Raw genomic sequence first — 288358 nt, 5'->3', positions numbered from 1 at the left:
CCCCAATGAACAAGACAAGAAAAAGATTTTACAGTAAGTTCTTACAAAAATCTTGTTTTCTCGTCTGCATCATTGGAGGACACAGCAAGACCTACGCACATTCCAGAGCAGTACGCAAAGGGGGTGTAGGGGAATATAAGAAAACGCAGGTGTCTTCATCTGGTCATTAACTGCATCTGGTCCATTGCTGGGAAGATTGCGGGGGAAGGTCCTCCGTTTAACTGCCTTGAAGAAGTCGTATATCCAGCTGACTCCCAGTCAGCCCTGTGAGCCTGTGACAATGCCCATAGGAGCCACCTAGAAGCCTATTGGTTTCCGAAGAATTCCAGCCTTGGAAATAGCAACTCATTGAGTACTCAACTAGGGTTAGCCCTGTACCCAGATGTCATTGCAACTGCCTGATTTGCACGAGGCACAAGAAAATTTGACATTACGGCAAGACTACACCACTACGGGAATCTCACTGGCTCCTGGAGTAGGGAAGGACGAGTGCTAAGAATTGAAAGCAGTACAAGTATATACTGCTTAATGGTCTCCTGCAAGCAATAATGCAGGAGGGCAGCACAGGTTGGCCTCCGCATGTCACTGGATCCATCTGACTTAAAGGAGATGTCCCGAGGCAGCAAGTGGGGTTATACACTTCTGTATGGCCATAATAATGCACTTTGTAATATACATTGTGCATTAATTATGAGCCATACAGAAGTTATAAAAAGTTTTTTACTTACCTGCTCCGTTGCTAGCGTCCTCGTCTCCATGGTGCCGACTAATTTTTGGCCTCCGATGGCCAAATTAGCCGCGCTTGCGCAGTCCGGGTCTTCTGCTGTTCTCTATGGGGCTCCGTGTAGCTCCGTGTAGCTCCGCCCCGTCACGTGCCGATTCCAGCCAATCAGGAGGCTGGAATCGGCAGTGGACCGCACAGAAGAGCTGCGGTCCACGAAGATAGAGGATCCCGGCGGCCATCTTCAGCGGTAAGTATTGAAGTCACCGGACCGCCGGGATTCAGGTAAGCGCTGTGCGGGTGGTTTTTTTAACCCCTGCATCGGGGTTGTCTCGCGCCGAACGGGGGGGGGGTTTAAAAAAAAAAAACCCCGTTTCGGCGCGGGACATCTCCTTTAAATGCTTTGTCTGCTGGACCTTGAAAAATGGCATTTACGTTAAGTGATGATAAACCCAGGGACAGAGGCCATGTATGTCTAAGCTGGCCCAGCGAAGAGTCTGACGTATATGGGAAGTTGCGCTGTGAACCTCCGTATACGATTGGTCCTGCGAAGGAAAAGAAATGAACTTGTCTTGGCATACTTGCTGAGATCCCTGCAAACATTCTGGCGACTCATTTTCACCCATCTGAAGGGAGGCGCGTCAGCCAGAGAAGAGCGCGAGTTGACTTTCGGCAACCATGACACTAGAGGATGCAAGACATCCCTACTGTTCGGATGAGCAAGGTAGATGTCGTACAAGCTCCAAGGTTGGGCCTGACCCCTACGCAGTGCATCTGTATAGAAGGGGAACCGTAGAGAATGCTCAAGGAGTATTGTTGGAGACTGCTATGAAATTACAGAATGCTCCTTACGGCAGCCGCCCGGCCATCCACATAGTGGAGGACTTGTGTCCCTATCTGCTGCCAAATTAGGGTCAGCAGAGGATTCTGTCATGCACGCATCACAGATGACTGGATCTACACACATCCGCACAGACACGGCTGACTGAACTAGCAGTCCATTCCTTCTAGAAACACTAGACACCTTGTGGTACCGAGACTGCCCCCAGAGATCGGACCCATAGTTGTTCAGCATGTCATAGAGCTGACCGGAGGGATGCAGGTAGACAGATCTACTACCCCTAGGATCCCTCTTGGGGTTGGGGCACCGGGCTCACCCTATAGGTAAACAGAACCAGACTGCGTAAAACAAGATATTCTCTGACTTGATGTCAATCTCGTATTGGGGTGAGAGCGCACATATTATGCGGCTCTGGGTGGCCACAGCCTGTGGCTCTCCCGAAATTAGAGATCGCACCAAAGCTGCCTGCAAGGAACTGTAGACGGGCCACCATAGGGGAGCTAGTCGTTAGGTAATGCTCACCCGTTCTGGACCGGAGATGAGGAGTGATGTGTCTGCAGGATTCCTGTGTCTAGTACTCTTTCCATATGGAAGGTACCACAGGTCTCAGCAAAGATGGAGTGATGCTGACAACCACTTTGAACAATACTGTCCATAAAACGAGATAATCTCTGCTGGATGTAAACCTCGTATTGTGGTGACCGCGCACTTAGTATGTGGTGCAGCGTGGCCCTTCTTGGGAGTGATTACAAGGAGGCCGCTGCAACCTCTGCAACACCCATGCGTGGGATACTGTAGGGAATAACTCTCTACCCTAGCATAGGGCTGAAGTTGGGAAAGTGTAGTGCGTGGACCTGTCATGGTGGCACTTACCAACTCCCAGTCCTGGAGGGAGAGGATAGGGTCAGTAGTCCTCAGGATGAGGGGGGTAGTTGTAGATCACGTTGTGATGCTACCGTTCCCACACTGCTATTCTATACGGCGGAGACTTGTGTATTGTACCTTGGGTCCCCAGGAACGGTTGAGGCCCGGACAAACTTTACTTGAAATAAACCTGAAATAACAGGTAGTTACAGGTATCATTCACTTGTATAAAATTACAGGCAGAAGCTCAGAGGTTGGGAGGAAACACAGGAACAGTACGGCCCTATTGTCCACATTATCTATATGTCACCGATCCTGGAAATCGGGTATACTTCGGAGGAGGTAAAAGGTAGGGGTCACTCCACATATACTCTGGCGGCAGAAATTACTTAAAGAGACAGCTTAGCCTAGATGCACCGTGTGGGTTATCCGCGTGGGTGTCACAATCACGTACCTCTGTGTGGTGATCCTAATGGCAGACGGCCACACAGGAAGAATGATGCCTGTAGTGTGAACGCGTACCTGGTACGGTGGGTTGTTCTATACAGAATTATTTGGGGGTTGCTCTCGCTCGTTCTCCCATGCTTTTCACATGCGGTAAGACTGTCTCTCTGTCTCCTCCATATTAGACGCAGGGAAACCAGAGATGTCTTCCTGCGCCTCTGCGGATTCTCCAGCAAATCAGCGAAGAAGGAAGATCCTCAGCTCCAACATGGGGAGCCTCTCCTTCTTCTCCATTTTCAATGCAAGGAAGCTAAAAGTGCTTCCCTGCATCACTGTGGGTCCTCCAACAGCATGAGCAGATGGATGATCATCAACCACCACTCCCGCTCTCAGACACTCACATTTATAATCTCACTTGTACCACATGGCACTGTAGGAATAGATACATTCAGCAGCAGAGCTGACAAGCCATTATTTTAGGGGAGTTAACCCTTCAGACGCGGCGGCTGTGCAACATACATACAGAAAACTGACATGATCTTTTGCACAGCGCATCCACGAGACAGAACATGTATGACAGTTATGGGGGAGACCAGGATGACATTCTGGGATACTACAGTGGCTCTGGCTGCCCCTGTCTGCATGTCATCCTGGACTCCGACACTGCGGTACGGCTGCCTGCAGGGAACTGCAGGAGGGGCCACCAGAGAGCTACCGATAGGCAAAGCTCAACCCGATGCGAAGCAGACATGAGCGATGAGTCCAGAGAATGCCTATGCAAGTACTCATTCCCATACGCAAGGTAACACAGGTGTCAGCAAGCCCAGAATCATGCTGAGGTTAATTGGGCAGGGAAGAGGCGAAACTATGGCGCCTAGGATTAGGGCCCATAGCATTTGGGGGTGGGGGGAGGATGGGCTGTGCAGTCGTCCATAGCTTAGAACCAAGGCTGGGGCTTAATTACAGATACTTCCCACAGAGCATTGCCCGTCACTGGACCTTTGCGACCCTTAGGCCACATTGCCAAACAAAGGCCGCCTCCTGGTCACCGCCATTGACAGCGAAAACCGCTGCATAGTGGCAAAATGCAGGCTGCATGGCGACACAAAATTGCACCGCTCAATATAACCGAAAAAGTGCTGCAACTATCAAGCCGCACGACAGTAATAGAGAAAAAAAAATCCCCTGGCAGACACGTACTGAGGGCGTGCTGTGGCAAAATTCAGCAGTCGCACAGAATGTAAATGCGTAGTGGCTACACATACATGCCGATAACCCACTAGGGCGCGCGGCTGCGGCAATATAAACATGCCAGACTGCGGTAGGGGAAAAAAAAAAAGGCCACGCGAAGGTGGCAATATAAGCCAATCAGCTCAGAAGACACAGGCTGCGCAGCGGACATAAATTCAGCACCAGCTGGGTCATATTGCAGCCCCGCAGCAACAGCAACACATGGCAGCAGCATTGGCCGTGTGGCCACGGCAATACATTCCTACCCGTGCGGCAGCTACTGCACTTGCTGCATACGAGGTTGAGATCAAAACCCCTGCCGCTCAGCGGCGGCCCTGTATACAAGCTGCACGCTAGTCATCTCCACCGGCCGCAGCGGCATTGACCGGTCGTGCAGCAGCATAAAACAGCCGCGCAGCAGCAATTGACCCAGCCGCCGCTGTGGGAGCAAGGACACCGCCTGGCGGCAGATAACGGCACCAGCCGCTGCATGGCGGCAAACACCAAAGTCACCGTGCTATGGAAAGCGCAGCCCCGTCCACGAACGGAGAATCATAGCGATTCTCTGCTCGCAGGCGGCAAATCGCGGCATGCCATTGCCGCAGTGAGCCCATCTGTCAGATAGGCTCAGTGTGATGAACCGTCAGCTGGCTCCTGCTGCCTGGCGGCGACTCCAGCGGCGGAGATCTGCCGCAGGATATCGCTACCCCGTGGACAGGCAGCCTTAAGCTGAGAGTTGCACTTTTTTGGTCACCTCGTCTCCAAGATAATAATTGAATAAAATGCAGTCAAAAAGTTATATGTGACCCAAAATGGTAGCCATAAAAACGATAGGTGATCCTGCAACAATATGAGCCTTCACACAAACCCCATCGCTGGGGAAAAAAAGGTTATGGGGTAGCTGTCTTAGTTGCCCCTAGCAACCAATCAAAGCCCAGCTTTCATCTGACCACAGCTCAATAGAAAATGAAAGCCGCACTGGGATTGGTTGCTAGGGGCAACAGTTTTTCTATGTCTTATAACGTAAGTAAAGTCTCTACATTTGTTTAAAAACGCCGTACAAGCGGGTGACGAGCGGTTTTTATTGCAGGGTGTGAAGGAATTTTCCACCACAATGTAATATCACAATGTAAACTATTTTCTATTGAAGCCGCCCCCCTCCTCCCCTCACGGAAGACTGGCTCCCGGTCACGTGGTCAGTGTGGGCCGACACGTCGTCAACCCAGTCATACAGGTTTGTATTGACTGACTGCCGAGACTGGGGATTTGAATCTACACCCACCCCGTCACGCATGCGCAGTCGCTTATTCCCCTCACTGAGGCGTGGAGCTTGGTAGCTGTCATTCCAGCCGTTACCGCGGGAACGTGTGACGTCATCGCTCTCCACCAATCACCTTGCAGAGCGCTGCGTTCTTGTGGCAAATTTGAAAAATTAGTGCGGTTGAGGAGTGGAGACGGTTGTATCAGCAGCAGCGGCGGGGAGAGCGTCCTGTCTACCGCAGTGCGTGCAGAGCCGAGCCGCCATGAGGAGAAGGTGAGCGGGGGCCGGCCATTAGTAGCCTTAACCCATTAAGTACCGCGCCGGCAGTGCTCTTGTGTCCGTAGAAGTTGCAGGACGCTGATGACGGCGCTAGTGTGACACCTGCAGCATATGTCAGCAGCAGCTCTCCGGGATGGGTGCCGAGAAGCCAGTGTGCCAGCTGCTGGCAAGGTGACCCTCCCGCCGCTATCTTGTGTGTGGGCTAGATATATGTAAGGGGTTAACCTGCAGCTGATGTAGAACTACAAGGCTCAGCATGGCGTGTGAGGGTCCCACTATGCCCCTCCCCCGAAACCGGCACGGGGTTTCTACGGGGGGGGGGGGGGGGGTGAAGAGGTGATTGTTGTCCTTCATGATGCAGCAGAGCTGGATGTGTGGAGGGTGTAGTGTGCTGCCATCAGCTGCATGTATGGGCAGGTTCTGGCACTGCATGATGCAGCAGAGCTGGATGTGTTGTGTGGAGATGGAGGGTGTAGTGTGGTGCCATGTATGTCTGCAGCCTCATGCAGGGGTGCTATACATAATGTACGGAGCCCTCTGGGGTGTCACGGGGCCTCTAGTCCGGGGTCACTTCAGGGTTTCCACCTCTCTGCTATGTTTTTGGAGAAGAGACACTGAAATGAAACGAATCCGCGGCAGAATGGAGCATGCCGCGTTTTTTCTCCCGCGCGTGAAAAACGCAATTCTTTTAAAATGCCATCCGCAGGTGCAAAATCAGTTTAATGGACCGCGGCTGGCCAATGATTCCCTATGGGCAAAATCCGCAGTTCCATTTAGCTAGTGGACATGAGGCCTAAGGCTGCAGACTGCAAAAACAGAGCAGAGAGACAGAAACCCTTATAGGTAAGTGCTGCCGCAGGTGTGAGAGCGGCCCGGCTCTCGGGGCTCATTCACACGGGTGGGTTCAGTTTCGGCCCATGATCTGCAGTGTTTTCACAGACTGACGGCCTGAATTCCCCCCCCCCCCCCCCCCCATACAAATCAGTAGGGTTTCAGCTCTCTGTGTGATTGTTGTTCTCCGTAAGAGAAACCAAGTAATCTTGTAGATATACCTTTTTAATGGATATCAAAAATACATGATGTTACAGCGAGCTTTCATATATAATTACGTGCCTCTTTGGATTTATTACATTATTGCCTGAAGAAGGAGCCTGTGATGCCTGAAAGCTCGCATTAACATCATGTATTTTTGATATCCATTAAAAGGTCTCATATCTACAAGCTTACTTGGTTTCTCTTGCTGAGAACAATCACATTTTGCTCTACTGGCTAAGGCCTCCTGCACGCGAGTGGAAGTTCTGCGGCGGTATTTCCCGCAGAATTTCCGCCCCTTCCCCGCTGCCATATGATTGCATTAGATAATGCAATGCTATGCAGACAGCCGCAATTTGACTGTGTGAAAACATGCACTTCTTCTGTGCGAGTCTTGCAGAGGCCCGCACAGAAACGTCACCGCTGACGCTACGCCCTGCGCCCGCGCTGGCTGGGCGGCAGCCGGCACATCAGACAGCGGGGAGATGCCGGGAGCGGGTGAGCTGCAGCAGTCACTGCAGGGGCACAGATCGCATCCCGCAGCGAGAATTCTCCCAGCAGGATCTGACCCGGACGTCTGCAGGAGGCCTAACACCGTAACAAACTTTTTTTAGCTCTCCATATCGCATGTGTTAAAAACAAAAAACAAACCGTGTAATACAGAGCGCAGATATGATTATGTGAGGCCTTAGGCTGGCCTCATACAGGCAATAAGATTTGTGCATTGTGAGATGCACAAATATGAACCCCACTCTTTTGAATGCGGTCATACACATGTGGGATGTCTTCCTGCATGGGAAACAAATTGCAGCCCGTTGTCTTCCTGCGGCTCTCAGATCGCAGCCCTGTTTTCAATGGGGTCAGTGACCGCAGTTTAGGCCCCATTGAAAGCAATGGGGAAACGCCGCAATCCTCTGCTGTGGTGGGGATTCCCTTCATCCCCGTAGTGATGCGAGGCTGTCTTCACATGAAAACACCTCGCATACCCGGCCAGTTCACATGGTGGGGAGCGTGTTATGGGGTGGGATTCACGGCATGTTATCGCATTTGCTCGTGTGAAGTTATCATTATTCCTCTGTTTCAGGAAAACTGCTGAATGCCACTAAGTGGGTGTCGTGTCTTGGGGCTCATTCACCACAATGGGTTCATTCACAGCTGTGTATTTTTCACGCAGCTACCAGTCACGAGAAAAGAACCGCAGCATGTCCTATCTTTGTGCGTATCATGCGCCATAATAGCCAACTGAAATCAATGGGGGATGTATCTACACACCATCAATGGGGGATGTATCTACACACCATCAATGGGGGATGTATCTACACACCATCAATGGGGGATGTATCTACACACCATCAATGGGGGATGTATCTACACACCATCAATGGGGGATGTATCTACACACCATCAATGGGGGATGTATCTACACACCATCAATGGGGGATGTATCTACACACCATCAATGGAATTTCATGCAGGCTTTTTTAACGCACATAAATGCGCTGCCGATGAGCAGAAAACCGCCAGGCAATAGATTATTTCAGTCCGTGAATACACAATGCTCCCGTGTGAACGAGCCCTTATACTAATACACAGTGTGCAGCAGGTAGTCAAAGAAGTGATTCGGTCATCTTTCCTCTTGTAGACCTGGAGGGTCTATTTAATCACAGCCTCCACGGGGTTGTCACCCAGCTTTCCCAGGACCCTCAATGCCAAATCGTCTGAGTTATGCAGTAATACAGAGTGATTTATGGCGTCAAAGTAACGGACTTGTTTTCTATATGAACTGACACCCAACAGCCAGAAGGACATTAAAGGGTAGAGCTCTTTAAGTTTGTATTGCACCTTATAGATGTGCAATGTCGGCAGTGTTGGTGACACGGCAGATGTCAGGTCGGTAGTCAAGTTCTGCCCAAACGTGTCCCAGCATATCCTCTGTTACCGATCCCACTGCAGCGAAGATGTGGGGTTTTAGGTCATTTAGTGTCACCAACGGCGCCTGCATCAAACATCTATAAGGTGCAATAAAAACTTGAAGAGTTGTTCTACCTTGTCATGTCATTCTGGCTGTTGGATGACAACACATGTAGGAATAAGTCTCTTTGTACTTTGTCTCATTCCCTTCACAGTAACAAGCAGGCAGTTTGTACTAATCAATGACGGGCGCTAAGGGGTTACCTGGCTTTTCAGAAAAGTAACTAAAAACTGCTAACTAGGACAGAGGTCTGCTGGAGAGTTGTTGTCCTCCAGGAAATACTGGTCCCTTGGGCCGGCCATTAATGTGCTGGTATTCTGCGTCTTGGATAAATATTAACCTGTGAACTATGCAGTATTGAGGCCCCCAGTATGGGTTCATGTACCGGATGTTGGGCCTCAGAATAAAGTCCTATATAACATTACAGGGCTCTCGAAGATTAAAAAAAAAAAATGGCGCAGAAAACAGTTTAAAACGAAGAAAAAAAACGTATTCTCCTGTCAGTCCCTCCAGTTGAGGGCTGCCAGTCTGGACCCTGAAGTTACTGCTGTTTGCATGTGACCGCTGAGCCCTGCGATTGGCTGCAGGGGTGATGTGAGCGGCCTGTGCCCGAGCCTCTGGGCTGTTTGACAGGGGAATTTGTTTTTTAGGGTTTTCTGCCCTTTGCAAACTTTTTTTTATTAGTTTTGGTAAGCCACTTTACTAAGGCCGTAAGGCCGGTGTCACACAAGTGTATGCACATTGGGCATTGCATTTTTACTGTATTGTGTGTATTTGATTGTGCAAACAACGCGGCCACTAATTAGTTCCGTATGTGAACAAACCTATTGAAATCAATGGGTTCTATTTTCTGTATATTGCGCACGCAAATACCCCATGTAACGTGTATATATCTGCTTGAGTGTAAGTCAGCGTGGTTGTGCTGCAGGCGGCTGGGAGCGTCGCTGTGAATTTACCGCAGTGTTCAGTTACTGCTGTGATCCCTTTTCATTCTAAGAAACATGGGGTTCTCTGCCGTTGGACCCCCACGATTGGTGATGTCACATCCTAGTGATATCCCATCACTTACTATGAAATCAAACGCCATAGTGATGGCGGTGGCAACCATCCACTTGATGCATTCACCGCACAGGGAGCCGAATTGAAGGATAGTCCAAACAGTGTTAGTAGGGTGTAAAGAGCTGTGACGGTGTCAGCAGGACCCGGACTCTGTCTCCTCAGATGCTCTTTTCTGACAGTCCAAATCTACTTGGATGTTATGGATTCATTTTCTAGTCAGATTCTCAATGTGTGAGGCTGTTACATGGATCTGACACTGCTTCCAGGAAGATACAAACGCTGTATCCTGTCACTGCTAATGATCACACAGATATAATAGAGGAGATCACAGCTCATGCTCCTGACTATATACATATTTGGGTGAATATAGGAGGTAATCTTCACGTGCCAACATCTCGCTCGGCTGTGTAGGTAGCCGGATGGTGTCTGATAAGTGTTAGATAGGAGGCTGTGTGACAGGCAATTAGGTGAAGGGGCAGGGAATGTAAAAATGTCTTCACTGGAGTGGCCCTTTAGGCTCATGCTTTACAGTAGCTGCTTCTAACCAGGTAAGGCTCATGTAACCTCTGACTGCAGGTCTGGATTTCATTTCACCAATACATCCATCTTCCCTGCATGGTTGGGTGACAACAACCTCACATCACTGCAGGGGGTCACTTCATGTCATTGCATTCAATGGGGTGGCAGTAGCGCCAGCGCAATTAAAAGCAATGTGAGAACATCGCGATCTCCTACCACTGCTGTAACGGCAGGGGATTCCTCCATCCCTGCAGGGAGTCCCTCATCACTGAACACCCTGCAGCTGCTGTCACAGTGATGAGAGGACTCCCCACGGGGGTGAAGGAATCCCCTGCCGCTGCTGTTACAGCAGAGCAGGGGATCGTGATATTCCCCCTTTGTTTTCAATGAGGCCAGTGCTGCTGCTGCCGACCCCATTGAGAACAAGGTTAAACCCCTGGGTGTGACCGCCTTACGTCCCTGCGGGATGTTTTCACACAGCATCGCAGAAATGAACACATCGCAAATGAGAATGAAACCATTGAAATTCATTGGTATCATAATCATGTGTTTTTACTCACTCTTGCAGTGCGAGAAAATCCCCCGGTGGACCTGAGCCCTAAGGCTTCACACCCTGGGTTTCCTGCTATGTGAACGTACCATCAGACTATGTCCTCACGGACGGATTTGCTGCGGAATGTCTGTAGCAAATGTTCCACAGCTGAAAATCTGCATTTAAAAAAAACTGCACCATTTGACAATCTCATCTCCTTTGTTGTGACTGTCACTGCCGCAGATTTTTCGTGTAGTGTCCGCGATGCAGGAACCAAATCGCAGCAAATCCCATCTTTGGGCGCGCCATCGCATCACGTATTGTCTCCAATGGGGCCGGCGGCAGCATCGTGCCGGGTACATGCGGGGCAATGTGAGGTTTCCCAACTGAAAACTGGGAGAAACACTGCGATCCTGACAGCCGTGGCGGAGCATCACTACCCCCCCCCCCCCAAGTGTTGCGAGGCAGTTTTGACATAAAACCACCTCGCATCTAAGTGAATATTTCACATTAACAAGTGACCGTGATTCACGGCCCGATATCGCTCTCCCCTGTGTGAATTAGCCGGACTCAGACTATCGGTCCGAGAGAAGAATCACTGCAGAGTCTGCTCATCTCAGCATTGGACTGAAGTCACATGGGAAGATTGCCTGTGTGAATAAACCCATAATCCATCAAGGGCATCAAAAAACAGAACCTGGGTCAAGCACCTATAAGGGTGCCTCTACATGGGATAACAGCCGCCACACAGCCTATCGCTCCGGTATGTTCACACAAGCAGTAGTTGTTCAGTGACATCCCCTCCATTCACTGTAGGCTGCTTTCACATCTGTGTTGGGGATTCTGTTTTTTTGCTCTGTTTGGGGAGCAGGAAAGGGAATTCCTGAACCGTATCTGACAAAACCAAACAGCGACGAGTGAACCCCATTGACTGTAATAGGGTCTGCCCAGATACCCGGTTTTGGGACGGAAGAAAACAAGTTGCATGCAGGGCTTCTTCCAGTATTTGCAGCCGGATCTGTGCCGGAGCTCCTGGCTGGATCCATGCAGATGTGACACCGGCCTTACATTGTATGACCCCGCTGCGCTCAGCTGTTGTAGGTGGTCATCATCGCCTTATTACCACTGCAGGGAAACGCAGCATTATTTGGGTGCCTACTTATAGAAGTGGGTGTGTCTTACATTCAATGGATGGGGGTCTTTCAGAGCTGAGATGAGGGGGGTTATTGATTGAGGGGCGCCCTTTACTATAGGATACAGCTGATGTGTGACAGCTGACAACACCGTTCAGTGTCATTAGAAGTTACAACGGTGGAATATTCTGGCCAGAAGTGTGATTGTATTTCTGTGGACCACTGAGGCGATGCACAAGGACCCCAGACCTGTAATACCGCCATCCCAGCTTCCCAGGTGTGATGCAGTTCTGGTCGCCCGCACACCCCAGACCTGTAATACCGCCATCCCAGCTTCCCAGGTGTGATGCAGTGCTGGTCGCCCGCACACCCCAGGCCTGTGAGACCGCCATCCCAGCTTCCCAGGTGTGATGCAGTGCTGGTCGCCCGCACACCCCAGGCCTGTGAGACCGCCATCCCAGCTTCCCAGGTGTGATGCAGTGCTGGTCGCCCGCACACCCCAGGCCTGTGAGACCGCCATCCCAGCTTCCCAGGTGTGATGCAGTGCTGGTCGCCCGCACACCCCAGGCCTGTGAGACCGCCATCCCAGCTTCCCAGGTGTGATGCAGTGCTGGTCGCCCGCACACCCCAGGCCTGTGAGACCGCCATCCCAGCTTCCCAGGTGTGATGCAGTGCTGGTCGCCCGCACACCCCAGACCTGTAATACCGCCATCCCAGCTTCCCAGGTGTGATGCAGTGCTGGTCGCCCGCACACCCCAGGTTTGTGTTCTCCTGGCAGTGTGATCTCATCCCGGCCTGCGGGTGGGGCAGCGCGGCCGTTGCATTCCTGTGTCATGCGCTCATGTGCAGCCAGAACAAGACTCTTGTGTCCTTTCATCTTCATCACATCCCCAGCTTGTGGCTTTAGTAGAGGCCATGTGTTACGTTTATCCCTCAACTGAAAATAAATGTAAAATTTTATTTTGCATTTCAGGGATGCAGCAAATGTTCTGCTGTGAAGACCATGAAGTATATCTAATGATGTAGCACTGAGGGCAGATGCAAACTGGGTGTAATGTGTACAAGTTTGGGCATATGTAGCGTTCAGGACTCATTACATGGAGCCCGTAAAACCTTCACAAGCCGGGCTCTGCTCATACCTGCATCACAGCTTATAAGGAAACCCACCCAGTCACATGATGGATACCGACAGCCCCCCTAACCTTCCTGTGTAATGGGGTATGTCCGTGTCAGGCGTCTTCACCTGAAGGATGGTGATGTGAATGTAGCATAATGCCATTATAAAAACGTACTGGCCATGAGAGCTTACAATCTATCTGAAATATTAAAGTGCTTGTCCCAAGTTTCTTAAACGTATTGTCCATCCACAGGATATGGGATTAGTGTCTGGCCGATGGGGGTCTCAGATGGAGGGGCACGTGACCTGACTTGTTGAATAAGGGTACTCTGAACACAGGCTGATGGTTGCCTAAATAATCACTCAGATGAGCAATTATGGACGACTGTCATCCCGTGTAGACGCGGTACCCAACAAGGCAGATGGGCAAGAATCGCACACTTGTCACCCTTTTTTTTTTTTTTTTTTTAGCTTGGCTAAAAACCAAGTGACTGTCAGCCTGGTGAAATGGGCAGTCGTGTATCTGTAAAGGGCTGCCGGCTTACTGTGAATGGTGGCGGCTGGAAGGGAGATCTCCGGCACTTTCCTCCTCCATTCGGTCAGCAATTTTTGCTCTTTTGTGAAAGCACAGGAACGATAATTTGCATAGCTGTCAGGTGCTTAAAGGGGTTGTCCCGCGCCGAAACGGGTTTTTTTTTTTTTTCAATAGCCCCCCTGTTCGGCGCGAGACAAACCCGATGCAGGGGTAAAAAAAAAAAAAAGCGTCCGGTACTTACCCGAATCCCGGCGCTGCTGCGACTTCGTACTTACCTTGCTAAGATGGCCGCCGGGATCTTCACCCTCGGTGGACCGCAGGTCTTCTGTGCGGTCCATTGCCGATTCCAGCCTCCTGATTGGCTGGAATCGTCACACGTGACGGGGCGGAGCTACGAGGAGCCGCTCTCCGGCACGAGCGGCCCCATTCAGAAGAAAGAAGACTGGACTGCGCAAGCGCGTCTAATCGGGAGATTAGATGCTGAAATTAGACGGCACCATGGAGACGGGGACGCTAGCAACGGAGCAGGTAAGTGAATAACTTCTGTATGGCTCATAATTAATGCACAATGTATATTACAAAGTGCATTAATATGGCCATACAGAAGTGCTGAACCCCACTTGCTTTCGCGGGACAACCCCTTTAAGCATCCAACAGTCATGTTGGATAAAACTTATATATCGCTGCATCAATCAAGAAGGATCAATTGTAGAGACAAATACAACCAAATATATCACAAATATATTCTTCATTAAACTCTCCAGACGTATACAAGACCTGTACGAAAATGGCTGTTAACTAGGCTCAATACTAGTGGATAAAGATGATGGATCATCCTGGGTAACCGCATAGTTAAAGGTCAAAACACTGAATTGGATACATAGAAACAAAAATGACTTGGTAGTGACTCACGATTTGTAGATTCAGGTGATGCAGCATAATATGTCCAGAGGAGTCCAGCAGGTCGTTGTTTTTTCTACCTTCTGGATTATTGAAAGGATGGAGGGAAGAAAAACCTATAAATTGGCAAACTGTCCCTGGTAATTCCTTCACTTACACCTGCTTAACTGCAGGGTCGCTGCCCTGAGAAGGGCAACCCCACTCCATGTTGACTGGCCACTGTTATGCACCTATAATAAAAATTAAAAAAAGCCCCTCCAAACCAATTACTATTATTGTATAAATATCCTGATGCATTTCCCCCTTCAGATATCCAACAAGGGGCATCAGGGGATCAAACCATTTAATATAAGGAGATGAACTCCTCCCCCACATGCAATAATGGCATCCAGATATCGGACGTTTGACATGTGACTGCTGAGGCCAATCACAGGCTATATAAGGTTACTGCTGCAGCAGCCAGGGAGAACAGAGTGGTTGTAGAAATATGCGTGATATGTGTATATGTCCGCAGGAAGGAGAAATCTCATGCAGAGTCTTGCAGGCTTTTTTTTCCTCACATAAATGCGTAGTAATCACTGTATATATGTGCCAAAGAAGCTGAAATACACAGGAGATACAACTCTATGCACAAGGGTGACACTGTGCTTGGAAGAAAGCAGACATGTTTTTTAACCCTTGACAACCCCTTTAAAGTGTTTAAGTTTATTCAGGGAATGAATATTTTTATACACTCATGCAGAAATCCCACCGTGCGGCCCAATGTCACCTGCCGGATTGGATTCTGCATGCGGGAGCCCGCCGCAGAGTCTACCATGCTCAGGGCTGAGGACACTGCGGTTACCTGTCTGGGTCTTCTATTTACGGGTCTATGGAAGCGTCAGGGGCGCGTATGCGCAGTCCTTTTTTTTTTTTTTTTTTTTTTTTTTTTTTTTTTACTTCTGTCTTGACTTCAATCGAAGTCGTCTGTGTGGGATCCACACTGAAATGGAGCATGCTGTGATATCTTCCCCTCCCTGTCCTGTACCACGCATGGACCACATACGGGGCTGTAGACTCAAAAAGCCAAACCTCCAACTCATCATATGACTTGTGTTTAAGGATAAATTCACTGTATTAAAATGGGAACATACGGCTTTTCACCATTATGATCAAATAATCAAGTTTCATCCTACATGCCACATCCCAGTTAGAAAAGTTTTGGAATGTCCTATAAATATCTTTGAAAGGAAATATGCAAGCGGTGAAATAATGATTTATATTTAATTTTATATCTATATATCTGTATGTGTGTATGTATATATGTCATGTCCGTTTTTTTTTTTTTTTTTTTTTTTAAACCAGAGTTGTTGGGGTTTTTTTTTTTTTTTTTTTTTTTTTTTGTGACTCCGACTCCATCTCTGGTCATATGTGACTCTTTAACTACACTGCTGCTTTATGGTTTCAGGAGCAAATGTTAAAAGTAAAACCTTACTTTGCTTTTCCCACAGAAGTACAACTATGGGGCATTAATGAGGGGGAGGGGTGGGAACAAAAATTAGCGAACAATCGGGAATTATGATGGACCCCATCTCCTTCAGCCGCACGTAACACTGGCCCCAGCCACACGTTTTAGAATTCAGCCTAGCCGATTGTCACTGTCGCGCTGCCCTCCCTCACTGACTATGAGCAGCGTTTTGTTTGGGTTTTTTTTGACTGATGTCCTAATAAAATTTCCATCTTGTCACTTGTGTGTTTCAGCGAGGCGATTGCTGCAGAGTCTGTAGCGTGCCTAAATTCTGCATTAACTCGTCTTCGAGATATCTGGGAAGAAATTGGAATACCAGAAGACCAGAGATTGCAAAGGACAGATGCCGTCAAGAGACATGTAAATGTAAGTACTGCTCCGCTGTATTAAGAGGGAAACCTTGTGGGTAAGGCTACAGTCACACAGGCGAGAAACTCCACCCGATATCGCGCTCGCAAACATGCATTTTTTTACAACAATGCGAGGCACTTTTTAAAATTCACTTCTGTGAAATTGCGATCCTCGGCACCCTGCACGCCTGTCAGAGGATTGAAGTGTTTCCCATTGAAATCAATGGGAAAAATGGCATGCACATCACACTCATGCGAGTGCCATGCAGTGACTTTTAAGGTCCCATTGAAAGCAATGGGCGAGAAGATGGGTGCGCTGTGGATTTTTTTTTCTGGTTTAAAAGTTGTTTTAAAGTGTTACTTCTATGTAACAGATTCTATTGACACGAATGATTGAGGAAGAAGAAAGCTTGAAAGATCGTCTTCTAAAGAGTATTGATGTCTGCCGCCAAGAACTGCTTACTCTTTGTGAAGAGCTGCAGCTTCCGCCATTCGATGTGAGTACATAATGTGTATATTATATGGCTTTGACTTCTATTATTTGGCTACTTCTGTCTTTTCCAGTTTTGTGCCTGAAATAACAGATTAATGGTAACAGTACTGTGGATCTGTGACCTCTCATGTCGCATGCACAGCAGTGCCTTAAAGTGGTCTTCAGGACAAAAACTATTAATGACTTACACTTTCGATGATCCATCTTAAGTAGATCGGGGACCCGTCGCACAGGATTCCTGGCGATCGCTTGATTGCTCAGCCCACTGTCACTACAGCGGGTCGGACATACATTATAGTGGATGGAGCAGAAGTTGTTTAGCTGACTTCACTATTACACTTCCATAGCCAACATGGAGGTGGAAGTGCCAGAAGTGTAATGGCCACTTCAGCTCCTATTAGTTTCAATGGGAGTGAAGCCAGCTAAACTGCTTCCGCACATGTCCCACTTGCTGCAGTGACACTGGGCTAGGTAATCCCTGGGGATCCTGTGCATTGAGTCCCCAATGATTGAATATTGATGACTTATCCTGAGGATGGGTCATCAATAGTTTTTGCCTGTAAAACCCCTTAAATACATAATTGGGTGGAATCGGACAACTCTCATTAGTATTTATCAAGTAATTGTTGTGCAGCCAATTTCTTTATGTAAAACAATGGTGTGCAAACTTTAATAATGTACACGTGAAGCATGGAGTTGTACGCAGCCCCCATATACCACCTCCTCCTCCTGCAGCCATGTGGCCATCTCCGCTATGGTCCTGTAGCTGTACACTGCTCCACTTCCCAGCCGGCGTCCTGCACACACGATATTGGTCCTGGCCACAGAGGATGAGGCTAAGAACAATTTCACAATTCTGCCAAAAGTCAGTAAAATTTAGTCAATTGCCACCTTGCTGGGGAACAATTCTAATTGCCCAGTCCTAAGCAGACGTTATCTGTACTACACTCCTTGGTACAGTCTCTCCCTATTTTGTGACCGTCTTTGGCCTATCTCATCCATTGCCACTTTCTTCAGTACTTTCTGAGCAGTCTTCTCTTGGAGGCATAGTTATGAGATAACCGTCAGCTGAAGCATATTTACCCTAGCTTAAGTGTTTGGGGCGGACCAAATGATATCTCTCTCCAGGATATCAGAATTTGCAACTGCTAAACAATACAGCTGGACAACTTGATAAGCAGTGTGCTTCTTTATCCCTATGGCAGAGATTGAGAGCATTCTCCGAGTAACCATGTGATCCACAGAAATCGGGGACAAGGTTTTTTTTTTTGTTTGTTTGTTTTTAACCCATATATTTTAAAGCGGTTAGGACACAAAAACCACTTATCACCAATCTACAGGATAAATGATAAATGTATTATCACTGGGGCTCTGACCACTGTGATGCCCACTGAGGACAGGGTCCTAAGTCCACCATTTGAATGGAGCAGTGCACATGCATAACTTCTAACCCTCCAGTGTATGGAACTGACAGCTGAGTTCAGCACTTCATTCAAACAGACTGTATGAAGGTCCCATTCTCATGATTGGTGGTCTCAATGGCTGGGTCCCCAGCAATCATACGTTTATTAAGGTCCATTTACAAACGACAATTATTGCACAAAATGAGCGATAATAGTTCAGAGTGATGCGGCAACATCGCTCGCTTGTCATTCACGGTTGTTTTAAGCTGTCTTTTCAGTCAGCTTAAAAAGTCGCGGTAGAACTCGCTGGCTTGTCGTCCTGTGTAAAAGCTCAGCGCTTCCCATAGGAGAGCGAAGCGCTAAGTCAGAAGCCCATGGGCCGCTGGCAGGACTTTCAGTTTGAATGCTCTGTATGAGCTCTGACGACCTTAGCCGTGACATCAGCGCTCGTGCAGTAAAAAGGCCCTTACTATAGGAAATCAATGATTATCGTGAACCAGCCCATTTAAATGCAGCAGCCTGAGGGAAGTTTCACAAGTTAACCATTTAATGTGCTTACAAGCAGACTTGTGAGTTAGTGTTAAGTGCTTGGTTCTCTGTTTTTCAGGAAGATGATGATAGCACGATCTTGCAGCTGGAGAAGGACCTGCGTACGCGGGTAGAAGTCATGTTGAAACAGAAGAAGGAAAGAATGCAGGAGCTCAAATTGTTAAAACAGCGAGACCAGGACCTGTGTGACATCCTGTGCACACCTCCCTATTACGTTGATGGCCACCGTGTCCCAAGTCTGGATGAGCTAGATCAATTTAGGAGGCATTTGACTGCCCTCTCTGCAGAAAAGGTGCGTTCAGATATTTTCTAACACCATGTACATCTCTCCAGTGTTGGTCTTGCATGCTCTGGAGTGTTGTGGTCTTACAGTTCTTTTACCTTCCTGACCCCATAGGACCTTCGGGAAGCAGAATTTGTGAAAACCAAGAAACGGATTATTCTCTGCATGCAAGAACTGGACCGCTTGCCTGACACAAGTTTTGAGAGGGATGTGGTGTGTGAAGAAGAGGAGGCCTTCTGTCTGTCAAAAGAAAATCTTGAAGCTTTACATCAGCTTCTTTTTCAGGTCAGGGCCTAAATTAACTTTTTCTTCCCCCCGCCCCCCCATCTTCATATTTCTTCCAGTTACAATTTCGTGGCATCTTTACAATGTTTTGTTTGCAGTTAGAAGAACAGATCAGACAAAATAAGTCATTGTGTGAAGAACTGCGGACCAAAATTGTTGAGCTATGGGAGAGACTACAGGTACCTGCAGAGGAGAGGGAGGCTTTTGCAGTTAATATGACTGGATCAAAAGGAAAAACCATAAAGGCGGTAAGAATTATTCTCTGAAAACCTTATTTGATTGTCTTCATCTAGACAGATATGGTGTGTGTGTGTCCCAGCATTCAGTAACTTCTGGTTTTCCCTGATAATAAGACCTATCCTAGTTTTCGGGGAAGGCTTGAAATAAAAGCCCTCCCCAAAATAAGCCCTAGCTAATCTACAGTGGGGGAAAAAAAATCAATACTCGCCTGGTCCGCGGCGTCACGATGCCTTGTGATGGTCTTCAGCAGCGCTGCGGTAAGCTGTAAGGTCCTCCGCGCTGACATATCAGTTTCTTTCTAGTGACAGGACTTTGAATACCCCACTTCCAGGAAAGTGAGTGCTGTGATTGGATTGAGTGCCAGCCAATCGCAGCCAGCACTCGGATCATTCACACCTATTTAGTGAATGGCTGACATTGGCCCTACAAAAAGCTGGCAGCGATTACGCAGTATGTGTGAAGCGCGCCAAATAGTATCTGATCTTCCTATATGGAAGGTACTTGTATACAGAAGCCACATAATCCAGGCAAGCTAAGGATTGGAAACGCATCTTAACTCTACACAAAGGTTTCCTTCCCACCTAGATCTAAAATGTAAATGGCTTGTTTGCTTTGCAGTTACAAGATGAAGTGGACCGTCTCCAGGAACTGAAGCTGCAGAATATTAAAAGTGTTATTGAGGTCATCAGGACGGAGCTGTCAACCTACTGGGATAAATGTTTTTATGGCAATGAGCAGAGACAAGCCTTTGCTCCTTTTTATGATGGTGAGATTATTTTATTTTCCTCGACCATGATAGATATTCCAATAGCTCTGTTACATTCTGCATATTTTCTCTTCTTAGAGGACTACAGTGAAGATCTATTAAGCCTTCATGATGCTGAAATCGACCGCATCAAGCAATATTATGAGGCACACAAAGAGATGTTTGAAGGTGTTCAGAAATGGGAAGAAAATTGGCGACTTTTCCTGGAGTTTGATGTAAGTCAAGTGTTTGTGGGATGTGACCTTTTTAACAGCGCTGTCTGTTTGCCGGACAGGCCTATCGGCTGTTTGCCGGACAGGCCTATCGGCTGTTTGCCGGACAGGCCTATCGGCTGTTTGCCGGACAGGCCTATCGGCTGTTTGCCGGACAGGCCTATCGGCTGTTTGCCGGACAGGCCTATCGGCTGTTTGCCGGACAGGCCTATCGGCTGTTTGCCGGACAGGCCTATCGGCTGTTTGCCGGACAGGCCTATCGGCTGTTTGCCGGACAGGCCTATCGGCTGTTTGCCGGACAGGCCTATCGGCTGTTTGCCGGACAGGCCTATCGGCTGTTTGCCGGACAGGCCTATCGGCTGTTTGCCGGACAGGCCTATCGGCTGTTTGCCGGACAGGCCTATCGGCTGTTTGCCGGACAGGCCTATCGGCTGTTTGCCGGACAGGCCTATCGGCTGTTTGCCGGACAGGCCTATCGGCTGTTTGCCGGACAGGCCTATCGGCTGTTTGCCGGACAGGCCTATCGGCTGTTTGCCGGACAGGCCTATCGGCTGTTTGCCGGACAGGCCTATCGGCTGTTTGCCGGACAGGCCTATCGGCTGTTTGCCGGACAGGCCTATCGGCTGTTTGCCGGACAGGCCTATCGGCTGTTTGCCGGACAGGCCTATCGGCTGTGCTGCACTTCTCAATGTTTATATTTGAATTTGCTATCATGGCCTCCCCTGTGCTCCCCCGTATCTGTTCTCTGTCACTGCTCTGTCATGTTTTATCATACTTTATAAAGTGTTACTGGGATAGTGTCATGGAAGGCAAGTTACTTACTGCAGTCTGTACTGGATGATAATTGGGTTGGGTCTGAGTATTTCTACCGTAGTACTACAGCAGTAGTGGCCTTTGCATTTCATACTTGAGATTGTGTTTTAGGGTGGGGGGTTGTTTTGTGTGATCTACTTTTAGGTCATTAGATACTGTGGGTATAAAGTTATTATATTACACATCTGAGTTTTGGATTTGTTTTTACTTAGAAAAAGGCAACAGACCCCAACAGGTTCACAAATCGGGGAGGAAACCTGTTAAAAGAAGAAAAACAGAGGGCAAAGTTACAGAAAATGCTTCCAAAGGTGAGTGAACTTACCTGTCTTATATTTTTCCATTCAAGACCAACTTTTTCTAAATTAAACTTATATGCAAACCTTTTTCTTTATGGGTCTCTCCACTGGTTGTAGTCCATGCCAAGATGTTTAAGAATGATCTCCATTAATTTTAACGCCTGTCTTCTGAGCTCAGGCTAACATGAACCCATTAGGGATGCAGCCCTTTTTTTTTTTTAATGTTTTATTTTCCTGCCCGCTTTCAAAAATCATAACTTTTATCTATCGACAGCCATCTGATGGCTTGGTTTTTTTGCAGGATTACTTGTATTTTTGAAGGGTACCATATAATGTATTGAAAAATTTTAAAAAATATCTAAAAAGGATTAAATGGGGGTGATGGGTGGGGGGTGGGGGGGATCAATTTTGCCATGGGGCAGTCTTGTTTTTACAGTGTACACCTTGCAGCGATTTGCCTGGTTAATGCTTGTGATCAGAGTTCTCTCCAATCACGGCTGTAGCAAGTTGTGTCAGAGAGCTGGCACCCACTGTGTATGGAGCAGGCTGGGCTCCCGCACCCACTCCGTACAAATACTGCTGCCGTAGGGCACTCGTGCGTCCCTTAGAGTTGTGGGGTTAAAATAGACACACAAGGAGTCGGTACTCTGAAAGGACTATGCAGCATATATTCGCTTCTGTCTATACTGCTTCTCCCCATCTTCAGCTGTGTGGCCTCATGAGTGCGTCTCCCCTTGCAGTTGTAGGAGCTCTGGTGTGACCAAACCTCATCCAAGACACAATTGTGTAATAAGTTCCAGTGTGAGCGCCTCTTACTGGATGTATTATTTACAAAGTAATACTTTTATTACATGGTTGCCTTTTAGCTGGAGGAAGAGCTGAGAGTTCGAATTGCAGCGTGGGAAGAAGAACAAGGGCAGGAGTTCCTAATGAATGGGCAGAAATTCATGGACTATGTCGGAGAGCAATGGAATCAGTTGTCTCTAGACAAAGAGAGAGAAAAGCAAGAGAGGGTAAGACTATAGAATATAAACTCTAAAACTGTGCAGATTCATTAAGAGTGAGCTGACAGACTTCAGTTATGCTTCATGTCAGTTTCTGGTGTACACTTCAGTATAACTGATGGGCCATGGCTTCCGCACTCCTTACCGCTAATCCTGTGTGTTTTTTTTAAGTGTGACGCTGGCCTAAAAATAAGCCATTCTTTTTTGTGCATCGTAGAGGTGTGCAAAACGTTGGCTGTTTTTTGCCCAAACTCAGGCACGTGTGCTTAAAGCATGCATATTTACTATATTGCGGTCTCTGGTATGTGGCTTCTCTATAGTCGTGTAGTATTCAGCATACTAGCTACCATGATGTACTGACAATATTTGATTTAAGTTCATGTATTTAACCATGTGTTTCATTTTGATGCAGTTAATGAAAAAGTCTCGGCAGTTAGAAGAGGAAATGTATTATGGAAGTGCTCCAAAAACCCCAAATAAGCGACGAGTGCTCCGGCCAACCACACCGGGTAAAATGCGCAAGGTCTGTTTTACACACTTCTATATGTGTGACACTGCGGCTAGGTTTTCATATCTGCCCTCAGTTTATAATAAATCATTAAATCCACAGTGTAACTCACTGAACGGTACAGTATCTAGTGAATCCTCTCACCTGTTTATCTAGACTACGTCTTACAACTGATTTTTTTTCAGATCCCTTTGGTCCTGTTAATATTGACCTTCTCTTTGAGAGGATCATTCCTTTTTAATAAGACCTGGTTTACAGCATTTTCCTAGCTTGTGTTTATGACCAGACTTCACTTAGCGATGAAGTGTCCTAATAATAGAAGTAAATTCCCAGTCGTTGCCCTACAAGGCTGTCAGAATACAATCTGCCTTTTATGGCAGTCTTAAGTCTCAGTGATGATGCCATTAAAGAGCCTACGTCTGCTTATGGGCTGGCGTGGGGGCAAAGGGGGTTTGACTTGTAATGTGTTGCCCGGCTCTGTGAACAGATTGTTTCTGATTTCTGTCACTTGTAAATCTCATTATTTCTTGAAATCTATGGAAGTTCAGCTAAAGTTTAGCAGCATGCCACTTTCCGTGTGCTGCAGAGTAGGTATTGGTATGATTATTCTCTGTGAGGCTATTTTTTTGCAATTCTGCACACACTGGCATTGCATGTGTGTTTTTTTTTTTTTTTTGTGTAACCCCTTACGGTTTAAGGCTAAGGCCCTCCTTTCCCCCCCCCCCCCCCTCCCCCATTCACCCCTGCGTTGCTTATCAGAGCTGTAAGAAACAGCTGTCAGCCGCGATGTATTAAGAGAGATTGCCATGCACTCTCTCGTCATACATATCCCGATGCTGCAGGATGTAACTGTACGTCCTGTAGCATTTAAGGGGTTAAAGGCCATTGTTCCAGCAGTGAAGTGTTCAAGAGTAGATGCTACCTAAAGCAGCGTTCACGTTTCTCACTGAATGCGCTATTGTCTTGCATCAGCTTCACCAGCCTATTCTATAAAGTAACCAGTAACGCTGCGATGCATGTGCGTTTATTCCTTGCACTAACTTACCTGCTTTTTCCCCCTCAGCTTAACGGCACATCCACTTTCAGTTCTACCAACACCACGATACGTTCTGCATTCGGTGGAACAATGTGTCACTCTCCTGTCTCACGTCCCCCTCTTAGTGGTGGCAAGGTCAGTTAATATCATAGATTTACTGTATTTTTTGTGTCCAATTGTATTCATCTTTCAACCTGAGCCGTCTAACTGCATGTTTGATTTTCAGTGAGCTTTTATTGGATTTTAACAGTATTTTTAAAAGCATGCTGCTTGTTCCAGGTGAATTTTCAGAATAAATGGTCTTGTGTATACATATTTATGAACAAATATTTTGAAATGGAGAATAAGTGACAATGAATGTGCTTGGTTAATGGGGTTGTCCAGTTGTAAATAATGGTAGGTCATCAGTAGTAAATTAGTGGGACCCAGGACCCCTACTGATCAGCTGTTCTCTGTGCTGATGCACTTCTACACTGAACTGATTTCTGGAGGAAGCAAACTGCTCCGTTCCCACAGCAGTGGCCAGGCTTGGTATTGCAGGTCAAGTTTTCATTTATTTCAATGGCTACTGCATTGGGAACAAAGCTGTCTGTTTGTTTGTTTGTTTGTTTGTTTCTTGCAGAAATAAGCTCAGTGCATGTGTACAGCTGATCAGTGGCAAGAAAAAGTCCCACTAACCTATTACTGATGGCCTATCCTGAGGATTGACCATTAATAATTTACAACTGGGCAACCCCTTTAAAGCCCTTAGGGAATAAGTCTAGAAGCTCCATTTCCTAGATCCAGTGATCAGCAAACCTTTTTAGATTAATTTGCACATAGTAGAATTTAAGGTGGGGGATTCAATTGTGTATGTTGTAAGATAAAGACTCTGAAAATGGGGGGGAATAAGCACGTCTTTCTTAACTTATTCTTACTTAATACCATTTTATTTACAATTTAAATTAAACCTATTAATGCTTCCTTTTCAGCCTGGACTACCTATCCGAACTCCAACCAGAACTTTCAAGACTCCTCAAGCTAGGACACTGGAAAAGAATAAAGAGAACATGTCGCAGATAAATGGAACCGCCGTGAGCGGTGGGTGCCACCTCACAAACCATGTCCAGCGTAACTTCAGCGTTAACTCTGTTGCCAGCACCTATTCTGAGTTTGCGGTAATTCACATTTTCTTAGATGCCACACACAACACCAGCAGCACACAGTCAGGACGGGGGTGGTCTTAAAAAGTAGAAGAAACGTTTAGTTTTAACCAACTACAGTATATAATGAAGTGCAGTGTTGTGATTCCCTAGCCAGTTTGTGGGCTCCTCACTCTTCAGTATCTATAATAAAGGAAGAAGCATAGGTTTTCAAAATGTCAGTCTGATGTGCAACAATAAGGGATTTAAGGTAGGGACAGCCGCTGATTTCAACATTCTGGGGCTTATTTACTCACTGTCCAGTAGACTTAAAATGTGCCAGTCTCATCACCACGGCTCTGTTGAATGATTGTTGAATTTTTAAGACTGTCTAGTCTAACTTTTAGACCACTTCTCAGTTGGCTTAATTTACAACAAAAATTGCACGATTTTTTTGATGCATGCTGTCGCATTTAATCCACAACCCCTTTTCTACAAAGGACCTCTTCTTTTGGCGGGCACAGCGTGAAATTGTTCCAAAGTATCTAAAAGGCATAGTACATGTGAATTAAAGAATGTTTGCCAGTTTTCTGGTGGAATTTGCACCAGAAAACGATCACCTTATCAATAGTAGATAAAGCCCTCCGTCCCTTGTCTGCTGTGTAGTTCTTTACACTCGGACAATCTGTCAGGTTGAACATTGTCCAAACTGTAGACGTGTTATAGATCAGGAGGAGCTGAGCAGATTGATATATAACTTTGTGGGAAAAGAGTCAGTGTAAATAGTTTTATTTTATTTTTCCTTTTATACATTCAACTCCCTGCTCATTCTGGGCTTAGAGGTCCAGTGGGCGGTCCTATCAGTGATTGCTGGCTATCTGTGTTGGACTGGGCTGTCAATCACTCATAAGACTGCCCATTGCACCTCTGAGTCCAGAACGAGCAAACAGTTGAGTGTATAAAATACAAGTTCTGCTGAATTCTCTCCATAAAACTATATATCCATCTGCTCGGCTCCTCCTGCTCTATAACTGCTGCCTGCGATTTGGACAGCCGGTTCACTTTAGGCTTGAGAAATGGAGATGTAGGTTCTGGAGTTGTACTGATCTTTAAAAGTAAATCAATCCTTTTTATAACCGGTTCTATTGGGCCATAATGCTCTAGTAGAGCTGACTTGGCAAACTTGGCAAGTTACCATAAAAAATAAAACCTTTTTGCTCTTGCTTATGTTCATCCTTATACAGGCAGAAGCAAACTGAGCATTTTCTTGTCCTAATGACGTATTTTAATAATACAGCTTTGAGCAGTTTTTAAACCAATATGTCATCATGGGAACTCTGTAGTAAATGTTGCAAAAACTGCCCCACTTCACCATGAGCAATGACTCGTTATATCACAGTACAAGTGTAATGCACCCAGTGATATCACAGTACAGCAATAGTGCACACAAGACATGTCACCATGCACTCTGTGACATCGTATAGGAATAATTCAAAGACCAGTCCTGCAGAGAAGGGATAAACATGGTACTCTATAAAATTCCATTTTCCCTGCCCCCTTCCACCATATATAGTCGTTATTACATGCACTTGATGCCTGGCTGAAAATGAGCCCCATAGCAGCTGCTATCCTAATAGCTCTGCCCATGCAATCTGCAGAGTTCTGTGAAGCCGTCTCACAATATTACTAATGTTAGTAGTCTTTGAATGTAAACCTAGTTCAAAAGGGACCATAGGCTGGTACAGATATCTGTGGAAGGGGGTGGCATATAGGGAGTCACAGACCTGCACTTTCACATCAGGTTAAAAATGGGAGAAAAATTAACCTTACACAGAATACACACTGCAGATTCCCCCAAAACTGTCTTGTCTAATCTCTACATGTTTTTACCCATATTGTGTTTATAGAGGGACTCCGCACACACTGACTCCACATTCATATGTTCCAGGTCTGTATCCACCACATCACACATACCTGGTGCATGCATATGGGATTTATCTGTTTGCTGCTTCCCCTGTAGTCTAATTTAACCTCTCTAACCCTATGGATGCTCACAGTGGTGGAAGGGTGACGGGTAAAGTGGGATATTAATGACCACCATCTTTAACTCCTCACATAAAGCAGCATCCCACCCATCTGTGGAGTGTGTTATACATAAACCTTGTCACCCCACTGCACTTGCCATTATATTACATGTAACGTACAATATTACAGAACATTCTGTGTTATAGACGAAGACGAGTACCTGACTGTGTTGCGATTTTTTTTAATTTATTTATTTTTTAACATCTTGTTTGCTGTTCTTTGTGTATTGTCACTGGTAACATGACTTACTGTGTTATTGTGTATCAATGTTCTGTCTTTTTTTTTTTTTTCTCTGCTTGCTTTCTTCATTGTTCACAACGTAAGCAAAACGCTGCTTGATCCTTAACCGTGTGGCACTTAACCCTCTCAGTCTATTACATCTGCTTATTTAAACCTTTTGCCACATATTTACAGTATCTTGCTGGCCTAGACCTTTCTTTGGATGCACACCTTTTTTAACAGGTACCCTAATTGACTGATTAACATAAATATCCGAGGAGCCTATGGCCAAGTACACTGCAGAAAATCCTTATATAGCGCCAGCATGTTCTGCAGTGCTTTACAGATCAGAGGAGGGTCTATATACAGACATGACATACAGTATAAAACTAATTGCCAAATTGAACAATTGGAGTGAGGGCCCCGCACACAAGAGCTTACAATCTATGAGGAAATGGGGTGACACATGAGGAACAAGTGCTTGTTCTCTACAATGGCTATTTTATATAACTGGGGTAGTATATGTAAAGCTGTGTGATCAGGTTTGGACAGTGTAAAAATGAGATAAATGTATAAGAGTTAAAATATCTTTTACAGGGGACTAATATAGGGAACATAAGCCCCGATAGTCATTTAGAGAAAGGAGGCTGAGTGGATAAAGGCCTCTTCCGGCCGCTTGCCTCCATTCACTGCAAACAGTCGGTCATAGAAGAACTGCTTGTTTGCACAGCCCAATAGTTGCTTAGTTGTTAAGTGAGCTGAAAACCAAGCAATGCTGACCATGACAGATTTTTCGCTTGGCGTCCCTGTCAACAGCTACATGCGCTCGGGACGACTACCCTCGAATCCGCTGTTTCCCGCAATTAAGGTACCTTTTTGATTAGGGATGTGATATGCTTCCCTAAAGAGTTGTGGTTTTAGCTTATGCTTAAAACATTTGGTATTGGGGATTAACCTGATTATCCGAGCTAGTGCATTTCAGAGAATGGAAATCTTGCAGACGGGAGTGTAAGGTTTGAAGTACAGGAAATTATCCTTAAGCAATAATCCAAATGTGTATATTATTGTAATCGTTAATACTAGAATAAAGTTTTCTACATAAATGCAGCAGTAGAATGAAGGCCGTAATTTAGAAACGGCACCAGAACAAAGCTCGGTCCATACATGCGGCACCAGAACAAAGCTCGGTCCATACATGCGGCACCAGAACAAAGCTCGGTCCATACATGCGGCACCAGAACAAAGCTCGGTCCATACATGCGGCACCAGAACAAAGCTCGGTCCATACATGCGGCACCAGAACAAAGCTCGGTCCATACATGCGGCACCAGAACAAAGCTCGGTCCATACATGCGGCACCAGAACAAAGCTCGGTCCATACATGCGGCACCAGAACAAAGCTCGGTCCATACATGCGGCACCAGAACAAAGCTCGGTCCATACATGCGGCACCAGAACAAAGCTCGGTCCATACATGCGGCACCAGAACAAAGCTCGGTCCATACATGCGGCACCAGAACAAAGCTCGGTCCATACATGCGGCACCAGAACAAAGCTCGGTCCATACATGCGGCACCAGAACAAAGCTCGGTCCATACATGCGGCACCAGAACAAAGCTCGGTCCATACATGCGGCACCAGAACAAAGCTCGGTCCATACATGCGGCACCAGAACAAAGCTCGGTCCATACATGCGGCACCAGAACAAAGCTCGGTCCATACATGCGGCACCAGAACAACGCTCGGTCCATACATGCGGCACCAGAACAAAGCTCGGTCCATACATGCGGCACCAGAACAAAGCTCGGTCCATACATGCGGCACCAGAACAAAGCTCGGTCCATACATGCGGCACCAGAACAAAGCTCGGTCCATACATGCGGCACCAGAACAAAGCTCGGTCCATACATGCGGCACCAGAACAAAGCTCGGTCCATACATGCGGCACCAGAACAAAGCTCGGTCCATACATGCGGCACCAGAACAAAGCTCGGTCCATACATGCGGCACCAGAACAAAGCTCGGTCCATACATGCGGCACCAGAACAAAGCTCAGTAAAAGAGTAAATTGTAAGGTCAAGTTAGCCTCTGCTATAGCAGGTTGTACCATGTGAAACTATAACTCTGTATGACCTGAACAATTGTAAGTAAATGCTGGGAGATTGGCAGGAGTTTGCCAATGGCATCCCTGCTGATTTTGAACAATCTGTTGTGCTCAGGTGTGCGCCGTGGCCTCTACTCAGGCCTGTGACGTCAGGCTCGTCAGTTACATGGCCTAATAGCAACTCCGATCCCATTTAAGTGAATGGAATTGGGCTGCTTTAGCAGGCGTAGCAGCTGTTAAATGTATGACGCTATGCCTGGTATGCAGTGAAACGGTCATGGTATTCAACTGAGGCCACTTCAGACAGCTGATCAGCGGGGACACCCATCAATATAGTATTCATGGCCTATCCAGAGGATAGGTCATCAATGTCTTATTGCTGGGAAACTCCTTTAAACATTTGTATAGTTTTATAGCTGAATTTGCGTGCTCCTTCCCCCTAAAGGGGTTGTCTGCCCTCTTTTTTTCTATTGATGGCCTAGTTAGGGATCCGCCACTTGGGACCGCCATCCATCAGCTGTCCAGTGCAGTGAGCTAGATCTTATCAAGGGACGGGGGAGGAAGTGTCAACATCACTCCCATTCCAATCTATGGGAGAGTTTTGCTGCTCCTCTACTTCTTGCTCCTCTTCTGGACAGACTTTGCGACTAGGAGATAAGCAGGAAGTTGGACGAGCAGCACGGCTCTCCCATCAATTGCAATAAGAGTGAAGGCGGTGTCTGTACTTCCTGTGCCGACAGCTGATTACCTGTATTCGGCCACTTCACTGGACCGGACGATGGACATATGGGGTCTCAAGTGACAGAACCCCATCCATCAACTACTGATAAGCTATCCACCGGATAGGTCATCACTGGAAAAGAGGGCAGACAACCCCTTTAACTATTTCTCCAGTAGTAATTTTATTTTTTTTCCTTTTTTTTTTGACAGCGAGAACTTTCAAAAGCTACAAGACCTAGCTCTAACCCTCGAGTTCTGAACTCTACATTAACGCATATGTAATATGCTGTCCAGAAAGAAGACCGAAGCGGACTAAACGCCATGTACACTTTGCATCGTTGGTCGCTGGGAGTGGCCACAATGTAGACTGTGGTGGTCTCTGCAGATGAAGAGCGCTTTCCCAGGACTCTGCTTAGGAGGAACCTGTGCAAACGTCCATGCTAAACTTTGCACTGTAGATTCATCTCTTAGCTTCTATTAATAAATGGCTTCTAATCCTTCGGCGATCTCGGAGGAGACGGATGTAATTCCAACTGCTCGTTAGAAATTCTGTATGCTGAAAAAATGTACTTTGTACTGTATGATAAGAGCGTAACTCCTTATATTGAGCTTCACTGTCACGACAAGGTTTAATATATTTGTGTGTGTATATACGGTTCTTAGTTCTGCGATTACCTTGAACATTTTGCACATTTTTTTTTCTTTTTTTCAGTGTCACTACAGAGGTTTCACAAAATAGCTTTATTTTCAAGTGCTTATTGAGGCATCTTGTGGAAATGGAGTTTTTATAGACTTTAACACTACTTATGTACCCCGCCTTTTCAACGTCCCCCTATTGTATCTTGACAGAGGAAGTTCAGAAGTGACAAAGTCATACGAAGTTGTCTGAGCAGTACAGAGCGATGACTGGTGCCAGTGCTTCACACTCCGCATGTAAATGTCATCAAAAAGCAATGACCAGGATGATTTAATTCAATTTACATCAATATTTTGAAGAGAATCGCCCCAGGTTGCTAGTACAGGCACAGTCCAGTGTCTGCGAGTGCATCACGTTCCACGAGATCTGTCTGAATGCTGGAATACCCTGTGCCACTCGTATGCAGATGCCCCGGCAACTTGATTTCACGCCAAGAATAATCGGTATAACTGGACTGTGTCAGTAAGGACTCAGCAGTATAGAAGAGCCGTAATGGAGGCCGGTCATTGTAGAAGCTTCTTTTTAAATTATGATTTTAACTTTGCAGTTACTTCTGCTTTTTAACCTCTTAAGACCTCTTTAGGGAGAACTCCTGTCAAAGCCTATCACATGAAATGATATCTGATCTGCAGGAAGTGAGGTAGGAAAATATTCTGTACAACTTGTCACTTATTAACCTAGGTTTCTGCTCGTTGTGGGCTTAGGAGTCCAGTGGGCGGTCCGGCTTAGCGATTGATAACTGTGTGTTGTGCATGCGATGACGGGGAATGTTAGGACCGCTTACTGGACTGCTATCAGCAATTGATAAGATCAAAATGAGCAGAAATTTAGGTCCATAATTGAGAAGCTCTACAGAACCGCTTCCCACAAAGCTTCTATATAATTATTAGAGATGAGCGAGTATACTCGCTAAAGGCAATTGCTCGAGCAAGCATTGCCCTTAGCGAGTACCTGCCTGCTCGAGACAAAAGGTTCGGGTGCCGGCGGCGGGCAGGGAGCTGCGGGGGGGAGCGGGGAGGAACTGAGAGATCTCTCTCCCCCCGCTCCCCCCTGCTGACTGCAGCTACTCACCGCTCCCCCGCGCCGGCACCCGAACCTTCAGTCTCGAGCGGGCAGGTACTCGCTAAAGGCAATGCTCGCTCGAGCAATTGCCTTTAGCGAGTATACTCCCTCATCTCTAATAATTATATATATTGCACTCAGATCCTCCTGCTCTAATACACCTGCATATCAGACAGCATATTCATGTGATGGGTTACTTTTTAAGGAGCATTTTCTTGTTTTTAATAATCATCACAGATTGTCCGTTTCTTCAGTGCCCCCCCCCCCCCCCCCCCCCTCTTACATGAATATTCCTACAATCTGCAGATCTAATATCTGTTGTAGGAAGTTACATTACATCACAAGTCTTTCTTTTGACTACCTGTGCCATGTACTGCCACCTCAAGCCCCGCTACACGTGTCACTCTCTGTTTTAAAGTGGTCTTGGGTTTTAATAACTGTAAATGAATGTGGCCACAGATTGTATCTTATGAAGCCATTTCCTACCTATATAAAAAGCCCAGACTTGTAGTCATGCTCAGAATTGTCACTGAAAAAAAAGGGTCTGCACATTCAAGGCTTTGGAGACCCATTCTATAGCATCATTTGAGAAAAAAAAAAACTATTTTGTGTTAATGTGCCTGATTCATTACTTTGGACATTTTGTACAGTTCTTGTATAGTAAATTAAATCTACCTTGTTAAAGCCATCTCTGGTTGATTTAGCGTTTATGTAAATGTACGGTGTTAGAGGTTTGCTGCTTTTTATGGGTATTTTATGCATGAACAGTTATACATATCACATTTTAACAGAGAGACATTCAAAGAGATCTTACCTGACCTCCAGGGTTAGCAGCGGTTCATTCCCAATAAGGGCTCCTGCACACTAGTGAGAGCGATATCAGGATGTGATTGATGCCCCGATGTCTCTCTCGCAATCCTCTTGGAAGACCTGGATGCGAGGCGGTTCCTCAGGGAAACATCCTCCCATCCCTGCAGGGCTGAAGGAATCCCCTGCCGTGGCTGTCACTGCTGTGATAGCAGTGGCAGGGGACTCTCCGCGACAAGAATTTTTTGGTAGTGGTGGTGGTGGGGGGGGGGCTTGAAATATGCTGCTGCTTCAATTGGGTGAGTCTTAAGCAGTGGACCCCCACCAATTAGATGTGGATGATCAAGAGGGGAATTAGCTAGTTGGGGGTGACTTTGGGGGCAGAACATGGCATTGGGGACATGGCCCTGGACATGTAATTTAGTTCTGGGGACAAAATCATAAGTGCCATACCAAAGGGTCTGAATGCTTGTGTCAATGCAAAATGTTTTTTAAATCCCAAATCTTTTGTTTTCAGTTTGTCGTTCTGGGGTCTTGAGTGCAGAGACCTGGGGAAAACTTTTTATTTGACCAAGGCCACAACTTAAAGGGGTTGTCCCGAGGCAGCAAGTGGGTCTATACACTTCTGTATGGCCATAATAATGCACTTTGTAATATACATTGTGCATTAATTATGAGCCATACAGAAGTTATAAAAAGTTTTTTACTTACCTGCTCCGTTGCTAGCGTCCTCATCTCCATGGTGCCGACTAATTTTTGGCCTCCGATGGCCAAATTAGCCGCGCTTGCGCAGTCCGGGTCTTCAGCAGTCTTCTATGGAGCCGCTCGTGCCAGAGAGCGGCTCCGTGTAGCTCCGCCCCGTGCCGATTCCAGCCAATCATGAGGCTGGAATCGGCAGTGGACCGCACAGAAGAGCTGCGGTCCACGAAGACAGAGGATCCCGGCGGCCATCTTCAGCGGTAAGTATTGAAGTCACCGGAGCGCGGGGATTAAGGTAAGCGCTCCGGTAAACTTTCTTTACTTCCCTGCATCGGGGTTGTCTCGCGCCGAACGGGGGGGGGGGGTTGAAAAAAAAAAAAAACCCGTTTCGGCGCGGGACAACCCCTTTAACAAAATGTTAAAGTGTCTGAAGACTTACTGTACCCACTGTATGTCAGCTGTGTGTCCCCTGTTTGGGGAAAAAATAGTATTTTATTAATAGCGGCTAGACACAAGTAGTCCTTGATATTCATGATCTGCGGGCTGGTAACACCCACCCTGCTCTCCAGTCACTGATTGACAGCTGTCTGCTGATTACTGTCCATAGAGAGCTGCCAATCATTGGCTGGAGGGCAGCGTGGGTGTGACCAGCCTGCATCTCATGAATATGCAGCACTAGTTCGGTGTCTGCCTGTTACTAATATATGCGAGTTTCTCCCAAACTACTGCACAGATATATACATGAATGAACATTGGGTATAAGTGTTGCAGGATGTGAGATCGTGCAGCGGCGGTAGATGGAAGCAGATGCAGCACATTTTTACAAATATTATGCTGTAATGAACCTCAACTAATAAGTATTTACTCTCCAGAGTTGTGGAAATCCACAGTGCAATGTAAGTGAATGGGGTTTTAAAAATCTCACTCACATGCTGTGGAAAAAATATGCAGTGTGCTGTTGCAGTGAATTTTACCCTTGGGATAGCACGGACTCTGCAGCACTATTTTACACATTTTGTAACACTTTTTTTTTTTTTTTTTTTTTTTTCCCCCAGTCCTAAATTCACATATGCAGTTTTCTTTTATATGCAGTTTTCTCTTATAATAAGGGTATGTTCACACGTTGAGGATTCTCTACATTCAGTGTGCGGATTATGGTGCAGATTTCACCCTCCTGTGAAAGGAGTGAAACTCCGCAAGATAAATTGGCATGCTGAGGGTTTTGTTAAAGCCTGTACTGTGAATACTGTGGCCTTTGTGAACGTACCCTAAGGAAGCTCCCAGCCATGGTGGAAAACGGCAAAGTTTGCACATCTTGCGTGCATATTTTGAGACAGATTGGGTAAGACTGAAATCTGCTGCAAAATCTCCATGTAAGATGTGTGGTGGAGTGTGAAAGCGTCCCAATACAGGAGGGGATAAGTGGAGATCATCTTTTATGCTGTTGATTCCTTTTGGATTAACTTTTGTTTTTGATCTGTTTTTATTTATTATATATATATATCTCAATTTTATTTTTTTTTAAAGGCGATCCCAGTGCCCCTCCATTGTGTCATGTATTCCAATGTTCTCTAAGGTTTGGGGAAACAAACACTTATTTCATTACAGTTTCAATATGTATAAGATCATAAGGCAATAATTGTCAGAAACCTGATTTATTGATGTACTGTGACAAATGACCAGGATCCATGAGGGTGCACGCTCACATAGCGGTAACCACACGGCTTGTGGTAGCAGTGTGGCTGATAACCCTGTCAGTGCTGCAGGGCTGCTATTAAATTGTTCATGAATTAGCTGTTCGTTGTGAAGGTAGACACACGTTTGATCAGACATTGTGGAGTAAATCTGTGGATTTTGGTGTTTTTTTTTCAGTGCAATGAATGAGTGAATTCTGGTGAAAATCCATGGCATTTCTGCAAACTTTCAACTTTTACAATCTTTGCTGCAGCTTTTTTTCCCCATTTTAAGGCCTTATTCATATGACCATACATATACCACTATTTAGCTGCGTCAAAAACTCGCAACCATCTGAAGCATTGGATTGCAATGGATTCATTTAGATGAGCAATTTTTAGCCACATTAAAAAAAAAAAACGTGCCGGGACTAGCGCAGCGGTGACCGTTTTTGGTCATCTATTTTATACGCTGCACCCAAAGATGGGGCCAGTACTATCCTTTACTGAGAAATGCTGGAGGCACCCATAGACTACTCTGGAAGCTGAAAAAAGGGAGAGGGAGGCAGTTTAACTGCATCCAACGCTGGAAAAAGTAGACTCCTAGCTCTATTTAAAGGGGTTGTCCCGCAAAAGCAAGTGGGGTTATACACCTCTGCATGGCCATATTAATGCACTTTGTAATATACATCATGCATTAAATATTGGCCATACAGAAGTTATATACTTACCTACAGGGCCCCCCCCCCCCCCCGTGTTGGCGTCCCCGTCTCCATGGCGCCGACCGAATCCTTCTCCTTGATTAGACGCGCTTGCGCAGTCTGCCCTCTTCTGTCCCGTTGAATGGGGCCATACAGCTGGTCTGCGCATGCGCAGACGACCTGTGCGGCGCGAGCACGCTGGAGCAGCCCCATTCAACGGGACAGAAGAGGCAGACTGCGCAAGCACGTCTAATCAAGGAGAAGGATTCGGCCGGCGCCAGGGAGACGGGGCCATACAGAAGTGTTTAACTTTTACTTGATTTTGCGGGACAACCCCTTTAAGGATTAAGCCATTCAGAGGACTTCTGATGATCAAGTGATTTGTGCGCTGCAGTGTATGTGTGTATATAATAAATATATTTATTATTTTTTTTTTCTGATACGCAGCAGCCCTCCTTGTGTACAGTGGAAAATACGCTGCTAAAGATCAGGACTTCAGGAGAAGTTCTTATGGATAGGGATCAGATTGGGATGCGGTTTCAACAGTTCTACACTGAGTTATAGAACACCATATTCCACCATTCTCAGGACCCCCTGAACTATTTTCTAAATAAACCTACATTCCCGACACACACACAGCACCAACAAGCATTTATAGATGCGCCCTTTACTCTGACCGGCTTAATGGAAGCGATTTCGGACATGTCCAATGGTAGATCGCTAGGCCCTGAGGGCATCCCAATCGAGCTGTATGCCAAATACTAAGACATACTGCTCCCTACATTACTTGCCACCTATAATGCGGCCTATGAGAAGGGAGATCTCCCTCCATCCTACGAAGCAACAATAGTACTTATTCTAAAGCTGGATAAAGAGGCCTTAGACTGTGGTTCCTACAGGCCGATTTCCCTACTTAATACAGATTACAAACATCTGACTAAAATGCTGGCTAACAGTCTCCATACTATAATACTGGACTTAATCCACCCGGATCAAACAGGGTTTATGCCCGGGAAGTCCACCAGTGACAACTTACGGAGGGCCCAAGTAGTGATGCAGGTGGGGTGGCCGGAAGAGAGGACTGGGCCTTGGCCTCCCTAGATGCGGCAAAGGCATTCGATTCAATTGAAGGGCCCTTTCTTTTTCAGGTTTTACAGAGATTCGGTTTCGGTGAGACCTTCATTCATTGGATTACTCTTCTGTACAAATCTCCCCCCCCCCCCCCCCCCCCCAAGCAGCTATTTCCATTAATGGGTCCTGCTCTCCCTCTTTCCAATTACATAGAGAAACTAGACAGGGGTGTCCCCTAGCTCTCATACTATTTGCTCTGGCCATTGAAACGCTAGCTATGTTGCTACGAGAAACCCAGCTACACAGGGGTGTCGCAGTGGGGGCAGGGAAGATTGGGTGGCTTTACATGCCGACTATCTCTTGCTTTTCTTGGTGCCTGAGTCACCCCCCCCCCCCCTTCCCCTCCATCCCCATTAATATATTTGGTGATTTTTCAAGCCTTCAAATCAACTGGGCTAAATCTGCCCTGATGCCTGTTTCCAGGGGAAGTCGTCTGGGAGATATTGACTCACTCTGCGGCCTCCGGCTCTCCAATCAGTTTAAATACCTGGGGTTACAGATAACCAATGATATGGGAAGAGCTCTAGAGCTAAATGTATACCCCCTTATAGAGCTATTCAGGTCCAAGTTTAAAATATGGGGCTCCCTACCGCTCGCGGTGGCGGGGCGCATTAACCTTATCAAACTGATAGTATTACCAAAGTGCCTATACATAATGCAGCCTGTGTCCGTACATATCCCGACCCGCTTCTTTAAATCCATGCCGTCCCTGATGTCTTCCTTTATTTGGGGAAACTGCCACTCCAAATTACGAATCTCGACGCTTCAAAGACTGAAGCAAGATGCGGGCGCTGCCCTGCCAGATCTGTTCCTTTACTATGTGGCCAGTCAGCTAATTCACTTGAGAAGTTGGCTGAGTGATGACCCTCTCCCCAACTCGGAGGCGCATCTGGCACATTACCTTAAAATCCCTAGATTGTGGCCCTTGCTGGAATCTCCTTATATTCTAACAGGCAAAATGTTACCAATTCATAGGTTGGCCTCTCAGGTCTGGCCAAGTCAATTAGCCAGTTCATGGACATAATAGCTGACACTCCCCTTTGGTGTAATCCTGGGATTCCGGCAGTGCTAAGATTGGAAGACGCCCAGGTTTGGGAACAATATGGCATCCGGACCCTGGCAGACCTCTATCCACAGAACCCTGGCCTCATTTGAGCAGTTACAGAATAAATACAAGCTTCCCTGCTCCCATTTCTATAGATTTCTCCAGATCAGATATGCTTTGCAGGCGCAATTCCCACCGCCCAGACCGGCTATTTCCCATTATCCCTTAATAGGCATCCTTTTCTCCCAGGGCCTCATATCGGCACTATACTCCCACCTTATCTCAATACACGAGCGTCTCAGGATATACCCTCTGCCCTAGTGAAATTGAGAACACCGATACCGACTCTAACAGACGATACGTTCCAAGCGCTCTGGAATCTCCTCTGTATGTATCTCCAGCAGCCAATAATAAAATGATCCAACTGTATATAGTGTATCAGTGTTATCTCACTCCAGCAAGACTGTATAAAATGGGCAGAGTACAGTCTACAAACTGCATTGGAATATTCGCAGGAACACCTGATTTTTGGCATATGATGTGGGAGTGTCCTGTTGTTGAAAGCTTCTGGGAGGAGGTCACGGGTTTCCTCTCTGAACTTGTGGGCCTCCCTGTTCCACCGAGCCCAGAGATCTGTTTATTTGGAATATTAGATGAAGAAAGCTGGCAACACCATAAAAAGATTTTCTGCGGGAATCTTTGTTCCTTGCTAGAAAAACGATTGCACTGCGATGGATGGATCGTAAGAACCCCTGACTCTCAATGTGGACGAAGCTGGTCAATTCAGTGGTGCCATATAATTACATAGTCTACAAGGGACGTAAGTGTCCTGGGAAACTTGATAAAGTGTGGGGTCGGTGGTGTGAATCCCCCCTCACGTTATATTCACAATTAATGACTTCATCTATTCTGGAGCTCAGACGTGCCCCCTAGTGGATACACGTTCTGGAGCGGGACCTGCCGCCTCTTAGATTTGGCCTGCTTATCTGATCTGACTTCAAAGCATTAATTTGTTATTTTTGATGTATCAGGGTGACTGAACCTCCCAGCAATCGAACTATACAAGGTTATGTATTTATGTGCTGCCCCTGTCTGACTGTATGTTCCTTATGCTACTTAATCTTCAATAAAAAGTAAAAAAAATAAAAAATTAGGACCTGATCGCGGCCATTCTTCATTTATGTGACTAAAGTGCGTACAGGCGCCTGTAAAGACACATACGGTCGTCTGAAAGAGCTCCGAGTGAATGGAGTGTGATAAAGCCTATTCATTTATATATATATATATATATATATATATATATATATATATATATAGTTACACTTGGCCCTGCCCCTAACAACTTACAAGTGTTTCGGAATAAAGCTTGGTAACCAACATAGGTGATGTCATGTAACACTCATCTCACACAGGGGCTGACAGGCAAGAGTAGTATGCCATTCTGATGGTATGGCAAGAACGAAGAGACCACCATACTGACTTATTTCTGCATGACAAATACCAAAGGTTTCTCCAGTAAACAGAAAGATAACATTCTGTATCCAGATATAGCTAAAATAAAATCTGTGCCTCATGACGCCAGATTACCTATTCCTGATCCTATGGGAGGGTTGCTATTGGTCTCTGGCTGCGCAGCATGCCTGATACTACTATGGGGGTCACTATTACTACTCAGGCCAATATAGGGGACATTATGGTGGAGGTCACTATTACTACTGGGCTCATTCACTTGGACGTAAGTGCATTTCAGTTGTGCAAATGTGATCTGTATTTGCACAACCAAAAATTGCTTACGCTCGGGTTTTTCTCCTGCCCTGACCTGTTTTTAACTGCACAAATACACTGCATATTTGCGCATGCAAAGAACAACGTAGACTGGGTCATTGAAATGGTGTGTGAATAAGCAGGTTTCCTGCGTATTTGTGCGGCCCATTCACTTCAATGGCTTATTGCGGTGTGTAATACGCCCCACCAAGGTCACGCTGTGTATTTTTTCACAATGTACATCATGCAAAAAAATACACCCATGTGAACGAACCCATTAAATCAGTGAGTTCTATTCCCTGCGTATCACACACACAAGACATCTGACATTGAAGACTGTACTTCTCTTTGTAACAATCAGAATATGATGGGCGACGTTTGCTGGTTCTTACAGGTGGTAACGTAATGGATCCTGACTTTCTCCTGCAAGAAACAAGCCTCATTTTCCACCAAAAACAGTCAAATAGTAATATTACAGGGCGACCAAATTGTTATCTTAACCCCTTCCCTCCACAGGGCATAAGGGTACATCATGGCAGCGGGGTACTTCCCGCAACTGGGCATACCCTTACGTCCTGTGGACAGCAGGAGATCAGAAGAGATCTCACACTTCCGGCAGCGGGAGTCGGCTGTCACTGATAGTCGGCCTCCTGCTGCAACAGCAGGGGTGCATTGGCGATGCGACCCCCGCTGTTAAGCCCTTTCCTGCCGCGATCTATGTAGATCGCGGCATGTAAAGGCTTCACAGAGGGAGCGCGCTCTGATGTTATCGGGCTCTCGCAATGTAATTGCAGAGAGCCCGGCTGGTTGCCATGGTAACAACGCCACCTACAGGCGTCCTGTATTATCACTGCCTATGATTGCTATAACAAGTGATAAGGCATTGCAGGAGAGAAGTTCTGCAATGCTTTATCATAGCGATCATCGGTGCTATGGTGTAAGACGCCTAGAGGGGGGCAAATTGTGTAATAAATAAAATAATAAACAAAAAAAATGTATAAATAAATTTAAAAAACTTTTGTGCTTTCATATTAGCATAAAAATGTTAAAAAAAATTCTACATATTTAGTATCATCGTGTTATTAGATAAAAATTATTGTATTCTAATTTGCGCGTCAACCCCTTCTAGTATTAGCGTTAGTGCATGAAGTGTTATTCATCGATCTGTGTTTGCTGCAATTTGGTTTTATTTTCTACTGGGAACATACTGATCCATATTTGCCCAATAGAAAATACAAATTTTGAGGCAAAATTGAACAAAATAAGTCTGCTGCATTTAAAAAACAAAAACATGGCTGGAAAAAATACGACGGAAAATACGGTATCTAAGACGACCCCCAACTGTCTACTTATACGCCGGGAATACGCTGTAGAGTTAAAAAAAAACCAAAACAATCCTCACCGCCTGTGGCGCTGTTCCCTCCTCCATGCCGACAGAGCTTTGCTTTCTGGATGCAGAGCTTGAATGCCCTGCCTCCAGAAAGCTAATGCTCTGATTGGCTAACTCAGCGCAGCGTCTGCCAATGAAAGTGCTGCGTTAACGAATCAGAGCATTAGCTTTCTGGAGGCGGGGCACTCAAGCCCCACATCCAGAAAGCAATTCTCTGTCGGTCTGGAGGGGAGAGCGACCGCCTGCAGCAGCGCCGCAGAACACAGCGGGGGGAAGAGTATTGATTTTTTTTCTTCTACAGTGTATTCCTGGTGGTTAGGACGACACCCAACTTTGGAGGAGATTTTCCTGGGTTAAAAAGTCGTCTTATACGGTATATAGATTAACATGTGCTCCATATTACGGTCCGCAAAAGGAGTTAAAATAGGCTCATTGAAAATCGTCCCAAATCTCATCCACTTTGCTGATGTAGTAGGCTATAGATTTTCCACACACAAATCCACATCATATGTGTCATTGGTGAACCTATCCTTAAAATAATTAGGATACAAATAGCCAGAAACCTTTGCAATGAGTGTAGATGAAAGGGACTCTCATTGTGCAAATTTTGACATTACTCAAAACGCCTTAAAGAAGGTAAAATGCTATAATATTCACCATTGTTGACCCCCTAACATCAATTTAGAATATAAACTTTCACATTCTTTGTCACTGGGCTAATTATTTACTGTTATGCTCATCCCTTCCTGGTATTTATCTAAATGCTCTTAATCCTAGCATGTCTTGTGCCCTCTTACCCGGTCTCTGGTATTTTATCTAGTGCAAATTATACCATGTTCGTGCCCTCCCGATGTGATCATGTGTGTCTATTAAATATGTCTTTAGACTTGTTCCATTATGCGTGAGGAAGAACCCTAAGAGGTTTGAAAGCTCGCAATATCATGTACTTTTGTTAGCCATGAAAAAGGTATCATATCTACAAGATTACTTTTTTTTTTTTTACTGAGAACAATCACAATATTGTTACCATCATGCCTGGATGATGCAATATCCCTCCTTCTATGCTGTAGTGTTATTACCTGGGAGCTGTACAGGGTTTAGGTTATTAGGACTTTTTTTCTGCAAACTAAAATCACTTTAATAACACGATATTTATATCCATGACTCATAACAAGGCTGTTATTACTGACACTTTGCTGAGCAACCTCGATGGTGCAACAGCATGAACTGCCCTAATGGGCTCAAAATTGCTGCTATTATATCTTAGATGAAGGAATAGAATCATGTTAGAGGCAACAATTGCGGGAAGATTAAGAAGTACAATTTTTTATTTAAAAAAAAGACTTTTGTAAGGTCACAAAACTTTGTACTAAAGCAACAAGTTGCAGGATGTGGCAACAGTATTAAGACTTGTGTATTTGTAAACTATTATAACGAAGTTGTGGTGCAGGAGCAGCAAACAGCAAGGTCCCCTCCCCTGTCCACGGGCGTTGCGGTACCCGCCACTTGGGAGCAGAAGCTGCAGACGAATTACAGCCGGTCAGCCTAATCTGATAGATAGGCTGACCGCAGAGAATTTGGGCAATTTGCAGCATGTTGCGAATTTCTGTCTGCGAGCGGAGAATCGCAATGATTCTCTGCTCGTGGACACAGGCCGAAGCTTTCTATAGCAATGCTATGGAAAACTTAAGATGGCGTGATTCGCCGGCATAATTACTGCCGTGGACAGGGGGCCTAAGTGTTTTCCATCCAAGATAACCAAACCATTTTCCCCCTTCAGTTTATGAAATTTGGTCATTGACTATTCATCATGCAGCATTTACGCTCTGAAAACAGAATGAATGAAGCTGGAATGATCTGTTAAGTACTTAAAATGTTTTTCCTCCTAAGCCACAGGATTGGAGAGAACTTGCTGAGTGTGGGGCCCCAACCACTGGGATTTCAGCTGGTGTGTCCTGAAGCGTGGGCACTGGAGCATCAGTGATGGCCAAGTTCAAGCATTTAGCCATCTCTGCCTATCCTAATGCAGTCAATGGAGCAGAGGCATGCATGCACGGCCTCCACCGCTTGCACTTTGGAATGCACAGGGATGGAAATCTCAGAGTCAGTGAGGGTCCAAGTAGTCGGACGCCCACCGATCAGCAACTTTTCCTGTGGATAGGGGATAACTTGCTGTGGTAGGAAGAACTCTTTAATGTAGTAAATACAGCTTAATCATTGTAAATGGAATGTTCTGCAAGTTATAGTTTCTGTTTTCAACTACTCAACCTTTTCAAGATCATGGCTTGCTGGCAGTGAAAAGAAACATTCAAACAAAATCTCTGCATAGAATGATAGAGTAACCAAGCAGCGAGTCTTGAGCAGTTCAGACAGTCCTTAGTCAGACTCACTAGGCAGGTTGGGTTTAATGAGTCCATACTCAACAGCTTTATTTAAACACTCTTGTGCAGCTCGAGACACGGGACGTTTCTTTTCATCTTCCTCATTTTTTGCAAGAACGGTAAGAATTTCAAATATTTCACTTTCCATCAATATCTTTGCCAACTCCTTGTCTGCAGCCATCATGTTCAAGACTACGATTCCTCCACGATGCTGAAGTTCTATGTTCTCACCAAGGAGCAGGGCCTGAAGAATCTCTAACCAGTGGGCAGTCTGCAATGAGAAAGTTCAAGAATGTTCTCCGCTCATTCAGTGTCTACATACCTTGGCTGTAGATGTGATATTACATAGAAAAACATAATGCAAATTATAGGAAAACCATTATGCTGAATCCAGAGACAAACTCCAGCAGAAGTAAATCTAATGAAGATGTATTACAAAGTCTATGTACATTTGCTGACTATAGGGCAAATGTCAATCAAAGGGTGCAGATTCAATTTCAGCCTAAACCTTAGATTTAATTACTCTGCAGGCTTAGCTAAAGCTTTTAATGCCGATTCCACGGTGGATTATAGGAGTTACATCACTTCGGGACGAGCCGATGAACTGCAGACTGTAAGGCAGCACATACATTTCTGTTATGTTCAGAGATATCTTTTTTTTTTTAGGAAGAAAAGTGGGGACAAGAGAACCTGAGGCAATTTTATATACAACACCTACTAGTCTAAAAGCAAATGGCTCACATGTGAACGCTGCCATCAGCTTTGCTCCTCCCATTCTCACATGTCCTATGTACTGGAACACGATCGCTCAAGGAATCCCCTGCTGCAGCTGTTAGAGCTGCAGCACTGGATCTTGATGTTCCCCCATTGCTCTCAATGGGGCCGGCAGCAGCAGCGCTGGCCTCATTGAAATCAATGTGAGATTATCGCGATCCTCTGCCACTGCAGTGACAGCAGTGGCAGGGGACTCCCCACGGCAAAGTTATCATTTCCTTCTGGAGAAGGCTTATGGTTTTGGCTTATATTCCTAGTCATTACAAGGCATGTTAAAAAGGTCAGACATTAACTTGTGTGAAAGCTGTCTTCTAATAGATGGCGCTGCTGAGGTAAACATATCTCATTTGCATATCAAATTTCCCAGAGGAACAATGCATGGCCGTTTAAGTCTCCTCAGGGAGACAGTGTATCCCTCCAGGCCCACTGCATTAGGGAGGCAATGAATAGTACTGTATTGCAATGCTTCACAAAACAATTTATAAAGCTATGAATTTGATTATTACAGGTAGCCATCCCTATTGTCTGTATGTTGTGTGTGCAATGGGAGGCTTTGACGTTTCTGTCACTATATAACTCTCAGCGAATGAAGCAGTTCCTCATTTTAACCATGTTTTTAAAATTTTAATTTGAAGAGTAAAGAAAATACTCCAGCACACAGGGATCCCCTGATAGTTACCCATCCTCAGGCCTATCTCCTGTTGAAACCAGCTTGTGCTAAGCAGCAAATCATGGCATCATAGTAACATAGTATGTTTGGCTGAACCGGATGGACAAGTCTTTTTTTTGGCCTATTACAATCCAACGTTGATCCAGAAGAAGGCTGAAAAAAAAACAAAAAAACCCCTATGTCGGTTTAGAAACCTTTTTTCCTCTAGATGTAGGTGGCGCCCCCTGGTTACAGTCACAGTCCTGGGTATAAATAGATGATGGTTCCCTGATATATTTATACATAGTAATTAGGTCGCCCCTCAGACATCTTTTTTTTCTAAACTAAAGAACCCCAATTTTGATAACCTCTCTGGGTATTGTAGTCCGCCTATTCCATTTATTACTTTAGTTGCCCACCTTTGTACCCGCTCTGATATCTCCTTCTTGAGTTCCGGTGCCCAAAACTGTACACAATATTCCATGTGTGGTCTGACCAGGGACTTGTAAAGAGGAAGAGCAATGTTCTCACCATGTGCCACCTCTTCTGATGCCCCTCATGATCCCATTTGCCTTGACAGCAGCTGCCTGGCACTGGTTGCTCCAGTTAAGCTTACTGTTAACTAAAATGCCCAAGTCCTTTTCCATGCCAGTTTTGCCCAGTGGTTTCCCATTTAGTGTGTAATGGTGACATGTATTTCCTCTGCCCATGTGCATAACCTTACATTTATCAGGGTTAATCCTTATTTGCCACTTTTCTGTGCAAGCCCCCAACTCACCCAGATCCATGTGCACCCGTCAACTGTCCTCTTGTATTATTTACTTTGCTTAGTTTTGCATCATCTGCAAATATTGATATTTTACTGTCCAATCATTATACCAGGTCATTAATAAATAGATTAAAAAGAATAGGACCCAGTACTGCCCTCTGTGGTACCCCACTGGTAACGGTGACTCAATCAGAGCATGCACCATTTATTACCACCCTCTGCTTTCTCTCACTGAGCCAGTAACTTACCCACTTAAGGCCCATTTACACTGCACGAGGGTCGGGCAAACATTTAAGCAGCTTAAAATTCTGAACGATGATCGTTAAGTGTAAACTGCAGCCATTCAGTACTGAACGACCGCTACTTATAGAGAATGGAGAGGGTTGCAGGAAGAAAACTCTCCTCCAGCCGCCCCGCCTCCCTGCTGGCCTCTCTGTGAGCGAGCCAGCCATACTCGCTCCAGTGTAACAGCACGGGAGAGACTATGTGCGGGGACGAGTGCCGGGCATCATTTGACCAACCCTGGTCTAGTGTAAATGGGGCTTTACACATTCTCGCCCACACCAAGCATTCTTATTTTATACACCAACCTTATATCTTTTGACACATAATTAAGATCTGGGACAACTGCTATAAGCACTGCGCCTATTCATTTTTTGATGAGATATTAAGAAGTTTAGTCAAATTTTTCAATTTAAATCAATGTGATTACGTATGTGTAATAAGAGAGTGATGACAAACTCAGATTCAGACATAGAAAATTGATGGCAAAAAAAAGCTCCCCTGGTCCATCTACTGCTAGCCCTTATACTATTTACTTGTTATTTTGCTCTTATGATAGATACATACTTAGCCCAGGCCATTTAAATTCATATTGTTGATTTTCCAACCATATCAGCTGGAAGTTTGCCTCAAATGATCTACTACTCTTTCAGTAAAATTATATTTCCTGATACGGCTTCTTATTCGTCTTCCAACTAATCTCAGATTGGCCACATTGTTCTCGTGTTTAGCTTCCTAATAAAAACACTTCCCTTCTGAACTTTATTTATACCTTTAACATATATGAAGGTTTCCATCATGTCCCCCTCTCCTTTCATCTGTGTCAATAGGTCACTGCTCTCGAAAGAGCACTACAGACCCCTTCAATGTGGTGGCTGGAGGGCTATGCGCTTCCATGTCCATTAAAGGGGTTGTCCCGAGGCAGCAAGTGGGTCTATACACTTCTGCATGGCCATAATAATGCACTTTGTAATGTACATTGTGCATTAATTATGAGCCATACAGAAGTTATAAGAAGTTATTCACTTACCTGCTCCGTTGCTAGCGTCCTCGTCTCCATGGTGCCGACTAATTTTCGCCCTCCGATGGCCAAATTAGCCGCGCTTGCGCAGTCCGGGTCTTCTCCTCTTCTCTATGGGGCTCCGTGTAGCTCCGCCCCGTCACGTGCCGATTCCAGCCAATCAGGAGGCTGGAATCGGCAATGGACCGCACAGAAGCCCTGCGGTCCATGAAGACAGAGGATCCCGGCGGCCATCTTCAGCAGGTGAGTATGAAGACGCCGGACCGCCGGGATTCAGGTAAGCGCTGTGCGGGTGGTTTTTTTAACCCCTGCATCGGGGTTGTCTCGCGCCGAACGGGGGGGGGGGTTTAAAAAAAAAAAAAAACCCGTTTCGGCGCAGGACAACCCCTTTAACCCTTTGCAATCCAATTTTGGATTCAGGGTTTCCTAGGGGGGGGGAGGGGGGGGGCGCTTCCTTTTTCTGCCATTATACAATGGCGCCATCTGCTGGCAAGAGCCAGTACTGCAGTACGTGACATGCTGGAGAGGCTCCCAACAACAGAGCAGCCGGCAATATACAGTAAGAATACCCTGCCGGACATCTTCCGACATCAGAACTGCACAGGCTTCAATCGGAATGTAGGAAGACGTCAGACAGTGGATTGGAAAAAGTTAAGTTGGGTTAAATAATCTCTGAATTAATATAAGTCGACATTAAGATTGCCATTTCACAATTTTTCTAAAGTGTCTTACCACTTGTGTAACTCTTTGGCAAATCTTTGACTCTAAAGAAGTGAGCATTGCAAGAGTTCCAGCAGCAGCACGACGTAGACGCTCATCATCTTCACCACAATACAAAACTATTAATTTCAATCGATCGGATCCCTCTACCATGAACCGTTCTTGTACCTATGGAAGTCAATTATTTGTTTGTTACATTAATTTGTGGACAATACTACGAATAGTTTTAGATGACTGTAATATAGCATCAAATATATGACCTAATGGAAGAGAATTTTCAGATAGAAAGGAATAACTAAACAAGGTAATACAAGCTGAGAGACTAAATGAAGAAAAGAAAAAAAAAAAATCACCCAAGTGACCCGTTAACTCCATGTAAGTTTCAAATGAAATGTTAAAAAAGGAATACTAAACATAGAAAATGCATTAAAAAAAATAAAATTTTTTTTATTATACGTCCCGGCTCTTCCTTTCCTTTGGTCCTATTTAGTCTCATTATAATTAATACTAGCAAATATATAAATAAATATTTTTTGGGTGTCTCCAGAAAACAGCTATGCAGGAGTCTCCCCATCTGTGGTAGGGCACACAGGAAGTTAAGTCCTACCATTTGGGAAAATCGCCCTCCAAGCATCCACTACTCGTTCAGTAAAACATTACGCTCTGACATGGTTTCTCATCCCCCCCCAAACTAATTTTAGAGGATATCCCCTTGTTAAGTTTTAGTCTTACCTCTTGGCTCATGGTCAGGTTGCACATACACTCAGTAGCAGCCACACGAATCATTTCATGCTCTTCAAACATATAACCCTCAATCATTGGAACTGCCTTCTCCTTTATGATCTTACTCCTGCAGAACATATTTCCAAACCATTAATCACGTCTATGAAGTGCTATTACTCACCTATTGTATCATCAGTTCAACACAAAGTGGTCTCCATGTCCTGTGATTAGTTTGACACGTTACCCACCTCAGCCTTTCACTAATCCCTGCAAGATTCGTTAATGCCATCAGTGACTCAAAATTCTGCAAGCCTGTGCAAGTAAGGTGAAGCAGGCTGACCAGTGGTCGGATAACCTCATAAATCTGAAGGAGAAAGAGGAAAAAAGTGGGTAATGGGGAATTAATAATGCTCACATCATCACTTTTACATGTATTGTACAGTGACTATATCGTTCACATCTACTCTTTACTGCATGTATATTATTCAGTCCTTCTCTGTTATCAGGTGCATCTTATAGTTCAAAGTGTGCAGTAAAAGATGAAATCACACATAGAAAACTGGGCACACTATCAGCACCAGTGTAAGAGACAGACATCTTAAAGTCAAATTAGTTTCAGAGTGGAGCTACTAAAGTGATCTTGGCAATCTCTTCCCTGAATGAGCACCGGCTGCCAGATCGGTAATGATCAGCTGTTGATGACTGCCCACATGCTATTACATGGTGCTTTTACATGAATAAGCAGCCACCACATACTTAATGGTCACATTCAGTCCTTCGTGACTTTTTTTTTCTGCAAAAGGCAGGTTTTTAGAAAAAACAACTGTTTCTGTGCGGAATTTAGCTTTAATTAAAATATCAAAATCTCAAAAGGCACTAAAATGCATCCCTTAAGAACAGTTGTCCCACAAAATCAACTTATCCCTCATCTTGTGAATAGCGGCTAACTAAATGATCAGTGGGACTCCCACCGATCATGAGGGTATGGGTCCCATAGGTCCCTGAATAGAGTGGTGGTCCTGCACATGCACTAATGGTCCAATGAGACTGCTGGAGGTAGCCAAGCATTAATCAATGTTCTTGTTTGAAGAAGTCTGGCTATATACTTTTTCCATTCTATCCAATTATCAGGCATATCTCTCACTGGTTATTTTATACTTAACGGACACAGCAGATGATTTGACGAGCAGTCCAATTCCTTGAATGTTGTCTGCAGGTACTTACCCTTTCACCTGGAAATGCAATTTCAGGGTTTGAAGTAATTGTTATTTTAGCCAGTGCTTGTGCTGCTTTAGTTTTTCCAACTTCTGTTCCTTCTAAAGCCAATGGTATTAAAGCCTACAACAAAGCAAGCACAAGCATATTTTATTGTATAGTGGAGAATATCTGCTGACAAATGCAGTGAGCCAAGAACAAGCTGGTCACATGAACCTAATATCGCAAGGATGAAGTTTCATGTTGCGGTTAGACATTTCTAAAAGGAGAAGATCCAGTTGGAACACGCTGTATAAATGGTCCCCCCGGCATCCACTAAATGTACACAATTCATTTAACCTCCTGGTGTTCTCCAGAGTTTTACTTTAGATGGTGTTCAGAATTATTTTACAACATCTGAAATGTTTTAATCTGAGAGATAATACTTTGTCAATAACATTTGGCATATGACTGTTTTTTGCCTTTTAAGGCAACTTTTTGCAAGCTAGTCTATATTTAAATGTTCATTTTTCTATCAAGTACTCAGTGAGCACTGGGAGCCTCACATCCAGCATTATCTAATCTCCGTGATTTTAATGAAAATCAAAATGAGAGAACTCATTACCTTTCCTCCTCCTTGAGCTACAACATTTCCTCGGTCTTCAGATTTTTGCACCAAAGCCAAGAAAACCCTAGAGGGACAGAAAACAGAGGACTTTTTTTGCTTTTAAAACAAACTGACACTACTTGGATTACGCAGACATCTTGGCATTGGATAATATGACCAGTATACAGCTTAGAAGCAATATATTAATGGCTGTAACCAGGGCAGGACAAGGGGTAGACTGAGCATGTGGACACCTCAGGTGCCATTAAGGGGCCGGGTGCACAGTTTATGCAATTACTTCATAATAAATTTGGCACCATCGTTTGGAGAGGCCTTTAACAATCCTTTTTCCCTAGACCTGTTATACAAGATATAAAATAGCACAAATAGACAAGGCCCCGACAATACCACGTTTTTGCATCTTGTTGAAAAGGTTATTTTTCTCCTTCTCCACCTCTCAAAAAAAACACACTCCCCTATCATTGTGTGAACCTAACCTAAGATATGGTATTTCTTTTTTATTTTAAACATGCTGTACCACTTGCCTGCCCATTATGTGTAATAATATGTCCCATTGGATTTCCAAAAGAACTATTTTTCAGCAGCAAGATCTCTAACATCACATGCATTATGTATGATGAGAAAATACAAAGCATGGAGTGTTCGGCTGCAATATAAACCCAGTTAAAATTCACCATCCATAGAGCCACCTGCACAAACAGATAGCATGTAAACAGTCACCATGCCCTATTAACCTGATGAAATTACCAAGTGCAGTTATTTTGTGGGTTTTTAGAAGGGATTTTCCTTTATTATACTAATGATGGCCTATTTACATCAATGGGAGACAGCTGCAGTACAATGATGGGCCACTAAAAAGTGGACCAAACAGAGCTTCTTCCAGCATGCAGCGGCTCCTTCACATCAGCTGATCAGCAGCCAAATTGTATAAACATATCTTTATAGAATATATCATCTTTGAAACTTAAAAAGGGGTGTTTTTTCTTATGTAACTAAAGTGTATCCATTGCAAAAATGTAAACTTTTTCATATGCATGTACGTTCTGTACCAATTTCTCACGTCTGAGCAGGACAGGTATAGAATTCCTTACAAGAGAGCTCTGATACACCTTTTAGACATGTTTTCAACCTCTCTGTGTCTAAAAGTATGCTTCAGTTTACCAACGTTAAAAGAAATTTTGCAAATGGTGAAGTAAGGATGCATAACATATTAGCACTTCATTGTACAATGAAGATTTATTAACATAAAACACGAATACAAACTCTGTCACTGGTTTTTTTTGCCAGTCTCATGTTTTTTTTTATAAACGTGATAAAGTAGTACAAGAATTACCTTGAAATCAGTTCCCTTGATGAATCTGTTAGTGCCGGGCTTTCATTCTTCACCATGCAGACAAGAGCAGACACCACACCTGCTACCAGGAGCTTGCAGACCCGCGCCTCAACAAACTCTTTCTTGTCCTAACATTGTCCAGCAGAAAATGGAAAACACATTAGGCCTGCTCATTAATCACAGTAGGTTTAGAGCAATATGAACAATCTCAAATAGAACTTGTCTGCCTCCTCACCTTTGGGTGTTCCTCAGGAACATGCTGCTTGGCATACTTGGCCAACTCCAACATTTGCGGGTCTATTTCCTCTCGGTCATAGCTGTTTGTACAGTTTACAAGGGTGGATGCAACTGCAAAAATCACAGTCTTGTCCTGTGACTAGAAAAGGAAAACGTAGATTTCTAAGAAATAAATAATGATTTATTTCCATCACTCCTACAGTGACAACCTCCAACCAGCAGATCGCAGCCATAATGGTTATTTTATTATAACGTGCTTAATCTGGTATATCCATTGTGTAGTTGAAACTGTATATTTATTGAACACTGTCAGTCATATACAACCCTCTGTAACCTGGTGAAATTCCCCAAATTTCACTTTATTGGAAAAAAGCTAAAATACCCAGCACGTCCGCTATTCAATGTGCAGAGAAGTGTAAACAAAGAGGCTGCAACAATTGTCCAAGTGACATGGCCGCTTCAGACAGCTCATTGACTGAGTTCCAAAAGTCAGATCCCCACTGGTCTGATCTGGATTGCCTACCCTAACAATAGGCCATCAATATTGTAATCCCAGAAAACCCCTTTAAGCTATACAGCATTCTTTTTAGAGCGAACTACAAATACAATTCTGAACAGGACAGATTCTAATCTTGCGCAGAACGGTACAAATACTCCCCTACTTGCGAACAGGTTCCGTTCCAGGAGCCTGTTCGCAAGTACGTTTGTTCGTAGGTCCGAACAAATGTTTGTATGGAGCGGGATCGCGGGTGGATCCCGCTCCATACAACGTCGGGTGCCGGCTGTTCTTACAGCGGACACCCGGCGGCAGCAGTTCTGACGAGCCCCGCCGCTCGTCGGAACTGCCGCCGCCGGGTGTCCGCTGTAAGAAACAGCCGGCACCCGACGTTTAGGGGACCGTACAGTGTCTGCGGCGGGACGCTGTGCGGTTGCTAGGCAGCTGGGGGCCTTCTGAAAGGCCCCATGGCTGCCTATGCAGAGTGCCTATCAAGCGCACGGCTTGATAGGCACTATGCATAGGCAGCCCTAGGGCCTTTCAGAAGGCCCCCGGCTGCCTAGCAACTGCACAGTGTCCCGCGATCTGACCGGGCAGGCTTCTATCAGGCTTGATAGAAGCCTGTCCAGTCCCTGCACAGTATGATGTAATGCCATAGCATTACATCATACTGTGCAGGACAGTAACTCGAACGTTCACAAGTAGGGAACTATCTGTATATGTTATATTACATATAAGACTCAAAACACTTGGGCAAAGGATGCATGTTCTGGATACTCTTTACCAATGAGCACCCCATAATGACAAGCAATATGAATGCAGAGCTTCTGATGTAGCACTTCTATAACATCGATAACCTCTTGATATTCTAAACCAAAATTGGGCAATCAACAGGCTACTAGAAATTGCAAAATTAGAGATACCAATATAATTGTTCGTCTTAAAAGAAATGTATCACCAAGAATTTTTTCCTCATTAAAAACAGCTATTGAAAATAGTCTTGTTTTTTAATGTGTTTTTATTGTCCAGTTGTAGAGTTTTCTATTTCATGTATGTTATTATGAGAACAGTATCTTACCTAAACTGCTATTAACAGCATTCAGAGAGCTGCTCTGGATTTGGAGAGGACTCTATGGGAAAGTGTTGTGGGCATGCTCTGTGACATGTGTAGGGGTCACTGTGCAGTGATAGGGAGTACATAAGTTGTGACCCTCAACTACTGTCAGGGGTGAATCCTATGTTATCTATATATAGATGTCACTTTTTATGGTAGCCATACCTGTGATGCGAATGAGGGGACTACTGAAAAAGTAATCTCTGCAGGAAGTCTCAGTCTATTATTAGACAAAGTGGCCAATGTGAAAACTGCAAGATTTCAGTATTTTTTTTTTTTTAACATGCAAAGGGGACATGGAAAATTAGAAGAAAATAATTTATATATATACATATATATATATATATATATACACATACATACATATATATATATATAATATATATATATATATATATATATTCCACTCTCACACATGCCCCCTGTAAAAATGCTGTGTTTTCAGCGCAGTTATAAATTCAGCCAAGCAAGCTGATAATGCCAGAACTAGAAAAAAATGCAGCTGAGAACGCAGTCAAAAACGTGATAACCACACTCTACCGCTATTTCAGCAGAGCTGAAACCACACCCCATTCATTTCAATGGGCAAAGCATCACATTTTAAGATGTAGAAACGCATGAAAATAGGACAGTGCTTGAAAAACGCAACACTTAACGCTTGTCTGAGAAACCCCATTGCAATCAATGGTAGTGACTGACAGCGTTTAACGCTGCGCTGAAAACGCAACATTAAACACAGAAAAAAAATGCCTGTGTGAAAGTGGATTTACACAATGCTATTTTCTGATGACACGTTCTCTTGTATTAATATAGGATTAACAAGGGTTATGCATGTCGTACCTTTGCTAGGCTGAACATAGCCTGCAGAGCGTCTTTATCTTCTACAAACTCCTCTTTCACGTCCGCATCAAAAGTTAAATAGGCCAAGCCTTCCACAGCCCAACGTCGGGTGCCAGACTGAATGCTCTCGTTGCACAGCCATCTGTAGAGTAATACACAACAGCGTTTAAAGGATAGAGGTCAAGCGTGGTTTACCCTTTCAATCATATGTATCTACGGCATTACAAGAAATAACTTACTTCCGGCACTGTTTTGCTAGCTTAAGTGTGGAGCCTTCTGCAAACTGTTTCATGCTGAAGTCAGTTCCTCCTGCTGATCCCAACTTACACAGACCCTACAGGAACATCTCAAAGTTGAAACCAGAAAGTAGAAGACAGTACACATGAGAGTCTTAAGTACGTCATCACACAAAATACGTTCTCACCACCAAGGCTCGAATCCGGATGGCATCATTTTCATTTTTCTTGTACATATCTTTTAGTAGCGTCACACCATTGGCAGTGATGAAGGAGGCTCTCTTAGCTTTTCCAGCTGCATGGATGAGTGCTTCAACTGCCACCTGCTGATCAATCTCTCGTTCTGAGGCACAGAGAGTTATGATGCTGTCCATTATGCCAGAAAGCTCTAGAGTTCGGTTTCCAGCCTCAAAAGGTCCTTGCAACAAGCATGAGACGGTCTGTATTGCACGAAGCTTACCATCCATACCATGGTTTTCAAACAAGCTCCTGGGTATCAGTAAATACAAAGAGTAAATAGTTCATGAATTGTTATTTATTAGATTTTACACATTAAGAAATAGAATACTTAGATGCTTCAACTCAAGAAGATAAAGCCAATTTTTGAGATAGCATGTACTGACATTAATAGGATTTACCTGATTATAACATATGGTTGTCTTAGAGGGGGATCCACTGCTCTGGACCTCCACCCCTTCTATGAGCCAGAATGAAGACACAGACTAAAATGCTGCCTCTTAACACTACATTTCAGCTGCCATTGCAGAGGGAAAAGTCTAGTTAGCCAAATCTTTTTAGGGTTTCGGTAGCTATCCCATTATTGAGCTTTCAAATTAAAGCGATCATCAGTTAGGGGTTAACCCTTTCAATAGCTAATTGGAGGACACTGAAGCAAAATTCAGCCATTTCCCTTTCTGGGCTGTGAAATGGGCCATTTACATGGGAAGATTATAGCTGAAAATTTGTTCAAATGAACTAAATTGAGTATTAGTGATGAGCGAGCATACTCGCTAAGGGCAATTACTCAAGCAAGCATTGTCCTTAGCGAGTACCTGCCTGCTCGGAAGAAAAGATTCGGGTGCCGGCGCGGGTGAGTGGTGAGTTGCGGCAGTGAGCAGGGGGGGAGGGAGAGAGAGATCTTCCCTCCGTTCCCCCCCGCTCTCCCCAAACTTTTTCTTCCAAGTGCGCAGGTACTCGCTAAGAGCAATGCTTGATCGCGAAATTGCCCTTAGCGAGTATGCTCGCTCATCTCTAGTAATAATCATGCAATAGTCAGCATAAAAAAATAAAAAAATAAAAAAAATTTAAAAAAAAAAGCAATCCCCGGATTGTGGGCCTGTTCCGTGTAAATGCTCTCCGCTCAGCGCTTCACATAGAAGGTGAAGCGCTGACTGAGAAGCCCACGATCTAGTGGTGAAGTCTGTCAGTCTAAATGCCCTGCACGAGCACTAATGACCTTAGAGGTGACATCAGCGCTTGTGCAGTCATTTAGACGACAGTCGTCCTGTGTAAGAGGGACATTAGAGGTTCTCAGCTATTGCTATAGTGTAAGCATTGTGTCACATCTACCCACAGAGAAGCAGCAATGTGACCGAGGCATGATAGAATTCAGTAACGGTCCTATATTTCTTCATGGTTTTTACCCACAGGACAAGCACATCACAAGAAGCAGAATATCTACTAACAGCGTTCGGGGGCTTTAAATGCCGCTGTCAGAATTGACAGCTGCATTTAAAGGGTTAATAGCCGTGAACGGCCGATCGCGGCTATTGCCCGCGGGTGTCAACTGTACTAAACAGCTGACGCCCGCGCTGCATGCAGAGAGGTTGCCCCGCGACCTCTCTGCATACATACCCCGACGCTCCAGGACGTAAATGGAGCGGGAAGAAGTTAAATGCTCCTCATTTTGTGCAGCACAAAACTGGTATTGCTGCTAGTAGCAGGGCAGCATCAGGATCTCCGTTCTAGTGACCAGTGAGGTTTCCAGCGTTGGGACCTCCACTGAACAGACATTTATTTTTTGTGGGAAAACCACTTGAATAGACAATATGGGACAAGCATATTGCATTGTGTGAATGTCCATTCTCATAGCAGCTATACAGAAAGTATTCACAGTATTGTCTAGTCTCCTTACCGAACATAATCTTCACACAGCTTGTGAAAATTCTCTCGTTCTGCCTCACATCTAAGGTCATCAAAAAGTTTGTTCAAAAGTACTGAGGCGCTCATTCTTGTTGTCTCTGTGACTGGCAGGCTGCCTGGGATCTCTGTGAGTGAACCTCCAACTTCAAGGATTTTCTTTAAGCCTAAAGCCAAACAAAAGATTACTTTTACGAAGTAAAGTATATTTCCACATTTCAACAAAAACTCTTCAGGGTATGTATGCCAAGGTGTGCGATAAAACTGCCACGCTTGTTAACAGCATAAAAATATAATTTATGAATTTTAAGATTATTATTGAAGTAAGCAGCTTCTTACAAACGCCTTACAAACTAAAGTACAGCGAATGTAGTCATGGTGTTCCAGACAATCAGCTGCGAAGAATGGCGTTTTTTTTTCAAGCTACAGTTGTAGTAAAGCTTAACTTGACATTTAAGACATTGTGTGCCATTGAAGATGAGCTAGTTTTGTTATATATTGTGTTAAATGTGATGTTTAACTTTGCTACATCCGTACATACGTGATACCCTTAGTTAAGGAGGTCTGTGCTGGTCAAGATTCTTTCACAAATTCCAGCTGTGAGCACACTGGCTGTAATCTCTGGCATGAAGTACCTGGAGACCTGAAGTACATACAGTAAAGTGGAAACCCCTCTCACCAAAACAGCAGAGGGTAGGAGAATGACAGATTGAGAACTATACAGAACTCCTGGCTCTGTGCCCCTTTGAACAACAGTACACTTACCATTGTCTATGACCCACAATGTCATCCCATTGTTGGGATCACGTAGTGACTTTCGTGGCACTACCTTTATGAGAAGGTTGAGGGAGTTCTCTCTGCCATGTGATGAGACACTTGGTTGCGTTAGCATTTCTAACAGATGGTGAATCATTGACTTCAATTCCTTAGAAGGATCTTCAATAAATAAAAAACATACGATATCACATATAAACATAGGAAAAAATATATGCCATTATACTACAAAAAAAGCCTTTTACCTAAAACGACTGCAGCTTCCTTCCCTCGAATATCCTTGGTCATACCCTCTTTGAGAGCATCAAACATTGCATGCAGGACACTGCAAGCAGCGAGAGAGACTGGCTCATTGTCCACTGCCATCACTGCACAGAACGTCTCCATACCCACAGCGCTGAGGATTGATACCGTCTAGACATAAAAATGCACACAGAACTATAAAACAAGACCGAGTGTCCCAAATCTACCAAAAACGATGCTGAATTCTATCAGAAAAATGGAGTTAACTATCATCCCCTACTTATTTAAATTGTCTTTTTTATGCCAAGATCTATAGGAACACATTTCTCCAATGTCAGTAATGACTATTCAGAAGAAATATTTTGTACTCTACTTATATATCACACCCTCAATATGAAACCAATCTCACAAATCTTAATATACAATGTGCAGCAGCACTCAAGCTTCACTTGTGTCATAGCCTTTTAACTATCAAGATGGGAGTATTAGTGCTGATCATGTACTTTTTATATGAAATGTCATATGTAATTCCTACCAGCTGTAGAGGTATAATATGTCAGCCTACAGAGCCGCTATGCTGAATAAGTCATATAATAATAAAGGTCTTGAGTGCAAACTCCAATCAGTGGTAAAATCTTAAGATGGGTTTACATCTATTGAAAACCTGAATACTTTCTAATTTTCTTGTGTAGCACTAAATTACCATCGACTATTTTTGAGTTTTTCAAACTGATCAACAGGATACGAGAAAATACAGAATAAAGTGAATGTCAACATTTTAACACAAAGTCTGTAGGCTCCACAATCTGCTCTAACAGAATTATTTATACAACATAACTTTATAGCGGTCAGAGAGCTTTTTCTCTGATGATGATTTAACCGTTCAGTCTTAGCGAACTTCAGTCCACCTTGTGGATTTTCTCTGATACAGAGATATAAATCCTAAGTATAGCATAGATTAAATAATAATTTATGCCAAAAGTGTATATTTTGTGGTACAGAACAGGGAAGCTCACTATGCTTTTCCACACAAAATGTATAGAAGAAAAAAAACAACAAAAAAAAGGATACTAAACGGTATGATTTTGTACACAATGGCATTTTCCGCTGTATGCCTGTACTGTAAGATAAGTCACACCCTCTCATCAGATGTATTCATCAGAAATTCTGCAGACATATTGTGGTGTTGCCCTAGCTTCACCACATATAATGTAAGTGAATGTGGTTGCGTTGCGAGTCACAAGTTGCAACAACCACAACCTGATAGCCAGAAGAAATCCAGCAGGATTCTGTCAGCTCTCCCGGCATATACCTGAGAGCTGTGGGCTGCAACTAATCTTACTGTATAAACATACAATGTTCAAAGTCGCCATACGGGTCTACCCTAACAGATGTGAACACAGCATAAGCTGTATACAAACATGGCGGAGGACGAACCGCAGAGAATGCTTTTCAGGTTGAAGTAAAAACAAATCCCTATAATCTTCACATTACCCATATTTAAAATCACTGCAGGAACAGTGACCGTGCTTCCCCGAAAATAAGACATCCCTTGAAAATAAAAACTAGTAGAGGTTTTGCTAAAGTGCTAAATATAAGGCCTCCCCCAAAAGTAAGACCTAGCTCTGTCCCTGCTGTGATGAGCTCTCCCTAGTGGCCGGAAGCAGCAATACCGTCCCTGCTGTACAAGTGGTTGAGGAACTGCTGTGGGTGATCGTTAGAGTCTCCAGACAGTGTGTACATGGAAATAATGGTAGTAACAAGAAATTCTTGATAGGATTCACAGTTTGTCCGGTTATGCTGGTTTGTGATGACAACTACTGTACAGTATTTAATAAATCTTCATTTTTTTCGTTCAACAATAAATGTAAATTCTTCTTCATGGAAAAATAAGACATCCCTGAAAATAAGACCTAGCACATCTTTGGGAGCAAAAATAAATATAAGACACGGTCTTATTTTTGGGAAGACAGGGTAGTTGGTGTGAAATTAGTAAACAGGGTAATCAGTGTGGTTTACATTGTGTTTTTGCCACAGCAATGTACCATGCAGTCAAGAATCACTCTTTAACTAACCCCTTAAGGACATGACCCTTTTTTTCCTCAGTCCTAAGTGTATTTACATAGCTCATTTGCATAATGGGCGTTAGTAAAATACACACGTGCGTAAAAACCTATTTTTTTTTGCGCAGGCCCTGCATATTTGCATGCACAAGAAAAAAAAAAAAAAAAAAGACACATGCAAGCATGCTCCTATTTAAGTTTAATTTGTTTAAGATGTGCTATTTTTGTTCGCGATACGCACGTGAATACAACATACTGTGTATCTTTTTTGTGTAAATATAATGTGTGTGAAAAATTTGCTCATGTGAACGAACCCACTGAAGACAATGGGTTCCATTTACTGTGTATTACGCACGCATAATATGCCCATGTGAATAAGCCTATAGGGTGGGTTCACATGTGGCAGATTTTGGTGCATATCCGCAGCACTTGGTTCAGATCTTGACACAGGTCCACAGTACATTTCGCTCTTTTAATTGAAGGGCAGAAGTCTGCTGTGGATCATCATCAAAATCTAAGGATTTTCTGCAGAAAATCCACATCAAATCTGCCACGGATGAACACCCCTTTAGGGTTTGTTCATATGGCAGATTCCACTGAAGAATTTTCTGCATGGAATACACCTCTACAACCAAAACAGAAATCCACCACCATGCCATACATTTCTCCCAAGGTTTTTGCTGCAGATCTACATGCGGCATTAGCTCCGTCAATGGGCAGAATTCACATGCAGAATTTTCTGACACATTTCCGTGTGTAGCCTTGTGAAATGACATAACACTCCTTCACACGGATCCATGCACAAAGCTTTCAGTAATTCCACAAGCGGATTTTGATCATTAACAGAGCTAATTCTATGTGCAGTTCAACTGCAGAATAGCGGGAGATTTCTGCCACGGTTTTACAAGCAGAACACTGCAGGGCAAAATCTGCCTTGTGAACTTACCCTTAGGGTATATTAACCCATGGCAGCTGAATAGTGGTTTTAGCATAGCAAAACAGCAATTTTGCCGCAGTCTTGCAAAACTCCCATTGTACCGAAAGTAACAGAGATCACCTTGCAATGTAAGGTCGCCTGCAGACGGCTGGGTCGGATCCCGCTGCGAGAATTCTTGCAGCAGGATCGAACCCGCGCCCCTGCAGTGAGCAGTGCGGCTCACCTTCTTTCGCGTCTTCTCCTCTCTGTGATGTGCCGGCTGCCGCCCAGCCGATGCGTGTGCAAAGCAGAGGTGGCGTGTCGAGAGTGACATTTTTGTGCGGGCCTCTGCGAGACCCGCACAGAAATAGGACATGCCGTGATTTGTTTTCCGTGTGTTTTCACGCGGACGAATCGTAGCCGTCTGCATAGGATTGCGTTTTTAAATGCAATCCTATGCAGGTGAGCACAGGCGGGAGATCCCGCCGCGGAATTTCCGCCTGTGTACAGAGGGCCTGAGTAATTACTGCAGTCAAAAGGTTTCAGATTTGTGTAGTAGAAGTTGATACTACTGTATTACAGTTCCGCTGCACAGGTTCAATGCCTTAGAATTCAAATTTGTAGTTAAATCTTACTCGAGACTGGTGACCAGTGCAGAGTCCAACTAGTGTCCTCAAAGCAGCCAACATCATGTCCGTTTTTTTAGTTTCTAGCATCCGCTGCAGGAGACGAACCCCATCACTCCGAAAAATCTTCTCTGCTCCAGCGTCTTCTCGTGACAAGACCACCAAGTTCTGTGCTGCCTGCAATAATAGGATATATAGTTTAGCATCCTCCTAGATTAGAATTATTTCAAATTTCATCCCAGTCCATACCTTTTTTTGTTTTTCAACATCTTTCTCTTCAGGATCAAGTAAAATCTGAAACATTTGGTCCACGCGGGAGTCTGTAGAGGACATGAGTTGAACCTATAGAAAATTATTAAAATGTGTGAATAATATTTATCAGTAAAAGCAAAAATTCACATCTCATCTAATTGCTTCTAAACAAATAATTTAAACGTGTTTTTTGGGACTAATACAATCCGTAGGGGTCTGATACAAGAGCAGCTGTCAGCCAGGAATAGCACGGTTTCATACATTGTATAGTGGCCTTGGAAGATACTTCAACATCTCTCCTATTCAACTGAACACAGGTCATCAATTGTATAGTTCCGGAAAACCCCTTTAACTATAAAATGATTGGCATGTTTCAGACTACCTAATACGTCCTTTACAGCTAAGGCTACCATACAACTTAGGACTCATTTCTATGTCCATATGCATAAATTCCTGCATGGATTTTTACCGCCGTGGGATCTGGCTATTGCTGTGTATGGCAGCGGTTGTGCACTGCACATAACAGTATCTCATGCATGCTGTCATGCGCAGTTTAATTTGTTTCTTTTTAATTTCCCGCCATGTCTCATAGTGGTGTAGTATATCCAACGCCGCACATATGCAATGTATTGCGTATCTACAGCATTGAATACACAACCCATAGAGAATAATAGGGCTTTACACACATAATACGTGGTGAAATAGAACATGCTTCATTCTTTTTTTATGCACGTATTACTCATAAGGTATATTTGCTAATGTGAATTGATCAATGAAAATCAATGTACTTTCATTAACTCCATTCACCGCGTAATACGCAGCCCTTAGCTGTAATCACAGATCAGTCATGTCCTAATGTAGCAGAGCTAAAAGGTATCAGACATTGAAGAAAATAAATAGCAAGGAAGTATTAAACAGGAGGTAATGGCTTCAACTTTTTTTTTCCAAAGACATCAAGTAGAATTCTGCTTCAAAGGGAAATTCTCCCATTATTTGCTTTTATTAATTAATGGGCCACTCCAGGGATTAGTATTACCTTGGTTAGCTATTCCTTTCTATCTAAAACTTCCTGCAGTCCTCCTTCTGAGATGGTCATTTGATCTCATTCTGACCAGCTTAGATTTACTTGGGGTAGTGTGTTCAGTTTCTAGTCAGTTTCTCAGTGTGTGTGATGCTGTAACATGAACCCTACCACAGTAACTGCTTAGAGCGGGACACAGACACTCCTATCAGAGTTAAGGCACTTAAAGACGGAATATTATCGTTCACAATAGCAAAAGTGAACAATAATCGTCTAGTCCAACTGCACGCCAACGACCGAATGATCATTGTACACTTTTCGTTCGCCATTCATTTTATGCAGAATCATCGTTGGCTCGTTCACTTATCATTCAGTTTAAATAGTGCTTGTTCATACCTTCTCCTTCACTTATGCAGCGAAAGTGAACATCTGAACAATTTCTTGAGCAAATGACCTGCATGTATAAGCAGGCTGCCCGAGTGAACAAGGTAAGTGACGTCATTTGCTCGTTCAAACGATAGTCATTTGGTGTAAATGGACGCTTACTGATGATGATCACACAGCTACTGCCACATAGAAGAGATCACTTATGGTTTGTAGCTTATATAGGCAAATACAGAATGTATTGGCAAGGTTTTCCCTGCAGCAGGGATAGTACAGTCTCTAGCTGCTCATGTAATGTCATGCTGATGCATCATGTGAGTGAAAGGGAAAACAAAATATCAGTATCAAAATAATGCCTGATAAGCATCAGACAGGAGGCTGCACTGCATGCAAGCGACTGCAATCTACACTGGAGATGTGCAGAGTGTGACAGGAAAACCGGTTGAGAGAGGCATGGAAAGAAAAGTGCATTTTCGGTAGAGTGGCCTTTTAAATGTAAGTCTGTTGAAAAAATACCAGAGAAAACACACAGTAGTTTGTGAAATTTACATATAACAGTATCACAAATTGTAGCAAAATGCAAATATATGCATGGGGCAGCATCTATTAACTTGCCACACCCTGCAGTCAGAGAAGAGTGTTGCCTGAGATGAGGTACTCGCCTCACTTCCTGGATGCTGCACCTGTTGCTGTCCTGCCTTATCTAGGCTTCCAGCAGTATAATAGAGCTGGTATTAGCTCATCCACCCTCTAATGATAATGAAGTGATTATTTTGCTTATCCTGTTTCACTCTATACAACAACACACAAGTGAGCTGTAGAAAACCAGAAGTGTAAATTGTTGTGACTGCTCAAGGATGATTCTATAATCACATCATCTCCAATTTCTCTTTTTACATATGTTTATAATAAAAACCTAATGTAAATGTATCTGTTTCTGATATGTTCCCCTTAGGGCTCATTCACACAGATGTATCGTTACCACATATTAAGCACGCATATTTCCAATGCATAACAAGCGGTGAACGGAGGCAGGGAAAGTCAATGGACTTTCACTCTTCCATTCACACCGGTGTGTGGACACTGAGTATCGATGTATGCAGAAGAAATAAATGGCAGCATGCTCTATTTCTCTGCATATCATAAGCAGCTCTTAAATGGGCTGCATATGAAACACTGTCTATATGCATGCATTTCGATACGCATCTGAAAAAAGAGTGGGCAACCTGAAAGAACATTTTACAGAAAATAATAATAATCACACTGCGCTGGCCTGTGATGTCAGATTACCGGGCATGCTCAGTGCCAATCACAGCGCATATGCAATCTCTGCAGGCAGAGCGTATGGGCTGCAATGCGTACAACACTGCGGGCCCATTCAGACGCATGTGTGAATGTGCCCTTGAGCTTGAATTATCTAAGACTCTAATACCCCTTTAATAATTAGCTCTTTTTATAGTAGTAAAAGAAAATATTTGTCTGTGTAAATTGAATACCTGCTCCTGCGTCCGGACTCCCAGGTTCCGCACAGCATCCTGAAAAACTTTATTTTTTGGTTCCAGAGTGAGACATCTCCGAAGATCAAGTATTGCTTGGTCTAATTTACCCAATTTCTCCAATGCTTGACTGCGCCTGTACAGAGCTTTCACATCACCTCCATCCACTTCAAGAGCTGTAGAATGAATAAGACAATTGTAAACAAAACTATCCATTAACCTGTTCCTGAGCAATAGTATAATTTATATGAAGCGGTACTAATACAAAGTATGATGAGATAATTACATAAGGATACTGAGTTAGTTATGGGCTTTCATAGAAAAATAAAGAAATGATTAAGATTTTGTACAAAACAAATAGCGCTTAACTCATCAGTAAGGCATGTACTGGAAGAAAAGTTTGCCTAGCACAAGTTGGAATGCCTGGGTCTATTGCTTCATTTCGCAGCAGTAAGACTACAGTCACACTGTCGAGCACGATATTAGGCCAAAAAACTGACCAGATATCACGCTTGTCAACATGCGTTTTTCCTGCGAATGCAAGGAGTTTTTCATGCAAAAATGCCTTGCATCACTTCTCTGACATGCAGCGATTTTTTACCTTCGCAGCATTGCGGCGAGGTAAGGGGCGATGGAGAAATCGCTCATGTGTATGATTTGCGCTCATGTGAACGTAGCCTAAATCTTTTGATTTTATTTTCCTGTGCTTGGTCAACGTTTCTTCAAGATTATGGCTTTGGTGCATACTGAAAGTTATTTCAGATAAATACGAAAAACCAAGATGAAATACAGAACATTATTATATAAACCAACAGCATGTAAATTAAAAAAACGTTCACTTCCACTTACCTTTAGATGCATCATCTTCTGCCTTTGCATAATCCTCCTATAAAACATGGGAAACTATTAAACTGTCTGGCAATATTTCTTGACAATACTGGTTTCCCTCAAGCTTGCTCTCATCGGGCAGCACAGCAGCAGCTTCAAAAGGTACATTTCAGGCCACATTCACACAATGGTATTTGGTCAGCATTTTGCATCTGCAGTTGTAAGTCAGAATTAAGCATGGGCCCAAAAATAGAGGCACAAAGCTTTCCATTATAGGTTTTCTCTGCAAGTCACATTTCTGGTTTTGACTGACAAATAGTGAAGCAAAAAAACCTGGTGATACCTGGATACCTGGTGATCTGACAGCCAAGTCCCCGTTCCACAGCTGCATAATCTTCTGCAGAATTGTTACACACAGCATTGTACAATATGTCAGGACTGCCATATAAAGGTGTATCAGCCAAAATTAATCCCTTAATGACATTATTTCTTCCCCTCCGCCCCAACAAGGCCAATACGTAGTGAAATAAACCTTGTGCAGGACATTCCACAGTGGATTTTGCCATGTTAACACGGCCCTACTGTTTTTAATGCTTCATTGTGAGGCAAGAGACTTTTTTGCAGAATTTTCTTATAATAAGTGTATCCAGTAGTATCCCCCATATTTGGAAATACATCTCCACCTTAAATTTCGCTCAACATGTCAGCAGGAAACATGTTTCTCTGAAATATTAGCAGTTCTACACACACACACACACACACACACACACACACACACACACACACACACACACACACACACACACACACACACACACACACTATACATACCAGCTTCAGGTAGCAGGCGGAACGGTTCCGGTGTAGTATGGCCGCATCCTTCTTATCATCAGATAGCCGGAGTGCCTTCGTATAACACGACAATGCGGTTTCGTAATCTCCAGATTTGAAGTGCTTGTTACCATCTTCTCTGAGGTTATCTGAATTCATCTGCCAAAGAACATGTAACAAGCCCAAGTGACAAACTGTTTAATGACAACGTGCAACTCATTAACAGAAAGCAAATAACCAAAACAGAAGTTCTGTCTATAGTCCTCACCAAAAAGATGTAGCAGAGCTCAATTTGGTGGACCCACCGTCAATAAAACGGTGGGTCCAAGTTGCCATCTTTGTTTCCCTGGCATTCAGCAACACAAATGCTGGTGGTCTCTCTGCTCCCCTTCTGATAAATGTGACAACTCCAGATTTCCCAAGGAGTGCCGGGATCCTGCGTCGTCATCAGCCACTTCCTGCTATTTGTTCTAGTGACTATGTAGAATCCCAGTGGTTGCGCCCACACCGATCCAACGTTCACGGCCTTCTTACATCACCAATGTCTGATGAAACACCCTTTTAACATTTAAGGGGTTTTTCTAGTTATTTATTGTATATAAATTCTGGGCTCCCCACAAGCCGGGCTCACACGGGCGGACCGGATTCCCTGCATGCCTGACTGAACTGTATTGCGTACGGCCGCAGTGGCTCGCCGTCGGTCATGCGCAGTAGTTTCTTGTCTTTGTATCACTAAGCGATGATGCGGGTGCCCGCAGCCCATATACAATGTTAATCAATGCGTCATCTGAGAGGTGACATCCCTGCCCGCTTCCCAATGACTACAGCAGCCACGTGGGTAAACAACCCACACGACAGCTGATGTAAACAGCGGTGGCAGGGGAACTGCATGCAGCAGGAGTTTATTTTATCACATACTTTATCCTCCCGCATCACCAAAGTCAGAAAACCCCTTTTACAATATGTGCCAAATACTGTATACAGATGGCTGGATGAAAGTTGGATGCACTCCCACTGGACAGCACACAGACCCCCACAACGAATGCGCTATTCTAGTTCATGAAAACAGACAAGGCGCTCTCACACGACTGGATGTGAATTATGGATTTCGCGCTTGGATTTCCTTTTACACTCGCGGATACGAAATGCATATTCTATTTACGGATGAAAGAAAAAAAATAAAATAAAATAAAAATCGCAGTATGCCTCATTTTACCATGGAATTCTCGTAGACGGCCTCCAATGAAGTCAATGGAGTCGTCCAACCTGCAGCCCATACGCAATTAAAATACTATACTGTCTATGGCCGCCTATGAACCTCTGCAGTCATCCACAATATAAGGCAGTGGCGTACGCAGGGTCAACGGCCGGACTCACAGACGGAATCCGCTATGGGCCTATGGTACGCGCATGCAGCAATTTTATTCACATAGCCCATCGGAAGAGGATCGTGTGTGTCAGGGCTGCGGAGTTGCAAAGCCAAGTTTCTGACTACTCTATTTTCCCAGACCCCTTCAGATACGGCTGATTTTTTTAAAAACATTCCATATACTGCATTAAAATGCTACGGTTTGGGAACAACGGGCCTAGATGAGCGAACGTATATTTATAGGACATTTGAAAATTTCCTAAATTCCCAAGAAAAGAATTTAATTAGACCGGTCTCACAGACGGGTTGGAGCCCACAGCAGAATCCGGCCCTGACTGCGGCCGGCGACCATGTGTACCCGACTCATCTACACTGCGGACACTCGCCGGCGCTCATGTGAAGTAGAGATTTTTTCCTTTGAAATATGTGTATTTCCTGCGCCGTCGCTAGGTGATGACTCAGGTACGGGCGGCCTATTCGCAATGTCAATTGCGGATGGGCTGTGGGTTGGACGGCTTCCATTCACTTCAATAGAAGCCGTCAGTGTAGAATCCGCACAAAAATAGAACATGCTGCGATTTTATTTCTGCTCGCGAAAAATCACAATCGCTGTCCGCACTTCTGAGCGGACGTGCGAATGTTGTAATCTGTGCAGACTACGGATCGTCCACGCAGGTGACAATTGCAGATTCCGCAATTCAAATCCGGTCGCGTGAAACCGGGCCTTAAGCTGCCTGCAGACGGCCGGGTCAGATCCCGCTGCAGGATTCGGCTCGTGCCCCTGCAGTGACCAGTGCAGCTCACCTTCTTCCGCGTCTGCTCTGCGATGTGCCAGCTGCTGGCCACCTGGCGCATGCTTAGAGCGGAGACGGCGCGTCGTGAGTGACATCTCTGCGAGACCCGCACATCGGTAGAGCATGCCGCATGTGTTTTCACGCAGACAAATCGCAGCCGTCTGCATAGGATTGTGTTTTGTAATGCAGTCCTATGCAGGCGGGCACGGGCGGAAATTCTGCGGGAAATCCCGCCGTGGAATTTCCGCTCGTGTGCAGGCGGTGATTGTTATACCATATTTATAATACATGTTTTATTATAATCGGGTAGAAAACATTTTTCTCTGGGGGTAAGCGGGCGTCACGCGGTTGTCGACGACTCCGTCTACGATTAATCTTTGCATGATGCTGCTGCTGGCGACGCCGCATTATAAACAACCACCAATTACGTGCAGAGCTGGAGACTCCCTTTATGTCGCTGCTTTTCCTGACACAATGACACGCGCCAATGTTGTGATAATATAGGCGCCATTTACGGTCACTGCTGTCAGTAGCTTCTGCCGCCGCCTAACATGCGGCTAAAGACCGCACAGAACATTCCTGTGACCGGCCCAAAATAAGACTGTATGAAAATGGTTATTATTCATAACAAAAACAAACAATTCTGTCCAACCCCACTCTAACCCCACACACACACCGCACTCTAACCCCACACACACACCGCACTCTAACCCCACACACACACCGCACTCTAACCCCACACACACACCGCACTCTAACCCCACACACACACCGCACTCTAACCCCACACACACACCGCACTCTAACCCCACACACACACCGCACTCTAACCCCACACACACACCGCACTCTAACCCCACACACACACCGCACTCTAACCCCACACACACACCGCACTCTAACCCCACACACACACCGCACTCTAACCCCACACACACACCGCACTCTAACCCCACACACACACCGCACTCTAACCCCACACACACACCGCACTCTAACCCCACACACACACCGCACTCTAACCCCACACACACACCGCACTCTAACCCCACACACACACCGCACTCTAACCCCACACACACACCGCACTCTAACCCCACACACACACCGCACTCTAACCCCACACACACACCGCACTCTAACCCCACACACACACCGCACTCTAACCCCACACACACACCGCACTCTAACCCCACACACACACCGCACTCTAACCCCACACACACACCGCACTCTAACCCCACACACACACCGCACTCTAACCCCACACACACACCGCACTCTAACCCCACACACACACCGCACTCTAACCCCACACACACACCGCACTCTAACCCCACACACACACCGCACTCTAACCCCACACACACACCGCACTCTAACCCCACACACACACCGCACTCTAACCCCACACACACACCGCACTCTAACCCCACACACACACCGCACTCTAACCCCACACACACACCGCACTCTAACCCCACACACACACCGCACTCTAACCCCACACACACACCGCACTCTAACCCCACACACACCGCACTCTAACCCCACACACACCGCACTCTAACCCCACACACACCGCACTCTAACCCCACACACACCGCACTCTAACCCCACACACACACCGCACTCTAACCCCACACACACACCGCACTCTAACCCCACACACACCGCACTCTAACCCCACACACATCGCACTCTAACCCCACACACATCGCACTCTAACCCCACACACATCGCACTCTAACCCCACACACATCGCACTATAACCCCACACACATCGCACTATAACCCCACACACATCGCACTATAACCCCACACACATCGCACTATAACCCCACACACATCGCACTATAACCCCACACACATCGCACTATAACCCCACACACATCGCACTATAACCCCATATACATCGCACTCTGCAGGCTCATTACTTTCTATGGGAAGTATTTCCCTGCTCCTTCATGAGGAAGGTGTGGCGTCCATGACGACCTGTCCCCTGCCTGCTGCGTGAGGTGGGATGTGCAGGTTATAAAGTATCACAGAACAGCCCACAAACATGTATGCCCCCCGTCAGCCCCCAGCCACCCCGCCGCCGCCTTCTCGGCCTGACCTTGGTTGTGTTGGTCTCTCCCATCTGTAGGTACCGATAAAGGCCGCAGCCGAAGCCGCGATGTTTCCCAGCTGTTGGTCCCGCAGTTTACCTCACGGTAGCCGGATCCCTGCCGGCACATTCCCCGCCTGGCCCCGCCCACCGTGACGCCGCTCCCTGCGCCCTGCCAGTACCTAATATGGAAGAGCCTGTCAGGCAGTGCTGCTGCTCGTCTAATCCATGTCTGCAGCATGGAGGCTGCTGTTACTAGTGATAGATATACAGAGTAATGGGGGCCATACAGAGCAGTGATACCGCGGGCTGCTGGCAGAGCTGCTCTGGGATTTACCACAACGTATTAGGGGATATTGGCGTTCATGTTGTCAGTGGATGGCTGTTATTACTGCAAATACTGTACACACATAACCCCTCCGCTAGCAGGAGCCATGATATAAGTGATTGTAATATCCGAGCAAAAGGATAACTTATTGCAGAAAACTGACCCCTTTTAGAGAGGCTCTAGTACACTGCTGTACCGCCTCTAGCTTGGATACAAGATGTGATACAGGTGGGCATGGAGGCTCTAGTACCCTGTTGTACTGCCTCTAGCATGGATACAAGATGTGATACGGGTGGGCATGGAGGCTCTAGTACCCTGTTGTACCACCTCTAGCTTGGATACGAGATGTGATACGGGCGGGCATGGAGGCTCTAGTACCCTGTTGTACCACCTCTAGCTTGGATACAAGATGTGATACGGGCGGGCATGGAGGCTCTAGTACCCTATTGGAGGGCCTCTGACTTGGATACAAGATGTGATACGGGTGGGCATGGAGGCTCTAGTACCCTGTTGTACCGCCTCTAGCTTGGATACAAGATGTGATACAGGTGGGCATGGAGGCTCTAGTACCCTGTTGTACCGCCTCTAGCTTGGATACAAGATGTGATACAGGTGGGCATGGAGGCTCTAGTACCCTGTTGTACCGCCTCTAGCTTGGATACAAGATGTGATACGGGCTGCCATGGAGGCTCTAGTACCCTGTTGTACCGCCTCTAGCTTGGATATAGGATGTAATACTGGCGGGCATGGAGGCTCCAGTACCCCGTTGTACCGCCTCTAGCTTGGATACAAGATGTGAGACGGGCTGCCATGGAGAGTCTAGTACCCTGCTGTACCGCCTCTAGCTTGTTTACAAGATGTAATACAGGTGGGCATGGAGGCTCTAGTACCCTATTGGAGCACCTCTAGCTTGGATACAAGATGTGATATGGGTGGGCATGAAGGCTCTAGTACCCTGCTGGACCATCTCTAGCTTGGATGCAGGATGGTATACGGGTGGGCATGGAGGCTCTAGGACCCTGTTGGACCGCCTCTAGCTTGGATGCAGGATGGTATGCGGGTGGGCATGGAGGCTCTAGGACCCTGTTGGACCGCCTCTAGCTTGGATGCAGGATGTGATACGGGTGGTCATGGAGGCTCTAGTACCCTGTTGTATCACCTCTGGCTTGGATACAAGATGTAATACAGGTGGGCATGGAGGCTCTAGTACCCTGAGATGTGATATGGGCGGGCATGGAGGGTCAAGTACCCTGTTGTACTGCCTCTAGCTTGTATACAAGATCACCAGCGTACCGCTAGTGGTCTCGGGTTGCAACTGGGGCCCTGCCCCTTAGGAAACGAGGGCCCATGGGCCCCTGCCATATGCCACATCACCATCGTAGGCCCTTCCCTGCCTGAGTGCCATTGCCTGGAGAGTCAGCAAGCAGCCAATTACAGACTGCAGAGTCCCCGAAACGCACTACTCCCTTTCACTGAGAGACTATAGTTGTGATTGGTCCGGCTGGCGGTGCACTGACAGTGTCGGGAGCGGAGGAGCAGTACATGTGGTGCAACAAGGTATGTAGCTCATGTAGTCATGTATGTACAGCTGGTATAAGGTATACTAGGTGTGCTTACATAACTATATACTGAAGATACCCAGGTTATACCGGCATGGTCCATATCACTATATGCAGGAGATATACATCCTGTATATAGTGATCTGGAGCATGCTGGTGTAACCTGGATATCTCTGGTATATAGTTACATATGTACTACTGGTATAAGATATACATCTTGTATATAGTGATATTGACCATGCTTGTATACCCTAGTATATCACTGTATACAGGATGTATATCTTATAGCAGCCGTACACAGTAATTATATACAATAGATACCCAGGTAAAGCCTCATGCACACGACCATCTTTTCACCAAGTATTACGTGTGCATTGCAAGGCCGTGTGATACGCAATGTATGGAGTTAATGAACTTTCATCGTTCCATGCACACCGGCACGTGGACACAGTGTATCGATACGCAAGAGAAATATATCGCAGCATGTCTATTTCTCCTCCGCCCATCTCCATTAACGTAACATAGTGGCTGTTCAGTACTGAACGGCTGCTATTTACACTGAACGATCACCGTTCAGCTCATCGTCCATCGTTTATGCAACATAAACGATGGACGATCAGCTGAACGATCATCATTCAGTGTAAATAGCAGCTGTTCAGTACTGAACGGCTGCTATGTTAAGTCAATGGAGAGGGGCAGAGGAGCGCGAGGAGAGAAATCTCCTGGAGCCTCCCGACACCCCTGCTGGCCGATCTGTGAGCGAGCCAGCGATACTAGCTCCCATGCAACAGCACGGGAGCAAAGACACACAGGGACGATTGTCGGGCATCATTTGCCCGACATTCGTCCCACCTAAATGGACCTTTACAGTCTGCTCAGAACGGCTCAGGTAGCAATTCATCAATACGACCATCCAGCTTCTTGCATTCCAATAATGCGCCCCCTCTCAAACTCTGGTAACTGGGTGAAATCTCTTTGATTGCGTTGTAGAGGCGTCTAGTGGTCAACAAGTTCTACACAAGCGGATAGGAGGTGCCTACACACAAGGAGCCTCGGAGAGCCAATGATGGAACCACTTTTAGGGCCTCATATGGCAAGACCGCTCATCTAATCACATCAGAACTCTAATCATTTGCATATCTGCCTGAGATATATCTGCATGACGAGTTTTGGAGAAAAACAACTCCTTCTAGGGGATTGATTTATTTTGATGAAGACTGTGTACGTTTCTCCTAGTTCGCTTCTGCGTCGCAGATTCAGTCAGCAATACCGGAAATGATAGCTTAGTATGCAGCACTGATTTTCTTGTAAAATGCTGGCTACCATAGCAGAAACTCAGGCCGGCAGACCCCAATATCATCAGTGGAATTCGTCAGGCACCATTGATGACACATATGATAGATTTGGCACCAGCATTAAAGCGACTTTCCGGTTTTGGGACAAATACATGTGTTTTGAATGGTGGGAGGGTAGAAAGATCCTCTGACAACAACTTGCGTCTCGCAGAACACCAGGCAAGTGAAATCCAGCTGTCTGATCCTTATCTCTTCTGCCATCAAGGGAAAAAGGGAGGCCCCCATACACATTAGGTGATTAGCAAAGCCCACCGAAATGATGGCTTCAGCTCATAGCCATACAGATTAGATGTATATCTTCAGTCATTGCACTGGACGCAGGGAAACAAGGTAATGAGGGGATAGAAAAACAATTCAGACATTTGGTTACTTAAACACCTTTTATACTTCTTACCTTCTGTGAGCCTTTTAAGTCTTTCTGACAGCGAGGGTGATCAATGAGTGGAACATGTTGCCACGAAAGGTGGTGAGTTCTCCTTCAATGGAAGTGTTCAAACAGAGGCTGGATGATTTTGTGAATCTTGCGTTGAGCAGGGGGTTGGACTCACTGGCGTAGCTACAGGGGATGCGGTTCGACCTGGGCCTAGGAAACTTGGGGGGCCTATAAGGTCTCTCCTCCATATAGGGAGCCTGGTACTATGAATAAAGCATTATAGTTGGGGGCTCTGTTACAGGTTTTGCATTAAGGCCCAGGAGCTTCAAGTTACGCCTCTGGTTGGACCCGATGACCCTGGAAATCCCTCTTTGAACTCTACCATTCTATGCTTCTACATGGAGCGATAAATCATTCACATGAGCAAACAATGACCAAGTTCGCTTGTATAGACAGTTTATACATGCAGATAAATCACTGAAATTTCATTCGCTGGATTGTTCAGTCGTTCACATTCACTGTACTAGTGAATGATCGCTGTTTACATGTAACAAGCAAACAGTGATTTTTATGCCTGCAAGAAAGGAATGACAAACGATAAGCAAATGAATTATCATTCATCATTCAACCGTTGGCCATGTTTATACTGTAGGATTGGGGTTCAAATTTGCATGATCCAGTATTTTTTTGAACAAAAGTCGTTCGTGTAGTGGGGCACTAAGTGTAATTTTTTATTTTTACAGGTTAAAAGCTTTGTATTTATTTAAATTCATTTAATTCCCCCCCCCCCCCCCCCAATGCCTATACTTAATATCTCTAAATAGTTTTTTAAGTTATCTTTGCTACATAGTGACTGGTAACATATATTTTATTAAATGGTGATGATAACTACTTTAACAAGTGTGGCACACAAAGAATTGGCATCAACCTTGCAACCCCTCATGGGAATTTTCTTTCTGGTTAAAGGGGTTGTCCCGCGAAAGCAAGTGGGGTTAAGCACTTCTGTATGGCCATATTAATGCACTTTGTAATATACATCGTGCATTAAATATTGGCCATACAGAAGTTATATACCTACCCCCTCCGGTGTTGGCGTCCCCGTCTCCATGGCGCCGACCGAAGCCGCCTTCTGCCTGGATTAGACGCGCTTGGGCAGTCTGCCCTCTTCTGTCCGGCTCCGGCGCACTCGCGCCGCAGAGGTCTTTTGCGCATGCGCAGAAGACTTGTGCGGCGCGAGCACGCCGGAGCGGCCCGTTCAGCGGGACAGAAGAAGCAGACTGCGCAAGCGCGTCTAATCCAGGCAGGAGAAGGCTTCGGTCGGCGCCATGGAGACGGGGACGTCAACACCGGAGGGGGTAAGTGTATAACTTCTGTATGGCCAATATTTAATGCACGATGTATATTACAAAGTGCATTAATATGGCCATACAGAAGTGTATAACCCCACTTGCTTTCGCGGGACAACCCCTTTAAGGAGGTCATGGTGGTGTAGGCCGCATACTAAGTTTTTTTTACAGGGCCCCATTTTTAGGTTGCTTGTTTAACCCTACTTGAGGACTATAAGAGCATGTGTTCTTTCTGTGTAGTCCTTGCCATTCCTACTGAAATTACATATTTGGTGTATTTTTTGTTTATCCTCAATACTTAAAGTGACCTACCACCAGGTTCATACTCCCCGAACCATGGGCAGCATAAAGCTGGTATGCGCATTCGGCCCATGTATGTTTCATTTTGAAACACAGCTGCATTTCAGAATACTAAGGCCGCCTGCAAACGGGCGGGTCGGATCCGGCGGCGAGAATTCTCGCCATGGGACCCGACCCGAGCGCCTGCAGGGAGGAGCCCGTACTCACCCGCGCCCGGCGGCCCCGGCTCTTTCATGTGCTGGCTGCCGGGCAGCCGGCGCATGCGCAGACCGGAGCCGGCGGCCGGGTGAGTGACGTTTCTGTGCGAGGCTCTGCGAGCCCCGCACAGAAATAGGACATGCCGCGGTTTGTTTGCCGCACGACATTTCGCGCGGCCAAACCGCGGCCGTCTGCATAGGAGTGCGTATTGTAATGCACTCCTATGCAGGCTTTGAGCGGCGGAAATCCCGCGGGAAATCCCGCCGCGGGATTTCCGCTCGTGTGCAGGCGGCCTAAGACTGGGTTCACACTGGCCGGATTTGTCGCGGAAATTCCGGAATTTCGCCGCCGCAAATCCGCTTGCGGCTGCTAATCCCAGGATTAGCAATCCATGTGAACGAGATTTCTCAGAAATCTCGTCCACACGGGACGGCAAGTCCACCACGGCAAAGCCGGCAGAAGTCGGTGCGGATTCGCGGGCCGCAGCATGTTCCTTTTTTTCATCTTCTGCTGCGGCCGCACTCTCTTCTATAGGAGCACCGTCCGCAGCGGAAGAGCGAGCGGCCAGGCCGCTTCAAAATCCACGGCTAAGTGCCGCAGGTTTTGAAGCAGCGCTTTTCCCGGCGGAAATCTCGCGTTTTTTTGCTGCAGCCAATCCCTGGGATTTCCGTTGGGAATCCGGCGTGTGAGAACCCAGCCTCATACTTAGAAATTTGACTCAGAGCTCAACTCTCAAAGGTCACGAGCCAAAAGGGACGGGCTGCGATAGCTCTCTCAAACCGCAGCATCAGGAATGACAGCTCCTCTCCCTGCTTGTATAGGGGAGGGCTGTGAGTTCTTATGAGGCCAGTGGAAAGAGTCCAGCAAGGCCCACCTCTTTGACTCGAGAGCTCAGTTCCAGCTGAGTTCCGAGTCAAGCTTCTTTAGTATGTTTTTTTTTTTCTGAAACGCAGCAACCAAATGCTCATATCTGTTCTAGGTTCCCTTCATAAAAAAATGTGTACTTTTCTATTTAGTGGTCAGGAAATGTGGTCACGGGGCATACATTGGGCTCAGATTTCTTTTCAAATTTATTTCACTGTGCCAATGTAACAGCCAAATTAACGCATCATTACACTGAAGTTTAAATGGACTAAAATTTGGGCTGGGCCACATACCCTTGTGATGTCATCACCGCACCTAAAATCAGAAGAGGATATTGTCTACTATATGCCTTTAATAAGTTTTTGGTTCTCGATACATGCTCCAGTGGCATGGAGCAACCAGAATAAAAACACTTGGCTACATTTAGTGAACTTGAAAAATCTGTAAAATACACAACTTTATGTATAAAAAATTTTTGAACCACTATAAGTTCGAGAGTTATCACAAGGTATAAAAAAACTAATAACAATGTCCCCTCTACCACATCCTTATACCGTGTGTCTCACGCACTTTGCAGTTGTAGCATAAAAACGATTTTTGTGCATTTAATGATTACCCCCTTTTTCTTGTGGTTTAGGATGAAGAATGCATGTTGAGTAGTGGAAATACTGCAGAAATGATGAGAGATACTAAACTGAGGGTATTGCTGGAAGGTAATTAAGGAAGACCTGGTGGAGATATCAGATTATAAATATTAAAGTAGAAAAGACATTGCTTTTCGATTATCCTATTCCATTTTTATGAATGGCTGTCTTTGTCCATGAGATTGCTATCTGTGGCACTAACTGTCAGTGATTAATGTCTTTCCCACACTATGAATAGACTTTGTGCCTTATTCTACTTGAATGCTCAATGATCTACAATTAGATGCTTGAGACATCCATTACTTCAGATCAGCCAAAAATTATTCTGTTCCAAAAAGTTCAAAACTATTAATGGACAAAATAAGAAAATAGGGGAGATTTATTAACCCCTTATTGACCAAGCCTATTTGAGCCTTAATGACCAGGCCAAATTATGGAAACCTGACGTGTCACTTTAACATAGAATAACTCCGTAAAGGTTTTGCATATCCAAGTGATTCTGACTTTGTTTTTTTCACCACATGTTGTACTTCATTTAGAAGGTAAAAATAGACCGATAGAATTTGTGCATATTTATTAAAGACGCCAAAGTTGGGAAAATTTTGAAAAAACTGTCATTTTTTTCACATCTTCAGCTGCAAAATGGCAAATATGTGCAAACATACTGCTTCCTCCATTTTGCCGACGGGGCATGCGCCGAAGCTATGGAAAGGTCCACAGATAAAGATCCCATCAGGGAACTTTGCCAGAGGCCTTAAGTAAGTAATTTCACCTCCTCTCACGGATCGGATCTGTGACGGGAGGTGAAACTCTTCTTTACTTTTACATGATCGCCATTATCCATTAGATAACGATGATCACATGACCAGGGACCACATATCGTGGGCCCCCTGTGAAATCACCAGGCTCTCGGCTACATTTGGTAGCGAGAAGCAGGGAGATTTTAAATTGCCCTGGCAATCTACGGCTTTTGCGCATGCATCCACCATTTTGGCGACTGCCACAAAAGCTGGGGTAAGATCCGTGGATAAATCCGGGGCCTCAGGTACGTAATTTCATCTTCCCTCACGGACATGATCCATGAAGGGAGATGAAACTTTAACTTGTTAAACTTTTTTTCTTTTTTTTAACACTTTTTTTTAACTTTACAAGATTGCCGTTATCCATTAGATAACGGCATTCATGTGACCAGGGACCGCATACAGCGGCTCTTGGTTACTTATGCTAGCTGGGGGCAGGAACAATTTATCTCTGGCGTGCATACGCAGAAGACGACGTCAGGTCCTGGATGGACTAGAACACTACGGGACATCGCGAAGGACAGAGGTGAGTAGTTTCAGCTCTTCTCACAGATCCGATCTGTAAAGAGAGCTGAAACTTTTTTTTTTTTTTTTTACTTTTTATTTACTTTTATGTGACCGCCGTTATCCATTGGATAACCGTGATTGCATGACCTGGGATCACATATCACGGCCTTCCATGACAGCTACAGGTTGTCGGCTACTTCGACAGCAGGGAGCTGTCATGCTCACGGCCCCTGTGGCTTTAATCCACAAGGTGAGCGTGTTTTTACAGCCCTATAGAATAAAGCCCAGCCAGCCAGGATGCAAAAAGGCAATTGGCTGGTCAGTAAAGGGTTAAAGCTAGTGCATGGTAAAAGTTGGCTTTCTTGCCACTCTCAATGTTTAGAAGTTTTTTGGAAAATGTAAGCATTCCTGAATTCTCAACAAGTTTTCTTCTAGAACAGGTTCTCCTCCTTTGCTGCTGTTTGCACCGTTTCATGTTTTAAGTTCTGACTTTCAGGTGGTCTACCCCATTTTCTGTTGTTTGCAATCCACGTTCAGATATGGAGCATGCTCCAAGCCTACCATTCTGCTGACAGTTTACTGTCCTGTACTTCCTTTCCCTTACTTCTTCTGCTGCTGCATTGTGCTGTCTCTGAAGGCAGTATCTGAATGTTCAGCCCTCTGTCCCAGGATGATTCAGGCATTCAGACACATTCTGGCCAAATGGTTAGTAAACCCCATATAACAGACGTAGAGACTGTGGGGATTGCTGCCACAGTGTCTGCAAATCTGTCAGCCTATCAGTGTAGGGGAGTGAGCTTATGGAGATTCCCCCCCCCCCCCATGTCCTAGCATCCCAGTAACTACTGAAGCTCAATATTTAGCAATAGGCAATGGATTGCAGAAGGGTTGGAAGGGAGGCCTCTAGTGGCAGCTACTTCAAACTTGATTTACAGTGGTAAAACAATAACATTTTTAATGAAAGTACTCGTATACTGCAAGATTGATTAGACACATACATGCTATCACATGAGCATACGTTGTCTGAGAAGTTAGTGCCCCTTTAAAGCTAGGACTGGTTTCTTTGTTTTGGGCTTCTCTCTTTTCCTTTGCACTATTCTTTTGAAATCTCCTCTGTTTTGGGATTTTTTTGTTAAAAGGGTGCTCCTACATTAAGCTGAGCCCTCGATGCCCCCTGCTGAGCCCCTACCAGGCAGCTTTCACATTACACTTGGGAAACAGGAAAGGGGAAATCCCTGACTGAACGGGTCCATATTATGACGTAATCGAACATCGTTGAACGGACCCAGTTGACTATAAGGGGGTCCGTTTGGTTTCGGCTCAGCTGCCCACTATTTTACCGGAAGAAAAAGTGCTGCATGCAGTGCTATTTCCTCTGGTATTTTGTGCCAAACCTGTGATGGACCCTCCAAACGGAGGTTCCAGCGCAGATGTCAACTCGGCCTTAGCTGTATTCTGTCAGGAAATCTGTCAGCAAGTGTTTTTGTTTCCTTTACAGCACTAACCTAGGGGGAAAAGTGTCATATAGTTGCCATTGAAAGCTTGGGAATGCCTATGAAATGCAGCTATATGTTGGAGTCTCCAGCAGGTGAGACTGTCATTGTAGGCCTCCTCTCTTGCTAGTAGCAGAGGGTGCTAAGTGGTAGACCCCCCTCCCCCTCTATTAACTCTGAATACCATAATATGCTAAAAAAAAAATCACAGAAAAAGGAGACAATGCTTTAAAAAAAATCACAGATGCTGCAAAAGATACTGCAACCCTTTTTTTTGTCGAATAAAATGCTGGACAGCTGAGTGGAAACCAAACGGACGCAATTATTGTCAATGTGGTCCGTTCAGCGCTGTTTGGTTCCATCATAAGACTGATCCCATTTGGCCAGGGGATTCCCCTTCCCTGCTCCCTGAATGGAGCAGGAAAGCAGAACCCCCAACGCAGATGTGAAAGCAGCCTAATGTTGATTCAAAGAAAGACATAAAGCCCCAACGAGGTAGAAGCCAATTTTCCTAATTTTAGGGGAAAATATTCCTTTCCGACTCCAATCGGGCAATCAAAATAATCCCTGGATCACCGACCCTACTGAGGTAATTAGTAACTATAACATGTAATATTGTATCACTCAAGAAAGGCGACCAGGCCCCTCTTGAACTCTTTTAGTGAGTTCACCATCACCACGTCCTCAGGCAGAGAGTCCCATAGTCTCACTGCTCTTACAGTAAAGAACCCCCTTCTATGTCGGTGTAGACGTAGAGGGTGCCCCCTGTTACAGTCACAGTCCTAGGTATAAATAGATCATGGGAGAGATCTCAGTATTGTCCCCTGATATATTTATACATGGTTGTTAGGACGCCCCTCAGATGTCTTTTTTGTAAACTAAATAACCCCAGTTTTGATAACCTCTCTGGGTATTGTAGTCCGCCCATTCTATTTATTACTTTAGTTGCCCACCTTTGTACCCGCTCAAGCTCTGATATGTCCTTCTTGAGTACCGGTGCCCAAAACTGTCTACAACATTCCATGTGTGGTCTGACCAGTGACTTGTTAAGAGGAAGAACAATGTTCTCACCATGTGCCCCTAGATCTCTTCTTATGCACGCCATTATCCTATTCGCCTTGGCAGCAGCTGCCTGACACTGGTTGCTCCAGTTAAGTTTACAGTTAACTAAAATCCCCAAGTTCTTTTCCATGTCATTGTTAACTCAGTATATTCCCATTTAGTGTGTAATGGTGACATGTATTTCCTCTGCCCATGTGTATAACCTTACATTTATCAGGGTTAAACCTCATTTGTCACTTATCTGCCCAAGCTCCAAATTTATGCGGATCCATTTGCAACCGCATACTGTCCTCTAGTGTTAATTACTTTTCATAGTTTTGCATCACCTGTCAATATTGATATCTTACTGTGCAATCCCTCCACGACTTCTATAATAAATATATTAAAAAGAATAGGTCCCCAAACTGCCCCATGTGGTAACCCAGTAGTAATGGTAACCCAATTAGAGTATGTACCACTCATAACCACCCTCTGCTTTCTATTACTGAGGCAGTTACTTACCCACTCCCCCCCCCCCCCCCCGCTAAGTATTGCATGCCTAACACAGGAGGAAGTGCAGAGTCGGTTAAGAAGGATTAAAATCAATAAATCACTGCGCCTAGATGGAATATGCCCAAGGGTTCTAAGGGAACTAAGTAAAGTGATAGATAGACCGCTTTATATTTAAGGACACCATTGAGAGCGGGGTTGTAGCACTGGATTTGCGCATTGCCAGTGTGGTCCCAATATACAAAGAGGGGTCTAAAAGAGAACCTGGTAACTACAGGCCGGGAAGGCTCACTTCAATTATTGGAAAAATATTTGAGGGGTTTCTGAGAGATGCCATTATGAAATACCTCAAGGAGAACAACAGTATAACTCTTCATCAGCATGGGTTCATGAGGGGTCGATCATGTCAGACCAATCTGATCAGCAAGTTCTAGGCTGGACCTGGGAGAGTCTATTGATCTCGTATATCTGGATTCTCTAAAGCATTTGACACCATGCCACATATTAGGCCGATATATAAGATGAGACAGCTCAGATTGGGCGAAAACATGTGTATCTGGGTAAAGAATTGGCTCAGAGATAGAAAGCACAGAGTGGTAATAGATGGTTCATACTCTGATTGGGCCACCATGGCTAGTGGGGTGCCACAGGGTTCAGTATTAGGCCCCATTCTGTTCAATATATTTGTTAATGACCTGATAGAAGAACTATACAGTAAAATATCAAATATTTGCAGACAATACAAAATTATACAAGATAATTAATACAAAGGAGGACAATTTACGGCTGCAAATGGACCTAGATAAGCTGGGGGCTTGGGCAGAAAAATGGCAAATGAAGTTCAATGTTGATAAATGTAAGGTTATGCACATGGGCAGGAGAAAGGGATGCCACCAATATACACTTAAAGGGGTTGTCCCGAGGCAGCAAGTGGGTCTATACACTTCTGTATGGCCATAATAATGCACTTTGTAATATACATTGTGCATTAATTATGAGCCATACAGAAGTTATAAAAAGTTTTATACTTACCTGCTCCGTTGCTAGCGTCCTCGTCTCCATGGTGCCGACTAATTTTCGGCCTCCGATGGCCAAATTAGCCGCGCTTGCGCAGTCCGGGTCTTCTGTAGTCTTCTATGGAGCCGCTCGTGCCAGAGAGCGGCTCCGTGTAGCTCCGCCCCGTCACGTGCCGATTCCAGCCAATCAGGAGGCTGGAATCGGCAGTGGACCGCACAGAAGAGCTGCGGTCCACGAAGACAGAGGATCCCGGCGGCCATCTTCAGCGGTAAGTATTGAAGTCACCGGAGCGCGGGGATTAAGGTAAGCGCTCCGGTAAGCTTCCTTTACTTCCCTGCATCGGGGTTGTCTCGCGCCGAACGGGGGGGGGGTTGAAAAAAAAAAAAACCCGTTTCGGCGCGGGACATCTCCTTTAATGGGGTACTGATAGGGAAAAGTGATATGGAAAAAGACCGGGGGCTACTAGTGGACTGTAGCCGTAATTGGAGCAGTCAGTGCTACAGTTCCAGACACCGGTGCTCAGGAAAGATGTTGCAGTGCTTGAGGGGGTCCAAAGAAGGGCAACTAAATTAATAAACTGAATGAGAGGACTGGAATACCCAGGGAGGCTATCAAAACTGGGATTATTCACCCTGGAAAAAAAAGACAGTTAAGAGGTGACCAAATAACTATGTATAAATACAATTAGCGGACAATACAAGGATCTCTCCCATAATCCGTTTATACTAAAAACTGTGACGGTAACAAGAGGGCATCCTCTGTCTAGAAAAAAAGCAGGTTTCATCACTAACACAGAAGGGGATTCTTTACTGTAAGAGCAGTGAGACTGTGGAACTCTCTGCCTGAGGACGTGGTGATGTCAAAGTTGGTAGAGGAGTTTAAGAGGGGACTAGACATATTTTTAGAGCCTATGATATTACAGGATACAGACATTAGGTGACCAGCGGGGTTGTTGATCCGGGTCTTGGAGTTAGGTAGAACTCAAATGTTGATCCAGGGATTATTCTGACTGCCATTATGGAGTTGGGGAGGAATTGTTTCCTCCAAATGAGCTAAATTGGCATCTGCCTCATAGCTTTTTTTTTTTGCCTTCCTCTGAATCAACAAGGATGGCGTGGGGAGGGGGGGGGGGGGGGGGGGGAGAAACAGGCTGAACTAGATGGACATTGTCTTCATTTAGCCTAATGTACTATGTTACTTTTTGACCCTTCCTTCCTGTGCGACAATCCAGTGGAACGAACTATCTGTCTGTCTATAAGAAACAACTATCTGTCTATCACATTGCTTAATCCCCTTAGTACACAGGAGTGTATGCCATCAGGACCTCACAATTGGTCTCTTTTAATCTTCCTGGGTTAGACTGCTGAAATTTAATACTACTGCTTAATTTACTTTATAAGGGGCAAACGGGCACTACCGGAGTATGATGAGATGGCTAGCAGCGTTTAGGAAACACTCATGACCTCTATTTTCATATGAAATACCACATTTTTCTCTAACTCTGTTATACTGCAAATGTAGCTGGGTGTTGCCAATAGCTTTTACTTAACCCTTATAGTCCATCCAATCCAACGCAGTCTAAACAGGGAAATCAGGAAAACAATTGTAGCATGTTCTATTTTCATCCTTTTTTCACAGACGAGAATAGCCCATACAGTTCTGGGGACCCGTGTACACTGCACAGCACACGGAGGCGCAGTCAGATTAGTAACATAATGGAGCCGGAAAATGGAACCCTGGATGTAACAATGTGTAACATTCCACAACAGCCACTTCATACTAGTTTGTTTGATTTTATTATGATACATATTGGCATTCTTCTAAAATTAGTTTACAGTGGTTATTGCTAGAAAATACAACATGGCATGTTTACAAATCTTAATTAGTAATTCCTCTTCCTGGAAACAAGGCACCAGGCCTATATCTTACGTGGACTGACAATTAGTAAATGATATAGCAGCAAGTGGTATATTGCTCCTAGTACTTAATTTTGAGCTCTCAAGCCTGTAGTTCTACAGTACTTAGTAAGAGTGATCAGAAAATTATAGGCTGTTAGGACACATTTTAATACCAGCAGGCATCACATTACAGCGGTAATGCATTCTCTCATTAGGACGGCTTTGCACTAGTTTGTTAACTATTGAAATGCGAGGAGGTTAACAAGCCATCTGTCTTCACAAAATGACCCGTGGTTGGTGCCTTATGATCATTGTGAGCTTGTATAAGGTACAGAGGACAACTATCAGCCATTGATTGGTCCCTTCTCCCATCATAAGCACGAAGCTGCTTTACCTGATAATTGTATACATATGGATCAAGTATTATTTGCTGTAAACCCCCGATCCAAAAAGATAAAATAATTTAATAAACAATATATTACAATATTTCTCAGTTCCTATGCTGTACATATAGATCAAAATGCGCCCAAAAGTAGAACTTTACTATAATGGGATTCCACAGTGATTTCCGTATCCAAGAGTCTTATGATGGGCTGCCTAGGAATCCTAGCTTCATTTTGCTTTAAAAATGTGCATTTAAAAAGGTAAAATAAATATAAAAATGTGCTAATTTCATGATGTGTAATCATCATAAACGAAAGACTGTAAGATTAAAGTGGGGCTTAAAGACGTTCTATTATAAATAGATTATGGCGGTGCAAAATGGTAGCAGTATGTGATCTCATTTTGGACCTTTTAAGTGACCACCGGGGTACATGAGATAGCTAGCAAAATTGATAAAAGTGTATCAAATTCCCAGCTCTGTAGTTATGAACACTCGCCATTATAACTACGTATCATCTATACATGTCACAGCTCTATGTCATATTCTTTATAAGTCCAATCTAGTAATGAAATGAAAGACCAGAACACTAATGCCTGACCCGGTGCTTTCCAAAGATCTGACTTATGACTTGCTTATTATTGCTAACGACTGTACAATGCAACCAGTTTTGGGCAAAGTGGAGATAATTCCTTTGTAACACTAATGAAGGAAGGTCCGTCATTCTAAGGCTGCATTCCCACGAACGTATATCGGCTCGGTTTTCACGCCAAGCCGATATACGTCGTCCTCATGTGCAGGGGGGGAGGATGGAAGAGCCAGGAGCAGAAACTGAGCTACCGCCCCCTCTCCGCCCCTCTGCACTATTTGCAATGGGGAGAGGCGGAACAGGGGCGGGGCTTAATCACGGAACTTGGCCCCGCCTCACCTCCTTTCATTGCAAATAGTGTAGACGGGGGGAGAGGAGGCAGAGAGGGGGCAGGAGCTCAGTTCCTGCTCCTGGCTTTTCCATCCCCCCCCCCCCCCCCCTGCACATGAGGACGACGTATATCGGCTCGGCGTGAAAACCGAGCCGATATACGTTCGTGGGAATGCAGCCTTATGCTGACAACTGAACAAGACCGGTGGCAATCACCTGAGTTTAGCTGGTTAACCCAAATTTTTAACATGTCAGACTAATTGCAATGACAGCGACTATTGTCAGTAGAAAACCATTTAGTCACTTAGATGCATCAGTTATTGCTAGGTGTGGTTGAAGTAAAGGGTAACTCACTAGGATAGCAATATGCAATCAGTAGAGTCAGACCCCTGCGAGCCTCACAAATAACTAGAATAAAGTGGCCGCAGCTCTAAGAAATGGACTGAACGTTGATGGCTGATTGTACTGCCTCTGAAAAAAGCTGAGCAGGGCAATCAGGAGCAGAAAATAGCTCAGGACATTTCTAGCACATTTATCACTTTGTTCTAGCAATTGACAGGAGCCACAGTGGTCCGACTCCCACTGAGAACACATCGTCAGCATATAGTAGCAATCTAATATTAAGTCTTTAGTAAGATAGCCCTTTAATACCCTCACATATCGTGGAATATTGTAATAGCCTCAGGATTGTTTGGTCCGACAAGCTTTAGTAGAATCAAGGAAGTTATTAGTAATTGACCTGTTTTATCACTTTGGCTTAAAGGCATTTTCTAGGAATAGTTCTTTTTTCTTGACATATATACAGATTTGCTGCTTTAACAAAATGTTATAACCTACAACATATTTTTCATAAAATGTAAACCCCATACGTGACATCACTTGCAGTGATTACTTTAATGCATCAACCTGTGGCTTTTGTCCTGTACACATACCGAGTTGTTATGCCAATGGCAACTAACTGGATTATATTTGACATTTCACTCATGGCTGCAAGGTTTACATATATAGTGGTTTTTCTATAGAAAGTGCCTGATGCATTGTAAAAGGGGTTATCTGGGACACAGATATTGATGCGCTATCCTTAGGATAGGTCATAAATATTTGATTGATGGCAGTCCGACCCCTGCTATGCTTGCTGATCAGCTGTTAAAATTGGGCCGTTGTGCTTGGATAAGGCCTCTTTTTTTGGGCTTCTTCCACACGAACGCATATCGGACGGCCGTTTTCAAACGTTTGTGCGCTCGTTCATATGACCTGGTGAGGCCGGGGGGGGGGGGGGGGGGTGGAGTAGAATAGAGGGATGGAGTTTAGCAGCCACTCTGCTAAACTCCCTCCCACTTATGGCCACTGCCATGGGCTCCCATAAGAGCCCATGCAGCAGCCGACGTATTCCTGCCCAAAACATAGTTCCAGAGCTATGTTTTGGGCCCGACGTAAAAACGCCCGGCGCTATATTGGCTTGGCCAGGCATTTTTACATTTTGCAAATACGCCCATGTGATCTGATGCATCGGAATCAAATGCATCAGATCACAGCGCATATCGGCCGGCCGTGAAAACGGCTGGTCGATATGCGTTTGTGTGAAAGAAGCCTTGGCCTGTAACATTATGTTCATTGCTCACATGGCCTTTCTGCAGCTCCGTCTCATTCAAATAAATGAAATGTTTAAACCACGCACCACCACTACACAACGTACGATGCTGTGCATGGCATACAATGAAGTGGCCCCTTCAAACAGCTGATTGGCAGGAGTACCGGGAGTTGGACCCCCACCAACATCATAATGGTGACCTATTCTAAGAATAAGCCCTGAGTATCGAAGTACTAGATAACCTCTTTAAAGAAATTGTCTGGTTTTCTGGACAACATTGCCCCCCCGTAGCTCCAACTTTGTTAAAATAAGAGAAAGAGAAGTGCTTACCCCTCCTCGGCCACCACAATTCAGTGCTGTAGCCCCACTGCAGTTCCGATGTTTATTGTTGCTGATGATGTCATCGGAAGTAATCTGACCACTACAGCCAATCAGAGGTTACAGTGCCACCATTCTGAACTCCTAGCATCATGGCACCCAGAATTTGAGCTTTGATGCCAGGAGAATGGGCAGTGACACTACAGTGCTGGATCGTGGTGGCAGAGGAGGGGTAAGAAAAAATTAGTTAGCTATAATATTTCAATAAAGCAGCACATTTACCGTATATATGTAAAGAAAAAAAGTGAAAAAGAGGCAACTATGACAGGTAGTACATGTACCACAATGCTAATTAAGGTCTGTAGCTAGTGGTTAAAGACCTTGTCCATGTTACTAGCATTTCAGCTTAATTTAGCTAACTGCAATTTCATGCCATCTTTGTACTTGTTATGCATTACTTCTTCAAAGAGCAAAATCTGAAAAGAACACAAATAATGTACGTAAGAAGGAAGAAAACAAGTTCTAGAAACCTTAGCCTTTATGCCAGGAGCATTTAAAAGACATCCTTCTGTACCTTGCTAATGGTATGACTAAAGACCACCTGGCCAGAAGTACATAAGCAGGTTACAGATGGATGTATTTTAGATGCTCCTGGAGTAAAGGCTATAGTTTATGGCCAAAACAACCGATAGATCTTTTTTTTTTCTTTCCTTAACGAATCTTTTCTTTGCACTGGAATTGCATCTACTATTTGGTAAGCTGAACATCTTTTCTTCTCTTGAAAATAATGTATCTACACTCTTTGTCAAAAAAAATGTAACCCCCAGAAGGAGTTGTCGTCTTGCTGCAAAACTCGACAAATCTCAGGCAGATATGCAAGTGATTAGAGATGTGGTGTAATTAGATGAATGATCTTGCTACCTGAGGCCCTAAAAGTCATTCCAACCCTGGCCTATAACAAGACTCTTATAAGATACTTGTGTGTAGTGGACGTCTTTTTCCACTTGTGTAGAGTTTGTTGACCACTAGACGCCTCTACTATGCAATCGGAGAGATTTTACCCAGTTAGAGTTTGAGGGGCAAATTAATGGATTTCAAGAAGTTGGATGGTCCCATCAATGTATTGTCTGCCACCTGGGCTGTTCTGACCAGACTGTTAAGAAGTGTTGGGACTAGTGGATCCATAGGGGCATGCACACAAGGCAACTGGGCTCAGGCTGCCTTTAACAGACTACCAGTAGAGTGTATTGTCTGATCATCAGACAATCACAAGTAGCTCAAACTGTTTTGTTGTCTGTTATACAGAGACTAGTAATTATTAGGAAATTATAGTACCAGGGTTTCTGGTGGTCACTCCACACAGCTCTGCTACGTGCACGTCACACACACAGAGCTTTGTTAGGTGCATGTTACACACAAATTGCTCTGCTACGTGCATGTCATGCACACACATAGCTCTGCTGCATGGACGTCACACACACACACAGCTTTGTTAGGTGCATGTTACACACACATCGCTCTGCTACGTGCATGTCGCACACACACAGCTCTGCTGCATGGACGTCACACACACACAGCTTTGCTACATGCACGTCACATACACAGCTTTGCCATACGCGCGTCACATACACACACAGTTCTGCTACACGCACGTCACATACACGCACAGCTCTGCTACACGCACGTCACATACACACAGCTTTGCTACACGCACATCACATACACACACAGCTCCACTACATGCGCGTGTCACACAGCTCTGCTTCAGGCGCATGTCACACACGAACAGCTCTACTACATGCACGTCACACACAGCTTTGCTACGCGTGTCACACACAGCTCTGCTACAAGGGGCGTGTCACACACAGCTCTGCTACATGCGTTTGTCACACACAGCTTTGCTACATGCGTTTGTCACACACAGCTCTGCTTCAGGCGCATGTCACACACACATCTTTGGTACACGCACGTCACACACACAGCTTTGCTACACGCACGTCACACACACACAGCTCCTCCATACTCTCTGAATACATCCTGATGGGACACATAAACTGCAGGTCACACAGCAGAGTCCTGCATACACTGAGGGGAGAGACCTGGTCATGCGACTCCGAACTCCAACCACACAGGTGACTGATCACATGATGGTGACATCATCACAGGCTCTGTGAGCACACGGCTGCTGGCAGGCTCTGCATGTTTTATGCTTTAGGGCCTCAGGTGATGTCACCATCATGTGATCAGGGGTGGAGCATGTAACACTCACACATGGACTCACAGACAAGTGATTGTTAGTACTTTGACAGGTGGCACTATCATTAAAGCTCCCGTGTCTGTTGGAACCATGTCCGGGCACTTCGCTGAAGGACATTCAGTCTCACAGTGCCTACCATATGTACTGCCTTTGAGACCCACCGTCACCTCTGTTTGCAGTGGTGTTGTGAACGACATAACTGGGCTGCCACAAAGTGACCTAGGGGTGAGCACTTCAATGCCCCACTGCTGGTGTGATTGTCTGGGGGGCCATCGCATATGACAGTTGATCACCTCTAGTAGTGGTACAAGCGACAATGACAGCTCAGTGATATGTTCAGGACATCCTGCAGCCACATGTGTTGCCTCTCATGGCAGGGCTTCCAAGAGGCATTTTAAAGCAGGATAATGTTCGGTCGGACATACCATGGTTTCCCCGAAAATAAGACCTATCCTGAAAATAAGCCCTCCCATTGAGGGAATGAAATGGGAGGGCTTATGCAAATGAAATCACGGCGCTCTGTCGCTGTTATAAGACATCCCCCCAAAATAAGACCCTGTGCCTCTTTTGGGGCAAAAATTAATATATATCACATCTTGTATCCAAGCTAAAGGCGGTACAATAGGGTACTAGAGCCTCCATGCCCGCCTGTATCACATCTTGCATCCAAGCTTGAGGCGGTACAACAGGGTACTAGAGCCTCCCTTCAAGTGTTCAGTTTTCCCCAATAAACTGTCCTTTTGCTCTGATATTGTAATCACTTACTTATCAATGTTGCAATCACACAGAGAAAGTTTCATTCGATTCCGACAACTCCTTCTAGATGCTTGATTTTTTTTTTTTGACAATGAGTATGACTTTAGGAAATAATTACCTTTTTCAGTTTGTCAACATTGTGCTGTATGGAGGATGAAATGCATAACTAATGCAAAACCAAAACATCAATTATGCAATTTCTTTGCACTAAGTATCATGCACTATTTAAGTATTGTGTAAGTGGGAGGTCTCCACAGCCCAGCACTGTTTGCTAAGCACATCTGTGGTAGATTCACACAGCAAACAAAGCACATTCTCCTGTCAGTCTCTACATTCATTAGTAAGGTGTATACATCCAGTAACATAGTGTGGAATTGGAACATTGTATAAAGCAACCGTCCAATGTAATGCGTTTACAAACAGAATAAAGGAAATGTTATCTTCATAAAGCTTCTGATTGTCACGTCGTGAAATAAATCTATCCTTTGTCTGTGTTGAGCAGAGTAATATTTATCAGCAATCCATTGTGAATCCACCCCCGCAGCTTCCTCACACATTGCCTTCTAAAGGTCTGTGCTCATCATATTTGGCATCTGCTGTCATCTGTGCCGTTACACCTTTGTTCCTTTGCTGAATGCCATCTTCCAGGTTTCTCTGGAAAAGCGGAAGGATAAGATGCTTTCCAATCCACGTGTGATTCAACATGTTGTAGAATGCTATCTTATTGAGTCTGTAGTAATAGATGAAATCTACAATCATGAGCGAAAGGATTAAGAGTCCATAGAAGCCAATACCAAGAAGCGGAAGAGGACTCCTAAGAAAATGACAAGAAAACCAGATGTAAATCGGACTAGTCACAGTTCTCTTTTATCTGCACAATACAGAAATTCTAAAATTCTATATTCACACTTGCACAGTGGTTTCCATTTACACTGTAAATGACAACATATTACTTGGTCCATTATATAATGAATACCAACAGCGCCTGACAGACCACATTGACTTACGGTGTGCATTTACACAGGACGATCTGCTGGGCAACAGGTTGTCCCAGTGATAATGGTTCCTGTGTTTTCACGTAGGAACGAGCATTACTGACTGATCATGCCGGCCTGCCCGCTTCCATTGACAGTAAACAGGTAGTCATTCATAAATGAACAGCTGCCTGTTTACACTGCACAATACTTCATTCAGTTTTTTGCATGCAGGAAGTGAATGTCGTTCAGTCGGCACATGCATTTACATTGAACAATAATTGTTCAGATTCTTGATGGATCGCGGGAATGCCAACGATAATCGTTCCGTGTAAAGCATCTATACAATGGCATACCTTGTCCTATCCATTTTCTTTCTCTTAATTCTTACATACATTAGGGAGTCGGAGGATAGAAATAACCAAGTATCAGGTGTAATCTACAGGTAATTCTGATATTTTAACCCTTTCCAATCCGATTTGGATCCTGGTTTTCCTAGGGGGCTTACTCTTTTTCTGCCATTATACACTAGCGCTATATGCTGGCTAAAGCCAGTACTGCATGAGGTGACACGTTGGATGGACTCCGACAGCAGATAGGCTGGCAATATACAGTAAGAGAACCCCTTAAATCATAATGTCTTCAGAGGTCAGACAGTGGATTGGAAAGGGTTAACTGTGGCCTTTAAATAGGAGAGACCTCTTCAAGATGCTGTGATAAAGATATGCTAGTGGATGACCCAATAAACAAAGATATTTTACTTTAAAGTGACTCTCCAGTCTGGACCAACCAAGGTGGCTAAAGCACTTCTCTGACTACATAATGCACACTGTGCACTGGTAGTCTAAGACACTACTCTATACTTTGACCAGTGCTGCTCATGTGAGCCAATGCAGCGTGCATCATGTAGGGAGAGAAGCGCTGCAGCCATCTTGGTTTGTCCGGGAGAAGAGAGTTGCTTTAAGAATCATGTAGATGGTCTGCTCAAAAAGATTTTCTTTAAAGGGCACTTCCATCTAAATTATATTACCAGCTTGGACGTAGCAAGACTACTATTCTCTACATGGTAGAAACCGATGTTTCTAATACCACTAACTTTGCACACTTTTTGTTCTTTTTAAAGGCTATGTACAAAGTTTCAACATGTTTTAACTGCTCCAATGTATCTAAAATAAACAAAATGAAGACACTACAAATAGTCTTAACAATATGCTACTCTTAGGCCTCCTTCCCATGGATGGATTTCCGCCGCGTAATACGCAGCGAAAATCTGCAGCGTTACCCGCAGCTATTAGGTTCTATGGAACCTAATAGCTCAATGCTCACGGTGCGGAATTCCATCGCGGAATTCCGCACCGTGAAATCTCCCGTCCTCGCCGCGGGTGTACGTGCAGCCGGCTTCGATTGCAGTCAATGGAAGCCGTCCGCTCACGCTATCTTCCGCTGTAGCACAGCGGAAGATAGCGTGAAATCGCCTCTCCGCCCACCGCCACCGCATCATATGACGCTGTGGGCGTGTCTTGTGACATGGCCGGCGTGTCACATGACGCTGCGGCGCGTCACGCCGAAGCGTCATGCGGGATCCAGAACGCCGGATCCACTGGTAAGTATGGGGTCTCTGGGGGGCGCCGTGACGGGCTTCGCCGCGGAATATTCCGCGGCGGAGGCCGTCACGGCCGTGTACAGCCGGCCTTAGTGTATTCCATTCATATGCAGTCCCATGTTTTTCCATAGTTGCAGATTACAAACAAACCCTATGTATAGTCTGATCCTACAGACAAATGTTAAGGCTCATTTACAGGCAATGATTATCACTCAAAAGATGGCTTGCGCCCATCTTTCAGTTTTCTGCCGAACGATCAATTTCAGTTTGGCTTGAAATCCGTCGTTCAGCAAAACATCTAATAAGACAAACCGCAAGCTGTGTTCTGCCCAGGGAGAGCTGATAACAGCTGATTACATTGTCTCAGCTGTAATCAGCATGGCAGAACAAAGAGAATTTATTCAGAGAACAGGGGGCGGTCCTCTGAATAAATTCAGCTCCTGGAGGCTCACACACTACTAATTGGTACTAATAGGCATTAGTACCAATTAGTAGATTATGCAAAATGATTGCTCAAAAGCCATCTTTTGAGCGATCATCTTTGTGTCTAAATGCACCTTTACTTCCTTCTAACTGGCCCCTTATCTTGTTGATAAAAGGTTTGGTTCCAAAAGCAAAATATCCCTTTAGCAAAGGTGGACCAGCTGTTTGGTGCCAAGATACCTATTTTATTAGTTAGGGCTCTTTCCCACGAGCGTATAATTTCACATCTGGCTGATATACGCTATGATCTGATGCATTGGATTCCACTGCATCAGATCACATGGCCATATTCCTGAGACGTAAAAGCTCCTAGCTGGCCATTATAGCGCTGTCGTTTTTACGTTGGGCCCAAAAGATAGTCCTGGAACTATCATTTGCGCCTGAATTAGTCGGCCGCTGCATGGGCTCCAATGGTAGCCCATGGCAGTGGCCGCAGGTGGGAGGGGGTTTAGCAGTGTGGCTGCTAAACTCCCTGTCTCTGCTCTTCTGCCCCCAGGCAGGCTCACCTCTCCTCTCCTCTCTGCTCGTTCTTTGCAATGGGATGGAGCGGAGCTAAGTGCCATCCCGCCTCCCATTGCTGGCTGTGGACAAGAGGCAGGACGTGGGCAGAACTAAGCTCCCACCCTCTCCCCGCCCCTTGTCCATAGCCATCAATGGGAGGAGGCGGGATGGGCGGGTGCTTGGTCCTGCCCCCTCCCATTGCAAAGAACGAGCCGGGAGGAGAGGTTAGCCTGCGATGGGGAGGGAGGTAAAAAGGGCGACGGCACGGTAGTCTCGGCGTATATCCGCCGCGACCCATGCCGTCTAACCGGGCGCACGACCGTTTGATTTGTGCACCCGTCCACCAATTTTATCTCTCCCAACATAGCGTATGTCGGCCGGCCGTGAAAACGGCGGCCGATATATGCCCATGGGAAAGAAGCCTTAGTCTCATTTATTAAATGAACTCTTACATCAAACTACTGCTGGCAAACCCAATATTGATAAAAGTATTACTATACTGGAAATTTTTGCTGTATATATCTCTACTATACATACATGTGTGTTGCTGCATAGATCTCTACAATACATACTTTACAATCACCCCAGAATATAATGGCTGTATTCTAGACATACCTATAAATGTATGTGGCAAGCATCTCTGACAGGTTTACTTTCATCACAAATTCAAACTCTTCCTGCTTACAGCAATATTTCAGGGAGTCGTTTCCAGGCCAGCAGCAGTACATATATTCTTGAGAGTCACTTAATCGTGGGCAGTGGAAACCTGAGTGATACACATCACCCTGTCCCGGGTAACCCTCACATGTGCGCACATTAACAGTCGAGGCTATAAAACAGAGGAAGATTGGTTATTACTCAAAGGTAGTTAATCAAGTCTCTACATCATTATACTGCTCTTCGTTTATTGATCCGGCATTAAGTAAAGGTCAAAATGTATTATGCTAATTGGAATTTAAATGGTCACTAACTTTTCAACAAACTTGTGCTTATGTGATAGCCAATGCAATAACTAGCTAATCATTATATTTTCCTAAAATAATGGGGGGGAGGGAGGGTTGCTGCAAAATCTCTGTCATGTGCTGCCTGCCCACTAGGGGTTTTGCTTCCTTCTAACTTGTTGTTCACTGGCTGTTGTCATATCAAATCCGTCTCTAGCAACAGAGATAACAAGATGGAATACTGAAAGTAGAGGAGGTGGATGTCTCATGCTGTGCATATAAGTCTATGAAGAGGAGATGTGGAAGGACGAGAAAGCATCTGTAGAAAGAGGCAGAGATAAACATAGAGACGTGGCTGCAGCATCTAATAAGTGTTTTATCTCACCTCAGAGCTGACTTCACAGCTATACTGCTCAATACAGCTATACAATGTCCACCATGCTGCTGCTGCTCCTCTGTGTGAGAGACCGGGGAGCAACATCTCCTTTTTTGTATGTGCAGTGTATGGGAAATATCATAGTAGCTAGTCACCCCTTCCCAGATTAGGGGAAAGTGAGAATTTTAGAAATAGTGTCTGCAAAGTAAAAACTGGTGAAAAATGCCATTTATAAGTTATATAATGGCCAGAAATGGTGTTGTTCCCTATGTACACACACATGACAGCTTATTCTGAAAAGTCATCAGAAAAGTTAGTAACGCTTTAATGGGAACTTTCACTTTGGAGTAGTGACAGTATTCTGAGAAATGTGCTCATACTTTCAAAGTGTGGTCCTCAAAGCAAATCTAGGAATTTGAAGCTGAGGAGGTAGCAATATTTGCTTATATTCCTCCATCATTACTGACAGCTCTAAGAAACAGCAATATGTATAGAATTCAATGCAGGTAGCTCATTTTTAGAGCTACATGCACTGCTGAATTCTCCTTGGACGAGGACTGGTCTTTTATTTCAACATCTATCTATCTATCTATCTATCTATCTATCTATCTATCTATCTATCTATCTATCTATCTATCTATCCATCCTCATCTTTATATTTTATTTGTCACTCTCTTTCTACGCTATACCACGTCTCCCTGAAAATAAGACCTATCCTCAAAAATAAGCCCTAGCCTGTTTTTTCAGGATATTCAAGGAGGCTTGAAATATCTGCCCTACCCTGAAAATAAGCCTTAGCTGCATTACATTTAAAAAAGGAATACATTACGTAGCAGGTTTAGTCCAGGTCCCTTCCACTTTTTCTCTACAGCTCCGTTGCAGTTCCCGTAGTCCTCTGCCACCCATAAATGACTTCTTGGTTACGGGATTCATAAGTACCGCCTCCATGAAACGATGGCTGTGACAAGTTCTTTGGGCGCAGCTCAGCCAATCAATGCAGTGCTCTATGAACCAATCGCAGCCATCGCGTTGTGGAGGTGGGATTTATGAATTGGCTGAGCTATGGCAGATAATCAGGCATAATGCAGGATTTATTGTGCCAATTCATAAATCCCGCCTCCACAATGTGATGGCTGTCATTCGTTCATTGAGCGCTGATTGGTTCTTCAGGCTCTGCTCAGCCAATCACAGCCATCGCTTCATGGAGGCAGGATTTAGGAATCCTGTTACCATAAAGTGATCTTGTATGGGCATCCAAGGACTGCAGGAACCGTGCTGGAGCTATGGAGAGCAACAGGAGAGACCTGGACTGAACCTGCTAGGTAAGTAAAATAAAACATTTCTTTGAAAATAAGACCTAGTGCCTCTTTGGGGGAGGGGGGAATTGATATAAGACAGTGTCTTTTTTTCAGGGAAATATGTTACATACATACACTGTTAGTTATACAGATAAGACACTGTTCACTCCATCTGGGATTTAGCCTTGGTCCTGTGCACTGTCAGAAGCCACACAACCCAGACTATCTTTCTGAGCAATGGCTTTATGACCCTGCTGTGAAGACCAAACCCTATTTAGAGGGTTCAATGGGAAAAACCAGGGTTTCCCCAAGTGTGGTCTCCAGTGATATCCCAAAGTCAAATCAAAGTGTGACAAAGCGGATCCACGTCTGCCTTCCTGACACTATCTATCTATTTCATATGTTATCTGTTTGCACTTCATTCACTGCTCTTTGGCAAGGAAGTGACAGAATTTCTGGCTCTGAATAGTTGTTTTCACTTTGATGTGATCTTACTTTTTTTTGTGAAGATAAGTGCTGTTGTTTCCTTAAGGCCACGGGCGAATTTTCTCTGCGTTCCCCGTGGTGATAATCTGGCCGCAGGTAACGCAGTGAACACTTTCCATAGACTTACTATGGAAAGCGCAGCCCCGCTGTTCACAAGCGGAGAATCGCTATGATTCTCCGCTCGCGGGATTTAAATCGCAGCATGCTGAAGTTCTTTTAGCAGGCAGGGAATTAAAATCCCTGCCTGCTAAAAGAGCTGCTTCTGATTGGCTGAGCGTCTCAGCTAATCACAGGCGGCTCTCGCTTGTCATTCATTGAATGGCCGAGAACTGCCTGTGAACTTCAGTGCAGAGACGGGGAAAGCGGAGACAGGATGTGGCTGAGCCCCGGCAGCTGAAGAAAGGCGAGTATGATTTTTTTCCTATTTTTTACACCAGTTTGGGTTCGTTTTCAGGGAAGGGTTTATATTTAAAGCCCTTCCCTGAAAAACAATTAGGGGGTGCTGGCAGCTGCATTCTCTAGCGCAGTTGTCATCTGTGACAGCTGCAGTAGGGAATTCTTCATTCCCCGCTGGGATGAAGAACTCCTTTGCTGAATCTGTCACATCTGTGACAGGTGCAGCAGGGAATTTTTCATTCCCTGCAGGGATGAAGAAAACATCTGCCACATGTGGCAGATGTGTTCTTCATCCCCACGGGGGACACGGCAGCAGTGGACAGGTAAGTATATATATATATATTTTATTTTATTTTTATAAAAGGGATGATTTTCAGGGAAGAGCTTATATTTAAACCTTTTCTCTGAAAATCGCTTCAGGGGTGCCGGCAGATCATTGCCCTCAATGGAGCTGCCAGCAGCAGCCGCGGCTTCATTGAAGGCAATGCATGGACCTTCACACACGCGTGCTTTTGCGCATACATGGGTGCGCACCCATGTACGCACACGCTCGTGTGAAGCCACCCTAAGAGTGTCCAATATATTCCCTATCTTGGTCCAAGACCAAGATTCCCGGAAGTGACTCAGATTGCACAGAATATGGGCACTGTGTCCGTGTTCTGTGCGATGTGCAAACACTGCACATTTTCATGTACTACTCATGTGAGATTCGAATGAAAATGGGACATGCTGCAATTTTTCCGTCTCACAGCATTGCTGGGAGAGAAAAATTGCTCATTTAAATAGACCCAATACGAACAATGGGCTCTGTTTTCATGCAAGTTTTGTGCGTCTTGCAACACGCAAAATTCACGCGAAAATATCGTCCATGTAAATATGGCCACACTGTTTTAAATGAAAACTCGGAATTATGCACGTCATTTACCCAATCTACCTGCAAATCTGCCCAGAACCAACATATCTTGTTGTTTAAAAGGCAACTACATCTCTTATATTATAGGAACAAAATAGATTTCTTCACCTTTTTTGTTTTCAGCAGATGTATGAATTGTCAGCATTTCATGCACGTTTTTTTGGCCAATCTGATTTCCCTATCAATAAACCGATCACAAGGTGCCTCACTGCTATATCCCAAGTGACCAGCTCTAGTCTGTAAAGAAAATGGGCAGCATGTGTTCAATATCCCCAGTGCACCATCACAAGGGAAATGATGAACTATTACACAGTGCCCATCAGAATCAGTCGTCTGGCAAAGTAATGTGCAGGCATGCCAGGTCATTAGGGAGATCTAGTACAGGAGGGTGCTAAATGGAAGCCCCCATCAACTAACTCATAGTTGATCATTAGGCTATTTGAAAATCTGTTTTCTAAAGGAAACAACCAATTTAATCATTTAAAAAAAAATTACCTTCTCTTAATTTTTTTTATTTTTCTCTGTTTCATAGACTACAACATATATGTCAAGCTGCCAAAATGTTTCCTAACGGATGCTGATCAAGATTAAGTATGCCAAATAGAGTACTGGGCTGAGAATGATGCTGTGTTTGCAGCTGTCTGCCCTGTTCATGTGGGCACAATGAAGCAGATTATCAATGTTTCATGAAAACTGTGACAAGTGTACAGTACTATAAGATTGGGAGAAGAGACTGACACAGGTGACATTCTCTGTGAAAGGCATATACATGACAGAGCTGGCCAAATATATGCAATCAGACTCAGGGATAGGTGTGATAATATATTATGCCATTTTTGTGCATTGATGAATTTCCAGAAACAATGAGACTTTGATGCTTTGGATGTGAATTTCCATCTAACCAACAGATGATTTCAATTGCTTAGCATAGAAAGGAGCCCAACAAATCTTTACAGCGGGTCAATACCTGTAGTTATAAGCTGAAGCATGCCACCTATTCATCATCTTTGCCAATGTTCTTTTCCAACTAATTAGAGGTTTGCTGTCATAAAGTGTGGCCGCATTAATCCCCATTGTATGCCAATAACCTCCAGCAGAGCCTCCCACTCTGCTTCACCATGTAGAAAATCCCCATGCATGAACCGTGCTCTGCAGACAGATTCATGAATATCACAATCACTGCTCTGTTCATCTCAAGTATTAGATTTAAGCTAATTTGAGATCAAGAGCAGGGCATTTTTCTCATCATCTTTAAATGAATGTGACTGGCAAACCAAAACGGCATGGGGCAGAGTAGCAAATGATGTGCTCATTTATAAGCTGAATATGAAATACATGCAGATTCCCAGTGCCATATTTAAAGTGAAAAATGAACATAAGAGATATAAAGAAACAATCCATAAAGTGGAATACTGATACATTTATCTTGTTTAGTAACCACTGCAGAAACATCCCAAACATTCTGTCAAGGTTTGTCAACATTGCCAGGAATGGTTTACAAACCAGCAATTTTAGTGTGATAAGACTGACCCTGAGTATACTCAGGTTTGGATTAAATTAGTTTTATCTGGATTCTGAGGTTTTGCTATATGTCATCCATTTCTAGAATAACCACTCACTTTATATCTAGCATGTTACAAAGCATCCACCTGAATCGTATCCACTTGTATATAAAAGTACATCTGCGTTGGGGGTTCTGTTTTCCTCTTCCGTTCGGGGAGCAGGAAAGAGGAATTCCCCAGCCGAATGGTTCCATTTCTGGACGGAACCAAACATGGGTGGGTGGGCACCATTGACTATAATGGGGTCTGTCTGCTTTCAACCCAGCTGGTCATTGATTATAGCTGTAGTGTCAGCCAAAAACTCTCTGGGGAGAGGCGGGACGGGGCGGGGCTAATTCTCAGAACTTATCCCCGCCCTGTCCCGCTTCCTTGCATTGCAGGATAAATGACACAATACATTTTTTCTGTGGGTTGGTACGATTACAATGATACCAAAATTCTTATTTTTTTTTTTTTAGGTTTTTTGCAATAAAACCCCCTTTTTTTGGATATGTTTTTTTTTTCTCTATCGCTGCATTCAAAGTCCTGTAACTTTTTTATTTTTCTATGTACGGAGCTCTATGAGGGCTTATTTTTTGCGAGATGAGCTGTAGTTTTTATTGGTACCATTTTGGGGAATATACGGCTTTTTTGATCACTATTATTGCATTTTTTGGGAGGCAAAATGCTAAAATTTAGCATTTTGCCTCTGTTTTTTAGCGTTTTTTAAACGCTTTTTACCGTACAAAATAAAAAGCATGTTCAACTTTTTGTACACGACGTTACGGACGCGTGAATACCCAATATATGCCAGTTTAAATTTTTTTTACCTTTTTTATGCTAATATTAGAAAAAACACAAAAAAAGGGGTTTTTTAAACTTTTTTTTACATTTTTCTTTTCTTTTTTTTTACACTATTTGAGTCCCTCTGAGGGACTTGCAGAACAGCACTTAGGATCGCTGTGATAAGGCATGGCAGGGCTACTGCCCTGCCATGCCTTATCGCTTATACAGCGATCATAGACATTGGCACCACAGGACGCCAGTGTCTGGCATCCTGTTGCCTTGGCGACAGGCCAGGCTCTCGCGATAACATCGCGAGAGCTGGCTGGAGACACAGAGGGAGCGCGCTCCCTCTGTGAACTCTTCCTCTGACGCGATCTACTTAGATCGCGGCAGGGAAGGGGTTAACAGCGAAGGGCGCATTGCCGATGCTCCCCTGCTGTTGCAGCAGGAGGCCGGCTATCACTGACAGCCGGCTCCCGCTGCAGAATAGCGCGAGATCAGTCATGATCTTGCGCTATCCCGATGACATAAGGGTACGTCATTTTGCGAGAAGTACCAGCCTGCCATGACGTACCCTTACGTCATGGGGCGGGAAGGGGTTAAACACATGTCATATTCAGGTTTTTGATGTGCTCTTGTAAATGTTCTTGCAGGATTCATACAAACCAGACAACTCCTTCCCACACTGTTGTTTAAAAAAAGTAATTTCACTTATTCCTAACTCTCACTCACAAAGCAATCTTACAAAATCAATGGAGACAGTGGGCAGTCAGCTAGAACAAGGAGAAAGGCATTTTATTATCTATATACTATGAGCTCTTTTTAGAATAAGGGTGGTTAAGATGTGTAATGAGGTTCACCTTGATGGATGTTTTTTCCAAGTTGTATAATTACAGTGAAATCTGTGGTATTTCCACCAAAAAGTGCAGTGAAAATTGGACTTCTAGAGTGGTGGACCTTTCAGAAAAGAGGGTCAATCTGCATAGCATGTTAAGGGTGCCTTCACACCGGCGACAAAATCTTGCGTTTTTTAAGCAAAACAAGAGTGCGTGAAAACGCAGAATTATGAAACCAGTGATTTTCAATGGTTTCATTCCCAATTGCGATGTTTTCACTCATGCGATGTGGAGTGGAAAAAAAAATTGCAGCATGTCCCATCTTTCAGCATTTTTCTTTGTTTTATCTCCTATGTTTCCCTATGCAGCCTCCTTTTTATCGCATCGTAAAGCATGAACTTGCGATTTTTGTGCGATGCGTTTTTAACATTAAAAAAGTCCTACTGACTTTTGCGCTAAAAAAAAATCATGCAGGCGGCAGTGATACAAGATTATTCTCAGGAATAGGCCTCGCTGCCGCTCAAAAATTGCAGGAAGGAAGACGCGATTTTGCCTGATTTTCACACGGCAAATTCACAATCGCCAATGTGAAGGAGCCCTAAGGAATTAAAAATCCATAACACAGGTCTATTGGAGAAGTTTTGCTTTATGTAAGATTTGTGTACTAAGGAATAACTATTTTTCTAAGGGTCCAGTGGTAAAATCAGGAATATTCTCTCCCACCAGATTGGTAATTGGAAAATTATGATATATAGTACATAGGATAGTGTTGACTAATAGCAGATCGTTTACACAAAGGAGAATCCACATGTTCTAGACAGCAAAATTCCACCTTATATTTTCCCAAAAAATGACACTATAACTTGAGTAGGCCCATTGCCCTCTAGGGCCTACTGTGGCCACTATGATCATGAGCACTTAATTAACACAAGTGTGTATGCCTTAGGGTACTGTTACATGGTCTGATAGTCATGGGTGTATGCACATGGGCTTTTTTTTGCATGAACAAACAGTCCAAGTAAAAAAAAAAGAAAAAGAAAATCGCAGCATGTCCTATTCTGGTCTGAGTTTCAGACAATAAGGCTGCATTCACATGAACGTATATCGGCTCGGTTTTCACGCCGAGCCGATATACGTCGTCCTCATCTGCAGGGGGGAGGATGGAAGAGCCAGGAGCAGGAACTGAGCTCCCGCCCCCTCTCTGCCTCCTCTCCGCCCCTCTGCACTATTTGCAATGAAAGGAGGCAGAACGGGGGTGGGGCTAAGTTCTGAGAATTAGCCCCGCCCCTGTCCCACATCTCCCCATAGCAAATAGTGCAGAGGGGCGGAGAGGAGGCAGGGGGGGGGGGGCAGGAGCTCAGTTCCTGCTCCTGGCTCTTCCATCCTCCCCCCCCTGCAGATGAGGACGACGTATATCGGCTCCGCGTGAAAACCGAGCCGATATACGTTTGTGTGAATGCAGCCTTAGGTTGGATTCACACAGGGTGGATTTGCTGCAGAATTTTGCTGTTTAGCCAGCCATGTGGACGAGATTTGTCCAAACCCTCATCCCCCCGGGGCGGACAATCCGTTGCTGCAAAGCCTGGTATTAGCCGGCGCTGCGGCGTGTATTCCCGGGATGCAGCATGTCCATTTTTTTTTTCGTTGCGGCCTTGCTCCTCTCTATGGGAGAGCTGGCCGCAGTGGAGAAGCATGCGGCGCAGCCGCTCCAAAACCCTCGGCTAAGTGCCATGGGTTTTGAAGCTACGCTTATCCCGCGGAAATCTCACATTTTTTTGCTGCAGCAAAGCCGCGAGATTTCCGTGCCAAATCTGCCCTGTGTGACCCCAGCCTAATAATACATGTCAATGGGCGGTATCCAGCACATGGGACAGCACACGGATGACTTGGCCGTGTGCTGTCCGATCCGAGTTGCGCTTGGTATTAATTTGCATGAAAAAAATACCGAACAGTACATTGAAAAGCTCTATGTTTAATTTACATCACTTCAATTTCTTTAGTATGATAATTGCATAATATATATAAAAGTTAAGTAAACACAATAATCAAACAGCAATCCGTGTCCTACTGAAGGTATGGGATGGGTTTTCCTGTAAGGTCATACAAAACACTTAAAAATATATTTTAAAAATCACACTTTCTACTACAGTCACCCCAATTTATTTTTTCTAAGAACCGAATATCCCTGTCACTTCTTGTCAAAGCCTCCTAAAGAAAGAGAAGTGAGAAAGCAAGTTGAATCATACTTCTTGCCATTAAAACATAAAGCTGATGTCAAACCGGCAAGCTATAATGAGGGATGTAAAATGAGTATTCTAGCTAATATAAGTAGGTAGGAAGTCATGGATCAAATACTTGGGGGGTATTAAACCAGATCTCCTAATGGCACAATTGGTTATTCTCTTGTGTAGTCAAATGTTTCAGTGACAGAGAGGAAGAGTGAAGCCAGCAGATACCTTTCCAGAGATAATTGAGGAGCAGCACAATCAGGCGAAGCAGGTTAGCTGAATTCAGCTGCTTCATCTTCTCAGGAGTTCCTGTGTCTTGTAGGCATTGTTTGCCGGAGCAGTGGAGTGGGAAGAAAGATGCAAAGAAACCGCAAGCAACATTATCTTTTGCATCCATTACCTGTGACAATAAACAGAGAAGAAATGCCATTAAGCTTTGCCACATGAACAAATACATTTTATTGTTCCAGTCCAATTACTTTCTCTTTTAAAAGCAATAGTCTCTTAGAACTCTTCTGGGTGCCTTTTATTCCAGCGGAGTCAGTACCTGGCAGTTCACTATTCAGAGATTACAGTACATTTCCTTCTGGTACATGAGTGATCTACCGCTGGGTAACACACAATCAGCTTAAAGACGTAATGTGCCTGTTTAAGTAAGAGGGCGTCTATCCATCCATCCATTCTGATCTTTAAATTTTAGCTTTCACTCTCTTTCTAGTTTGTACATACATATTGCATGTTACTTCCGTGCAGGGCTTATGCTATGTGAGCAGAGTCAGATTGGGAACCCAAAGTGGCCCTAGAAAAAAATTACAAAGTGGTCCCATATTGTAGCTGAACCCAAACCAGAAGTAAGTGAGGTGAGGGTCAGCAAACTGACAGCTGCCTGCAGCTATGGTGACTATAGGAGGGGAGAAGCCTCTTAAGGAGGTTAAACAAAGTGCATAGCTTACTGCAACAGATTTTCTAAGAAGCAGAGAACATGTTAGAATTGAAGGTATACATTAACCAATTAAGGACCAAGCGCAGTAAATATTTAGCGCTTGATCCTGGGCTTTAATCCTGCCCGACAGCAGAAATACGCCGTGGGAATAAAGCCTCTGCTGCTGCAATCAAGCAGGAGCAGGTCGGGTTCTCAGCTGTTAATCATAGCTTAGAACCCGGAGGAGAAGCGGTACATAGTGCTCAATGAAGTGTTTCTTCCACTATGCGACCCGGCGGGCACGGGACTGCCAGGAGCCCCGTGTTACAGCAGAGCTGCAGGGTCCTAGCAGACCCTGATCAGCTTTGCCAGTGACTACTGTCACTAAAGGAGATGTTTTTTCCTGTAACTGGGGCTCTTATGAATGCCACAGCTACAGTGTAAAAATGTGTAATAAAGACAATGTGAATGACCCCCAGAGGTCTTATATGACGTCATGGGGGACATAGATGGTAAAAAAAATTACAGAATAAAATGAAATATAGAAATAAAAAAGAAAATGACCCAAAGCTGATGCCAACCAAAACTGTCGACATATGCGCCCCATAATCCAAAACCATATCAAAATGTCCAAAACAAAATGAGGAACACATTCCCATACTTTATCTTAGTGTAAGTCTACTAATTAAAAACAACTATAAATGCTAAAAAAAATCATTTTTTTTAAAATTTTTACTCCCAATAAAAGTAAAAAAAAAGAGGGAAAAAAAAGTCAGTGAAAAAGATATAGAAAAAATAGCCTTATATGTCATGACGAAAAAAAAGCAGCAAAAATAATTTTGGTAGCTGAAGAAGAAAAAAATAGGGCAGTAAAACCACCACACGGCTAAAATTCCTAAAAACTGTCTGGTCCTTTAGATACACAACAGCCTGGTCCATAAAGGGTTAAGGTATACACAAAGCCTCCATGACATAAATGAACATCATTGGCTGGCTTGGCTTAAGGCTCTATGACGGACATTTATGCCATGGGTCTTGCACTTGCATAATCACAGCGAGGGCTCTGTGCTGACTGGTAGCCAGCTTCTCACTGTAATGGCCAGGATCAGAGAAACTCATATACCAGTCATTAAACCTCCTTAATGCTGCAGTCAGGAGCAACCACAGCATCTAGGAGGTTAAACAAAGGAAGGGGGCTCTCTCTGGCCCCATCAGCCCCACACAAATACAATTGCGGTACGCTGATGGGTAGCCATGGCAGTCAGAAGCCTAGGTAAGTCCTCTGGGCATGTCACTGTAGTATGCCTACTAGGCTATATCCTTAGCACCACCCAATAGATTGCTTTGCAGTTGAGACTCACAGTGAATAGTTCTTTGCTATACAGAGTATACCAAAGCATTATAAAAATAATCAAGTGATCACATTGTGATGCCCCTAGTGGGACTAAATACATAACAAAAAATACTTTAAAAATTTATTAAAATGAATAGAGATGAGCGAACGTGTTCGTCCGAACTTGATATCCGTGCGAATATTAGGGTGTTCGGGATGTTCGTTATTCGTAACGAACACCATGCGGTGTTCGGGTTACTTTCACTTCCTTCCCTGAGACGTTAGCGCGCTTTTCTGGCCAATTGAAAGACAGGGAAGGCATTACAACTTCCCCCTGTGTTGTTCCAGCCCTATACCACCCCCCTGCTGTGAGTGGCTGGGGTGATCAGGTGTCCGCCGAATATAAAAGTCGGCCCCTCCCGCGGCTCGCCTCAGATGCCGTGTGAGTTAGATGAGGGACAGTGCTGTTTGTACCGGAGCTGCTGTAGGGAAAGAATTGGTAGTTAGTGTAGGCTTCAAGACCCCCCAAAGGTCCTTATTAGGGCCACTGATAGCTGTGTGTTGGCTGCTGTTAGCAGTGGCAATTTTTTTTCTTCTCAAAATCGCCTCTGCAGAGCGTTGCACCCGGCATTAGGGACAGAAGTGCTGCATAGGCAGGGAGAGTGTTAGGAGTGAGTGTAGCCTTCAAGAACCTCAACGGTCCTTTCTAGGGCCATATTTAACCGTGTGCAGTACTGTGCTGGCTGCTGTTAGCTGTGCTGCATTTTTTTTTTCTTCTCAAAATCGCCTCTGCAGAGCATTGCACCCTCCATTGATACTGCAGGGAAAGAATTGTGTAGGCAGGGCCACAACACAGTTATTATTCATTGAATATACGCAGTGCTGCCTTTTGGTTGAAAAAAACTGAAAATAATTGTATTTGTCCTGCCTCTGTCCGTCCTAAGGGCGGTGGACACGTGTCGGCTGCATGTGCAACGTTTAAAAATCAGACGCACCCAGCTACGGTTTACTCCTGGCTTCACCATTTGCTTTCCTTAATTGGGAAAAAAAATACCTGCTCTGCCAGAGTTAATAACTCTGCTACCCTCACGTTCTGTGCCACATTAGCAGGGCCACAGCACAGTTATTAAACTTCTCATGTTCATTGAATATACGCAGTGCTGCCTTTTGGTGGAAAAAAACTGAAAATAATTCTATTTGTCCTGCCTCTGTCCGTCCTAAGGGCGGTGGACACGTCTCGGCTGCGTGTGCAACGTTTAAAAATCAGACGCACCCAGCTACGGTTTACTCCTGGCTTCGCCATTTGCTTTCCTTAATTGGGAAAAAAAATACCTGCTCTGCCAGAGTTAATAACTCTGCTACCCTCACGTTCTGTGCCACATTAGCAGGGCCACAGCACAGTTATTAAACTTCTCATGTTCATTGAATATACGCAGTGCTGCCTTTTGGTGGAAAAAAACTGAAAATAATTCTATTTGTCCTGCCTCTGTCCATCCTAAGGGTGGTGGACACGTGTCGGCTGCGTGTGCAACGTTTAAAAATCAGACGCACCCAGCTACGTTTTACTCCTGGCTTCGCCATTTGCTTCCCTTAATTGGGAAAAAAAATACCTGCTCTGCCAGAGTTAATAACTCTGCTACCCTCACGTTCTGTGACACATTAGCAGGGACACAGCACAGTTATTAAACTTAGATTATTCATTCACTAGAGGCAGTGGGGCCTTTCGTTTTCAAAAAACGGAAAAAATTATATTTGGCTGCAGTCTTGCGCCAATTTATTTCCTGCCTGTGAAATCAAATCACTGGTAATACAGCATGCTGAGGGGTAGGGGTAGGCCTAGAGGACGTGGACGTGGCCGAGGACGCGGAGGGCCAAGTCAGGGTGTGGGCACAGGCCGAGCTCCTGATCCAGGTGTGTCGCAGCCGACTGCTGCGCGATTAGGAGAGAGGCACGTTTCTGGCGTCCCCACATTCATCGCCCAATTAATGGGTCCACGCGGGAGACGGTTATTAGAAAATGAGCAGTGTGAGCAGGTCCTGTCCTGGATGGCAGAAAGTGCTTCGAGCAACCTATCGTCAACACGCAGTTCTGCGCCGTCCACTGCTGCAAATCCGAATCCTCTGTCTGCTGCTCCTCCTTCCTCCCAGCCTCCTCACTCCACTACAATGACACCTGCTCAGGAGCGGGAACACTCCCAGGAACTGTTCTCGGGCCCCTGCTTAGATTGGGCAGCAGCGGTTCCTCTCCCACCAGAGGAGTTTATCGTCACTGATGCCCAACCATTCGAAAGTTCCCGGGGTCCGAGGGAAGAGGCTGGGGACTTCCGCCAACTGTCTCAACAACTTTCTGTGGGTGAGGAGGACGATGACGATCAGACACAGTTGTCTTGCAGTGAGGTAGTAGTAAGGGCAGTAAGTCCGAGGGAGCAGCGCACAGAGGATTCGGAGGAAGAGCAGCAGGACGATGAGGTGACTGACCCCACCTGGTGTGCAACGCTTACTCAGGAGGACAGGTCTTCAGAGGGGGAGTCAAGGGCATCAGCAGGGCAGGTTGCAAGAGGCAGTGCGGTGGCCAGGGGTAGAGGCAGGGCCAGACCGAATAATCCACCAACTGTTTCCCAAAGCGCCCCCTCGCGCCATGCCACCCTGCAGAGGCCGAGGTGCTCTAAGGTCTGGCAGTTTTTCACAGAGACGCCTGACGACCGACGAACAGTGGTGTGCAACCTTTGTCGCGCAAAGCTCAGCCGGGGAGCCAACACCAACAGCCTCACCACCACCACCATGCGCAGACATATGATGGCCAAGCACCCCACAAGGTGGGACAAAGGCCGTTCAGCGCCTCCGGTTTGCACCCCTGCCTCTCCCCCTGTGCCCCAACCTGCCACTGAGATGCAACCCCCCTCTCAGGACACAGGCACTACCGCCTCATGGCCTGCACCCACACCCTCATCTCCGCTGTCCTCGGCCCCATCCAGCAGTGTAGTTCAGCGCACCGTCCAGCCGTCGCTTGCGCAACTGTTGGAGAGCAAGCGCAAGTACGCCGCCACGCACCCGCACGCTCAAACGTTAACCGTCCGCATAGCAAAATTCATCAGCCTTGAGATGCTGCCGTATAGGGTTGTGGAAACGGAGTCCTTCAAAAGTATCATGGAGGCGGTGGCCCCGCGCTACTCAGTTCCCAGTCGCCACTACTTTTCCCGATGTGCCGTCCCAGCCCTGCACGACCACGTCTCCCGCAACATTGTACGCGCCCTCACCAACGCGGTTACTGCCACGGTCCACTTAACAACGGACACGTGGACAAGCACAGGCGGGCAGGGCCACTACATCTCCCTGACGGCACATTGGGTGAATTTAGTGGAGGCTGGGACAGAGTCAGAGCCTGGGACCGCTCACGTCCTACCCACCCCCAGAATTGCGGGCCCCAGCTCGGTGGTGGTATCTGCGGAGGTGTATGCTTCCTCCACTAAAGCACCCTCCTCCTCCTCCTCCTCCTCTGTCTCGCAATCAAGATGTGTTAGCAGCAGCATGTCGCCAGCAGTCGGTGTCGCGTGGTGTGGCAGCACAGCGGTGGGCAAGCGTCAGCAGGCCGTGCTGAAACTACTCAGCTTAGGCGATAAGAGGCACACGGCCCACGAACTGCTGCAGAGTCTGACACAGCAGACCGACCGCTGGCTTGCGCCGCTGAGCCTCCAACCGGGCATGGTCGTGTGTGACAACGGCCGTAACCTGGTGGCGGCTCTGCAGCTCGGCAGCCTCACGCACGTGCCATGCCTGGCCCACGTCTTTAATTTGGTGGTTCAGCGCTTTCTGAAAAGCTACCCACGCTTGTCAGACCTGCTCGTAAAGGCGCGCCGGCTCTGCGCACATTTCCGCAAGTCCCACACGGACGCTGCCACCCTGCGCACCCTGCAACATCACTTTAAGCTGCCAGTGCACCGACTGCTGTGCGACGTGCCCACACGGTGGAACTCTACGCTCCACATGTTGGCCAGGCTCTATGAACAACGTAGAGCTATAGTCGAATACCAACTCCAACATGGGCGGCGCAGTGGGAGTCAGCCTCCTCAATTCCTTTCAGAAGAGTGGGCCTGGTTGGCAGACATCTGCCATGTCCTTGGTAATTTTGAGGAGTCTACCCAGGTGGTGAGCGGCGATGCTACAATCATTAGCGTCACCATTCCTCTGCTATGCATCTTGAGAAATTCCCTGCAAACCATAAAGGCAGCTGCTTTGCGCTCGGAAACGGGGGCGGGGGAAGACAGTATGCCGCTGGATAGTCAGGGCACCCTCCTGTCTATTTCTCAGCGCGTACAGGAGGAGGAGGAGGAGCATGAGGAGGATGAGGAGGAGGGGGAAGAGACAGCTTGGCCCGCTGCTGACGGTACACCGGCTGATTGCCTGTCATCCTTTCAGCGTGTATGGCCTGAGGAGGAGGAGGAGGAGGAGGAGGATCCTGAAAGTGATCTTCCTAGTGAAGACAGCCATGTGTTGCGTACTGGTACCCTGGCACACATGGCTGACTTCATGTTAGGATGCCTTTCTCGTGACCCTCGCGTTGCACGCATTCTGGCCACAACGGATTACTGGGTGTACACACTGCTCGACCCACGCTATAAGGAGAACCTGCCCACTCTCATTCCCGAAGAGGAAAGGGGTTCGAGAGTGTTGCTATACCACAGGACCCTTGCGGACAAGCTGATGGTAAAATTCCCAGCCGACAGCGCTAGTGGCAGAAGGCGCAGTACCGAGGGCAAGGTAGCAGGGGAGGTGCGGAGATCGAGCAGCATGTACATCCCAGGCAGTGCAACAGTCTTTAAGGGCCTGGCCAGCTTTATGGCTCCCCACCAAGACTGTGTCACCGCTCCCCAGTCAAGGCTGAGTCGGCGGGAGCACTGTAAAAGGATGGTGAGGGAGTACGTAGCCGATCGCACGACCATCCTCGGTGACGCCTCTGCCCCCTACAACTACTGGGTGTCGAAGCTGGACACGTGGCCTGAACTAGCGCTGTATGCCCTGGAGGTGCTTGCTTGTCCTGCGGCTAGCGTCTTGTCGGAGAGGGTGTTTAGTGCGGCTGGGGGAATCATCACAGATAAGCGTAGCCGCTTGTCAACCGACAGTGCCGACAGGCTAACACTCATCAAGATGAACAAAGGCTGGATTTCGCCAGACTTCTGTTCTCCACCAGCGGACAGCAGCGATACGTAAGCAATACGTAGGCTGCACCCGCGGATGGAAGCTACGTTCTCTCTCACCATCCAAAACGGGGACATTTCTGCTTCATCAATCTGTGTCTAATATTCCTCCTCCTCCTCCTGCTCCTCCTCCTGAAACCTCACGTAATCACGCTGAACGGGCAATTTTTCTTAGGGCCACAAGGCTCACTCAAATAATTTTTCTGAACAATTTTTATAAGTTTCAATGCGCTTAAAAGCGTTGGAACTGTAACTTGAACCAATTTTTCGTTACACTGGGCTGCCTCCAGGCCTAGTTACCACTTAAGCCACATTAACCAAAGCGATTAATGGGTTTCACCTGCCCTCTTGGCTGGCCATGGCCAATTTTTGGGATGTACATTAGTACTGTTGATACAGCAATTTTTGTGGGCCCTCGCCTACAGTGTAATCAAATTAATTTTTAGCCCACCTGCATTTCCAGCTGACGTTACCTCAGCTGTGTTGGGCAATGCAATGGGATATTTCTATGTACCGCCGGTGGCTTCCTGGCACCCACCCAGGCAGTGGGTCCACAGGGAATTATAAATGCATCTGTTTCCACTTGTAAAGAACCCCAGTCTGACTGGGGCATGCAGTGTGGGCCGAAGCCCACCTGTATTACGCACGACATTACTACCTCAGCTGTGTTGGGCAATGCAATGGGATATTTCTGTGTACCGCCGGTGGGTTCCAGGGAGCCACCCATGCTGTAGGTGCACACGGAGTGTAACCTACATGTGTCCACTTGTAAAGAACCCCAGTCTGACTGGGGCATGCAGTGTGGGCCGAAGCCCACCTGTATTACGCACGACATTACTACCTCAGCTGTGTTGGGCAATGCAATGGGATATTTCTGTGTACCGCCGGTGGGTTCCAGGGAGCCACCCATGCTGTGGGTCAACAGGGACTTCACAATAGGGAGTTGTACCTGCCTGTGTCTATGAATTAAAAAGCCCGGTCTGACTGGGGCATGCAGACACCTTGACAGAATGAATAGTGTGTGGCACATAGGTTCCCCATTGCTATGCCCACGTGTGCAGCTCCTGATGGCGGTGGCATAGGATTCTATTTCTCATTGCTTCTGTACAGCATTGTGGGCTATCGCCCCGCCCCTTTTAAAGAGGGTCGCTGCCAAGCCGTGCCAACCCTGTGCAGTGTGTGCCTGCGGTCCCTCGTCATGGCAGACGCACTTCTAAATAGACATGAGGGTGGTGTCGCATGAGGGCAGCTGAAGGCTGCGCAGGGACACTTTGGTGTGCGCTGTGGGGGGGAGGGGGGGCGGTTGGGCAGCATGTAACCCAGTAGAAGTGGCAGTGGAGTGTCATGCAGGCGGTGATTGTGCTTTGTTGGAGGTAGTGTGGTGCTTAGCAAAGGTATGCCATGCTAATGATGGCTTTTCAGAAGTAAAAGTTGTTGGGAGGGGGGGGGGGCCCACTCTTGCCGGTATTGTGGCTTAATAGTGGGACCTGTGAACTTGAGATGCAGCCCAACATGTAGCCCCTCGCCTGCCTTATCCGTTGCTGTGTCGTTCCCATCACTTTCTTGAATTGCCCAGATTTTCACACATGAAAACCTTAGCGAGCATCGGCGAAATACAAAAATGTTCTGGTCGCCCATTGACTTCAATGGGGTTCGTTATTCGAAACGAACCCTCGAACATCGCGGGAAGTTCGTTTCGAATAAAGAACACCCGAACATTTTGGTGTTCGCTCATCTCTAAAAATGAACAGAGTTAAAAAAATAAAAATTTTTAGTTTTATGGCAGTCGTCAAATCCACTATAATTACCTCTATATTGTCACTGTACCAAGACCAACATTACCAGTAATATAACTATATGAGGGCCATGCAATACTGCCACACCATGATCACATATTACCACCATATAGTGATGGAATAATGCCACCATCAATAAAGACTATTACAGACATCAACATTATGAAAAATTACACTAAAAGACCAAATTATACCGCATACCATGATCACATATTACTACGATATAGTGACAAAATGCCACCATACTCCTACTGAAAAAAATATATACTACAAAGATTGATATAACCAACAACAATATATTAGAGCCAAATAATACACACATATTTTGACCACATAATATGACCAGTGATACTGAAAAAAATATACAAAGACCAATGCTACCCTTTTTACAATAACCATACAGCAGTAGATATCAGTTCACAGTACCAGTACACAGCTACTCTACAGACTGTATAAGTGATTACAGTACAGTTACCTGTAGCAAGCATAGGTGATGTTTCCTCTGACTGGGGTCATTCACTTTCTATTTTCTTCTCCATCCGGCTCAGACCACCACCATGAATTTTCCCAGAAACAACTTGTTTCTGCAGAATTTGACAGACAACTTTGACTCCTCAATTTTCCAGCCGCTGCCTTCATTTTCCATACCTCTACACAATGCCCCCATCCATGTTACTCCATACACTAATAATGCCATATATAGTAAGTGCCACTTTTAGTACTCTTTACACAGTAATGGTGCCCCCTTTTATTCCACTACTTAGTAATAATGCCCCTTCTGACCTACTTTTAGTAAGAATACTGGCTTTCTTATAGTAATAATATCCCTTTAGTCCCCTTTTTGGTAATAATGTCTCTTAGCCCTCTTGCAGTGCTGCCTTTTACATGCATTAAAAAAACACATATACGTACCTGAGTCCTTCCTCATGGCTCTCCACCTCTGCTGTTTGCGCTGCACAGGCCCCACGCCGACTTCCAAAGGCCACAGGGCCTTACCAGCCCACCGTGATTGTTCCCGGTAGATTATATGGCCAGTCTGCCCTTTTACATGACCCACACAGGCATAAATATAAATCTTCATAAATCATCAATATACAGACTTGTACAAACACAGCAAATGCAAAAAAACCAAATGTATACACTTTATTAATGCAAATGAGGTTTAACACAAAATGTCATATAAGGGAACATAAATACAGGGAATCAAGGGAAACTGGCCCCGAACTCTTAGCTAAGGAAACCTCTAGCTATAAGCAGAGTGATCGCCCTAATGAGGGCGGCCCATATCAGGAACCTGCGGTGATCCTGACTCTCCCTAGATGGTAACAGGGAACAATAGCAAGGATAACACACAATATATTACCACAGAGTACAGGGAACATGATGTTACAACACTCCAGCATATAAGTAAAATGACAGACTTATCTTAGCAGAGGTGCAGGGCTGAACCAGGTGTCGCCCAGAAGACTAGAAGTACTTTCAGACAGGGTATCTTCAGGCAGGAATAAGACAGGACACAAACAGGACTCATGAGTCAGACATGACATCTTACTGGGTTCAGACAAGAAACAGCAGTCAGACAGAAATCTGACTGAGTTCAGACAAGACACACAGGGCACAGACGGATAGAGATCTGATCAGCATGCATGCTTAAACCAGACTGGAGAATAACTAGTATCCTCTGAGAGGTGTAGCCAGAGTAAATGTGCACAGAAAAACTGTGATTGGCTAACTGGGCAGATCCATCCCTCAGCCTAGCATCAAAATGACAAGGAGCAAATGCCGACAAGCCTTGACACTTGAGCATTTTACAGTTTAAATTTCCAAGTTTTGATATACAAGAATATGCCTTAATAGCACTGTGTAACTAAAGGGAAACTCTACTTTGTGCTCTGTGTAAAATATTGAAGCTTTGCAATCACTTTGTACTTTTTTGAATTTTATTGTGATATTTTATTTTCCTTTCATTAATGTCAGATTATAAATTGGATTGCAGTTATTTAAGAAAAATGCATTATGGGAATTGAAATGACAGCTATACTGTTAGACCTATGTGACTGATTAGCTGATTAGCTGCATACAACACAAGAATGAACATACCCGAGAGAATGGGTTTTAAATAGTTGGATGATTAGAATGGAATACCCAAATCTTAAAAGCTTTCGCATACCTTCCACAGTGGAGCTATTACTGTTAATCTAGTTTTGATTACCGGTCTAGTTTTGATTAGTAATTATTAGGGAATTATAGCACCAGTGTTTCTGGTGGCACAATGTGCCACACAGCTCTGCTACATGCAATTCACACACAGCTGTGGTACATGCACATCACACAAACACACAGCTCTGCTACATGCACATCACACACATACAGCTCTGCTACATGCATGTTACACACACAGCTCTGCTAAATGCACGTCACACAGACAGCTGTGGTACATGCATGTCACACACACAGCCGTGGTACATGCATGTCACACACACACACAGCTCTGCTAAATGCACGTCACACAGACAGCTGTGGTACATGCATGTCACACACACAGCCGTGGTACATGCATGTCACACACAGCTCTGCTACATGCATGTCACACACACAGCTCTGCTACATGCATGTCACACACACAGCTCTGCTACATGCACATCGCACACACACAGCCGTGGTACATGCACGTCATGTAGTAAGTGAGTTACATGCTCCACCCCTAATCACATGACAGTGGCATCATCCCATGTCCTTTATCTGGAAATCATCCCAAGTGATTGAGTTATGCATCCTCTACAAACCCCCGCGGCCTCAGTTGCTATGAAATAGGACCTGTAATGACGTCACCATTATGTGATCAGGGGAGGAGCATGTAACTCACTGACTCGGGATGAAGGACCTTTGATGACGTTACCGTCATGTGATCAGGGATGGAGCATGTAACTCACGAACGGACAAGTGGTCGTTAGTATTTTGATTATTTTGCTATTTATTGATACAAGTAATGTAGATGGAGCTGTGTGAACTTCTTGTTCAAAATAGAAAATGGCTGAACTAATACTGGTATATACATAATTCAAGAAAATCTGTCTTCACCTTTATGAAGGCAGTATATGGTAGTGACAAACACTGATTTCAGCACTGTGTCTCTTACATCTGTCCATCGTATAGTTTTAGTGCAACTCACACTTTATAAATTGCGACTCTTGTGAGGAAGGAGTTCTCTCAATACAGCTCTGCCAGTAATGTGTGTGCGAGTAATAATGTGAATCCTCAGTATTCAGGAACTTTGGGCATACACTGCCCTGCTGTCACTGATAGACAGATTTCTCCCAATGCACAGTAAGGCCACATTCAGACTCCATATGCAAGTTGCATTCAAGATTCTTTGGTGCAACTCGCATCAGACAGTACACAGATGCAATCTCCATTAACAGTGGTCATTGCATGTTCTATTCTGGTCTATGATACAGACCAGAATAGGATATGCTTTAATTCTTTTTTTTTTACATGGACTGACATTTGCACTTGTGCATGGGTCCTAAGGCTGCCTTCACACTGGCGTGCAAATCGTGTGAGATTTGTATGCCTCAAGACACACAAATCTCGCACAAATATGGACCCCATTCTTTTGAATTGGGTCATACATATTAGCAATGTTTTCCTGCATGGCACCACGATGTGATGCTATAAAGGGAAACAAATTGCAGCATGTTCTATTTAGCTGCGAGATCTTGCATTGCAGCCCCCTTTTTTTGGTGGGGCCAGCAGCAGCACCGGCCCCACTGATAGCAATGGGAGAACTCTGCGATCCTCTGTCGCGGCTGTGACAGCAGTGGTGGGGAATTCCCTTCATCCCCGCAGTGATGCGAAGCTGTATTCACATGAAAATGCCATGGCCTGATATCACCCACGCCAGTGTGAAGGCGACCTAAGGGCTTATTTACACGAGCATATATCGGCCGGCATTTTCACAGCCAGCTGATATAAGCTTCCATCTAAGCAGTTCCCCCCTTCCTTCCCCCTCACCAACTCTTTGTCTCTCTCCTCCCCTCCGGCGTTTGCAATGGGAGGGAGAGGGGCGGAGCTAAGCTCCGCTCTGTCCCACCCACTCTCATTGCTGGCTACGGACAGGGGGCGGGAGCTTAGCTCCACCCCAGTCCCGCCCACTCCCATTGCAAACCTCTCGGAGGAGAGGAGAGAAGCAGAGAGCCGGTGAGGGGGAGGGAAGGGGGTGGTACTGCTTAGATGTAAGCGTATATCAGCCGGCCGTGAAAAGTCCTCCACAACGCAGCCAGAACTCCTCCAGGTGCACCATAGCAATGGAGTGCCAACTCGCTGTGTGAAGGAGGCCTAGCAAAGGTAGCACTCTGAGCCTGCCATCTACGAAGACTTAGATCCTTCCTTCCAGAAAAAGGGTCTATTAGACTTTTAGAATATACTACAGTACTGAAGTATTGCAGTGTATTCTAGGAATTACCAAATGAAATTAAGTTCAAGTCCTCTAGTAGAACCAGAATAAAACGTAAAAAAAAATGTTCAAGAAAAAAATATATAAATAGAAAAACTCAATCCCCTCCTCCCCTCTTAGCATGTAGAAAGACAAAGATAAAAAAAACACACTATAAAATTGGTATTTTGTGCGAAAGTAGTAAAACATAAAAATTATATAAAATTGGTATTGATGCGATTGTACTGACTCACAGAGTTAAGCTAACATGTCATTTTAAGCGCACAATGAACACTGTTCAAAACAATGCCAGAATTGCAGATTTTTGTTAGTAAAAAGATGGAATAAAAAGTGATCAACATGTCATATGTTCCCAAAAATGGAACGGAAAACTAAAGCTTTTGGTGTAAAAAAACAGACCCTCAATAATGCTGTCAATGGAAAAACAAAAATCTTATGGGTTTTGGAATGTGGAAACACAAGCAATTTTCTAAAGTGCTTTTATTGTGCAAAAGTATTAACGCATTAAAAAACTATAGAAATATTATCTTAATTTGGTACCATCGTAATATTGTGGACCGAGAGAATAATTTTATCATGTTATTTATACTGCACAGTGAATGCCATAAAAACAATGCTCAGAAAACAATGGTGGAATTTCAATTTGTTTCCAAAAGTTATACAATGCATAGTATATAGCCCAAATTTATGAAATTAACAAATGCAAGTCCAACAGAAAACAAACCATCATATGGCTATGTTGACAGAAAAATAGAAAACATATAGCTCTTGGCAGAAAAGTAGACAAAGTAAAAAATATATTAGTCATTTTTTGGCCAACATACTATGTAAACCCCAAAGGTCCAGTGGTATATGCTGCCTAAGTAGAGAAAGTGAGCAGTATAATCCATTATAAGCATGAGGCCACAGACTGAGTGCTTTTATACAGGCCACAGGACTCCCTGGTGACGTCTAATATTTTCTTCAATAATTTATAGTAGGAAGTACATTATTCTTTATAATACCGTACACACCTTAGCTGCTGCACATTGACTTTTTGAAGGGTAAGCAAATGCTTCTTGCCTGCCTCTGATTTATATAAAAAGTTCATTTCCATTTTAAAACAAAGGTCTGCATCAGCTTCGGTTTGTACTTTCATGATCTGGGGTCCAGTACTGTATAATACTACACTACAGCTGCTAATGAACCTCTTCTTGAAGAAAGAGGGCACACTACATGGCAGTCAAGCAGTGGTTGGCAGAAGAGATGTAACGTCCGGCAAAAAGTAATCTCTGGTAAAGACTGGTTCTGGAGGAAAAGATAAGTATTATGTCGTGACTCGCCTGCCATGTTGGATCAGGATCGGGGTGAAAGTCGCGGCGTCACCCTTGGCCCATGTTATCCACATGCCGGTGCAGATATGGGATGTAGACATTATCTGTTCTCTTCTGTTGTATGGATCGATTGGTCGGCTAGGAGGTATGTGTTCCAGCTGGCCAATCAGAATGTATCTGTACACATTATTCTGGCTCTTTCTTATTGAGGATGTCAGTTATACTTCTAGTCTGAAGATGTTTCTGGTCTAGTTGTTGGCCCCTATCCTGCTTCACTGTAAGTTTGTTTGCTGTTTAGGATATTTGAGATGTTGTAACATCTTTGTCCTGACTTATTGCTAAGGCCTCAGTCAGACGGGCGTTTTTTCGCGCGATTTGCGCATGCGCATGCGTCCGGCGATTTTATAAAACCATTGCTTTGCAATAGTATCGGACACATGAGCGCTTTTTATGCGCTCGTCCGATAAATTATAGAACAGAAATCGCAGATCGCACCTATCTGCGATCTGCGATTCCTGTTCTCTTCTCTATATGCGCTCAACGGGGCCGGCGGCAGCAGCGCCGACCCCATTGAGAACATATAGTAGACAAATCATTCTCCTCTGCCACAGCTGTAACAGCTGTGGCAGGGAAGAATGATGTTTGCCCATTGAATTCAACGGCCGGCTGGCAGTTCTCCTGAACTGCTCTGAGTAGTATTCAGCAGCCAGGGATTTAAAATCTCCGCCTGCTTAATGAGCTGCCTCTGATTGGTCACAGCCTCACCAATCAGAGGTAGCTCTCACTTACCCATTCATGAATTCATGAATGGGTGAGTGAGAGCTGCCCCTGATTGGTCCCTGCGCTGAGCCAATCAGAGGCAGCACTCACTCACCCACTCATGAATTCATGAATGGGTAAGTGAGAGCTGCCTCTGATTGGTGAGGCTGTGACCAATCAGAGGCAGCTCATTCAGCAGGCGGGGATTTTAAATCCCCGGCTGCTGAATACTACTCAGAGCAGTTCAGGAGATCTGCCAGCCGGCCGCGGCTGAACTCCGTCTGCCGGGACCAGATGAGTATATATATTTTTTTTGTTTTTACACATTTCTGGATGAATTTCCAGGAAGGGCTTATATTTTTAAGCCCTTCCCGAAAATTCATCGTGAGATCGCCCGCAGCCCATTGCTTTCAATGGAGGCGGCTGTATTGCCGGCTCCATTGAATTCAATGTGCTGGACAGCGCTGAACTGCTCCGGCCCGTTTCTATTGAAACACGGCTAGGAGCAGTTTTTTCGGGCGATTTTTCAGCCCGGTCACGTGATTTGCGGATGCGCATCCGTCATGCGATCCGCAAATCGCGGGGAAAAACGCCCATGTGACTAAGGCCTAAAACAGCATTAATATATCATATGGTTCATTGTGTGATGTTCTACATCTATACTGCAGGTAATATCATTTTTTGTAGCAAATATACTATTTGTAAAAAAAAAAAAATTAATGAGTTGTCGTTTAATTAATGAGTTGGCATGCAGTTACATCTCAGGCAGATATGCAAATGATTAGAGTTGTGGCATGAGTAGATGAAAGGTTTTGCCCCCTGAGGCACTAAAAGTGGTTCTACACTCTCAAAGGCTACTTTTGTGTAGTGGACCTATTTTTCTGCTTGTGTAGACCTCGTTGACCACTAGACATGCTTCTACAACACAATCAAAGAGATTTTGCCCAGTTAACAGAGTTTGAGAAGGGGGCACATTATTGGAATGTGAGAAGCTGAATGGTCATATTGACAAATTGCCCGCCACTTGAGCTGTTATGACCAGACTGTTATGGGATATTTGAACCAGTGAATGTGTGAGGACACACATAAGGTGACCGAGCTCAGAACGCCCTCGGCAAACCACCAGTGGAGAGGATCGTCTGACAAGCTGGAGCAGCTCCAACTGATTTGTTGTCCACCATCCAGAGACAGGTGGCACGATCATTACATGCCGCTTTGCCTGTCGGAACCATTTCCAGGCACTTAGCTGAAGGATATTTAGTCTTACAGTGCCCATTACTTGTACAGCCTTTGACACACACACACGCACACCCACTGTCATGTTTGCAGTGGTGTCATGAACGACAAAACTGGACTGCCACGGAGTAGAACCGGGTTGTCTTCAGCAACAAATTCAGTTTTAGCTGGGGCACTGCCAAAGACCGTATGCATATCTGGAGACCTCGAGGTGAACGTCTCAAGCTTGCCTTTGCTATAGAGCGGCACACTGCCACCACTGCTGGTGTGATGGTCTAGACAGTTGGTGGCATGAGGGACAATGACAAATTAGTGATATGTTTAGGACATCCTGCAGCTACATGTATTGACTCTCATGGCACGGGGCTTCCAAGAGGCATTTTCCTGCAGGATAATGCTTGGCCACACGCAGCAAGGGTGTGACAAAAATGCCTCTACAACACTGCCACACGTCCATGACTTGCCTGGTTGCCAGATTTATCACCAATAGAAAATGTATGGATCGTTCTAAGAAACATCAACTTCAACAGCCTATAAGTTTGCATGATTTAGAGGTTCAGTTACAGTAAATGTGGACTGATATGCCACAGGATACCATATAGAACCTATGTGCCTCCATGCCCACCCAAACCACATCTTGCATTCAAACTAGAGGTGGCCCAACATGGTACTACAGCCTCCCTTCAAATGTTCAGTTTTTTCTATAATAAATTATCCTTTTGTTCTGATATTGTAATAACTTACTTACATCAGGAGAGTTTTAAACTAGAACAATATAGGAAGGGAAGTGAAAGGGCTGGTAAAAATATACAGCTAATTAATACATTTGGGAACTTCGCTATTAGAAGTGCAAAGAAAGAACAAAGACAAAAAATTCTAAAGAAAAGTAGAGGAGCAAGAGACACAGATCACAAACTACAATGTTTCTAACCAAATGCACAGAGCATGGGAAACAAACATAGGGAATTGAAGCTCCTAACACAGGAAGAGGAATATGATGTCATAGGCATCACGGAAACTTTTTATAAGAAACAGACCTAATAAAAGGGGAGGAGGTATTGCGTTGTATGTTAGGAAAACATTAATTTCCACAAAGATTCAAGCTTCAGAGCATGGGAGTTCTGTAGAAACTGTTTGGGTAAGAATACAAGGAGAGAACAACAGAAAGGACACAATTGTAGGTATTTACTATAGGCCACCTGGACAAGCAGTAGATATGGATGAACTCTTTCTACATCAGATGGCCAAGTTCTCAAAAGAGTGATCATGGGAGATTTTAACTATCAAGACATTTGTTGGGAATCTCTCTCAGGCAAAAGTAATGGGTCCAACAAATTCTTATCCACTCTTGCTGAGAACTTTTTCTTCCAAAAGGTAGAAGAGAAAACAAGGGGATCAGCTAACAGGGAGGGAATCTGATAACAGGGAGGGAATGGTTGAGGAAGTAAGGGTGGCTGGGACCCTAGGAGGCAGTGATCATCCTATCCTTGAATTTTTGATAAAAAGGGGAGGAAGACCTGAGAAAACTCAGATATAGAAAGAGGATAGGAAGAATCCAATGACTGGATGTTCATAAGGACAGAAATGTCCCAGAAGGTTGGGAAATATTGCAAAATTAGATTCTCAAAGCAGAATTGTTAACAATCCCTAAAAGAAGGAAGAATAGGAAGCATTTAAAGAGACCAGGAGGGATGAACGCAGAACTTCCACACGTGCTAAAAAGGAAGAAAAATATGTTTATCAAATGGAAAGAGTAGGGAATATCTAAAAAAGAATATAATGCAGTCTGCAGAAACTGTAGGGCAAGTTTCAAAAAAGCTAAAGCTAATAATGAATTGAGGCAATAGAGACCAAGAGCAACAAAAAAGGATTTTAAGGGTATATCAATAGAAAACGAGAAATCAAAGATGCCATAGGATGTTTACAGGATCAAAATAGTGATTTGGTTAAAAATGATGCGAAGGCTGAACCTTTAAATTCCTGTTTTGTATCTGTTTTCTCTCAGAGAGTGGATGGAACATCGACTGATCTTCTCTGTGCTATTGGGGGAATAAAATAATCCAGCCTATCTATAAACAGAGAGATGGTGAGGTAACACTTAACCAACTTAAATGAATTCAAGTTTTCAGGTCCAGATGAACTACATCCTAGGGTACTGAAGGAAGCAACAGATGTATTAACTGAACCACTTGCCATAATCTTTCAAAATTCCTGGAGAACAGAAGTCCCAGAAGATTGGAAAAGGGCAAATGTTATCCCTATCTTCAAAAAAGGGAAGAAGGTGGCCCCAGGAAACTACAGACCTGTGAGCCTGACTTCTGTATACCAGGAAAGATCTTTGAACAAATTAATCAGCATGTATGCAAGTACTTGGATAAGAAGGGAGTAATTAACCTGAGTTAGCATGGGTTTGTAACAAACAAGTGATGCCAGACTAATGTAATTTCCTTCTATGACAGAATCACCAACTGGGTTGATCTGGAAAATGCGGTAGATATAGCATAAAGCTATTAGACCCTATTTAGACACAATGATTATTGCTCAAAATTCACTCAAAAGCCGTCTTTTGGGTAATAAATGTCGTGTCTAAATGTGTGGCCATCGTGCACTGTTTGTGCATGATTCGCTCATCGTTATCCTTCAGCTAGCTGAAAGACAACGATGAGTCTTATCAGGACCGCGCTCTGAGTTCTCAGCGGGATACCGCTAATACTATTGTTTTAGCTGGTATCCCGCTTGGAGAACACAGCAGAAGTATGCAGAAGACAGTGCTCCAGCTGTGTTCTGCATTCCCTGCTCAGAGCGCTCAGCTGGATACCAGCAGAGTGCTCCGAGAACACGGCAGTTCTCGTAGCGTGTAAATGCACACAATGATCATCGCTCAAAAGATTGCCTTTGAGCGAATCCGAATCTTGAGCAATAATCATTGTGTCTAAATGGGCCTTTACACACAGAGATATCTTTCAAATGATTAAAAGATCAGGGATCGTTTTGCATAAAGTACTAATAGGCACTAATTGCTATTAGTACTTTCATTAGCTTCATTTGCATGCAAATGAGCTTGTGGGTGCTGTTACAGAACTCAGCAGGGGGTCTGAGCTGTGTAATTAGCTCCATTGTTCAGCTATGGGCTCCCCGTGGAGAATTCAGCACCATGGACAGCAGACACAGAGTGTGGTCCTGCTTATCAGATGTTCTGCTGGTGGGGCTGAGAACTGAGAACAGCTGTACCAATGTTATTAACTGTAATCAGCTCTCCTCAGGCAGAGCACAGCATGCAGTCCTGCTTATCAGCTGTTCTGCTGAAGGACAGTTCTCAAGCAGAACTGAAAACTGTCGTTCGTGCCGAACAGTGAAAGATGGGCACATTTAGACACAACAATTATTGCTCAAAAGACGGATTTTGAGCGATAATCATTGTGTCTAAATGGGCCTTAACTTGGCTTAAATAAAGCATTTAAAAAAGTATCTCATACCATTCTTATTGAAAAAAATGATCAAATATGGCATTGACAAAGCAACTGTTTGGTGGATTCACAACTGGCTGAGTGATCATATTCAAAGAGTGGTCATAAATAGCTGCACATCCAATTTAAAGAATGTGCCAAGTGGGGTACCACAAATCTCTGCTCTAGGCCCAGTGTTGTATAACATTTTTATAAATTATCTGGAGGAGTAAATTGAAGGGAAACTGATCAAATTCACCCACAACACAAAGCTAGGAGGGATAGCTAATACTAGAGAAAAGATCTAGACAAGCTTGAACAGTTGGTGGCAAAATGGTATTTAACAAGGAGAAAAGCACTTACAGAATGGGAGGAATTGAGCTAAGCAGCAGCACATCTGAAAAAGACTTGGGTATACTAATAGATCATAGACTGAACATGAGTCAACAGTGTGATGCAGCAGCAAAAAAGGCAAAGACAATTCTGGCATGTATTAAGAGAAGCATAGAGTCTAGATCACGTGAGATAATTATCCCCCTCTATCATTCCTTAGTCAGACCTCATCTGGAATACTGTGTCCAGTTCTGGACACCCCAATTAAAAAAAGACATAGATACACTTGAGCAAGCTCAGAGCTACCAGGGAATGTTTAGCTTACAAAAAGAAAAATAGAAGGCTGAGAGAAGACTTAATAGCTGTCTACAATTATCTGAAGGACTGTAACAGTGCAGATGGATCAGCCCTTTTCTCATTTGCACAGGGAAAGACTCGAAGCAATGGGATGGACCTCAAAGGGAGGAGATGCAGATTAGATATTAGAAAAACTTTCTGAAAGTAAGAGTGATCAATGAGTGGAACGGGTTACCACAGGAGGTGGTGAGTTTTCCTTCAATGGAACTCTTCAAACAAAGGCTGGACGGATATCTGTCTAGGATAATTTAGTAAATCCTGCATTGAGCAGTGAGTTGGACCCGGTGACTCTGGAGGTTCCTTCCAACTCTACCATTCTAAGATTCTATTATCAAAGCTACAATCACACATAGAAAGTTTTATTTGATTCTGACAACTCCTTCTAGATGTTAGATTTTTTTTAGATAAGTAGTGTATTATTCCTTTTTCCAACTATGGAGAATCAGAGTTACCCTAGGTTCCTGATGCGGGGTCGTCTTAACCCAGTCGAGGGATTTGCTTTTAGGTAGGATCTCATTGCATGAGTACGTTACGGTCAGATTCTCTCCATTTCCCTACTTGTGGTTTTGTTATTGAAATTTTGTGTCCTCTACATTTGTATATTGCGTGTCCTTTTAGGACATTAAATTCCGTTGGATCTGGACAAAGTATTTTTGCGTCCATCTCGGCTGTAACACAGCGTCAGTGTATCCGCTGATCTCTGTATAATTGTTAGATTCTGACATCATAAAATGCTGTTTATATTATTACTTACAGACATGTCAGTAGGAAATTTTCATTGATGTGTATTACACTAATAAAATTATAATTAATGATCAAAGTAGACTCTCAACGGCAAGCTGTAAGCTGCAAATGTGTGTAGCTGGACCTTAGAGTATACATCTAAATGTAAACCAAGCATAGAATAGACAATGTTGCAGATTCTTTCACATATTCACATCACATAGTAGTACTGTACACAGTGATACAAACACCCACAAGCAACAGTATATGTTGGCACGATATGAATAAAGACTTATTGTTGTTATTATTATGGGCTTCACACAAAACACAACAAAAAAAACATTTTATTCTATGAAAATCATTGTGAAGGCTTGCCTGTTTCTTAAAAGCGCATAATCTTGTCATATAACTACTATCTATATCTGAACACTACTGAAAAAATGTATCATAAAAAGTTCAAATGACGAAATCGTCAACAATCATTGCGTGTACAGCTAAAGTACTAGGAATATATATATACCTCAGGCCCTAATGAGGGGCATCAGAAGAAGTGAACCCTAAATAGTGTCAGCAGTTGTAGTCAGATCATCTCAAGCAGCACTTAATCACCTAAAAACAACACATTGAGTACGATTCTGTGCAGCATGGTATACAACTGCTATATAAAAAAAGAGAAAGGGGCAGATTTGTATTAACTGTCTCATTACCACCTTCATGGTGGTGAAGCAAAATTTGTATGTACAGTCCCTATGAAATACAGCATTGTTCTCTACAATTAGTAGGTAGCAATTACAGTAATTACTGTACAGGCACAAAGTATATTAGGATTGAGACTTACGTGCGGCACTGATGGATGGCTGTAGATCCATGCTGTTTGGACAGCTCCTTTGTTGAAACAGCCTTGAATAGATCTCCAGTACTTTCTAATGTGTAATATAAGGAGAGGGGTTTTGTTCGGTTTGGTCTTGAACTTTGCCCTTCCTTCTCCCACACAAAAACCAAAAAACCAAAAGTCTATGACTTGCAGCCCCCGGAAAGGTAATTTATTAAAATGTATTCAAGTAAGGGTCTAGAACTAAACGCTTTAATTAAGCAGGGACTGAAGAAGCAGAACACACAGAATGACACTGCTAGCTGCAAGTCCCAGCCTTCCTGGGATCTCGGGGAAGACTCAGGACATGAGGCATTAGATTGTAAGCTCTTCTGTGCATAGGCAACAGTTTTAAAATACTAAAAAACCGAATTTACAGAAAAATACTGATGTGCAAGATAATAGCAGATTGTGTCTTTTCCGACAGGCATGAATTGGTTATTTTGGTGCAAATCATCCCAGAGAGATATGAAAGTGGTTGTACAGGTGTGTGGGTGGAGGCTCAGTACCGGCTTCGTCAACCTTTGGACCCTCACTTTATCTTTATGCTCTATATATTATATAGATGTTCATTTACAAAAACAATGTTTTCCTTCTTTAACTAGAATGAAGCAAGGGGCACCAGTGCCTCATAATAAAAAAATACAAAGTGACATATATATTTATAAATATATATATAAAAATAAATATCAGGAGGAAAACAACACTTTGTGGAATCTTCTGCTGTGTTTTTTGTTACACACTTCCATTTTAATAATAAACATAATGTTAGACTTAAAATCTGCTATATGGAAAAAAATATATAATATCATGTAAAATTATAACATGAGTACAGTGATCTGCATGCACTAATACAGCGTCAGACATCTACATGATACATGCCATTTTTGCACATACCTTCCATGTACCGGCCTCATTACTTGGGCTGTCCCTGAAGCAGCATGGTATCTTGTCATCTTGCTGAAGTTCTTGGTTACTCAGTCCCCTGTAGTTAGGAACTTCTGTTCAGAAACTTGTCCCCAGCAGCTGTGATTTGACTCCAATCTCATCAAGTTTCTTCAGAGATGTTTAGGAGAAAAAAGACAAAGCACTGACCTCAATTACACGACACAGTTTTCAGCATATCTATTTGAAAATATTGAAAAAAGCCATTAATATGGAGGAAATCCTCCCTTGCATCTGCATATGAGCTGAGTGCAGCTGCTTTTCTTGTTTCTCTAGGGTACTGAGCTTAACAGCAAAGTGTTTTGCACAAATTGAGTCACTGTGGGGACCTTAATTCAGCCCGGGGCCTTCTATTTAATTTTTCAACTAATCCAGTTTCTATGGATATATGTACTTTCTATGGAACGGTAGAAACGGAGGCAAGAAAGAAGTTTTATGTGTGTTTGTATGTGTGCGCCTTTTAATTCAATAACTGCTTTTTAAAATGGATCTGGCTTAGTGATGTAATTGATGGTTTGTTTCCACTCGCAGCCTGCCAGCCCTTGATAATTACTCCTCTGGGAGAGATGGAGGTACTGTAAGTGCAATACAGCCTTCCATCAGTATAAGAATACTTGCTCTCCATAGCAACAGAAGGGATTCCGAAATGTAGCTGGTCCTGATGCTGCATGTTTTGGGAGATGGACTCCAGGTACTTCTATTAAAGAAAGGGGGTCAGTGTAAATCTGAAGGGTTCAGGAGAATTAAAGCAACAGCATAAGGTACAAATCTTAATCACGTTTACTCCACTGGGACGTAGGGGCAGCTGAGCAGCTAAGGTGTATGTGTACGCAAGAGAAAACAAAGCCTAAACTGTCACTGTAGATGCCTCCTGGCGTGCATGATTAGTTTTTCCATACTATATTGTAATTATGAGCTGAAAATTTCACCTGTTGTTTGCTTGCCAATGTCATAACAGCACGGGCGATACAGATCCAAAACTGAAAAGCATGCAGCAATCAAGCATTAATAGGCATATAATTATACAATTATTTAGTATTATGATTTGTCTTAGGTTGATGAATTGGTTAATGATGATCGCATCTGGCAGAAAAGAAGTGGTAATTTAATTTATTTTGATTTTATGTAGTATAAATAGGAATAGAATTTTTTATGGAGGATGAAGCTCCAAATCCCCTGCTTCCCTTAACACAGCCATAGAGGCACAGGCATACACAAGGGGGAAGCTATACAGGGAAAACAACCCCTTGCCTCTACAGAAACTACCCTTGCTCAGGGAAAGTTTGCTCGTGTGCAGACTCCTGGAGCTCCTTCTTAATGATTGGGCAAAGTGCTCTTAAATCAGCTTGCCTGATCTCAGAGAGATGTGTGCAGTCATACAGTAGCAGCACATTCCTCTTCCTGTACATACCATTATGATCACTGAAGGGAGGAAAATACCAGAGCTTGGGAATGTGAGTAAACCACTGGACTTCAGGAATGAAGCATTAACATTTTTGCTGCCTTCCACCCAAGGTCTTAAATTTAACTGACTGTTGTAGAGCACCCAGGATACTAGAATTAACCTTCTCATTAGCCTAAGCCACCAAGTACAGTGACATTACCCCCCTTACTGCTCAAGATCACCAGAGATACAATAATTAAATCCCTCATTGTTCTAAACTACTAGGTATACTGATAGAAACTTCTCCACTGTCCTAAGCAACTAGAGATACAGACATTAACTCTTTCACTGCCTTTGACCACTAGGGATCTTTGCATTAACCCCCTCACTGACCTAGACCACCAGAAATGCTGATACATATTTACTGCCATAGACCACCAGACATACAGAAATTAATCCTTTCACTGCCTTAGGCCGCCTGCAGATGGGCGGAAATTCCGCGGCGGGATTTCCCGCGGAATTTCCGCCGCTGGAAGCCTGCATAGGATTGTGTTAACAAACGCAATCCTATGCAGATGGACGCAATTTGGCCGTGAGAAACATTGCGCGGCAAGCAAATCGTGACATGCTCTATTTCTGTGTGGGGCTCGCAGAGCCCCGCACAGAAATGTCACTGACCCGCCGCCGGCTCCGGTCTGCGCGGGTGAGTACGCATGGTCCCTGCAGGCGCTCGGGTCGGGTCCCGTGGTGAGAATCCTCGCTGCCGGATCCGACCCACCCGTCTGCAGGTGGCCTTAAACCACAGGGGATGGGGACAATAACCTTCAATGTACTAGACTTAAATAATGCCTAATATTATTTGCATGGCTGCTATATGGCCCTGTATATCTGTCTGCATTGTAGCTAATCATTAGGGTTCTGTATGCTAATATGTATTAAATGCTGTTCTGTTTTCTACAATTTACAGAGAACAGTGCCCAGGTCCTTAACTGCCCTGCTGATTAGCTACAAAAGGCTTAGAACGAACACTGCCAGCTGCCCGAGCCAACAAGCATTGCCCAGCATGGCAAGGGCTGTATAGGCTAGAGCAGCTTGCCACCTTCCTGTTTTACTAGCACCACTGGATTGGGACTGAGAGATTAATGTTCATATTGCTGGCACAATGTTGCTAGTTGGGCAGGGAAGGAGGCAAATTGCTCCAGTTTGTCAGTACAGCCAGCAGTTTTATGCAGAGCCACTCTGTAAAACATTGCTGGCTGTGCAAAGGGACAGTCGGATTGCCCCCTTCCTGGTAGACAATGTGACAAAGACTGGCAAAGTCCTAGCACTCTAGTCCTCTGCACTGAACTTAATTATTTTATAATGAATTTTATTTAACTGCTGCCTTGAGAAAATCCTGCGTATGCTCCTGGGTATAGGATAAAATCCTGTATGCCTGCAGCCACCAGTAGAAGGAGCTCACTGCATAGAGATTCATACAGTTCCCATAGAATTCAATGATATGTCAGTATGCAGTGAGCCCCTTCAACAACAGAAAGAAAGACCTTTATAAATATCTTCTGCTAAATGTCTCAGAGGGGCTTTTCGGGTACTTCTAATCTCCCATCCTCAAGTGTGTACCTGACCTACAATGCAAAAATAAGAAATGCAAAACATCTGCTGCTTTTAATCTGTCAAACTGGGGGGCTATATGGAGACTATAACAGCTTCCATGGGTTTTTACCCTTCCTGTCCCACATTCCAAGAGAATTTGTATAACTGTATCTATGGTTTCCAATAGGTTCTTTCACATGAGAGATATTTTGGAGCCTGAAAGAACCCATTGGAAACCATGAGCTTCACATACATGCGTTTTGTAGCAATAATTATTAGAGATTAGTGAGCACGCTCGGATACAGCAGTTACTCGAGCGAGCATCGCTCTTCTCGAGTAACTGCTTACTGGTCCGAGCGTGCTCGGGGAGCGGGGAGGAGCGGAGGGCGGCGGAGGGTAGCGAGGAGGAGAGTGAGAGAGATCTCTCTCTCCCCCCACTACCGCCCGCCGCTCACCCCCGCCGCCCCCCGAGCACGCTCGGACCAGTAAGCAGTTACTCGAGAAGAGCGATGCTTGCTCGAGTAACTGCTGTATCCGAGCGTGCTCGCTAATCTCTAATAATTATATAGCGAGATTTTGTTGCCTGTGTGTGTGTGTGTGTGGATGGAGCCTAAGTTGAAAGTAGTCACAAATACAGCCCAATTAGTGCTTTTGTTGCCATTCCCCCATTGCTATTGTGGGATTCCATTGTGCAGCTAAATGTTATACAGTCCCCACAGAGTTTTTCCAGAATTTGAAGTTTGGATGTAGTCCATCTTGAGGCCTGCGGTATACATATAGCACTGTAGTGTATGTAGATGTGATCATTGGTACCATATTTATAAACACAATTCAAAAAAGGAATGATGCATTAGTTACCGGACAACATCCCTTTAATAGGGCTGTCTGTAGTAAAATAATAAACTGAGCTATACTTACCCCTCCACTGCTCCCAGGATCCAGTTCTGGAGTCCTGCTGTGGCACTGGAGTCTGTTTTATCAATGGCCATCACCGAAGTCAGGTGATCGCTACAACTAATCAGCGGCTGTAGCATCACATTGCAGCACCCTTGGCATCATGGTGTGCAGGATGTGAGCACTGATGCCAGAAGAACCTGACTTCCGGTGATGTCAACTGTCACAACGAACTTAGGGATTGCGGCACATAGAGGTAAGTTTAGCTCAGTTTATTATTTTACTACAGTCAGCACTGTTAAAGTAATGTTATCTGTAAATTAGACAACCCCTTTGAAAACATATCTAACCTTACAGGTGAATTTTCAGAATAAGTTGCTGTGTGTAGATGAGGAATAACACTATTTATGACATATCCTGTGTTTTTAACAGTTTTCCCCCGAGCTAGCTCCATCTCTAATGCTCAGTTTTCCGCAAGGTGGAGACTAGCTGCTATGATGTCTCTTATACACTACACACATAGAGAAGAGAAGATCATGCTCTCCTATTACCATCTATTATATACAGAGAACAGCATGGAATACATTATAGAGAGATACTGAAAAGTGCAGATTGGATTCTTAAGGCTGTGAGACAGTAAAACAGTTACCACTATCTGCAGCATCATCTCTTTCTGTCTATTTGCTCCTCTCTCACTCTGCTCCTCCTCCATATACTTCTATGGGCTGCATGCAGCCGGATCCTTCAATGAACTTGTAGTCCATTTTGTCTATCAAGATGGTCATTAACAGTATTTCAGAGTCAGTGAACAATTTTGGGGGCAAAAAGGGGGCATATTATCTATATATATATAAAGACAAAAGCCCTCACTGACTCACTGACTGCCTGTTTCACTGACTGACTCTCCACTAATTCTCCAACTTCCAGATGTCGTAGAAACATGAAATTTGCCACAAGCATAGATTATGTCATAAATAGGAAAAGTAAAGGGGTCCCAACTCGATTATTCAATTGGAGCGCAAAAGAACTAGCGTCCAAATTTTACGTACGGAATCTAATTCTCTCCCTTCCCGATGTCGTAGAAACTTGAAATTTGGCATGAGCATTGATTATGTCATAAATAGGAAAAACAGATGGTTCCAAAATCGATTATTCAATTCTAAGCGCAAAAGAATTAGCATCCAAATTTTACGTACGGAATCTAATTCTCTCACTTTCCGATGCAACAAATAATTACACAAATTTTTACCGCACAAATGTGAAATTTGCCATGACCATTCTTTGCGTACTAAATATTGGAAATTTAAAGGGTTGCAACTTGATTATTCAATCCTATGCATAAAAGTAAGTGACCCCCTATGTAATGTAACTAGTAACACACATCTGTACTGCACAAACTTGAAATTTGGCATGACCATTCCTATGTTATGTAACTAATAACATATCTGTACCCCGCAGTATATCAGACAGTTATCTTCTCAGCAAAACAAAATGCATTTAGAAATATGAGTATATACTGTCAGGAATAAAACTGACTGTCGTATGTATTGGAAGGCTGTAAAGTACAAAAAGAAGTGGACATAGACTTCTGGGATGGAGTATGCCTTTAAGCATAACAAGGGCCTGCAACCTTCAGTCTGGGTAGGAAATTTGAATAAAAAGGTTTGTTACCTTTCAGGATAAAAATGAGGAGAGCGTGTGAGGTGGACATTCTGTGGGGTGACATTTTCACATACAGTCTGAGATAAATCTCTCTCCTATCTGCCTATACACTGAGAGGAATCTATCTGATCTGTGTGTTATGAGCCCCGTGTGTGAGGTGGAACATTCTGTGGGGTGACATTTTCACATACAGTCTAAGATAAATCTCTCTCCCATCCGCCTATACACTGAGAGGAATCTATCTGATCTGTGTGTTATGAGCAGCGTGTGTGAGGTGGACATTCTGTGGGGTGACATTTTCACATACAGTCTGAGATAAATCTCTCCCTATCTGCCTATACACTGAGAGGAATCTATCTGATCTGTGTGTTATAAGCAGCATGTGTGAGGTGGCACATTCTGTGTAGTGCCATTTTCACATACAGTCTGAGATAAATCTCTCCCTATCTGCCTATACACTGAGAGGAATCTATCTGATCTGTGTGTTATGAGCAGCGTCTGAGAGGTGGACATTCTGTGTAGTGGCATTTTCACATACAGTCTGAGGAAAATCTCTCTTCTATCTGCCTATACACTGAGAGGAATCTAACTGGCCTGTATGTAATGAAAAAATATCTCTTCTATCTGCCTATGCACTGAAAATCAGCAAGAAATACGATTTATGAGAGAGGGTTTTTTTTCAAAAATATATAAAGCCTAGGAAAGTTCTTTTTAGCACACGCTACCTTTAGGCCTTTAACCTCAGGTAATAGGCAGGCATTTTTGAGAAATTCATTGTCCAGCCGTGATAATTGTGAATCTTGAAAAACATTTATTTTATTTCCTATTAAACTATTAAATCTATCTTATCTGAATTTATTTGTACTCTAAAGTAACCACGACTTCATAAGATTTTCTGTGTGAACACCAGATAAACACCAGTACCAAATGAACTCGGGCGAAGCCGGGTATATCAGCTAGTATTATATATTTTTATTTTAAAGATTCTTGTATCTTCTTGTACTATTGATTTCTGCAAAGTTTGTTGAAAGCCCAGTGACCATTTAAAGGAAACTTTCACCATGCCTTTCTTTATTGGACAGCAATAGTTCTGACCAAGAGGGCTTTTTGACGATAAGGAAGCCAGCACATATGTCAATTAACTCACAGTCCTTTCTTTAGGGCGCCTGCAATATTTCCTCATTATACTGGTATGTCATGTTGAGTAAAAAGAGCTGGAGTGACCTTCTGATTTCTTTTAGTTCACTTTTTGGTCTAATCTACAGTAAAAATGGTTGGTCCTTGACAAACACTAAACAATAAGGCTTAGTTTTTAAGAGGGTTATACTGAAGAGCTCTTTTTAATGGGAATCTTTTATATTCTATTACTGCTATATTACGCTCCCTCTAAAATCTTTGGGAATATGCCATTGGCACCCGCTGCTTGTAATGCTCAGTGAAAATGGCAATCAATGTACTTAGTGCAATATCCTTTTCCCAGAATTCTCTAAATGGACAGCCCTGTGTATTAATGCGGTATATAGCTGCCAGCACTGTACATTTGTATTGGGAGAAAGGGGTTAAAAGGATTTTTAATAAACAGCTGGCAAAACTGACCACTAACGAATTTATACCCTAGCACTAGCTTTGGCAACTAAAGTGTTTCTTAGGGTGAATTCACACCTACATTAGGGCTCAAATCAGGGTTTCCATCTCTCTGCTTCATTTTTGGAGCAGACAAACGGAAATCAAACAAAAAAGAACGGATCCTTTTTCTTCACCATTGACTTCAACAGGATTAAAAAAAACAACAACATAAAAACTGAAAGTAAACGGAAAGGATTCCATTTGCTTTCTTTCAGTCAGGTTTCCGTTTTTTGGTCAGAAAAATAGTGCAGTGTGAAGTGCTATTTTTCCATCCAAAAAAACGGAAAACTAACAGAAGTAGAGATGAGCGAGCATACTCGCTAAGGGCAATTGCTCGAGCGAGCATTGCCCTTAGCGAGTACCTGCCCGCTCGAGAGAAAAGGTTTGGGTACCGGCACGGGGGAGCGGTGAGTAGCGGCAGTCAGCAGGCGGGAGCGGGGGGGGGAGAGGGAGAGAGAGATCTCCCCTCCGTTCCTCCCTGCTCTCCCCCGCTGCTCCCTGCCCGCTGCCGGCACCCGAACCTTTTCTTTCGAGCGGGCAGGTACTCGCTAAGGGCAATGCTCGCTCGAGCAATTGCCCATAGCGAGTATGCTCGCTCATCATTAAACAGAACAGAAGCAAATGGAAACATTTCTGCTTCTGCTTTCTGTCTTTTTGTATCCCTATTGAAAGCAATGTGAAAAAAAAGTTTTTTTGTTTTATTTTTGTTTCTCTGCTCCAAAGATGAAGCACAGAGATGGAAACCCTGAACTGAGCCTTAATGCAGATGTGAATTACCATCAGTCAGTTTTTAAATGTAGCAGTCAATCTACTGTATATAGTTCGGCTGTCCACTTATAACAATAGTCTGTAGTCTTGACCTCCCATTTAAAGGGAACCTGTCACAGGTGCCAGGGAGCTGAGTGATTATTTCAGATTGCAGTACGCGTTCTCTCATAGACTTTCATGGGAGAGTGTGCGCAAAGCAATATGAAAAGAGTCAGATTTTCATGCGCAGAAGGTGACTACGTGGCAATCAGAGAGTAGGTGAGTAAAATAAATACATCACCCGGCTCACTGTCACATCCTTTAACAGCACCATAACTTAGTTAATGGTGTTTTAGGAAGGTGATAAGTTCCCTTTAAGAGCAGTTTGGCTGTTCAGCCTACACTAGCCTTATGACAGCAGTCTGATCATGTAGGCTTGCCTCACCAACTTTACTATCAGTCTGGCTATGTTGTCTGGACTTCCTCCTTTAACAGCATTTAATAGGAAACATCCTAGAAAACCTTTAGCTGGTATGTACATATGTTTGGATGGGCCATCAATGTATGGCTGGTGGTGATCTTACCACTGTGATGGCCATCGATCAGGAGCATTGCACAACCATTGGACAGCCAACATTGGTTTACTGGATACTGCAGTGAAGTGACCGTGGCACTTTAGAAAGAGCTGAGTTCCGACATTCATTCTGCTGATGGGTGAAGATTTTAATGAAAAGCTATAGTGTAATATCTCAAAACAAGATACTTTAGGGTTGATGTCCCATTAAGACATACTACATTGGGCACAGTACGGTTAACTGTTTCACGGGTAAGCTGATATGTAATGTTATACAACAAGCACCCAGGCTTCCTGCCATATGAGACACATGGCCGGTTTATGATTAATTAATGCATACAATCTGCAGGTCTCATGCCATCAAACAGCATTGTCTCAAGAATGGATGGCAGACATGTTGCTTGCGTTAAATGCTATTTAGAAGCAAGAATAGGATTCTAAAAGCAGGAACTCCAACTTATCTTCCTATCAAATATTTATCCTGTGAGCACAGCATGTACGATAAATGCTTTACATCATAGCAATAGAACATACATCAACCCTGCTCCATGCATATCATCATATAATATTTGATAAAATGCACATTTGAAGAGGACAAAACAGCTCTCCTGATACGTTGGTTTTAGTAAATTCTTGTATTTTTCATAAATAACAATTCCGAAGCAGCCTGACTCTGTCCGGACAGCAGAAAAGAATACTTGGCATGTTAAATTCATAAACATGCTGTTACCATGCGGTGGTTGCTGGTCCTCCCGGGGTGGCGGTGAGCGGGGTCCCGCAGTCGGGGCGCGTCTCCCCGGCTTGTTGTTCGGCTGCCGGTGGCGCCGCTGCCTGGCCGCGTAGTGCTGCTGGCGCACGCGCACCTGTCAGTGCAGCTGCCATGCATGAGCTCCCTTTTATTATCTTCTGTTGGGAGTTGGCTGTCTCCTTCTCTCCGCCCCAGGCGCAGGCTTTTGTTTAACGGTCGGGCAGAGACTTGCAATCACTGCCAGTTATTGGTTTCCCTCAGTGTGCTAGCTAGTCTGCCTCTGTTGGTCTCCTGCTTCTGTCAGCTTGTATGCTATACCTTGCTATTATCCGCCAGATTTTTCCATCTCCCTTAGTTCTTAGTTTTGTTTGTGTTGGCTATTTACATCTACCTTTTTTGTCGTTATTCTACCCTTCCATCCAGGTACGCCAGCATCCCTTTTCGGTCCCTAGTTAGAGTACGGACCGCCTCCCAGTTGCCCGCCTGGGGTTAGCCAGGAGTCAGTTGCAGGAGCAGCGGGAGTTAGTGCATGTTTCTACCGCCTCTTCTATTCCCGAGCCCAAGTGTCCTCTTCCTGAGGTATTTTCAGGGGAGAAGAGCAAGTTTTTTGATTTTCAGCAGGCATGTAGATTGTATTTTCAGATGTGGCCCCGCTCATCCGGCTCAGAATCCCAGAAAGTTGGATTGATTATGTCCTTACTTCAGGGGCCCCCTAGACATGGGCCTACTCCTTGCCCGAGAGTTCGGCTGCCTGCAGTCAGTTGATTTGTTTTTTCAGGAACTTGGAGGTATTTTTGATGAGCCGGACCATGCGGGGTTGGCGGTATCTAATCTCATGTCTCTACGTCAGGGGCAGTAGTGGGTAGAGGACTATTGCTCTAAATTTAGACAGTATGCAGGTGACATCTCTTGGAACGATAGCGCTCTTAAAGATGTGCTTTTGTTGGGTCTGTCTGACACTGTCAAGGATCTACTCAATTCTCATCCCACTCCCGTGACACTCAATGATGCGATGGAATTGGCGGTCAATGCTGACAGGAGGCTGAGATCTAGAAAAGAGGAGCGTCAGGCCCGTAAGGCTAGGGAATCCAGCAGACCCGCTTCCACTTCTCCCATGCCAACTTCTGGTGGCGAGCCTATGGAAGTGGACCAGCTAAGTCCCGAGGAACAGTGACGGTTCTGGATGACTCATCGTCTCTGCCTCTATTGTGGGAAAGTCAGACATCGTGTAGTGGCCTGTCCTCTGAGGCATCTACATCAGTCCGAACCGGCAGAAAACTTCAGATTCTAGGAGATTTTTGGGAGGATTGCCTAGGATCACAGGTACTCCCTAAGTTGTTGGTGCCTTGTCAGATTGCCTTCCGGAATTTCACTCGGTCCAGTCAAGCTTTTATTGATTCGGGTGCTGCTGCCAATTTGATTAGTTTAAGTTTTGTCAGACCTCTGATGACTGAATTCTTGGCGTTAAAGATTCCCATTCGCTTCACTAGTATTGATTCTACCCCTCTGTCAGCAGGTGTTGTACAATGGAGGACTCCCATTTTACAGTTCACTGTGGGTGTTCTCCATTCTGAGAGTCTATCGTCCTTGGTAATGGAAAGGATGTCTGTTGATATAGTGCTTGGTATGCCCTGGTTGGCACTGCCCAATCCCCGATTTGATTGTCCACTCAGGAATTGACATATTGGGGGTTGTCCTGCCATAGTCACTTAGCTACTATATCCGTGTGTTCAGCAGATACCATACTTATTCCTGAGTACTTGTCTGATTTTCATGATGTATTTTCCAAGAAACTGTCTGACACTTTGCCTCCCCATAGGTAATGGGACTGTGGTATTGATTTGATCCCCGACAGTCCGATCCCTAAGGGAGACATTTTCAATTTGTCTGGGCATGAGCACGAAGCCCTTATGTCCTATATCTCAGAGTCATGGCCAAACGACATATCAGGCTGTCCAGGTCCCCTGCCGGGGCAGGTCTCTTCTTTGTAGAGAAGAAAGATGGGATAGTGAAGCCTTGTGTGGATTATCAGGCTTTGAATAAAATTACAGTGAAGAACCAGTGTTCCTTGCCCCTGATATATTGAATCAGGTGGTAGGGGCCCACTGGTTTTCCAAATTGGACTTAAGGGGGTCTTACAATTTAATTTGCATCCGAAAGGGAGATGAGTGGAAGACTGCGTTCAACACCTCGTTCGGACATTTTGAATGTCTAGTCATGCCCTTCGGACATTGTAATGCCCCCGCGGTGTTCCAGGGATTTATGAACGCGGTCTTCCACGACTTCCTGGGGGTATTTTTGGTCATATATCTCGATGACATTCTGGTGTACTCCCCAGACTGGGACTCACATGTGCAGCACCTGAGGCTGGTTCTCACCGGTTTGCGTGAGTACCAACTTTTTGTCAAGTTGGAGAAATGCATTTTTGGTACTAAACAAGTGTCTTTCCTTGGTTATGTGATTTCACCCACAGAGATTCAAATGGAAGTGGCAGCAATCTCCCAATGAGTCAGACCAGATGACCTGAAAGCTCTCCAACAGTTTTTAGGTTTTGCAAATTTCTACCGTAAATTCATTAAGAATTATTCTGTTATTGCTCGACCCCTCTCCAATCTTACTAAGAAGGGGGCCGACTTGGTAAGATGGTTTCCAGAGGCCCTAGAGACTTTTAGTCGTCTCAAAAGGGCATTTACTGCTGCTCCGGTGCTAGTACACCCTGCCGCGCGGCGACCAGTCTTCATGGAGGTCGATGCGTCTGAGGTGGGGGCAGGGGCTGTATTGTCTTAGGAAGTCAGCGGGAGATCTGGGTATAGTCCATATGCGTTCTTCTCGCGAAAGTTCAGTTCGGCGGAACATAACTACGACGTGGGTAATCGTGAGTTATTGGCGATTAAGTGGTCTCTAGAAGAGTGGTGTCGCCATCTTGAGGGGGCAAGGCATCCCATTACCGTGTATACTGATCATAAAAACTTGGTATATCTCGCGAATGCTAAGAGACTCACAGCTTGTCAAGACAGGTGGGCGTTGTTTTTCGCCAGGTTTAACCTCGTCGTTACATATATTCCAGGGGAGAAGAACGTGAAGGCAGACGCTCTCTCACAGAGTTTCGGTTCGCCGGAAAGTGAGACAGTGGCTCCCGAGAATATCTTGGCACCTGGGGTGGTGGTGGCAGCTGTAGAATCTGATCTCGTTTCTCATCTACAAAATTGTCAGCAGGACACTCCCTCGGGGGTGCCGGGGGGCAGATGGTTTGTGCCAGAGACCTTGAAGAGTCTCATTCATCTGTTTTCGCAGGCCATCCGGGGGTTCGGAGGACTCTGGATCTTTGTACTAGACACTACTGGTGGCAAGGCATGTCTCGGGAGATCCGCGACTGTGTTAAGAGATGTTCTGTCTGTGCACTCTGTAAAAGTCGGCGGCAGCATTCGGAGGGGCCTCTGAGACCGTTACCGATGCCTTCTCGTCCGTGGTCGCATCTATCAGTAGATTATATCACCGATCTACCCGAGTCTCAGAAGTTCACCACTATCCTAGTTGTTGTAGACCGTTTCTTAAAAAAGCTACCTTCTGCGATAGAATCTTCTAAGATTTTTGTAAAAGAAATCATTCGTCTACATGGGGTTCCCGAGAACATCGTATCTGATCGCGGTGTTCAGTTTGTTGCGCAATTCTGTTACGATAGAAGATCCTATATAGAAATAGACATGCATGTTCAACAGGGCCTCTAGGTTTATGGTGGAATCTAGTGAAATACCTGTCGGCTGACAACTACTCCATATCAAAGGTAAACTTAAGAAAAAAGGGAGCGAAATACTGACTATAAGAAGGACTTGTGAGAGAGTAGCACTACTATCCAAGAGATATAGTGCAATATTAAAACAGCAATGTAGAGAACTTATATCAAGTTTTTGTTAATAAAGGTGGTCAAACCAGTAATTAAAGGGAACCTGCAACACAGAGTATGTTGTCTTATTTGCCAGCAGCATGTTATAGAGCAAGAGGAGCCGAGCAGATTGCTGCATAGCTTTGAGGGAAAAGATTCAATATAACTTGTATTTTCTTCATTGATAGCCCTGCTCTTTCTATGCTTAGGAGTCCAGTGGGCGGTCCTATCAGTGATTGACAGCCATCTCTGTATGCACAGTAATATATGGAAGACTGTGAAACCCTGAGTAACACCCCCCACTGGAGTGCTAAACTGAGGAAAAGCAGGAATTTCAATTAGTAAGGTATAAGTTATATTGAATCTTTTTCCACAAAACTGTTTATCAATCTGCTCAGCTCCTCTTGCTCTATGACATGCTACATGTAGACTGGACTGCATTTTCATAATGACAGGTTCCTTTTATGTTTAAGGGGGTATTTACTATAATTTTTCTTGTAGCACTGTATGTACACATTTTATAGAACCCCTTTTAGCAGAAATCAAGGAGGGTGGCCGCCCAGTAATGAGCTGATGTTTTCATGTGGGCTATGCGGTGTTCCTTCTGCAAACACTGCAGCGTAAAAACATTCATATGCTTCCAATTGCCTAGAGGTGATGGCCCACATTCCTTGGTGTTCAGGCCTAAGAGTGTCCTAAGACTCGCCTGCCATCCACATAGAATAGCTGGGGTTAGTGATGGATGGAAGGAATGTTGTTTAACCTCCGCTCTTGGACCTATGTTATTGCCCTTTCTCTTCTTTCTTCTCTATACTTCTCGAACTGTCTCTGCACCTCTGCCAGAGGTGACTGGGCATGAATGCCAAAGTGTGAGCACAATTTCCTGGCCATTTCCAATTTTTGATGTAAACCTGAATTATTTTTTAGGAAGTATTGCACTACCAGGTTCATCACATGGGTCAGGCAAGTTTCGTGTGGGAAGGGCTGCCAGCAGGTTGGCCCTAGTGTCACACATGTTACATTCATCTTGGACTGCACTGGACAAGAGATCCAGAGATCACTTGGTACTACAGCAGCCAGGACGGACGTGTAAGCTTGCTATACAGGAGGCTAGACGCAGGAACAGACAGACAAACAAGGCCCTAGCATCTGACTACCAACAGACGAAGGGAACTGGATAGGTCAATGGCATTCGCCCACCAAGGGATGGGTAGGACAAACAAATAGGAAATGGGCGTCCAACAACAAACGGAAGGGTGGATCAGACATAGAAAAACTGCAACTGACAACCAAAACACTCAACTAGCATACCTGCATTCATAAACGGATGTGATAGATATGGTACAAGGTATTAGTTTGTATTTTGGCCAAGATACGCAAGTCCACAAGCCCACTTCAAGGGTCTTCATTGTCTCGCGTTCCCTAGTCTCACAAGACAACTTACCCTATGAAATCTGACTGCAAGTGGGGCGATAGTCCCAATAGGGACTGCCTCACACTGGAACCTAAGGACCTAACTCGCCCAAGATAGCTAAAGATACAAGCAGCACAGGACACAGTTCACATCAACACATCATGGAATGCATACAAAATGGAACAAGACTATTCACACCACATGTCCGTCGCCCAGCACAGACACAAAGAATACATCACAGCTCACGCTCAGAGAACAACAAGCATGAATGCAAACACAAAAGGGGAATGAGGAAACCAACTCCCTATAGCCAGAGGGGCTGGAATTTATGTGCAGCAGACCAGTGGTGATTGGCTGGCTAAAAAAACTCCACACCCAGTCAGCTCAGTTATCCCACACCTGTGAAGGTGTGCTCCTAAAAACCTATAATACTACAGGTTCCAGCAGCACAACCTAGCAACAACATTGCTTGGCTTCAGATTGTGCAGGGTCTTGGCCTGCTGAGTCATCAACAGCTCTTCGACAGCGAGGCTGTGCTCCCCTAGACATATGAGCTTTAGGACAGCATTTTGCCGTTTACCACATGTATCGCTGTATGGAGGTCAGATTTTGTCACATACGGATATCTGTGCTGATGTGGATGGTGTTGAAAGGTGGTTTGAAAAGGTGGTAGATGAGAATGAAGAAAGGTGGGGTGAGTAGGGAACAGACAAAGATAAATATCCCACAACTTTTGGGGGTACGAGGAAATGTGCTCCACCACTCTTTGCTTCATGCCCCAACTGCAGGACATTGACCCAGTGTGCTGTTAAGGATATGTAACGCCCCCAGCCATGCTTGGTGGACTATGTGTCCCGTGGTCCAGTGCACCCTGCCACTGAAAGCATTCATCAATGCCAGGGGCATGTTTTCACTCACATGATGGTGCAGTGCATGGATGGCTTTTTAGGCAAATGGCAGCTGAGAATTTAGTACTGTGGGTTTGCATGAAGCATCATGTTGTGGAAGGCATCTGTGTCTACTAGCCTGAAGAGTAGCATTTTCACCGCAAGCAGCTGTGCTATGCATGCATTCAGGCTCTGTGCGTGTGAATGGTTGGTGTGCTATTTCTTTTTATGTTCCCATAGCTGGAAGATGGAGGGCTGCCTGCTGACCTGGTATACGTTGAAATATGGGTGAGATGGCAATGTTGGTGAAGGTAGTGGTGATGGTGGCGGTTCAACTTTTGCTCTCCATTGCCCACTCCGGGCTCTAAAGCCTGCAGTCCAATCGTCAATTTTGGAGAAGAAGCCTGAAGAAGTTGTGCTACTGCCCCTATACAAAACTACCTTTCTGTGCTTAGAGGCTGCTACATGAACAGGGAGGGAGATCGAGGAAGAGTAAGCTACAGCAGTGGAAGAGGGAGCAAGATGGGGCTGACTCTTTGCCCTCTGGCCCAGGTGGGCGGTGGTTGTTCATGCGACTGTTCATACACGTTGTATAGAGGTTGTTTACATTCTTGCTATGCTTTAAACACTTACCGCAGATCTTACAGATGTCCACTCTTCTGTCATCACGTACCTGAGGGTGGTAGTGCACTTTTGTTTCTTTGCAACTCCCTACTTGCTGCCTTGGCAGGGTGCTGCCCTGCAATGTCTGCCTCTTCCTACTCCCCCTATGAGCTGCTATAATGACTCTTCCTGCCTCTCTATGCTAGATTGAGTACTTCATCCTCTTCCACTTTCTCTTCATTGTCCTTCTCCTCCTGAGTGGACTCTATGTCACAGTGAGCACTAGGAACAGGAACTTCCATTTTCGCATTCTCCTGAGTACAGATTGCCCAAGGAGGGCAGACCACGCACTGACCCACCCTCATCTTCCTCTTTGGGGGAAAAATGGTTGGGAATCAGTGCATTCAATGTCTTGGTCTTCTTCCTCTGGTTGTTTGGACTGCCCAAGTAACATCCATGACACTGAATGATCAAACAGCTCCTCAGACTGGTCCATGTGGACTGCTGTAGTGGGGAAGGCTTATGGCTGACTGGTGCAGACCGACTTTCACATCCATGCAGGCCATAGGGAAAACGACCTATGTTAGGGCTGAGTCATTATGTTAAATTCACCCTAAGCAATAGATGCACTATGCCCACCACCACACCCAGGATAAATATAAGGTTGTGTTCACACAGGGAGAGAGAACGTCCACAACAACACATACAGCAAATCTCAACAACAACTGTACTGTAATGCTACAAAAGATACCCCGGACATGCATGCAAACAAACAATAACGACTGACAAACGCTAAAACACTTACCAACAATACCAACACACTTAACCAGATGTGATAACTAATAAATACGGGGTATTAGTTAGTAATTTGGTCAAAGTACGTAAGCTCATGAACCCACGTCAAGGGTCCTCATTGTCTTGTGAGTCCCTATTCTAACAAGACAACTTAACCCCAGGAGTGTACAAGCAGTGTGATTGTCTCAATAGGGACATATGCACACTGGAACCTAGGGGCCTGGCTCACCCTAGATGGTAACTGGCATGAACAGACAAGGGACATGCACCCTGAACAGGTAACTGTTCACACCAAACATCTTGTCACCTACACAGACACTGAAACCATCACTCTTCATACCAACAACAGACAAAGGAAATATATACACACTAAACAGGACTGTTCACACCTCATGTCTGGCCACCAACACAGATACTGAACGCATCGCTGTTCACACCAACAAACAGACCGAAACCCCACTCAGAAAACGAATGCATACAGATATAAAATAGAAGTTAATGCAAGTGTCCTTACACCAAGGGAAAAGAACATCATACACCTAACTGATGTAAAGGGAACAGTGTCACGAATTGCCAACCTGAAAGCAAACATGACATCACATGTCTGGAGGCCATACCTGTGAAAGGGGAAGGAAGGGGTGGTCCGCAAAACATGCAGATGGGGAATACAGATGTCCAGACCATCTTCGGGGAAGGTGGGAGAAACACTTCAAACTAATATCATGCATCTGAATGGGTATGAGATAAAGGATGAATAAATGACCAGCACTCTCTAGTAGGAGGGGATGGCATTTATATGCAGCAGACTGGTTTTGCAGCATTTGGCTGGTTGGAGAACTCCACATCATATGCCAGCCAAATCAACCACACCTGCAACAGTGTGCTCCTGGAAACGCATAGAGCTATAGGTCCCAGTGTGACACTGACTGCTGTGTGACTGAAACTGGGAGGAAGAAGAGGTGGTGGTACTTGAGTCACGTTGTGTCATCTATTGTACGACCTGCTCTGCATGCTGTGGATGTAACACATGGGCAGAACAAATTTTAAGGAATGACAGTGGGTTAGCCTTGCCTCCTGCAGAATGTAGAGCTGTTGCTTCAGCAGGAGCTGCTTGAAGTGCCAACTTGGCTAGTCCTCTACCACCCTCACCACCGACACATCCTCTACCTGTTGCTTTCTTCATGTTTCCTTTTAATTAGTTTTTGTTTTTAATTGTAGTTCTATGTAACTTAACAGCTAATTTTGTAGTTTTCAGAAAACTACTGCTAGCTGCGTATGACCTTCAAATATTTCTTAGTTGCTGAACTGACGACTTTGAATGACGCCTGAGGCCGCTGACACTCACTGTGTGTATTTGCTGTTTTCCTGTTTTAATTTCTTTTTGTTTTATATTAACAAAAAAGCATTGCCAATTAAATAAGCTGCAATCCCTGAGAGGCATGATATGTGAGAACAGAAGGCCACTGAGTATTGCTTGTATCTTTGTGAGATGTACCTGTTTGAGACAGTGTAATTGAATTTCCCAAACCCCATTGCTAACTGAGTACTATCTGCAAATAATTCGTAGTGGCTAGACTGGCGACTTTGAACGACGTCTGAGACCACAAACAATGAACTGCAGTATTCCCCACGTGTATTTTGTCTGTCTGCTTTGCTGCTACAGTTATATGTGGGAACTGAAATATTCCCCACGCCAAAGCATATTTTGTCTGTCTGCTTTGTTGCTGCAATATATACGTTGTCAAAAGCAGAAATATACGCTATCCCAATGAACAGACCACATTTCTTATAGGCAAATAAACATGATGCAGCAACTTTCTCTGCTCCCTCCAATTGCACTCCATTTAATTCCCTGCTGGTATACAAGCTTTCACACCAGCAGCAATATATTCTCTGTAGAAGATCTGTCCCTATTAACAAGAAATCACATGCTAGAACCTTTGTACCTTATCTTTAGGCCAGTTTTATATGAACATTACGAGCTCATTTCTGAGTCGTATGATGCTATGAGTTCGGGTCAGTAAACCCCACGGTCACACGTCTGTAATACGAATGCAGAAATGGCCCCTAATAAGCTCATCTGAAACCGGCCTTGAAAAAATGGAAGCATTTCAATTTACCTATTACAGCTGCCATAGAAATTATATAAGCCCCATTGCAAATTTGATTTATTTGCCAAATTTACAAAAAAATTTTTTTTTCGTGAACAGCTGAATCAAACAAGAACAATATAAATAGCTCAACACAACTAATATAATACATGGATTCTCCAAATTAAACACAAAATGCCAATAAATAATTATTCTGAGACTGCAGTAGTCATTGAAAGTGGCATTGTGTGCTGAATTTGGCGAAACCACTTGTTATATTTGACTCAACTCACATCAGTGTTAGGGCTTCAGTCATAATTCTGTTTTGGAGCACAGAACTGGAGTTAAAACGGAAATCTGGTTTTCCTCTCATTGATTTCAATGGGGTCTTTAAAAAAACCAAAAAGCAAACAGAAAACTTTCTGTTTGCTTCTATTATATTTGGTTTCTGTTTTTTTAACTGAACAAGTATTGGGGTCTGGAGCACAATTTTAAAAAATGGAAACTTAACAAGTGGAAACCTCTCCGTTTAAAAAAAAATCCTATTGAAATCAATGGGGGGCAAAAAAATGATCTGTTTATTACCGTTTTGGAGCAGAGAGGTGGAATTATGACTGAAGCCCTTACACATATGTGAACTGAGCCTTAGTTTTGTTGACCTATTAAATTGGTATTTATTTGTTTTGATTGTTTTTTTCCCCAAACAGCTGAAGATTTGTAAATTTTGCAAATACACCTAATTTGCAGTGGGGGTTCAATAATTTTGATTGATAACTGTATATACTGTACGTGTATTTTTGGCATTAGTAAGAATTCTGCTTTAAAGGGTGGATTCACACATCACATACTTGATGGGGAAAGACGGCTGTAGAATTTGCAACAAAATACCGTACAAAGTTAGTGAACAGGCTTTTAACAAACCCAGTGTTGTGGCATGCTGGCCACAATCAAGAAATGAAACCAGGGTGACGTCACATCCATGTCAGCCCTGGACCATGTGATCGTGCCTTCAGCACATGCCTCCAGTCCTTTGGTGCTGGCAGTAAAAAATCCCTCAGTGTTTAATGTTCTCTTCTTTTCTACCCTACTGAATTATCTCATATGGTGTATGGACTGATTGGCTGACAGGGGGTGTTTTCCCTAATCCATCAATCTGCCATTATGGTTGTGTATTTGTTCCAGTCCCACCACTACATGGGTTATTTTCCTGAGTTCATGCTGTTTGGACCTCTGTCTGTCTCCTGTCTGTATTCAGTTTTGTCAATGTTTGAGTCCTGTCTTGTCTGTACCCTATGTCCGATGGGTTGCCAGATGCCTGAGTCCTGTCCTGTTTGTTCCCTCTGTTCAAATGTTTGTCGGATGCCTGAGTACTGTATTGTCTCTCCCTTCCATCTGATGAGTTGTTGGAACCCGGAATCCTGACTCTTGTGTGAATTATGTCCAGTCTTTGGTGTTTGTGTGGGCATCGAACTCCTGTCAGCTAATTATTTCCTCTGGTTATTGACTCTGTGTGAGTTTTATTTTCTTTAGACGTCTTTCCTATCCTCCATCGAGGGACAGACTAGGCCCCCCAGGTTCAAGAAGTGGGAGCGCTGTTATTGGGACAATCGTTCTGCTTTTAGGCAGGGTCTATCACACCAAAGCTGGTTAGGGATCGTGTTTCTACCAATTTTTTGTTACCATTTTTTGTCCTCTTTTGTTTTTCCCATGTTTATGTGATATAAAGTACATGAATATATTCGTCTACCATGGACATAAATTACATCTGAGATGACATGTTTGTGATGCCCCTACTTGCACCCTGCATGAAGATAGCACTCAATTCACTCACAGCTTTAAAAAATCCAACGCAGATTCTCGGCATTTGAAAATCCGCAGCATGCCCTTGTTGTTGAGGAAATGCCGCTGATTTTCACAGAGGATTTAATTAATTTCAATATTTAATTGTGGATTCCTAGGCTGGTTTCACAGCGTATCTTTTATGCGATGTGTGAACCCACCCAAATACTTTTGCCTTGTCTTACTGTCTTATGACAGACTTTAGCAACAGATGGATCACCACCTACTGTTCCAGCGTAGTGAGCTGACTGTATGACTATCGTAATTTTTCCATCATCAAATGTACTTTGATCTAAATAACAATGAAATATATCCTAAAGTTAGTATTCCTGGATAATATGCTGCTAAATAATTCAGGATGCTGTTGACATCTAGTGGTGAAAAGACAGAGAAAATGAAAGCTGGATAGAAGCTCCCTATAAAATTACATAAGGGTATAATTAACCATCATTTATGTCATCTTCCAATTTTTTCCATGGAGAAAATGAAATATAATGCCACTATTTCAGATGTAAATTTATGCTGAAAGACCTTGGAAGGTAAAGAAACTAATTTTCTTTTCTGAAAATATATTCAAAAATATTTCTCTCTATAAAGCCTCACAAATGGTACAAAATCGTAACATTTCTTATCTAATTATAATGTTTTGCTATCAAACTACTAACGACCACTTGTCTGCGAGTATGTATGTTTGAGTGTGGGTGCTTCTCATGCTTCCCCCCCCCTGTTGACGTCATCGCTCTGCCCCTGGTGACGTCATCGCAGGTCCTACAACATATATAAAACATAGAGCCTGACTGACAGAACAACAACAAAGTTAGGGCTCTTGGAAGGGGAGGACAAAAATAACTAAATGAGAATACAACTAAGATGTTATTATCTCAGACACAACTCAGTGTTCCTGACAGAAGAAGCAGACCTACCGCCACAACGACGTCCCTGCTGTGGGAGAAGCCATTGTGCAGTTTAGTAAAAGAGATCCAGTGGGCTGAACGACCTGTGGGGACATCACTGCTGTGGGAGGAACCATTGTGCAGTTTGGTAGAAACTACTGTATACTGCATAAGCCGACAGCAGCTACCGGGACCTGTGATGACATCACCATCATGAAATCACCTGTAGGGGGGGAGTCAGGGATCACAGGACCAGGGGCTGATCACTGTATTCAGGAGTCTGCTGAGCTGGTGATGTCTGGAAATCAGCATGGATGTACCACAGCTGTGTGTGTGTGAATCAGGATGCATGTAGAAGAGCTGTGTGTGATGTCAGGGGATCAGAATGGATGTAGCATGTAGCAAAGCTGTGTGGCGCATTGTACCACCAGAAACACTGGTACTATAATTTTCTAATAATTACTAGTACATTTGTAAAGCTGAACTGCATTCCAGATATAAAAATTCAGACGATAACTGCAGTTTTCTGGTATGCCTTATGTTACACTCACAAAGGTCCAGGGAGCTGAGATACGGGCAGATATTTGACAAGGTCCTCACACTGACAGTTGGCGGTCACTGCTTTTTCATGTACTCTGCAGTGTAAGGGTTTGTTCATACTGCCGCTTATTGTTTGTTGTTCGGCTCCATTCTAGGAGCTGAACAATCATAAAACTGAAAGTGCCAAATCTAGCACGTTGGTCCGAAATGGCGCTGAATGCGACCTCATTAAGTATATTAGGGTCAGTCTGGATTCCTTTATGCCCCATAGCATTTCCCAGGACTAAATAGGGCTGCATGCAGCAATATTTTGTCTTAGGTTTTGATGGAAATCTATGAAGGAGACTCCTAACAGAACCTCAGACGCAGATGTGAACAAGCCATTACAGAGTTGGAAATAACATTTCTCTACAGAGATACTGATTGGCCAGTGAGCTATCCATTATGAGGATCCTGCTAAGCAAGTTGCCATAACTCATCTTGTTGGACTATTGAGAAAATATAGAGGAAAGTAGGGCACTGGGGTCACTGGAAGTGCTGTTGCTTTATTGCTATAGATATTATATGGATATACTATATATGTTACGTCCTTGCAGGACGTAACCTTAGCTACTCACATGGACGTATGGTTGTGCCCAAAAGGTCAAGCAACTATACAAACACAGACAACACAAATATCAATAGGGCAATACAATACAGGGAAATATGGGAACTGATCCTAAATCTCTGATTAAAGAAACCCCTGCCTAAAAGCGAAACGCTCATCCCACATCAGGAACCTGGGCTGACCCTGAATTTCCTTAGATAGTGACAGGGAGTTGCAAAGGTAGATGAATCACAATATGTAAATAACCACTAGCGTACAGGGAATAATATGTTCAAACACCCCAGTAAAAAAATGGCAGACTTAGCTTTAGACAGGGAACAGTTGACCAGACTAGATCACCTTCAGACTGAGAGTCAAAGAGGGAGTCAAACAAGGAGCAGTTTGGGCTCCTGCACACTTGCGCGTTTTTTTCACAAGATACCGCTGCGTTTTTTTCAAACGATTGTCAATTAAACTTTCTAATGTTAACGCATCGCACGTTGGTGCTTTGCGATTTTTGTGAGATGTGTTTTTAACATTAGAAAGTCCCATTGACAATCGTGTGAAAAAAACGCAGCGATATTTCGTGAAAAAAACGTGCAAGAAAAGTGGGTATTCATCCTTAATCAGACCTTTATTCATGTTGATCCCTCTGCACTGTTACAGCCCTTCAGATATTTGTAGACAGCTATTAAGTATCCTCTCAGCCTTGTTTTTTGCAAGCTAAACATTCCCAGTTCCTTAATTTGCAGACCGCTCACCATCTTGGTAACTCTTCCCTGAACGTGCTCCAGTTTGTCTATGTCTTTTTTAAATTGGGGTGCCCAGAACTGGGCACAGTATTCCAAATGAGGTCTGACTAAGGAAGAGTAGAGGGGGATAATGACATCACGTGATCTAGACTCTATGCTTCTCTCAATACATCCCAAAATTGTGTTTGCCTTTTTTGCTGCTGCATCACACTGTTGACTCATGTTCAGTCTATGATCTATTAGTATACCCAAGTATTTTTCACATGTACTGCTGCTTAGCCCAATTCCTCCCATTCTGAATATGCTTTTTTCATTTTTCCTGCTCACATGTAGGACTTTGCATTTCTCCTTGTTAAATACCATATTGTTAGTTGCCGCTCACTGTTCAAGCTTGTGTAGGTCTTTTTGAATCCTCTCTCTTCTCTAGTGTTAGCTATCCTTCTTAGCTTTGTGACATCGGCAAAATTTGATTAGTTTCTCCTAAATTCCTTCCTCCAGATCATTTATGAAAATGTTGAACAACACTAGGCCCGGGACAGAGCCCGAATTATCCGCCCTCCCTGAAAACTTGTATACTTTTCTCACTTTTCAGTCTGCCATGTACATCCCAGCTGCTATCTCTAATAAAGGAGCAAAGATAGTGTAGACATAGCCAGATGCAGTGTGCTGGTGGATCTTTGTCAGATTCAGCAGGACAGCCAGCTAGGCAAAGCATTTACACAGCCCCTACAACAGTAAGTAAAAAAGAAACACAAAAATCCCAATTTTAACAATTAAAGAATGCTTTATTATGAAAAAAAAAATCTATACAAAATAGGTATCGCTGCATTCGTAGCGACCCATACTAAAAAAACTATCATATTATTCACCCCGCACGGTAAACACCGTAAAAAGAAAATCGATGCCAGAACTGACGTTTTTGTTCACCCTCTTCTATAAAAAGAAAATATTTCTAAAAGTTGTATGTATCATGGCACCAAGGAAAATGGCAGGTCATCCCCCAATAAGCAAGCCCTCACACATCTACTCTCAGGATATGCCAAACACAGAAACAAATGATTTTTTGTAAATTATAATTATTGTGCACAAGTAGTAAAACATCAAAAAATCATACAAGCTTGGGATCACTGTAGTCATACTGGCCCACTAAGTAAACGTAACACGTTATTTATACCAAACGGTGAACAGTGCAACATTTTAGATGTAAAAAAACAAGGGCAGAATTACTATTATTTCCATTCCCCTCAAAACCAGTTAGCAAAAGTTCATCAACAAATTATATGTACCCCTAGAGAGTGCCATTAAAAATACAACGTATTCCTCAAAAAAAGTCCTTATAGGGTTATGCTGATGGAGCAATAAAAGAAAAAAGTTCTGGCTTTTGGAATGCGGAGATGAAAAAAAACCAAACAACTCATGTCCTTAAGTACCAAACTAGAATGGCTAGCATACTAGTGCTTTATGCTTTAACCCAGGGGCGTAACTATAGAGAATGCAGGGGATGCGGTTGCACCCAGGCCCAGGATCCTTAGGGGGCCTATGAGGCCTCTCTTCTCCATATAGGTAACCCAGTACTATGAGTAAAGCATTATAGTTGAGGGCCCTGTTACAAGTTTTGCATCGGGGCCCGGGAGCTTCAAGTTACGCCTCTGCTTTAACCCCTATATATAAAGTCTGTTCTGCAACGGAGGTTTCAAAATGCCTTAGAAGAGTCGATATATATGTATTAGAAATCTGAATAGCACTGATATAGTTGAAATGCTGACGTTCAATAAGTGAAACAACAATTCCAAAACTTTCTGGGATGGTATCAGATCTGTATTTATAATCACAGTGGCAGAAACAAGATATTCCCATCACTTCACATGTCATTATGCCATACTAACTCAGTGCTTCTTTTCCATAGTCATTTTTCTTTAGTGGTGGTACAGTATAAAAAAGACAGATAACATATGGAAGAATACTGACAATGGTTGAGACAAAATTCCTATTCTAGGCTTAATATACCATCTAGTAGGTGATGCCCTTCAGGGTTCTTGGAGATATATTCTTGTTGACCTGTCTGCAGCATTTAATGGCACAGGGGAAATTGCTTTGAGTTTTCTACTCCGTTAAGGATTGCCAGACTGTGGCAGAAATCAGTGAGATGTGCTTAAAAAGTCCACAAATAAATAGTTTTGTTTTAAAAAGCAAGTTTATCATAAATAGCTTCTGTTCTGTCGGTAACATACAATCTAGATGTTGAACTTCTTGAGTGCTAAAACAGTTTGAAACACATTTTTTCGCTCAGCAATAGCTAGATTTACAGGGTTATTTCGATTTGTCCAAAATACCACGGTGGGATTTTCCAGTGCTGGCTGTGTTCCGAGCTACAGAACATAATGTGTTGCCCTTGAATAGAGTACACACTGGTTGATGAACCATCCTGCTACAGTCCTTGGCTTGTGTGCAATGGGATTTTTTGTCCCATGAGGCTGATGTTAGCTGAAGCGCAGACGATAAGTGGAAATTTCCATTGGGTCCATACTGAGTGTGGGGTTGCTGCTGTTTGAATGGGGGGCTAGAGAATACATCAATGTCAATGACATAGCTTGCATGAGTCCTACTTCTAGCCCCGTGAATAGACCTCCAAGCGACAGCTAGAAAAGAAGAGCCAGAAACATGGTTACATAGGGCAAAATAAGACAAATGTCCATCACATTCAAAATCCCAAAGATCTAGATTTGATAGAGAGAAAGGCAATATAGAACCCACTCAGCACACATGACAGCATTCATCCTAGAGGAAAATATTTTTAATAATTTCCTTTATTAATTGATATAAACATATAATCCAATTTTTAAGCGGAAGTAACATTAGAAGGAATTTCAAGTAAATAGTTAATGTTTAATAATTTGAGTACATAGAGTGTTCACAATTTCACCATTGACAGCAAACATGTTTTGTTAAGGGAAGTCTATCACTTAATTTTTTGCCTAGTAATGGAATATACTCCCCTACTTACGAACATAGTAACATAGTTTGTTAGGCTGAATGAAGACAATGTCCATCTAGTTCAGCCTGTTTAGCCTCCTGTTTTGTTGATCCAGAGGAAGGCAAAAACCCCCAAGAGCAGAAGCCAATTAGTCCTTTTTGGGGGAAAAATTCCTTCCCGACTCCCTAATGGCAATCAGACTGTTCCCTGGATCAACCCATAATAGTTCCTACCTGCCTGTATACCCGGATTAACAAATAACCTTAGATTTATAGCCTATAATATCCTTCCTCTCCAGAAAGACATCAAGTCCCCTTTTAAACTCCTCTATGGATTTTGCCATCACTACGTCCTCAGGCAGAGAATTCCACAGTCTAACTGCTCTACAGTAAAGAACCCTTTTCTATGTTGGCGATGAAACCTGCATTCTTCTAATTGTAGCGGATGCCCTCTTGTTACCGTCATAGTCCTGGGGATCAGGGGAGAGATCCTTGTATTGTCCCCTCATGTACTTATACATGGTTATTTGATCGAACTTCACTAGATACGAATAAGCCTGTCCTGCAGTATGATGTACTGCTATAGCATTACATCATACTGTGCAGTGATCGGATAGGTTTCTATCAAGCCATGCCATAGGCATAGCTTGATAGGCACTCTGCATAGGCAGCCCTGGGGCCTTTCAGAAGGCCCCCGGCTGCCGCGGCAACTGCATGGCATTCTGTAATCTTATCGTGGGAGGCCATACTGGACCCCCGAACGTGGGGTGCAGGCTGTTTCTTGCAGCTGACACCCGGCGGCAGCAGCCCCCAACAAGCTGCACTGCTCAATGGAACTGATAATGCTTTAAATGCAGCCATCAATTCTAACAGCAGTATTTAAAGTGTTAACAGCACCAATGAGAGGCGCGGCTTATCGGAGCTGCTGCGTCTGAGTGCCGGCTGTAAGAAACTGCCTGCCTCCACCCATGATCTCCCTCCTTACAAGTCTGAGATATCGCCCCAGAAAGTGTTTACACACCATATGCTAATTATCTATGGACTGTCCAATGGGCAGTGGTCTAGGCTCTCTCCCTGCCAATTCAACTACAACACACCTTGCTGAATGACATCTGATGTGTGTGCTCTACCTTCAAAGCACTTGCATCACACTGAGGATTCATGCATTCACCGTGACTCCATCTCAGGCTGGAATGACATCACGTATATGCGCTGTTGTCAGCGTGGCGCAAGCTCTTTGAAGGTGGACCACATGATGCTACCAGTGGGCAGAGCTGGAGGTGTCACTCAGCAAGGCATTTTTTATCTCAATATGTGGGAAGAGCCTGAACTGCTGGCAGAGGTGGATCATCCATTGGGCAACCCGCAGCTAGTTATCATACGGCACGCAAACACTTTCTGGGGTGATATTTTGGGATGGCAGCCAGACTGAAACTGAATAAAGGTACTGCTGCATTCCTCATGTTTTTACACATGTATAAGTATATTCTGCTGCTAGATGAAAAAAAGGTGACCGTTATCCCCAGTAAATATCCTTTTGTGGAAACCCTCAGCCAACCTACACCCCTCTAACACAAACCTACCAAAGTTCCTGCTGTCTGCTGCTAAATGCCTAATGCCATTTATGTGGCACAAATCTGAAGCACTTTCTCTGTCCCAATGGGCAGGGAAGGTTTCTAAACTATATCGCTTTGAAGAAATTGCAAACTGGGAAAATGGTACAAGACACAAATTTTTAAACATTTGAAACCCTGGTACGAATACATCACTTCAAACAATATCAGCTTTTGACCATGAACTTCACCTTATACGATTTACTAAGTCATATATTCCCACATCCTCTAGTCCTCCTCAGGAGATCACTCGAACATATTTGGAGAATTCAGATAATTATCTCATTGACCACATAACAACGACAAATTGATTTAGATGTGACTGTCTTATTCGGTTACGGTATTACTTTATTTGTTTATGTTTCGATTTCTGATTATCCATTATCAAAAATATTAATATTGCAGGAAAGTATAGACCTCTTGTATGCTTAAATAATACAGATATAGTTGCAATTTTGTGTTAAAGGGGTTCTGACATTAATCAGATTTTTAGGCTTTAGCAGCCATTGTTCCCTGGTCTGCCCAATGGACACAGGGAACCCACGATTAATGGCATGCTAAAGCATAAAAATCTTATACTTACCTTTGTTCCTGATGTTCTGCAGCGGGGGTCATCTCCCAGCAGGCTCTTCTTCTTCCTCCGACGAGCTGCCCCCCTCCGGGAATCCGTGCATGCGCAGTGGAGAGGTGCCCTCTGACAGGAATCAGGACAGGCCGCGTCTCCACTGCACACACGCAGAATCTCGGAGTTCAGCCAGGACGGACAGGCGCCCACAGCAAGCACTGCTTGTGACGTGCTTGCTGTGGGCGGCCCGTCCGTTCACCTCGGAAGTGGATGACGGACAGAGCAGAGCAGGGAGTGGTCATTTTGGCCGCTCCTGCTTTGCTTCTAGAAACCACAGAAGAAGATGCCTGACGGAGGGGACATGCCTGGCAATCGGTCCTGGCCAGGCAAGGTAAGTAATTTTTTTTTTTTCATGTCAGAACCCCTTTAACAAATAATTACATTTATAACTTCCTAAAGGGACCTGCATGTCCCATTTTATGTTGCCTCTTCCAGGTCTTTCAACCTGAAGTTTTGTAACTTACATTGCCAATTTGAGATGTATTAAATAAAATAAGATTGATTAAGAAACAAAAAGAAAGGAGACAGTCTATCTTCAAGGGTGTGTTCACAAATTGCAGATTTGGTGTGGATTTTCCCCACTTAAAATCCTACAACTAAATCCACATTAAATTCCCTGTAAAAACCCACATCAGACTGCATCACTTCAATTGAAAGGATGAATTTTGGATGCGCATCAAAATCTACACCAGATGGTTCATATTCCGATGTGCATTTTGGCGCGGATCCACACCAAAATCCACTGCATGTGAAAATACCCTAAGGGCTAATTCCCACTGGCGGATTTCCGCCACATATCACGTGGTGGAAATCCGCGGCATTGCCCCTCACCTATTAGGCTCTTTTGAACCTAACAGCGCAATGCTCACGGTGCGGAATTCCACGTGGAATTCCGCCCCGTGAATTCTCCCGTACTCTCCTGCAGCATGTTCTACTTGCTGCGGGCGTACGCGTGGACGGCTTCCATTTCACTCAATGGAAGCCGTCCGTCACGCTATCTTTCGCTGTGTAGCGAACTGCCGGCGCGTCATGCGCTCTACTGCGCATGTGCACCAGAGCGTCATGCGGGACGTCGGCCGTCAGATCCTGAGGTTAGTATCTGTTCTCTGTACTGCAAAGTATGGGGTCTCTGGGGGACGTTGTGACGGGCTCCGCTGCGGTATTCCGCTTGCGGAGACCGTCACGGCCGTGGGCATTAGGCCTAAGGGTGGTTTCACACGCAACATTTTTTTAAAAAATGCCACCACAGTTTTTCATGCTGTTTCAAGCCAGAGTCAGAAGTGGATTTGAAAAGAATGGGAAATATAAAGGAAGGACTTCTTTCTGCTGCATCTATTCCTGATTTTGACTTAAAAAACTACATCAAAACTGTACCTCAAAATGTATGTTTACAGCCATAAAGTCCCTTTGCAATTTACTCATCTCCCAGGGCAAAAGTTGGTCAAAGCAGCTGCAATGGATAAGACAGGACTGTTGTTTAATTCCATTCGCTGATCCATATTGACTGCATATGTACAGAGATCTCTTTGTAGTATCCATGTAAGTCTATGCTACAGTGAAACAAGATGACTCAAGTACTTTGTCAGTGAGTGTGAACTTGTTGTTTAAAGCCTCTTTCAATTTGACTTGTCTTCTATATTCTCCTTATTTAGTTTCATAGTCCTGCGCTCTAACACAACATTCATTGGGTTTAATGATGTTCATTTGAAGGTTCCCCTCTAACAATCAGTGTGTAGCTGTTTATAAATCTTTAGATTACCTTTCCTTGACTTGTGGTGCAGTTAAACCCAAGATTCTTTGCTTCCAGTCCACAGTCAAATCCTTTTCTGTGTAAGATCAGTGCAGTGTCAAGAGAAGGTATTCCATCATCCTGCAAAGCAGAGGAAATTATAGACTATATTGTGAAGTGCTGTATTTTTCCATGTTCCCATCTTCCTCACAATACGTGGCACGAATCGTTTGACTTTTTATTGAAGTTAACAGAACAGCATAAGTTGTAAAACAATAATTGCAGCAATTCAAACTCAAGTAGAAAAAATTAAGAAGAGGCCACCACCTGGAGCACAGGAGCTCCTGGCCACCACCTGGAGCACTGGAGCTCCTGGCCACCCCCTGGAGCTCAACCACCTGGCCTTCACCACCTGGAGCACAGGAGCTCCTGGCTCGAACCCAGGAGCTCCTGTGCTACAGGTGATGGCTCTCCCTCCTGAGCTATCCAGCCTTCTGGACAGCTCCCCTACTGGACCTTATCCTAGTTCCCGTACTCCCGATCCAGTTCCCTGTCTTGGCTCTGCCCTGCTCCTGATTGGACTTCATATATAATTCTGGACCTTCCACTGCATCATTGCAAGATTATTGTGCCTCACAACCCATAGTCAAGCTCTACCACCTGCCTGCTCCTCTGCAATTGAACTGATACTAACCATGCACCGACCTCTGGCTACCCCTAACTACACTACTTGCCTGCTTCTCTGTACTGCAACAGATACTAACCATGCCCAGACCTCTGGCTTCCCCTGACTACGCTACTTGCCTGCTCCTCTGTACTGCAACAAATACTAATCGTGCACCAACCTCTGGTTTCCACTGACCATGCTCTGCTGCATAGGTTACAATATAAGAGGCTCCAACCCAGAATCAGACCATTACAAGAGGTCCCAAACAAAAGGGCTACAAACAAGACTATATTTACTAAAATAGGCAGGAAGATGTGGTCACCTCAGCCTGTAGTGTCCTCAGATGAAGGATGTGAATGTCACATGGCAGAGTGGCAGAAAGTGGCATGAAGGATCTAAGTGCTGGACCTCCCCCTTTTTCATTTGTCACAGGCATCACTAAGACTTCATGATTCAAATGTGCAGACGTCATGTGACTGAGGAGGGATGGAAAACTGACGGGTTGATTGCCTGGACTCTGGAAAAAAATACAATAATTGAAAGTATCAAATCTGTTCTGGTATTATACATTTTTCTATATGAGGGTACAGTATAGAATGTATTTCTAAGATTACCAGAGATAGGCGATGTTCACAAAAAGTTACATGAGTTAGATACAAAGAACAAATATAACGTAGCCTAAAGAGTCTGGGCTCAATATGCTGATCACTAGGACAAAATATCAGTCAAGAACAATCATAATTTTACAGAGTAATATAATTAAAATACAGAATCTATACCCTACTCTAAAATTACAGAACCTATAGAGTTTGACTGATATAATGAACTTAGCAGGTTTAAGTCTCATGCAAATGTCTGTATTATGGCACCATACAACCCTAGAGTTACATGGAGCTATAACACTGCATTCAATTTATGGGCCGCAACCGTAGTCCCATAGGCCTCCAGTGGTGTTGTGGGAGTTACATTTCCCTTCTGTTGTTTTACTGATAGGCTGGGTGAGCGGTCAGTTTTCCACGTCAGCCTCTCAGTGTATCCTTTGGAGTATTTATTCCCTTGTCTCTATGCAGAGGAGGCTGGTAATTCTTCCCATATCCTGGTTTGGGTCTCAGTCTGGAAAGCTTAGTCCTTGCCTTGCTGTGGTCTTTCCAACTTTTGCCTCTTTTAATTGCTGATTTCAGTATTCGGAAGTCTGTTTTTGCCTTCCCTCTTGCGCTTTTTGCCCTGTTCTGTTGTGAACCCTTTTTGTGTGTCCCCTGTGATCCCCACTTCTATATGGGCCTTGTCTTGTCTACCTTGACCTCCATCATTCCCCATCCTATCTCTATCTATAGACATATAGGGAATCCAGTTAGGTTAGCCCTGTTCAGGAAGTTCCAGTCAAGGATAGTTTAGGGTGAGATCTTGGATTCCCTCCCATGTCTCTTCTAGTTGTAAGTGCCTGGTTTCCAATATCTGGCTACTAATATCCCGGGTTTTGATCGTTGTCACCCCATCTCAAAGTTTTGTGCTTTGATGGAACTGAACAGAAGTTGCCTGCTCTAAAAAAGCCTGGTGTGAGCATGATGAGAACCATAAAATGACAATTGAATGCCCATGGTTTTTCACTGGATGCCCTGTAATAGTTTGCTGTGAAAAAAGTCACCAACAAAAGAAATGCTGATTGTGTGGTGTTTTATCTCATTTTATAGAGCTCAGTGGACTGATAACTTGAAAGAGAGTTTTTCAGACTGAAGGGCCATTTTAAGTAAAATTCCATATCTTATCATGACTGTCTCAGGTTGTCTAGCTGGTGGTCAGCCTTAACAAAGTGCACTTCAGTCATTTCGAAAACATGAAGAGGTAATAGAAGTAGTGAGTGAGACTAAACCCACACTGAAAAAAAGTAACATTGTACAGGATTAAATGAGAACAAAAAGAAAATGAAGAGCCAAGTCTTTTGTAAGAAAGATAAGGAGCTTGCTAAAAAGTATAGAAAGCTGAAAACACAAGGCTTTCATAAGAAGCACAGAAGACAGCTAGCATGAAAAAGGCCAGAACTGGGTCACTGTATCATCTACACAGTCACAGTATGAATTGGAAAAATGACTATTGAAGACAACCTATCATATTTTGTTCAATTTGGCTGTCCAAACTGTGCACTGTAGAAAGTTAATGGCCAGGATAAAGTCACTAGTTCTCACCGAATGTCAAGTGTTGAGCGATAACACAAAATGATTGACTGTTTTGTGTGCATATTACAGAAGCACAGAGGTTTTAGCCAAAACCACACATACTAGGCTATAAAGCGTCTACAAAGCAGCTAACTATATTACAAGTGCACATCACTACAAAGCCATTCAGTGTTACTCCCTGGAGAGAATTACCTCATAGCTGCCCGTCTTCATGATGGAAAAAGCCAGTTTTCTAAACCAGGAAAGCAGTTTAGAAAGGAAGCTGGAAAGCTGGGCAGAGGGGTTACGGTACACAGGGGGATAATGAAATGGAAGAGGTAATAAATGGATGGATATGGATGGGAAAATGTCATACACAAAGTCAGTGATGATTCACAGATCAATAGGTGGATGATATATTTTATGGGATGGGAGGAAGTGTGGTAGTAACACTAAGACTGTGGGTAACTGTATATCACAATGGCACAATATGGTAGGAGGGGGTCACGAAATAAACAGTACAATAAGATGTAAGTGAAAACATACATCTTACATGTTACATTACAGAAGAAAATGAGGGGTTTTGGTGGAACATGTATTTTACATTATTTCTGCTTTTGGCAGATGCTTAGTGCAATCTCGTAGTACCCAGCCTGGCATTGGGCATAACACATGCTCATGCATGACTGTTATTTCAAAGGACCTTCATGATAGAAAGCCACTTTTTAAGGCCAAAAGCCAGCATGATGGGGCATCAGGGTTTTAGTTTTTCCTATAGGAAATATATTTCTATTTTCCCTTAAAGGACAGAGTATGGCTCTAAAGTTCTGTATATTCATTACCTAGCTGTAAACTAGTTGCATTGAATGAGCTACTGATAACAGCACTATACAGTATACACTGAACGATCACTGCATTAGGAACAGCTGTTGCATTACATCCTGTGATCAGTAACACGGTGCTACGTGATGGCTGCACCATGATCTGCTCGCAAATAATGTGCAGACCCCTCCTCTGTGTATAAAGAAACATCTGGCGGTCATGGGTAAATATGGCGATTTGTGTGACTTTGACCGCAAGCAGGCTGTTGGTGCCCGGACATGTGGTGACGGTATTTCTGAAATAGTTCCACTGCTTGACTGTTCCCAAACCATGGTATCAAGAGTGTACTGAGACTGTTTGAACTATGGACAGACATCCGACAGAAGATCACACAACGTTAGGCTATGTGTGGTTGATCTTAGAGGTGAGGTTTGGGTGACATATCTGGTATCTCAGATCATGTCATGGTCTGGAGAGTTTTTTCCTAGCATGACCTAGGACTCTTGGATTATCATACCACAATACTTGAATGGTGAATGCTAGAGGGACCTGTTAGCAGACTATTTGCACCTATATCTTCAGGAAGTTTTCCCCAACCACAGTGCCATCTCTCAACAGGACAACGCTCTATGTCATTGAGCTCAGATCACTAGGGAGTGATTGGAGGAACACAACAATGAATTCTCCAAACTGCTTTGGCCCCCAAAGTCACTGGACTGTAACCCCATTGAACATGTTTGTGATATGCTGCAAAGGATTTTGAGATCTGCTCCCACTTATCCAGAAAATGTGCACCAACTGACAGAACTGCTGCAGCGCGCATGGGTTCAGTTGAGTATGGAGGATGTCCACCAACCTATAGAATCTGTTCAACGATGTCTGAAAACTTTGATCGCTCAAAACTGTGGACCAACCCGTTATTGAGTAGGTGTTTCTAATGCAGTGATTGTTCAATGTAGTTAAACATTGTTTGAACTGCAGATACAGTGTGCAAAAAACCAAAGACGAAGTTGGGATTACAATAGATAGAGAAGTTGTACTACTCTGGAGCCCAGAGAGAAGGCAATTGGGAAAATGGGTACAATGAAAATAGTCCCACTAGAAAAAAAGGTAGATTTGAAGTGGCTACATTAAAATAATTTCCAGGTGTGGTGATCATTAATGAAGCCATGCAGTCGGAGATGATTTTGTTAAATTTTTAAATCCTATGTTGATCTGAACAGATTGAACATATACATTTTTACCACAATTGTCCAGACTATGCCCAGCTTTGGCGTGTAGAACCGAATTTTTAAAAATATAGCATAAAATCTCCTTGTCTCAGAAGACAACTTATTGCTGTTGTCCCACTGGTCTTGTCGGATGCTGCATTACTATACAGTCATTTTTGTACTGCACTGTCAGGTCTTCAAGACTTTGTTGGAATACATGGGTTTTACTGTCTATACTATATGGTGATGTGGCTTCTTATATTTCAAAAATGCTTTATTTAAAGAATAAAATCTTTCATATGTCTCACCATGACCTCGCCTTCCGAAAAGGCAGATGGCAATTAGCTTTTATTGCCCGTGAAAGTTGTGGACAGCCATACATTTCTCCTGAATACATGGATGGCACGAATCCACCAGAGCAAGAACTACTGATACTTAGTGTCTCTATGCTCTAGAGCATAAGACAACTTTCCAGCGGGCATTGCTCTCTATAATACCCATAAGCAATAATAGGTCAAGGAAGAAAGTCAACCATACAATCAACCTGGTATATATTCTCACAGAGATTGATATTTACGGTATGTCGCTAGATCACCTTACACCATCTTTACCAGACTTGTTATCAAGAAACTTAAAGCCTGATAATTGGATATGAAATATATATTATATATCAGAGGCATAACTTGAAGCTCCTGGGCCCCAATGCAAAATCTGTAACGGCCCTCAACTATAATGCTTTATTCATACTACTAGGCTCCCTATACCGGGAAGAGAGGCCTTATGGGCCCCCTAAGGCTCCTGGGCTCGGGTGCAACTGCATCCCCTATAATTACGCCAGTATTATATATAATTTCTCAAATAATGATCTGCAGGGCACTCAACTGGCATTGTATGCGTCATTCTACTGTATAATGCATATTTGAGAGATGGCATTATACAAAATGCAAATGAAAATGTGAATTCACCACTTTCTGCAGATAATCTGGACTGATTGTGCTAAAACTGCTGCTGTACAATGTCTATGTAACTACAATAAGAATGAGTGATCTGTGGATTTTCAGCTTTAATGAACAGCAACTCCCAGCATGCTTTGCCAGCCAGCCTAAGCCCGCAATAAGGGTGCACAGCTCTTTACAGCAAGTATTTTACCTTGGTTCCGGGTGATCTTTTTTCCAACAGAAGGCGAAATCGGTTGCAGGTTCTTTTGTTGTCTTTCAAACCTTGACCAAGACCACGATTGTCATCCTGCATCAAGCGGCGGTCCAGAATGACCTCAAGTTGACCTAAGACAGAAAAAGGGCAATAATTTGACAGCCTTTGTACAGCTAATTGATATCAATAGTTGCAGATTTTCCCCCCAACTATAATGCTTTATTCATACTACTAGATTCCCTATATGAAGAAGAGAGGCCTTATGGGCCCCCTGAGGCTCCTTGGCCCGGGTGCAACCGCATCCCCTGCATCTTCTATAGTTACACCCATGCTTCACCCTCTTTCTTTGAGCGACTGGTTTCAGTACCCAGACCTCCAGCAATCAAAACTACTGAGATATTGCTGTGAAAGGTCAGAAGTTTGCTAAAAGTTTAGTTACCCTTTACCAATTTAGATTTTTATAACTACAAGTTACAGAGATACGGAGCTTCTCCTCACCGCTCTTCAAGCTGGACGCTCCCAGAGCTTGGGCTGTGTGTAGCGTTAACCTGTTCTCCTCATCCTGGATGTATGCCATCACCGGCATTGGGTAGAAGTTGGCCTGCAGTGGAAGTTTTTTGAAAAACTTTCTAGTTTGGACCTGCATTGAAATAAAAACAAGAATATGATTGATTTCCTGGTAAATATGCAAAAAATAAAAGATTGACAGTTTTACATAATTCATTCAGAATGCATGATGCTTAACCCTTTAAAGACCAGAGGGTTTCAGTCCTAAAGGACCAGATAGTTTTTTAGCGATTTTATGCATGTGGTAGTTTTGTTGGCTTTTTTTTACATATAGGGCTATTTTTTAACACCTTTATTTACTGAAATTTTTTTCCATCTTTTTGTTTAATTAGAGGTATTTTTGTACAAAAACTAAAAGAAAAAGTATTTTTTTTTAATTTATAGTTATTTAATGAATATTTTTTTAATCAATCATATAAGTTATATTTTTAAGATAATTATTTCTGGTGATGGTTTATGTTGGCGTGGGCATTGGGTGTTTTTTTATATTTATATATTTTTTATTTTATTCTGCTATTTTTTAAACTTATTCTTGTAACTTTTTTTAACATCTCTATCCCCCATGACATCATATAAGAACATTGAAAATGTTACATTTTTTAAATGTTACAGTTTTCTACTGTAACTGGGACATTCATAGGAGCAGCATCCATAGGAGCTCCAGGTACAGGGGAAAACATTCCCCTGTAGTGATATTTGTCACTGTAAGAACAGGGCTGAGGTCTGCTAAGACCCCACGGCTCTGACATCCCGGGGGTTCACTGGCAATCACATGATCAGTCCCATACAGAAAACGGGCCTGCCACTTCCTGTATTCACCACATAGTGCTCACTAAGCACTAAAAGAGAATGCAGAAGTGGTTAAAACTGATTCTGTCTTTTACTTCAGGTCCTTGGCTTTAACCCCTTGAGTGGCACGCCCGGAAAAGTTCCGTGACGAGCTCCACTGCTCATAGCAACATAGCCCGGAAGATTTCCGGGCTATGTATCACTATGGGAGCTGCAGAGCACAATGCCACAAGCTGTGACAGTGTGCTCTGCCTGCACAGACCCACACAGAGAACAAAGCAAGGGCTTTCAAAAACCAGCAGAAGATATTGCCGACATGTCGGCAATGTCCTGCTTTGTTTACAGGTTGCCATAGAGACCATCGGCTTGTCAGAAGCAAGCCGATGGTCTCTGTGGCAGGGAGAGCTGGTTGTTAGCTGTCAGAGGACAGCTAGGTACTAGCTCTTACAGCAGAGATCAGAGAAAACCTCCGATCTCTGCTGTGTTAACCCTTTACATGCTGCAGTCTATGTGACTGCAGCATGTAAAGGGCTGTCACTGCAGCATGTAAAGGGCTGTCACCATCGGACCCCTGGAATGTGATCAGGGGTCCTGATGGGTCCCTGTGGAAGTCCCCTAAAGGGACAAAAAAAAATAAAAATTTTTTAAAAAATTAAAAAAAAAAAAAGTAAAAAAATTATTAAAAAAATTAAAAAAACACTTGTCTCCCTTTACTTTGTAAAAAAATCAAAAATACAATCACACATGTGGTATCCATGTGCGTCGTAATAACCCAGAGAAGGAAGTTAATACATTATTTAACCCCTTAATGACATGGCCCCTTTTTTCTTTTTTCCCCATTTCTTTTTTCCCTCCCCCCTGTTTAAAAAATCACAACTTGTCCCGCAAAAAACAAGCCCTTATATGGCCATGTCAATGGAAAAATGAAAAAGTTATGGCTCTTGAGACGCAACTGCAAAACTAGTTGAAATTCAATGATTAGACCATTTTAAAAAACCTGCCCTGGTGGGCACGACAGGGTGGTAGGAAACCTGCCACTCAAGGGGTTAATCCTGAACCATATTTTTACTATGGCGTATGATTAAAGCCCTGGACCAAGCGACATATATTTACAGTGCTTGGTCTGTAATGGGTTAATAAGTACATACCGTATTTAATATTGGGGTTGTGAATCTACTGTGTGATCCACCTCAAAGTCACATAAGGGTCTGGAAACATAATGGACCAAAGAAGGGGAAGTAACTTTGTACCTATTAAACACTAAACATGTTGAAGCCATACCACTTGGTAAAGGTATAAAAAGTAAAAAGTCTTTCATGTGAGAAGGAAGCCTCATCTGTAAATCCTCAACAATATGGAATCCTTATCCTCTAACGAAAACCATTACAGATTCTGTCAGAAGCACTGCAGAACACAATCAATCCACTATAATCTGATGTTCATGGAAGCATATGACTATGAGCATAAGTGAAGAGCGTCAGAAGAAACTTTGAGTACAGAGTTTGAGTTTACACTCTAACTTGTGGAGATGTAGATATTAATAGGAAGTCAAGAAAGAACCTGAAAGCCGTTGAGGTCTGTGTAGAAGGTGTCTCCGCTCTCGATGTCAGTGCTTAGTCTCAAGGCAATTTCTTTATTGACATGATCACGTATGTCAATGAGTGAGCTGACATCTATAGAAAGGCCGTCAGTTCCTGTAAGGGAACACAGTACTGATAGTAAACATAGAAATCAGGAAAAAAGGACCCAAGGCTAAATTCTATTATGCACAGGATTTGATGCCAGGATATTGCATACACATTATGTGTCCCGCATGAAGCCTTCAGTGTTACAAAACTGAAAAATAAAGTAACTCGAAGCTTCTGGGCTTCATATTCAATGCAAAACCTGTAATAGGTACATCCATCTGCTATGTGCCAATTACAAAACTGGTATCTTCTTACATGTCAGATGGATCCCCCGAGCATCAGGGCCTTGGTGCAACTACCACCTCTGTACCCTATAGCTATGCCCCTACTGGAATGGCATAGTGCAATGATGCACAACAAATCTATAATACCCTGTAAGTCTGTGAACTGTGTTACAAGTTTTGCTTCAGTATCAGAAGAAACCACTTGTTTGACATATTAATAATGCTGTAATTTACTGTCACTGCTGTAGTAGGAAATGCCCCAGCTTACAAGCACTGGTAACAATATGCAATATTGGATTTCTAACTTATTTGTCAGTACAAGAGATACACTGCTACAACTTTACTTTAAGCTTCATGTCTTATTTTAACTTTATCTGTTTACCCTAAACTTTCATACATGTTTGTCATATTATTAAAAGCTTAAATTATAACAGATACATTTTCTAAAAAAAAGACAATTGTGTTTGTCCTGTATTCCTTTTTATAGTATACTTTAAAACAAAATATATACTTCATCCTTAAAGGGGTTGTCTGGGACTTGGGGATTTTTTCTATCGATGATCTAGCCTGAGGATAGGTCATCAATAGATCATTGCCAGGGGTGCGCAGTTCAGGTTCCCCGACGATCAGCTGATTCCCAGTATTGCTGTCAGTACAGACAGCGTGGGAAGCAGATCATGCCATGCATATTGTAGTGGCCCAGCTTCGTAGTGCAGGCGCAGCTCATATTGATTTCAGTGGGAGCTGCATTGCAGTGCCAATCTGGGTTGCTGCGCTATGGTCAGCATTTTCTGCTTCCTGCACTGACTGCAATGATAGCAGTCCCGGGAATCAGATGATCAATGGGGATCCAAGGGTAATCAATAGAGAAAGTTTCCCAGAATACTCCTTGAAGCTGTCCTTAATAAGTAAAAGATTCAACACTACAATACCCAAATCAAAATTCTAATAAATACTGATTTCATATCAGCAAAAGTCTCTACGAATCAATAGTGATGATGAATCCATTACATGTAAGGCCGTCACTGAGGCAGAAGCAACCTATTATCAGTATGAATTTTCCTGACTAGACGCCTAAAATAATAAATTTTATTAGATACTAGCTAAAAAAATGGAGATAATAGAAAAATCACCCATCCACGGACAAACAAACACAAAAACAACCAGAAGGAGACCAGTGTTATACGCACTGGTCCCTATGCATAATTCAGCGATGAAGCCAATATGCCTAGGAAAAAAATGAGGAAATGCATAAATTATATTTCAGTTTAATAACCGAAACAAATTTTGAAGCGCTAGTAGGGTCTGGAATTCCAACCAGCAGTGTGTTGGATTAGAAGACCCAAGCACTGATGTTTACTACAATTTTTGCGCCAATTAGGTCCACTATTCATGCCCATATGTTATGGGCTGAAAGGTCCCAATTTGGCTACTAACACTAACGGTCCAACGCGCTTCAATAGAGGCATAATCTTCAGGGACCTAAATACCCTCATACAGTGTTAGAATAATGTCCTGATTGTGGTATGTCCCAGATATAGATGGGTATCCTACCCCACGATCAGGAAAGGTGGTATCAATTAGAACCCATTCCTTAACCCTTTCCAATCCAATTTGTATCCTGGTTTTCCTAGGGGACTTACTCTTTTTCTGCCGTTATACAAGGGCGCTATCTGCTGGCTAAAGCCAGTACTACATGAGGTGACACATTGGATAGGCTCCGACAGCAGAGAGGTTGGCAATATACAGTAAGAGAACCCCGACGGACATCTTCCAACATCAGAGCTGTAGAGCCTTAAATCATAATGTCTTTAGACGTCAGACATTGGATTAGAGAGGGTTAAATAGGAAGTTGACTAACTACAATCTGAGCAGAGCCCACACTATCTTTCAAGAGCTTCTAATAGTTTTTTTTTCCCCTCAAGGAGAAGCTCAATGTCTTAGCATTAGCAAGATAATTGCTCTCAATGCTGTTAAAAAACAGGATGTCAGATGATGCCAAAATAATCAAAAGATAAATGACATAAAAGAAATAAATAACCAACAACCCTGATGATGGATTGTCAGACATATCTATGTGGAACATTTATATGACTGGGTGAACTCACTTTCTGATATATATATATAGATAGATATAGGTAGATATAGATATAGATAGATACACACATACACACACACACACTCTGGGGTGGTATCAAACCTAATTAGACGATTTGGGGTCCTGGTATGCTACTAAATATGCGTTCATAGATATATTGTGTATGGGAAACATACTGAAATGTTACTTGTACGTACACAGTTATACTATAATGATTGCATGTATGATTTTTCTTGGCATTAATATATCTAACTGTTAATAGATTAATCATAATTGAGTATAAAGAGCTTGGCTATTGTAGTAAAACAATAAGTATTGAAGATGGTAAGGAATCTATACTAATATGGCTATATGTAAGCTTGGGTGGTTTCCCAGCAGCATATGATTAACCTGGGTGGGATGGACTTGAAGGTCTCCCATCAGCTGTTTTTAATAGGCCTTAATTGGCCTTTTTAAAATGTCTTTAAATGTTTGCACTTTGTAACACTGGAACATAGAGGTGACCAAGACCTGCATTAGGTCGAAACGCGTCCTGTTCCTGACATGTGGCACACCTTATATAAGTAAAAGCATGTTTGTTCACACGTGAAGCCGACCTCTCTCTGGCTATTTCTTCATCTGTAATACCGCTAGGACTGAGCTGCGTGTCTGCATGCCATCACAAACTTCAAAGCACCTGGGTGAAGTATAGGTGAGCAAACTATCTTTTGATTTTTCGTATATGGAATGAATACTGTGGAAAACATTTATGAAAAGTATCTCAAGAAATATCTGTCTTTGTTGCTCACAGCAACCAATCACAGCACAGCTTTCATGTTACTATAGCACTATAAAGCTGTGTTGTGATTGGTTGCTATGGGCAACAAAGGAAAGGTATTGTGTTCTTAAGGACTGGTTAGTGCTGCTTTTGTTTTTTTTATCCCGGATTGTACATATACAATAAGCTAAATAAAGACTGACCTGGTAAATTGTAGACTCTCATAGTCTGCTGGACATGTTGAAAATGGCAAGTCACCTCTGAAAAGAATGGACCCTCGATAATCCGTACCACAGAGGGATCTTTTGGAGTGTACAGCTGTAAAATAAGTAAATGTAACCTCTTAGGAAGTCTATGGAACCTGGATTTACCTTTAGCCAGTAGCCATGTACCTATTGGAGGCCTTGGGGAAGGAGCCTGCCGAAGGTGACATTTACATATCAATACACAGAACATTGTGTAGTTAAATGTAAAGGCCACCAAAGCCATTAGAGCTCTTCTACACAGTGCGACTGTCGGGCGCAAAAGTGCCTAATTAGTGATCGTCGCTCAGTGAATGGAGGTGAAGCCCTCCCGCCTCTATTCACAGTAAAGAGGGCACCGTTCATGGATGAATGACAACTTCTTTACACGGGCCGATCGTCATTGGAATTTTATGTCTGCACGATCCGGACGACAAACTAATTATTGTTCATCGTTCAGATCAGGCAGGCATTTAGACCGAATGATTACTGTTTAGATTCCTGCGATTCAGCGAGAATCTGAACGATAACCGTTCATTGTAAAAAGGCCCTCAGACTTTATTTTTCCGAAGCCAGTAATAACGGCAGATGGCTATCTAATGAGTATACGGGTGGCTCGGCTTTCCTCAAAATTTCAATGCCCATTACTATTGGTCCCCAGGGAATAAGTAAGCATCGGAGACTGTAGCTTACCTCCCTAAACACAAACGTTCAGCCAATTCGAACATTCATGTGAATGTTCCATCTGGGGAATAAACACAGCTATCAGATGAACTATCATTCATCCAGCAGTTGATGTATGTGTATGCGATGTGTATTGATATGCTAATAAAGGATCATTCCTGCAAACAGAAGAAGTGGATGGGGAAGATTTAGTAAGACTGACATTTTATATGCAACCCTTATGCTAACTTCCCACTGGCGAGCACGATATGGGGCTGTAAATCACGGCCCCATACCGCACTCCCCACCATGTGAATTCCCAGAGGTTGCGAGGCGTTTTCATGTCAAAACAGCCTTGCATCACTTCAAGGATGTAGCAATCCTCGAGCCGTGGTGGTGGATCACAGTGTTTCTCCCATTACTTTCAATGGAAAACTGCACATCGTGTTGCGTGCACATAGCACATCGTGTGATGCTATCGCCGGCCCCATTGAAAACAATGGGCGCTGCGAAGCGAGGGCACACAAGATGGAACATTCTGTGATTTGTTTCCTGTATAGCATTGTGGTGCAAAGCAGGAAAACATCAGTCATGTGTATGACCCCATTCAAAAGAATACGGTTCATATTTGTCTGAAATTTGTGCATCTTGCAACACACAAATCTTGCTCGATTTTCTCGCCCATGTGGAGGCAGCTTCAATGCAGTCTGTTGGAGTAAAATGCCCCAAATTTATTAAGCAGCACATGGCACTATAAATGCCTACTTTGGGCAGGAATAGATCTGGCTATAATTGTACCAATTTCTGGTGCAAGTTCTAGGAAAGTTGCCAGACTACAGAGACTCCTCCCTCCTGATAAGCACTGTCCATTTTCTGTGACGCACCACTCCTTTACCTACTTTTGAAAAGTAACAAGAAGTTCAAAAAGTTACAAATTTTTGCACAAATATGAAGTGTGCCAAAATTTGCAACTTTGTTACACCATAAAAGTGGCATAAAGCCTTTAATAAATTCCCCCTACTGTGTATATTATGAACTCCACGGGGTTTATCATAAACTATATACCTTGGCATCTCCATCGGGTAGGAAGAGATAAGCTCCACTTTTGTCCTTTGACGTACGAGTTCCATAGATGAGAAATTCCATGCTGACCTTCTGTTCCTGCTCCTCTCCAGCTCGTTTAATGCCCTGCAAGAATCAATAAACAATTACATGAATCCCGGCATGAGCGTGCTTCACACTGTATAATGTTCTGATCTGTGCATCGGGAGTCATGCAGATATCATATAACACCATATCCACCAATATCATTCTATGCAGTCTACTATGTATAAGGAAATCAATGGAATTATACAGGCTGTAGTCAATATAAGCAGTTCGTTTTTAAATAATAATCCAGTAAATAGTCTTGTCTGTACTCGTACACAACACTCTGCTATACACTGAGCCTATAACTGGGTGCACAGAAGAAAAGGAAGCTAAGCACCAGCACGCTCTGCTAGCACAAATGGCATGTTACCAGCATGGTAAATAATTCATGTGCATCGACACAAGCCTTCTCTTTTCTAGTACAAGAAATGATATATAGATGGACAGTAGACAGGCAGCTAGCCCAACTCGGTGTTGACGATATGTCAAATACAAAAAGAAAAAGTAGATTTGGGGATTTAACCCTTTCAAATCCACTCTCTGACATCTTCCAACATTCTGATTGAAGCCTGTACAGCTCCGATTTCGAAAGATGTCCGGCAGGGTATTCTTACTGTATATTACAGGCCGTTCTGTTGCCGGGGGCCTCTCCGGCATGTCACATACTGCAGTAATGACTCTAACTAGCAGATGGCACCATTGTATAATGGCAGAAAGAGAAAGCCCCCTAGGAAACCCTGAATCCAAAATTGGATTGCAAAGGGTTAATTACAAACAGACCACAAAAGACAGGGACACAATCCGCACATCACGGAAAAGAGGAAGGTTCAACGTTTTTTATGACATACTAGTAACTTCCATTTTCCACCACATTGCAGCACTGGGTGTCTTGTTTACAGTTTTATGGTCCCTGAGGTGCGTGGCATGGTACGCCTTCAACATAGGCACCATGTGTTGTATGACAAACAACAAACCGGTAGTCTATTTCTTGCCACACATGAATCAGCTGGTCTCTAGTTATTCAATTCACAGCTTCAACAATTCACTGTCTGAGATCTTGAAGAGTAGCCAGCATAGGTGGGACAAAAACTATCCTTTATGTACACCCACAGATAAAAATTACATGGGGTAAGTTTGGGTGACCTGAGAGACCACAGTCGAAGAACAAGATGATGTTGTTTCCCCTCTTTCAATCCGAGGTCCTGGAATTGTGTTGTTTAGATCAGGGGTCTCCAACTCCAGTCCTCAGGGACCACCAACAGGTCATGTTTTCAGGATATCCTATGGTAAGAACCTCTGTGATAATGTCTGAGGCACCAACAACAATTACATCACCTGTGCAACACTGAGGAGATCCTGAAAATATGACTTGTTGGCGGTCCCTGAGGACTGGAGTTGGGGAACACTGGGTATAGTTTTGCATGTAAATTCAGTTTTCAAGTTGGGGAAACAACCAGATTTGTAGCATGCCAATGTATGACATTCCTGTCACAGTTCACTCCATGAAAAAGAATGGCTCATAAACTTTGCTTGCAGAAATGGGACAGAACACATTCACCTTTGGTGAGTCTCTTTTGTATTCAACCACTACACAGAGATTTTCATTCTTCCAAATTCTAACATTGTGGTGATTTACCTTACCAGAGAAATGAAAAATTAGCTATGCCGGAAAATTGTCCTCTTCCATATCCTGCGGAACTGCAAGACAACATTCGAACCTTTTGTCATGGTCGCCTGAATGCTATACCTGTAGTAACTGTAACTTGTACGGCTTCCTTTGCAAACACTTTTTCAGAACACGCTATTCCATTGGTTGAGGAATTCCAATTTATTGCCTTGCTCTGCTTGTGGATTTCCTTGGCCTCTGTTCGAAAGTGCCTATAATACTCTCCACATTTTCATGAGACGTGCGAGAGCGACCGCTGCTTTGCTGTTTGTATATGCAACCAAGTTCAACAAAGTTTCTGTGCTACTCCAAGTTTTGCTTTTGACAAGGCGGCTGTTTTTGGGATTGATGTCGGGTTTCACTTTGCACTTGAACAATGGATTCACACTTAGCAAACTCAAGCACACAAAACAATTTCTCCTGTGGTGGCACCATTTTCTTATGAATTGTAAACAAGAAGCAGCGCTACGGTGTGGGAGAAAAAGATGATACTGGTATTTCATAAAAACTTTGAACCTTCCATTTTTTTAAGTGATGTGTGGATTGTGACTCTGTCTTTTGTAGTTTGCTTGTAATTAAATCCCCAAATCTGCTCCTTCTTTGTAAATAACCCTGTACTTCCAACATGCTCATGTCTTGCACCAAGCATGTCCTAAAAGAATGTCCTTTTCACATACACTGGGCTGGCGTTGGCTTATTTTTTTTCACAGAATAGAAAAGAGTAACCTACAACATTTACCTATGTTCAGGGACATGGTAAGAAAAAGACCACAGCCCAATATAATTGTTTTTACAATGGGAGCCTATGGGCGACATATCCTACTGTAATCTATGCAGGGGTCCGGGTATCCGGTTGATCTCCGAGTCAATGAAGTAGAGGTCGCATAGGTGCCCCACTGCTCCCTTAACTTCGATAACAGTAATGGAGATTATCAAGTTCAAGCGCTTCAGCAATGTCCTGCATTGCCCTTGAAGTGAGTGGTGCGCCTACAAGACTTCTAATCCATTCCCTCGGGGCCCAACCAGACCCAATTCTCCAGATTGGTAGGGTTCCCACTAATCATAAAGTTATAACTTCATAACTTTTCAGAACTCTTTTAACCCTTTCCAATCCACTGTCTGACGTCTAAAGACATTATGATTTAAGGCTGTACTGCTCCGATGTTGGAAGAAATCCGTCGGGGTTCTCTTACTGTATATTGCCAGCCTCTCTGCTGTTGGAGCCTATCCAATGGATCACCTCTGGCTTTAGCCAGCTGATAGCGCAGTTTTATAATGGCAGAAAAAGAGTAAGCCCCCTAGGAAAACCAGGATACAAATTGGATTGGAAAGGGTTAAAGGCAGTGTTTCACAACTGTAGTCCTCAACAGGTCAAGATCTGAGTTTATTCCATACAGTGAACACGATCACCTATGCAATGTTGGAAAATCCTAAAACATAAGCTGTTGGGTATTCTTGAGAATCAGAGTTGACAAATAAGTGCTCATGTCTCATGGTGTTTTAATAGAGCACCATAATACCGAGGTAGGAGCAATACTTCTAAGGAAGAATACAGAATATTGGTAATACAACATATAATAGAACATGGGAGAAAGAACCAAGAGAAAGAAGCTGTGTATCAAATAACATACAGTTAGAAGTGCCATGTCCCTTTACTCACCTTCATTAGGCCTGTGACACCTGAAAACCACACCTGCATGTACTGATTCTCCACATAAAAATCCTCGGTGCTTGCCTCCAAGAGCTTGACAGGAAAGGTTTCTTGTTTCTTTATGTTGAGGTCTCTTCCATGTAGATAGACACGGACACTGGACTTAAGGGTAGTATGCGCATCAAATGACATGTAAAGCTGAAAGATGCTCAGTCCAAGAGCTGGTAACCGGGCTGTGAAGGACACCTGTGAAATACAGTGAAATAGAATTTTTGATCAAAAGACGATGAGAACAAGACTAGAGATGAGCGAGTATACTCGCTAAGGCACATTACTCGAGCGGGCCGGCGGTGGCCTGGGAGCGGCGGGGGAGAGCGGGGAGGAACGGAGGGGAGATCTCTCCCTCTCCCTCTCTCCTCCCGCTCCCTGCCTCAACTCACCTGTCACCAGCGCCGGCCCCCGAATTTTTAGAGACAAGCGGGGCGATACTCGGCTAAGGCACTACTCGTTCGAGTAATGTGCCTTAGCGATTTTACTTGCTCATCTCTAAACAAGACCCTTCTGACCATGATCCAACCAGTCAAAAATTTGTATTCATACAACAAATCCTATATTTGTGGAAATTTACATCATAATCAGAAACCTCTCAATAGAACCATTATTCTTTGATTTGAGACCAACCTTTGCTTTCTATTTTGTATTAAACACGGTTGCTCCCTCTATTGACTGCCTGCCATGCTCTGATATACAACCACACTCATACGAAGGAGCTTTTCTAACAGTTAAACTCTTAGGAGAAGTTGTGCACAGCACACAATTACTATTTGCGCATGGACATTTGATAGAAGACTCTCAGCCTTGGGTTGCCTTTTTCAGGGCGGTGTGCCATAGGCTGCCATAGTATGAAATAGAGACTATTGCTCTGTGCATGTGTCGAGAGACTGATAACAGCCCAGGAATCAAAGTTCCCTACTGCTACCCCTGTTTTTGGCCAGTCGAATGTATTTAATGTATATGCAGTAAGGTCAAGTTTTAGGGGTTCTTTCTTCCTTGTGACAGATATCTCTGAACTGTGGTAAACATAGAGCAGCAACAGCTAAGACAAGATAGCCGCCCCCATAATCATGTGCAGAAAAACACTGAATAGAAAAAAGGAACATGTTTCAATATCTGTTTTTAATTAGTTTTAAAAAATCATTAAAAGACAGCAAAATGGGTCCCAGAAATGCATCTCTGGCCAGTGCAACCCTTGATCACAGCAGAAAAAGGTGGAACATCACTTGCAAATATAGGAGAACAAGGGAGCACTCAAACCATGACATTTGCATATATTGACTAGACGTTATTCACATTATATGCATCTGTCAAGTGTAACAAGAACACAAGAAATAATTATAAACAGTATATTATGATACAAAAAGCTAATACATATAGAAAAAAATGGTTTCATAGTTCCTTTCATTGGGAAATCTGCTTTGTAGCTTTAAAATCTAAAAAGTTTCTCTATTTAGCACATGTTTACGCCAGTCACCTCCTCTAGAGGGCTTGTTAATCATTTCAATGTCCTTGAAGCGAAGTCCCTGAAGGGAGCCCTTTGTGTTTTTCATGCACCAGACATGTACTGTTGTCTTCTCTCTATCCCAGCTATGTGTTCAGATATCCTGTCTTTCAATTTACGGATTCTGCATCCAATGTACATTATGTTTAACTGTTTGCATGTTATCACATACACTATATGGTGCGTATCGCAGTTTTAAAAAACTTTTGATTTTATATATTTTTAGGCCATCACTAGATGTAAAAACCTGGGATTTATCAACATAACCGCAAAGATTGCACCTAGTGCTGCCAGAAGGCAAAACCCTTGAAAGTTTAGCAACATTTTGTCTCGATAGACAGAGGAATTAAATTCACTGAGGGAAAGTATATTGCCAAAGTTTTTTCTGTCCCATAACTATAAAAGCAATTTATTAGCTTTTTGTATCATAATACGCTGCTATAAATCTTTCTTATGTGCTCTTGTTACACTCGACAAATTTATATAATCTGAATAATATATAGTCAATATATTCAAATATCATGGCTTTTATTGCTCCCTTGTTCTTATATATTTGCAAGTGATGTTTCATTTTTTATGCTGTGAGCAATTGCCATACTGGCTAGAAATGCGTTGGGTTTTTTCACAGTTTTTTGGGATCCATTTTGCTGTCTTTTAATCATTCAATAACAGATAAGTTTTATTTTAACCTTTGGTTTTTGTTGCCTATTCTCAGGATAGATCATCAATAGTTGATTGGTGGGGGTCCACCACCCAGGACCCCCGCCAATCAGCTGAATGCTGTAAGTACAGTTGGATCTGGATGCAGATAATGCTGTCTGTATTGCACCATTTGATACTGTAGGCACAGCTCCCAATGAATTCAATGGGAGCTGTGCCTGCAGTATTAAACCAGGCCTCTACAATGTTGACAGCACTATCTGCCTCCAGCGCTGTCCACACTGACAGCAGGCCTGACAATCAGCTGATTGGTGGACCACTGCCAATCAACTATTGATGACTTATCCTCAGGATAGGTCATCAATAGTAAAAGTCCCGGAGAACCCTTTTAAAGAAGGATTTGATATAATTCAATTATACTAATGGGGTTCAATCAAGATGACAACCTCTTCTGAATAGGAAGCCTGCTCAGTGATCAGTGGGCTGCTGCTAGTCTAGTTTTTGAAAAGCTACATCTGACATGTCATATTGTATGTTGTCTATTCAAATTAAATACATGATCATGCCTAGAATGTTAGCATGGGAGCCACTCCTTTTTTAAAGGAGGGTCTTGAGCAGAAGACCCACTCTATGATGTCCATATGGCCTGATAAGTGTATAGGCAAAGCTTGTCTTCTTAAAGATTTGAAGTAAGTAGTCTTTAGAGCTCAATGTGGTGTAGAGTGTTAGGGCAGCAGAAATCTAGTCCTAAGCTCTTACTCATGACCTGAAGGTTGCGGGTTCAATGGTTGCATTGTTTAGGTAGCAGGCTCAAGGTTGACTCAGCCTTCCAGCTTGCTGGGGGGTAAAAGATGACTGGGGAAGGCAATGGCAAAAACAGTCTGCCAAGAAAACTTCATGATGTGACGTCACCCTAGGAGTCCGTCATCACTCGCTGCTTGCACCAGGGGACTTTACCTTTTCCTTTTTAGTCTTTAGCATATAGTCACACATCCCTGATTTTGCAGCAACTATTTTACAAGAACACTCTCTTGCTGTGATGATTTTCAATCATCTATAAGACATTTCCATAAAGCAAGCTAAAATAGACATAAGCAGACCATGAACAGATAAGCTGACACAGCGCAAGAATGAGCGAGTATATTGGAAACATGCAGCTTGAACTCCATTACCAAAAGTCTTCCTGACCTGGAAAACATCAGTGTTCATGTCTGTCAATGACTGCCATACTGGACTAAGCTGAACGGCCATTGGCTGCCCTTCTTCTGTGAGTACACGTACATGAGGTGTGTTCACCAAAACAGAGACCACGCACAAGCGATTCTGCTCTACTGGGTTAAAGACGACTATATATCTAGAACGAAAAAAGAGAGAAAAGATATCTGTCAACAGAACTGTGAGCATTGGCACCAGGGTGCCGCCAATACAGCGTGCCAAGACGGATTTTAACTGTCTTATGAGTCATAAACGTCTGAAATACCAATCCTAACTAATTTATTATTTATTGATCCCTAAATATCTCTCTACAACGGCGATGAATTATTCTATTACATTGAAAGGGCATTTTGAAAGTTAAATGATATTGAAACTGTGGTAAATACTGTATATATTGGAACAGTTAATATAGACTATATAGAGATGAGCGAGCGTACTCGTCCGAGCTTGATACTCGTTCGAGTATTAGGGTGTTCGAGATGCTCGTTACTCGAGACGAGTACCACGCGGTGTTCGAGTCACTTTCATTTTCTTCCCTGAGAAATTTGCGCGCTTTTCTGGACAATAGAAAGACAGGGAAGGCATTACAACTTCCTCCTGTGATGTTCCAGCCCTATACCACCCCCCTGCAGTGAGTGGCTGGCGACATCAGGTGTCACCCGAGTATTAAAATCTGCCCGCCCGCGGCTCGCCACAGATGCATTCTGACAGAGATCAGGGACAGTGCTGCTGATGCCGCAGCTGCTATAGGGAGAGCGTTAGGAGTTATTTTAGGCTTCAAGAACCCCAACGGTCCTTCTTAGGCCATAGTCAGAAATCGCAGATCGCACCTATGTGCGATCTGCGATTCCTGTTCTCTTCTCTATATGCGCTCAATGGGGCCGGCGGCAGCAGCGCCGACCCCATTGAGAACATATAGAAGACAAATCATTCTTCTCTGCCACAGCTGTAACAGCTGTGGCAGAGAAGAACGATGTTTGCCCATTGAATTCAATGGAGCCGGCAATACAGCAGGTTTCACTGAAAGCAATGGGCTGCCGGCGTGCGCGGGATGAATTGTCGGGAAGGGCTTAAATATATAAGCCCTTCCCTGCAATTCATCCAGAAATGTGTTAAAATAAAAAAAATATATATACTTACCTTGTCCCGGCAGACGGAGTTCAGCGCGGCCGGCAGTGGGTGTGAAGGGGGTGTAAGTCAGATCTGCCTCTGATTGGCTCAGGCTGAGCCAATCAGGGGGCAGGTCTGACTCACACCCCCTTCACACCCACTGCAGGCCGTGCTGAACTTCGTCTGCCGGGACAAGGTAAGTATATATATTTTTTTTATTTTTACACATTTCTGGATGAATTGCAGGGAAGGGCTTCTATATTTAAGCCCTTCCCGACAATTCATCCCGTGCACGCCGGCAGCCCATTGCTTTCAGTGGAATCGGCTATAAGCATGTAACCCAGGAGAAGTGGCAGCGGAGTGTCATGCAGGCAGTGATTGTGCTTTGTTGGAGGTAGTGTGGTGCTTAGCTAAGGTATGCATTGCTAATGAGGGTTTTTCAGAAGTAAAAATTGTTGGGAGGGGGGGGCACTCTTGCCGCTATTGTGGCTTAATAGTGGGACCTGGGAACTTGAGATGCAGCCCAACATGTAGCCCCTCGCCTGCCCTATCCATTGCTGTGTCGTTCCCATCACTTTCTTGAATTGCCCAGATTTTCACAAATGAAAACCTTAGCGAGCATCGGCGATATACAAAAATGCTCGGGTCGCCCATTGACTTCAATGGGGTTCGTTACTCGAAACGAACCCTCGAGCATCGCGATAATTTCGTCCCGAGTAACGAGCACCCGAGCATTTTGGTGCTCGCTCATCTCTATAGACTAACCATCTGCAACACCGTACCTTGGAGAAGTACCTAATTTAATAACCGTTTTCTCTGGCAATGTTTCTTGGGTCAACCGGCTGTCATCCTGAAAGTGAAAATGAATAGATTAATTTGGTAATGCCACTTTCCATAGTAAAAATATATATTATACATATAGAAAATGTTTAGAGGAGCAACAGAGGAGCAATATTTTACTTTAACCAAATTCACTTTTATGCCTTATTCACACAGTGTAATTACACTGTGGATTTGGATGCTGACCCTGTGCCCAAATCCATACCCTTTTAGCATTCTATTGAATACTATAAAAATCCATGCCGTAGTTTATATGCCACTGATTTTTCCGCACACGGATTTTGAAATCCGTGTTGCAAAAACATATAATTGAAATACCAGTTCTTGGCACAAACAAAAACGCTGTTTTGCCCCATTGGCTAGGGCTAAATCTCTGTATGGACACCCATGAAAATCCTTAGCAGAACACAGGCTCATCCTTGGAGTTTTGTGTGGATTAGGGGTCTTTCCCACGAGTGTATATTGGCCGTCCATTTTCATGGCGGGCCGATATATGCTGTGATCTGATGCATTGGATTGCAATGCATCAGATCACATGGCCGTATTCCTGAGACATAAAAGCGCCCGGCCAGGCCAATATAGCGCCGGGCATTTTTATGTTGGGCCTAAAAGATAGTCCTGTAACTATCTTTTGGGCCGGAATATGTCGTCCGCTGCATGGGCTCCTATGGGAGCCCATGGCAGTGGCTGGAGGTGGGAGGGAGTTCAGCAGCGTGGCTGCAAAGTGAATGTATAAATAAGACTCTATTCACACCACATTTATTGGTACATCAGAAGTATATGTCTGAGTGGGAAAAAGCTACTTAAATGGACACAGTTCCTTTAACAAGCTTGTGCTCATATGATAGCTAATGTGATAATTAAAGCAGAGTTCACACCTGTTTCCATGGCTCTGCTTGTTTTCCATTGTTCAGCTCCATCCTCGGAGCTAAACAATGGAAATACCCGAACAGATGCTTCTAGCACATGGTTTAGGAATGCTTTAAGCGTATGCTGTAACATATTCACAGGTTTATTATGTAGGTTAAATATGTGCTATAGGGTTGTCCTTTTGGCCTATGTTTGACAAAGTGTACAGCTTTGTCACACATACAAACCATAGACTAAAAGGATACCAATATGGCACATATTTATTGTATTGAAAAGTGCAAACTACCTATTCAAATCAACTACATCCCAACAAATAATAAAGAATCTATTTACATGGTATACATTATGAACTAAGAATCAGATATATGCATCCGTGTATAATGCTGAATGTAATGTGAATAGAGGCTTACAAAACAGAAATCTGTAAAGCCAATCCGAGTCCATCTTATCTACGCAGTTAGTTTCTTCCACACTTCTTTCTATGCATATTTGCCATTCTGCTATCCTCTTATGATCCTACGTAGAACACTGCAAGGGGAACTGCAGCCTAGTTAACACAAAATGAATCAAGTCTTCCATTTGTGTCTAGTTTACAGTGCTGAAGCTCAGCCCCAACATGACTTAAGTAACATTTTATTATTCTCCATCTTATTTAAAGCCACAACGGGACTTATTAATTCACTCTGTTGAAAGGTGACCTATTAAAAACACACCCGGAGAGCCATCTTGTTATGTCCATAATACAATTACCGTGCTGAAGAACGGCACAGAGTGATCATAGTGATACTTCTCCTTGTCTGCCACAACGAGGTAGTGAGCTGCATTAATTAAGATGCGTTTCAAATTCATCAGCGAATGGAGCAACCTGAGAGAAGAGAAAGAAGAACATGCACAGACCTGACGTGCCGAAAGCCAAATACAGATAGGGTTAGAACAAAGCAACTAGCGGATATGCTGCCACGTATAATGAAGTTTAGGAGAGAAAAAGAGTTTTAAAGCCAGAACATAACTGTGTGTGAACCTCAGAGAGTCCGCGCTATACATTATATGTGTTAAATAGAAGAATGTCCATGCTGTCTATTAATTCATACATAGAGCCGCTAGTTATTATATATGCATGCAGCAGCATTGCCCCTACTCTACAATTGATCCCAGCTACCGCACTTATCGGATTGTCTTTGCATCAGTGTAGTAATCCATAAAAACAAAAACCTGCTAAAACCTAAAACTTCATTTCTAGCAGACAACTGGTTTTCTTGTGAGTCTGATGAAGTACCAGTATTTCTCCTGTATTTTATTGGATTTGGCAGTGGTTTCAAATAATCTTCTAGAATCAATTGTAAGTACATCTTGATAGGTGAAGTGTATTGACTTTTCTGACATCAGGAAGAAAGACATAAGAACTCAGCGAGTGTTTGCCTGGTAGGGTTTGTTGGGGTTTATATAGAAATGAAAGTGTTGCCTGTGGTGCCAGGCTGGTGTTGCTTTGGCTTAGTAGATTAAAATGACCCTCCAGTGTCAGAGGAAAATCCTGTCCCAGAACCAGAGAAGGAGGGGGTATGTTACCTGTAGTTGTTCTTCTCTGCTGTACCTCCAATCCACTGGTTACAAGTCCCATTTTTGGCCAACCAAAATGGCTGCTGCAGTTTTCTAATGGCCGAATCTTGGATGGCCGAAATTGGGATCAAGAACCGTTAGATCGGACAGACAGCAGAGAAGAACAAGTACAGGTAACATACTCCCTTTGTCCTAAAACAAGAACATAGTAATGTCGTATGTTAGGCTAAAAAAAGACATAAGGCATAGAGTGTTCCATAGTCTCACTGCTCTTAGGCCTCAGTCACACAGGTGCATCGGCATCCGTACACCGGTGCTGATGTGCCCATGTGACTGCAGGAAGGAGACAGACGTACCTTAAGACGGCCGTCTCTCTGCAACGCCTGAGGAAAGAACAAATGACCGGCAATGAAGCCGGTCACATGTTCTTTCCTCCAGCGCTGCAGAGAGACGGCCGTCTGCAGGTACGTCCGTCTGCTGGTGTCAGTCACACGGGCGCATCGGCGCCGGTGTACGGGTGCCGATGCGCCCGTGTGACTGAGGCCTTACAGTAAAGAACGCCCTTCTATGTTGGTGTAGAAGGTCACTTTAAATGATTGCGTTGTAATGTTTGTTGTTATTGCACTCACGGGACAAAATCTAAAAGGGTTATTTATGATCTAAAGCATGGTGACAAGTTTTAATCTTATCCCCTATTCACAGGTGAAGTGTTTGAGTAGTGGGAGTCTGACCATTGGGACCCGAAACCAATCGCAACAATAGTGGTTTAGTGTCTCTCCATTTAAATGAAGTGGTGGTCGAGGACGTATCTTGGGGCTCCAATCATCTCATCTGTGTGACCGCTAAAGGTGGCCAAGCACTATAGTCGGCTTCTCTTCAGCAGTTCCACATAGAACAATAGAGCAGCAGCATGAATACTGGACTGCCCCTCCATTCATACAGAGGGGACACGGCACCTTTGTAGTCGTATCCTATCAGATTTTGTGAATAAGTTTAAAATTTGGTACTATCCCTTTAATCCGTATGAAACAGACCCTAGTGGTAAGAGACTGGCTGCAAGTCAGTGTCTAACTGGATTGCTTTCTACTAGATCTTAGGGGCCCATGACTTTGTCAGTATCATCGTATATTGGTTGCCTTCAGCCATCTATGAATTCACTGCTTTTAATTTCAGAGCTTTACATTTGATCCCTTGCTCTGGACATGCCATCCCCTTTTTCTTTAGACTAGTGTTCACATCTTTATTACTCAGTCTTAATAAAGTTGAAAGCAGTTCTTCAGACATCTTGGTGGCTCCTTACCGTACACCGTAGTCAATAACCACAGCTTCCTTTGCTGTGCCAGTGATGGCATCATGATGTTGGAACAGACCAAGGTTGCGCCTGGCATCGGTTAACAAAGCATAATCAGAGAGAGGGTATTTACTTTCCAGGCCAGCCCTTCTAGCATGGTTTATGGCCAGACTGTACAGGATTTCTGCCCCTCTGAAAATTTACAAAACATAATATACATTAATTCTGCTATTTTCAGATAATAAATAATGGTAACTCTGCAACAATAACATTATATTCCTCCTTTTTTGGTTCTTTAGTCAAATGATGGGCCAGACTCAACACAGCTTGTCCGAGTGACACCTGATCACACAAAGCTATTCTGTGCATCCATTAGGACTCCTTCACACGGGTGTATTTGTACGGACAATACACTGAAAATAGAACCCATTGATTTCAATGGGTTTGTTCACATTTACGCATTTCAAATCCGTAAAAAAAATGCAGCATGCTCTACTTTTCTGCTCAAAGGTCCCTATAAAAGTCAATGGTAGTGTGCAAATGTGCGTGCAATATGCAAGGAGAAGCATAATATGCTGCATAATTCCACTGGAGAGGGAACATGTCCGGAACTAATTAGCCATTTCAAGTGGTGCGACTTGTTTGCCCCATGCAAATGAACATGCCCTGTGGGCGGAAAAAGAACAGTAAAATATGCTGAGACAAAAATAGGATTGTGCGTTCTGCAAAAACGCAACGCCGAGGCACGCGCACATACATATACGCGCATGTGCAGGAGCCCTTACAAGCAAACCAAAGCCACATTTACACACAACGATGGTCATTTGAAGGAATGAACAAAGATAATCATTTGAAATCTTCGCCATTTCTCTCATTAGCTATATAAACTCTGTATATGTTGTTTGCTCAGGTGGGCATGTGTTTATGCAAAGAATCTCTGGTTAGTCAGTTAGTTATCTCACTTGGACGACGAGGGTCCATAGCGCCGATCTAGAATGACCACAACCAAAAGCATTGTTCTATTCGGTGCTGATGTCGGAGGAGGTACCGTTGCCTATCTGTTGCACCGACGAGCACCAGGGGGCCTCCGCAATTCGGCAGGGGGTCGTCTCTCAATTTTCCTTGCAAATGCTGCAGTTAGAGCGTGCAACATGACCAAAAAGTGCCAGTCGTCTCTTTGTTATTGCTTTTGTGATTGACTCAAGCCCATGCAAGCCTGTATCTCGCTGTTTCGAAGTCAAACCAACGGGCACACAGAATCTGACGTTGGCATCGCATGTGAAAGGACTTCAGACGCTCAGTGGTTTGTGACAGCAAGGTCCAAGTCTCTGAGCCGTACAATAATATTGGCATTATGCAGGTCTGGTAGAATCGAATCTTGGTCCTGAGTGTTAAAAATCTCTGGTTGGGAGGTTTTTAATTAGTGTGAAGAAAAAGCCGTTGTCTTCCACCGCATGAGTCATTGTGGTTAGCTGGGCAAACAATCACCCCTCCCCTCAAGTCATTTAAACCTAATGACAAATAAACGAACTAACGACTATTTTTATGCAGGCTGAAACTCAACGATCAACGACAAGTGAACTAATAGTGCACGGTGGCTTTGTGTTTACATCTAATGATTATCGCTTGCTTTCGCTCGTTTGAATAAATTTTGAGCGTTGTTTTTAAATGGGCCTTTAATTTAACTTGGAAGGCCTTAAATTGACCAACCAATAGTTTTTATTGCCGTTTTTCACTTGTTTTTGTTGGCTATTTTACACTGTAAATACATTTTCCCAGTAGTTTTTGAAATACTATGGTATGGAGAAAAATGCCATGGCTAGTTTTGATTAAAAAAAAAACACCACTGACTCCACAATTCCAAAAGCCAAAGTGCTATGTATGTAGATTTCACTATATTTTACTGTACACTTGGCTGCAACATGTCTGAACAATAAAAAAACGCACAAAATAGCAATGAAAAGCGTCAGAGAAAACGCAACTGAATGCCATAAATGAAATTCCCTAATTGCACAGGAATAGACATTACATAAGTGAACCTACAAGGTGAATTATTGTCTAAGTGAAAATCAATGGATCTCTGTGCCTTGTTTCAGAAACTTTTTACATAATAATGTTCCAAACACCCATTTACCTCCCACACAACTAGAGAAATGGAAGCCAGAGCTGGATTTTTGCATTTCGGCATAAAATACATATATAAAGTACATTAGTTATGAGGTGCCATACGTAAAAGTTAGGTGTCTAACATTTCTAGTGAGTTGCTCTAAATTTATCACGTGTGCCCAAATTTTGGTGTAATATTTGTCAGGACATGACATTATGCATTTTAGCACACTGTTGATTATTCTCCCCCTATTGCCATTAGAGGGGTAGTCTGTTGCTACATTGTTGATGACTTATGCCTTGTTTGGATCATAAATAGTTGATCAGGCGGAGGTCCAATGCTTGGGACCCCAGCTGATCAACTGTTCTTCCAGCAGCTGTCTGTGTGTATGGAGCAGGAAGCATAAAGTTCTGAACACATCGTAACAGCCCGATTGGTAATGCAATGTGTAGGCAGCTATCTGATGCTCTGTACTCACCGACAGCTGCTGAGATCCCTAGCAGTGGACCCCCACCCAATCAACTACTGATGAGCTATCCTGAGGATAGGTCATCAATAGTGTAGAGGTGGACAACCCTTTTACGTTCATTAGTATCAATTTTGAACATCCATATTAAGCACACTCCTCAATGGGTATGACTCTTCTGGTGAAGAGTCTCATAGCGATGTTGTCACTGATATAATTGTTGCTGTCTCTGGGAAAGATGAATGACATCCTTCACTTGTCTATATTCATATTTGGTACTCTAAAAGCTTTTTTTACCCACCGTATGTGTGACTCCAGCACCCTGTCCATGCTCTTGTAAAATGGTCTTGATGTATAGTATCCAGTCCAATAGTGATCCTCTCGGTCGGCATAGGAGAAAAAGTCTCCAGTCAGCACAGGAAAGTCAGGAGGTTTCATCCCCGGAGCGACTCCCATCTTCTTATATAGAGTGTCAAAATAATCAGATAAAGTTCCAAACTGAGCCTGTAGAGGGAGTGCCAGTTATTAATAAAGATATTGTAAGACCGATACAGAGATCTGAGATGAAGACAAAGGTAGACATGAATATTAAATTTACATAGCAGGGCTAAAATACACTCTTTGGCCAGGTAACCTGAGTCACAGCCAAAGTCGCCTTGAAGCCCTAGCCTAAGACTGGCGTATGAAAACCCTGGCCTAATAAATCTCCCCCATTTAATTATTTGCACCCTTACTTTAACATGGAGCTCTGTGTGGGAGTTCATGTAGTCGAAGAGCTTCTGGTAGTTTAAAAACTGGGCGTCCCACTCTTGCATTTTATCATATCGGAAGTCATCACCTAAGGGTACAAGGACCACCTTACTGCGGTACAGTTTGGATTTCTTCCTGTATTGATCCAGAAGGAGATTTGCCCTGTGATGAAAAAAGGGGCTATGAATTAAGAATTAAGAGGGCAATGAAACTCCCATAATCACATTGAGGGTCATATACAAGTACTAGTACAGAGGAAACATTAGCTGCGTTGCTCACACAAACAAAACAATTGCTTTAAAGGGGTTCTACGGGACTTCTACTATTGATGATCCTTGGTATAAGTCATCAATAGTTGATAATCGGGGTCAGCCACTCCAGATCATCGCAGATCAGCTGATCCCCAGACCTGCCGTCAGTGTGGACACAGATAGCACTGTTAACATTACAATGGCTGAGTTTGGAACTACAGGCACAACTTCTATTGAATTCAGCTGTGCCTGTAGTACCAAACTGGGCCGCTGCAATACTGACTCTGCTATCCGCTATCGTACTAAGAGTGGGCCTGGGGATCAGCTGATCGGTGGAGATCTAGAGCAGTGGACCCCCACCAATCAACTTTGATGTCCTTTCCTGAGGCTAAATCATCAGTAGAAGTCCTGGAGAACCCCTTTTAAAAGAGCTTCACCTGTAAAATGACACTTGAAGTCTGAGTAATCTCTTCCATTGTTCATCTCCATGATGTCATCCTTTATTATAATGTTTAAAAGGAGATGAAATTTAGGAATAAAAGCACTAATATACAAACAGAATATAAACATACACTGTTTAGTCACTTTGTAACACTTGCAGTGTCCTAAAACAAACTTTCTTGCGAAACAGATTGATCATCTTGTTGAGCCTCTTTCTTCCACTTTTGGTCGAGGAAAGGAAGGTTTAGTGGAATTGGACAGGATTTAGCTAATATGGAACAGCTTATCTTGTCTAGTCTCCTATAGCAGATGGAGTACTCAGGGACGGTTTCTGCTGAAGTAAGCTGCCTCACGAAGAATCCCATGGCCTACCGTGCTTACCGTACTTAGTTCTTTACATGCAGTAAGTAGAATGTGTGAAGGTTGGAGGAGGGGGGCGTCAAACCATATGGCTCTCAAGGATACATATACATTTTGTTTTCAGTGTTTAGATTACAATATGGTACAGAAAATTATCAAGGAAATTGGGTTTTCATAACAAATGTAATTCAGGATCCCTTTAATGGTGCATAACGAGATCACATAAAGATAAGCAGACACTTCAAAGTGCTCTAATTTACTAATGTACACCCTGATATTTCTTCTGACATGTCTATTTTAGTAAATTGTATTTCTCATAATATAACAATTGTGGAGCATCTTTTCTTACAGCTCTGCACTGTAGTGTTATTCTTACCAGAGATGTATGAATAAATTGACAACTGGTTGTTACTAGAGATGAGCGAGCGTACTCGCTAAGGCAAACTACTCGAGCGAGTAGTGCCTTATGCAAGTACCTGCCCGCTCGTCTCTAAAGATTTGGGTGCTGGCAGGGGAGAGCGGTGAGTTGTGGGAGTGAGCAGAGGGGAGCAGGGGGGAGAGAGTGAGAGAGAGATCTCCCCCCCGTTCCTCCCCGCCCCCCACCGGCACCCGAATCTTTAGAGACAAGCGGGCAGGTACTTGCATAAGTCACTACTCGCTCGAGTAGTTTGCCTTAGCGAGTACGCTCGCTCATCTCTAGTTGTTACCAATTGGGGATCTGTCCATTCACACTGTGACATTGCTGACTGTATTAGACTATGCAGTGGCACACTCCTTTGACAAAAGGAAATTGTAACAAGCAGTTGTCAATTAATTCATACATTTCTAGAAGGAATAACAGAGGAATGGCACAATGTACAGTTGTAATGAAACACGATTCAGAATTGTTATTTCATGAAGAATACAAGTATTTACTAAAGTAAATATCTCAGGAGTGGTGACAGATTGCCTTTAAGAAATGCAATCACTCTAGTGAGTAAGAGCACTCCATCTGCTCTATTGTTTTTCGCTCTTATTTACGTTACATACTGTACCTCAGCAGCAGAACTGCCGCCTAAATGTCTGCTACATTTTTCTCGTCTTAATTAAATTAATTTTTCATTCATTTTATGAATGTTTTCAAGGAAATATACTCTCCATGGAGCAACCAAACTGGTATTTTTTCATAAACTAATAACTGAAATGAATGTAAAAATCTTTGTAATATATTATTAAAGAAAAATGTCTCTTTCTCCATTTTTCAGTCAATTCGCCTCTTCCCCACCTTCTACATTGTTCGTTCACTCTGAATCTACTGATAAAATTGTAAAGGCCCAGAATTAGTGGGGTCCCTCCATAATGTTATATGTCTGTCTCGTGCCATTCTCTTGTCAGATTATGCCTTTAGATCACATCTACACTGCTTAATACTGTTGTATAATGTCCTCCATGCTGCTTTTGAGTGTGTGCTACAAGAAGATAAAGAAGAAGAAATCATGCTTCTCTATGTGTGCACTATACGGAGACTTCATAGCACTCAATTTTCAACTGATCAGGAGCTAAATTCAAGGAAAAGTGACAATTCGAAATTGACCCTAAAGAAGGCAAAACAACTAAATGCAAGATACAAGTCCTATAATAGCCAGTCTTCACGTACACACATGACAGCTTATGACAAAAAGTCAGCTGAAAGTTTGGTTGCACTTTAAAAAGAAATTAATAAGTTTGAAAAAGTTAAAAATTAAAGGGGTTGCCCTATATATATATATATATATATATATATTTTTTTTTTTTTATTTTTTATTTTTTTGTGCTCTCGATATGTAAAAACCATAAAATATCCTATACGTAACTCCTCTGGCTCCTTGCAGCTGCAATACTGCAGCTCAGTTCCTCACGCCGGGTCTGTGTTGACAAGCTGCTATCAGCCTATGTACAGGAAGTCACAAGTTGCTGCAGCCAATCAGAGACCTCAGCAGTGAAGCACTAAGTTACGTGACTGGCTGCAGCAGCCTGTGAAGTCCTGTAGACAGCCTGATTGGAGCCTGGAAACAACACATTACAAAGGGAGACCGGAGGATGCGGCACTGGAGCTGTGGGGAACCAGAGGAGAGGCAAGTATAGGATGTTTTATTATTTTTACATATGGGGAGCACACACTGTACTACATATATATATATATATATATATATATATATATATATATATATATATATATATATATATATATATATATATATATATATATATATACATATATATATATATATATATACACACACACACACTCGGACAACCCCTTTAATTCCATTTCTCCTGATTATAAACCTGCTTCAGCTGTTGCTCTCCTAGTTCATTTTCAGTGAGAAGTCAAGTTTACTGGGGATTACTGGAGTAAAGACAGCAAAAGCAGATGGGATCCAGTAGTCCAATGAACCTCTGCTTCAGACACTTTATCTTTACAATGGAGGCAATTTTATATATTACGTATAAATGTTTGATTCTGATATTGTATAACTTAATGGCATTAGTAAGTAATAAATTGACTGGTTTACACTCAGGAAAACTCTAGTATATCTGCTTTTTGCATCAGTGATGAAAACTTTCTGCCATAGGCAACACCACTGCCATCCGTTCTTCATATTCGATCAACCAGCAAAATAACCTGCTTTCACTGACCGTTCAGCTACATTGGACTCCGTGATAGGTCTTGGTGGTGTCTTCCAAGGGCAATTAATTCTTCCTCCTGGCAAGCGCCTGAAATCAAACTGGCAGCATATTTTTGGATCAGGGCCACATGTGTGAGGCACATCATAGCTGTAAAAGGGCATCATGTGGCAAAAGATATCAGTGTTGGAATCTCGATCTGAAAATTGATGCACATGGAAATAACATGTTACAAATATCTTCAAAAAGAACTAATTCAACTTAAAGTTTTTAGATAAATAGTGACCTAGGATACAAGAATTGCATAAGGGACTGTGTTGTGGAATATCATGTTAAGGCTTCATTTAGCCACAAACCTCACTTTACTAATCTACAAAAGGCCTAGTTCTATGTACTGTGCCACATGTTTTCTAATATGTGCAGTCTTGCCCGCACTTTAAACATGTGTCCTCCTAACTTAACCCAGGACATGGATTACCTTATGTAACTGCTCCATGGGTAAAAGATAATTACACTCTCCCCCCTACGGGCAGAGACGGTACTAGCCCTAGCGACCCATGTGATACTATGCTGATGCATCATTGGATTGATAAGACAGTGCAGGCGAAAATAAAGCAGTGCGAAATCTAGAATTTAATATGGTGTATTGTTAGAAGCAGATGTAAGGCTGGACTGCAGGGAAGAAAGAACATTATATATAAAATAAGTTCAGAGTATGATAGACGATCAGTGAGTGAAAGTTGTGTTTCCACTGGAGCATTTAAACATGTTGTCCAGTTACTTCTTGAAAATTTAATTTCAGGTGCAGATGTGTGCAAAAAGCAAATTCAGCAGTACTTATCTGTCATCAGCCCCAGGAATCCGCGTTGCAGTGCAGTGGTTCTTCCCGTCTCTGTTGACAGTTGAAGTCAAGTGACTGCTGCCTGCCAATCAGAGGCAACTATGTCACCGCCCCTTCTGCTAGGATCAGCGCTCACATTCTGGATGCCATGATGCCAGGGGTTCAGAACAGTGACACTGCAGCCTCTGGTTGGCAGGCAGTGATCACCTGACTTTTGCTGTCAATAGAGAACTGTGGCACTACAACGCTGGATTGCTGGGACCGAAGATGGGTAAGTACTAATGTATTTGTTATTGTCACACATCTGCACCTGATATTTATGGGGTTTCTGAGGTCATTGGTGACAGTTGGGGAATGCAGCGTACATAAAAAAATAAACTCAGTACTCAACTCCAGCTGCCTGATGCTCCCCCACCATGCATTCCCCATCTGCCAATCTTCTGTTGATAAGTGCTGCAGCGGTCACGTGCGTTGTTTACCCATGTGACCACTGCAGCCAACAGGAGGCCCGACGGGGAAGTCACTGATGACGTCCTGTAAACCTGCCTGGGGTTTTTACCTTAGAAGCCCACGTAACAGGTTGACAGGATGTTACCAGGCCTGTGAGCCAGGTGATGTCACCTGTCAGATGCCACAGCATCAGACCACCGAAATGGCAGTCTGGGTATATTAATTTTATATAGTTTTGAACATGGGGGGCCCAAATCAATTTAAAATAAATAAAAGCCCTTCAAATTTCCAAAAGTAACCCGACAACCCTTTTAATGCAATTAGGAATTCCATCTTGTAGTTTTGAATGTTCTATCACAACCAAAACACTACGGAAAGCAACGAGACCACAATTTTAGTAGGAACTTTTATCAGTCCTTTACAAAATATTAAGTTAAAGGAAATGAGTTAATTAGAAAATCAATCGTTTCGCTTTTCTAAAGGTGGCTGCTATTCTGCACTTACACAGTCAGACAGTCTGGCAACACGTCTGCTGAGTACATTACATTTCTCCAGACCCGCATGCTTAGGACTATAGCCAAGGAAACAATTGGTGGTTTCTTACCCCACGTCTGTCTCCACATAAACTCCAAGCTTCGAGTGGCTGCAAAATGTTTTTTAATGGTATAATGGACCCGCTGGATCAGCATGCTGGTTATATTAGAGAGTTTTAAAAGGTATGGCATGGTGGAACTGTGTCCAAAAGGATCCACTGCCCATCCTGACCTTGGAATGACACCTAAGTAAACACATTTTTTAAGTCACCATGAAAAAACTTGGCATTATTAAAAAAGAATTGCATATTTTGAGAAAAAGAATAAAATAAGAAAAACAATTATTCTAGCAGTGTAATAGTTAATACAATATGGATGCACACCGCTTTTATCATCAGACTTATCTTAAACTACTTAACTTTAAAGAGTAGTAAGTATCTAGTGGGTTACCATTAGCAGAACACTCTTAAATTCACTTAGTGTATTCAAATCATCAATCGGGTCCACTTATTTGTTCAAAATGTCTGGCACAGAGGTACTTCAGGAACCAACAGTTCCCCAGGATGGCTGACTATTGATGACACTTCCTGTACAACCTCACAGTAGATGCAGCTATTCCGGAACACAAACTGCTTCTAGGTCAGTGATGGTGAACCTTTTAGAGACCGAGTGCCCAAACTACAAACCCAAACCCACTTATTTATTACAGAGTGCCAACATGTCAGGGGTCAGGGCTTATCATGACGTATGATTTTACCCCATTGTTCTAAAAAGGACAGGGCCGCTTCAAAATAGACGGGGTGCAGATTTTGACTGCTTTTTGGATGCGGAAATACTGCAAAATGTCCTCAGCGGAAATTTCTGTGGAAAATTCTGCGGCAGTTACCTGCCCTCAGCCAATCAGAAGCTGGGGGCGTGAATCATTTACTTGACCGATGCATCATGTCGCCACCCCTTACTTCTGGTGGCGACCTAATACACCGGTGCCTCCCCCCCCCTCCCGGGCATATTAATATTTTCCACACCACGTCTGCCCTATTCAGCAATTACAGCAACCTGATTGGTTGTTTGGTGAATCAGCCAACCCAAACAACCAATCATGTTGCTGGAATTGCTGAATAGGGCAGAAGTAGTGTGGAAAATGTTAATATGTGAACCCTGAGGAGACATCAGGGGAGGAGGATCCCACACTGACCGTGTGCGCCAGGATCAGCGCTGCAAGCAGCACAGCTGGGTGAATGCTGGCAGGGGAGCCGCACCCCCTGCTGGTATTCACAAGTGGTGAGCGATGGCGGCGCGTGCCAGCAGGGAGGGCTCTGCGTGCTGCCTCTGGCACGCGTGCCATAGGTTCGCCACCACTGTTCTAGGTTCTCAACACAATTATGGCACTTTGAATTATCTTTCAAGTTTCTAAAAGCAGTTTGATATTAAATGTAGTTTGTGACATATCCTGCTGGAACTGGCCATTAAAAGCTTGACAGACTGTGGCAATAAAGCAGTGTACATAGTCCGGTAAACTTGTATATCTAAAGGGGTTGTCCAGTTGTAAACTATTGATGGCCTATCCTTAGGACAGATCATCAGTAGTAGATCGGCAGGGTCGGTTGCCCAGGACCTCACCAAAGAGCTGTTCACCAAAGTCGGCAAGGTTGTGCATTTCAAAGGGAACTTTGCCTGCAATACCAAACTTGGCCACTGCAGTAAGAATGAAACAATGAAATTAAAATATAAGCCCTCCCCCGAAAATAATCCCTAGCTACACTACAGAAAAAAAAGCAATACTCATCTATTGGCTGGCGTTTAGGTCCCTTGTGCTTGGCTGCGGTGCTGCTGCAGGCTTCCGTGTAGTCCTTGGCAGTGACACAGCATTTCTTCCTAGTAGCAGGGCTTGAATACCCCACCTCCAGCAAGCGATTGCTCTGATTGGTTCATCGAGCGCCACCTCAGCGCTCTATGAACCAATCACAGCCATTCAATGATGAATGTCTGATTGGTTTATCGAGCACCACATCAGCCAATCAGAGCAATCGCTTGCCGAAGGCAGGGTATTCAATTCCCACTGCCAGGAAGAAATGCTGTCACCGCTGAGGACTACATGGAAGACTGCAGCAGCGACGGAGAATAGCACAAGGGACCCGACAGTGTCTTATTTTTAGGGAAAACACAGTATGAGAAAATGTGTCAGAAAACTCAGGGTCTCATTTATCAAAACTTTCTAACAGTAAAACTGTCTTTGTTGTTTGTAACTTAGTAAGTAAAGCCGAAAAAAGACATATGTCCATCCAGTTCTGTCTATTAACAGCCGATGTTGATCCAGAGGAAGGCAAAAAAACCCCAATGAAGTAACATCTTAGGGCTTATTCAGACAGGCGTATATCGGTCGGGTTTTCACGCCCAGCCGATATACTCTGCTCCTCTCTGCAAGGGGAGGAGGCCGGATGGGATGAGAGCTAGTGCACTGAGCTCCCGCCCCCCGCTGCCCCTCACCACTGTTTGCAATAGAAGGGGGTGGGATAGAGTTGAACTCAGCTCCGCCTGGCGCACCCTCCCATTGCAAACAGCGACGATGGGCGGAGAGAGGGCGACAACTCAGTGCACTAGCTCCCATCCCATCACACCTCCTCCCCTTGCAGAGAGGGGAGGCGTATATCGGCTGGGCGTGAAAACCCGACTGATATACACCCGTCTGATTAAACCCTTAAACTGAAAGCTGAGCTCTGATTGGTTGCTATGCGCAATAAGGACAGTTTTGCTAAATCTGTCCCATAATGTTTCATTACAAAATAATTCAGATTTATATACATTAGAATGAAAAATCCCTTTAGAGGATTTAGTAAATTTAATTGAGATCACTGAGATCATTTGGGGTAATTATCAATTTTGGGGAAATGTCTAACAACTACAATCAAAACATTTTTTTTTAATAAGGAGGTTTCATTGGTAAAAAAAACTGAATAAAGAGATTAAATTAGGATAGAGCTTAAAGAATAACTCAGAGAAAGCTCGTTATGTCCTTACCTAGGTTTTTCTTAAGCCACTGATGACCTTCTATCATCTGATCAATTACAGCAAAATAATGAGTATTTGCTTCATCGGGCATCACCCAACCACCAGTTGTCATTTCCAGTTGTCCATTAGCAACTAACCTAATGAAAACAAGACGTATAGGTCACCAGAACTGATGATAGATATAATGCAGGCTGAATAGAAGCAATCCATACTGATTATCACTGAAAATGGCCATATATGTACTGATACAGGAGAGCAAATCTGTGCAGCACCTCAGCCTGCAGGCTGTATCAGTAAGTATCTGGCCGTTTTCAGTGATCGCTTGTTTTTATATTTTCCTTTCTGTGATACATCCATACTGATTACATCTAAATATAACTCTTCGGCTGGGTTCACACGGGGTGGATTTGCCGCGGAATTTCCCTGCGGGATTTCGCTGCGACCGCTAATCCCAGCCATGTGGATGAGATTTGTCAAAACCTGTGCCAAATTTGTGCGTCTCGCAAGGTACAAATCTCGCACTACTTTCTCGGTCATGTGAATGCGGCCTTAGGGCTTATTCACACGTCCGTATATCGGCTGAGTTTTCACGCCCGGCCAATATATGGTGTCCCTTTCTGCAGGGGGAGGAGGCGGGCCAGGCCAGGTGCAGTGCTCTGAGCTCCCGCCCCCTCTCTGGGCCCCGCCACTGTTTGCAATGGGAGGGGCAGGATGGGGGCGGAGCCAAGTTCTGCCCTATCCCGTACCCTGTGAAGGGGCCTTAGGCAAGTCATATTTCTAGAATGAAAAACATGGCCGACATCATGTCGGTTACCTGCGGACTGCTGCTCTCTTCTGCGAATTGATGTTGTCCCACCATTTCGAAAAGAAGGAGATCTCTGACCAGATGAACCTCCGACGAGGATCTTCTTGCAGCTTAACTACCATGTTGTTCAGAATATGCTGAGTTTGGTCATAGTAATATTTATCAAATGTTTTTATCCATCCTACCAGACAAAATGAAATACAGCATTTAGATTGATGCAAGCAGCATTGTCATCGGTAGTAGTTCTTCTCCGTAACCTGCATTTAAAGGGACCAGAAATCTAAATATTATCTTATCCACATTTGCTGTGCAGATGAATTCAATTCCCTGTTGCCTTCAGGCAGACACATCACGCTGCTTACAGGGTCACATAGAGAAAAGTTGACCTTGCTGTTCCTACTGTAAATAGAACCTGGCAACATTCCTGATGTGTCTTTTTAGTGTATCCTTGTATTCCCAGGAATAACAGCTATGGAGGACTTTTTCTTAGAACTTTGCCATGTAATGTGTCACTGCAGAGTCTTAGGGTGGCCATAAACATATATAGATTGGGCGAAACCTCTGCTTTAGGAGGAATGTGTATGCGGGCTGCCTGACTCTTTTTAGCACTAGGGTTTCTATAGACAAACATATGTGCAAATACGCTTGTTGCAACAGAGCGTCTTTGCACATGAACTAGGTTTGGAGATGGCACTAGACAGGCTGATACGTGCGTGCCAGCGCATAGTAATAACTTTTGCGCTGGAAATGCCAGTTCACACAGGCACATGTTATTCCCTTTCTGTGGAATAGAATGGCTACTTAAAGCCAAATTAGGGCAAGCTGTCTTTTTCCCTGAGTTTCACGCAGTGTCACACCCTCCCCCTCCCTTTTTTTTAGCTGCCATAGACTTCTACGGCAGCGTTCTGCATAACATACAGAAAAATAGGGAAAGGCCTATCTTTTCCAACGTGCAGTAGTTGCACGCGAGAAACACACCTGTGAGAACGAACCTATTAAAATCAATGGCTTTGCTTCCTCACATTTTACGGGCGTGAGTCTTACGCACGCAGTTCGTCTATTGAAGCCCTCACTGTGAAAAAAATTGCGCAGGAGTGAGCATATTGTGTAACATGCTCATCTGTCTAAACCCTATTAGCCAAAATACGCTCGTGTGAGTGATCCCTAAGCTGAACAGTCAAATAGTGGTCTACCAGATTTGATGCCAATTTGGTGTCATTTGGGGGTAACTGCGACTTTTTAATTGTTTTTTATTGCACAGTCATCGTTACAAGACTTGAATAAAGAGTCTAACATTGACTTGCAGGAATGCTGCCCTCCAATAGGTGGTGCTGCAGAGGTAATCTTCCCTCTCCCTTATTTCCACTGGATTATTGACAGGAAGTCCAAAGGAATGCCTGCCCCATTATTAAGTCTTCATCTCACATGTCTAGTTTTGATAACCTCCAGAATAATCTACATACATACAAGTTGTACCGGCTTTCTACTAGTGCCAGCCCTCCTTTAACTTTTCCTTCTCCACAGAAACTTTTACTAGTCAGCTAGTAAGCCGTGTTTGCCATTTGGCTTTCTCTTTCATATTTTCTTGTTAACTAGGCTCAAAATGGGAAATTCATTTATCCTATCAGAATTCATACAAAAAAGGCAGAATAATGGTATAACCGTCTTATTCTTAGTGCGTAAAGCTTTTTTTGTTAGCTGCTACAAAGAGATACAAGAAGTAAGTGTATTTTGTTTGCTGGAAACCACATGTTGTCTGTTCTTAAGAAATCTGTTCTCCCTTTGTACTAAAAACTCATCACAATCTCTTCTCCACTGAATAAAATTATAGAAATACTGAATCTTTTCTTCATACATTGTTCTTTATGAATCACTTAAATGAAAGGTATGAAACTGCAAAACAGAAGAAATTGGTCTCCTAAAGATGGGTTACTGCAAAAAAAAAAAACAAGAACGCATTACGCTGTGCTTACTTATTCAACTCAGGTTGATAATTGCAGTGTGAGCGCCTAGATATAGACTAAACCCAATGAATATCACAAATGGAGCCTTAATAACATGCTGTAAGAATCCTTTGTGAATATAGAAGAGGGTTGGAAAACAACAGAGTTTTGGCAGATTTGTTGTAGAAGTTTTGGCGACTGAATATCTGTATATGACATATGAATGGGGTTGTTTCTGTGGCATATGCATGGATTCTTACAAGCCCCTTTCGGATGGAACAGTCACAAAAAGTCTGGCAACAAATCTGCGGTGTGTGAATACATCCTAATTGATCAGTGGTCAGTGATCCTGCTGTGGACAATGCATTTAGAAAGACTTCAGACTCTTTCACTATTTTTTACATTTTGTTATGTTGTGTCCTTGTGTAAATAAAAAAAAAGAAGTTTTCCCCATCATTCTGCACTTAATACCCCATAATGACAAAGTGAGAACAGAAGGTTAGAAATCTTTGTAAATGTTTGAATGAAAATCAAACATTTTGCATTGACATGAGTCTTCAGACCTTTTGATATGACACGTGAAATGTAGCTCTGGGGTCTTCCCATTCCTCTTAAGCATCTTTGAGACGTTTCTACACCTTGATTGCTGTCACCAGTGGTAAATTCAGTTGATTGGACATAATTTTGAAAGTCACACCTCTAGATGGTTCTGTAAGTAGGACTTTGCATCGGCATGAAGGCGCGTGTTGGCGGGCGCAGTATCGGGCCGAGATTCTCGGTCCAGTGTCACACTCGCCCGTGTGGGTGCGGCCTTGATGGGTTGTGATATACTTGATTCTTCTAAGAACACACAGTTGGTTAGCGCTTTGGTCACTTCATTTAGTCAAACAAACTTTCTTGGTTTCCAATATTTGTTTCCTTACAACACTAGGACGGGGCTGAGATACTTGATGCTTGCTCCTTTCCAGACTCTAGATGCGCAGTCCGTATTAATATGGAGGCATATTCAGTCTGCACTACTAAGGGTCCATTGACCCAACTTAGTCACGCTTTAACTGTCCACAACTTATTCTTCTTCTTATGTTTATGTTTGACTGTAAATCTACACACTGTGATATAATCCATTGGGATCCCAACGGCCCCTTTTCCCCTCATGGAAACTAGGCTTCATTTGCTTCTGTTCTCTTTAAATGATGGCTGTAATATTGTCTCATAATAGGAAGGGATTTAACTCTCCGCTCAAAAGATGAAAGGCTTTGTTGCAGTACCTTAAAACTAAAACAGATGTCCTTTGTCTCCAGGAGACCCATTTCTTCAGATCCTAAATATTTCCATCCCCAATATTGATGATTCTATTAATCGGTAGCTCTTAAAAAACACCAAGGTATCTCTATTCTTCTCCATAACTCACTCCCCCTCTCTGTAAGCTACACTGAAATCCACATGGCAGATTCATAATCCTGAAGGGCATTCTATATGACCAAAATAAAGTACTTGTTAATTCATATGCACCCATCAATAACCCTTATAAACTATTCTCCATGCTCGCTAACAAACGTAGAGAAATCCAAAATGCCTCCATCTATTGGATGGGCAATTTTAACATGGTCCATTGCCTAACCTAGACCGTGTTTCTATAGGCCCAGATAAACTTAGCATACTACAAAGAACCTCGTTAAATTCCATCCTTGAAGAACTTAGCCGGTACTTAGAGAGAGGTTCATGGCACTAGGAAGGGCTACACTTTCTTTTCAGCTCCACATGAATGATACTTTCCATGTGATATACATATACGCCGCCTTACAGAGGAAATGCCACACCATCAAAAAATGTGTGAAATGAGATGAAATGCAACATGCAAAAAAAGTATTAACTTCTGAACAATTGATTTTAAACTTCAAACAATTAGATGTATTAAACAGGATGATCAGTAAGTAGTGGAGCCACCATGCTGGGCGATGTCACATTGCGTTAACGATTGTATCGATTCAATGAGTGCTTGAATACTCCTGGGGGGAAGTTGGCCATATGGTATTGACCATATCCACAGTTTATCTCCATTATGGGGCCGTGGGATAGCATTCAATCAACGTCCAATCGCATTCTACACATTCTTGACTGGAAATAGATCTGGGTGGGATTGTTCTGTTCAAGGAATTACCTGCATACCTTGCAAGGCATGCCATCTGGAGTTTGCTGTGTGGAGCCGTATATTACCCTGCTGGAAAATGGTGTTGGGTACCCCTTGAAGATATGGTTGTGTGATGTGTTGTAGCATGTCATTAACATAACAGTGTGCCGTAAATGTGCCCCTGATGTGTGGTAGAGATGATCGACTGTTGATGCGGATGGTACTCCAAACCATGACTTTTTACATTGACGAGCTGTGTGGTGCTTCAAAATGGTGAAAGGATCATCACCTCCAGACCCTTGCTTAACAATTATCATTGCTGAGACAGAATCTCCATTCATCGCTGAACATCACTCTGTGTCTTTCATCACACCAGATAGTTCTGGAGTAATACCACTGCAAGTGTTCATGATGATGGTGCAGTGTGATGGGCAGTTGTTGTAATAGACAGCTTGACTGCAAACATGCCACTGCCAATCTTCGGGAATCTGTCAGGTCGATACTAGGTAATCCAAATCTGTCTGTAGACTTCGCAGAATGTGGCCAGCTGTGGATTGTGGAGCTACTGATGCTGGATGGGTTGACCTGTGTGTTGCAACGTTCTTCTAAGTGCTCCAGCCCCACTATGATGTTGCACATTTTGTTCTGCTGGCTACCATTTACAAATCTGACCTACAGTTGTGGCATCCTGTTGAGTTTCTGCCTTGACATGACACAAAGACAAACCAGCTGTATGTAGCTCTATGATGAAATCTTTAGCAAATGTGTTCTATTTGATTGAATGGCTCTCAATGGTATCTAAGAGACATCTTATCTTTATCCAGGCACATAAAACAACACAAAGAGGGTGTAACAATGCCTGCAAAGTTAGCTTTACAGACCGGTTTTCACCTTTCATTTCACTCCCAGATCAAGTGATTGGCTTAAAACTGCATCAATTTGCATAACTCATTTGTCTGAACATACGCTGAAATTTGCATAATGCTGCAACAAAATCTTCATGGTGTGGCATTTCCCCTGCGATGCAGTGTATATGGGCTCCTTCTACTCTGGCCGGGGAGCAGGTGACACACTAACAGCATCACTGTCCGCTATCACATGTGGTCAGCTCTCTTCATTGGTGGTGCAGTAGCATCATCTAGCAGCTGGTGCTTATAAGAGTGCCACGCTGTGTACCAGAGCCCGCCCAGAGGAGCAAGATGACGGCACATACACCATGTGCACAAGGGACACCCCACCTTATAGCAACGCAATGAAAAGGAGACTGGACAGAAATAGAATTCAGGGGAAAGTAAGGCCCCTTCACACGGGCGTATTTGTCTTTGAGCACGCCTTAGTGCAATTTTTTTGCGCTATGTACAAGGTTTTTTTGCACATCTATCAGCATATTTTAATGTACCGTTTGTTCCTTTGTGGGTCAGAAGAACACATCCCAATTTAAATGACTATTTTAGCCTTATGAATTCCCGATGTATTCTTTTTTCCACTTAATTGCACAGCATATTGTGTATTCCGTTGTACATTGTGTATGCATTTGCACACCCTTCATAGACTTCTATGGAGAACTTTGGTGCGCAAATGCACAAAAAGATAGAGCAGCCAAGATTTTTTTTTGCACGGGAACTAAAGGGGCCTACAAAGTTGTGAAGTGGGAATGAATCCATTGACATCAATGGGTTCTATTGTCTTTGTATTGCGCACAAATACACCTATGTGAAGTCGGCCTAAGGATACTTTTAGATGGGACAACTGTCGGGCGCTTATAGCTGTCCCAACGACTATTGCTTCTAGGCTTTCACACAGGAACGATAATCGTTCAGTGAATGGAGGTGGAGCCCCGGAGATCTCTTCTGACAACCTGCCTCCATTCACTGCAAACAGGCAGTTATTCAAGGATGAGCATCTGCCTGTTCACAATGAGCAAGAAGTTCTTCAGTAGTTGTTACGTTTCAGTCAATTAAAATGAAGCAATTATTGACTAATGAATGATTTCTTGCTTAGTACCATGTCAGGTCCTGCGTTTAGTGGTCAAAATCACTCATTTGAGCAATTTTTTGGATGATAGTTGGCTCGTGAAAAAGTACCCTAAGGGCTTCTTATGTGCAAGTGCAAATACGCTCAACGCTACGGAAAATATTAGCGCATGAACCAGGCCAAGGCCAGTCTTTTTTTTCCAGCTTAAACTTTGCGCTGCTAGATTAAAAAAAGCGGAAAATAGGTCCTATCCTATCTTTGGTTTTGTTACGTTTTGTGGGTGGTATTTTCACGCCCACAAAATGTTCCAAAATCACGACCATCTGAAGAAGAAACTAAATAACATGTAACCGCTGTCCAAGAAACACAATTTCATTTGAAACGCACGTTGCGTTCCAACCTGAATGACACGTGTTAGATGTCAACTCCACCCCCTACAGAACCCTGAAAATGACGTAACGGCAACCGGCCTGGTGTCTGTTGTAGACAGACTATGCTTTAAAAAGGCACTGAACCGCGTTGCCACATTATAAACCTCTATAGCTAATAAACATTTTACTAATTAGCTATAGTGACAACCAGGGGCGTAACTGTAGAGGATGCAGGGGATGCGGTTGCACCCGGGCCCAGGAGCCTTAGGGGGCCCATAAGGCCTCTCTTCTCCATATAGGGAACCCAGTACAATGAGTAAAGCATTATAGTTGGGGGCCCTGTTACAAGTTTTGCATCGGGGCCCGGGAGCTTCAAGTTACGCCTCTGGTGACAACTTTTTTTCCCGATCCACTGAGCGAGGAGTATTTTTCCTTTATCCTCTTTCTGGACCATAACCTTATAGAGTAAAAACGCCATATCATCTTCAGCATCTTGTGGGAATGACAACCGCCTGAAGACCTGGGCAACATTTGTTCAAAGAAATAAGCTCAAGCGGATGCGTAATTGTCCCAACATCAAGGCGAAGATTTAAAACACAAAAGCACATTTACCGTGAAAATATAAATTAAGCTTTGGATTAGCTTAGTTAAACTCTTGACTTGAACACAATAGAGTCTCTGTGACAAGAAATGTGCAATTCATGTAAGAAATCTACTAATGTAAAGCAGTTCTGCAAAGATGAATGGGCTACAATGCCTGAACGGTAATGTGGAAGACTGATGACTGGAGTTCATAGTTGGGATTATTGCTGCTAAAGATGCTCCAGTGACTTATTAAGTGGGGAGTTCATTTTTCACAAGGGTCATATAAGCCATCACACAGTTTAAAGAAATGCAATAATTCAAAACCTGTTAAGTGTTTATTCAGGTTCCCTCTGTCATATCTGACATCTTGGCACGGGATCAGAAAGCATTGTGTGTGCCAAATATGCAATAATATGGGAAATCTGATTAGGACAAATTCCTCTTCCTATCAATATGTTTGTTTCAAAGTGATTGTTAGAAAAGCCTATGTAATTCCCACTAAATAGGAAGCGAAGAATACAGCAAAATCTGGATGCTAAATGAGTAACAAGCATTTCTAGGCTAGATAGCATTTGGCATAACAAGTGGAATTGATCCCGGTGGAAAGGATCCCCGCGGACTCGACAGACATTCTAATAAAAGAACATAATATGTATGGTGAATAATATCCACATTAATAAATAACTGCGCACTAAATGATCATCACAAGGAAACGTGGGCAGATTAGCAGATCTCGATGCAAGAGTGTTAGGTCCCCAGTGCACTAAGCAAAAGGTGCCTGTCAAATTACAGTGTTAGGGCGGCTTTACACCAGCATACATGCATTTGCGCACGCCTGGACGCTGCGTTCTTGCAGAATGAACTATGCTTTTTTGCGCGTACATCGGCGTATTTTACTGTACTTTTTGCGCTGCAGGGAATGTTCATTTGCGTGTGGCGAGCAGTGATGCGCCAAATAAAATGGCTAATTAGTCTTAGTATGTTCCAGATGTGTTCTTTTTCCTGCACAATGATGTAGTGTTTCGCACATGTCCTTGTGTATTGTGCTCGTATTTGTGAATCCCCATTGACTTCTATTGGGACCTTTGGTGCACAAATATGCAGGAAAATAGAACATTGTGTGCAAAATACGGAAATGTGAACAAATCTATTGAAATCTGCCTTTGTGCGTACATACGCCCGTGTGAATCTAGCCTTATTTTTAATTTGTTGCTTATTTTTTGCTTGCTTTAGAGGTTGACAGCTTGTTTTTCCATTTTGCCAAGCCAAGAAGGTTTAAAGGGATCTGTCAGTACCTTCGACCCCCCATAACGTAGTTTATGGCACTCAAGGGTGTTGACAGGTTCCCTTTAAAGGGGCTGTCTGGTTAGGAAAATTATAGATCAATCTTTATGTGGTCAATATGCAATAGACTTACAATGACATCTATTTGGGTCTGGAGCTCCAATGTTTTCGACTATAATGGTTGGTTGGAGTGCGACATTCTATCCTGTCTACTGATCATGTGATCCCCCTCCAGACTGTTCTTTAGAAGAACTGTGACACCGGCTGTACATGAACCTTTCTACAGCTGAGCATACAGTTTACATGATTGGTGCTGTCATGATCCATCTACGAGGCGAGCAATCTGGTAGGAAATCACATAATCAGCAGACAACATGTCTTTCCACGATGACTGAACGATGCACTCCAGCTTCCTGTGACCCTCGGGTATATAATGGGTTCAGACCCAAAGTGAACACTGATCTCATTGGAAGTATATCAAATATTGACTATACAAACACTGATCTATATTTTTGCTGACTGCACAACTCCTTTAAATGTGCATGGCAGGGCAATACCATTGCTTTATGTATATAAGTGATGACAATCTACACAGCATGGTGGAATATGCATGCAATATATGCTTGAGTAAGTATATAATTAAATGGAGGCGAATAGATACCCTCTGACTGGTTGATGAAGACGCTGTGGCATGAATTTCAGATATATTGTGGTTACTTCATTGTTTTGGTGTTTTTCTGATTTTACCTAGTGTGTCTACTGATGGTAGACATAGACGCCCTGTCTGGTTGAACCTTAGCTACATGCAACCCATGCAGTTGCACAGGGTGCCGGCCACCAGCTTTGTAGGGAGGGCACAAGGCAAATGTAGACTGGGGGCAATAACCCCCCTTAGGTCTGCTTGACCAGATGATGATCGTCCTCCTGTTCTGAGGCACTGCTGTCAACTAATCGACACCCCCATAGCACAATCGCTTAATTCTGCTTCTGCATTTACGTTATAAGCCTAGTTTTGGTACTGTACCGATGTACTTAGGGTGGTTTGTGCTGTATTTATGTTATGAGGTTAGCTCTGTTACTATATTTATGCACTGAGTTTGGTGCTGCTGTACCTATTTATGAGCTTGGTTCTAGCACTGTATGTTATGAGCTTGGTTCTGGTACAGTATTTATTCACTGAGCTGCTCTGCTGTGGGTGTGCTGCTATCTTGCTGCTTTCTTATTAATTATTATTATTGTACACATTTACATAGCACATACTTCTTCCACTGCACTTTACATCTCTTGATGTTCCTATTGGGGGTTACAATCTCTAAATTCACCTTTGTTTATGTTTTTTGGAGAGTGGGAGGAAACCAAAGTACCTGGAGGTAACCCATGCATGCACATGTAGAACATACAAACTCTATGCAGATGTCATTCTTGGTGGGATTTGAACCCAGGACCCCAGCGCTCAAGGCAACAGTCCTAAAGGCAGACTGCCTATGAAGGGAATATATTGCTCTTTCTTATGATAGTGGGGTGCACAAGAAAAAATCTGTACAGGGTGCCATCTAGCCTAAAGCTGGCATTGGTTACAGTCCCCATTTGGGAGTGATTGCACCCCTAACTAACCACTATTGTTGCATCTGACAGATGCCTTAGCTAAAAGAGAGGTACATGATGTACACGACAGATAGAAAAAAACATTCAAAATGTGATGTTTTATAAGCCAAGACATAACCGATCCCGCATGACTCTACCTCAGGACTAGCCACAGACAATCTGGAAGTAGAAAGTCACTGGGGGAATTAAATCACTGCATGTAAAACTTCCGTGTGAAGCTTTCTTCATTTTACTCCCTATCCTGTCAAATAATATTTTTGAATGAATTTTATTCCGATATATTTATTTTTCATGCTCCGGTGAGTCTGCCTGAGTTAACATTTCATCTGACAGCAAAGGAAATATCAAGAGAGAATAGAAGGAGGAAAATAAAGAAGCTTCGAGCTTTTCTTCCACCACCGGTCAGCCTATTTTCATTTTCATGGGACGCAAGTTAGTTTTATGGAAATCTCAAGTCCCTAATTTCATATGATAAAGAGGTTTCATTCCCGTACGGCCCGGTTATTTTATTCCTGACTTACCCGCTGTGTTAAATTCTGATGAACTACTCGTCATACGCTACAGCAAATCCATTTTAAACAGGAACAACTCTGTTCTAATAACTAGTATTACTTAGGCCTCATGTCCACGGGCAAAATAGGATTTAAAATCCGCAGCGGATCACCCGCATGCAGATCCGCATCCCATAGGGATGCATTGACCACCTGCGGGTAGATAAATACCCACGGATGGTCAATAAAAGGGAATTTTAAAAAAATGGAGCATGAAGAAATCTGGACCATGCTCCATTTTCGTGCGGGTCTCCCGCGGGGACGGCTCCCGCAGGCTTCTATTGAAGCCTATGGAAGCCGTCCGGATCCGCGGGAGACCTAAAATAAGAATTAACTTACCCACAGCGGACCGGGCAGTTCTTCTCTTCTTCACGGCCGGATCTACTTTCTTCGGCCGGGCGGACGTGCCCGGCGCATGCGCGCGGCACACAGCCGGCGTGCTGAGCACATCCGCCGGCCGAAGAAAGAAGATCCGGACGTGAAGAGGAGAAGACCTGCCCGGTCCGCTGCGGGTGAGTTAATTCTTATTTTAAGCGCTCATGTCTACGGGGCAGGAGGGCCTGCTGCGGATTCTCCATGTAGAATCCGTAGCGGGTCTGATTTTCCCCGTGGACATGAGGCCTTAAAGGGGTTGTTCATGAAGCATATGGGCGATGTAGAGGGGGACCTTTGCAGTGACCCCTTTATGAGCCTAAGGGCTTAAACACTTTGGCGTGTTTTTGTCCCATTATGCGGCCGTGATAATCCCGGCCGAATAGCAGGATGAAACAAAACCATTGATTTTTAATTGTTTCATTTTCACTAGTGGGATTCTCGCCCGTTAATAATACGGGCGTGAAAAGATAGGACCCAGCCTATCTTTTTCAAACTCCTACTCTATGGGTCGGAGTTTGAACGGCCGTAGAGAAAAACAAAACCCGTTCATGCACAACTACACTCCATAGCGGTTAGCGTAGTTGCGTACACAGCTGTGTGAAGCCGCCCTCAGACAAGAGCCACCTTGCAAACTGGCGTTCAAGCAGTCCATATGTCATATGGATGTATAATTATTCGAATGATCACCAGGTAATATCACATTTTCCCTGCAGCGGCTCTACCTTTCCCCCACCTTAGCTTTAGGGCCTAAACAAACAAGCGTGCTTGCGCATGTTTTAGCACGCTTGAAACTCATGCCCACCAAACGTGACGAATCAAACCCATTGATTTTAATGGGTATGTTCTCATGAGCGTGTTTCTCACTCATAATTTCTGCATGCGAAGGAAAAGATAGGGCTTGCCCTATCTTTCTGCATTTTACGAAGAGAGCTGTCGTAGAAGTCTATGGCAGCTTTAAAAAAGCATAGGGGAAAGGTGTGACCCTGCGGACAACGCAGGGAAAAGAAGACAGCTGGCCCTTATTAGGCTTCAAATAGCCATTCTATTCTACAGAAAGGAAGTGTAACACGTGCGTGTGAACTGGCATTGTGAGCGCAAAATTTACAGTACCATGCGCTGACACGCGCGAATCAGTGTTGCCATCTCCAAACCTTGTTCATGCGCAAATACGCTCCGTTGCCGCAAGCGTATTTGCACATACGTTTATCTGTCGAAGTCCTTATTCATACTTCCATATGCGATTCTCAGGCACAACTTGCATCGGAGAACACACGGACACACAACTGTGTGCTCTCGTCTGTGATATCGGCAAAAAATAGGACATGATGCAACTTTTTTGTACTAACCATGGGTTCACAAACATGATGTGTGAAAGAGCCTACTGAGGTCAATGGGTCCATGAACGCAGCCCGCTGCAAACACGTACTGCACGCGGACCAAAAATACGGTGGTGTGAATAAGCCAAGATGCAGAAGATGCAAGAGTCAAAAAAATGCTTACCAGAGGTAATTTTTGTAATTCGGGGCATTGCTTATCTCTCTGTATTACTATTTTTGAATTATGTTTTTCTACACTTCATTGGTGTATTCTCTGCTTTTCCCTTGGGACGCTATTATACAAGCGCTAGCTACTTGCAGATAATTGTTGGGTTGTACCTACAAGTGCAGTTAGCCCTATACCACAAGTGTCAGTGCTGCTTCTATAATTACCCTATTATACAGGCAACTTATACATTATTTCTTTTCTTTTTTTTTTACTGTAATTTTTATTTGAAATTTTCAAATTTTACAATAATGCGATAGACATTTGACTAGAATAACTTTTAAATGATTTCATGTAGCAGCCGATTAGATGATAGTTACCAGTGATCTGTATACAGCACTCACTAACACAAGAAATCCCTATGACATCACCACTGACATCACAGGTTTCCCTAGCAACCCTTAAATTCAGAAGCGTTTGTGGTTTTTACTGTCAGAGAACTGAATATTTCAGTTCACTGTTGCTGTACAAGATTGGACTGTCAGTAAATCAGACATAAAATAAGCCAGCAGTAGTCAGTCAGACAGTCCAATCCTGCCGGGGGCGCTGTGTGGAGGAAACCGCCGTGGCATAAAATGGGAAATGTAGTTAAACTGATGAAACATTAGGGCTGCTTTCACACTTGCGTTAGGGTCACTTTAGGGTTTCTGTCTCTCTCTTCTGTTTTTGGAGGAGAGAAACTGAAATAAAAATGAAAATAACTGTTCCATTTTTTTCCCCATTGATTTCAATGGGGGTTAAAAAAAAAATTCCCTCAGGTTTCATTTTTTTTCTCTTTACAAAAAATAACGCAGCAGACTGCACTATTTTCCCATTCATAAGACCTAGAAACCTAACCAAGAGAGTGGCAAAATGAATGGAGCTACAACGCACATGCTCAGCCAACGCTCCATTTATTTCAATGGGAGGGCCAAAAACAGCTGAGTTCAAGCAAAGCACTTAGCAGTCTTCAGTGCTCTCATTGGAATGAACAGAGCAGTGACAGCGTATGTGCGCTGCTGCTCCATTCATTTCGTTATAATGATCAATGGGTGTTGCAGCGATTAGACCCCCCACCACTGAACTTTAAGTTCCCTGTTGTTGATCAGCTTTGTTATCATGTCTGAATCTGGCTCGACCAGTGGCCATATGCTGGGCCATACAGCTCTGCTGTCATTACTAACTTGGCTGCCCCCGTCATATTTATATTAATTTTCAGCCTCTACCATAAGAGATGCAAACAAGCTTTCATACAAATGGCAACTAGCTGCCAATTTGCTCATTGTTTCACCCATTAACAGTTTTTAGAGCATATCTTGGATATTTCCTGGCAGGAAACGGTTGAGAAACGTTGACCCATGGCAGAAGTTTCTAGTTAGTAATGTAAAATGCCATATTTCCTTTAGTATAGAGGCTGCTCTCTAGAAATCTTCAAGGAAGCACTGACTCTGTGTTCTCTGACTTAATATCCTATTGAGGCTCTGTTGATACTATTTGTATATGAGTATAACAGCCGAACATTAACAAAATATGGTAGAAAACACAAAGAAATGGCATAGTCGTAAACCATCTTCATCAGGTCTCATGGGCACATAGGCACTGGTCAATAAACACCCAATGACGGGGTCCTACATTAGTGGGCACCAAACATAAAACAGTACAACCCTCACAGCTTAAAGGGTTTGCCCAATTGATGAACTGGCCTCAGGCTAGGTCATCAATAGTTGATCAGTGGGAATCCACCGCTCATGATCCCTGCTGATCAGCTTGTTCTCAGTATTGCTGTCAGTATAGACAGTGCAGGAAGCAGGTTGTGCCATCCCTACTGCAGCGGCCTAGTTCAGTAGTGCAGGCACAGCTCCCATTGAACTTAATAGGAGCTGCACTTGCACTACCGAACCAGGCTGCTGCATTATAGACAGCGCAATCTGCTTTATGTGCTGTCTATACTGACAGCGATACTGAGAATCAGCTGATCGGCAGGGATCCTGATCATCTATTGATGACCTATTCTGAGGCCAGTTCATCAATTGGGCAAACCCTTTAAGCTGTGAAAAAATCTTTGATGTCCCAGCTAATGCCTTTAATGGCCAAAGAGGATCACCTGGCAGACTTAATGACACCTTTCTTTCTAAATACTCATGGAGGAAGTAAGGCTTTTGGTAAATCAGCTAAAAGGTGTTTTATAAAGAGTGCCTGCTAATGGATAACGTTCCACTAAGGCTAATTCAACACAGGCGTTTGCGTTTTTGGGCAGGCAAAAAACGCAACGATAGGGCAAATGTGTGTCTGCTTTGTAAAGTGCGTCATCGTGCCTTTTTTCACCCAAATTGAACAAATGATGGCTTCATATGGAAACATAGGTGCATTAAAAGGCAAAAAAAAAGCCGAAAGATAGCATCACAACAGAGAACATATGGCAGATGTCAATGAAAGCATTAAAAGACATTGATTGCATAAATCTGCTTTTTTACTTACTCTCGCATAGAGCAAAAAATGCAGCGTTTCAGCATCCGTGTGGAGGCACCCTAAGGCTAATTCCACACAGGCGTTTGCGATTTTGGCCTGAGAAAATAGCAGCAAAAATGCGTCTTCATTCACTGCAATTTTTGGGTGTCAGCGATGCCTTTTTTAGAGAATAATCTCGCATCGCATCACTTCTGCCAGCGATTAAATCGCATGTTTTTTTATTGCAAACGTCAAGGGACTTTCAAATGTTAAGATCACATTGCATCGCAATGCAGGCTCCATAGAGATACATGCGCGATAAAAAAAAGGCAAAATGCGGAAAGCTAGAACAAGTCACAATTTTTTAGCCTCTCAATATCGCATCAATAAAAACATCGCTGAGGAGAAGGACACCATTATAAAGCCTTGGCTTCATAATCTGCTTTTTTACGACTAATGCAGCAGGCGAAAAGCGCACATTTTCTCGCCCGTGTGACACTACCCTAAGGGTCCATTCACACAACCATATTTTTGAGCAGTGTGCCGTCTGTGCATTCCATAATAGCCTATGAGCTATCCAGATAAATCATTTTTCACAGGGATATTCGTGGACATTCGTAGACACGGCCAGACAATCATGGATGAGAATAGGTCATGCAACGTGCAGCGTCCGTGAAGATCGGACAGCAGCGGGTGGGTGTCTATGCATTGTCTAATGCGAATTGCACCTGAGTTTCTCGCCGTGCATACAGCCACGTGAACTCATCCTTAAGTGTAGCTGAAAAATGCTAATTCAATAATCTTTATTCTCAGGTTGAAAAGCAGTAAGGCAGAATACTAATAAATGCTTTGCTCGGTACAACAGTAGGCTGAAATTGAAATCTTACTGATCGAAAGATAAAACCATGAAATTACAGATCATATCCTCTAAAGATAAAGAAAAACTACTTGGAAAATAAAGTCCTTCAATTTTCTTCTAAGGCAAATTTTTAGATACGCTCAGCCATTTTTCAGTTGTCTTGGTCTAATAGATGACAACCACTATTAGCAGCCATTACAGTACCCAAAGGGGTTGTCAGTCAGCGCTCAACAGATACAGAATAGCATGTATTGTAGTCCTACATTGCTATTCACTAACATTCCTTCTCTCTTCTGCTTCTGTAACAGGAGAGCTGCCAGATCTGCAGTTTTGCCATTTCAACCTCTTTAATGGAATTTCAGCAGCATTCTCCATACATACTCCAGCCAATTAGCATATTTGCCATAGGACGCTATGCATAAAATAAAATGCCACAACCATTCCGTCAATGCGCTCTCAACAATGCGCTGCATGAGCTGAAAAGAAATTCTCGCTTCGGCTGCGTTAGAAACCTGATCAATCTTGACATACCCGCAGTCGCTCAGCAACAAATCATAAAAGTCCCTTTGTGATGGTTACTGGAGATTTAAAGGCTGATCAATTGTTCTGTCGCTCAGTAACTTTGTTTCAAACTTTTTTTTTTAACACTATCACACAACATTATGACATTTGGCTTTAAAACCCCTAAGTAAAAGTTGCAATAACTCCTACCGAGTTCCACTTCTACAATGGCCACCGACTGTGAGACCTGCCTGCAGAAATAAGGCAGTCTGACACAAACATCACACAGGTAGAAAGCTTCTTTCCTTTTCTTACCAGGATCATTGTGTGAATGAGGCACCACAAAGACTTGCAGGGGCTCTGTTTCCCATTCTGTAGGGTCATATGTGATGTCAAACCCTTGTTTCCACACTCCTCCATCAACATTATCAAAAGGCAACTGCGTGTAGATATCCAGCATCTGTAATACAAGGATTGCATTCCACAATGTGAAAAGTACATTAAATGCTACAACTGACACATTAACAAGAACATCACAGAAAATGACACAATCTTTATGTAACAAAAAGGTTCCCAGCATGCCACCCGTCAAATGTAACATCTACGGAGGCTTTCAAAAGGTTATCCACCTTTGTACATAAGCAGGTGGGTGAATTGTCAAGTATGTCTTTTTTTCTTCACTTCCCTGAGCAATACTCACCTTCACAAAATAAAGGTTTTATATTAGTAAGGCAGCATCTGTATCTGACTTTGCAGGTTCTCTTCTAGCTTATGCTTGCGCTACATCTAGGAACTCAATTTTCTTCACATTCTTCAAAAACATACTGATGGGTCAAATCATGGCTTTATATGAAATTGGTCCCAGCTGATAACGTATATTGGCTGTTCTGCATTTTTTGGAGAATCACCACTGTAATATTTGTTGCAGTTTTTTGAACCAAAGCCAGAAGTTAATCCAGCAAGAAGGATAAGTATCAGCCATTCCTTTATAATTCCCCTTTCTTTTGAATCCACATTTGGCTTTGGATCAAACAACCAAATAAAGATATCACCTCTATATACTTCTGTCTTTTTTTCATACAAGAGTATTTAAATTGGTATTTCCAAAATTGACTTATTTATCACCCATAAATAGGATAGGTGATGAACGTCTAATCAGTGGGGGTTTCACTACTGCTACCCCACTGATCCCAAGAATGGAAATCCTGTATCCCCTTCTCCTCACTCACTGCACCCCCCATAGTGAGGAGAAGATGGAATCAAGCAGCAGTCGAGTGCTGCTCCATATATCTTCAATTGGATTCTTGGAGATAGTGGAGTGCTTGTACTCCGGTAGTTTACTCAGCCCCACTGAAATCAATGGAGCTCCGCACATGCTTGACCACAGATCTATTCAATCTCCTCCTCACTGCAGGGGTGCAATGAGCCCACAATGAGGAGGACCAGGGGGACATAGGACTCCCATTCTCGGGGTCAGTAGGAGTCTCATCAGAGAGACCCCCACCGGTCAGACTTTTATAGGGGCCTTGTGTGCCGCAGAGTGTTAAGGCAGCAGTATGTAGTCCTAAGCTCTTGCTCATGACCTGATGGTTGCAGGTTCATTCCCTGCATGGTTCAGGTAGCTGGCTCAAGGTTGACTCAGCCTTCCATCCTTCTGAGGTAAAATGAGTACCCAGCTTGGTGGGGGTAATAAATAAATTACCTGAAAGCGTTGCGAAATAAGTTGGCGCTATAGAGGATAAAAATCAATTTAGATTTTAGATATAGAAAAACACTGTGAGTGAAACTAACATAGGTGTGCCTATCTGTAAGGTGGATGTATATATGAATATATGTATATATGAATTAGGTTGTGAACCCTACCCTACGTATTAGAGCAGGTGCATAAATAATGGGTAATAAATCATATGAACATCCTATGATAATGCAATAACAGGAAATGATATGTAAAATGTAATATATAAAAAACAGAAAACACCTGTGATAGCTTTATACTAAAATGTCACCAAAATGAGCTTCAAAAGCTACAGTCCTACAGGCATAAGGTTTTTGTCTGTGACAACGATAAAGGTTTTATCACCCACACGCCATATTCACAGAAATATTGCACATGCATATGTATTATGTATTCCAGAGGCCAAAAATATTCATAGAGGAACAAGATAAAGAGAGCTATAAAGGGCAGCACTGACAAGCAAAGTTATCACATAAATCTTACCAAATAAATCCTCTAGAAAGTGACGGGAGTCGTGCATACATACATATAACAAAACAACATATACTTAATTATATTCTGCATCATTCCGAACAACATTTAACCCTTAGGCCGGTTGCACACGGCTGAGAAACTCATGCGAGATTCTTGTTTTACCTGTAAGTCGGTCTTCTGCCCTTTATTAACCACGGCAAATTGGCAGTCTTGTGGAGAAATAGAGTAGAAACTAGGCCGTGGGTCTGGTGGAATTACCCAGCTTCCATTAGGCGTGTGATATGGGAGCAGGATGGGTTGTCCATCAGCATTCGCCGTCAACTCCAGAACAGAATCTTTAATGTGGCTGATGATTTCATGATTCTCTTCTAAAAGTTGCTCAAGTTGCTCTATTCGATTCTGCAGGACGGAAATCTGACTCTGTGGTAAAAAAAAATATATGTATTTAAAAAAAAAATAATAATAATAGTGGAAAATGTGCTTAATCTGTATACTATGACTCTTCAGGCAATAGCTTAAAAAGCCAATTTCCCTCAGAATATGTATGGTAATTACCTGTCAATCTTCTTTTTATCCCTGGTGGTATAAGACTGGGCTAAGTCATCAGTATGTGCTTAGGGTCAATTCAATACCCCCCAACGATCAACAAAAAGAATTGAGCATAGCATTTTCTGCAGCCTAGTATTGCAGCACTCAGTATAGAGCCGTTCTATTTCATGCATGTGTTTGGTACTGGAGGTCAGCCTTAATCACATAAATTGCTGTAGACATACATTACATGGACAGCGCTGTGATAGAAAATGCAGAGAAAGAGGCGAAGTGCTGCAAAAATTTTTTTCAACCTCTGCTTTGAAAGGATCTTTAGGTTGGACCCCCACCATTCACACATTAATGACTATCCTGAGAAGAGGCCATCAATGTTATATCCTGTAAAAGCCTCTTAGCAGGTTAGCTGAAGTCACTGAGTATTATCTATACTATTCTACAACTTTAACGAAAGGTCTTCTAATGCCAAGTACAAGGCTGTCTGAGAGGCTGACATGGCAGAGGATGGCAGAAGACATGGCAGACCGATGGAACCCTAGCATAAGTTATATCAGTGGAAGCCTTGCATTTAGTGATCTACCGACCGGAATTTTTTATAACACTCCAAGATGTTTCAAACGATTGAATGAGTCATTATTACAATCTATCCACACATTTACAAAAGGGCAGCATATAAATGCAGAACTGTGCAAACATTTTAGGCAAGTGTGTAAAAGATGCTGCAAAATAAGAATGCTTTCAAAACCAGAAATGTTAATATATTTTTTGTGTCAGTTAACAAAATGCAAAGTGAATGAACATAAGAGAAATCTAAATCAAATCAATATTTAGTTGGACCACTGTTTGCCTTCAAACCTTGCACACAGTTTTTGAAGGGACTAAACTGCACAAGAAGAAGACACAAGGTAGTTATACTGCATCAACAAGTTTCTCCCAGGCAAAGATTTGAAAGCAGACTGCGGTTTGAAGTTGTGCTGTTCAAGTTCTTCTGAAGAAGCCCAAAGAAACGAGCAACGCTGAGAACGGTGGTCGGCCCAGAGGAAAGACACATCATGCCTACTTCCCTTCGAATATGGAAGATGTCCATCAGTGCCATCTGAACAGTCAGAAACCAGTGGGACCCAAGTACACCCATCTACTGTTTGGAGAAGTCTGGCCAGAAGTGGTCTTCATGGATGAATTACAGCCAAAAGCCATACATTCGACATAAAAACAAGGTTAAGTGACTCAATTGTGCATAGAAATATAGAAGCTGGGGTGCAGAAAAATGTGAGCAGGTGTTCTGGACTGATGAGTCAGAATTGGACATTTTTGGCTGTAACAGAAGGCAGTTTGTTCACTAAAGGGCTGGAGAGCGGTACAATGATGAGGGTCTGCAGGTAACAGTGGAGCATGATGGAGGCTCCTTGCAAGTTTGGGGCTGCATTTCAGAAATGGAGTAGGGGATTTGGTCAGGATTAATGGGGTCTGCGGTGCTGAGAAATACAGGCAGATGCTTATCCATCATGCAATACCATCAGGGAGGCGTCTGATTGGCTCCAAGTTTATTCTGCAGCAGGACAACAACCCCAAACATACAATGTCATTAATAACTATCTTCAGCATAAAGAACAGGGAGTCCTGGAAGTGATGATTTGGCCCCACAGAGCCCTGATCTCAGCATCAAATCTACCTGGGATTCCATGAAGATGCAAAAGAATATGAGCAAGCTACATCCACAGAAGATCTGTGCTTAGTATTCCAAGATGTTTGGAGCAACCTCCCTGCCAAGTTCCTTCAAAAACTATGTGCAGGTATACCTAGAAGAATTGATGCAGTTTTAAAGACAAAGAGCGGTTACACCAAATATTGATTTGATTTAGATTTCTCTTTTGTTTATTCACTTTGCATTTTGTCAACTGACAATAAACTATTAGGTCGCCTTCACATGGGAGATAAAATCGTACGATTTTCACGCGATGTGAGAGTGAGTGACAACGCAGAATTGTGAAACCAATGATTTTCAATGGTTTCCTTCACATTAGCGATGTTTTCACTGATGCGATTTTACGAGAAAAAAAAAATGGCATGCTCTATCTTTCTGTGATGTGTGATTTTTTTTTATCTCTCATGTTTCCTTCTGGAGCCTGCTTTTTATCGCATCGCAATGGACAAACTGGCAATTTTCATGCGATGCGTTTTAAAACATTAAAAAGTCCTATTGGCTTTCACGATTAAAAAGATTGCGCGATAAAAATATTGAGCAATTTCATCATGAGCGATGCAAGATTATTCTCAAGAAAAAAACATTGCTGACGCTCACAAATTGCGGGGAAGAAACGCAATTTTCTTGCGGCCAAATCACAATCGCAAAACTAGCCTAAAGGACATATTCACACAGGATGGACTTGCTGCAGAATATCCACAGTGGACATTCTGCAGCAGATCCGCAGCTGAAAGTCTGCATCAAAAGGTGTGGATTTTGCCACAGTTTCTAACATTGAATTTGTGGCAGAATTCACACCTGAATACTGTGGCATATAAGGTGATAAAATGGACATGCTGCGGATTTAAATCCGGCACCACATGTCAATTTCTGCACGGATTTGTGTGGATTTTTTTTTACAGCATGTGGACAAGATTTCGAAAATCTCATCTACTTTACTGGTCTGCACAGAAAATCTGCTGCAAATCCGCCTCATGTGAACATGCACTAACACTTCTATATTTGAAGCATTCTGATTTGGCAGCATTTTCCCACACCTGCCTAAACCTTTTGCACAGTACTATGTATCTGTCTGTAATAGTTTTTAAAAATGTGCCCCACTGTGTGAGTAAAGCTGCATATACTCAAGTCTGATCCTCAGTTCTAGTGTGGATATGGTAGAAGTTAATGGGACAGAAATAGTTTAGAATTGGAGATGAGCAAGCATACTCGCTAAGGACAATTACTCGATCGAGCATTGCCCTTAGCGAGTACCTGCCCGCTCGGAAGAAAAGGTTCGGCTGCCGGCGTGGGTGAGAGGTGAGTTGCGGCAGTGAGCAGGGGAGAGCGGGGGGGAGAGAGGGAGAGAGAGATCTCCCCTCCATCCCTCCCCGCTTTCCCCCGCAGCTCCCTGTCCACCGCCGGCAGCCGAACCTTTTCTTCCGAGCGAGCAGGTACTCGCTAAGGGCAATGCTCGATCGAGTAATTGTCCTTAGCGAGTATGCTCACTCATCTCTATTTAGAATATATGTTTGTATGTTCTCTACAGAATGGAGAATTTACAATGTTGCTATTGAAGTACTTAGTCCAACATTGAGGATTGTAGCCATAACGGGGGGCGCAAAAATGCCCCATATTCCACTCGTGCTAAACCAAAAAGGGTCAGATTGGCTGCTGGAGCAATGTACATACAGTCACTGGCTCTTGATGTCTGCTGTATTTTGCCAATTCCTGAACACTACTACTTATGTTCTACAGCAGTGCGGATTTTCTGCTTTACCGAGTTCTCTTTGTCATTGAGGCATCACTTTCTATCACTAAGGAATTATTTGACAAATTCCACATCTCGCATCTAGATAGGCAGTAGAGTACATTGATTCATCTTTTAAGTACAGTGAAATCAGGCCTCATGGTATAATACGTATCTCCTCCTTTAACAAGGAACAAGGAAAAAGAGGTCGTGCAGAGGTGTATGGGAAAAAAGGCATTATGTAAGCACATTGAATACATCACAGAAGAAAATGTGTCACTGCTCCATAAAAGTGAAATATGGAGATTAGACAGTAAGTAAAAAAATGAAGGTCATAAATGTATCGAGAAGCTTATAGAGTTACTTAGTGCAGAACGGAATTATACAAAATTCCATCCAGTGCTGCAGAGTAAATATTTTATAGGTGTAAACCGCAGGCATATATACATGTGAGGTATTGCGGTGCTTTATAACAAGCCTGAGATCAAATCCAGGGATGGTTCAATAAGCAAGTGACCTTCAATTCTTAGCTCAACAGTCCTGCAAGCCCTTATGTGCTGATGTTCAATGGTTAAGCATTAATTGGCATCTTCTCATACCCTGGGAAAGTTGCCTCCGTTCTGTCTCCTGGGAGGGTCGTGTTGCACTTTATCCAGCATAAGATACAAAGAGAAGACGGCCACGCAAAAGATGGCCGCTCCACACACAGTCACCTGCTTCTTCAGTTTCATCCCTGGGAGCTGTAAGAACAGACCTGGAAGAAGATCACACAAAACCACATCCTTAACGAGCTGCTTTATGGAAGATTTTACAGAAGATTTTTAGTTATTTGTAATCAGCTTTGCAAAAGCAACAACCTATATAGGATTATATATTCAATATTCTTCAAAATTAGTCTGTAAGAAAAAGACGGCTCCTCCAAATATATGATAATTCTCAGATTTATCTCAGATTCGCCTGTTATAATATAAATGTATTAATATAAAAGTGATGGAAGACAGTCCCCGGGATTGTTGTGGCAGATGACGTTTCTGCAACGCCTCTGTTCTGAATGCTTGGCATCAAAACGCTCAGGATGTGAGCGCTGATGCCAGGAGGGTGACACTGCGGGCATTGAGTGGCTGCAGGGGTCAGGTGACTTCTACTGACGTCATCCGCCATAACAGTCAAGGGAATGGCAATGGGGCACCAGCACTGGATCTCCGCGGCAGAGAATGGATAAGTACAGCTCTGTGGGTTATCTTAAGACAATAAAGGTGCTTTCACATCTGCGCTAGGCATTCTTCCCTCCGAATGGAGCAGGAAAGAGGAATTCCTGCCGCTGATCTGTTCTGTGTCTGGATGGAACCGAACAGCACTAGGCAGACTCCATTGGCTATAATGGGGTCCGCCTGCTTTCAGCCCAGCTCGCTGGCTTTTGGACGGAAGAAAAAGCACAGCATGCTGTGAAACGGCCTTACAGATATTGCTGCAATGTTGAGTAAGGCCTCTTTCACACGGGCGACAGTGATATCGCCGCAAGAAAATCGCAGCGATATAACATCTGTGTCCTGTGTGATATCGCTGCATTTTCTCACGGCGATGTCCCGATTTTGTGTTGCTACAAAGTCACGTGTGGCACTACAAAGTCGTGCGATTTTGTAGCGCTCTTTTGCTGGGATTTTGGGGGGGCTTGAAATATAGGTCCTACCCTAAAAACAAGCCCTAACAGCCACTGTCATGTCTGCCGCACATCTCCTCTTCTTCGGCAGACTTGCTTGTTGTTTTCAGCAAGCGCTTCCTGGCTTAGAGGTTCAAAATCCCCACCTCCAGGGAGCGCTGGCTGTGTTTGGTTCTCGAGTGCCGCAGCTCAGCCAATCAGAGCGAGGGCTCGATGAACCAATCACAGCCATCACATTGAATATCGCTAATGTGAAGGAACCCACTGAAAAGCATGGGCTTCACACACATGCGATCTATAGCACTGTCACACAGTGAGAAAATCACACAACTTTGTTGCCCGTGTGAAACAGGCCTAACAACTGGACAACCCCTTTAATATGTTTATGACCTATTATTCATACATAGTAACATAGTATGTAAGGCCGAATGAAGACAACATCCATCTATTCCAGCCTGTTTATCCTCCTGTGTTGTTGATCCAGAGGAAGGCAAAAAAAAAAACAAGAGCAGAAGCCAATTAGCCCTTTTCGGGAAAAAATTCCTTCCCGACTCCCTAATGGCAATCAGACTGTTCCCTGGATCAACCCCTAATAGTTCCTACCTACCTGTATAACTCGATTAACAATTACCCTTAGTCATACGAACAAACATTGCTTTTTAGTTTGATGATCTATTAAGCATAGCTCTAGCTGCAAACATCACTGCATTTTAGGTCCCTGTGTTAGGGAGGCCTGACTCGTCTATACAGCTACATGGGTCCCATTCCCAAGGTTATTCCCATGTCGGTCTGTCTCTTCTATGGGAGTTGTGGAAACAGTGTAGAACAGCCTGCTGTTTCCGTAACTCCTGAGCCCCCCAGGCACACTGTACAACTGGGCTCAGTTCCTGCAGTAGGTGCCGGGTGTAAAGGCGCGACCCTCATCTACCCCTTTAAATTACAAAGTTCTGGCAGGCTGTAGCTTCCTCTAAAGGAGGTGGGGCTTTAAGAGAATGTATCATTTTTTGTACTAATTGAAATTAATAAAATATTTTCTGTTTTTCTAATGTTTTCATTTTCTGATTGTACATTTTTTGATTTTGTCTGTGCATGACTATGGAGGATGCTCTTTTGCCTTTGTTACAGAGAAAAGTTTTATGGCAGCTTTTAGAGATGGGTGGTGCATATAATGGACAGGAGTCGACCCATTCAATTCCATGGGAGACAGTTTTAGGTATGTTCTGCACAGAGGTCAAGGGGAGGGGGTGAGCTGTGACCATCACCTATTGTGAATGGTGAATCCTATGTTATCTATATGTATAGGTATCACCTTTCCTTGTAATCCTGCCTGTGATGATAATGAGATGACTGCTGAAAAGATTTCTCTACAAAATAGGAAGTTACAGACTGCTTTTAGGCTTAGTGGTCAGTGGGAAAACTGCAGCATTTTAGCATTTTTTAAAAATATATCAAGAAATTAAAAATGAAAGAAAAATCATCAACAGCTTTTAAAAAAACATAAAAACCTGATTGATACAGTAGGTTATTTTGTGATGACACAACCCCTTTAAAGGGAATCTGTCATCTCCTATAAGCATCAGAAACTATGTTCGGGGGTGTAATTTTTTACACTTACAGGCTCCCTGTTTCCCCGCTGTCAGCCCGGGAAATCAGCAAGCAGTCATTCAGTATGACTCTTTTCAGTCAGTCTGTGCACACTCCCGTAGAGAACAGTGGCATGTGTGCGGACCGACTGAATGAAAAAGGTCATGCTGACTCACGGTGCGTCGACTTCCTAGGGTGACCGCCTGGGAATGTGAAACCTAGTAAGTATAAAAATGACACCCCTGGACTCACCGGCACCTATACTATTAGCACCATAACTTAGTTTATGGTGCTTTTAGGAGGCGACATGTTCTCTTTAAGAGCTTACTGAAGACAGATTTAATGCTGCATTCAATGGAAGCTGTGGAAGCCCAAATGCATTAAACCTTTTCCGAGATTGTTGCAAGTAGCTATAATTTTATCATTTAACTATATGGTGGTGTGAAGGGAAGCAGGAGAGCTTTGTAGAGAAATGAATCGCAGAACTAAATTTGAGAAATATTCTGATGTTTAATAGTGAAGTTACCATTTTTTCATATTATCAGACACAGTTAGCTATTCTTCGTGAAAACCTATAGGGTCAGAGGTTTTGTAAATGACACAAATTGTACTATCAACATTTTACTAAAGGTGATATTTTCAGAGCATCTAAGGCAATCTAATCCGACTTTGAAAGTAGGATTTCTGTAAGACATAATTGCTTGTAATATAGATCACCCATGTGTACCAGCTCGAAAATCCCTCATTTGTTCAAAGCTTTGGCTCTGTCATTAAAATAACCTTAGTCCCCGGCATGTTCATTAACATTGATCATTCTGCTTGCTCAGTCTATGGAAAATTAAGCATCCCTATACACTAATAAAAAGCCAGTGAGAGAATATATTAACAAATGGGTATGCTTGTCTGTTCATATAAGGGCTTATTCACACAGGCAATATTCTTGTGCGTGTTTTGTGCAATGTGCACACAAATATGAAATCCATTCTGTTGAATGATTTCACCCATGCGTGTGAAAAAGTCGCAGTATGTTCTACCTTGGGGCGTTCCCTCGGAAAGCCTAACCCGTTGTTTTCAATGCGACCTTAAAAGACATTGCATGGCACTCACATGAGTGTGATGCGATGATTCCAACTGAAGTCAATGGGAAATATTTGCGATCCTAATACGCATGTGAGGATCACAAGTTCACGGAAGCGATGCAACGTGATTTTCAATTAAAAACACTTCGCATCACTGTGAAAATTGTACCTTGGCAAGCATAAAATCAGGCCGAGTTTCTCGGCTAGATATCGCGCTCGCCTGTGTGAATATAGCCTAAGGGCTTAGTCACACGGGCGCATCGGCACTCGTGATGCGCCCGTGTGACTGAGCCCATACTGCTGCAAGAGAACGACCGTACTTCAAGACGGACGACTCCCCGCAGCGCTGAAGAAAGAACACATGACCGGCAATGAAGCAGGTCACTTGTTCTTTCTCCCAGCGCTGCAGAGAGACGTCCGTCTTCCTTCTGCAGTAACGCGGGCGCCGATGCGCCCGTGTGACTAAGCCCTAGCTGCTAAGTTGTACACATTCAAGCATACACAGATACATGCACCTCTGCTGCATAATTTGTTGTATTCACACACGGATTTTGTGTTATAGTTCACCTCTCCTTTATAGTTATTAAAATCCATGGCAAATTCCATTCATTAGAGAAACCACAACCCCATGCTAGATCCATCATATGATGTATCACATCGGTGCTCATTGAACGCCCATAACCTATAATGATGTCTCTACTGGTTTTCCATGGTAACTATTGTTTTCACAGCAGGAATAGAATTATATGTATTGGTAATCCTACTATCAAATCTGGAAGAGCGAAGGCTCAGATGTGACCTGTTGATGGATGGCAACTTTCTTCAGACAACTAGATTACACATATGTAAAAAAAAAAAAAAAAAAAACCTCCTCAGTGTCAGATACCACAAACGTGTTGACTATTGGTGGGCAGCAGTAGAGCAGTTTTCAGCTGCCCCTTGCTGTCCAAGTTAAACTATTGGCCACCAACGGTCAACACATTTGTGCTACCTGGACCCTGAGCAGTTTTTTTTCACACATCTACAAATGTGTAATCCAGTGGTCTGATGAAGAGGTCTGTGTACCTGAAAACGTGTTACACCTGCTGGTCTTGATTAAAAGTAATTTTTATTTTAAAATATCTACACCGTCAAATTTAATTTATTCAAAATCCTTATACCTAGACAGATCATGCCTCAGCCTCAGCTCTTCCACTCTGATCTTGCAACACTATCAAGATCTTTGGTCAACCACTGCGCTAGGCCATCAGCAATATCACTGTTGACTTTCTCAACACGTCATACTTCTAGTCTATCTCTGCTTTGAGGTTGCTCTGCCCGTTTCTCCTTCACCTCACTACCATCAAATCTGACAGAAACCATGAAGGAACCCCAACAGAGATAATTTCAAGACAAAAGGGTTCACTGTTGGTTGTTGGGATCCGTCAAGAGAAGACGTTTTACCAAGTGCCTTTGAATAGTGGTAGCCAATGCCTAGTGTCCACAAAAAATAGTCAGCCATGGGTCCCCTATGTAATGACAGCCATAAATGCTACTATACAGTGCAAACCATAATACTTCCATCCACAAATGTCACCAAACCTTAATGCTTCTATAGTATCAACCAATTCCCTCAAAAAGTGCTAGTCAAGGTGTCCCCTATAATGTTTAAGGAACATTAACTCCAAAAATCAGCCGTAGCATAAGTAGAATTGTTCTTGAAGAATAAGAAGACTTTTCAATACAAGGTTTATTAAACAAATCCTTCTTCCCCCGTACGGAAGCCACTGAGCTGAGTGATGCTATATGCTCAAGTTCCCCCTCTTTCTCACCATCTGTGCAATGTATAGGACATAACTACATAATGAAAAGACTCTGATGCCACAATAGCCTCTCTGTTCAATGCCGGGGTGTCCTGTACACAGAACAGATGGGGGGCATGAGCGGACTAGTGCAAGTTGTGCTCCATTGAAGGGGCTCAGAAGGAAGGCTTTTTTTAAAGACACCCCATATTGAAATTCTTCCTTATGGGAAGAATTCTTCTATGGTTTTATAAATACTATAAGAAATTATATCAAATCTGATTGGACAGTGCAGACACATACGGTGCAATGACCCGATCATAGAAAAGCACACAGAAGTTTAACCCCCGGTTAATTATGTATAAGGAGCATGTGACACGTATATATTAAGCCTGGCCGGGGACAGAAAGATTTATTCTTTTCATTTACATCAGTGTTTTAATGACCATCTGGAGATTTTTCTTTTATCGCTAATTCAGTAATTATTGTTCATAGCGAGCGAAAAGTAATTTACTTGCTTAATTGTATCTCTTTTAAAGAGTGACCCTTGAAAATAAATAAGTGACCTTGGATACTGGGCACGTAGCTCAACAGAATTACTAATGCAGCTCCTCTGTTTAATTTAAACACACAAATCTAGAGGCGAACTAGAAAGAAAAGACCCCACTCAGCCTTGTAGCCTGTTCAAACATTGCTTGTGTCCTACTTAGTATAATCCCATGTTAATGATAGGCAGAGAGCCGGCGATATTTTTAGCTGCAGTCCTGGAGCTATGACAAAAAGCACATAGTACACCAGGTAAGGGTGCTGTAAAGCTGATCCCAGCAGCTAGACGTGTTTTTTATTACAGACATTTTATTACACACTGCATGAACACTAAGCCAGGACAATGCCGTAATAAAGTTCAAATACCACAATACTAAAAGAGGTAAAGTACCGACTATTTGTAGTTGCTTTCAGGTATGTCTATATGCAGCAGATGTGTTGCAGAAATTTCTAAGGTGCCTTTACATGCAACAGATTGGATGTGGTGAAAAAATGCACCAAAAACCACGCCGAATCTGGCTCTGCAGTGTGCAGGGGGCCTAAAACTGGAAGAGCTGCTTTCCTCTTCAGGGGGTGTCATCCCTTGGGCCCTGAGCGACACTTGCATTGAGTTTGCTATTGCAGCTCAACACAGGAAAGCAGCAGCGGATGCGGCGCAAGTCATGACAATCGGCAACCTTAAACACTTACTGGGGGGCTCATAGAATGGTAGAGTTGGAAGGGAACTCCAGGGTCATCGGGTACAAACACCTGCTCAATATAATGTTCACTAAATCCTCCCAAACAGATATTTGTCCAGCCTTTGTTTGAAGACTTCCATTGAAGGAGAACTCACCACCTCCCATGGTAACCTGTTCCACTCATTGATCACCCTCACTGTCTAATATCTAATTTATGTCTCCTCTCTTTCAGTTTCATCCCATTGCTTCTAGTCTTTCCTTGTACAAATGAGAATAGGGCTGATCCCTCTGCAGTGTGACAGCCCTTCAGATATTTGTAGACTACTGTTAAGTCTCCTCTCAGCCTTCTTTTTTGAAAGCAAAACAGGGGCTCATGCCACTCTGCCAACCTGCTCCTCACATAGACTGTAATTGTGCCTCTCACACTGTGCACAAGAAATGTGTGTGCAAAAAAAAAAAATCACGGCACGTATTATATTGACGTGTATTATGTGTGTATACACGCCAAGGTAGGGTATGGGGATTGGTGTCACGTAAATACGCATCTCATTGTGCACTTGCCATGTGCACGTGCACAACAGATTTGGGCGTGGCGCACAGTTAATTCCACCCATCTGAGAAAGGCCCAAGGAATGGGCATAACAGTTCTGCCCATCTTTTTAGCATACGGGAGGGTGCTGTTCGGCAGAGAGCAGAGCACATATTGGCTTAGTTCTGGAATACTCCTTTTTCTGCATATTATACATTGCTGAATGTAGTAAAGTAAAATGTTATCAGAATTGTAATTCTATGTCCAATACCCAAGTTATAATGCTGTAAATGTTACCTAAAAAGGAGTTAAGGAGTTAACAAATAATGTCAAATGGGGACAGCTTAAATTATAAATGAATTGGTCCATAACCAAGGATCTACTGCTCCCTCCACAGATACTGGAAGGAAGATACAGGAACACAGCATTAAACTGAATGTCCATCTTATACCACCTTGTTTTTGAGTCCAACATTCTGTTCAGTAACTTCTCAGGACTTCTGCGGTTGGCTGCATTAGCGCATGTTTTATGTGCATAAATGCGCTTGCACAAAATGCAAAGGATAGAACCATTGATTTCAATGGGTTCCCTCACATGCGTTTTGGTGAACAAATTTTGCGTGCGCGAAAATATGTGCAACATGTTTTATTTTTGTGCACATTTGCGCACCAAATGCACACCCGATCAGCACAAAATTGTGCACTGAACTGCGTGATTTTGCGAGTAAATTGAGAACACCGGGAACTGATTAGGCTGCACAACCTGTTAAATCACAGTGCGAGTGTGTCCCGCGCCAATGTGGGCAGTCCTGGCAGCACAGAAAAGTACAGTATAATGCGCCGATATGTGTGCGATAGTGCTCACTTCAAAGCGCAATTATGCCACACTATCGCGAGCATATCTACAGCTGCACTCATAGGCAGTAGTCCTGAAAAGGGTTATATCAAAAGATATTAACTGATCGGTGGGGACCTGACTTCAAAGACCCCAAGTGAACACAAGAATGCTGCTCCCATGTTGTCTTGCTCATATGGAGGGATTAAGCATGAGCAGGGGCGTAACTATGGGGGGTGCAGAGGATGCAGTTGCTCCCGGTTAGGAGCCTTAGGAGGCCCATAAGGCCTATCTTCTCCATATAGTAAGCCTAGTAATATGAATAAAGCATTATAGTTGAGGGCTGTTACAGATTTTGCATTGGGGCCCAGAAGCTTCAAGTTATGCCTCTGAGCATGAGTACTGCCAGTCCATTAATCTCTATGAGACTGTCAGAGACTGTCAAGTGCTGAATCCGATAGAGATGAATGGAGCGCTTGGCCCCACTGATCATACACTTTTGTACTATCCTGTGGATAGCAGAAAATGAATATTAAGAGATATTGCTGCACTGTTCTATACAGAAGCATCTAGAACAAAAAAAAAATTATACTGCACAGTATTCATTTTTTTACAATGGGGACCTATGCGCAACAGATGCCACTGTATGGGTATACAGTAACCTCCATCAGATAATTCTAACAACGTGTACCTCCTATGGATACTACCACCAATGGAAACACAGTATTAAAGCACTCTTAGGATAGTGTATATCTAAAGATGTTTTGGTAGTATCCAAAATATCTTAAAGGGCCTACGTCATCTGCTGCTTTTTCTATTTACCATGGCGTCCGTTCCTGTACTGTGTCCAGAGAAATCAGCAAGCACACACAGCATGACCATTTTCACAGGGCTATTTGCACCCACTCTCCCATTCATCTCTAGGGGAGAGCTCATGCACAGAGCCATCTGATAAGAGTCACAACTGGGCATTCACTGATTTCTTGGGGGCACAGCACTGGAATGGGGGACCAGGCGAGTATAAAAATCAGCACCCCGAACCTCCTGTCCTCTTCCTTTTGAGCCCCATAACATAGTTTATGGGACTCATTAGTGATGACAGATTCCTTTAAGAGATATTTTTTAACTTTTGGGTCATCCTCAGATCCTTAACTTGAAATTGGGTCTTTTATTAGTCTTTTCTTAATGAGACAACAGTGGCTCATTAACCCCTTAAGGACATGGCCTACTTTGGGCACTTTTCAAAAGCCATAACTTCTTTATTTTTCTGTCAACATGGCTGTATGGGGGCTTGTTTTTTTGCGTGGTGAACTGTAGTTTTTATTGGTGCTGTTTTTGAATACATAGACTATATTGTAAAACTTTTATAACTTTTTTTATGATAGCAGAGAGAGAAGAGTTTTTTGGGGATATTTTTTTACAACATCAATCATGCAGCATAAATGACACAATACACTTTTTCTGCAGGTCAGTACGATTACAACGATACCATAATTCTTCTTTTTTTTAGGTTTTTCCACTTTTTCACAATAATTTTGGAAATTTAGTTTTTTGTCTAAATCGCTGCATTCAAAGTCCTATAACGTTTTTATTTTTCCATAGACGGAGCTCTGTGAGGGCTTGTCATTTGTGTGGCGAGGTGTAGTTTGTATGGCTACCATTTTGAGGTACATACGGCTTTTCTGATCACTTTAATTGCGTTTTTTTGGGAGGCAAAATGAAAAAAATAGGCATTTTGCCTCAGTTTTTTTTTAACTTTTTGCCTTGCTGGATAAAAAGTGTGTTCAATTTGTTGTATGATTCGTTATGAATACAACAATAGTAAATATATGGGATTTTTTTATACTAATAAGAGAAAAAGCACAAAAAAGGGGTTTAACATTTTTTTTTACACTATTTTTAATTTTACACTTTTCATATCCCTCATGGGGATCTGTACCATAGCTGCTATGATCGATATGATAAAGCGTTGCAGGACTTCTGTCCTGCAATGCCTTATTGCTTGTATTAGCGATCATAGGCAATGGCAAAGCAGGATACCTGTATCTGGCGTCCTGTTGCCATGGCAACCTGTTGGCCCTCCACGATTTCATCACAAGAGTCTGATAACATCACAGAGGGAGCGCACTCCCTCTGTGAATCCTTTACATGTCATGATCTACATAGATTGCAGTGTGTAAGAGGTAAAGAGCGGGGGTCGCGGTCCTGATGCACCCCCGCTGTTGTAGCAGGAGGCCAGCTATCGGAGCTAGATAGCACGGGATCTCTTCTGATCTTGTGCTATCCTCAGGGCGTAAGTGTACGTCCTGTTGTGTTAAGTACCCTGCAGCCAGGATGTACATTTACGTCCTGTGGCGTTAAGGGGGTTAAAGTGGTCCTGAGTTTTCAAGAAAATTTTAAAAGCAGTCCAGGTCTTCTTTGGCTGCTGCTTTGCTGCTGTTTGCACCCAGCCTGAACTCTATCAATTCAGTTTTGCATGTTGATTTTCTTATTTGTCTGCTGCCCTTGCTGCACTTACAGGTGGGAGCATGTCCTAAGTCAGCCGTTCTGACAGTACAGATGCTCCCCTACTTGCGAACAGGTTCCGTTCCAGGAGACTGTTCGCAAGTCCGAACAAATATTTGCATGGAGCAGGATCGCGGGTGGATCCTGCTCCATACAACGTTGGGTGCCGACTGTTCTTACAGCGGACACCCGGCGGCTGCAGTTCCGATGAGCTGCGCCGCTCGTCGGAACTGTTAGCACTTTAAATACCTCTGTCAGAACGGTATTTAAAGTGTTAACAGCTCCGACGAGTGGCGCGGCTCGTCAGAACTGCTGCCGCCGGGTGCCGGCTGACGTTTAGGGGGCCCGTACTGTGTCCTGCGATAAGATCGCGGGACACAGTGCAGTTGCTAGGCAGCCTGGGACCTTCTGAAAGGCCCCAGGGCTGCCTATGCAGAGTGCCCATCAAGCGCACGGCTTGATAGGCGCTCTGCATAGGCAGCCCTGGGGCCTTTCAGAAGGCACCATGCTGCCTAGCAACCGCACTGTGTCTCGCGATCTGACCGGACAGGCTTCTATCAGGCTTGATAGAAGCCTGTCTGGTCTCTGCACAGTATGATGTAATGCCATAGCATTACATCATACTGTGCAGGACAGATTGTTCGCATCTTGCGAAGTTTGTGAATCGAACGTTCGCAAGTAGGGGACTATCTGTACTGGACTGGTCAGGACTTCCTCTCCCACATTTCCCAGCTACATTGTAGCATCTGAATGTCTGCCCCTTCTCTTCTGTGTTGTAGCATGGTACCCATGTCCCTGTTATTGAAGAATACAAATGCCTAACAACAAGCAGTGGATTGTAAAGGTGCAGGAAGGAAGACCCCAAGTGGCAGGCCCTTCAAACTTAATTTTCAATGTAAAATTACATTTTTTTTTAATGTAAGTATGTTACAAGATTGTGGACACATAGGCTCTTAGATGAGCATACATTCTCTGAAAATGTACTGTCCATTTAATTCCGGTTTATCTCTTATTCTGTGGGAAGAAAATTGATGATTATGTTGAATTAACAACACTCTGCCTACGTATCAATTGGTATATTAACCTACAGAATAAACAGACAAATTATGAGGACCATGGATGAATAACCCCTGTGTGTATACTGCTATTTTATGCACGGTTTCTGTGGGCTGACTGCAGTAATACATCTGACTAACGATAATGTGTACTAGCGCATGTCCTCCATCTCTGATGGCTCCACTGCTGATCTGCTCCACATAAGGAGCCTGTGTCTTACTTCCAGTGTAAGAATCTATTATAAATCCCTAATTCGTATATATTTACAAACTTGTTTAATAAAACACAAACAAAAAACATAATGATGATGATGGTTAAATATTTTGTGACATAGTGAATGCATCGAATGAAAAAAATACAGGGGGTCACTATTATTACTGGGGTCACTGTGGGGGTCACTATAATTAGTGGGGCCACTATGGAGAACACTATTGCTACTGTAGCCACTATGGGGGTCACTATTAGAGCTCGTTCACACAGGCATAGGCACATTTCGATCACTTACGCCTGTATTTTACACCTGCCGCTCCGGTGTGTTTTTGTGTACGCAAATACACTGTGTATTTGCACGCACATGCAAAAAGAAAGTAGAAATGGTGCACAAATGCGCAGGTTTCCTTCGTATTCGCGCCGGCCCATTCACTTCAGTGGCCTATTGTGGTGTGTAATATGCACCAAAATAGGTCGTGTCCCATGTTTTTTCACATTATCGAACATCGCATGAAAAAATATGCTCTTATGAACGAACCCATTGAAATCAATGAGTTCTATTACCTGCGTATGGTGGTAATACTCTGTGCAAATACACTCATGTGAACAAGTCCTTACTATAAAGTCTTACAATCGGCCCTTTGAAGGCAACCATAAGGCTGATGTGGCCCTCGGTGAACATGAGCTTGTCACCACTGATTGACACTAAGGTGCAAGAAATGTGCCTGCATGAATAAGTCATCATATGACAGCAAGTTGGCCATTTTCAAGTGACTTATTTTTAGTACAAGGTTGTAGAAACACAAGAACTAGTAATATGCAAGCTGTTCATTCCCCTGGAATGGTGCCCACCGAAGCCTGAAGAACTCTTAATGTAGTAATCGTTGTGAACACACTGACAGTTCCCACTATGAGCAATTACTAACCTATATTTGGATGTAAAATCTGCAAATCCGTAACCTTTTGTTATCTGCATTGTAAAGTGCAGCTCAAGCACCACTGAAACTGGCAACACTGGCCTGCATACGTCACTTTGTTTCTCATAGCCATAGCAATAGCCATAATGTGCGGGCTGCAGGGAATCTGAGGTCAGCAGAATAGGGAAAACACAGTAATAACATTTCAGATTCTGCTGACCTCAGGTTCCCCGCAGCCCTGCAGGCAGTACAGGATGCACAATCGTGGTCCTGAAGGCGCAGACCGTCTCGGGCCTCAGGGCCTTTTTATACTGAACGGTGATTGTTCAGATTATCAGATTATCTCTGGAGCATAAATGGAACGATAATTGTTCAGCGTTAACACTGACAGCGACCGAACGGCGAAAGATGATTTGTTTTCTTATCATTTTGTTTAGGCAGGTATAAAAAGGACAATCTGCCTGTTTAAACAGGCAGTCATATATATGTGATCTCCGGAGCGCTACACCTCAATTCACTGGACGATTATCGTCCCTGTGTGAAAGCATAGCAGCAATAATTATTGGGATGACTGTCGGACGCTTAAGCAATTGTCCCAACTACAATCTCTTAAGGCCCTTTTACACGCAAAGATTAGTGCTCAAAATTCGTTCAAAAGCTATCTTTTGAGCGATAATCGTCGTGCGTAAATGTGCACTCACTGTCCACTTTTTGTCTATCGCTGACTTCAGGTCAACATGAAATCCCTAATAAGAGGGACCACATGCTAAGTTCTCTGTGGGCAGCGCTGATAACATTCTTTAACAGCTATTAACAGCTGCTTTTCCTCTGGAGAACAATAGTGATGTATTTAGAGAACAGACCGTCCGCTGTTCTCTAAATACATGCAAAAAAAGTACTAAAGGGATGATTAGCTCATTAGTACCTATGAAAAAATGATCGCTCAAAACTTTCAGTTTCTGATGAATTTTGAGAGATCATCTGTGTGTGTAAATGGACCTTCAGACTCTGCTCTTTATGTTGGCGACACCTTAATGTACTTCTTTAAAAAGCTTGTCTGCAGTGGCCCTGCCTGAGTGCAAGAGCAATGTGAGTGTCTAATTAACATATAAACATACATCATTTACATATAGATACACAATGTTCTGTGTATTCATGTGAATGTTCCTTCAGTAGACACCCTTCCAGAGCTGCCTTAAGGCACACACATTCCGTGGTTATAGGTAAATCCTTCAGAATTACCGAGATTTCTATACTAACTAGTAATAAAATGTGGTAAATCATAGTGGGGCTACCATTAAAACAACCTTTATTATAGATATTCCGTAAAAAATGTCTCATGGAAATACCCTAAGAAGAGGGATGAACCTATCCCTATTCTGGCCATACAGCAGAGCGGTCTGCCTACTAAATTGTAACGTCCGCACTGAAAAGGGTGATCCCACCTGGAACCACCTAAAATGTCATATAGCATCCTAGATAGGGTTATGGGATAAAGTCAAAGGGGCGTCAGGATTTCTGGTGGCGGCTACACATGCACAGCGATCATTTTCCTGCAGTTTAGGGGCTAATACTGTATTGGCCTCTATGTTTGCATGAGTGAGATCGTGAACAGAATGGTATTACCCTCTTTAAAGATGGCGGACTTGGATTCCTAGTGGCAGCAGCGCATGTCCAGCGGCCATTTTTTTGAGTCGGAGAGATAACATTATATCAGTCTCTAGTTTTGCTGCAGAAAGGAAACATCAACATTAAGGGACGCCAAGAGAAAATGATGATAGCTGGGGTTTGATTGACACCCAGAACAGCAAATCTTGTCAAAGACATCCACCTTGGCTAACTATATATAGTGAGCAGTGTAACACATATTAGCTTGCTCTTATTTCCTGGGGTGTGATCAGGGGGCAAGCGCTGCCATCATGGGCTCCTGATATCTTCACAGTGGACATAACTAAAAAGGGACATGAGTTATTCATGAATGGCCATGCTTTATCATATCTGTTTCACCTAATTATTCAGAAGCTTTGACGTTATCATGAACTAATGAACACATGTGATCTCTTGTGAAATGTGTGAACCTATATCCATGACTGCTTTAACGCCATCTTCTGTGGTTTATACCTTATTTGCGACCAGCAGTTAACCTATATCCATAATTGTTTCAATGCTACTTTCCTCTAGTCTATGCCTCACCTGAGATCAGTAGTGAGGCACTCTACCTGTACGTGTCTACACCACACCTGCGATCAGTAGTGATGCACTCCACCTGCACATGTCTATATTTCACCTGAGATCTGTAATGAGGCACTCTAACTGTACATGTATATACCTCACCTGAGATCTGTAGTGAGGCACTCTACCTGTACATGTATATACCTCACCTGAGATCTGTAGTGAGGCACTTGACCTGTACATGTCTATGCCTCACCTAGATCAGTAATGAGGCACTTGACCTGTACATGTCTATGCCTCACCTGAGATCAGTAATGAGGCACTCTACCTGTACGTGTCTACACCGCACCTAAGATCAGTAGCGAAGCACTCTACCTGTACGTGTCTATACTTCACCCAAGATCTGTGGTCAGGCACTCCCCCTGTACATGTCTACATCTCATCTGAGATCAGTAGTGAGGCACTCCACCTGTTCATGTCTATACTTCACCTGAGATCTGTACTGAGGCACTCCACCTGTACATGTCTATACTTCACCCGAGATCTGTACTGAGGCACTCCACCTGTACATGTCTATACTTCACCCGAGATCTGTACTGAGGCACTCCACCTGTACATGTCTATACTTCACCCGAGATCTGTACTGAGGCACTCCACCTGTACATGTCTACATCTTATCTGATATCAGAAGTGAGGCACTCCACCTGTATATGTCTATACTTCACCTGAGATCTGTAGTGAGGCACTCCACCTGTACATGTGTACATCTCACCTGAGATCAGTAGTGAGGCACTCTACCTGTACATTTATATACCTCACCTGAGATCAGTAGTGAGGCACTCCACCTGTACATGTCTATACCTCACCTGAGATCAGTAGTGAGGCACTCTACCTGTACATGTATATACCTCACCTGAGATCAGTAGTGAGGCACTCTACCTGTACATGTATATACCTCACCTGAGATCAGTAGTGAGGCACTTTACCTGTACATGTCTATACCTCACCTGAGATCAGTAGTGAGGCACTCTACCTGTACATTTATATACCTCACCTGAGATCAGTAGTGAGGCACTCCACCTGTACATGTCTATACCTCACCTGAGATCAGTAGTGAGGCACTCTACCTGTACATGTATATACCTCACCTGAGATCAGTAGTGAGGCACTCCACCTGTACATGTCTACACCTCACCTGAGATCAGTAGGGAGGCACTCTACCTGTACATGTCTACACCTCACCTGAGTTCAGTAGTGAGGCACTCTACCTGTACATGTCTACACCTCACCTGAGATCAGTAGTGAGGCACTCTATTTGTTCATGTATATACCCCACCTGAAATCAGTAGTGAGGCACTCTACCTGTACATGTATATACCTCACCTGAGATCAGTAGTGAGGCACTCCACCTGTACATGTCTACACCTCACCTGAGATCAGTAGTGAGGCACTCTATTTGTACATGTATATACCCCACCTGAGATCAGTAGTGAGGTACTCCACCTGTACATGTCTACACCTCACCTGAGATCAGTAATGAAGCACTCTACCTGTACATGTATATACCTCACCTGAGATCAGTAGTGAGGCACTCTACCTGTACATGTATATACCTCACCTGAGATCAGTAGTGAGGCACTCCACCTGTACATGTCTACACCTCACCTGAGAGCTGTAGTGAGGCACTCTACCTGTACATGTATATACCTCACCTGAGATCAGTAGTGAGGCACTCTACCTGTATATGCCAGGTGACATATCAGGAGGCATTTCATTTTGTGATTTTGGTAGAGTGAGATTTCTTGGGCTGCTTATATGCATTAGTTACCTGGCCTACCATATGGGTGGTGAGTAGATACCTAAATAATATCTTATTAACATGGAGTGATGGATCTATGCTGTTTGTAGCATTATGCATATAATTTTTTCAAGAATTATATAGTTGATCCTGTACATTATTAAATTATTGATATTTGTCCAAGGTAACCTTTACAATCTTTGATAAAATAAAAACAATTAAGACCCACTATAGTGTCACTGATTGAATATATCAAACATTATTTCCAACCCCTCTGTTTTCCCTCTTTCCCCCGTTTTCCCTGACATTAGGTAACAATAGAATGATTAGGGTTTATCTTTTGGGTGGGGTCGTCCTTGGCAGGATGGGTACCCTGCATGTTTCACCAAAAGGTTAGTATCTAGGAGACAGATTGGGCATAACAAGCTTTAGTATAAATTATTTTATGTATAGCACAATACTTCTGTGAATTCTCTTTATAATATTTTGTGTGAGATTGGAAGGTTCTGTCTGGAGACAAATATTTCTAGCAGTTCTGGGATATCCACAATTAATCCTGCAAAGTTCCATATGCCAAACCTGCACTATAAATACCACCATCCCCATCTAATACACATAAACCACTGTTATTAAAGGGTGGTCATGAGGTCCCCAATCATTCTATGAATCCATTTAATGCAAGATACCCATTGTTCATCACTTACATACAATACTATGTAAGACATATAATAATATTGCCCAAAGAGACGGTAATTATCATATGTACATTTTTAATACTGTAATCTTTCTGACGCGTTTCCCAGGGTTGTCTACAAAATCCTAGTTTATCAGAGTTAGCAAAAATTCAGGTATAGAAGTGCTTCATATTACCGCTAGTATCAGGTAATAAAGACAAGTCACATGTAGGCACTATACAAATCTCTAGTTAGATGATAGCGAGACAACCCATTCACATGGGAATCATAGTTACGTGTCCCGTGCGCTACCCATTTTGTTCACTTATAAGTGGAAGCAGCTCCTGAATGTGAAGCCGTTAACTTGTGCGTTATCCCGAAGGCATTTTGATATTTTTTTGAAGAAAGACACCGCTTTGATGTTATTCCAAACCCACGTCTAAGGTGTTATAGGAGCATTTTAGGAAGTTCCTGGTGGAATCGCCACTATAAGGGCAGACATCCCAATTTGGTAGGCAAGCAGCTCTGTTGTACGGCCAAAATAGTGATATGTTTCTCCCCTCTTTTTTTTACTTTATTTATGGTATTTCCATGGGACATTTTTAATGAATATCTCTAATAAAGGTTATGTTTCGAAACATTTTTGACTTCCATGGGGTGTACGCAAACAGTCATTCTGTGATTCTCAATGACTAATAAAACGTGGTCTGATTTTTACCTACAGCTGCTTTTAGACAGAATGATTACTGTTCAAAAAATTGTTCAAATAAGCTAAAGTGAATGATAATCATTCAGTCTAAATTCGAGCCAACAAAAGAATGACGAATGATAGATCGAATACTTTTTGTTCATTGTTCATCTTAAGCAGATGTAAAAATCATTGTTGGCTCATTCACTTATTGTTCAATTGAAACGGCGCTTGCTCAGTCCTTCTCATTCGCTTATACAGGGACTGCGAAAGACTAAACGACTCTGACCAATTTTAAGTTTGAACAAGCTAACGATTAATCTACCTGTCTAAACAGGCTGCACGAGCGAATGACCTAGCGATGACATCACTAGCTTGTTCAAACGATAAATCAGCTTGTCTAAATGGACACTAAGTCTCATTTAAGGCTGGTTTGGACAAAACGATTATCGCTCAAAAAATCTTTCGAGCGATTTTTGAGTGATAATCGTTGTGTGCTTTTTTACGGAGCAAGGTGATTGCTCAAGCTCAGAGCGCCTGGCTGTTATACAGCCAACTGTTCCCCGCTCAGAGCGCCCGGCTGTTATACAGTCTTCTGCATCCAGCTGTTCCCCGCTCAGAGCGCCCGGCTGTTATACAGTCTTCTGCATCCAGCTGTTCTCTGCTCGGAGCGCCTGGCTGTTATACAGCTGAGTGCTCCAAACAGAGGATGCAGAAAACAAGCGTGGCCCCATTCGTCTGCATCCAGCTGTTCTCTGCTCAGAGTGCCCGGCTGTTATGCAGCCAGGTGCTCCAAGAGGGGGATGCAGAACACAGCTGGACATCTGTGTTCTTCATACCCTGCCTGTCTTCAGGGAGCTGGATACAGCTGAAACAATAGTACCAGCTGTATCCAGCTGTGAATTCCTGATAACTGATCGCTGATCTTTCACCATGCTGAAAGATCAGCCACGGCTTAACGAAAACTGCACGATGTCAGTGCAGTTAGACACAACGATTATCGCTCAAAAGATGGCTTTGAGTGAAAATCGTGGTGTCTAAATCAGAAAAATACAATGTAACTAAACGAATAGCCCACACAGTTGTACCATTCATGTATTTCATAGAGCACACTGAATAAACATCCATAGTGCAGGTAGAAAAAACCCAGAACCTTTGAATATAAAACCTGTAAATCCTGTTTAGCAGCGATCACCTCTATCAATTGTTTCCTGTAGCTGTAATAAGATTTGCATAATGTCAAGGAGGAATTTTGGACTATTCCTCCATGAAAATGTGCTTCAGTTCCTCAACATGATTGTGCAACATGCATTGCATCTCCAGCTCTCTTCAGGTCATACCACAGCATCTGGTCTGTGTTAACGTCAGGGCTTGGCCATTTACCTGTGCACATTGGGTCAATCTCATGTTGCATTACCCAACATCTCTTTAGCTTGAGGTCATGGACTGTTGCCCTTAGGGCTCTTTCACATGGGCATTGTGATTTCTGTTCGCCCTACTCGCAGACGAAATTTGCATGAATGAAAGAAAGCCACAACCAAGTTGCAGTTAAATTTCCCGTCTTCTCACACATTCAGACGGCCGGCTGAGGTATGTATATGCTGCATCCCGGAATTACGGCGGGGGGGGGGGGGGGGGAGAAACTTAAGTCCTGCTAAATCTCTCCCCCTCACTCCTCCTCCCTTTGCCGTCTGATCATGGCAATAGAAGCTCTCATAAAAGCCTATGGGAGCTGCCAGCAAAGGGAGGGACTTTAACAGCACTTGCCATGCTAATTTCCCTCTCTCGTCAGCCTATAGAAGCTGCCGGCAAGAAGAGGGGGAGGGACTTTAGCAACACGAGACGCTGCTAAACTGCCTCCCACCTCCCTCCCCCTCCTATTTTCTGATGGCTCTGATAGGCTCCCATAGGAGTCTATAGGAAGCAGCTACGTATTCTGGCAAAAAGCTAGGACAAGTCTTATCTTTTCCGGCCATTCTTAAAAGCGTATGGCCAGAATCCACACCACACACTATCTTTTCCGGGCAGCTGAATGCCGAAAAATCACCCATCTAATCGAATGCATTGGGATCTAATGCTGCAGATGGTCGCGATTTTCGGCCAGCATTTTATTGTGTCGAAATAGCCGCGATAAAACGCTCGTGTGAAAGAGGCCTTACATTGTCCTGTAAAATCTTTTCACACGCTTTAGAATTAATTTTCCCAGCATTGATTATACGGATTTCAGTTCCTGAGGTGGCAATACAGTCCCAAACCATGATGCTCCGTCCACCATGTTCACAGTCGGGATGAGGTTTTGGTGTTGCTTGCAGTATTCTTCTTCTATCAAACATAGTGTTGTGCATTTCGGCTAAAAAGGTCCAACTTTGTCTCATCAGTCCATAAAACATTTTCACAGAAACCCTGGGGAATATCCAGGTGGTCTCTGGCCAAACTTCAGGCTGTTAAGTTTTTTTGGACAGCAATGGCTTCATTTATTGTGTCCTTTCAAGAATACCATTTTTGTGCAGTGTTTTTCTAATCATAAACATATGAACAGAGGAATTTGCAGTTTGTAGCATCTTCTGTATGTCTTTTAGGTCTCTCTAGGATTGCCCACTGTGCTCTTGAGGTGATCATAAGAGGACTCCTAGGTAGAGAAGCAGCAGATCTACTTTTCTGCATTTGAAGATAATGTACACCCAGGTGTTTAGCAATGATATATAGCCTTTTCCAGCTTCATGCATCTCTATAACACATCTTCTGAGGTCTTCTGGAAGTTGTTTGCATCACATGGTTCACAGTAAAAAAATCTTTCTTGAGAGATTTCAGTAACCAAGCCTTGTGTGCCTTTATTTAATGGGCAAAGCACCTGTAAAACCCGCATTTTCTTGTCCATTCACGTGGCTGGGTGAGGTGTGTATATACACTGCAGCCCAGAATTCCTTTGGCCGGCATAAATGCTCAGCATGGTTTACTCCCTCCTCCTCATTTTGCCAGCGTCTCCCATAGAAGCCAATCGGAGAAGCCAGTTGATCGTGGGCAAAAGATGGGACAAGACATTGGCCGGCATATTTATCTGCCAATGTCCTATTATCGTGGCTGCAATGTTTTTACGTGGCTAAAAATCGTCCATCTTAATGAATGCGTTGGAATCCAATGCTTCAGATGGACGCCATTTCTAATCACGGCTGAATTAGACGCATACAAATGCTCATGAGAAAGAGGCCTTATAGACATCCAAAAGGTTCACTTGCTTTTTCTTGCAACTGTATGTGATTATGGGAACATCCCCACATGTGAATTGATAGTTACAATATCTGTGGTTTAAAGTATTTGGCTTGGGGAGGTAACAGGGTGAAAGTAACTGGAGATATTATAGCCTCCCCAGTAAGGCTAATTTCACATGGGTGGGTGCGATATTGGGATGTCATTCATGGCCCCATATTGCACTCACCAACATGCAATTTTGTAACAAAACTGCCTCACATCACCTTGGGGAGGTAGCTGTCAGCCACAGTGGAGGATTGCAGAGTTTATCCCATTGTTTTCAATGTGAAAACATCACATCGCACTGCGTTCACCTTACACTTAACGAACAATGACATGCCGCCAATTTCTTCTCATGCCGCAATGCGGTAAAAAAATTGCTTGTGTGTATGACCCCATTCAAAAGAATGGGGTTCATATTCATGCAACATTTGTGCACCTTCCAACACACAAATCTCGGCTGTGTGAAAACTGCATAAGGCTATGCTCCAACGTAGCGGATTTGCTGCAGATTTTCCACAGTGGAAAAATGTATAGCAAATCCATTCTAAGATCTGTGTCAAAATCTATAATGTTTGGTGCGGATCTGCAGCAGATTTCAGCCCTTCAATATGATTCATTTGAAGTAGTGAAATCTGCTGTGGCTCTGCATCAAAATCTGTAATGGCTCCTTCGCATGGGCAGATTTACGTGTGTTTGCATGCACAGAGCATAGAACCCATTGATTTCAATGGGTTCATTCTCACTTCCTCTTTATACATGTGCATTTCTCACATGCACTAAAAATATGACATGCTCTATGGGAGAGGTCTATGGGAGGTGTGCAGATGTGTGCACAGATGTGCAAAACGCTGCACAATTCCGTGAAAAAAAGAACACATCTGGAACTCATTAGGCTAAACATGCTCTGGGTGAGCAAAAAGCAAAGCTGCCTGCACACGGGTGAGTCGGATTCCACATGCAGAATACTGCAGCGGAATCCGGCCCTGCAGCAGCGGCATCCGCGCGTACCTGTAGTTTCTTTGCTTTTTTGGTTCTGCGGATGGTCCGCACGTCTCACCATCGGATATGCGCAATACAGATTTCTATTTTTAAGCCCCTGCTTTTCTCATGTCATCTCCTAGTGATAACACAGAATCCGCAACCTTTCCGCAGTGTCAATTTCGGAAGGTCTGTGGATCGGATGGCTTCCGTTGACTTCAATGGAAGCTATCCGCGCAGAATCCACGCAAAAATGGAGCATGCTGCGATTTTTTTCTCCGCAAGCGGAAACCGCAATTGATTTCCACTCGTGTGCAGGTAGAATCACTTTTCCATAGCTTGCTATAGATGGTATTTGCTGCCGAACCCAGAGGAGGACGTCCGCTCTGGTTTCAGCAATACAAATTTGCCCATGTGCAGACAGCCTAAAATACATAGATACGGGCACAAAAGAGCCTCGTACATAGCGCAAATACGTTGCGCTGAGGTGTGCACAAGACGCATATGCCCGTGTGAAGGAGCCCTAAATACATACCAAATAGTGTGGAAAATTTGCAGCAAATCCACCCCAAGGGAACATACCCTAAAGGATTAATCACACATAGTGGATGTACTGTAGAATTTCGGCTGCGGATTTCACGCTGAAACTCCACAGCAGTGTGCAGTACAATGTAAGCAAATGAGGTTTTAACAAATTCCATTTACTTAGGCCGGCTGCACATGGGCATATTTGCATTGGGGAATCCACAGCGAATACTGCACACGAGTGATAATCAAATGCGATTTTCCGCTCACGGAGGAAAAATCACAGCATGTTCTCTTTTTAAGTGGATTCCACGCGGACGGCTTTTATTGAAGTCAATGAAAGTCGTCCAACTCGCAATTGACATTGCAGAAAGGTTGCGGATTCCACGTCATCGCTTAGTGACGGCGCGGGAAAATCTTACTGCGCGTGTTCGATGGACCATCCGCACTATAGAAATGAAGAAGAAAATACAGGTATATGTGGATGCCGGCTGGGCACAGGGGCGGATTCCACTGTGGGCTCCCGCATTCAGAATCCGACCTGGTCGTGTGCAGCCGGCCTTATAGCAGAAAAAAATCCACAGCTGAAGAAAGTTACACTGCGGATTTCCAAATCCGCAGCATGCATTATTTGTTGCAGGAATGCCTGGATTTTCACTGCAGAATTTATTGATCGCATTTCAATGAGTGAATTTCGTGGTGAATCCCGCATGTGGATTTTGGTGCAAATTTTGGCACAATATTTCGCTGCCATGTAGGAACTTACCTTCCAGAGGAAAACCGCCCTCTCACATTCACTACCAGAGGAGATCTGAGTCAGCTTGTGATTTTTCCGAACTGAATTGGCACTTTATCCTAGAATATATAGACAGCTCTCAGTGACTGCTGTATCTCATGTCATGAACATTAATTCTGCTACTCCCTGCATACCTGTGCTTCACCCTTAGCCCATTTTAAGCAGCTTTATTCTGATGAAACCATACACTCCTTCAAAGATGAGGTAACCATCATATTAACTCTTGCAGATACTAATTCTGCAGATGTTACCTCACTTGTAACTTCATGTCTTGCGCTGTTTCACAAGGGCTTCTGTCTGTAGGCTATGCAGGGGAATGGTTCAGACTTGCACTACTGTTATGCATTCCCAGACCTTCTATATCAGCTATTCTCAGCTCCATATATAAACCATCTTCAGATAACCTTCCCTTAGTGCAATAATGATAATTGCATTTTAATCATTGGTTAGCACTGCAGATGTTCATGATTCACGTAGCGATCCTGCTCCAATGTGGTCATTATCGAGGTCCCAGAACGGTCACACACACACTAAATAAACAGTAAAAGATCAGGTTATTCTCACTATCTAATTTGCAGGATTTTAAAGCAGAGAGGACTCAGCATGCGTAGGTAATTACTATCACCGAATCCTTGACATAAAAAATAATTGATACGGGGATTATAGTATTTATTGTAATTATTGTCATCTTTCTGCACTTCAGCAATGGCTACACTAAATGGCCAAAGTGCAGACTGAAGTTTTTTTATGGCCAAAATTCTTTCAATTGTGCCTTTCTTGTTATATTGTACGCAGGTTTATTGATAAAGGGCACAGCATAAGCAAAGGTATAAATCCGCCATCAGTAATGAGCAGGCATTCGTAGGCTTTTCTATTAATGAGTTGATACTAAAAGTATATTCCATTTTGCAAGGTATTATTATCCTAATGAGGTACGGCGGCATTAGATTTGAGTTAGATGGATCTATATCTCTTGGGGGCTGTCGGTGAGATGACACAAAGCAGGTGATGAGCACCCATTATACAGTCCAAAATTGCAGCTGGAGGTTTACTGCAAACCTAATGGTTTAGTTACACGGATTTTGGCCATATATTTATTTACAGGTTAACATGTCCTACTTATAAAACTATCTGGCAAAATATGCATTCCTGAATTGTAGCGATCTGTAATAAATCCACATGCAGCTCCATCCTTTCACATAAACTGCTACATGTGGCCTCACCCTTGCACTTACTTACTAGCCACATTTGTCCATGGTGTCTGCCTTTTAGCTATACTTCATTAGATCACAACTTCAATTAGTCCAGCTCTATTGGCGATAGATAATGTTAGTCTGAGGTAGTCCGAAATCCACTTGTTCTCTCATTGAAGATTTCGGCTCCTGCTCTATAGCTTTATAGTATAGAACTGGTTGTTTACACTAGACTGAAATGTTGAAGTCCAAGTCCACCTCACGTTTACCATGAAAGCTAATTTCTATACTAAACGATCAGTGCATTAGGAACAGCTGGCGTGTGACATCTTGTGATCAGTAACGCGCTACTACGTAATGACCATGTCACGATCTGCTCTCAGATAAGGTGGGGACGTCTCCTCTGTGCAGCAGAAGGCATTTTGGCCGTCATGGGTCAATGTGTTGGCTTGAGTGACTTTGAATGTGGGCAGAGTGTTGCTGCCCAGTGGTGTGGTGGAAATATTTCTAAGTAGCAGGGTTGGCTGTTCCCCAAATCATGGTATTAAGAGTGTACCAAGACCGGTTGAACAATGGACAGACATTCGACAGAAGATCACACAGCAGCACTCCAAGTGTGGTTTGATTCTAGAGGTGAGCATCAGGTTGCATGTCTGGTATATCAACAATAGCATGCCACAGTGAACCAACTGACCCAGGAGTGCAACAGCTGGGACGTTAGACAAACTTTCTCAAATCCCATGTGGAGTACTTAGAGTCGACTGAGGTTCAATAGCCGAAGACTGACAAGGGTGCCCCTGATGACCACACGTCTTCGTTAACAGCACCTTGAAAGGGCTCAATAAAGACTTAATTAAAACTTAGACACATGGTAGAAGGTCATCTGGAGTGTCGATTCCCATTTTCTGTATGGATGGCAGGGTCCATATCAGGCATAAACAGCATAAAGTCGTATCCCATGGGTGCACCCATGGGATACAACAGGGCAGTGGTGTCGGTGTCATGGTCTGAGAAACATTTTCCTAGCGTGGAATAGGATCACTGGTCATTCCATTATTGAGTATGTGTTCCTATTGCAGTGATGGTTCAGTGTACTTCTTCATGAAATAACAATTCTGCAGCATCTTTTCTTAAAACTCTTTGTTCCTCTTAGAAGCTTATGAATAATTTGACAACTCACTGTTACTAGGTGAGATTGCATCCCTATGCAGTCTGACATTGGACAATCATACACAGACTGTATGGACACACCTCTTTGACAAGGGGAATGGTAACACCCAGTTGTCATTTTATTCACAAATGCCTAGAAGGAATAACAGGGGGACTACACAACACAGAACACCACGAAAGATGCTTCTGGATTGCTACTTTATGGGGAATTCAAGCATGTAATTAAACAGACATGTCAGCAGAACTACAACGAAAAGTTGCAGGTGTTGGAATTTAATGGGATATTTTCATGTCTCTGCACCTTTTTTAAGGTTTTTTGCTTAGATACAGTCATATCGATGCTGAATCTGTAGCCAATTCATTAGAGGAAACTCCTCAGGAACTGTCACAGAATTATTCCCATGATGGAATTTACAATTTGAATGACAATTAAATCAGTTGGAGTTCTCAAGTCTCATTAATCACCCTAGAAGTGTTGGCTCTGCAGGTTGATCTAGGTAGACATCTCATGTGCATTAATGTTCAGTAGACTTCCAAGAACCCTCTTACCTCACTACACAAGGCCATGCTCGACTATCTGAAACTTACTGGAATATATATGTTACTTGATATTGAACTATTTACATTCAGAGGCCATGCCACGAACGGCTATAATCATGCAACCAGAATATGTCACATTTGTATATGAAGTTTTATTTGGATAAGGCCCATTCACACGCAATGATATTGCTCAAAATTCGACCAAACAGACAAATATGAGCAACAATCGTTACATATAAACGTGGACATCGTGCACTTTTTGTTTGAACAATGGATTTCAGTTCACTTAGGATCCATTGTTCAGCCACTGAAAGATGTTTACACTAGCCAGGAGGAAAACAATGCAATTTGCTGACAGCTAGCCACGAGGAGAACAATGGAATGTATTGGCAGCTGTTTACACAACTGGGCGTGTGTTTAAACACACACTGGACTCTGCAAACAACTCCTGGAGGTTCTTTTACATGCAAATGAAGATGATAAAGTGTTAATGGCCATTAAGACTAAAGGCCCATTTACACGGAGCGATGATCGCTCAAACGACAGTTTGAGTGACAGCTTTGAGCGATCATTTTGCATAAACTATTAAGTAGCTACTCAGCTACTTAATAGCTATTTAGTGTGCAAATGAAGCCTTCGCTGAATGTAGTTAATATCCAGAGGGCTCTTATCTGCTTTCAGCTCCTTTGTTCTCAGATGGGAAACAATGCTAGCAGCACTACCCGTGGAGAACTCCTGATAAGGCCAATTTTTGAGCAATCATCACTTCGTGTAAATGGGCCATAAATCTTTCAGTCGTTTGAAAGATTGGCTTTGCATGTAAAAGGGCCTTTAGTCATACGGGTCATGATTTATTTCGAAGTATACGATGGATCAGTTTAGAATCCAAGAGTGGTGAGATAGGGTGGTTATTACCATTGAATAACACTGTAGATAATGCAGATTAAGGGCATGTTCACATGGGCGTGGAATTCACGCTGCTGTTAGCTGCGCAAAAAAGCACAACTATAACTGCTGAAAATCCTATGAAGAAACAACTTTTCCACACTGAAGTGCCGAGTTGTATCGGCGTTGAAACAACGCTGATGAGCAATAGAAAAAATGCGCTGCTGTACAGGAGTTCGGGGACGAGACAGAGATCGCTGCAGCAGCCCCAAAGTCCCTTGTACGGATCGAGTGACGCTCAGGAGGGAGATCCGCATGGGATCTGGGAGCGTTCTGGTGTTATACAATAGGTTTATGTGGGACCATAATGTATACTGCTATGGTGATTAAAAGGTTAATTAACTTGGCTCTCAGGTCATTCTGTCAGGTAATAGTTGGTGATGGTCTCCTGTTGTGATTGGCCGAGGTGTCGTTGCCAGGCGGGTTTGAGGTAAAGCTGGCAGCGGGCATTGATTGGTGGCCTAAAAGAGCGGGAAGCTCGGCCCGTTGCTGGGCAGGAGCGGTGTGGTGGAAGCCTATGTGATTGGATAACGGGAGTGGAGGGGGCTGTAAACAGAGGGCATTTAAGTAATCAGCAAAGAGGTCCTGGGCATCTTTGGCTGTAAAGCAGCTTCCCTCCTCCCTCCCTGTAGGCTGTCGCGGTTGATTGATGGGGATTTGTAGCCCGCATTAGGCGGGTGGGCAAGGGGACTTGGGGATTGTTGTTGGTTTTAGCGCGTCTTAAAGGCGGTATTTATTATTAATGGTTTTGTTTCATTTGATCCCTTTTTGTTCCAACCTGGTTGTCCGTGTTTTATTTATTTATTATTAAAGGGTTAAGTTGTTGATGATGTTGTAGCAAGGTAAGTTAAGGAGAGCGTAAGATTCCATGTTCGGTTGAACAGCAAGTTTTCACTTTTAAATGTCCCTTTGTAAGTTCCGGTTAGTCCCCCATGGGGATGAAGGGAGTCCCCGTCGATGAAGAAAGTCCCTGCTGGGGACTTCCTTCATCCCCGCAAGTGGGTTGGGGGAGGGGGCTTCCCTTTATCTCCCCAGGGCTTTCCTTCATCACCATGATGAAGGGAACCCCCGCTGTGGGGCTTCCCTTCTTTCTCGCGGGGACATAGTGCTTCTGGATTTAGCAACACGGCAGAACTCACTCCCACTCCTTTTTCCCCCAGCTCCCATAGGTGTCTATGAACAGTCCTGCACATTGCACATCAAAGATAGGTCAAGACCTACATTTTTGCGCAGCAGGGAATTTCAGTCGCTCATGTCCTATCTGTTTGGTGACTTTTTTTTGCGCGGCACCAAAAAGTTAGTGCGGTGTAAGTTAGCAGCGCAAATTCCGTCATGTGAGCGAGGCCTTATATACCCGCTGTGGTGGTCTTGGTGACAATGGTACTGACTGACGTTAATAGTTGTCACGTGTGTGAAAGAAAAGGCCGGAGGGCAGTTTATGAACTTATATGCGCAGATATGCTTTTCAGGGCGGGGAGGATAACCTTTTTATATAGATAGAAGTGGTCTCTTATGATATATGTGATCTGGAATTGGATGCATATATTTCAATGGTCACTGCGGAAGAGTGAAGGAATACTGTGCAGTTCTCCTACAAAAGAGTTCCCCGCTACCTAAACATAAAAGAAACTACTGCAGTAACTGATGGAAACATTGATCATAAAACCCTTTGCTGCTGTTCTGACAATCCGCAGATGTATAATAAAGACGTGACACAGGGCCCTCCCCTACAGACAATGTACATTGCACATAATCACAAGGTTTCTATGAATAGATCTGTTACATCACATTTTTGTTCTTCACGGCTACCCATATAGAAGATGTTGTATAACACAAAGGCTGAGGGTGCAGCCCTGGAGAATATATGGATGTTATACACTTACTGAAGTGCTGCAGGAAGTCTATTAGGGCTCAATCAGATGGACTGGTCTGTGAAAATGGTCAGATTTTAATCTGTGTGTACGTCTGTTTCCCAATTCTATGCATTGCATGTGTCCGTTTTGTACTTTTGTGTCATCTGATTTTTTTTTCTTGTGCGCAAAAAGGAAGGAGACTCATTTTTTCCTAGCATTGCTTAGCAATAATCCATTGCTAAGCACACACGGATATCATTCATAGGCACTCCTTTTTTGATGCACCCACTGACTTGAATGGGTGACTGACATGCTGTGATGTTAAAATTCTCTTTTTTTTTCCGCATACCATAGATCCATGTAAAAAACGCATGTCTCTATAGCCCATTGACCTTAATGGTTCAGTGTAGTGTGCGTGTGCAGTGCGTTGCAAACATGGACAGGACACGGATATGAAACTTGCCCGTGTGAATAAGACAAAGGCACCCTGACTGCGTAGACAACATATGAAGATAGAACAATGGAGGTCATTCAGCTCTCTAAGCCACAGGGCTCTTGTGGGACTATTTATATAGATAAAGGTCATTCAAATGAGAACTAAATGTGTTCCATACAGATTGTCAACGGTTTATTGCAATCCTTAGTGCAGTCCAATAGTGTGATACTTGACCTACAAAACTTAAGGACCCCTATTTTATAGCCTTGGACTTTATGCGGAGTACAAATGAGCAATCATCCTGAAGTCACTAGACTTTCACTCATTGCTAGCCTTAGGCCATTTTCACACACAGCAGAGAAAATCGGGCGAGGTATTGCAAAAATGCACAAATCTCGAACGAATATGAACCCTATTCTTTTGAATGGGGTCATACAAATGAGTGATTTCTTCCCACATCGCGGTGCAGGAAAATTTTTCAGCGTGTCCTATCTTTGGGTGTTCCCTTGGAATGCCTCGCATTGCCCCAAAGTTCCCCATAGAAGTCTATGGGTATGCGCAAATGCACACATATGTACACACAGGGCTGCGCAGCTCTGCAAACACCGTGATGTAATTTGGCTTAATAGCCATTTAAATTAGGGCAGGGGTGGCACATATGCAAAAAACACTCCTTCACAGTGCAAATGCGATGCGCGTGAGTGAGGGTTTTTGCGCTTACGCTCATGTGAAGCCGCCCTTACAGTCAGATTCCTCACCTACAATAAGGGTCTCTGAGACATCTGCCCACCATCAGACTGCACAGTAAGACCTTCACACATTCCCATGAATGAGGGATCATATTCATATTTCCCTGCAAATGATAACCTCTTATGCATTATTGAGCATGGTTTAATATCTGAAACTCTAATTATACATCCCCAGGCAGCCCAATTGTTTGCCTTAGGCACGACTCACACAAGCATATCTCGCAGGCTGTGGTCTGCAAGATATACGCACGGTACGCAGTGACATTGCCATGCACTATCTTAGTGTGTATGTACGTAATACACAAAGATAGAGCATGCTGTGATTTTTCTTGCACACGTATTTTGCGCAATTTGTGTGAGCGGTAACATGGCCGCCTATAGGAGATTGGTACAGCACATTCCGCATGTGTTTTGCATGCGGAATACGCTGTACCAACACACTTGTGTGAGCCCGGACGTACTATCATAACAGGCAGCCAAAATTCATCTATGGTCATCTATAAGCAAAACTTTGCCCAAGAGGCTATAAAGTGGACAGTGTATTGTGCCCTTCTGCAGCGCTACGGAGGGAACTTATGGGGTAAAAGGGACAGGGAACAGGCAATACTTAGGGGGAAATAGGGAGTTGCGTAAGAAAGTATCATTGACATCTCATAAATACAGTGAATATAAAAAGTCTACACACTTCTATTAAAATGCCATGATTTTGTCATGTTAAAAATCCAATAAAGATAATAATTTCAGACTTATTTCCGCCTTCACTGTGACCCGTTATCTGGACAATTCCTTAGAAAAAGAAACTGAAAGCTTTTAGGGTGGAAAAAAAACCTGAATATAATGTGGTTGCATAAACATGCACAGCCGAGAACTAATACTTTGATAATGTACTCTTTTGAGTTGGTGGCTCCGAATCTGTCAGATTGTGAGGGCATCTTGTGTGCAGCGCCCTCTTCAGGTCAACCCACAGATCTTCAATGGCATTCACGTCGGGGCCATTCCAAAACCCTTATTCTTCTGCTGAAGCCATTTTTTTGTTGATTTGGAGGTCGGCTTTGGGTCATTGTTGTTCAGAAAGGTGGAATTCGTCTTCATTTTCAGCTTGTGTGTGCCAAAATGGACTGATCCCTAGATCGGTTAATAATTCCCTCCACCTTGACTAAAGCTCCAGTTCCAGCAGCATAAAAACATCCCCAGAGCATAATGCTGCCTCCACCATCTTTCCTGCGGGTATGTTGGTCTTTTGGTGATGCAAAGTGTTGGCTTTGTGCCAAACGTACATTTTCTCATCAGACCATTACACGTTCTCCCACATGGTTTTGGCATAACCCAACATATGAAGAATACAAGAGTTGGTTGTCACATGCACTACACAACCAGTACTTGCCAGAAATTCCTGCAGCTCCTTTAATGTTGCTGTAGGCCTCCCGGCAGCCTCCCGGACCAATTCTCTTATGGTTTCTTCATCAATTTTTGACGGACCTCCAGTTCTTGGCGAAGTCACTGTTGTACCAAAGTTAATCCACTTCTTGTTGACGTCTTCACTGTGTGCCTTGGTATATAAAATGTCTTGGGAATGTTTTGGCATTCTTCTCCTGACTGATACTATTTAACAATCGGATCCTTTTGATTTGCTGTAAGCTCTTTACGCATTTTGGTGAAAAATGCAACAAAGAAAATGTCAGGAAAATCCTTGTAGAAGAGCTGAACTTTATATGGGGTCAATCAGAATCCCTGTAAATAACTACTGGCTACTATTTATCATGAGTTTAAATGCAATTGGCTGAATCTAAACACAACCACATCCCCAGATATAAGAGGGTGTTCTTACTTATGCAACCAAATTTTAGTTTTATTATTTTTTTATTTTGACAAAAACATGGCATTTTAACAGGGTTGTGTAGACTTTTTATATGCACTGTAAGTGTATCCTTACTATAGAGCAACCTGTTAAACATTCTACAACATATGGGTTGGAATATGTTAGAAAGTCGCACCTCCTATCACTTCTATTATCTACAATACAACTTAGTTATAATATAAGTTCCCCCCAAGAATAACAAGAACATTCTTCTCTTTCCATCCTGAGTTTGTTCACATATATTCAAATAAATGGAAATCACTGTACTATTCACATATATCATATATTGTACCTAACCACCATTGCTTTCAAAAAACATGACATGCCTACTTGCTGTGTGCTGCCAATCCCCATACACTGTCATCTCGTTACATGCGCCAAGATAGTGCATGCTGCGATTTTTTTCTTGTGCGAGTAATACGCTTGCAATATATATATATATATATATATATATATATATATATATCTCACAGGTGTGAGTGGCCCAATACAACTCAATGGGCTATTGGCATCATGTGTTGCGGTGGAAAAAATATTTGCATGCGCAACGCGCAGTGACAGTAGGTCCGTATGAGACTAGCCTCACATTTGCAGAACTGATTTTCATTGAAAGCAATTTCTGCAACAAATCTATCACATTTGAATGTGCCCTAAATGATTACAGTTCTTTCTAGGCTGCCGGAACGTCTAGGTCTGACCAGTGAACAGTTGCTTTGCTTGTCAAGGGCTTACATTACATTTTCCCTGGTTGTTACAATGCAAATACTATTTGTAACATTGTGAATAATTTTTACTACAGAGAAGGTTTGGATTTAAAAACATGAAAACATGAAATATTGTATGTTGTATCAAACAAGTCATGTAATTGTTACTATAGTGTAAAGAGACAAGCTCTGTCACTGAAGCCCAGCTCATCATACTCCTGCCCATGGAGCAAAGTACTTTTTAACACAGCGAGCCAACACCAAAGATTCCCATCACGGTCATGTCAGCATGACAAAATAACAGAATCATGTCACAGATGACACATTTGAGCCATGTCTCCAGGAGCCGCGCTTGGATGTATGCACAGAGGGATTGTTACTCTCTTTAAATAAGGATTCTTCAAGCCTATCAACAACAAAAAGATGTAATGGTGTTCTAGAGAATCCAGCACAGATGTTAGTATTCCCATCAACCCGCGTGGAGATTTACTGCAGTCCCATACCTCTGTTCAGCAAATCCTTAGGAGCCTACTAATCTAACAGCTGGCATTTCATCCAGCTTCAGCAGCCGCCTATGTATACAAAGCACACATCTCCAACAACAATCCTGCATGGCAAGCAGCACTCATCATCTTAAAGGAGCGCAAGACAGAAGGTGCTAAAAAAGAGTCTAAGGGTGCCGTTAGACGGAACGATTATTGTTAAAAAAAATCGTTCAAACGAGCAAAAGTGAACGATAATCATTTGGTTTAAACGTGCGCCAAAAATTAATTGTTCGCTTTCCGCTTGTCATTCATTTTTGGCGAGCATGAAAATTATTGTTGGCTTGTTCACTTATTTTTCAGCACTCATTCAGTCCTTCTCATTCGCAGCGAATGGGAAAGAATGAACGATTCTGGACGATTTCTCATTTGAATTAGCCACTAATATATCTACCTGTACGAGATAACTCTGACGTCATTCGCTCATTCAAACGATAAATCGGCTCGGCTAAAAGGTCGCTTTAGCGCTTAATACCATTCGCACCTATGCATGTCAATTTTGCTGGTGGTTTTCGAACCTGTAGATATGTGAGATAAAGTAATGATCAGGAGCAGACGCGCTTCTGATCGAGACTTCTGTCAGTAATCCCAATGAATAAGTATATTGAGTCTCCCATCAGCCTGAAATAGCAGCTTCCAGAGAATAATAGATTGCATTCAACACAGTAAAATATAAATGCTAGCAATTTTCAGAGAAGAAATCATTTCCAAACATTGATAGATATGGAAAGACCATTGTATAATATTGAAGCCCATCTGATAATAACCATGGTAATTACCATTATAGATCACTTTAAAGATCCGTGAAATCACACAGCAGTAATTACCCGGCTATTCATATTCAGTGCAATGTACCTGCAACAGGAACCAAGTTCTTCCAAGCTGTTAAGGGGTTAAACAGACTGCATCCCTGTGATTGACACATGCCATGCTGTTGATGGGTTACTTGGCATACAACATACAATCCACCCCACACAACCTGGGTATTGCCATCCAACATAAAGTCATACATCATAATAATGCATCTGCACAATGAAAGAAGTGGCATGAGATGAGTTACCCCAGTAATGTCCCCTCCTGCTCCTGGAGTGCTTGTGTCTCCTGAGATTCTCCACGTTGTTTAATTCCAGTCAATGCCAGGCCTTAGTCAAACGGGGCTCCTGTGCCAGTCAGTGCCCACATGCCCAGTGCTCTCCAGGAGGGTGGCAGCTCAGTGCCTTCACATGCAGGCAGAGCACAAGGAGGAGTCCATTCCCTGCTGTGTCAATCCCTGCTCTGCCCTCAGCGTCCTATTACACCCACAGCTGATTTATTTCTGGCTCTCCTCGAGTATTGCCAATGAGAATACCAGCCTGGAGAGAGCTGCTGCTGGCATGCACCCCTGCACTGGAGTCAGTGCCCAGCTATGCCAGGCTGCAAAACTTGCCCCTATGAAATCTGCACGGATGCTGCCTGCCGGCTCCCTGGTACGTGCACATCCCCGGGCATGCAGGAGGGAGGATCACAGGTGGAGCGCTGCCATCATCAGCAGCTACAGTGTATCCTCTGTGCCAGGCTGCAAGATGCCCGGTGCCCCCATAGCACCTCACTTCCCTGCCACCAGCTCGCTGGATCGCCAAGGTCCTTGATCCCTTTGTTTAAAGTGACAGGGACATGAGAGCAGCATCCCAGCCTCCAGCGGCTGCGATGGGGACCCAGGATTGAGGAGCATCTAGTGGACAGGAGGAATGCTTGCATCTACATACTACAAGGCTGAGGCACAGAGCAAGATACATGTGTGCCAGGCTGCCCCTGGCTCTGGGCGGGACACGAGCCCTCCTTCTCAGCTCCTTCACAAATATCCTGCTCTTTAAGCTCATTCAATACAGTAGTCATTAATAAAGAAAAATGTAGAAATATGTTAATTTTCTGTCCAATCTGATGAAGGAGCAGTTTTACCTCCTGACCAATATGAATGGACGTTGCTACATCCATTATATTTCTGGATACACGACAATAAGGGAAGAGCGAATTTCTTGCAAATTCTAAACATTACCAATTAATGTCCTATTGGTTAGCAGCAGTAAATTACACAAGGCAGGACAATCTTAGCCGATATTGCGCTCGCCTGTGAGAATGCAGCCAAAGGCTGGTCTCACACGAATTACGGAATCTGCAATCGTCACCTGCGCAGACGATCCGCAGTATTGCACACATTAAAAGAATAGAACATTCGCATATCCGCTCATCTGAAATAAAATAGCAGCATGTATTTTTGTGCGGATTCCGCACAGACGGCTTCCATTGAAATCAATAGAAGCCGTCCGATCCATTACCCATCTGCAATTGACATTGCGGATAGGTCGCAGGTACCCGCGTCATCGCCTAGCGATGGCGCAGGAAGAACAAAGATTTAAAAAAACAAAAAACTGTGCTGCGTATGACTGACAGGGAGCGTTCACGGTCATCCGCAATACAGAGAAAATAAGGTACACAAAGTCGCCGGCCAGGGACGAAGCTGGATTGAGCTGCAGGCTCTCACATGCGGAATCCGCCCTGTCCGTGTGAGACTGGCCTAAGGCCGTTTTCACACGGCTGAGAAAATCGCCCAAAATTTGTGCGTTACAAGACACACAGATCTCACACAAATATAAACCCCATTCCTTTGAATGGGGTCATACACATTGCGGCACGTCCTATCTTTGTGCATGGCCTCTCATCGCCCATAATATTCAATGGGCTTGGCAGCAGCATTGCATCACTTGCCAGGTGCAAACAATGGGAGAAACTCTGCGATCCTCCGCCGCAGCTGACAGCTGCACTAGAGGATCACTTCTTCCCCGAAATGATGCAACGCGGTTTTGACATAAAAATGCCTTGCATCCGTGTAAAATTCACAGTATAAAGTACAAGTCTAGAGAAAAACATCAAGGCAGTTCATGTATCAGCATCTCAGAAAAGTAATGTAAGTAATAGACCCATGATGTAAATAAGCAACAGGGACGGCGCTCCCGCTGACGCACATTTGGGCTCTTAGCCTTCAACTGGGAGTGACAGAATATTCCACAGCGTAATATAAATATGACTTTTATACAGCATAATCTGCAGCTCTGTATAAAACATGTAGTAATTTTGCTGAGTCTTTGATCGCAACCAATCTGTCACTTTAATTTCTCTATGATTGATAATATTTATACCTTTGGGTCGGTTTCAGAAAAGGGTAATTGTATCCCAATAGAAAAGGTATTAGGAAACCAGCACACGCACAAGGGGAATATACAAACTTTACTCAGGCACTGCCGTACCTATAGGGCAGTGGTGACGAACCTATGGCACGCGTGCCAGAGGCGGCACGCAGAGCCCTCCCTGCTGGCACGCGCCACCTTTGCCCGCTCACCACTTGTAAATACCAGCAGGGGCCACAGCTCCCCAATATTCTTGTTTTATGTCACCACCGGAAGTTAGGGGTGGTGACATAATACAGGAGTTTGACATGTTGTAACGCCCCCAGCTTCTGATAGGCTGGGGGCGTTTGTGGCCTTAGAGGGGGTAGCATTGGAGAAATCGCCAGCATCGGCGGTGGATGGAGCAGAGGCAGCAGCGGCAGGAAGACAGGCAGTGGAGGTAGACGGAGCAGAGAGATCGGGGGCAGCATCAGCAGCGGCAGCAGCAGGGACGCTGAAGAGAGCCGGCAGCAGAAGAGCAGGTGACGGAGTGCTGGCAGCATGAGCACAACCACTGCCAACGGAGGCTGGAGGGAGTGGCGGCAGCAGCTGGAGAGCAGGACACAGAGTGGCTGTAGCACAGACTGTTGGGCCGCTGTGGGGTGTCACTATTATGCTGGGGGCCGCTGTGGGTTGTCACTATTACGCTGGGGGCTGCTGTGGGTTGTCACAACTATGCTGGGGGCCACTGTGGGGTGTCACTACTATGCTGGGGGCTGCTGTGGGGTGTTACTATTATACTGGGGGCAGCTGTGAGGTGTCACTATTACCACTGGGGGATGTTTACATGTGATGGAAATGGGCAGGGCTGTTTCAAAATAGACAGGGTGCAGATTTTGACTGCTTTTTGGATGCGGAAATGCTGCAGAATTTTCCACAGAAATTTCCACTGAGGATATTCTATAGTATTTCCGCATCCGCAGCCTGTCATTTTGAAGCGGCCCTGTCCTTTTTTTGAACGACGACGGTAAAATCATACGTCGTGATAAGACCCGCCCCCTGACGTGTTGGCACTATGGTTTTGGGTTACAGTTTGGGCACTCGGTATCTGAAAGGTTAGCCATCACTGCTATAGGGAGTGCAGGGGATGCGGTTGCTCCCAGGCCCAGGAGCCTTAGGGGGCCCATAAGGCCTCTCTTCTCTATATAGGGAGCCCAGTGCTATGAATAAAGTATTATAGTTAGGGGCCCTGTTACAGGTTTTGCATTGGGGTCCAGGAGCTTCAAGTTACAACTCTGTCAGGAGCCCAATGCGGCACAGTCCTTGAGTTTTTCAATCTTCTACTGGCACATTAGGCTGGGTTCACACAGGGCGGATTTGTTGCGGTTTTGCAGCGTTTTTTCTGTTGCGGTTTTTCCGCAGAAGAACTGCTTCAAAGGTTATTTTTGTCTTGCGGATTTTCTTGTGGATTTTCCGCGCGGAAAATCCGCAAGTGTTTTTTTCCGCAGCGCTGTTTTACTTTTGCAGCGTATTTTGGTGCGGATTTTGCTGTGTCCATAGAGGTCTACGGACAAAAAAGCGCTGCGGAAAAGTCAAAAGAATTGACATGCTGCGTCTTGAAAAACCGCACCGCAGTTGCATTTCTGCACCGCAGCAGTGTGGAAAAGATCCGTCCTGTACAAACACATTTGTACTGCATTGCACTGCAAACGCAGCGGTTTTGCCGCAGTGCCAATATGCAATGGCAAACCGCAGCAAATCCACGCTGTGTGAACCCAGGCTAAGGGTTTATTCAGATAACTGTATTAACGCAGGCATTTTGCTGCATAAAAAAAAATCTGGCCCTGGCAGCGGCACCCGCATGTACGGCTTTCTTGAATCCTCATCAGTACTGCGGATGGTCCACACAGCTCGTCGTTGGACATACACAGTACAGATTTTTTTAAAATTCCTACTTTTCCCGCAGAATCGACGACCCATCCGCAATGTGAATTATGGACGGGCCAATTGCAGGAAAATGGAGCGTGCTGCAATTTTTCATCCAAGAATGGAAACCGCAGCTGGTTTCCGCTCGTGTGCATGAAGAATCACCTTTGCATAGCATGCTATGGGCAGTATTTGATGCAGAATTCGGAGGCAGTCACCGCTTCAGATTTCACAATTCAAAAGATGCTAAAAACACGACCATGAGCACCATTGTATTCCAATGTGTTCATTCAGACAAACGTGAAAAGGTTGGTCTTGCCCTATCTTTTTCTGAAATACGCAGGAAGTTCCCATAGATTTCTATGGAAACTGGAAAATGTAAAACGCTGGGAAAAGAACAAAGGTGGCCCTAATTAGACATTAATTGACATTCTGCACGTTTAATAGCGATGGATGGTTTCCATCACTCCAGCGTATTTTTTCACATTCACGCAGCAGCGCCCCATGTGAATGGCATGAATTATGCGAATAAAGATCAGGTCAAATATACATTCATGCAAATGCCCATTCATGCCCATGCCCAGCTGTGTGTTGCACGCTATCCAGCTCCCATGCATTGTGCACCATGGATAGGTCAGGTTGCATCTCTCTTGCAGTACGGGCCTTAGATGTGAGCGTTACAGTCACGCATGTTCTATCTTTTTACGGTGCGAGTTTTTGGCATGTCTAATATTCCTTCATCTGAACGTTTCTATAGGAAACCATTGGTTCTAATAGACATGAAGGTGCTTTACATGTGCCGTAATATTCCATGCGGAAACTGTCCGCACCAAAATCCGCATGTGTATTAAGTAATTATGAAACCAATGATTTTCAATGGTTTCATTCCCATTTGCAATGTTTTTACTCATGCGATGTGGCGTGAAAAAAATCGCAACATGTCTTATCTTTCTGCGTTTTCCTGTTTTTTTCTAGCCTATTTTTCCCTATGGAGCCTCCTTTTTATCGAATATGCAATAATGATGGAAGCTTTTATCGCATTGGAAAGCACAAACTTCCAATTTGTCTGCGATGGGATGCGTTTTTAACATTTGGAACTCCTATTGGCTTTTGCGCAATAAAATCATGGGCTCAAAAAGCCCCTGAACAAAGCTGCAATTTTCCTGCGGCGATCTGCAGGAGGTGCACAAATGCGCATGCGATATGCAAGGGGATGTGCAATACACTGCGCAAAACTGCGGGGAAAAGAACACATCTGGACTTCATTGGGTTAAAAAGCCTTTTAAATCAATGTTGGGCTGTGAACATGGGCTTCGTGTGCAAATAAACACAATTCTATGCGCAGACATGCATGCAAATCAGCCTCGATCACTGTGCAAATTAGTTGCACTGAGGCAACCTTGTTTGCGCACATGCTCCTTGGAAGAAGCCCTAGGGCTATACTCACATGGTTCTTTTTTTCATGTGGTCCCCATAGTTAACTGCATTAAATTTGCATCACATTTGCATGAAAATCGCATTTAAAGCTTATTCAAATAAACAGATTTATTATTACGCGGGCATTTTGGTGCATAAAAAAGTCGTACATAAAACATGACTGTGAAGCATTGCACTTCCACGGCTTCATTCAGACGGATGATTTTTTTCTGTGTAAAATATTTGCGCGAGAAATAATAGGACACATGCGATAATTTTCAGCCTTCTTTTTATACGGCACGTGAAAAGATAAGTCTTGCCCTATCTTTTACTGTAATACACTGAAAGCTCCCATAGACCTATATGGCAGCTTGAAAAAGGGAGGGAGTTTCCCTGCGTGTAGAATATAATGGATGATTCTTGAACAAGAATCACCCAAAAATAAGACACGCAGCAACTTTTCCAACTGGGATATCAGTAAGACAGAAACATTGCATGTGTGAATGAACACATTCAAAGAAATGGGTTCTTTTCCCGTGTGAGTCTATCCTGGAATCAGACAGAACTCACGCAGGGAAATCACCCATGTGAATGTAGGCTTGGCCGCTTTTACACAGACAACAAAATTGCGCAACTTTCTCCCGATGCGGCAGCGCTACAAATTACACGTATGCAAAGCCCATGTTTTCCAATGGGTTCCTTCACATGAGCGATATTATGTAGGCTGCTACATTGCAAGAAAAAAAAAACGCAGCATGCTGAATATTGCCTCAATTTGCAATGTTTTGTAGCCCATTTTTCACTATGGAGCCTTCATTTGTGTTGCATCACATCAGAAAATAAACCCCATATTAAAAAAAAAACAACAATACATCACCTAACTGTAATTTTCCGCTCCGCCGTACTTCTCTGTTGCTCCGGCACTTGTTTGTAGTCTTCAACCAGTGCTTCCTGGTCAGGGGGTTTCAAAAAACCTGCCTCCAGGAAGCGCTGGCTCTAATTGGTCCTCAAGCACTGCGGCTCAGCCAATCACTGCAGCGCTCGATGAACCAATCACAGCTATCGCATTAAATGGCTGTGATTGGTTCATGGAGCGCTGCAGTGATTGGCTGAGCCACGGCGCTCCAGAACTGATCAGAGCAAGCGCTTCCTGGAGGCAGGCTTTTTGAAACCCCCTGACCAGGAAGCACTGGTTGAAGACTACAAACAAGTGCGGCGGAACTGCCAGAGAAGAAGTGCAACAGAGTGGACTGTGCCTGTTAGGTAATGTACTAGTATTTATTAGGAAATTATAGTACCAGTGTTTCTGGTGGCGCAATGCGCCACACAGCTGTGCTACATGCATGTAACACACACACAGCAATGCTACATACATTGTTCATCCCATACAATAGGGATTAGAAGCAGCACAGCACTGGAGATGAAGGACCTGTGATGAGGTTACCATCATGCTCCGCCCTGATCACATGATGGTGATGCTCATCCCAAGTGAATGACTTACATGCTCCACCCCTGATCACATGACGGTGATGTCATCAAAGGTCCTGCATCCTTGTGCAGATTATGGGGAAGACTGCAAACCCCCTGCGGCCATGTGCATACAGGACCTGTGATGCGTCACTGTCATGTGATCAGAGGCAGAGCATGTAAGTCACTCACAAACCCACTCACTCACACACGGACGGACAGTTCGTCGTTAGAGATGAGCGAACACCAAAATGTTCGGGTGTTCGTTATTCGGAACGAACTTCCCGGGATGCTCGAGGGTTCGTTTCGAACAACGAACCCCATTGAAGTCAATGGGCGACCAGAGCATTTTTGTATTTCGCCGATGCTCGCTAAGGTTTTCATGTGTGAAAATCTGGGCAATTCAACAAAGTGATGGGAATGACACAGAAACGGATAGGGCAGGCGAGGGGCTACATGTTGGGCTGCATCTCAAGTTCCCAGGTCCCACTATTAAGCCACAATACCGGCAAGAGTGGCCCCCCCCCCCCTCCCAACAACTTTTACTTCTGAAAAGCCCTCATTAGCATGGCATACCTTTGCTAAGCACCACACTACCTCCAACAAAGCACAATCACTGCCTGCATGACACTCCACTGACACTTCTCCTGGGTTACATGCTGCCCAACCGCCCCCCCTCCCCCCCCCCCACAGCGCACACCAAAGTGTCCCTGGGCAGCCTTCAGCTGCCCTCATGCCACACCACGCTCATGTCTATTTAGAATTGCGTCTGCCATGACGAGGGACCGCAGGCACACACTGCAGAGGTTGGCACGGCTAGGCAGCGACCCTCTTTAAAAGTGGCGGAGCGATAGCCCACAATGCTGTACAGAAGCAATGAGAAATAGAATCCTGTGCCACCGCCATCAGGAGCTGCACACGTGGGCATAGCAATGGGGAACCTATGTGCCACACACTATTCATTCTGTCAAGGTGTCTGCATGCCCCAGTCAGACCGGGCTTTTTAATTCATAGACACAGGCAGGTACAACTCCCTATTGTGAAGTCCCTGTCGACCCACAGCATGGGTGGCTCCCTGGAACCCACCGGCGGTACACAGAAATATCCCATTGCATTGCCCAACACAGCTGAGGTAGTAATGTCGTGCGTAATACAGGTGGGCTTCGGCCCACACTGCATGCCCCAGTCTGACTGGGGTTCTTTATAAGTGTACAGATGTAGTAAAAACTCCGTGTGCATCTACAGCATGGGTGGGTGCCAGGAAGCCACCGGCGGTACATAGAAATATCCCATTGCATTGCCCAACACAGCTGAGGTAGTAATGTTGTGCTTAACCCTTTCCAATCCAATTTGTATATGGTTTTCCTAGGGGGCTTACTCTTTTTCTGCTGTTATACAACGGCGCTATATGCTGGCTAAAGCCAGTACTGCATGAGCTGACACGTAGGATAGGCTCCGACAGCAGAGAGGCTGGCAATATACAGTAAGAGAACCCCGACGGACGTCTACCAACAACGGAGCTGTACAGCCTTAAACCCTAATGTCTTCACAGGTCACACAGTGGACTGGAAAGGGTTAATGCAGGTGGGTTTCGGCCCACACTGCATGCCCCAGTCAGACTGGGGTTCTTTACAAGTGGACACATGTAGGTTAAACTCCCTGTGGACCCACTGCCTGGGTGGGTGCCAGGAAGCCACCGGCGGTACATAGAAATATCCCATTGCATTGCCCAACACAGCTGAGGTAGTAATGTCGTGCGTAATACAGGTGGGCTTCGGCCCACACTGCATGGCCCAGTCAGACGGGTTCTTTAGAAGTGTACAGATGTATTAAAAACTCAGTGTGCACCTACAGCATGGGTGGCTCCCTGGAACCCACCGGCGGTACATAAAAATATCCCATTGCATTGCCCAACACAGCTGAGGTAGTAATGTCGTGCTTAATGCAGGTGGGCTTCGGCCCACACTGCATGCCCCAGTCTGACTGGGGTTCTTTACAAGTGGACACATGTAGGTTAAACTCCCTGTGGACCCACTGCCTGGGTGGGTGCCAGGAAGCCACCGGCGGTACATAGAAATATCCCATTGCATTGCCCAACACAGCTGAGGTAGTAATGTCGTGCGTAATACAGGTGGGCTTCGGCCCACACTGCATGGCCCAGTCAGACGGGTTCTTTAGAAGTGTACAGATGTATTAAAAACTCAGTGTGCACCTACAGCATGGGTGGCTCCCTGGAACCCACCGGCGGTACATAAAAATATCCCATTGCATTGCCCAACACAGCTGAGGTAGTAATGTCGTGCTTAATGCAGGTGGGCTTCGGCCCACACTGCATGCCCCAGTCTGACTGGGGTTCTTTACAAGTGGACACATGTAGGTTAAACTCCCTGTGGACCCACTGCCTGGGTGGGTGCCAGGAAGCCACCGGCGGTACATAGAAATATCCCATTGCATTGCCCAACACAGCTGAGGTAGTAATGTCGTGCGTAATACAGGTGGGCTTCGGCCCACACTGCATGGCCCAGTCAGACGGGTTCTTTAGAAGTGTACAGATGTATTAAAAACTCAGTGTGCACCTACAGCATGGGTGGCTCCCTGGAACCCACCGGCGGTACATAAAAATATCCCATTGCATTGCCCAACACAGCTGAGGTAACGTCAGCTGTAATGCAGGTGGGCTAAAAATTAATTTGATTACACTGTAGGCGAGGGCCCACAAAAATTGCTGTATCAACAGTACTAATGTACATCCCAAAAATTGGCCATGGCCAGCCAAGAGGGCAGGTGAAACCCATTAATCGCTTTGGTTAATGTGGCTTAAGTGGTAACTAGGCCTGGAGGCAGCCCAGTGTAACGAAAAATTGGTTCAAGTTAAAGTTCCAATGCTTTTAAGCGCATTGAAACTTATAAAAATTGTTCTGAAAAATTATTTGAGTGAGCCTTGTGGCCCTAAGAAAAATTGCCCGTTCAGCGTGATTACGTGAGGTTTCAGGAGGAGGAGCAGGAGGAGGAGGAGGAGCAGGAGGAGGAGGAGGAGGAGGAATATTAGACACAGATTGATGAAGCAGAAATGTCCCCGTTTTGGATGGTGAGAGAGAACGTAGCTTCCATCCGCGGGTGAAGCCTACGTATTGCTTACGTATCGCTGCTGTCCGCTGGTGGAGAACAGAAGTCTGGGGAAATCCAGCCTTTGTTCATCTTGATGAGTGTTAGCCTGTCGGCACTGTCGGTTGACAAGCCGCTACGCTTATCTGTGATGATTCCCCCAGCCGCACTAAACACCCTCTCCGACAAGACGCTAGCCGCAGGACAAGCAAGCACCTCCAGGGCATACAGCGCTAGTTCAGGCCACATGTCCAGCTTCGACACCCAGTAGTTGTAGGGGGCAGAGGCGTCACCAAGGATGGTCGTGCGATCCGCTACGTACTCCCTCACCATCCTTTTACAGTGCTCCCGCCGACTCAGCCGTGACTGGGGAGCGGTGACACAGTCTTGGTGGGGAGCCATAAAGCTGGCCAGGCCCTTAAAGACTGTTGCACTGCCTGGGATGTACATGCTGCTCGATCTACGCACATCCCCTGCTACCTTGCCCTCGGTACTGCGCCTTCTGCCACTAGCGCTGTCGGCTGGGAATTTTACCATCAGCTTGTCCGCAAGGGTCCTGTGGTATAGCAACACTCTCGAACCCCTTTCCTCTTCGGGAATCAGAGTGGGCAGGTTCTCCTTATACCGTGGATCGAGCAGTGTGTACACCCAGTAATCCGTAGTGGCCAGAATGCGTGCAACGCGAGGGTCACGAGAAAGGCATCCTAACATGAAGTCAGCCATGTGTGCCAGGGTACCTGTACGCAACACATGGCTGTCTTCACTAGGAAGATCACTTTCAGGATCCTCCTCCTCCTCCTCCTCAGGCCATACACGCTGAAAGGATGACAGGCAATCAGCCGGTGTACCGTCAGCAGCGGCCCAAGCTGTCTCTTCCCCCTCCTCCTCATCCTCCTCATGCTCCTCCTCCTCCTCCTGTACGCGCTGAGAAATAGACAGGAGGGTGCCCTGACTATCCAGCGGCATACTGTCTTCCCCCGCCCCCGTTTCCGAGCGCAAAGCAGCTGCCTTTATGGTTTGCAGGGAATTTCTCAAGATGCATAGCAGAGGAATGGTGACGCTAATGATTGTAGCATCGCCGCTCACCACCTGGGTAGACTCCTCAAAATTACCAAGGACATGGCAGATGTCTGCCAACCAGGCCCACTCTTCTGAAAGGAATTGAGGAGGCTGACTCCCACTGCGCCGCCCATGTTGGAGTTGGTATTCGACTATAGCTCTACGTTGTTCATAGAGCCTGGCCAACATGTGGAGCGTAGAGTTCCACCGTGTGGGCACGTCGCACAGCAGTCGGTGCACTGGCAGCTTAAAGTGATGTTGCAGGGTGCGCAGGGTGGCAGCGTCCGTGTGGGACTTGCGGAAATGTGCGCAGAGCCGGCGCGCCTTTACGAGCAGGTCTGACAAGCGTGGGTAGCTTTTCAGAAACCGCTGAACCACCAAATTAAAGACGTGGGCCAGGCATGGCACGTGCGTGAGGCTGCCGAGCTGCAGAGCCGCCACCAGGTTACGCCCGTTGTCACACACGACCATGCCCGGTTGGAGGCTCAGCGGCGCAAGCCAGCGGTCGGTCTGCTCTGTCAGACCCTGCAGCAGTTCGTGGGCCGTGTGCCTCTTATCGCCTAAGCTGAGTAGTTTCAGCACGGCCTGCTGACGCTTGCCCACCGCTGTGCTGCCACACCGCGCGACACCGACTGCTGCCGACATGCTGCTGCTAACACATCTTGATTGCGAGACAGAGGAGGAGGAGGAGGAGGAGGGTGCTTTAGTGGAGGAAGCATACACCTCCGCAGATACCAGCACCGAGCTGGGGCCCGCAATTCTGGGGGTGGGTAGGACGTGAGCGGTCCCAGGCTCTGACTCTGTCCCAGCCTCCACTAAATTCACCCAATGTGCCGTCAGGGAGATGTAGTGGCCCTGCCCGCCTGTGCTTGTCCACGTGTCCGTAGTTAAGTGGACCGTGGCAGTAACCGCGTTGGTGAGGGCGCGCACAATGTTGCGGGAGACGTGGTCGTGCAGGGCTGGGACGGCACATCGGGAAAAGTAGTGGCGACTGGGAACTGAGTAGCGCGGGGCCGCCGCCTCCATGATACTTTTGAAGGACTCAGTTTCCACAACCCTATACGGCAGCATCTCAAGGCTGATGAATTTTGCTATGCGGACGGTTAACGTTTGAGCGTGCGGGTGCGTGGCGGCGTACTTGCGCTTGCGCTCGAACACTTGCGCAAGCGACGGCTGAACGGTGCGCTGAACTACACTGCTGGATGGGGCCGAGGACAGCGGAGATGAGGGTGTGGGTGCAGGCCATGAGGCGGTAGTGCCTGTGTCCTGAGAGGGGGGTTGCATCTCAGTGGCAGGTTGGGGCACAGGGGGAGAGGCAGGGGTGCAAACCGGAGGCGGTGAACGGCCTTCGTCCCACCTTGTGGGGTGCTTGGCCATCATATGTCTGCGCATGGTGGTGGTGGTGAGGCTGTTGGTGTTGGCTCCCCGGCTGAGCTTTGCGCAACAAAGGTTGCACACCACTGTTCGTCGGTCGTCAGGCGTCTCTGTGAAAAACTGCCAGACCTTAGAGCACCTCGGCCTCTGCAGGGTGGCATGGCGCGAGGGGGCGCTTTGGGAAACACTTGGTGGATTATTCGGTCTGGCCCTGCCTCTACCCCTGGCCACCGCACTGCCTCTTGCAACCTGCCCTGCTGATGCCCTTGACTCCCCCTCTGAAGACCTGTCCTCCTGAGTAAGCGTTGCACACCAGGTGGGGTCAGTCACCTCATCGTCCTGCTGCTCTTCCTCCGAATCCTCTGTGCGCTGCTCCCTCGGACTTACTGCCCTTACTACTACCTCACTGCAAGACAACTGTGTCTGATCGTCATCGTCCTCCTCACCCACAGAAAGTTGTTGAGACAGTTGGCGGAAGTCCCCAGCCTCTTCCCCCGGACCCCGGGAACTTTCGAATGGTTGGGCATCAGTGACGATAAACTCCTCTGGTGGGAGAGGAACCGCTGCTGCCCAATCTAAGCAGGGGCCCGAGAACAGTTCCTGGGAGTGTTCCCGCTCCTGAGCAGGTGTTATTGTAGTGGAGTGAGGAGGCTGGGAGGAAGGAGGAGCAGCAGACAGAGGATTCGGATTGGCAGCAGTGGACGGCGCAGAACTGCGGGTAGACGATAGGTTGCTCGAAGCACTTTCTGCCATCCAGGACAGGACCTGCTCACACTGCTCATTTTCTAATAACCGTCTCCCGCGTGGACCCATTAATTGGGCGATGAATGTGGGGACGCCAGAAACGTGCCTCTCTCCTAATCGCACAGCAGTCGGCTGCGACACACCGGGATCAGGAGCTCGGGCTGTGCCCACACCCTGACTTGGCCCTCCGCGTCCTCGGCCGCGTCCACGTCCTCTAGGCCTACCCCTACCCCTCAGCATGCTGTATTACCAGTGATTTGATTTCACAGGCAGGAAATAAATTGGCGCAAGACTGCAGGCCAAATATAATTTTTGCCCTTTTTGGAAAACGAAAGGCCCCACTGCCTCTAGTGAATGAATAATCTAAGTTTAATAACTGTGCTGTGTCCCTGCTTATGTGTCACAGAACGTGAGGGTAGCAGAGTTATTATAACTCTTGGAGAGCAGGTATTTTTTTACCAATTAAGGAAAGCAAATGGCGAAGCCAGCAGTAAAGCGTAGCTGGGTGCGTCTGATTTAGCAATGTTGTTCACGCAGCTCACACGTCTCCACCGCCCTTAGGACGGACAGAGGCTGGACAAATAGATTTGTTTTCAGTTTTTTTCCACCAAAAGGCAGCACTGCGTATATTCAATGAACATGAGAAGTTTAATAACTGTGCTGTGTCCCTGCTTATGTGTCACAGAACGTGAGGGTAGCAGAGTTATTATAACTCTTGGAGAGCAGGTATTTTTTTACCAATTAAGGAAAGCAAATGGCGAAGCCAGCAGTAAAGCGTAGCTGGGTGCGTCTGATTTAGCAATGTTGTTCACGCAGCTCACACGTCTCCACCGCCCTTAGGACGGACAGAGGCTGGACAAATAGATTTGTTTTCAGTTTTTTTCCACCAAAAGGCAGCACTGCGTATATTCAATGAACATGAGAAGTTTAATAACTGTGCTGTGTCCCTGCTTATGTGTCACAGAACGTGAGGGTAGCAGAGTTATTATAACTCTTGGAGAGCAGGTATTTTTTTCCCAATTAAGGAAAGCAAATGGCGAAGCCAGCAGTAAAGCGTAGCTGGGTGCGTCTGATTTAGCAATGTTGTTCACGCAGCTCACACGTGTCCACCGCCCTTAGGACGGACAGAGGCTGGACAAATAGATTTGTTTTCAGTTTTTTTCCACCAAAAGGCAGCACTGCGTATATTCAATGAACATGAGAAGTTTAATAACTGTGCTGTGTCCCTGCTTATGTGTCACAGAACGTGAGGGTAGCAGAGTTATTATAACTCTTGGAGAGCAGGTATTTTTTTCCCAATTAAGGAAAGCAAATGGCGAAGCCAGCAGTAAAGCGTAGCTGGGTGCGTCTGATTTAGCAATGTTGTTCACGCAGCTCACACGTCTCCACCGCCCTTAGGACGGACAGAGGCTGGACAAATAGATTTGTTTTCAGTTTTTTTCCACCAAAAGGCAGCACTGCGTATATTCAATGAACATGAGAAGTTTAATAACTGTGCTGTGTCCCTGCTTATGTGTCACAGAACGTGAGGGTAGCAGAGTTATTATAACTCTTGGAGAGCAGGTATTTTTTTCCCAATTAAGGAAAGCAAATGGCGAAGCCAGCAGTAAAGCGTAGCTGGGTGCGTCTGATTTAGCAATGTTGTTCACGCAGCTCACACGTGTCCACCGCCCTTAGGACGGACAGAGGCTGGACAAATAGATTTGTTTTCAGTTTTTTTCCACCAAAAGGCAGCACTGCGTATATTCAATGAACATGAGAAGTTTAATAACTGTGCTGTGTCCCTGCTTATGTGTCACAGAACGTGAGGGTAGCAGAGTTATTATAACTCTTGGAGAGCAGGTATTTTTTTCCCAATTAAGGAAAGCAAATGGCGAAGCCAGCAGTAAAGCGTAGCTGGGTGTGTCTGATTTAGCAATGTTGTTCACGCAGCTCACACGTGTCCACAGCCCTTAGGACGGACAGAGGCTGGACAAATAGATTTGTTTTCAGTTTTTTGGCACCAAAAGGCAGCACTGCGTATATTCAATGAATAACAACTGTGTTGTCGCCCTGCCTATACAATTCTTTCCCTGCAGTATCAATGGAGGGTGCAATGGTCTGCAGAGGCGATTTTGAGAAGCAAAAAAAAATGCAGCACAGCTAACAGCAGCCTGGACAGTACTGCACACGGATAAATATGGCCCTAGAAAGGACCGTTGAGGTTCTTGAAGGCTACACTCACTCCTAACACTCTCCCTGCCTATGCAGCACTTCTGTCCCTAATGCCAGGTGCAACGGTCTGCAGAGGCGATTTTGAGAAAAAAAAATTTGCCACTGCTAACAGCAGCTAACACACAGCTATCAGTGGCCCTAATAAGGACCTTTGGGGGGTCTTGAAGCCTACACTAACTACCAATTCTTTCCCTACAGCAGCTCCGGTACAAACAGCACTGTCCCTCATCTAACTCACACCGCATCTGAGGCGAACCGCGGGAGGGGCCGACTTTTATGTACGGGTGACACCTGATCTTCCCAGCCACTCACTGCAGGGGGGTGGTATAGGGCTTGAACCTCACAGGGGGAAGTTGTAATGCCTTCCCTGTCTTTCAATTGGCCAGAAAAGCGCGCTAACGTCTCAGGGAAGGAAGTGAAAATAACCAGAACACCGCATGGTGTTCGTTACGAATAACGAACATCCCGAACACCCTAATATTCGCACGAATATCAAGCTCGGAAGAACACGTTCGCTCCTCTCTATTCGTCGTTAGTAGTTTGATTATTTTTTTGTTTTGTTTTTTAAAGCGGCTAAGGGTTATTTTTGGGGTAGGGCTTATATTTCAAGCCCTTATTTCCATATCTGCCTGAGATGTAACTACATGCTGAGTTTTGCAGCAAAATGGCAACTCCTTCTAGGGGATTGATTTTTTTTTTACAAAGAGGCTGAGGCCTTGTTGACACAAGCATTGTTTTGCATGCGCGTATGTGCGCGCAAAACAGCGCTGCACAGCTGTGCAAAAAAAAAGCACATGAATAAAGCTGCATGCCCATTGTTTTCAATTTGAATTCAATGAATGGCTGAGCGCTGCCTGTGATTGGCTGAGCGCTCAGCCAATCAGACGCAGCCCTTTCAATAGGCGGGGATTTCTAAATCCCCACTTGCTGAAAGAGCTTCAGTACAGTGTTGGCGAACCAAGGGGCTAGACGCGCCATGCCTCGACACCGACGGAGAGGTGAATATATAATTTTTTTTTACACAAGCTAGGGATGATTTTCAGGGAAAGGGTTATCTTTACAGCCCTTCCCTGAAAATCACTGCAGTGGTTGCCTGTGACAGCTGTGGCAGGGAATTCTTTCTCTCCGCAGGGAGTCCCCTTGTCACTGAACACTGTGACAGTGCTGTCACAGTGTTCAGTGATGAGGGGACTCCCCACGGAGAATATTTACACGCATGTCCTATCTTTTGCAGGTGCGCAAATTTCCACGCCTGCAAATGACGGACATGTGAACACACCATAGGAAAACAATGATTCTAATAGATGCGTGTTTTTGTGCGCACATACGCGCACAAATAAACGCTCGTGTGAACGAGGCCTTACTGTGTAAAAAAATCAATGTTCTTACCTGTATTCAGGTACCATTTTGTTACAGTATTTTGACCATTAAACCATGGGCCTCATTTATCAAAACTGTTGTTCACCGCAACCAATCACAGCTCAGCTTTCATTTCTGAAACTGCTGAGGTGAAATGAAAGCTACGCTTTGATTGCTTGCTAGTTTTGATAAATGAGGTCCCAGTGAATCAATATAGCACTGCACACATGCCTATATATGTGCAGCATCCCAAACGGTAACTCAGGACACGGGGCACACGTTGAGGAGCTGGGAGGGTAAAGCTATCACTTGTCACGGTGACACTTACCAGACTTCTCCCCAGAGGGACACACACAACCTCAGCCAGAGCATCGCTGGGCCTCTTCCGGACACCCCTAGGAGAGCAATAGCCAATATATTCCTCTCTGAACATACTCTGAACATAAGTGGAATATCTGTGGTGACTTGAAGGTCATTGCTGACATATTGGGAATGCAGACAGAGTTCATGAAGTATAACTGTTTTCTGTGCAAGTGGAATAGCGGTGACATGCAATCTCACTACACAAGGAGGCAGTGGCTAGCCAGAATTTGGAGAGTTGGGGACAAAAATGTTCAACGGGAAAGTCTTGTGTCCTCTAAAGACATCCTGCTTCCTCCATTACATATTAAATTAGGCCTTATGAAACAGTTCATCAAGGCAATGGATAAAAATGGTAGAGGAGTTGCCTATCTCAAGACCAATTTTACCCATCTTACAGAAGCAAAGATACAAGAGGGTGTTTTCGTGGGTCTATAGATCAGAGAACTGAAATATGGCGAACGGGACAATTCAATGAATGCTTAACCAGAAGAACATAGAAAAATATGCCTGGATGACATTCTAGAATGTGACAGACAGATTTATAGGGAAAATGAGATCAAACGACTTTAAACGGATTGTGACTAACATGTTGAAATCTTTGGATGCAACATATCCCTCAAAGTACATTTCATACACTCACACCTTGACTACATCCTGGAGAGATGCAGTGACCTATCAGATGAGCTTGCTGAAAGATTTCACCAGGACCTACGTGCAGTTGAAAAACACTATGAAGGAAAGCAGATGTCTACGATGCTGGCTGATTACTGCTGGAATATCCCAGAACACTGGCGGGCATAAAAGAAATATGTGACTTATGCAAATCATATTATATTTTCATGCCATTTATGGAAGTTCTTTGCCATTATACATCTACCAACTGGTGATCTTATGCCATGCTTATATCTATATTGAATATAAGTACATTTATAAAACATGCACTCTTTGTAACAAAAAAAACCAAGAAAAAACAAAAACAAGCTCCTAGGAGTTGTTGTTTTGCTGCAAAACTCGGCATGCAGCTTCATCTCAGGCAGATATGTAAATGATAAGAGTTGTGATGTGATTAGATGAACGGTCTTGCCACCTGAGGCCCTAAAAGTGGTTCTAACCTTAGTCTATAAAAGGCTCTCCGAGGCTACTTGTGTGTAGTGACCTCATTTTCCACTTGTGTAGAGCCAGTTGACCACTAGACGCCTCTACGACACAATCAAAGAGGATTTGTTCAATTAACAGAGTTTGAGAGGGGGGTGAATTATTGGAATATAAGACACTGGATGGTCGTATCAACAAATTTCCTGCCACCTGGGCCACTCTGACCAGTGGTTGCATATGGGCAAGCAAAGAAGATGACCGGGTTCAGGACACTTTCAACAGACCACCAGTAGAGAGAATCATCTAATCGTCCAAGAAGCATGAGCAGCTCCGACTCTTTCGTTATCCGCATGTCACAGAAAAGCATCCACAACATTGCCACACTTCCATGGCCTGCCTGGTCATCAGATTTATTGCCAATAGAGCATGTAGGTACTATCAAGGATGCCAACTTCTACAGCCTATGAGTTTGCACAATCTAGAGACTCAGTTACAGCAAATGTGAACTAATATGCCTCCATGCCTGACAGTATCTTGCATCCTAGAGGTGGCCAACAGGGTACTAGAGCCTTCCATCAAGTGTTCAGATTTCCACAATAAATTCTCCTTTTGCTCTGATATTGTAATCACTTCTATCAACGTTACAACCATATAGAGATAAAGTTTCATACGATTTCAACAACTCTTCCTAGGTGCTGGATTTTTTTTCTTTATTCTACTCTGAAGGTTATTGTCTGGAAATCTGTTCCTGACAATCAGAATTTGAGCACCCAAAATTCTGTAAGAAACACAAAAATTTTGTCCCGAAAAAATTTAATTTTTTTTTTGTAAAACTGTGTATTGTTGGCAGGGGAAGGATGCAAACTATGTAAAAAAAACAAAACAATACTCATCTCCTACCCCCACAGTGGTACCCTGACACTCCTGGCCTTCCTTTTCACAAGCATTGTAATGGTCACATTGTTTACCCACGTGACCACTACAGCAAATAGACGTCCGGTAAACTTGCTGAGGGCTCCTACATAAGAAACACATGTAACAGGTTTACAGGGATATCCTTGGGCCTTCTAGATGGGTGACATCACCTTTCAGATGCCGTGCGGAGTATATTCCATCTATAAAGTTTTGGGCACCGGGGACCCAAAACTACGTAAAAAAAATAACTCAGAAAACATTAGGAGGGAGGTCTTTTCTAACAGCTAAACAACCTAAGTATTTCTGTCAAGAACCATGATAGGTCCTAGATTTCCTTGACGTTCTTACTCTATACCTGGCACTGTTCCACTTTGTCAGTAATTTGGTTTCTCTGACAAGACTGTACGAACATGACATTTTTATTGGCCGTAAAAAAAAAATCAAATGTGAGCCAAACAAATGATGGATCCAGTTATTGGTCAAACAGATGTAAGGTTTGTCCTTACAGTTTCTGAGATTAAGCAGCAAGTTCAGTAGTAGATAGCCGTGACGTTTCCATCGGTGGTAACTGCAGCACCTGCTCCAGCAGAAGCTAAATTGGATTTATTATATCGGTTTTCTGGTAATCGAAACAACTTTGTTACTTTCAGGGAGGCATGTAAATTGTATTTTAAGTTAAGACCCCACTCTTCAGGGAACAGGGCTCATAGTGTGGGTATTATTATTTTCCATTTACAGGGAGACCCACAGGCATGGGTAGCTAACAATTTTTTCTCAGCACTGAGTCTCCTCTGTGATGATCCAAACTGGATAGTCTTAGCTGAGATTAGGATTCGTACTCTTTAGCAGGGTAATTGTCCTCAGTGGATTGTGAGGATGATCTACTGGTCTTATAAATTGCTTAGTTTACATCATTCAAGTTTATCCTCCCTGTTGAAATATTAACGGACAGTTGCTACATTCCTCTGGCCATTTGTGTAGATTGTGGTTCTGGCATTAATTTAATTGATTCTAAATTTGCTGCGGAATTAACAAGGATACCTCTTGCTAAATAAATTCTAGTCTCAGCTGTTGACTATTATCCTTTGTTTTTCAAAAGTAGACCTACACCGTGCCTATAATCTCATTTGTATTCATGAGGGAAATGAGTGGAAGACAGCTTTTAACACTCCGGGAGAATCTGGTGATGGATTTTGGGTTTATCAATGTTCTTGCAGTATTCAAATAGTTTATTAATGACGTTCTTCGGAACTCCATTGGCCTTTTCGGTTTAGTCCATCTGGATAATATACTAATTTATTCTCCAGACTTGCTTCCCCTAATAGTCACATTTGTCTGGTTCTGCAAACTCTCAGGGAAAACTCTTTATTCGCTAAAAAAGAGAAATGTCTATTTGCTATTCAAGAAATTTAGTTTTCAGGTTATATTTGATCCTGCAAAAGTTCAAGCTGACTTGGGCTTGGTTCAACCTGAAAATCCTAAAATGTTACAATGCTTTCTTGGGTTTGCACATTGTTATACAAAATGTATTTGTGGATTTTCTGAGCTAGTTAAGCCACTTATTGATTTTCTGAGCTAGTTAAGCCACTTATTGAGTGCATCTAAAAGGAATTCCACCACTGAGAGTGCATTTAGCTTTCTAAAAAAAGTTTTTCATCATTTCCAGTCTTGATTTTATTGTGTAGGTGGATGCTTCTGAAATTGGTGTGGGGACAGCGTTACAGGGTTCTTCCTCGTGCTTTCTTCTCTGGAAACTTTTTGCTGTCTGAACAGAACTATGATATCAGTAATAGAAAATTACTCGCTATTAAATGGGCATTTGAAGAATGGAGACACCTTCTTGAGGGCACATAGAATTTATATAATTAATTACTGATTGTAAGAACCTTGTCTATTTAGAGTCAGCTAAAAGGTTGGATGCCGGGCAGGCTCGTTGGTCTCTCTTTTTCTCATGCTTTCATTTTATTGTAATTTATTATCCAGGAATAAAAAGCATACACTCTAGGTGTTTCATTCCAGGCGTTTAAGTGGAAACACCTACTTCTATATTAGCTAAAGGGTTTGTGTTCTCTTCTGTTTCATCATATCTCAAGTTTCAAATTAGAGATGCTCAAAATCTTGCTCCCAATACTCTTCCTGATGGGAAATTATTTGTACTGGTTTTGTTTAGATTTCAATTAATTACAGAAATGCATGATCCTCTCTCGATGGACATCCAGGTATTAACAGAATATGTTAACTGGTCTCCCCTAATTTCTGGTGGCCATCTATTCGCAGTGATGTTGAGGGATATGTGGAGGCTTATGAGATCTATGCTAGTTCCAAGTCTCCTTTGAATTGACTGGCCAAGAAATTACTACTAGTTACGAAGAGATCTTATACACATTTATCCATAGATTACACTATGACCTTCCTTGTTTGGAAAGAAATACAGTACTTTGGGTTATAGTTGACCATTTCAGTACGATATGTCATCTTGTCGCTTTACCTTATTGTAGCCAAACTGTTCATTGCTAATATTGCTAGTTTACACAGTATTCCTATAAACAATGGGGCAGATGTATGCAACTGTCTAAAACAAACATTGTCTTTATTGTCCAACCAATCACAGAGCAGCTTTCATTTTACTACAGCAGTATAAGAAATCAAAATTGAGCTCTGATTGGTAAAAGCAACACCTTTTCCTTTAGACACTATCATAAATCCTTCCCATTGTCTCTGATAGAGGGCTCCAGTTTATATTTAAGTTTTGGAGCTCGTTATGTGCCCTTCTAGACATACAGTTATCATTTTCATCTTTACATCATCCAGCGCCTAACGAATAAACAGAAAGTCTAAATCAATATTAGAAAGAGTATTTGCATTGGTTTGTACCTGATAACCAGGTTTAGTCTTCCTTCTTGCCTGTAGCAGAATTTGCACTGAACAATCACTCTCTTGAATCAACAGGTACATCGCTAATCTTTTGTAATTATAGATGCCATCCTTGTTTTGGTCCCTATTTGACTTTTGTCTCTGATTTGTCTGAGAATGATTTTTCTTCATGCTTCTCTTTTGTGCGGTAGTAAATTTAAAAGAATTTCAGTCGTTCAATTTCTAGATATAAAGAAGCTGTGGACAGAAGAATAATTTTTTGGTAGGGGAGAAGGAATGGCTTTCTACTAGGAATATTAACTCTTTTGTGACACATATGACTCCTTATGTCCTAACTGGTAGCTGAACCCATTCCATAAACAGCAGGAATCAACTGTCTCTTATAGCCGACTCTTGCCTACAACAGACGCAATCAGAGAGAACTCTGATCGCAGCTGTTAACCTTTTAAATACCACTGTCAGTTCAGACAACAGCATTTCAATGTCCCGATCATGATTTAAATGTCCCAAAATGGCCCCCTGTGATAAGATTGCAGGGGTGCCATCTGGGTATCTGGGCAGCCAGAGGACCTCTGAAGGGCCCCTAGACTGTTACGATCATTTGCCTATTAAAGACTTGAATCAGATTTTTAATAGGCAGTCTGTTAAAATACAGTATAAAGGTGCATTCACGCGAGCGTGTGTGTCCGTACATAGGTGTGCACAAAACCGCGCACCCATGTATGTGCACAAACACGCGTGAATGCAGGTCCGTGCCTATTGCCTTCAATAGGGCCGCGGCAACTCCTGCAGTTATTTTCGGGGAAGGGCTTGAAATATAAACCCTTCCCTGCAAATCATCCCTGGTTTGTGTAAAAATAAATAAATAAAATAAATATATATATACACACACATACACATACAGATACTCACCTCTCCGCTGTTGCTGTGTAAATATTCCCTGCAGGGAGTAAAGAATCCCTGCCACAGCTGTGGTAGAGGATTTCTTCATCTCCGCAGGGAGTCCCCTTGTTACTGAACACTCTGATAGCACTGTCACAGTGTTCAATGACAAGGGGACCCTCCTTGAGGCTGAAGAATTCCCCTGCCACAGCTGTCACAGGTGTGACAGCTGTGGCAGAGGATTGCAATGTTCTCTCATTGCTTTCTATAGAATCAACGCTTCTGCAACCCGATTGAAATCAATGGGCTGCTGGCAAGCCCTTCCCTGAAAATCATTCCTAGAATGTGTTTAAAATGTTCAATGAATGGCTGAGCACTGCCTGTGATTGGCTGAGTGCTCAGCCAATCAGATACAGCCCTTTCAGTAGGCGGAGATTTTAAATCCCTGGCTGCTGAAAGATTCAGAGCACTGCAGGGAGAAGACTCTGCTCTCCATGGTGCTGGAGAAGTGCCGATCCCATTGAAAGCAATAGGAGAACATCGCAATCCTCTGCCACAGCTGTGGCAGGGGGGTTCTTCAGCCTCGCGGGGAGTCCCCAGTGCTGTCACAGTGTTCAGTGACAAGGGGACTCCCCGCGGAGATGAAGAAATCCTTTGCCACAGCTGTGCCAGGGCATTCTTTATGCCCTGTGGGGAGTCCCCTTGTCACTGAACACTGTGACTCCCCACTGGGGAATATTGACACGCACCACGGACCTATGGTGCACGCATGTCCTATGTTTTGCAGGTACATCCGTTTGCACATCTGTAAATCATGGACATGTGAACACACCATAGGGGACCAATGGTTATAATAGATACGTGCGCACCTATGTACGCACGCCTATGTTTTGTGCACACCTATGTATGCACACGCTCATCTGAAAGCACCCTAAGGCAATACCATAGTATTACATTGTACTGTATAAGCGATCAAACAATCACAAGTTCAAGTCCCTTTTGGGGACTAATATAAATAAGTAAAATAAAGATAAAATAAAGAATTTTTTAAATTATTGTAGCATTTAAAAAAAATACAAACAAACGAACAAAAAAAAACCTTTCCCCAGTTATCACATCTAGAAAGTAAAAAAAAAAATTACAGAAATCTAAAAATGTGATTCACTACATCCGTAAAGGTCTAATTTATTACAATATGTCAGTATTATTAATCTTGCATGATTAACGCAGTAAAAAAAAATAAAATAAAAACACAATGGCAGATTTGCACTTTTTGGGTTACTTACTACTAGAGATGAGCAAGCATACTCGTTAAGGGATAATACTCGAGCGAGTATCGTCCTTTTCAAGTACCTGCCTCCTCGTCAGAATACATTCAGGGGCCAGCGGGGGAGATCTCTCTTTCTTTTTCCCCCCGCTGCCCCCTGCTCACTCCTGCAATCCACCGCTCACCCCCGCCAGCACCCGAATCTTTTCTCACGAGCGGGCATGTACTCAAAAATGGCAATACTCTCTCGAGTATTTTGCCTTAACGAGTACGCTTGCTCATCTCTAGTTACTACGTATGCAAGAAAAAAAACTTTGTAATAAATAATAAAAACTACAGTTTCCTCTGCAAAAGATGAGCCCTTACATAGCCCAATCAACGGAAAAATAAAAGATGGTGACAAAAAGCAGTCTTTAAAATGAATCCTCCTTTTAGGCTGAAGATGTCTCAGTCTTTTAAGATCACTAATGTATTTCATTGGTATTAACTTAAGAAATATTTCACTTCAATTCTTGACAAGGACCCTCCTCCACCAATTCTGGTTGAACGTAGATTACAATTTGAGATACAGAAAATCTTGGATCCTCACTGGATTCACAGCACCTTACAATATCTGGTGCGTTGGTGGGGTTATGGACCTGAAGAAAGAACCTGGGTTCTGGTGATGGATGTTCATCTGAAACAACTTAAGATGTTTCATAAAAGGAACCCTTCAAAGTCTGGTCCTATGGGTACAGTAACACATCATTGGAGGGGAGTACTGTCATGGTGCAGACAGCTTCCAGGTGCTCGCATGGGTTTGTTATCAGTGTTGGACCATGTGATGTGCCTCCTAGTACATGCGCATTGTCATTTGGTGCTGGGTGCTGTAGCAGCAACATTTCCCTTCTGTTGCTTTACAGATAGGCTGTCAGTTGTCTCAGTAAGTCTATCAGTGTGTCTTTTGGAGTATTTATTCTGGTACCTCTGTGCAGAGGATGCTGATAATCCTATAGTATCCTGGTCGTTTGTTAGGGGCCTGGTGGCTTTGGAGTTTGAGCTCTGAAATTGGACTAACTATGCGTGACTTGTTTTGACTTTTGACTACGGCTTTAGCTTCTTCCTCTGGTTCTGACTTCATTCCCTCTAAGGACTTGGTTCTTTACACCTCTTTTGCCTTTCCCCTTTGGTACCACATCTTGTATCACTGACTCTGCTCATTCTTCCTGCATCCCCTGTCTGCTGTAAAACATGTAGGGACATTTAGGGCATCAGTTAGGCTCCATCTGTGGGATTGCCCTTTTCGGGGGAGGTGCTCTACTCCCCTTTCAGGTTCAGCTAGGAGAGATCCAGGCATAAGTCCCAGACTCCCCTGCCATTTCCTACTCTGTCTCTGGTACTGTTAGTTTCTACACGTTGCTCATCCTGTGTCTGCCTTCTGTCTCTTCGTCAGCAGTTTGTTTTCTCCAACAGGACTGGGCAGCTGCGACACTAGCATATACACACTAGCATATACAGTTTGCACCATTTGATGTACTCACAGTGTTTTATTCATAGTTTCCATACCTATCTAGTCTTACATTCTAGGTCAGGTTTTGAGATCTTTTACATAAAATATAGGGAAACTAAGCAGGGCAGTGGATGGAATTTAAATCAATCACCATTAAAGGTCAAGACCAGACTGTCATTATATCCTGTTCACTATAAGAAACAGTAATTTACATAGAGGAAGGGGGCCTCTGTTATGTTGGTGAATTTGCCACCTAAGAGAGAAGGAACTGGTGTTTGTCTCTCCTGCCACTCTTTTTTAATAATATTTGGGCCATTTCCACATTATTTGATTACTAACATGCAATTCCATTGCAGAAGAAAGTCCAGCACAAGTTCTCACACCTAATAGCATAGGAGACAACAACAACCAGGGCTGTAGCCCCTATTTCCAAGGACCTAATGCATGGTCTGTTTCTATGTCTAAAAAAATTTAAATGGCCAGAAGGAAGGCCGATATCAGTGATAAAAGCTGAAACTGCAGAGCCATGGGAATGGGGGTAATATAACATGTCATTAAGGGAAGCTGTGACTCATGACAGACCATCTTGAAAGAATATTTCTGGTATTCTGGGAGATGAGGAGACAATCTATCTTAGCTATGGTTGCAAGGTCTTGATATTGAGCTTTGAAACTCAAAAATAGTACATTTCACTAGATATTTTGTGTTTTTTTTTTGTTGTTCTTTGCCCTTTTTATCTGGCATTGTCATGCCCCTTTAACAGTTCCTGATGCTGAAGGAGTTTAAGCACTAAATATAACAGAGTGTGACAAGAGTCTAACTCATTTTAGTGTATGCTGTGAAAAATCGGCTTCTAATGAAAGATCACAGAGAATAGGCTGCATAGATGAAACCTCCACAGGGGAAGCAAACAGCAGGAACTGCTCTATAATGAGTCAAACTAGGTGACCCCCTCAGGCGGCAGCATTAGGAGGCCGCGCATTTCACAGAACAATAAAAAAAATGTTGCTATTATTGTTTGGATTAGCACATTCTCTCTTGGCAATAGATCTGATAATGAACGGAGTGACAATATTTGTTCACCGTAGTAAATAACTGGACTAGAACAAATAAAAACAAATTTATGTTATTTTCTGAAGATGTAATCAATTCTGAAACAGAAGGAAGAGGGCCTACAGGGTATTGGGCTAATTGGCAAATGACAAATTATGGAGCTGATAGATACATTTTAGTTTGACTCTTTCAACACTAATCATGGTACAACAAACAAACAAGGGATCAGAGCTCAGACAAGAAACCAAAATATTTTGTATGGTTCTATACAGTTATTTTCTGATATATTACTGTAAACACATTTGCTCCCATTGGCAGTAGGACACTCAAATTCCCAATGCGAATTCTCCAAATGGGATGCAGTCTACAGACTGCTGTAAACTAAAGTATTGCTTCAATTTTCTCACTTTAACCCTTTGCAATCCAATTTTGGATTCATGGTTTCCTAGCGGGCTTTCGCTTTCTGCCATTATACAATGGCGCCACCTGCTAGCTAGAGCCAGTACTGCCGTATTGGACATGCTGGAGAGGCCCCCCGACAACAGAGCAGCCAGTAATATACAGTAAGAATACCCTGGCGGACGTCTTCCAACATCGGAAGCTGTACAGCCTTCAATCAGAATGTCTTTAGACGTCAGACAGTGGATTGGAAAGTGTTAAATCTCTGAACATCCTTGCAAATTTTCTGGTTTCTGAACATTTTTGCAAATAACGGTAGCAATCTACACTGAAAGATCAGTGCAGCAGGAACAGCTGGCACATGACATCTTGTGACCAGTAACACGGTACCACATGATGGCCGTATCACGATCTGTTCTCAGATAACATGCTGACCTCTCCTCTGCACAGCAGAAGGCAACATATTGCAGTCATGGGTGAATAGTTGCGCTGGTTGGCTATTCCTGAACCAAGGTATCAAGAGTGCACCAAGACTGGTCAAGCTTTGGACAGAAATTCAACAGATCATACAGCGGCAGGTCATGTGTGGTTGATCCTAGAGGCAAGCATCAGGTGGCATGACTGGTATCTCAGCAACGATGTGCCACAGTGGACGAGCTGACCTAGAGTTACAAGAGCGGGAAAGTTATACAATTTTCCACAATGACTATGTTGCATACCTTGCGTTGACTGGGGTTCAATAGCCAAAGACCAACAAGGGTGCCTTTTATAACCGACATCATCACCAATAATGCCTTGCTTTGGGGCCAGGAAAGATGTCAATGCACCTTGACAGAAAGTCTTCTGGAGTGACAAGTCCCTTTTTCTGGAGAACCATATGGATGGCTGGGTTCACATCTGGCATAAACAGCATGAAACTGTATCCCATGGGTGCACCATTGGAGTTCAACTGGCTGGTGAAGGCAGTGTCATCATCTGGGGAGCATTTCCTGGTATAGCCTTGGACCATTGGTCATCATACCACAGTCTTTGAATGGTGAACACTACAGGGAACTGTTAGCTATCTGCCCCTATATCTTCAGGAACTCATCTCTTATCACAGTGCCCTCTTTCAACAGGAAAACGCTCATTGTCATCAAGTTAGGATCACTAGGGAGTGGTTACACAATAAATTTGCCACTACCTTGGCCCCCAAACTCATTGGAATGGAACCCCACTGAACAGGTTTGGGATATGTTAAAAAGGGCTCTGAGATCTGCTCTCACCTTATCTGCAAAATGTACACCGAGGGATATGCTTCAGAGGGATATGCTGCAGTGGGCATAGGTTGAGTTGAGTATGGAGGATGTTCGATGTCTGGAAGCTGTAATTGCCCAAAAAGGTGGACCAACCTGTTTTGGAGTAGGTAATCCTAATACAGCGATCAGTCAGTGTATATTGTTGGTTATGTGATTCACTTACATTTTATGTAGAAATGATTAAAAGTTTCTAAAATCTTAGGTTTGGTTCAGTTCTTCATGATGAATAACTCCTCTGATGGATCAGTGACAGATTTGTCTTTAACAGATTGAAACAGAAGAATGACGGATCCAATTGATTTTCTGTTATTTTTTGCTGGGTAGAATAACACAGCAGTTCCCACTATTTTACCCACCAAAGGCAATGGAAAATCACAGATATGTCCTTCCATCACTTGTCTCTAAACCTGAGATGTATGGTATCAGATGGTAAGCAAATTTTAAAAAAACAACAAAATGCATGTCTACACCTGAAGGATGTCATTTATCATCATAAGCTCCCATGTTACAAAAATGTATATAATATTGGAATACAACCCTGGTTGAAAATTAACCCTATAAAATTTTCAAACTGGTGCCTCAAGAGCGCTATTAATTTAATTTCTTTTATTACAACAAAACTGTATTGAGCTCTTATATGTACGATGACATACTTGGCAATTTTGTACAACTACATTTGAAAAATAAGGTTGCAGTATTAATGTCTTGTGGACCCAGCCGATTAACTATTAATGACCTATGCCGAGTGTAGGTCATCAATAATACTTCCCTAAAAACCCTTTAATGTATACACTTTTTTACAGGATATCTATGACTTAGCTGAGTGGAGGCCAATTGATGAAAACGTTATGTTGAAAATATGCTAAAAAACACAATATTACAGACAAATGCAGAGGTTAACTTCCTGTAGCCTTACCTGGCACTTCTTTATCAAATCTAGATGCAAAGGGGTATCTAATGGTGGGTGCAGAAGCTGCAGTTACACCTATGCTCTGGAGACCTAGGGGGTCTTTACTTCAGAAGAAAGCACCAGAACTATAAATGATAGGTTCTGGAGAAGTTTGAGACCCTGTTACACATTTTACCTGGGAGCCCAGGAGCTCCAATTTTAGCTTTGTGGACAGAGACAGATTGGCCATACAACCCACTGGAAGAATTCCCAGTGGGCTGGTCGGGTCCTGGGGCCGGTGGACGGGAGCAAATTTTGGTGAAATGTGAAAAAGAATAAATAACTTATACTCACGGATGTTTCTCCTCTGTTGTCCACTCCCATATTGCTTTACCTAGAATTTAGCAAGTGAACAATTATGTGACACATCATATGATCATTGTAAGCTGAATTCAGTAGGTGAATAGTGCAAGTGCCAGTGTGGACTGCAGAGGCTGGCAGTGGGAGGAGCCACATGGGTGAACATAACTTTTTTTTCTTCTTAGTTCATATAATGGGAACTGCTAATGAGTGTCGACGCTAGTGCCCATGAGGGACATTATTACAGTGGGAGCTATATGGGGCATTTTTACTGCCTGCAGACCTATATGAGGCATTATCACTGGGAGTCTATGTGGCGCATTATTACTGAGTGGGAGTCTATATGGGGCATTATTACTGAGTGGGGGTCTAGATGGGGCATTATTACTGAGTGGAAGCTTATTTGGGGCATTATTACTGAGTAGGGGCCTCTATAACATATTACTATAGTATGTAGGGCCGAAAAAGAAGAAAAGTCCATCTAGTTCAGCCTATTACCCCCAATGTTGATGCAGAAGAAGAAAAACAAACCAACAATGAGGTACAAGCCAATTTTTCCCCATTTAAGGGAAAAACATTCCTTCCTGACTCTAATCTGTCTATCGGAATAATCCCCAGAACACCGACCCTTCTTAAGTTATTAATGATCATAACATAATATTGTATCACTCAAGAAAAACATCCAGGCCCCTTTTGAACTCTTATCAAATTCGCCATCACCACGTCCTCAGGCAGAGAGTTCCATAGTCTCACTGCTCTTACAGTAAAGAACCCTCTTCTATGTCAGTGTAAAAACCTTCTTACCTCTAGATGTAGAGGATGCCCCCTTGTTACAGTCACAGTCCTGGGTATAAACATATCATGGTACAGATCCATCCATTCCATTTATTACTTTAGTTGCCTGCCTTTGTACCCCCAGCTCGGATATGTCCTTATTGATTACCGGTGCACAAAACTGTCCACAATATTCCATGTGTGGTCTGACCAGTGACTTGTAAAGAGGAAGAACAATGTTCTCATCATGTGCCCCTACACCTCTTTTGATGCACCCCATGATCCTATTTGCCTTGGCAGCAGCTTTCTGACACTGGTTGCTCCAGTTAAGCTTACAGTTAACTAAAACCCCTAAGCCCTTTTCGATGTCAGTGTTTCCCAGTGGTTCCCCATTTAGTGTGTAATGATGACATGTATTTCCTCTGCCCATGTGCATAACCTTACATTTATCGGGGTCAAACCTTATTTGTCACTTTTCTGCTCCCAACTTATCCAGATCCTTTTGCAACTGTATACTGTCCTCTCCTGTGCTAATATCATTACATAGTTTTGTGTCATATACAAATATAGATATTTTACGTCTGTGGTGGTCATGGTTAGGGGGTATGATTTGGCCCTCATATAGTGTTATTACAGGTAGCATTGATCTTTGTAGTGGTCTTTATTTAGTTACAGTGTGTTGGTATTAATGACTATGCGGTGGTGATGTGATCATGGTGTGGTGGGATTATTTGTCCCTTAAATAGTATTATTATTGGTAAGGCTGGTCTTGCTATAATGGGTTTTATTCAGTCACAGTATAAAGTTAATTATATGGGTCATAATAATTATAGTGATATCGTATGTGTGTTTTATTTTACTTCACTTCTACAAAATATATAGTTTTTTGTAACTGCGTAAATTAATAAACATTATTAACATTTATTCTGTTATTTATTTAGACCCAGTAGTAACGTCCGTGGATCTTTGGGCTATCCCACTTGTGAGCAGATTTGAGTAACTCATCTGGTCATGTGCCGGGAGCAACCATGGGATTTCAGAGCAGTGTGTGGGTAGTGCGAACTACGTCATTAAACGTCAGAGAGGTGGACTTTAAGAAAAAATAAAACAGTTAGGGGAGCCTTTCCAGACCCCTCACCCACCACCCCCCACCAGACCTGCTCAGCTACATTTACATACGATTTGGGAGATTTTCGTAATATACAGAAAGCTGTATATTAAAAAAAGAGCTGTGTTGGAAAGACTGCAACTACACTATTGCAGCACTGGGATTGCTTTAATGTGCTTACAACTTGTGACAAGTTCCCTTTAATACTATGCGGTGTTTTCTAGTGACACAATGCCTTCACGACTGTATCTAACAAATGTTCAAAAGTTGCTCTTTGTAGCATCACAGCAGGATGCCACAACACTCACAGCAGCAACTGGGTTAGAGGAAGATTACAAATGTTGCTGTGTATGTAATGATGAAAGGTGTGGTTTCAGTTAAAAATGACACAACAAAAAGGGCAAGAAAACATTTCGGTATTGCCCTCAAGCCTTCTAAGTAATTAGAACAATTGTCCTATCAAGTATGCCCAGTGTGCCCTGGGTGTGCTGCTCTGAGAAGACAAAAGACTATTGATACAAATAGTGAATAGCAATATTCTAGTTCTATGCTGATGATCTTTATCCTTTGTTATACAGTCGAGTCACATCATTATTACCACCAGCTAATAGGCAGAGTAACCGCTGTGTGCCACGTGGTCAGCAGCTAGATGGGCTGGGAGTGACTCAGTAAGGTGCTGGTAGGTGGTCTCAGGTATCTGGAGCCATGCTGAACGCAGTGCATGCCACAGTTGCTGGAAGGTCAGTGGGGGAGGATTCATTGAGCCAACATGATAATGAAGGTGGTCTCACATATGCTCAATTGTGTTCAAGTCTGAGGCATAAGGGGGCCAGGAAAAAACTTGGATGTCTTTATTGTGCTTTTCCAACCACTGCTGGGTATTTCTAGACTTGTGATATGTGCAATTGTCTTGCTGGACGATCCCATCTGCTCCAGGGAAGACAAACAGCATGTACGGGTGCACGTGATCTGCAAGGATTCATAACCAAATTGGTTTAGAGTGTCTTCCATATGGATGATGGGCCCAGAGAATGCCATGAAAAATTCCCCAGACCATAATGCTGCCGCCACCAGCTTGTGTTCTTCCAGCAGTTGTTGCATGGTGTTTGTTTGCTGATGTTTCTCGCCTGAAACTCAAACATCCATCCGTCCAATGAAGCAGAAAACATGACTCATTGGAGAAGGGAACCCTTTGCCAATTAGCGGTGGTGCAATTCTGATATTGCTGGGCAAATTGAAGCATTTCCTTCTGATGCACTTTTGTTAGCATTGTTCTTCAGAGCCCCATATCCAGTAGGATTTGCTGAAAGGTTGTTTTAGATGTGGCTGCTGCAGGGAGTT

The 288358-nt window shown here is 43.8% G+C and overlaps 4 protein-coding genes across 11 annotated transcripts; 1 reads left to right on the top strand and 3 right to left on the bottom strand.

Moving 5' to 3' along the window:
* Positions 1–5525: 5525 nt before the first annotated feature.
* On the top strand, positions 5526–30966 carry PRC1 (protein regulator of cytokinesis 1). 5 transcript variants are annotated; one of them, XM_066592741.1, is made up of 15 exons: positions 5526–5634; positions 16180–16312; positions 16671–16793; positions 18800–19033; positions 19139–19309; positions 19408–19557; positions 20168–20315; positions 20394–20530; positions 21553–21648; positions 22503–22649; positions 23053–23163; positions 24212–24319; positions 25156–25341; positions 27213–27253; positions 30644–30966. In XM_066592741.1, exons 1-15 carry the CDS (start codon positions 5624–5626, stop codon positions 30690–30692), a joined length of 1845 nt encoding a protein of 614 aa, XP_066448838.1. In that variant the 5' UTR covers positions 5526–5623; the 3' UTR covers positions 30693–30966. The 5 variants fall into 5 exon arrangements, with proteins under 5 accessions (XP_066448838.1, XP_066448840.1, XP_066448841.1 ...); XM_066592743.1 differs by lacking the exon at positions 24212–24319; XM_066592744.1 differs by lacking the exon at positions 27213–27253 and having other exon boundaries at positions 25156–25264.
* Positions 30967–42706: 11740 nt separating this feature from the next.
* UNC45A (unc-45 myosin chaperone A) lies at positions 42707–70791 on the bottom strand. 3 transcript variants are annotated; one of them, XM_066592739.1, is made up of 20 exons: positions 70652–70791; positions 66373–66531; positions 65563–65599; positions 64714–64889; positions 61810–61902; positions 61570–61737; positions 57958–58126; positions 57704–57874; positions 56934–57105; positions 54988–55288; positions 54803–54897; positions 54564–54705; positions 52112–52252; positions 51877–52004; positions 50541–50607; positions 49946–50059; positions 48970–49085; positions 48731–48848; positions 48011–48166; positions 42707–44054 (listed from the first exon to the last, which is right to left on the bottom strand). In XM_066592739.1, exons 1-20 carry the CDS (start codon positions 70673–70675, stop codon positions 43779–43781), a joined length of 2823 nt encoding a protein of 940 aa, XP_066448836.1. In that variant the 5' UTR covers positions 70676–70791; the 3' UTR covers positions 42707–43778. The 3 variants fall into 3 exon arrangements, with proteins under 3 accessions (XP_066448836.1, XP_066448835.1, XP_066448837.1); XM_066592738.1 differs by having other exon boundaries at positions 70743–70763; XM_066592740.1 differs by lacking the exon at positions 70652–70791 and adding an exon at positions 70473–70548.
* A 20856-nt stretch (positions 70792–91647) lies between these two features.
* On the bottom strand, positions 91648–128275 carry LOC136610127 (protein shisa-like-1a). The gene is made up of 4 exons (XM_066589387.1): positions 128097–128275; positions 104689–104860; positions 95275–95488; positions 91648–91912 (listed from the first exon to the last, which is right to left on the bottom strand). Exons 2-4 carry the CDS (start codon positions 104855–104857, stop codon positions 91648–91650), a joined length of 648 nt encoding a protein of 215 aa, XP_066445484.1. The 5' UTR covers positions 104858–104860; positions 128097–128275.
* Positions 128276–152489: 24214 nt separating this feature from the next.
* Positions 152490–256122, bottom strand: MAN2A2 (mannosidase alpha class 2A member 2). Of its 2 annotated transcripts, XM_066592736.1 has the most exons (24): positions 255505–256122; positions 244425–244513; positions 220790–220944; positions 216373–216630; positions 214317–214461; positions 197863–198034; positions 197058–197185; positions 194111–194284; positions 192228–192414; positions 188502–188679; positions 188069–188271; positions 185204–185386; positions 183097–183211; positions 181419–181486; positions 179500–179665; positions 176103–176339; positions 172693–172815; positions 170926–171040; positions 167516–167649; positions 165098–165239; positions 164597–164730; positions 159584–159778; positions 158625–158735; positions 152490–154293 (listed from the first exon to the last, which is right to left on the bottom strand). In XM_066592736.1, the coding sequence occupies exons 3-24, from the start codon at positions 220919–220921 to the stop codon at positions 154135–154137; spliced, it is 3459 nt and encodes a 1152-aa protein (XP_066448833.1). In that variant the 5' UTR covers positions 220922–220944; positions 244425–244513; positions 255505–256122; the 3' UTR covers positions 152490–154134. The 2 variants fall into 2 exon arrangements, with proteins under 2 accessions (XP_066448833.1, XP_066448832.1); XM_066592735.1 differs by lacking the exon at positions 244425–244513 and having other exon boundaries at positions 255505–256121.
* Between the last annotated feature and the right edge of the window lie 32236 nt (positions 256123–288358).

The sequence above is a fragment of the Eleutherodactylus coqui genome, chromosome 2 (genome assembly GCF_035609145.1).
Source record: "Eleutherodactylus coqui strain aEleCoq1 chromosome 2, aEleCoq1.hap1, whole genome shotgun sequence".
NCBI lineage: Eukaryota > Metazoa > Chordata > Amphibia > Anura > Eleutherodactylidae > Eleutherodactylus > Eleutherodactylus coqui.
The sequence above is the reverse complement of the archived record's forward strand: the minus strand, read 5'-3'. Positions and strand labels throughout refer to the sequence as shown.

Bases quoted from the DNA above. Each gene is read 5' to 3' on its own strand.
- MAN2A2 (XM_066592736.1), bottom strand. From the start codon at position 220,921: ATGAAACTGAAGAAGCAGGTGACTGTGTGTGGAGCGGCCATCTTTTGC. The intron at 198,035-214,316 runs GTAAGAAAAGGA...TTTGTCTGGTAG, and splicing joins TCATTCACACAATGATCCTG to GATGGATAAAAACATTTGAT. The intron at 179,666-181,418 runs GTACGGTGTTGC...TTTTCGTTCTAG, and splicing joins AAATTAGGTACTTCTCCAAG to ATATATAGTCGTCTTTAACC.
- PRC1 (XM_066592741.1), top strand. The intron at 20,531-21,552 runs GTAAGTCAAGTG...GTTTTTACTTAG, and splicing joins GACTTTTCCTGGAGTTTGAT to AAAAAGGCAACAGACCCCAA. The intron at 27,254-30,643 runs GTCTGTATCCAC...TTTTTTTGACAG, and splicing joins TCCACATTCATATGTTCCAG to CGAGAACTTTCAAAAGCTAC.
- LOC136610127 (XM_066589387.1), bottom strand. From the start codon at position 104,857: ATGGATGCAAAAGATAATGTTGCTTGCGGTTTCTTTGCATCTTTCTTC. The intron at 95,489-104,688 runs GTATCTGCTGGC...TCTGTTTTATAG, and splicing joins CCTCAATTATCTCTGGAAAG to CCTCGACTGTTAATGTGCGC. The intron at 91,913-95,274 runs GTATGTCTAGAA...TCATTTTCTTAG, and splicing joins CTTGCCACATACATTTATAG to GAGTCCTCTTCCGCTTCTTG.
- UNC45A (XM_066592739.1), bottom strand. From the start codon at position 70,675: ATGGGAGAGACCAACACAACCAAG. The intron at 50,608-51,876 runs GTAATTCTTGTA...CTGTCCCTCTAG, and splicing joins TCAAGGGAACTGATTTCAAG to GGTTTTCTTGGCTTTGGTGC. The intron at 48,849-48,969 runs GTGGGTAACGTG...TATGTTCTGCAG, and splicing joins GGGATTAGTGAAAGGCTGAG to GAGTAAGATCATAAAGGAGA.